The sequence below is a fragment of the Rhineura floridana genome, chromosome 1 (genome assembly GCF_030035675.1).
Source record: "Rhineura floridana isolate rRhiFlo1 chromosome 1, rRhiFlo1.hap2, whole genome shotgun sequence".
Classification (NCBI taxonomy): domain Eukaryota; kingdom Metazoa; phylum Chordata; class Lepidosauria; order Squamata; family Rhineuridae; genus Rhineura; species Rhineura floridana.
The window spans coordinates 181,162,614-181,450,971 of record NC_084480.1 but is presented as its reverse complement, the minus strand read 5'-3'; positions in this window follow the sequence as shown (position 1 = coordinate 181,450,971).

The following is a 288,358-nucleotide window of genomic DNA, read 5'->3' as shown; positions in this document are numbered from 1 at the left end:
CCTTAAGGGCTTCCTAAACATATAGAGCTCAATACCATTCTGTTTCGAGCGTAGGCGAATACTTTTTGTGCAATGAAAAAGAAGATGGATATTTCCTCTGCTCATTGAACTCTATGACTACCATCTAGCTTCACTAAAAAACCAAAGGGAGTTTTATAATTAACTTCCATGGCTTGTAACTTATAGTCCATGTGTGCATTTGAGATCATATTAAGGGGTACTACTCCAGCTGAACACTATATATGTACAAAGCTGGCTTTGGTCTGCATATCCATTGCTAGATAACCATATGCACAAAGTTCTGCCCCAATCCAGCTGCCAGGGCTGCACACATAGGGCCAGACAGAAACTTTGCGATAGCACCTAAGTAATGTTCAAGGAGGGGCCTGGACTTAGTACCTCCTGTTTCTCCCTTTCTAACTGAACAGCTGAATGATTAGCACAATTGATAGTATTTTAAAGTTTATTTCATGCATCCCTAGCTATGACATGAGCAGAAAGAATGGATTGCAATCAGCGTGTTTATTTTAAACTGCTATTTTTGGAGTTTATTTATTTATTTATTTGATTTATATCCTGCCCTTCCTTCCAGTAGGAGCACAGGGTGGTAGTTCCAGCCATACACAGTATTGCACACCAAGCACATTCAAGCAGGGTCAGGGTCCAGGAGCAATTATATGCCAGAGGTAAGGGTATGGGTTAAATATGCCCAAAACATCATTGGTAACAATGCATCTCTGGTTTGACATGGCAAAGAGGAAGGATCTGTCCATTGGGCAGCATAGCTGCTGGACTGATGTCACCTCCCAGCCCACCTGCTAGGTAACCAGAGGAATTGCCAAACAGGTATGTCCCACCTTTTCTCTAGGCCATGTCTACATCCAGCTGAAGCCGTTTGTTGGTTCCAAAGGGGGTGGAACCAGCCTGAACCACAGTGTGGAAGCATGTCCATCTAAGACCAGGTCAGCTCCCTTCCACCCTGCTGCACTGGCAGGGCAATGGCAGTGCTGTGGATAGGCAGCAAGCCAGGTTATAGAAAGATAATATAGGTGACTAACCATGCTGGAGTGTGTAAACTTTATTTGTTTACACACATCCAACTTTGTCAGTGTTATTTACCTGTACAACAGTCATTTTAACAGACTCCCATTAATGGATTTAAATGGATTTAAATGAACACACAATGATAGGGTTGTCAGAATCATAAATCTGTTAAATGTTACACTGTTTCCACAGTAATTTCTTGAAAATAATATAGATTCAGGCAATATTCAGTCTATTGATGTTTTTGGCAACTAAATTATTATTATCTCCAGCACTATTAGAACTGAGGTTTAAAATAAGCATTTAAAATTTATATTAAAGAGGTATCTGGTGTTGGAGAAAATTTTGCTGCAGTACAAATAGGTTGAGTCAGTCTTTGCCTGCCGTCTTCCTTATGTTAATGACATGGTCCGTAGATGCATAATATATTTGATTACAGGACCAACGTTGTGAACCTATGTTGAGAGTTGGCTGAATTGAGTTGTTCCACTGTTTTGTAAGTAGGGGAGGTACGTTCTATGTTTTATAGTTAGAAAATGGTTCAACTGATTGCTTTGAAACTTGGCAGTGTACGAGAGGTAAGTTTGAGGATGGTCCATGATGAATTTGGGGTAGGAAGGAGAAATAGCTTATTTTGAAACATTTGACAAGAGACTTCAAGTGGAGAGGTAGCATGCATTTTTCTTCCATAGACTTTTCTGGAGTGATTTTTTTCTGGAAATATTTCTCCATTTGTCCTGTGTGTTTTAGAACACTGTCCTTCAACCTTGGGTCCCCAGATGTTGTTGGACTCCCATCAATCCCAGCCAGCTTATCCAAAAACAGTGTTTTAGAAAACTTGTTGTGTTAGGTCAAAGGGAACATTTAATACGTGCTTTTGTCTAATAGTCTCTCATTAGAATCTTCACCAAGGTTGGCTGTAGAAACCCTGTCCAAGTGTCTGGAGTCGGTGAGTGGCTGGATGGGAAGGAATAAGCTGAAGCTGAACCCTGACAAAACCGAGGTACTGTTTGTGGGAGACAAGGGAAGGCTGGGGGATGTGGACCTGGTGCTCAATGGGGTACGATTGCCCCTGAAAGACCAGGTCCGCAGCCTGGGGGTCATTCTTGACTCCCAGCTGTCCATGGAGGCTCAAGTCTCGGCTGTGAGCCAGGCGGTGCTGTATCAACTCCATCTGATACGGAGGCTGCGCCCCTACCTTCCCAACCATCTGCTCCCACCGGTAGTACATGCCCTGGTCACCTCTCGCCTAGACTACTGTAATGCGCTCTACGTGGGGTTACCCTTGAAAACGGTCTGGAAGCTGCAACTGGTACAGAATGCGGTGGCTCGCCTGATTAAAGGCAGCTGCCGGTGAGATCACATCACTCCAGTGCTGAAGGAGTTGCACTGGCTACCGGTTGTTTACCGGGCCCAATTCAAGGTGTTGGTTTTGACCTTTAAAACCCTATACGGTTTTAGCCCAGTCTATCTGAAGGAGCGCTTTCAGCATCGTCAGGGATGCCGCTCAACAAGATCAGCCTCAGAAGACCTTCTCTCGATCCCACCGGTTAAAACAGCTAGACTGGTGAGGACTAGAGAGAGGGCTTTTTCAATAGTGGCCCCCACCCTGTGGAACTCTCTCCCAAATGATCCCCGCCATGCCCCTTCTATGATGAGCTTCCACCAGGCCTTGAAGACCTGGCTCTTCAGGCAGGCTTTTGGGGTGGGTTAGGTTTTTACTGTTATGGTTTTAAATTTTAACATTTTAATGTATTGTTTTTTATCTTGTACGTCGCCCAGAGTGGCTGGACAACCAGCCAGATGGGCGACTAATAAATTTAATAAATAAATAAAAATAAATAATATGTTTGTTGTTTTTAATACAAAGGCATTTTTGTGTCTAGTGTTATATCAGTGGGAATTCATAATGGTGTATGTTGCAGATGCTCAGTGCAAACCTATTGTGAGTGAAGATTAGGTAGATGGACATTAGGTACACAGACAGGGGAAAGGGTGAATGGAGCCCCCTGGCTGAGCTGTAGCCTTTTTGTTGAACCTAATGCCAGCACCAGCAACTCAGTGCATGGTGAGTAAAGGTGGCTGAGAGTCACAGAAGTTGGGGGGGGAGAAGGGAGCACTTCTCTTTGAGGAAAAGGGGCTAGATGGCACTGAACAAAATTAAAAAGAGATTTTTTAAAAAAAAGTAAAATAAAATGAATATAACAGGAAGGATGAGAGAATGGGATATTTTGGGGGAGGGGATAAGATACAAGTATGGAAGGAGAAGGGGAGGAGAAATTATAGAAAACCAGTAAAGACAGTTTGAGGGGCATGGGGGGTGATGTAAAATAAATGCCCCCTCTGCTTAGAGCCTTTGGATCAGCAAATTCTTACTAAAATGGGGAGCTGAGTCAGAATAACTCCACTGCTAATGCGTGTTTTAACAGGAAAACTGTAATTCAACTATTTAGCTTTGTGAATTCTAGCTTCCTCAAACAAGAACGTCTGCCTCAAGCATCTATAAAATGCACTTCTGTTCCCTCACCACAGCAACATGTGGTGAATGTTCAGGCAGAAATTCTACAGGTGCAGCTTACCTAAACACCTGCTACACACCCAACTACGAATTTCTGCCTCATGTATCCATACAGTTCATGTGTTCCCTCATCACAGCATGTGGTGACTATACATGCAGAAAGTCTCCTGGTGGAGGTTCCTCTAAATCTTGCTACATACAGTTAAGAATTTCTTACAGTTAAGCCTAATGCATTCATCAAACAACCTATGTTCTGTCACCACAGCAATGTGTAGTGATTGTCCAAGCAGAAATTCTATAAGTGCAGCTTTCCAAAACACATTTTACATATACATCTAAGAATTTCTGTTTGTTGCATTCATAAAACACAATATGTTCCCTCACCACAGCAACATGTAGTGAATGTCCAGGCAGAACTTCTATATAGCATATAATAGCATATTCATATTGCCTCAATAATGCATCTGTTAAGAGTAAGGCCCTTAACAGCTGCAATTTCCTGGAATGTTAAGCTTTAGTGAACATGGAAAGCCCTTAACACATATTAAACTGGAAGTTTGTTTGTTTGTTTGTTACTAAAACCTTGCAGAGTAGGTTTCAGAAGAGATCATGGTTACTGTTAACATAGGTGGAGCAATCTGTAGAGTGCTACAGAACTAGTGCTGCCACTTCATTTCACTAGACTTGGAATTTGGGCTGAATATTGCGGTTTACAAATTCAGAATATGACTCACAAAATTCTAGCATCGTTTCAGCACATTTATTAATGGGGAAAACTGGACATTTCATTTTCCTCCCCATCAACACATATTTTGTGTTCCTGTGAGAGCTACATTGTTTCACTATTTTAATTGTTCCTTGCAAACTATCCCCTGGTCCACATTGTGAACACTACAAATCCCATGATGCAGAGTGAGCTTGATCAAATATGTGTGTGCTATGATAACTGTTGTTGCATTGCATTGCTGCAAATCCCATCCTGTTGGGCAACTCTTTTAAAAAAGAATGGATCCATAGAATTCTGATGCCCATCCAAAACTTCCGGAGGAAACCCATGATGTGGTTAAAGATGGGCAGTTCTCACAGAGGATTTCCTTAGATGGATATGAACCCAAAACAGATAGGTGTCTGCTCTTGCTCATAGGATACTATACACCACTTCCAGCCCATCCTGTGAAAGGATTTTGCACAACAGGGGAAAACATTTGCACAGTTTAGTGAGGAACATGTTAAGACCAGTTGTTTATCATTTACATATGCAGTTATCTCTGATTTGTTACTTGAGTAAGGCTGATAATATTTGGGAAGCTGAGGGATAGGAATAAGGGAGAAATTTGATTCAGTTTGCATTTAAAGCTGAGTCTATCAGATTTGCACCTTCTGAAACAATATGAGAAATGAAACACAGCCATCCTTCAGAATTCAAACTTATCCTAATTCTGCAATGCAGTACTCCAACCAAACAATGTTTGGAATCTGGCTACCAAATAACTGAAATAAGTGTGCTCACTGGTTTTGTTTTTAAAGGAATTACTTCCTTTTCCTGTTTTGAATCCATACTAATTTTTTAAAAACTGAAAAGGCCACTTAAAAAACAACAACAGGAGCAAGGCACCCAATAGCCACGCTCCCCACCTTTCTATGCCTACAGAAAAGCCCAGCTGATGATGGCAGGGGGTTTCAGGTTAGGAAAGCAACCAGGAATGCTGCAGAGTGCAGACCATTGGACAGATGACCTACGAAATGAAAGGACATTTAGAAAAATTCGTTGGCCACTTTGAAAGTAAGGTAAGTGCAACAAACCTCTACACCCAACCCATGAGACTGTCAACAGCATATTCTCTCCCCTTCGATTTCACATATAATGTCTTTTCTTCATGATTTATGGAAAACTGTTAATAAAAATGCAGGGTTGTTTTTTTTAACAGCACTACTTCAGATTGAGGCTCACTGTCTTCTGAAGTCCAAACTGAATCAGGTCCAAACGAAAACTTGTAGTCAGTGCACAGCCCTAGTAGTTATCCTGCTTCTCCCCACAAGAGAGCATATTGAAGCAACTTATTTATTTGTTGATATTAACCAGATGTAATAAAATAGACAAATGCTGAGAAGTGGGTTCCTGATGAAAGATCACTGATGAAAGAATGTTTTTAACTGTGTTTTAGAATGTTTTTAATTGTAATTGTGTTTCGGAATGTTTTTAAGTGTTTTTAGTATGCTTTTCTTTTTCTTGTTAAATTGTTTTGCTTAAGTTTGCCATCCTGGGCTCCTTTGGAAGGAAGAATAGGGTGATGGTGGTGATGATAATAATAAGGATCTGATATGCTGTATATTACATCAGCAAGATCAGTTATAGCCAGGGCATGGAAATACCTGAAATGACTTAATCTGGGTGTTTCATATAAACAAGTCTGGCAAGTTGCCTCGCTGGAAAAATTAACAGATAAAAATAGAATTGTAAGGGGACAAAGAACAAGGGACAGGTTCACTCCAGTTTGCAATGACTTTATTAGATATACAAGTCAACAGCAAACTGCCAGAACACTGCCTCTGGCTTACACTCGTTTGTGGCTGGTGTGCGAGATGAAGAACATCACCAAAAGACTGGCAGTAATGGTTAAACTCCAAAACCACAGGTTACTTACCTATGGAAAAAGGACATAAAGAATCACCAGTACTCCAAAGTAGTAAATGAGTCTTATCATATTGCAAAAATTGTGGAAGCGCTATTCACCTGGCATCTGAAAGTTGATTTATAAAACAATATTTTATTTGTTCATGACACCCAGAGCTTGGAAGATTACTTTTAAAAAGGAATAAATTGTAATTACTGTTACAGGGCCCCAAAAAGAATAAATTACCATTACAATTACAATTGTTATGAAAGGAATTGATTACTTTACCGTTACTCAAAAGTAATCACTACAATTACACATAAGTTACTTGAGAAAAAGACTAGAGTGCCTACAAAGTGCTGGCCTTGGCTGCTGTACACTAAGTCACCTAAAACAACATTAAAAATAAACAGAGAGAAAGGTAGTAGAATTCTTTTTATCCATAAGATAGCAGTGGTGGTCTCTCCGCTGGTAAAGGAGGCAGGGAGGGAGGCAGAGGCCACTATTCAGATCTTTGCATGTCAAACCAAGTGCAACTCCACACACACACACTCTCAGCCAGCCACCATAATCTCTCTCACTCAACCACCTCCTGGGCCCTGCCCTGCCACCAACTAAGGGACACACACCCAAGCAAACATTTTCCCTTGAGATGCAAAAAAATTAAAATGCCACAAATGCAGCAAAGTAGCCAGAAAGGGTGCCGGAAGCCACTTTGCGTGCCAAGTGCAAACACAGTATTCACACAAACACACATGTCATCTTTCAGCTCTACAGTTCTTTATCTCCATTCTACTGCTGCCTCCTTCTCCTCCTTCATCCATGTCCTTGCCCTCTGGCTCTTTTCTCCCTCTGCTCCGTTCTTCTCCGCCACCATCCATTTATTTAAACAATTGTTTTCTCCACTCCACTCCTGTCTCGCTGTCCACCTCCTCCCTCATCGCCTCCTACCCACCCACAGAGCATGAGGGAAGAGCGATGCTGCACAGAAGCCCAGTTTGAGGCACATGATTTTCATCTACAAATCAGAGGAGCAGAAGACTTTCCCTGCTTCCCCCCCAAGTAATGCCCAAAAGTAATGCTGGAAACATTACAATTACTCCTCAAAAGTAATAAAATTATTCCTATTTCTATTACAATCAAAATATAAAGGAATTACCCATTCATTCCTCAAAAAAGTAATAAATTACAAGTAATTCATTTTTAACGAATTACTTCCAAGCTCAGATGACACCTATTAATGTAAAATGGTGCTATATGATACTGATTGAGCTATGAGGGATGTTTATTGGTTACTTTTTTATATCGTGTTATTGAAATTTTCTTTTTATATCTTACTATTTGTTTATTTGATTTTATATCTTTTTAAAAATTGGATGTATAATTATGGCAAGCATTATTAAGTTCTTCCTGTCTCTTATTGAGAATTTTGCATCAATATGCTTGAATATAAATGTCAATAAAAAGTTTTGTATTTTTTCAAAGAACACAAAGTAACAAGCCGTTCATAGCCTATGAAAGTGTGATGCAATAATGAGGCCTTGGATATGAAACTGGTGGGAGATATGGAGACTTCTTTCTCAGCTACCACCTGCTTGATCAATATACACAAGCTAACAGGTTTGTTTTGTTAGGAATAAAATGATAGAAATAAACACACACCATGCACCTTGCTTTTTATTATTTTTAAAGCAATCTATTAATTTTGTTTTCAAAAACCCAGTTCAAATGCTTTCTCAAAATTGGACTCCTCTGCCCTGGACTGAGATATGCTCCTGGGAGGTCAAATTCAAAATGAGCTTTGCTTGTACAAAGATATATGTTACTGGAAACTGTTTTTTGTACGTGACACTATACAATTACTATGCGAGTAAAGGCTGCATAGCACACACTCAAGTAAAAGGGATGAATTCTGTAGGAGCTCCAGGCCATTTTCTCCATATGGTGTAATTCTACACCTGGACATACACTCTATAAAATGTGGACCTTGAACTTGGTAGCAAATCAGTAACCAGTGCAGATTTCAGAGCAGATGTATTATGTGCTGATAGGGTCTCACTCATGTCAGCAATCGTGCCACAGCATTTGGCACTAACTGCAGTCTCCGGGTCAGGTTGTGCTGCATGGGGATTTCTGTGACGTTGGCTAAGTGGTTGCCAGGAATTTTTTGGTTTTGGTTTTTGGCAGAGCTTGGAAAAGTTACTTTTTTGAACTACAACTCCCATCAGCCCAATCCAGTGGCCATGCTGGCTGGGGCTGATGGGAGTTGTAGTTCAAAAAAGTAACTTTTCCAAGCTCTGGTTTTTGGTTAAGAATCCTGACTGATTGTGTGATGCTTTCTGCCTTACTCATAGGAATCTTGTTGTGGTTAATAATAATAATAATAATAATAATAATAATAAAATTTAATTTATGTGTCGCCTATCTGGCCGATGGCCACTCTAGGCGACGTACATGTAAACAGTTAAAACACAATGCGATAAAATACATTAATACAATATATAAATAATACAGCAGCAACAACAATACTAGTGCAGGGTAAGAGGCATTTCAGTCATAGAAGTTAACCCTCCCCGGAAATCCCAAAGGCCTGTTGAAAGAGCCAGGTCTTTAAGGCTTTACGAAATACATTTAGGGAAGAGGCATGCCGTAGATCTTGTGGGAGGGAGTTCCAGAGGGTGGGGGCCGCCACTGAGAATGCCCTTTCTCTAGTTCCCGCCAATCTAGCTGTTTTTGTTGGCGGGATTGAGAGAAGGCCCTGTGTGGCCGATCTTGTCGGGCGGCATAATTGGTGGCGTTGAAGGCGCTCCTTTAGATAAACTGGGCCGAGACCATATAGGGATTTAAAGGTTAATACCAACACCTTGAATTGGGCCCGGAAGACAACTGGAAGCCAGTGTAGATTGAACAACACTGGTGTGATGTGATCCCGGCGGTGACTATTCGTAAGTAGTCGAGCTGCCGCATTTTGTATAAGTTGTAGTTTCCAGACAGTTTTCAAGGGTAACCCCATGTAGAGCGCATTACAGTAATCCAATCGAGAGGTGACCAGGGCATGTACTACCAGTGGGAGCTGATGAACAGGAAGGTAGGGTTGCAGCCTTCGTATGAGGTGTAATTGATACCAGGCTGCCCGGCTCACTGCCGAAATCTGAGCCTCCATGGACAGCCTGGAATCAAGCACAACCCCAAGGCTGCGGACCTGGTCCTTTAGGGGTAGACTCACCCCATTGAACTTCAGGTCAACATCTCCCAACCTTCTCTTGTCCCCCACAAGTAGCACCTCGGTCTTATCGGGGTTCAACTTCAGCTTGTTCCTTCCTATCCATCCACTCACGGATTCCAGGCACTTGGACAAGGTCTCCACAGCCAACTCTGGTTGGTATGATATTGCATTTAGGAAATCATCACTGTCTTTTCTTTTTCTTTTCCTATTTGCATTTCATTTACCTTTATCCTCACTCCCTTTCATCCATAAAAGCAACAACAGTAGTTCAATGTGCTCTGCTCAACCCCCTTAAACCCACCGATGTTGCACCTTGTTGTTTGCATGATGGTTTGTTTCTTGCCCAATAGTGGTAAAACAGAGCTCACATACTGGGCAGCATGGCTGCAATTGTTGTTCCCAAGCTGCTGACCAATGAAGGTAGACCAAACCATGTGTGTTTTCTTTCTGTCAATTATGGATTGTTGCCAGATGTGAGAAGGAATTATACAGCTGCTCATCCAAAGTCAAACTGCTACACATTACATGGAATTCTCTATATTTTTCTTTCTGTCTTCAACTTTCTTTTAATCCAAAGTCTATGAGCAGAAAAAAGGACATTGGAAATGTTTCCTAACTGTTCCTGTTCTGCTTGTGTTTTCATCCTCCCCAAACCAAGGCCAAAAAACTTACATTACAGAAGGGGAAGGCCCATGGAAATGATATGTGGAGCATCAGTTTCCTGCCAGGGATTTTGTTGGTTGTAATCACAATACCTGGTGGCGAGAAATGCTCTGGCAAGGATTGGAAGTGCCTGCAGTTGCTTCCCATTGCACCAATGCAAGTTGATTGGCCTCGAGGCAGGGGGAAATGGTGGCAGAGGCAGGATGCCCAGTCCCTATTCAGGCTTTTCCTAGTTTTTAATCTGAACACTCAAAAAATCTCAAACATTCTTAAGATTAATGGAGTCCTATTTTAGTTGAGCCTTGTCATCGGTAGCCAAGGTGGTGCTCTCCAGATGTCATTGGTCTGCAACTCCTATTAAGTCTGAGCATTGGTCATTGGAATCCAACATCATCTGGAGGGTACCATATTGGCTACCCCTGGTCTTAGGCATGGCTCATCAAAATCTGTAAAACAAACTAAACAACAGTTTAGTTTCCTCTGTTGAAAATATGGAATAGATATAAACCAAGGTTTTACTCGAAAATACCATTATGTGTCTCAAGTCAAGAAGCATTTTATAGAAGAGAAATGGCTGGAAAAGAGAAATGGTTAACTTATCAAGAACTTTTAGAAAATGTACATGGAGAATATATAATGAAAGAGAGAGAACAACTGATAAAGGAAGGATATAGTTCTCAATGGTTTGCCTATTTACAATTGTTAGAGAGATATAAAATGGATAAGAAAATGTATGGGTTTGAAATAAGTAAATCTGATTTTGAAATAGGTTTGTGTACAAATGATGAAAATATAATTGCGAAAATGTATAAACTCTTGCTGAAAATGGATATGGAAGGAGAACAACTAAAAGAGTGTATGGTAAAGTGGGCAAAAAACTTTGGTTATAATATACAAATGGATCAATGGGAAAATATGTGGAAAAAAGGCTTGAGATTTACATTATGCTATAATCTTAAAGAAAATTTCTATAAAATGATGTATCGTTGGTACATGACTCCAGAAAAGTTGTCAAAAATGTATAGTAATGTTTCTAATGTTTGTTGGAAATGTAAACAACAAGAAGGATCATTTTATCATATGTGGTGGTTGTGTAAACAGCCAAAATTATTTTGGGCACAGATAGGTAGGATGATGCAAAAAATTCTAAAGATAAATATACAGTCAAAACCAGAATTTTTTTTATTGGGTTTTATGGATAAACAGAAAAGAAATATGGAAGAATAATATTATATATGATTACGGCAGCAAGATTATTATATGCACAAAAGTGGAAAATGGAATCAACACCAACAACGGAAGAATGGCTATTGAAATTAATGGACTTAGTAGAGATGGATAAATTGACATGTTTACTTAGAGAAAAATCGACAGATACATTTCTTAAGGAATGGAAGCCTCTCTTAGACTTTTTGTTGAAAGATAAAAATGAAATGATGATAATGGGATTTGATGATTAATTAAGATAGACTATGGAGAAAAGTGATTTTGTATGTATTAAGGGACAGGTTTGATATATATTATATATTTATAGCTGATCTGTGACAAGTCAGAAGTCAATTTTTTTATTTTTTTATTTTTATTTTTATTGTGTTATGTTTTTGATTTTGTTTTATTTGTTTTATGAAAATTTGAATAAAAATTATTGTAAAAAAAAATCTGTAAAACAAAAAGAAACAGGCTTCATGCATGTGTAAAACAGAATAGGTTTACAGACAGTTTATAGGCCCACTGAAAATTCTGTGTTAAAAGATATTTTATCTGTTATCCACTTCCAAAGAACATATATGACAAATATACTTGCCCAAATATGGGATATAGTTAAAAGTCAGGCCCTGAAATTAATCTCGGGGTTTTTTAACAAAAAGAAAAGCTGGAGGTCAATTCGTTATGTAGTCTGCAAAGAATCAAATGAGCAACCAAGACTTTTAAAATATACATAAACAGTCTGGAAGAAGAAGATTGAGCAGAGTCTGTACAAATAAGCAGATAAAAGCTAAAAGGATAACGAAAGTAGCTAAAGAATAATATTTTATGTCATGTTGCACGGGATATTTTAATTAAGGACTCTTCAAAAATGTCTGCAATAGAGACAGGGGCCCAAAGGTTAAATTGCCCCATTAAAAATAGTTATCAAGATTGGAGGCAGAAGATTTGTAAAATTCTATTTGGAAATAGAAGATTTGTAAAACCATTTACTGTTTTGCCTTATAGAGAAAAAGGGGAAATTTAGAAAACTGTTGAAAAGCATTTTTGCAAATCCTGGCATGATGGTGAAGTATTAGGTACCATTCCAATAATACTGAAAATGAACTGACTTTACTAATCTCTTCAAAAATGTGTGCATTCATTGAAGTGAATGGGAAAACCCTTGTTGGCAGATGAGTTTTAAGTGCCCATAAAGCATACACAGAGCTGTTGATTGGGCAAGTGTGGTAGCAAATTTGGTGCCCTGCTGATATGCACTAAAAAAAGATGGTCATAAACCCTCTGCGGTATATCTGTTGCTGGCCTGTACTATTCTAGATTGTTCACGGGAGATCAAATGTTTAAATGGCCTCAAACATAAAATACTCCCTGCATTTCAAAACTAGCATGTTAGTAAGAACGGATGAATCTCTCAGTTCCTCATTTTTCCACTCCTAAATTCAGTTTGCCCCATTTCTGCATCTATTTTTAAAGTGATGTTCTCAAGCAGATTCAGATGGGACATTATTCCTGAAGTACCCTAGTCTGATACCTAATCTAACCCAATTATCTAATCCAGTGTTTTTCAAACTGTATTCCAGACGACCCTAGGATCCTTAGTTTTTCAAGGAGGTCAGTAACTGCACAGGAGCTTCTCTCAAAAACAGTGTTACCAGCCACCACTGGCTTTCTGTTGCAAAACTGGCCACTGAGGAAAGTGAAGTCCAACTTCTGGAGGGCCACAGATTCACCATCTCTGCCCTAAAGGTTTGATCCTATGCACTCTTACTTGGGAGTAAACTCCATTGAAATCAGTGGGGCTTGCTTCTGAGCAAATGTGCTTAAGTTTGCATTGTTAGTCTCACATGACTTAATATAATCTCAGGGTTTTTTAAAATTTTAATCGACAAGGGGAAAAAGCAAAACTGCCCCTTCAGCAAACTAGAAATCTGAATACTCTATTAAAGGGTGGCTGGAATTGTCATGAAAATAGTCATTGCTAAAAATGCCCACCTTTGTAAAGCTCAACTGTTCACTTCCTGACATTTTTAGTGAAGTCAAGCAATATCCTGATACTAGGCTTGATACCAATTGGCCCAGTAACATTCATCTTAAGATGACATCTGTTGAGAATTTTTTCAATAACTTAATGGTTATAAAGCATGTGAGGAAGAGGATAATGGATGGATTATGACATAAAAATGCTAAAGCCTTTGTGGGGAGAATGGCTGCCCATAAAGTTTGAATTTGGTAATTCAGACTAATGCAGTTTGTCATCCTCTGGAGAGAGGGCAATAATGGGGAGCAATATCCTCTTAAACACTGATGCATAACACATTGGGCCAGAGTCATGAGGCACTAAGCAATATTGTGATGCTGCAGGGAACAGCAGGAACAACTTTCCCAGAGACTGGAATGCAAAGGTGGCAATCAAAGCCCCCCCTTTTTTCCTTTCTCTCTGCTTTTGAAAGCAGCCAAGGAAGATCCAAGAAAATAGTACAGAACTAATTATAATTGTCAGAGAAGGGCTGTTCTTCTCAAAACAGTGCCATGGAATGGAGCATGAGTTTTAGACTATAAAAATAAAATAATGTATTTGCATTCTGAAATCTTGTTTGTGGGAAAGAGAGAATAAATCCAGGGCCCAACAAAACTGGGGAGGGAAGGGCATTCCACAAAAATCTAAATCAGAATCTCAGTGCCCCCTCCCTTCGGCATATTTTGGGATCACTGTGAAAATACTGGAGACTGGTTGATTCTTAGAATAATCTGTGATTGGTTAGAATCACCCACGTGACTAATGCAGAAAACATTGCCACTAGCTTTAACAGTTTTTGTTTTCTATTACTAATGTCAGCACACTGTTAAATCTGGTTCAATACATAATGTTGCGACTACATTATGCCCAGGCTGAGATTATTCGAGGAGGCATAAAACAGAGAAGCATGGGTGTGTGTCAAAGCAGCAACAATTGGGGTGTGAGGAGACTGAGGGAGTGAGGGGAGTAATGAAGAGTTATAGAAAAGGTAGGATCATGGGGTGAGTTTGGAGGGGTCTGCATCTCAGTCACTACTTTTGAGGTAAAATTGAAACCAACCTGGAGAACGTTTGGCTTTTCACTAACCCAAAGAGCTGTCCATGGGCTTTGGTATATTCCATAGGATTTTAATCTTTCATATTGAATAGCAGACTCTTCACTAGCGATGGAGAAGGAATCTGCCCTACTAGTATTCTAAAGCAGACTAACCCAGTGAAGACTGGTGGCTCCAATGTTCAGCACATTGGACAGCTCCTTGAAAGTTCAAACTAAAGCCAGGAACAGATGCACTGCCCCACTGACATCAGAGCTACGAGTGTCCACTGGACTCACCTGATGTGATCCAGGTGGCTTATGGCTCAGATCAGAACAATGGCTCAATTAAATAATTAATTATTTCAGACTTGGTAGTACTGCTTCTGTTACTTTTCTCCAACTATTTTCTTTTAAATTTCTAATACAGGCATCCTGCGTCTAGCCTGAGCGGGATCCTTGTTGCCATGGTCTTTGAATGCATATTCAGCAAGTCCCCTTGGGACTTTGGGTTGGAATACCCCACCATGATCCATTTCAGGTATCAGCATAATTCCATAGATTTGCTGTGAGCCTTGAAGGTTTGTAGGTGTGGCAGGTATCAAAACAATGCCATTGGATTGAAAATGTGAAAACTGCAAACTTTGGCCGCATTCTTCTGTTTGTGTGCTGAGCAGGGAAGAAGAAAAAATGTCATGAAGATTGTGTAATCCTTTTACCACAGTTTATATTAAAATAATGGAATAGAAAAACAGTCTTTTCTGCACTTAAAAAATAAAAAAAGAGAAATTACATGGGATGCATGTAAATCTTTTCATGTTTTCATTTGTATGAAGCCTCATAATCCCTTGAATGAAAATGTGTGGCATTGCTCCATTGCCCGTATGATGTCTACAAATGAGAGCTCAGGGAATAGCTGGAGGCTTGAACGCTGCCAACAAGCCACCATGGACTCCAGTGTGAGCTTCTGAATGAAGAGGAAGAAAATTTATAAGTACAAAGTTACTTGTTGCTCTCCAGGTAGTGTGGGAAAATATAACATCATCTACCTTCTTATACTGACAGACAAAAATAAAGAACAGAACTAATGAACTTAAAACTAGAGCTAGTGAAGACCTAAAATAGCGTGAGCCATAAACCAGAAAGTCCCCAGTTCACATCTCATTGAAACCGTGAACTCTTTAGGTGGCCTTAGGCAAGCCTCTCTCCCACGGCCTCCTCCCAATCTGAAATATAGAGATAAGAATGCTGATCTACCTTTCTTACATGGATTATCAAGAACATAAAACTGCCATTTCCTCTGAACAGCTAACCCCACCCTGATGAGTGGAACTTCCTCTCCTAAATGAGCCCTGCCTATCTCAGAATGAATGGTGCAAATGGGGGCTTTGTCTGGTTTAGATCTGGGCCTGCTTGAATCCACAGAGTGCAGTGAGAAGTGATCTAGAGGAGGGGCTTAGATCTCATTATGTGTGTGAACTCCATGTTGTGTAAAAGTGTCTCTCTCACACACACGCAGACACACAAATACACACCTACTTCATATGTGAATGGGCTCAACGTGTGCAGAATGTGTTTATTTAGTTTATATATCTAATTTTTATCCCCCCCTTCCTCCCACAGGAGCCCATATACACATGACTACTGTCCCGCCACATGTAGTTGGGCCCAAAACTAGTCTTAGCAGGAAGTAAAGACATGTGAGATGTGGTGGTGTAGTGTGGTGAAGTTGTGTGGCTGAGCCTATAATGTCCACTAAGCAAATTAGTTTGACAGGCCAGGAAAAGAGTTTCTCTTTGAAACACTGCACTAAATATGTGTCTTCTAGCCAGAAGGCAGGGGCTACGCTAGTACATTTAGAATTCGGCAATCATGTCTAGAAGCACAGTCATAACCAACACTTAATTACTACTTTGTTGGCTTACAGCTCAATGTGCAGTTAACACTCCATCCAACTCCTTGTTAAGTGTGCTAAGTTTTTATAAGATCACACTGGGATTGCAGTTGGAAAGTGGTAGGTGGAATTGGCTACTTTCAAGTGGTTAGTGTCTAATTTCTTTTCTTTTTTCCTTCAACTGCTAGGGCACGTCCCATTTCGTGTATATAATATCTGTTAACTACAGATGGCCAGTGCCCACTCAGTTTTTGTTGAGATGAAGTCAGACTCAGTAGAATGCAAGCTGAAGATCCCAGGGTCAAGCTGAGCAAGAATTTTAATCTGGGTTCCCTTGATCAAAATTCAACTATCTATTTACACATTAGGAGTCATCTGATTTCAGTCTTACGTGGTGGTACTTTCTTTTTTTATAAGAATTCATGTCATCCACTAATATAGTTTAAATTTACAGAGCAAACTTGCATGTTCAGGATCTCTCACAAGCAAAGATAACACTTGTTTTAAGTGTCCTGAGCATGCACTCCTGCTTAAGAATATAAGATGTGCCTCGCTGGATCGGACCAAAGTCCCACATACTCCTGCATTCTTTCTGAATCCCATGAAACCAACAGGTGCTACATGGTCTATGTGGAACTAGCCAGTGGTCTACCAGTAAACATCAACCTGTCTTCTGCTTATCCCTGTGCTACACCACACTGGCTCCCTTATGTACACAAAGCCGAGGGAATATTAAAGCTTTGCTACTGAGAATGACGGTTGGCAAGGGAGCGATAAGGCAACTGATTCTGTTCTGCTTGCTGAAATAATCACAATAATCATGCTAAGAGTCAAACAAATTCCATCTAATCAACCCAACAATTTATTATCAAAAAGAATCTATTTCTTTGTCAAATCTGTCAGAGCAATCCGGAATAAATTATCATATTAATGTCATGACTGGGCTCCTCTGGACCTCTGAGTTTTGTTTGTTGAAGAGCTTCCTGGGGCGTTTGGAGAAACAAAGAGCGCTCTTTGGAACATGAGGCATTCAGCGCCAGAGTACAGATGGGCCCTGGCTCTTTGTTCCTGTCTGCCTGGGAGGCTGTTATGGGAAGCGGCCAACCTGCAGTCTGTCACAGGGAACATTGTTCAGTCATTGTGTACTTTTAATTGTTACTATGTACATGGAATCCAAAAGGTCGCTCTGGATATATAGTACAAGCACACGGAGGCCTTTGCCAGACCAAACAGCTGTCCTGTGGTGTTCCCACATTCAGCTCCCGTCACCTTTTGCTCAGTGGGAAAGATCTTCCTGACACACAGCAATTCAAGCAAAAGATTTATTTACTAAACAGTCAATAAGGGAATCTTAGAAATGCCCAAGCTTTGACTGCTCAACTCTTTCCCAAATGGTGATTATTTCTGCACCAGTGATACCATAGACCTTGCCAGCTTAATTGAAAAGTCCAGCAGAAAAAAAAGTACAATCCCAGCTTCAAAAGACTTTACTGCTACTTTTAGAAGTTGTATATATTACACACACATGCACACTTCATTTGTTTAGCTGAACTATTTCACTGTTAACAAAAACATAAGATAGTAATAAAGGGCTTGAGATTCTTTGTCGTCATAATAAGACGTATTAGCAAGACTTACATAAATGAGCTTCATACACCAGAGTGGTGTAGGACAGCGGGTTGCAAACTATGTTTGGAACATATCAAGAGTTCCTCAACAAAGTCACTATCAGCAGAAAAGCTAACCTAAATACAGTTTGCCTACTATTACTGATCCCCTGTGTGGAAGAGTATTATGTTCTAGAACATATTCACATTTCAAGTGGGGACAATAGTGAGATCCAACAGGTCCAGCAGTGTCCTTGCATGAACAAGTGTGAGCTCTAAGCTATGCCCCAGAATCCTTTAAAATATGCTTAATTGCACTAAGTTTGTATGGAGTCAATTCTGAATGTATAATTAGTGTACATGTGATAATCTAAGCGCTGGGTCACACATACAAGTTCATCACTTGATAATCTGGGAACTGACAGCAAAGCCACTGGAAAAGATTTGGGTTCAAACTCCTGCTTGGCCATGAAGCTCACTGTCAGTCTAACCTTCATCACAGGATTGTTGTAAGGATAAAATGGAAGAACTCCATGTTTGCTTCCCAATGCTGTTTGGAGGAATGATAAATTAATAATAATCTTTTTTTAAAACAAAGTAATTAAATATAATTAACTTGTTGCTAAGTTTTCACTTGCGTGTATGACTGCACTATAAAGAAACATTTTCCCACTGAATCACACTAGGTGGCTCTGGAGACTGGACAAGTCACTATCTCTCAGTCTATTCTACTTCACAGGGTTGTTGTGAGGACAAAATGAAGGGAACCTTATATGCCACCTTGAACTTTGAGAAAGAAATGTGGGATATAATGCTGCCCTGGGCTCCTACTGGGAGGAACAGCAGGATATCAATCAAATAATAAATAAATAAATAAATAAAATAATCAAATAATAAATATGAAAAAATAAATGAATAAAACACATAGGGTTGTCATTTTCCCCCTTAATGGTAGATGTTCAAAGCTGCAATCCTATAAACACTTATCTGAGAGTAAGCCCCACTGAATACAGTAGGACTTACTTCTGAATGAACTTCCATAGGAATTACATTGTTAGATGGCAATCCTATACCACTGACCGGGGAGTAAGCCCCATTGAAGTCAACCGGGTTTACTTCTGAGTTAATCTAAAAAGGGTTATATTGTTAGTGTTTCTATTTTCTATCTGAATAATGAAGTAAAGCTACCTTGCCTTGCCTTGGTTATATTCCTTGTTTATGTTTTACTGTCTGAATGAATTTTCAACTTTTTACATCATTTGATAATGTACAGTCCCTGGCAGATACTCCATTAAGCTCAAGCAGGTTTATGTTCAGATTTTAAAGCAAGATCTAAGAAGAAATTATATTGTAAAATTAGGTTTTTGGTTGGCAGGAATTTATCTTTGTGGACACTATTGCGCAGAAAGTGAATTTCACTCAAGTTCGTTCACTTAATGACAATACACAGCACTGAAATATATATCTCAACACAGCAGGCATTAATAAGTAATGACTATTAATACAAACTAAGTAAGCTATAGTTGCTCACATTCAATTTAATTGAACGGAGAACATGTTTAAATATTGGCTTCGTGCATTGTATTGCACATAGAAACCAGATTCATCCGACTGATGTCTTTTCCTTTCCTTCCTCATTCTCCGAAAGTTTACAAATTATATTACATGATTGGCAAGGGAGGAGATTGAGTTTTCTTGTCTCTGCTGTTACTCCCCTCTCTCCTTGTCCATCAATGAGCACTTTCGCCTAGCCCAGCCCAGCCCAGACTAGAGGTGGGGGAAATGGGTCTAAAATAAGAAGCGGGTTTTGCTTCCACCCAGTAAAACCCCAGTGTTGAAGCCTGGTTACTTCCCCTCATAGAACTTCATGAGCTCTGTCAAGGATAGAGAATGGCAATATGTTGAGAGAGCTGGACACCATCTTAGGAGCTAGCTATTATATGTATCATTTGCAGACATTGTGGCGAGATGGCTGTGCTCACCTGACCTCCTGAAAGCTGAGTTGCTGCTGCTTACTGGGAAGGAGAGAGGGGAACAGTTGGCAGGTTGGCAAAGTGCAAGCACACTGACAGAGCCAATCCAGAGCTTCTATTGGTGTGTTTGCACCATGTTCACCTCCCAACCACTCCCCCTCTCCTTCCCAGTAAGCAGCATTGACTCAGCTTTCGGGAACCCAGGTGAGCACTACCACCCTGCTATGCTACCCACTACAGTTATGTACAGACACTTGGTTTATTCAATGATTTAGGAATATGCAAACATGCCATGCTATTTTTAATAGTCAGTTTTTCAAACCAGAATGTTAGCCCTTCTTGAAGTAACTACAGGGGCCCAGCAATGGAGGAGCAAGAGGCTGGGGAAGCTTCTTGTCAGGAGGGACGCTTGGCATGCTGACCCTGTTCACTTTCAGGTGCAAGTGAACTAATGTTTCCCTCCTTGGCTTGCTTATGAGCATGTACAGGTCGTGTGTTCCACACAGCAGATTTGCATTCCTATTGTCAGGTACCAATCTGCACTGGCTTCTAATTAGCTTCTGGGCCCAATTCAAGCTGCTATATTTGACCTTTAGTGACTTTTACATGCCTGGAATCTGCATACCTTTCACAGCTGCTGCTGATATATGTACATACCCCCCATGCCTTAAGGGCAGCAAGTGAAGGACAGTACCCCGTCATATCCTACTTTTTACAACAGCGGCATCTTCAAAAGTACCTAAGCAGTAGTACTAACCCATTAGACGTTTGTAACATGGAAATTTTGTCTGGCCTCTTCCTTCTGTTTTGCTCTCCTTTGGCAGCTAAAGGCTGTTTTTATTCACCCAGGTATCTGCAGGCTGTTGCTGAATTTGTCTGCTGTCCTAGGAAATTGGCTGGTGAGAGTCCTGCCCTTGATCCTTTTACATTCTTGTTGTCAATGTAGTGCTTTTAATAAAGTTGTTAATCTATTCTAGTACATCATTAGTATATAATCTCTGAGCTGGAAAAGTGACATAAACAAACAAGCAAGCAACAAAGATATGGGCAGGATTGCAGCCTTTCTCTGTAATGTTTGGGTACCTTTTTGATATCCTGTGTGTACACACAGCCTCTCTTCATATTCTCAAAATGGCAACTGGGCAGTGTAAAATGTGGCCACGTATTTAACAAGATTGTCTTTTAATTGATCTTTGGAATGAGTTTCAATCTTTATCTCTCTAAGCCACCAAGACATCGGGGATTGATTTTTTCATTTTTTTTACCCTAGTATCTCACTGGGAGCCATCTAATTGTTAGTGAAGGTTGCATGGGGAAAATGTACCACCAGATTTTGTTCATCATGAACTCCTAACCAGCAGCAGTCCAATTCTATACCATAAAAATTCAGTGGGATGTCTTTGTAATAATAATAAAAAAGCACAATATTTTATTGCGCTAGTCACAGGGCACATACAGAATTCTCTATTTTTCTATTGACTGATTATTACATCTCCATCTTATCTAATCTTTTAAATCAAACTCAATTCTTATCCCTGCATTCAGGCTTTTAAAAAAAATAATTAGTGTACCTTTGGCATTTTTAAAAAGGTGTTTTGCATTTGTCCAGCTACAGAAAGAAAGAAAGAAAGAAAGAAAGAAAGAAAGAAAAAGAAAGAAAGAAAGAAAGAAAGAAAGAAAGAAAGAAAGAAAGAAAGAAAGAAAGAAAGAAAGAAAGAAAGAAAGAAAGAAAGAAAGAAAGAAAGAAAGAAAGAAAAAGAAACTCTGCAGTGGGCAAACTATATCAATTAAAAATTATGGAGGAAAGAAGCAGTCTTTCATGTGCAGCACATGTCCCTGAGCAAGATTAGCATTGCTGTGAGCATGTTGGACTAGTCAGTTCATTGCCTGAGGAGAGTTTGGAGGCAAAATTCATCGGCACAGCTAGCACACTTGAAAGACTCCAGCACAGGGCTGTGTTCCTGGCCTAGCAACAACAAAACACCTGCTTGAAGTTGAGAGAGAATAGCAAGCTGGCTAGAGTTCAAAAGAATGGAATGGTAATCACACATTGCTTAACAAAAAAGTGAATTACTGTGTTCCTTTGTCAAGAGATAGCTGATTTACATAGTATCTTCTTGGCAATGCCCAATGGGTTAGAACTTTTGAGATGTGCACGGTCAAACATTAAAACAAACAAAAGGGGGAAAACACTTGACGCCTGTGTAATGCAAACACATTTGACTGCATACGGTTTGTGTTAACAACTTCCTAGCGGCTGATATAGACAAGAATAGACAAAAACCTCCCGCTAGCCTCTTTCCTCTTGGCATTCCGCAAACCCAGCCCCAGATCCTCCCATATGATAGATTTCTATTTAACAGCAATCTTCTTAATGTACTTGACTACTAATTGCTGTATATTAAACCAACTTGGCTTTTTTGTGTGTGGAGGGGAGGTTACGACAGGAAAGTGAGAACCTTTAGATTCAACAGTGGTGCTGTTGACTATGTTGGCTTTTTGAAATCTATTGGCAAAAAATAAAATCTCTGTAACATCTGACAGTGCCAGAACCCGGAATAAGCCACCATAATTTCATATAGGATGCCTTTTGTTCTATAATTTGGATTATTTTTAGATTAGTTTTCATACAAAATGTTCTCAGATGGGCGGGGGGGGAGAAACAAATCTGCCTTTGGTGTCTTGATGCTGTTAATAAACGAGAGAGAATGAAAGCAAGCAAAGCAATAAAATAAGAATGATGGTGACATTGTTTGAATGTATTTAGGGTATATTAATATTACAATTTATTGTTCTTATCAGCAGAAGTACATATGTGACCATGAATGCCCAACATTTGGTGAATGGCAACATTCTCACATAAATGCTGAAAATCCCAATATTTCCCCCCTGAATCAGATCAGTCACTAGTTTATACGTTTCAGTTTTTTATGTTTCTTACAAACATTTCCCAACATAAAACCAATGTCACCTTACAATACTTGATTTTGAGTTTCAGTGTTTCAAAATAAACTATCATACGGAATGAAATTACAATGTACCATTTGTAATTCAGTAATATGAGAGCATTGGCCAGGGGTCTGATTACTTTTGCAGGGCACTATATTTCCACTTCTCATCATACACTGGTGGAAGCTGACATTGCCCCAGTCCAGGTAGAGGAGGTTTGCAAAGATTAATAAACATATGTGTGTAGCACTTATTTTATCAGGAACTATAGGTGTAAAAAACCCTCTTGTGTACACCTTTGTGCATAATGCACATCTGACTGTAGATGACTTTCTATGCTGTATTGATTTCAGCGGCATCTCCTTTCAAAAGTGCCTCCCTATTCTGGTGCACATGTCACTTGTAAATGCCCCTTTACAAGCATGGCCAGAGCTGGATTAGAGTCAATCTCACTTAAATGACAACCACCATTCCCTGGTATATCTCTGAGACTTAGGGCATTCACAACATTTGCCAGGGATCATTAATACTGACATGTCGATAGTCATTAATGTTCAGACACTCACTATCTACATCATAGTATCTATTAATCTATGCATACATTTATTTAAAATAAAATACATTCTATAAACAAAAATACATTATACACACAAACACACTCTGTGTGTGGATGTACTAGCAGATGTACTAGCAGTGCAGTGCAGCCAAAGTTAAACACTTTTAATTAAGTGCTATTTATTTCATTGTGGGAGAAGTGGGCATAGGCATATCTCAGTCTTTGCAACCAACTCGTCAGAGGCTGACAGAAGAGGCTGTCACATCCAACCTCCATTCAGAAGCTACTGGGAGGAGAGGATGCTGACTGTGCTGTCAGGGTTTGGAAGAAGGAACCAAAGGCATGTTTCCTTTTGCCACCCCTTTTCCCAGCATATTGGCTGCTGGGATGGAGGGCTGTAGGACAAATGGGCTTAGGATGTGGTGTAAGTCCCCCACCCTTTAGTTCTATCCCCAACATCCCCCTGGAACACACTTTTTCAGGCCTTCCATTGGCCCCAGGTGTGCCTAGGTGGTGAGAGTTCCCCGGCTGTGCCATGCATGCACTGGGGGGGGGGAAGACTTCTGCTGGCAGAGCCCAGCAGCACCAACACCCTTCCTCCTCCTGCTCTGCAGCTACACCCCATCCTGAAGCCCCTCAGCCCAGTGTAACTACCAGGAGGATTGTGCCCTAAGAGGGGCTTAACTTTGCCTGGATCATTCCGTAAAATAAATAAACTAAGAAGTCACACCACACACAGGAGGATGGAAGGAAGACCATCACAGAGAAAATTATTACAATTATTTTTATACTACTATTGTTGTTATATAAATGTATGCAATGTATAAAGGCATCATAGTGGTGTACAAGATAAAAACAGAATAAAATACACAAACACAAGCTTTAGAAACAATAAAATCAATCCAACCAATTCTGAAAACAATAAAACTATCTATACAAATTCCAAAAGCAACAAAATAGTTTCATCAGATATTAAACTTGATATTCCATAAATGATTGGGTTACACCTCAGGGAAAGTCTTCCTAAACAAAAATGTCTTCAGAGGTTCCTAAATATCAAGATTTGAGTAGAGAAGGAATAGCTGCTAAACCATTTAAGTCTGTTCTACTGATTACCCCCTGCCTATGAGAGGAAGCATGTTCTAAGCATGAGGACCTGCAAGCAAAAAGGGGCAAAATGAAATATTGATAAAGTGAGAGTGAACTGAGTAGAATGAACACCATGGTTAAGCAAGCTCAGGGAAAGAAATGAGACAATAGGAGGGAAGCATGGATGAAGGTTTTTGAGAAGGATTTATTTGAAAATTGAAATTGCCATGTAGAATGTAGATATTTAATCTCCACCATACAACATGAGATTGTTTCCAATGTCAATTAATATGAATATGAGAAAACATATTTCCCATCCCTAATTTGGAAATATATATATATATATATATATATATATATATATATATATATATATTTCTTTGGTACATTTTCAATATAATTTACATTGAAGAGGTAAATTTCAGTTAATGTTAACCCTATGAGGAGTTGAAGATTTAGAAATATTTTGGGAGTTATGCTGGTCAAACAAGTGAGTGTTGTTTTGATTAATTAGAGTAATAACCAAGATCACCTGCAGTTGTATCACACAGTCCAGGGATGGGGAACATGCTGCCCTCCAGATATTCTTGGATATCGACATCCATCAATCCCGGTCAGTATGTTCAATGGTTCAGGATCAGAAGTTGTAGCCCAACAACATCTGAAGAGCTACAAGTTCCACATCCCTGACATAGCCAGTAGGAGAATCTAGACCATGTGATTTAATTGTAAGAAAGGAGAGAACAGGAGAGAACAGAAGCTCTCTGCAGTAGTCATAGGATGATGGTAGAGATGAGCTGTTTCTAAGGTTAATACCTGGAGGGCCACAGGTTCCTCACCTCTGCTATACACCTGGGAGTAGGGATGGGATCCATCGGCCAGTGTCGGTTTGAAAGCATTCTGTCAACCTAGTATTGATTCGAGTCCGTCCTTTGTCTGCTAGCTGCTACTTTTACCAATCTGTTTTCCCCTTGCAAAAGATATTCTTAGCATTAATATTGTTATTTTGAAAGGAATTATTGATGGTTCTTAATATCAATATTTTAGAGGCAGATTTTTTTATATAAAAAAAATCAGTTTTTAAAAATAGCCACAGAAAATCGCTGTATAAATATCTGATCCTCAACAATAGTAAATAAGTGAATTAATGGAACGTTAATTCTAAATCCGAATTGGGTGGAATTCTAGCACATCCCTACCTGGAAGTAAGTCCCATTTAACTCAATGGGAATATTAGGGAAGATATATCGAGAGAGACATATATCAGATTGTGGTTTAAATGAGGGGTGTGTGCATATGTGATCTTGACTCCTATAGGAATGAGGGACCCTCATTTCTGCCATTGCTATTGGGCAACACTGTGGTGTAATACAAAATGTAGGCTGCCACTTACACAAGAGCATACTTGACTTCAAGGAGTAATGATACAATAAAAACAGATGGTCAAGTAACTGGCTCAATGGGCACTATTTGACTGATCTCTTGTCCTAGCATCCAAACCCTGCTCCAAATAACCTTTGTGTCAGGTAAAATCTGGTGATAATGCTAACTTTGCTTTTCTAGACTCACAGTACATAGAACATAAATTCTAGTTCAGCCATTTAGACATCCCTGGCTAGAGCTGTATCCATGCCCACCAACCAATGGGGAAACGGACTACTAAAATTAAGAAAGTCAGCTGTCGTGGTGTCTTCTCAAAATTATCTCTTTATTACTAGTATTTAATGCTGGAGTTTCCTCAAAATGTGAATAAATCTATAAGACACAATCAATTTGTGCACATCTCTGAAACTTTGGAGCAAGAAGACAGGGAAAGCTGGGGGAAAAAATCCACAAAATAATCTGCAGAAATAATTTAGCTCTCTTGTCATTGCTGACTGACAGCTCTAATAAATTCCTACATTTTAAGCAGTCTTACATTTCTCATGCATTTGCTCCCTACTCCTGTGCAGAGTGGAACATCTATTGTCAAATGCATAAAATAACATTAGAAATGCAAACTTAATGTAGTCCATGGTAATGTGTTATTTAAAACTTATGAGCCTGAATAAGGGCTTATTTCTTCTAAATTGAAATTTATAGTTTCATTTTAGAGTGCTAACTTGAATACTGATGGGGCTGAGACATGTTGCCATAAAATGGGAATGAAAAACAAAGCAAGTAACTATCAGGCATAGAACAGCTATTATGGAAATGTATAGAAGCTTTTGTAAAAACTGGGTTCTAGTTATCTATATCAATGATAAAGACAACAAGAAGATAGATTGTCGATACTATACCTACCCATCACCATTTAGGATGCACAAAGGATTGCCCATTTCTAGCTTCAAAATGACTGCCCAAATTCAGATGATTTCCCAAACTGCATCTGTGCCAGAAAGTGAGAGCAGATCCTTGTGAACTCCGCTAAAGTGAAAAGAGGAAATGAAAGAATGAAAACTATTAATTTATTAAAACAGTTTTCATTGAGACAATTCTAAGATTATACATTCAAATCTGAGGAATTATAAATGCAGTGATTTCAGGCCATTTACACTTCAAAAAACCTAGAGGCTCCCGGCAACTACAGATCTAGGTTCTGTTTCAGATCAATATGTAATTCTTTACTTTATCTGGTGATGAACAGTTTTCGTCTGTGCTCATTCTCTATATTCCCTTTCACACAGGCTCCTCCCCTCTGGGCTTCTCCCAACATCACACTGGCCCTCTCACTGACCCACACTTCATTCCCAGGCTCCACTATTTTTCTAGGGCAGCTGCCTTCCTAGTCCCTACCTCTTGCTTTCTTAGACTCATCCTTCCTCTACCTCTTCTTTCCTAAACAATTCTGTCTGATTCGCCTATCTATCTCTGGAATCTGAGCACCTCAGTCAGTGACCCTTCTTCCTACCTCATCTCTCTGTATCACTGATGTTGTTCAGCCAGTTACCAATGGAGCTTTACGGCTATGATCTATGACAGAAGCCCTCCTTTATCGCCTTCCACAGGACAGATATGCAATATTGGAGAGCCCATGTAGTTTAGTGGTTAGAGTGTTGGCCAGGTAGATCAGAGTTCATTCAGCCATGAAACTCACAGGGTGGCCTTGGGCCAATCACTCTCTCTCAACCTAAGCTATCTCACAGGGTGGTTGTGAAGATTATGTGCCATAGCCCACATCTATGTACACCACCCTGAGCTCAGTGGAGGTAGAGTGGGATACAAATGTAAAGAATAATAGCTATATTAAGTTATTGTGAAATGTAGATTATATATATATGCATTTTTTAAAAAGGCATGTGTTTGATTGAAGATGATGATACTGTGCTCAGATGGGCTGTTATTAAAATATATTTTATGTCCATGAACAGCACAGGGCATACTGGGTTGTAGCCTAAGCTAGCCCTACTCAGAGTAGACCCTCTGAAATCAATGAATCTAAGTTTGCCGTGTTCATTAACTTCAATGGGTCTACTCTGAATAGGTCTAGTACTGGATACAGCCCACTGATGCTTCTTTTGCAAGTGACAACATGTAGCTTTGATGTTTAGATTTTTATTTTTTTATTACAAAGGAATTCCAGATGTCTTTCATGTGATTTCAGGTGGTCACTAAAAATGCTCACATTTATTTATGAAAAAAGTAACAGGCTTTAAGGCAAATAAAGATAAAAAATATTCATTATTTTTTTAAATATGTTTTGAGAATATTGATGAAACAATGACAACTGGAACAATTCTCCTATCTTTCTGTGTCATTGCTCTTAATCCAGCCTTGCTAGACCCAAGGAATAACTGAATTTGAAAACACCTGAGGAGCCACGATAGACTAAAATGGATGACAGTAATGGAAAAGTCCAGCTGCATGGAAGCTACTCATAGCTGTGCAATGTGGCATTGGAGGGCTTCAGCTGGAGAGGGGGAGAAATCATTAGAAAATGGAGATGCGCCTTACATGAGCAGAAATACCTTCTACTTCAGAAAGCAGATCTATGGAACCAAATAAGATATATGTGATATCAGAATGAGAGTGAGTGAGTGAGAAAGAGAGAATATAACACATATACCAGATTTTCAACATTCCATCACACCCTCTAAGCATTCCATCACATTGTCCCAAAGCCCCATCACACTCTTGTCCTATTCAGGTATTATTGTCCACACAATTACCATTGCATACAGCATAAGAGTAGGTCCTGGCCCCACCCCTACCATCATAAACCCATTGGTCCCAACTCTAGTATCACAAAACAAAACAAAACGAAACTGATAACCAAGGCCCAGAGAGATACAAATTAAGAGGTAGAGCTATGCAGGTAGGAATTGGCTCAGTCCTAAAGTGCTCCACTGAGTACTGTAGGTGTAGGAGTGGCTAGCACAATGGGATGGTGCTGAGGAGCCACCTTCCCAACATTATCATCATTGCTGCTTACTGGGATGGTATGGGGGCAGAAAAGGATGGCAGCAAAATTGGGGCTGTGTGGGTCCACCAGCAGGAGTGCCAGAGTGGCTCCTCCAGTGGACCCATGCAGCCCTGATCTCACCCCCACCCTGCTCCAATCTGGTAAGTGGCAGCTCTGTGTCAGGAGGGCGGCTCTGTGGCACTGTCCCACCACGCCAGCCACTCCTGTATGCGCTGCAGTTTGACTTATAGTTGACAAGGGCAAACCTTAACTATCACCCCAGAGATTTGGGTCCACAGGGCTGGTCTAGCCTGCAGTCCTATCATGGTATCCTTGAGTACACTCTTTTCATTGCTCCTCTATAATTGAACAGTTCCTGTTCACAACTATGGGAAAAGGAAAGAAGCTATTGTGACAAGGGAAAAACTTGCCAGTCAACTCTGAGACAGCATGATCTGCCCTTCACCAAGATGGGTACAATGTGTCTTCATATGCAGAAATGCATGGCACCCTCAGGAATCCCAATGATGTACAGACTCCATCTAAATGTACCCCACAAGTCATAATGACATGCCGTGCATTTTTCTAGTTAACTTCTCAAATGCTGCTCTGTTTCATTTGGCAGTGAATGTTTAGAAAATGCGTATCTGCTTTTTTAAATTTAGCTATCTCTAAAATGTGCTTTCTAGTTGAGATTACCATACCTTCATCTGAATTATCATCTAAATTGCTTACGGCAGAAAAAGAGATTTGGGATGGAGGATGGGGTTGAAGTATTAAATAAAAACAAGTTGGTTTATTCTCATAACCTGTAAACAAGGCCACCTGAAGCATTATAACTGTAATCAGAGCTGTTGTCTCCTATAGTAACCTAATGAAATATTAATAGTGAACAGATAGGGGGTGGGTATTTGTAACGGCAAATTCTTGTAACAGTGGACATCTCTATCACTATGGGCTTCACTGAGACAGCTCTGTCTAATTTCATTTGACTTTGAATGTGTGCAAATCATAAGGAAATATGAACTGACTCCAGACTGAGAAAACCAACAAAGACAGAAAATCATTTCAAATTGCATCCTTATCAATATTTTACTAAGCCTGGATGAGTAGACATCTAACGTTTTCCAAAATGCAGGACGCTGGTTTCCAAGAACGTGAACTCTGAATTATAGAAGTTTGTAAGTGCAATGTTGACTGTCAAGAATTTTAATTCAGAAATGAAAATCTGTTGTTCATGTGAATGCATCTTGCATGAAATTAACAATTACTTGCCTGAACTGAGTACACTTGGATAGCACAAGCTTTTCATATGGCTTGCAATAAATAATGTTTTGAAAAACCATTTATTTTACGTACTCTTCCCTGCCTACAATATACTAATAGGCTATGCAATCATATATCTACTTGGAATTCATTAACATTGACATGACTGTGACCTTGAATTTACAGATCAATGTCATGATACCATTAAAGTCCTTCCTGATACCCAGAAGCAAAAGGGTTTGCTTTTGTTCCAGCCTCAATCGCCTCTTGAAATCCCTTTGGTGATGCCTCAAAAGTTTGAGAGCTTTTTTATGTTTCTCCTACCGCTAAGAAAAACAGAAAATGGACTCCAGCCTTGACCTTTGACAGAACGAGTCCCCAATTTGATTAGTTTAAAATATTCACCAAATTAGGGCATGAGGTATCAAAGGATTTTTAGAATATTTTGCTTTGTAAGAATTTTCTCTGAAATGCAGGAAAACGAACTGGATACATATGTAAAGTGCCTAAACTAACACTCATTCAGGACAGCAGAAACACTGAGGATTTTTTTGTCTTTCAGCTTTTACATGGGAGTGTAGTGCCTGAAAGTAGTAGACAGCAACAAAATCCAGAAAGGTACACAAGGTGATACAGGCGTATGGAATGACACAGTGAAATCCTGATGCATTTTGGCATGGCTTCTTCAAGGGACTGAGCTCTAAAATACAAAAATATGCAATTTTATATATTCATATTTTAAAATAATTGATATTGTCCATTCATTATGTTTTGGAAAATGTCCTCCCCCCTTGTGTGAATTAGTGATCTAGAGGCAAGCATGAGGTCAAGCAGGAAAGTGCAGATGCACAATTCAAGAGCAGCTCAGTTTGGATTAGTGCCGAGGTGAAATCTTTCAGAAAACAATTTCTTGAATTTTTTTTTGAAAAGGTGCTTTTTTATCTCCTCCTAGAGAATTTCAATCCCCCAGCAAAATGGCCCCTCAATGTCACCATATTTAATATTATCTTAATATTGATGACGGAAGCATAGTAATTGGGTCTACTCCATCCACTCCTCCTCTCGTAGCCAGCTGCTTCCTTCATCCACCAATTAGAATTATCAGTCGAGTTTTATTTAACATTAAGTGAGCTGAGATACTTCAAAAGATCATTTTCGAGACAGGGGAACTGTTGGATGATTTCAACAATTGAGCAATGAGCAATGAGTTCATAATAGTGACTTTTTGTCTTAGGAGTCGTTTTAATTTGAGGTCACCATTACACTTTAAGATTATTTAAAATTATGTTGTAGGATAGGGTGAGTCATGACTGGGATCCTGTATGGGGCAAACATCTAGGGCAATATGAATCAGAGAAAGAGGAAAATGTGGGAAAAGAAAGATCTACCACTCAGGGCTGGCCCCAGACACTCTGGAGCCCTTGGGCAAAAGCCTGCCTCAGGCCCCAGCGCTCCCCTTCCGCGACTCGTGCACAGTGAGAGCTTCGGGACTCCGCCATTCTCTTCCTTAACTTACCTTGTTCTGCGGTTGCACATGCAGTGGTGCCCTTAAGAAAGATGGCAGCTGAGGTTTCCCTAAGAAGCTGAAGCCTCTGCCACCATCTTGGTTCATGGCAGGGATGTGAGCGCACAGCACGCATATGTGCCATCAGCCAAGATGGCGGCAGAGGCTTCAGCCCCTTAGGAAAACCTCAGCCGCCATCTTTCTTAAGAGCACCACTGTGTGTGCAACCGCAGAACAAGGTAAGTTACGGAAGGGAATGGCGGAGCCCTGAAGCTCTGGCCCTATGATCCGCGGCAGCGATCCTGCCATGAATCACAGCAGGGGAGCAGAGGGGGCCCTCAGGGGCTCCTGTAGCCTCAGGGGCCCTCAGGCCAGTGCCCCACCTGGCCGCCCCTTGGAACCGGCCCTGCTACCACTAGTTGCATCTCAAATACAGATGAATTTATTTCGGTATTCTAATCCCCAATGTGAGCAAGAGTGGAAATGATAATGGAAGTCCTCCCCTCTCCCCATTACTGTCCTTGTCACATCCTACATGAGTTGAGGGCAAATTTTCTCCTCTCCCACCCAGCACATGGAACTGAGAATCCTAGATGATCAGGTGCTATCCCCCCAACTTGTGAAGGGTGACAGCTGGGGTTGATGGCAGGGAGAGGCAGAGCTAGAACATTTGTGCCCACTCTCTCTTATCACATGAGGGATTAGTAGGCATGAATCAAGCTATTGCCTCCTCCAGAAGCTGCTTTTTCAAAAACAGAGACCATCAGGACACCATGCCTAATTTGGCTGTTGATTCTAAGTGACCATGTATAGTGTAAAATCTGGACCTTACCTTTCCCCACTGCATGGCTTTTGGTAAATGCAGTAACAAAGGTGGGAGCTTCCCTCTGTGCAGTCATATGAAAGAGCACATACCAAATATAATTTTAGTAAATATTGTCCAATTTGTGCAGCACACAAAAAAACAAAAACTCCACCCTAGTATTTTTTTTTCAAGATGCAAAATGCTGAAGAACGGAAAACCAATTTTTGTATGTCTCCTGTTCATGTATTTTAAAATTATCCTAATCATGTCATGAGTTTTCTGAGTAAAATCATTTTCAAACACGGTGCTCATTCCTTACAATTTTACTACATAGGAGGGGCCTCTTCATGTACAGCCAGAGCCATAGGCAGTATAAATAACACTATTCTACTTTGTACAGTGAATTCCCATATTTTATCGCTTCTAGGATGGTATGAAAGCCCTTACCCAATGTCCAGAAACAAAAGGCAATGCTCTCTTGTCAATATACTGCCATATGGGGTCCCGCAGGGCTCAGTTCTGTCCCCCATGCTCTTTAATATCTATATGAAGCCGCTGGGCGAGGTCATTAGGAGTTTTGGAGTGCGTTTTCAGCAATATGGAGATGATACGCAGCTCTATTTCTCCTTTTCACCTTCTTCAGGTGAGGCTGTTAATGTACTAAACCGCTACCTGGTCACGATAATGGACTGGATGAGAGCTAATAAACTGAGACTCAATCCTGACAAGACTGAGATGCTGTTGGTGGGGGGGCCTTCTGCCCAGATGGTTGATGTCCGACCTATCCTAGATGGGGTTACACTCCCGCTAAAGGAGCAGGTCCGTAGTTTGGGGGTCTTATTAGATCCGCTCCTGTCTCTGGAGGCTCAGGTAGCCTTGGTGGCACGGAATGCGTTCTACCAGCTTCGGCTGGTAGCCCAACTACGACCCTATCTGGACAGGGAGAACCTTGCCTCAGTTATCCATGCTCTGGTAACCTCTAGATTGGACTACTGTAATGCACTCTACGTAGGGTTACCTTTGAAGACGGTTCGGAAACTTCAGCTGGTGCAGAATGCTGCGGCCAGAGTTCTTACTCGGACTAAAAGATCTGATCATATAACACCTGTCCTGGCCCAACTGCACTGGCTACCAATACGTTTCCGGGCCAGATTCAAAGTGTTGGTTCTTACCTATAAAGCCCTTAACGGCACCGGACCACAATACCTGATGGAACGCCTCTCCCACTATGAACCTACCCATTCGCTGCGCTCGACGTCGAAGGCCCTTCTCCGGGTTCCAACTCACAAGGAGGCCCGGAGAGCAATAACGAGATCTAGGGCCTTCTCAGTGGTGGCCCCCGAATTATGGAATGCCCTCCCTGACGAGATACGCCTGGCGCCTTCTTTGATATCTTTTCGGCGCCAGGTAAAGACCTACCTCTTTGCCCAGGCATTTTAATCTTAGTTTTAATTTTAATTTTATAGTTAATTAATTGTAATCTCTATTAATTTTGTCTTAATCTGTTTTTAATGTGTTTTTATACCTATATGTTGTAATCCACATTCGCTGGTTTTTAAATGTGGTTTTATCCTGTTGTACACCGCCCTGAGAGCCTGTTGCTAAAGGGCGGTTTAAAAGTGCAATAAATAAAAATAAATAAATAAATAAACAGAGAAAGAAGCAGCAGCTCTGCATGGCCCTTGCTTCAGCACCAGCAAATGATATTTTCCTCCCTAAATCAGGTCTCCCTGTAGCATCATCTCTACACTCCATGTTGATTTGTTCAGCTTACACTGTTTGAATTTCCTAATAAGGACTGAACAGCGGATGAATGTTTTTGATAAGTTACTTGAGAGTTATCTTGCAAGTGTGTTGGTTAGACACGGAATGGCCTTCAGAGCTGCACAGCTTCTGAGTTCCTCACAATGAGATGGAGGATGGTGATTGTGACAATGAACTATTTCTAGGCTAATCTTTTAAAACTGTCAATAGAGGGATGGAAGAGGGAAAAATCCAAATAAAATAAATTGCAAGATGGAATGGGAGAGAGAGGAGGGGAAAACATAACAGTGGCGTTCAGGCCTGTCATCACAGCAGTTGCTGCCCCTGTCCGTGTCTAATGTAAGGGTTATGGAATATCATAATCCCTTCCCTGAGCTCCTTTACAGCAGCAATGATGACTAAATTTCTTGTGTCTTATCACACTGTCACAGGCTCGAACTAGGAGTAGGAACTCTGAAGAAAACACAGCATGGAAACTAGAGAGCAGATGATCAGATTAACTTGTATTGGATTTTTTAATGCAGGGCCACAATCTGACTAGAACAGGCTGGATTCTGGGGCCTATGGAGATTTAAACCATCCACAGCCTCCCCCCTCCCCGTCCCTCCCTTGCCCACTCTTATCCCTCTCAACATTTGCTTATTTTAAATATAGATATTGTTATATCTATTCCATCTCTCCCATCACTCAACCTATGAAGATCCTCTTTAGACATTTAAAGTCATCCTGCTAGGAGATGGGGTTAGCAGTTAGCAATTCAGGCCTCACAAGGGTGGCATCCAGTGGGCAGGAGCATTTCAAGAGGCCTTTAAAAACATCAGAGCTCAGATCAAAAGGTAACATTTCTCTTGGTATTCAATCATATCGTCTTTGCCCTATGTAGAATCTGCCATTGTAACAGATAAAGAAAATCTCTGTTGAATATACCTTCTGTCTCCATGCATCTGAATGGTTCCTGTAGGCCGTATTGTGGAAGAAATACACAACAGATAAATAATTGCAAATTATCTAAGTGCAATAATTGGGGAGCAAGGAAGTAAACTGCCTAGGGCAGCCAATGCAAATTGCGTCACTCCTTGATAAGGAAGAATTTATCCCTGTGATATACTTTGGATCTGATCCAACAGAGCATGCTTGGAACAGCTGGGGCTATGTGTGTGTGTGTAACCCTTTTAAAAGAAATGAATTCCTTCCAGTCAGATGCTTGGCAGCAGGGAAGGACTAAATAGAGCCCTCTGCTTCTCCTACCAAACAGCTGGTTGGTAGGATTTCAGCTTTTCTTTTCTTTTAAAACGGCTATGTACACGCAGCCTCACTTGTTGGATTCTTCAGAGGAAATGTGCACGCAGCACCTATTTGCACATGTAATTTCCCATTCAGCTAGGAATTAAATGGAGAAAGAGGCTTCTATGTGCCTCTGGCCCCGCAACTGGGGCAATTGATTGTGCCAGCATAAAAGATAAGCTATCAGCTGTGTGTTTTGTTAGAATTGATTGAATCAACATCAATGTAATACTAGGAAGGTTATAACTAGATGATAAATAGATTAATTTTTTTTTAAAAAAAGAAAGAAAAGTAGTGCAGAAAATATATGGGTACACTTTTGTGGGCAAAATATGGGTGGGTGAGTGCATTTGGGTGTGTTTGTCTCTACATTCTCCTCCCTCCCTCTCTCACACACACATGTTCACACATAATCCAGCATTAGTTTACATCCTGGCATCTAAAGGCTAATATCAGAACGCACACTAATCCATTCTGGATTATGACCAATAGATAACATGCAATGGTAACTAGTGTTTGCCAGTTGCCAGTTTACGTAACTTCATATTCAAAACCTACCAAAATCAAAACAATCAAGAGCCTCCCCCACTCTCCCCCGAACCCTAAAACATTTGAAAGGTAATTGTGAAGTTAAAATTCCATGGTAAAAATACAAATCAGTGTTTTAGACTAGCATTTCTCCATCAAATTTTTAATGGTGAAAATGGACAATCTGCTGAATTTTGAATATTTGCAGAAATTCATCTTACCTCTAGTACCTAAGTCTATGCTTCCATACCAAAGACTTTTAAAAATGCAAAGCAGAGCTCCAATAATCTCTAATTCCTATTATTATTTGGTGCTTATAACTGGAAATTAGAATACATGTATAAATATTCATGCAATTAAATATGTCTGCAATGGGACCTCTCAAGTAAGCTAACACTGTTAGTGGAAAGTCATATCCTGTACAAATGAGAATTGTGTTATTTAAAGCCACACAAGGTCAGCTTAACTTCCATGCTGTATTTTTTTCCCAATTGGTCACAGTTCTCTTTCCATACAGTTAAGCCATTTCCACCTCCCTTTTGCATACTTTCATGCCCCTTCCGAAAATTCTCCCAAGCTTCTCTGAGATAAGTGCCATTTATAGAAAGGTCAGAAATATTATTTTACAAAAATTATATGGAAGAGCAGTCTGACTTGTCAAAGTAGTGTAAATGGAAACAAAGTTGACTGTCATGCTACATAAGTAAAAGGAGAACAAAGTTGAATGGAACACTTGATGCAAAAGACCATCCACATTTCTGACAAGCTAATATTGTTAAATTGGAAATAACTTTTTTTTTTTAAAAAAAGGAATGAATTAGTGGCCATGTTGGCACAAACTGCCGAGCAGTAAAGGCCTCTGTGCAAAAAGAGTTCTGCAAGCACCAAGTTCCTTTTCCTTCTCCCAGGTTATCCCTTCATCTAAGGCAGAGCCAAACTGGAATTCTTTCCAGCCTTATTCTGGCTGACTCTTTTGTTTGCCTATCTGTGCTAGCCACTCCTGCTCTCTGCCCCTGCCCCTGCCTTAAAGCCTAATGAGATTTTCTGGTCTTGCTGAGGTAGGCTCTAGCTTCATTGCCTGAGGGACACAGTCTATGTTTTCAACAGTGCTGATGCTCCTCGCACTGCTGAAGGACCCACTCGTCTCCCCTTCTGTATCTTAGGCAGAGCTTACCCCCATGCACAAAATGTTATTGCTATTTATGCTGCTGAAGCAGTTTCAGATTCGAGGCTGCTGAGGTTAAAACATCTATCTGGCTTTTAGTGGAAACTGCTGTGAATATTGCAAAATACACATTCCTGATTAAGGAGGATTTAGACATTTGTAAACAAAAGCAAATTGCCTAAAAACTACTACCACTATCAATTAAGAACATAAATCTTTGGCACCCTACTATGTTAGCTAAAAATAATTACTAAAATAAAAACCAGAACCTGATCCAGAGATTACTTAAGTCTAGTTCATACAGTGACCTCAGGAGCTCTTCATAGGTGTTGGAGAGAAACAAACACTTCCATGTTCCCACCAAATTGGCAATATAACCTTTAATGCAGCCATATTTGGGGACCATTTATACAATGCTTTTCCTTCAATAAAGTGAGGAAACGTGTGGACAATTTGTTCCTGTATAAAACACTATCTTGTATGTGTGGTGGGACTACATGACCTTTCTCATCATGCATAAAAAGAGAAATGTATGAGTTTGGCCTTACCAATGTGATGTGGGAGTTTCATTGTAATGGAGGAACCAGATCTGTATTTGTAAGGAAATGTGTCTGCAAACCAACAGTGCAATCATATACAGTATATGTTTGCTCAGAAGTAAGCCCCATTAAACTCTTTCAGATTTCAGCCTCAGTCACTTAATTGAAATGGACACACCATTTTTGATGGGAAAATTGAACACTGGATTTCAATATTCAGCTATAAGTGTCTCCTTCTTGTGGCTGAAGAATCTGTGTTCTGTGATCAAAGGTGAAGCCATGGAGTACCAGCAAGCTTTGTAGGAAAGGACCCAGTGCTTGGAGGATGGCAGACAGACAACAGAAAGGATCATGCAGTATTACACATCCATCAGGACGTTGGATAGCACATTGGAAGCTAGAGGCAAGATAAAGGGTAATGTTAACGAAATTCACTGGCCCAACTTCTTTTCAGGTAGGAGTTAAGCTTTATTGATGCAACATATGCTGGGGAAGTCACCGTAGCAAGTTCCACCCTTGCATAGCTTATACATAGTTTATATAGTTTTTTTCATAGTCTTAATTACGTATGTGCATTAGATGATTAAGTGATCAGTTCATTCTGTTTCCCTCCATCAGTACTTCTCCACTTGCTTAACTTTCAGCCACAGGATGTGGCTCGACCTTGCAATCAAGTCACATTCCCCAGCCATTATGGCAACACTCCCCCCCCTCCATCATTTCTTCTTGCAAGGCACAGATGCAGAAGATTCTTCTTCTTCAGTCCCCCCCTTAAGAGGCCAATGCCCCTTCATACTATTTCAGTCTGAAACATTTCAAATACCACTTTCATTTCTTCTCCTTGCTTCTGCTTCTGTCTTTCGAATTCTGTGTACGTTGTCTTTACCTCTGATTTGGTCAGCACCTGCACTCCTTTCTTTAAGCATTACTTAATTAAGCAAAATACAAGCTAACAGCTAACATAGCACGCCACAATCACAAATAGTCCCATAACAATGGACACAAGTATTTTCTTTCCCAAGGTTCTTAAGGGGCTTATCAGCCAGGACCAGACATCCCATTCAGGTTCTCCACCCCCCTTTTTGATGTTTTGTGTCCTTCTGACCACTTCTATTTTCTGTACATCAGTCTCTATTTCCTTAGAAGAGTCCTTAATAAAGACACAAGATTCAGAGCACAAACACCCCCCTTTGCAGCCAATAAGTCATCAAGGGAAATGTGGTTCTGTAATGATAGTTTCCAAACCTGACCCAACTCCAACTTATTTTTCGCAGAGCACTGGCCATCGCATTCCCCAAAGTTTCCAGTGCTGAGGAAAGTCATAGGATGTCTAGATGATTAGCTTCAGCTCCATAGAATGGTACCGCCCCTCTGGTCCATATTTCCTGGTGGCACTTATATTATCAAATTGGTGTAAAACTTTTGACGTGACAGAGGCAGCAGGACAATAATTTCGGATGCAGTGTCCAGGCAATGTGTTATAAACCAAACCACTGGAGGAGATATGGGACAACAAACATTTTCCAGTAAAATTATAAGGTAGCATTTTATGGATAAGCTGCCCACACTGCCAAAGCAGACCTGTGGCCTAGGTGACAAGAAAGATGGTGTAATTTGCAGGTTTGTTTGTGATTTTATTGTACACCCCTGAAGGGATCCCAAGTGCTGACATCCCCTAGTCAGACCCTGGCCAGTTGGAGATAAAGTGGGTGAGAGGGGAATGCTTTTTGGAGGAACAATTAACCAACCCACCATTATTATCATACAGATGTCCTACTTCCTCAATGTGCACCAGCTTGGCTTCTATCAAGTTGGTCCATACTCTCGATCCATTTCCTGAGCAAGAATGGTTCCCTGCAAGTGGTCCTGACCATGTCTCCTTCTGGTCCCAACAACAGGTGGATTTATTACTACATTTGCTAGACACGCTTCCCCAACCATAGTATCTGGGATCAGTACTACCTATCCAGGAGCCATTCTTATAATTAAACCAGGAATCACTCCAAGAGAGCATATAGTTACATCTTATTCCTGCAATCCCCAGATGCTGGCTCCCTTGTTGGGGATATATGTGTATGCAGAAGGAATTATTTGTTAGACTGGGGAGCACATTCATTGTCCACGGAGTGGGGTAAGGAGTTTCCCAGTTTCCAGGTTTCTATCTAAATTTCTTCAACGTGGCATTATTCAATGATTGGTAGGAGACAGCTGAACTGTTTGCCCAGAATGAAAATCCTGCAGGATGCAAGAACATTGGCAAGCCCCCTTCTGTGTTGGTAGGACCGTGAGTGCATACCCAACTTTGATTTATTTAATACATTAAGTACCCCTTGCATGTGTAGCAGATATGTATTGGGAACAAATAAAGTTTGGCTATTCCATATGTAGAGCCCTACCAACAGGAATGGTAGGAGGCCCATTTTTCCCACACACACCCAGGTACCAAAGCAAATGTTAATATTAGAAAAATAATACAAGAAGTTCTGTAGATCGATGACATCACCATCTCCATGTTCTGGTACAAATGCTTCCAAAGGTATGGTTACCAGTTTGAGAGTTTCTGAGACTGGACCCGGAACAAGATGTTCAAATGGGTAACACAGCATTAAGGTGCCCCTTAGTGCTAGGCTTACAGCGGGTCTGATAGGGCGTTATTATGCCCCCCCTCCTTTCAGTATGCCAATCCATACCTCTGTATTGGTATTGGGCTGTTAGAACTCAGTTGGATTTGGGCTTTCGAGCACTGAGATTATATCTTTTCTGACTCGGACAGATCAGGCAGTTCGTCTGATGGTTGAACTCCTCATCCTCTGCCTCTAGGATGGAGTCTGAAATGGATTCGTCCTTGCCCTCCAGGAATCCAGGATAATGCAGTTCAGCACACAGTAGACCCCTCTGAAGTCTTCCTTCTGTTGTCCATTGTTCCATGGTCTGCAAACCGGCTTCTGCCAGCTCCAGTTCCACTTTGTCCAGGTCTACGTCTTTGGTGTCAGAATCTGGTGGCTCTGCAGCTCGCTTACAGTGTGTAATATGTATCCAATGAGGAAGGTCTCATACCTATATAGCAGCATCACTAGTGAGGAGGATGAAAAATGGACCACTCCACCTTAGTTCCAAGGAGTGTTTCCTCTTGAAGACCTTAACGTAGATCCAGTTTCCCGGTTGGAGACTGTGTCTGGGCCCCATTGGTGAGTGTGGTAGCATTGCTTCAACCTGCAGGTACAAATGCTTAATTTCATTGGTCAGAATTTTTATAAACCTACGAATGTCCTCATCTTCAAATATCAATTGAGAGGACCATATTTTCCCAGGAGGTTTGGAAGGTAAATGCATAGTTCTGCCAAAAACTATTTTGTGCGGGGTAAGTCCATGTGATCCTTTAGGGGTATTCCTCATGTGCATAAGGACTAATGTCAATCCCAATTCAGACAGACACAGAAGGGATTACCAGTCTAATGAAGTGTCCTGGATTTGAGTTCAGCTTATCATGAATTCCCATACAAACAAGATTATGTTGTTTGGTTACTGGGTACCTTTTACTTTAAGGGCTGGGGCCAAGAGGGAGGAGGAGTGTGATTTGAGGATGAAAGGGTCAAGGGGCCCACTGGAGGCACTGTATTACAGTGGTTCCATTCCTTTCTCTCCGATAGGTACCAACAGGTAGTGTTGGGGGAGGAAGTATCAGACCCTTGGCCTCTCAATTGTGGAGTGCCACAGGGCTCTAGCCTCTCTCCCATGCTATTTAACATCTATATGAAGCCGCTGGGGGCAATCATCAGGAGATTTGGGCTGCAGTGTCATCAATATGCGGATGACACTCAGCTCTATCTCTCGTTTAAATCTTCACCAGAGTTGGCTGTGGAGACCTTGTCCAAGTGCCTGGAATCCGTGAGTAGATGGATGGGAAGGAACAAGCTGAAGTTGAACCCTGATAAGACCGAGGTACTACTTGTGGGGGACAAGAGAAGGTTGGGCAACATTGACCTGAAGTTCAACGGGGTGAGTCTACCCCTAAAGGACCAGGTCCGCAGCCTTGGGGTTGTGCTTGATTCCAGGCTGTCCATGGAGGCTCAGATTTCGGCAGTGAGCCGGGCAGCCTGGTACCAACTACACCTCATACGAAGGCTGCAACCCTACCTTCCTGTTCATCAGCTCCCACTAGTGGTACACGCCCTGGTCACCTCTCGTTTGGACTACTGTAATGCGCTCTACATGGGGTTACCCTTGAAAACTGTCCGGAAATTACAACTGATACAAAATGCGGCGGCTTGACTGCTTACGAATAGTCGCCGCCGAGATCACATCACACCAGTGTTGTTTGACCTACACTGGCTACCAGTTGTTTTCCGAGCCCAATTCAAGGTGTTGGTATTGACCTTTAAATCCCTACACGGTTCCGGCCCAGTTTATCTCACGGAGCGCCTTCAACGCCACCAATTATGCCTCCCGACAAGATCGGCCACACAGGGCCTTCTCTCAATCCCGCCAACAAAAACAGCCAGATTGGCGGCTACAAGAGAGAGGGCATTCTCAGTGGCGGCCCCCACTCTTTGGAACTCCCTCCCACAAGATCTCCGGCACGCCTCTTCTTTAAATGTGTTTTGGAAAGCCTTAAAGACCTGGCTCTTTCAGCAGGCCTTCGGGGTATCCGGGGAGGGTTAATTGTTATAACTGAAATGCCTCCTGCCCAGTTTTAATATTGTTGCTGCAGATGTGTTGTTTTTATATTGTATTACTGTATTTTATCAAATGTATTTTAACAATTTTGTAAGTCGCCTAGAGTGGCCATTGGCCAGATAGGCGACGAAGAAATTAAATTTATTATTATTATTATTTATTATTATGCCCCAGAAACCTGGAACTGGCCTCACTCCCAACCCTTGGCTGGGGAGCCCAGGGTGTTTACGTGCCCAGGGTGTGGAGGGATGCATATCTCAACATGAAAGAATGCCATCTAATTCAGCCTGCCCACACTAATATGATTGGCTTCTTATTGCAGATCTTCCAACTGTTATATTTGCATAAATGTAACCTTTTCCCACATATGCCATCATATCTAGAGACTTCTTTCAGGGGGGTGTATGAGCAATTATCTTCCTGAGGAAATGTTGCTTGCCCCCTTCCCCTCACTCCCTTTTAGCCATTGAAGATGCTATTCTTTTCATACTAGTTGAAGCTGTTTTTTATCCTGAGTCTGTTGTTTTGCTAGTTTTATAACATTATCCTTTAAGATTTCAATGACTATATTGTTTTACTTTTATTTTAATATATATTTTTCACAGCTTTAGAGATCCTTTGGCAATTAAAAATCAACAACAGCAGCAACTTAAATTTGGGACTTGGCCTAATAGCTCAGATAAAAACTGAATTCAAGAGTATAGTTTGCTTTAAAACTTTGCCAAAGCTTCAGTTATGTGTGTGTGGGAGGGAAGGTAGGGGGCACTTAATGAATGCCTCCAGTGTCAAAGAGCCCACTACCTCTCTAGGTAATTGATTCCATTGTCATATGGTTCCAACAGTTAGGAAGTTTTTCCTGATGTTCAGTCGAAATCTGGCTTCCTGCAACTTGAGCCCATTATTCAGTGTCCTGCACTCTGGGATGACCAGCTCCAGTTCCACTCTGTCTGGGTCTATGTCTTTGATGTCAGAATCTGGTGGCTCTGCAGCTTGCTTACACTGTGTAACATGTATCCAATGAGGAAGGTCTCATACCTATATAGCAGTATCACTAGTGAGGAGGATGCAAAATGGGCCGCTCCACCTTGGTTCCTGGTCAGTCACCACCATTTCAGACCCCATGAGCGTATATGTGAAATTAAGATATTTTGTTCCAATATGCATAACTCGACATGTGTTTACATTGAATTGCATTTGCCATTTTACCACCCATTCACTCAGTTTGGAGAGGTTCTTTGGGAGCTTTTCACAATCCCTGTTTGTTTTAACAACTCTGAACAATTTAGTGTCATCAGCAAACTTGGCCACCTCACTGCTCACCCCTAATTCTAGGTCTTTCATTAACTTGTTTATAAAGTTAAAACACACAGATTCCAATACTGATCCTTGGAGGATTCCACTTTCTACAGCCTAAAAAAATGAGTTAAAACTATAAAATCAGAACTCAATTAAAAAAAAACTTGCTGGAAATAAAAAAAAGTCTTCAGTAAGCACCAGAAGTTCAACAGGGAGAGGGCCTGTCTGACCTCAACTGGAAGGAAGTTCCATAAAACTGGGCACACAATATTGAACACATGGCATCTAGATATGAGTCATGCATCCAAGCCATGGGGACCACTAACAGTGACTCCCCGGAGAGCTCAGTGATTAGTCTGGGATATAAGGGACCAGGCGTTCCCTGAGGTATCCTCGACCCAAGCTGTTAAGGGCCTTGGAAATTAATACAAGAACCTTGAACCTGGCCTGTTATTCACCAACCTAATCAGATAAAAGTAGGATATGGAGTCAGGCCCACCCTTAGCATGTGTGGGGCCCGGGTCAAAAGCATAATTGCCCCCTCCCACACTCTTTCAATGTAACAGAGACAGCTATGAACAGTTTACAATACAGTATCATTTCAAGACCATTCCTGGGAAGGAAAAAGCCGACTGTGGTGCAAATTCAGGAGTCTGGCCTACAAATTCCCAAGGAGCGCGAAATGGTGGAAGACATTCGCCCCAGTTAGCCCCGGCCTGGGGGGGGGAGGTGGCAACAACATATGCTATCTATCCCTTGAAGGAATGAAGCTGCCCAGTGGTTTTTTATTTGCTTAAGAACTAGCCACTTTATTCTGATACATACATGTCTGGGAGGAAAGAAGAAGTGAGAGAGTCCAAAGCCCACACTTGGGAGAAGATATTTCAAGAAAAAAATAGGCCTTCATGTAACCAACTCTGATTGGTTACACTGGTGTCATGACCCTTGTTTGGGTTGACCATGTAACCAACTAGAAAAACCTTTTCTTAAGATAGACTGTGCCCAAGTACAATCTGTTGAGATGGGCAGTGAACAGATGGGGAGGTGTGAAATGGCAAGGATTCAAGGGGCATCCCCCCAAAAAAAATCTCTTTACTAGACTGAAAAATTTCACCCTCCAAATTTGTCTAGACCTATTCTTCACAAAATATAGTGATCACAACAGAGACACTCATGGTTGTTAGACAACTAAGGTTTATTCAAGATAGAACCAATGGGCCACATGTAGTCATGCTGATTATTTTCAATGAATAGGGCTAAAAACAGACAAAGCCCACCATGACATCACCCAGATATGAGGAAAAACCACAGAAATAGCTACCAGGTCACTCCAGGTGTAAACTGGCCTAAATTTGCATTGATATTGGCTGGATACTATGATTGTCTACATACCATCAGTCGGTGCGCTCTGATGATCCACTATGCTATTCCAAGGGGGTGTGTGTGTGTGTTTTAAATAGACTTTGAGGACTTTTTAAGCTGGAGAAAGCCTCTTTTAGTTTTGCAGGGTGTAACCTCAATGTGTATTGTTTGTGTATTGTCTTAGAAAGTGTGAATCAGGTAGGTTCACCTTTAAATGCAAACAGAATCAAATTCCTCCCACATCCCTACCGGCGACCCCATGGTAAGCATCATCCCAACCCCTCCTTGACTCTTCACCAAATTTCTTCCTTTTGCAAATGAGACAGAAAAACATCCGGCCTCATATTGAGAGAGCAAAGTCATTTATAAAAGTAGGGGTCAGGATTCAGCTCCGCACTATTCCAGGCCATGCCCTGTGACCTTAGTAACATATTGTGGCCCACCTATGAGACAGAAGTAAGATGAGGGATTGTGTCAAAGTAAGGAATACACATACAGTACATACCCCAAAGGAAAACAAACAAAGGATAAATTAAATGCATTCCTTAATAGACTAATAAAAAAGATTTAAAGAGTTCATTTATTTATTAGGAATTATATAAAAAGCTAGTAAAGCAACTGCATAATATGTACTTTGTCCATTTTTAAAAAAAGAATATAGCTTTTAAAACCACTCTGTGAATTGGACAGGGAAGTGATAAACCCACATCTGGAGACCAATTGGAGATTTACCATTTTCTTTGGAAGCAATTACATACTTACTAAACCATTTTGCAATTTTATGACTTTGGGATTTGCAGATATGAATGTCTTCCAATGGTGCTTCTGTGCAGAAGGACACCTAATAAGAGTTCAGCTTTTTTCTTTCTTTTTTTTAAATCCAGCTCTCTTATTTTTCACTTTAATTTAAAACAACAATTGTGATTTTTTTGGGTACATTATCTGCAGGTTGGGTGTCTGTTGGGGGCTGTTTTAGATATAGGTTTTCACTTGCCTGCTCTGTCGCTGATTCTTGGGCCTGGCCGTCACACCACCATCCAACGCTGGGCTCACTTGGTGCCTCCTGCCAGGAGTCTCCTTGCCCTGCTGGGCTCCATTTGCAGATGAACTACACCCCCTCAGCTTGCCCGCCGGAGGGAGGGCACCGTCTTGCAACCCGCAGTGAGCCTCCCATTCACCTGCAGCCCGCCGCGGTGCGCACGCTCCTTCCCAGGTTGCCGCTCCCGCCATGCTACAGCAGCTGCAGCATATGGCCCCTGGACCTCCAGCAGGCACCCTAGTACTGGCACCACCCGGCCAAGGCTGACCACGGTGGCAGTGGCAGGAGCGGGACAGATGACAGCAAGCGCATCCCTGTCGAGCGGCTGCTGCCTCCTCCACCTCCTCCGCCTCCTCCGGCGGCAGCACCCCCTTATTGTTTGCACCCGGGGCAGCCCGCTCCCCACCCCCCTTGGTATACCACTGCACAGATCGCCAAGCACAGGGCCCCCCCAAAGTGCAGGGCCTGGGGCAACTGCCCCACTTCCCGGTGCCTAGGAGCGGTACAGTATGGAGTGAGCCCTCTTCAAAGATCTTAGCAGGTGGGCAGAATCATATGGAAGTAAGCATTGCTTATTGTACCCTGTGTAGAGTTAAAAGATCACTCTGTGAACTGAGCTTGGAAACAAGCTGGGAGCCAAAGTAGCTGAAAACTTATAGGACCAATATGCTGCAAATACCCAGCTCTTAAAACCACCCTGGCAGTAGCATTCTCCCTGAACAGCAACTTCTAAACACTTTTCAAGGGCAACTCCATGTAGAATACATTGTAGTAGTCTAACCTGAATGTGATCAAAACCATTTGCGACAGTAGCCAAATCTGCCTTCTCTGAGAGAGAGTGCAGTTGGCACACCATCCACACTTCCAACACGGTTTACTTATTGGAGGAGATGATTTTGCATACCTTGACTGTTTTGTTCTCTTTAGGCTAAAGCCTTTTACTTATTATATTTATTTATTTAACAAAATGTATATGCTGCTTGACTGTACATAAAACCTTTAAGCAGTTGACAAAAAACCCATTACAATTGTCAATCAATTAATAAAAAAGACAAAAGCAATTAAGAATTAAAAACATGAATAAAAATGTCAAAATATAATTAAAATCAACAATAGCTAAAACACTGTCTAAATGGACTAAATCACATGTCGCCACCTACAGGTCCAACCCTTTCCTTGTTGCCACCATATATCTAAATATCAAGTAAATTTTCCACTCCAGTTACCCACCAGAAGCTATGGAAAAGCATAATACAGAACACAGACTCCACTTTAAAGTGAAAAATAATGTAAATTATGTAATAACTGATGGTGATGTTAACTTGTATGGTTATAGTTTCTTTGACTCAGAATGGTTACACTAATTATCATTTATTTCAGATGACAGCTTTGAGAGAGTCAGTTCATCTCCCTAATTAAACCTACAGCCAATTTCCCTAAACCACTTCAACCCAGTTAACACTCATCAGTCTAGAAACGGAGGACTATACTTGCAGTCTTCACTCAAGTCCATAACCCCTTCTTTCTGGAGTCTCTCAGGCTTCTGTCGAACTTCTGCTGCAGTCCAGCAATCCTGCTAAGTCTTGGCTTCAGAGCTCTTTCAAAAGTTGCCTCTTGGGACATTTGCTTTTCCCCACAGACCTCCTAGGCTCTGGCCAATAATTTCAGCGCTTGGCTTTGCTGAAGATCCCTAAGCCTGTAAGGCTAATGTTCCTCAACTGGCTCCAGCTCTGCTCCTGCTGTTTCTGTCTACTTTGTCAAACACCGACTGACTTCTGACCAATCCACCCACTAACATTGGCTGCAACTTGAAACTGCCCCTTTATGTCTAACTGGTGTTTCTCTCATTAGGGCCTGTGTGGTGGGGCTGCACCGCCTAGCTGAATCCCTCCACCTCAGCTGCTACTACAAAGTGATGATGATGTCACTGCAGTGCAATCATGCCAGCAGAGCCAATCCCGTGACAATTCACACCAAGCTCACTGCCACCTCACCCTTCTCAGTTTTGGTATAAATCAGTAACTTGGCTGGAGGGAGATCAGCAAGCCACACCATTTTGCTGCTGGTCTTTCTCTAGCCAAACACTGGAATCACTGGGCCACCCCATCAGGCCACTACTCTGGGCCAATGGAAGAGACATGATAATGGGACCAATCAAATCTCTCCAGGTTTCAGTTCCCTGTGTCTGTATATAAAGACAGAAACTTGCTCTCAGAGCAACCTCTGTTTTGAGACAATGTAATGTGACAGTTAAACAGTCAGTCAGCCACCTGCAGATCTCCTGCTGATACTTTGTATGTAAAAGACATTTTATATTCACTAATAGGCAAAAAAACCTTGTGGTTTAAGAACGTACCTATAGCGCACAGCTATTTCTATCAAACTTTAAAAAGCAGGGAAATTGGGCAGCTATAATGAATGCACCAGGGGAGCAGGAGACCTGGACTCCTCTCTGAGATATTGTATTGCCCTACATATTGGTCAAAATGCAAACACCATTTGGGTTGGTCTTTCACAGTCCAATCCACTTCCTGTGTAGCTTGGAGGAATTTGGTAACATTCATATGGGCTATAGGTATATTCTTAAACCACAAGGTTTTTTGCCTATTAATGAATTTCCCTCCTTTTTAATCCGGGAGGTAAGAAATGGGATCCTGTGCAAGTTTGCTGAGAATGGATTGATCATTTCCATGCTTATTGAATTCAGTGGCATTTACTCCCCTGCAATCATGCTTAGGATAGGTGAAACTGACCACAGAGGATGGGGAGGAGAGGAGGAGGGAGGGGAGGAAATGCCGACGGAAGGACTGGGAGGGGAGCAGGCAGGAGGAGGCGGGGTGGAGAAGGACAGGTTTGATCATCTGCATGTTTATTGAATTCAGTGTGATTTACTCCCATGCAATCATGCTTAGGATAGGTAAAACTGACCGGGGGGGAGGGCAGAAGGGCTGGAGTGGGCAGGGGAGGAGGAAGAAGGAAGAGGGGAGGGGTGGAGGAAGGGAGAGGAGAGGGGAAGGAGGGGAAAGCCAGGTCTGATCATTTGCATGCTTATTGAGTTCAATGGGATTTACTCCTGTGCAATCTTGGTTAGGACAGGAAAAACTGACCATGGGGGAGGAGGAATGAGAGTGGGAAAGGGAAGGAGCATATTGGAAGGGGGCAAAGGAAGGGGGAGGGGAGGGCAGTTTTGATTAGTTGCATGCTTATAGAGTTCAATGGTATTTACTTCCGTGCAATCAGGTAAAACTGACTGTGGGGAGGAGGAAGGAGAGGGGGAAGGGATAGGAGGGGATTGGAAGGGGATAGGGATGGGGAGGGAGGGGCAAATGAAGGGGGAGGGAAGGGGCAAGAGGGAGGGGATAGGAGAGAAAAGGAAGGGAAGGTTTGATCATTTGCATACTTTTTGAGTTCAATGGGATTTGTTTCTCTGCAATCATGTTTGGAAATGGAAATGGACTACCTTCAAGTTGATCCCCACCTATGGCGACCCTTTGAATAGGGTTTTCATGGTAAACGGTATTCAGAGGTGGCTTCACCATTGCCTTCCTCTGAAGCTGAGTGGCAGTGACTGGCCCAAGGTCACCCAGTGACCTTGATGGCTGTGTGGGGATTTGAACCCTGGTCTCCCAGGTCATAGTCCAACACTGACGCAGGGAAGGGGCAGGGAGGGGAGGGGGAGGAGATTGGGTGGGTGAGCACTGGGCAGAAGGGAGCCCCTTTCCTTTCCAAAAGGAAAACATTGTGAACAGTATCATTGCTTTTCAGCTTTCCCTCCACCTTTTTATTCTACAGCAGGCACATGTAGCCTCCCACCCCAATTTAAACCAAAGCTTTCCCTGGCCACATCCACACCAGGCCTTTATTTCACTTTGGACAGTCATGGCTTCTCTCAAAGAATTCTGGGAAGTGTAGTTAGTGAAGGGTGCTGAGAGTTGCTAGGAGACGCCCTGTTCCCCTCACAGTGCTTCAATCAGAGTGGTTGACGGTTAAACCACTCTGGCCGCTGGAGCTCTCTCAGTGGAACAGGAGTCTCCTCTCAGCACCCTTCACAAACTACACTTCCCAGGATTCTCTGAGGGAAGCCATGACTGTCTGAAGTGAAATCAAAGTCTGGTGTGGGTGTGGCCCCCTGATTAGGCAAGCCCAGCAGCTGTGAGTCTGGCTTTTAGAATTGTGACAGTTGGTTCTTACTGAGCATGCCCTGCGTTATCATAGGTTGCCAGCCAAAATTTATTAAATTAATTAAAAATCAGCCAGACATTTTTTAAACTTTTAAACTGCAGAAGATGAAGGTCAGAGTATGGGGCAAGGTCAGTATTAGGATTACAGGTACTCTGTGAATATGGCTGATTTTTAATGAATTTCAACAGATTATGAGAACTCTCAGAGAAAAATGTCCAAAAGGGTTCTGGGTTTTTTCCCTCTCTTTTTAGACTTTGAACTCTCAATTCTCTCTGACTGTTTTGTGTATCGCCATGAAAATTGAGAGGGTTGTTAAGCAAGCGTTTCTGAGTTCAGAACTGTAAGTTTTGTAAGGTTTTGTTCTGAAGTGAGCTTATGGGAAGCATCAGAATGGCATGGGGGGTATTTTCAATTTAACATTGTGGAATGTGAAAAATCCACGCTGGCTATAGTATACAGCCACTCTCGTGGCTGTATAATATAGTTAACCCTCAGCATTCAATAGTGTGAATTCCCTTACACATTCCTTTAAAACAAATGTTTTTCTCAGAAATAGATTTTTAAAACAAGATTTTGCCACAGATGTTAAAAAGCATTGGGGAATAAGACAAGACCTTGTAGGATCCTATAGGCCAAGTAGTCAAACAACAGCAGCATTTGCTGATGTTACCTTCAAGACAGGACTGAAACAAGTATAATGCAGGACTACCGATCCCCAGCCCACCCAGACAACTTAGAAGGATACCATGGTTAATAGTACCAAAAGCTGCTGAGAGATCACTAAAAGCAATAGGAATGAACTATCCCTGTCTTGCACCAGCCTGTGGTCCACTCCCAAGGTGGATTCTCTCCCTGTGGAGATCTACCATACTATCTCACTTTTGAGGCATGGACTAAACACCATTTTATTTCAACAAATATTTTAATGTTGAAGAGTCTGCTGTTTCTAGTGGATTGCTGTTTTTAGCCTGCTATGTTATTTTATGTATTTGTTGATGTTTCCATTGTTCTACTTTTATTTTTTTAGTTGCCTTCAGTGATTTACACAGAAAAGTGGAATAATCAATCAATTAATGGATAAATAAAAAACAGTAGCTAAACTGAGCCTCCACGTTCAGAAGCAGTGTATCTCTGAATAACTGATGCTTGGGGCAAACAACTATGGCAAGCTGATGTCTTTATGGCCCAGAAGCAAATGCCTGGCCACTGTTGGAAACAGTATGCTGGACTAGGTAGACCTTTAGTCTGATGCAGCAGAACTCATATTATGTTCTTTTCTTTGTTTGAGGTGCATGATTTGAGGTGCATTTCCAAAAGTGCTTTTCAAAAAAAGTCTTCATGTGTTGTACTCTTTCCAGTGGGGAGAGTGAGCAATAACTACTATTCTCCGTCTACCAGACAGCAGTAATACATTTGCAGCAGTCTGAAAATAAACTGGGAGAAACAGCCCCTCAGTGAAAAATACTGTCTCAGCAAAAGTAGAGGCAAGTCAATAAGTTAATGGCATGAATCAATGAGAAAGATTTGGGCAAGATCTTAATTAAAGGAACAACAGCTGATACAAATTATGTTTCCAATGTATTGATAAAACAGAAGGCAAAAGGTTGAATGGGGATGAATGCTGATCAATTATTTTAACATTTGAATTCCTTTTGATCAGACACAGTACTAGCGTATTGTGTGTGTGTGAGCAAGCACACAAATTCATCAAACACACACACACCATTATCAAGATGCCTAAGTGTTTCTTTCCTTTTTAATACTGAGTCTGGAATTTTGGACAATCATCTCATGTTGCCAAGTGACTTCAAAATAAGACATACAGTACTTTGGCAGGGAACAGTTCATTTTCCTTTAAACTGGGTGCTGTTTGACCATGCTATTTTAAAGCTACACCAGAGAATTCATATTACAGCAGAGCTTCTTTTTTGCTGAAAAAGAATGAGGTGCCAGTACTCATACCTTGATGAAAATGCCACTGGTACCAGCACAAAATATCTGCCATGGGTAGAAAGAAAGAGGTACTCCAGTACTCCAAACAGGTGAACACCATCACACACAAAAAACCCCCCCACTGCATTACAGAAATCATTACATCCATGTTATCTATGGAAATGTAAAGATGGATATAGTATTGAAAATGCTTGCAATCTTACACCAGTATCCCATCTTCCACTAAATGCTGCCTGCCTACACATAAGAACAGCTTTGAGCCATTGGCTCAGGGCACCATTGTGGAGCAGGGGGAGGGAAAGGCCAGCTCATCCAGCTTGCAACCACCCCCCACTGGTTGGCCAGCAGGATCACAGGTGGATGGGCGGACACCTCCCCTGTGTCTATTGCTGATCAACTCCCAAGGCTGTTTCCCAACTGCTTGTTGGACTAGCCCAGCATTCCCTCAGTGCGAGCTGATGGAATGGAAGCAGATCCTTGCCCTACTGCCATGCCAACCCCACTTATTTGCTCTAATCAATAAAGTTGTAGCCTGCTTTCACTCACAAATCAATTGCTGGCTGTTTCATTCCCATTGTGAAAGAGGGAATGCATCGTGCACCTGTCTCACAAAAGTTAGATACCCCAAAATAATAACCAATTGATGAATACCTTCATTATTATAACAACATTGTTTAATTTAATTTAAAATTTAACACATACTTTATATAATGTTTTAGAAGCATCGTAATGTATAACCTCTGCAGCCCAGTGCAGATATTCACTGAACACACACAAGGAGGAAATCCAGATCACTCCCTACTCCAGACCACCACTCAGTACTGAAGTCAACAAAGCAGCTGCTGCTCACACAGCACTCTGCCTGCACACTGGAATCCACTGTTATGTGTGCCAAGCCTGCTGAATCAAGGCTATGGAAATGAATGGGGCAGCATTTTATACTAACAGTGAGTTAGTAATAATTCACTAATAAGCAAAAAAAGCAAACAAACACAAAAACCTTGTGGTTTAAGAACGTACCTATAGCCTACAGATATTTCTATCAAACTTTTAAAAGCAGGGAAATTGGGCAGCTATAGTGAATGCACTAGGAGAGCAGGGAACTCCTCTCTGAGATATTGGACTGCGCTACAAAGTTGTCAAAATGCAAACACAATTTGGGTTGGTCTTTCACAGTCCAATCCACTTCCTGTGTAGCTTGGAAGAATTTGATAAGGAGAAGGAGGGGAGAGCAGGTTTGATCATTTGCATGCTTATGGAGTTCAGTGGGATTTACTCCTGTACAATCATGCTTAGGATAGGTGCAACTGAACTGGGGGAGGGGAAAGGGAAGGGTAGGGAGGAAGGGGGAGGGGAGAGGGGGAGGAGAGGGAGGGGAGGGAAGGAAGTAGATTGGATGGGCGAGCACTGGGCAGAGGGAAAGCCCCTTTCATTTCCAAAAGGAAAACACTGTTAACAGTGTCATTATTTTTCAGGGTTTCCCCCACCTTTTTATTCTACAGCAGACATGTGTAGTCTTCCACCCAAATTTAAACCAAAGCTGTCCCTGGCCACATCCACACCAGACATTTATTCCACTGTAAACAGTCATGGCTTCCCCCAAGAATCCTGGGAAGCGTAGTTTGTGAAGGGTACTAAGAGTTGTTAGGAGACACCCTATTCCCCTCACAGAGCTACAATCACCAGAGGAGGGGCTGACTGTTAAACTACTCTGGCCACTGGAGCTCTGTCAGGGGAATAGGAGGTTCCAAACAACCTTCAGCACCCTTCACAAACTACACCTCCCATTACTGTTTCAGGTGGGCTAAATGTATGGCACGGGGGTGGCCCCTTGTTTAGTCAAGCCAAATAGCTGTTAGTCTAGCTTTTAGAACACTGACAGTTGGTTTTTACTGAGCATGCCTGCACTATCATAGCATTCAATGTTAATTTTCTTAAATTAATTAAAAATCGGCCATACATTTTTTAAAACTTTAAAACTGCAGAAGATAAAGGTCAAAGTATGAGGCAAGTCAGTAATAGGATTACAGGTACTCTGTGAACATGACTGATTTTTAATTAATTTCAACAAATTATGAGACTAGTGACAGAAAAAAGTCCAACAAGGCTCTGGATTCCCCCCCCCTGTTTTACACATTGAACTCTGGATTCTCTCCGAGTGTTTTGTGTATTGCCATGAAAACTTAGAAGCAAGCGTTTCTGAGTTCAGGACTATAAGTTTTGTAAGATTTTGTTTTGAAACGAGCTTATGGAAAGGGGCAGAATGCCATGGGGTATTTTCAATTTAACATGATGGAATGTGAAAAATCCATGTTGGCTATGGTATACAGTCAATCTCATAGCTGTGTAATAATGATGAATCCAATTCACTTGACCATGATCTAGGATCAAGGCTGTGAAAGTTATTGGGGCGACCCTTCTCACACAGCATTTCAGTGGCGCTTCGGACTATGGTTACAGGGTTTAAAACAGGTATTCCTCATATATTAAAACAATAAATTAGTAGTTTTATTATTATTATTATTATTATTATTAGTAGTAGTAGTAGTAGTAGTAGTAGTAGTAGTAGTTATTAGATTTATATCCCATACTTCCTCCCAGTAAGACCCCAGGGCGGCAATAACAATGAGTCCAATTGATTTGACCAAGATCTAGGTACAGGGTGGCCACCATTGTATGGAGTTACAACAGGTCTGCCCCACCAAACCACCAACCCATATACTGTGGACTGCTGGGCTCTGTCTTGTTTTTGCAATCCCAGACAGAAAATTAAAACAGGAGGTTTAACAAGCTCTTGGTAGGCCTTCTGAGTGATGATCCTGAGTATTCATATACAGCTAGTAATCCTGAGAATGCAATTTTACTGAAGACATAAGGAATACCTTTCTGGATCCCACCAAAATCCATATAGACCAGAATTATTTCCAAGAATCCTAGCAACTAGCAGGTGCTAGGTGGTCCATTAGGAAACTGGTCACCATTGTCTACTTTCTGTCCACCTCTGATGTAAGTGATTTGTGTATACAGCAAATGACCAGTCACATCCCTGAACAATAAATCTGTTCAAACACAGAAGTTACTTGGAAACACTTGGAAATATTAGTTTGAAGGCAGGAGTAATTGAATAGGAAAGAACAGATCTCTCCCCCACTCAAACCGAGCTTCCCTATTTCCTACTCCCACCAGAAAAACAAAACAAAAGGATGTTAAATTAAGTTGTTAAATGGTTTAAGGATTTGGTATCTTTCCCTGTTAATTTAAAGGAATGAGCAACAGCTCATTCCTCTTCATCTTCTCAGCACGGCAGAGAATGACCTGAAAGGTCACTGAGGATTATCTCGTGTCTTTTCCCTTCCATCTTATGTTATTAGTTTACACTGCAAATGAGAAACTGATGTCAGAAATATGCCAAACAGTATTTATAAATAAATATAGGAAAAGCCTGGGTTGAAGCTTGGTATAGGTTTCCAGGTGGGGGCCTCAGCAGCAATTAGTAATTGTGATATGTGCTGCAATGTGCAAACTACTTAGCAAAGAAAAAAACTGAAGAAGAAAAAATGAAAAAATACCTATGCAATTTCTGAATATGAAATTCACACCAAATTAAAATAAAGCAGGTTCTTAGAGCTGAAGTGGGGGGGGGAATTAATGGTTTTTAATTTAGCTTTAAAACAGATGCTCCCCGCTTATTTCTCCCCAGCAACTTTTTTTCAGAGGTGCCTGTGATATTCCACTGAATATGTGTTTGTAATGATGAGTTTATGGTAAGGAGTGAGTGATGGGAGGTGGAGTGAATGAATTAGACTATTGGTGAGTGTTGTGTGTGATTGGCTAAGACACTGCAGGGGATGGCTGCTCATATTTGATTACTTGGCAGTTTGTCAGTTAGATAGGGCTATGTTTGTTAGAGACAGGGTTTTGATTCTGAAGTGTTAGGGTTTGTTTATGAGTTGTGGGATTTGACAAGGATTTAGAGTATACAGTTTAGTGTTAATGATAGTGAGGGACTGGGTATTTTAGTTACTTAGATAGCATAGAGTAAGATCAGTAGCTTCTTATAATAATATATTCATTTATTGCATTAATAAATAATTATTTGTTTTTCTTCATCCCATACCTGAGACTCGGTTACTTTACCAAGGGAGTGTAAAGTCATATAACAGTGGTATTCACACATACATCCCTAACATATCTAAGGTATTTTTGTCTAAGCCAAAGCTCTTGGTGGCAGTGAAACTGGTGGTGGTTAGCAGGCATAGCCTGCTGAGGGGGGCAAAGGCCTGGAAATCAGGTTGTTTCTGTAATATTTGCAAGAGTTGAAATGAATCACAAATACTCGTTAGAAGGAATAAACTTTACTTAACAGTCTGTTGCAGGATAACCAAGAGCTCTGCTTTCGTTTTCCTACTGGTCCCTCTCCCAACTGGTTACCCCATACAACTATATCTAATTCACTTGAGTTCCTACTCACATTACAGTTTCCTTTAAAGAGAACAGGGACACCACACTGCACAACCTACAAACATGGATGTTCAGTTTTGCTACCATGGCTAGAAGCTCCGAATAGACCTAGGGTGCAATCCAAACTCCCTCCTCCCACTTGTAGAGATTTGTAGAGTAGCAGAACCACCACTACATCTGCAGCCCTGCCACGTTTGGTGGCTTTGCAGAAAGAATAGGGACAGGACAATCAGGCCTGATCTGGATGCATTTGCTGTGCCAGCTCCAGGTGTAGCAATCATGCCTGATGATGTCACATGATGGCTGTCAGGGATTTGGCCCAGCTGAACCTGGGCCAGTTCAGCTCTACCTTCTCCCTGTCCTGAGAACATCTCATTTTGGTGCCATCTGCTGGCTACCAGCAGCAGGCAGGCCACCAATAATCCTCCCACTCGCACATTCAGCAAGCAGAAAGGGAAGTACTGCACCAATAGAGTGATGCTTCCATCACTCTATCAGTAGTGGGAGGCCAGCTCAGCCAGGAGAGCATGGCAGAGAGATACCTCCGCAGAATCCACCCTCCCCGAGTGCAGCAAAAGGCAGTTTGGATTGCTCCTTTGTACTCCATCAATGTGCTTAATTCTTTTTAAAAGTCATATGAGTGGTCATCACCATGCCTTGAGGCAACAAATTCCATCTGTTAGTTATACATTGTGTGAGTAACACTACTTTGTGTCTTGAATCTATAGTTGGCCAATTTCACTGAGTGGCCTATATTTTTAGCATGATGGGGGGAATCTCTCAATTCATCTTTCCACACTGTTCATCATTTTGTAAACCTTCTATATATTTGTCCCCTCTTAGTAGTCTTTTCTTTAAATTTAACTTCATTGTACTATCATTTTCCTGCTAATCTGAACATTCAGCAAACGCAGATCTGCAACCTAGCAATTGGCAGCTGTGACAAAATCAACCATTTGTCAAAATAAATAAATGAACCCACCACCCAAAATTTTCATCAGTAACAGAAAAGTGCTAGTCCCCTTCAATCCAAACATGAGCGATGGGGATTCAATTTCTTTATGATCACCTCTAGTTACTGAGCAGATCTGCTTGATAAATACGTTATGTTTAGATGATATTGCCCCCGACTATATTACTCTAATAAATCATAAAGCATGAAGGTCACACATTTGAATAAAGATGCTGCTGCGGCTGGCACGTTTTCCTTTTTAACCTAGTCTGTAATGAAGTTAGAAGTTAATGAAGTACTGTGGCACACAGATGACACAGACACAACAGGGCCAGTGATTAATGTAAATGAGCCTGTAATATGAAAGGAAACTTCACATGCTCCCTCCTCCTAAACACAGAAGAATTTTTAAGATGAACTGCAGCAACAAGGACAACAAAGATTGGAGGAAATAAGCTTGTTAAATCCAAGACGCAATCTCTTCCATCAATCGGGTAACTGTCTTAATACTGTTAATATCTCTGGGCAGCATCCACAGGGAAGTTCTCTTGAGTAAGGGCTTTTCCACATGGCAGCATTACTTCGCACTAAAGACACTGATTTTACCACTGTTGTCTATTTACACCATCCACAGTAAGGACACAATGACAGGTGTAAACACTGTGTTTTCTATTGACACTGAGGGGAAGGATCAGTCACCCAGTTTCCTAATGACCATGCCCTCTAATTTAACATTTCCATTCCCTCTGGTTACCTGGCAACCAAGCATGCTCAGTTTGTTCTACCAGTAAGTTTCATTTAAAAAACAACAACTTGGAAGTGCAATTATTTGTATTTTCACTGGTACAATACAGCTGAAATACAAATCTTTGAGCAGTGTTATGGTTTTGCACACAAGCTAGGGGGAAAAGAAAAATAAGGCACCATCTGCAGCAACATAAAAAAGGCTTGCAGAACAGGAGAAAGCAGCCGGAAGTTGCTCTTCAGCCCAAAGGAAATGAAATGAAAGAAAGGAGGAGGAGGGAGGAGAAGTGGAGAGGGGAACAATTGACACATACACCTAAAAGCATCGGAATACAGCATCTGCAAACGCTACGGATATGGTGTGAAGACTTTCTCCCTTTCCTTTTTGTATTATCAGAGGATTGGATTAGTATGGATTTACAGGGGGGAAACTGCATGAGAGCTTCTATTTGCCAGTAATGTCATGTGAACCACACTAATTAAAAGGGGATGTGAGTAGCACTAAACACACACTAAATCACCATATAGATATGCCCTGAGTCTCACTGAACTGGATGTAAGGTGGCCACTTTTGTATCACCAAAAAAATATTTGCACATGTTAACGGATATATTTAGATGCAATTTTAGAAACAATTGGTATAGCTTACATAGAAATACCTCACCATAGAGGGGAAGCCTGTGACCAGGCGATCTGGGTGCCTGCTCATTCTGCTATCCAGATGTGGACTCATAGCAGGTAACTTTAAGGCCCCTGCTCTCCCTTCTTATGATCCTTATCTTTAAACCCTGATTGTTGGGTTACCAACTTTTGATTGAAAGAATACTGGCCCCTGAGCAGTGACAGGGTAGAACAGGCCTGACTGGGGTGGGGCCTGAAAGAATCTGGCAGGTCCTGAATGGAACCAGGACACCATCAAGCAGGCCACAGGCAAAAGCTGGCAGGTTATAGGTAGAACATGCCAGCAAAGTGAAGAAAAAGAATGACAAGACTTAAGTACCTTGTATGCACTCTGGTACTCCTATCTGTCGCAGAACAGGCTCTGTTGTAAGAGTTCTAGCAACTATTGCAAGGATGGGAAACCTGCCTCCCTCCAGATGTTATTGGATTCCAACTCCCATCAGCCTCAGTCAGCATCACCAATGTTCAACAACATCTGGAAGGCCCTGTATTATTCCTGTATTATTGCCTGAAAATTCCAGAAAAAAACATCTGCAGTGTATCCTTTGGAGATAGGTCTGTCCTTGCTTTTAGACCATTACACACACACACACCCCTCAAGTAGCTACAAATCAGTAACAGTGGATCACTAAATAGGTATGCAAATCCTAGAGCCTTTTCCGATCCTTTGTCTACTCAGGCCACAGTATTAGAGGGCCAAACACCATCACACTTGGTATCAAGGGGAAGTTCATTAACCTGTGTTTCCTCCAGGGTGAAAAGATATGTATCCCCAACTGCCAGCAATGCTCTTCTGCTGCTTACATGAGCCAGTCAGTCTTCATGACAGAGAATAAAAGGACACGTTAAAATGAGACTTTGGAAATTGTAACATTCAAAAACCATTAGGAGAGGATTTCTATTTCCCACAATATTCCAAACAAAAAGGATTCCAAGGAAGGCAGTGAACCTGCAGAGTCAGAAGAATTCATTAGTAAGTTTGATACAGTGAACTAGGCCTTAAGTATTGGAATACATTTTCTCACTACTGAAAGCAGTTTTCCTACTTGCAATGTTAACATAGTTCTTTTTTCCTACACAGAGTAATCACTTATGACTGCCATTTGGGTGCATTCCACATCCTTTGATTTGGATCCAATAGAGAGCATGAAGAAAAGCTAGGGCTATATGCATATCACCCTTTAAAAATGCTGAAGTCATGCTAATCAATCAATGTGTTGTCTGGGAAGGAGAACAGAGGGGCGGAATATAGTTTCATGCTCCTTTTTCCTAAACACCCAAAATGCAGGATTCCAGCTTTATTTTAAGAGTTACAAGTGTGGGACTTCTGGGAAGGGTGACTTCGCTTGTGCCTGCTTTTGAGACGGGCTCCCGCCTCAAAAGAAGCTTATTCAGATATAAATCAGTCAGAACATTTTTATTTTGACTGATGAAATTTCTCCCGGGCAGGGAGAAACGTAGAGATCAACCTCAAAAGCCTGTTTTTGTTGGGAGGACTGGATTTCATTAATTTATGAGAAAAGGTCCAGCCAGCAATGCCGGACGGACTTCCGAACAAGCTCTATCTGTTTAATGCGATACGTTTATCTTTTCTTCAAAGAGAAAACAGACTAACAGGCAAGCACCCTTCTTTCTATTATTTTTTTTACTTGGTTTAAATTGTTGCAGCAAAAAGAGATTTGTCAATTTAATCAGCTTTAAAGAGCTTCTGGGTGAGTTATAACTCTTCTCTGTTATTCACGAAATTAACAGCTTATCTCTGTTTTTATTGCAAAAAGCTGTCCTGGAAGTGCATTCTAAAGATATACACAGAAGAGGGATTTCTATTCCGAGGAACATTATATTGTCTGGGACTATTCTCTTTTTGGTCTATTTTATTTTGACGAATCTGCTTCTTCACGACGCCGCTAACTGTTTTGATGCTGGGAACTAAATTTGTTTTGTATTCTTGAACATAGAGAGATAAGGCAGGCTGCTCTGTTTATACTGTGATGTCATCAAGCCTGGAATATTAACCCAATTGTTGCTGAAATAAGAAGTGGTTCTTCGTTATTTTTGTTTTGCTTTGTTTTCGTGGTTTTAAAAAATGGCAATCAAGAAAGTGGCTGAGAATCTGGAAGTAATTATGTTTCAGAAAATAATGGATGAGATTGAGATAACGAAACAAACCCTGCGACAGGGCAGTAAGGAGCTGAAAATTGAACTGAGCAAAATGACGCAGGAGCTTAAAGAAATAGGGGATCCTGTGAGAGAGGAGAATGAGATCAGAGATGAGAAAAGAAAAAATAAAGGGAAGATACAAGCCCTGGAGATTGGAACAAATGTGGAATTGGAAAAAGATCTGGAGTTTATGGATATTAGAAATAAAATCTACTGTTTGGAATTTAACGTTATCTCTGAAGAAATTAATGAAGATATTAGAGATAAAGTTATCAATGGCTTGGATAATCTTCTGGACTGGAATGACGTGATGGAGCTTGATATAGAGAAAATCTATGGAATTAACAGCAGCCATGTGACAATGGAAAAACTCTCAAGAGATGAGCCAGTGCATTTTGTAAAAAAGAAGAACAGAGATATGACTTTACAACAATATTTCAGCAACTTATTCAGAATTGATGGCAAGAAAATATTTGGGATAGAGGAAATTCCCATCAGACTCTTATTATATGACTATGGCTATGACAGCAAGATTATTATGGAATACTGATAATGGAAGATTGGACACTGAAATTACTGGACTTAACAGGACTATTGAAGATGGAAGATGGAATTAATAGGGATAATGGAATAATGGCTATTGAAATTATTGGACCTAACAGATTTTGATGAGATGGATTAATCGATATGTTTATTTGGACTATGGTTATGACAATAAGATTATTATTATTATTAACGAGATGGATTAATCGACATGTTTATTTGGAGAAAAATTGATAGATATATTTCTTAAAGAATTGAAACCTCTCTTTGACTTTTTGTGGAAAGAATAAAGTAATGTTTATGAGATTTGATGATTAATTAAGATAACTACTGGAGGAAAGTGATTTTATAATATAATTTAAGAGACAGGATTGTTATATATTGTAGACCTATAACTGATTTGATCTGCGACAAATGGGAAGTCAACATTTTATTTTTTTGTTTAATCATTTTTGTTTTGTTTTTTGTCTTTGAATGTTTTATGATTTTGTTTTGTATGTTTTATGAAAATTTGAATAAAAATTATTGTAAAAAAAAAAAGAGTTACAAGTGTGCAAACTTAGCTGTTGCATCAGAAAGGGGAATGACACACACAACATCCTTTTATACATACAGTTCCTCATCTAGCCATGGAGACACTGCTTCTATGCACATATGTGCCAAGTAGGATCAGTGTGTCTGGCTCTAGCAGGGGCACATCTTTTCTGACTGGATCTTGCAAACAGAAGAAAGTTACTTGTCCTGAACAAAATGTAAATATTTAGAAAAAAAAGAGTTAAGTATAAATAATACACAAATGTAAGAATTTAATTGTATCAAACAATAAAAGCAAACCTTTAAAGTTTATTCCAAAGGTACTTATATCTCTAGGTGATGAGAGAAATACATTTTTTTTTAAAGGGCTCTTTGCTGTTTTGGCCAGATGTGTTTTGACAGCCTGTCTTCTTCAGTGGTCATGTTCATAAAATCTAACACAAAAATACAAATAGTATTAGTTAGTGCCTCAAAAGGAAAAAAACTTTTGTAGCAACAATATATTATATATAATGGCGCTCCCCAAAGCTTTTGAATAAAAATTCATTTCACAGTGGAAACAATATAAGTCGCAGACAAATATGGGATGCCACAAATCTTACATAAAGATTAAAAACATCTAAATTATAAAAATAATGTAACTAATCTGTTAATATAAATCTTATCTATATAATCTATATAAAATATAATATAAATATCTAAATCTGATATAAGATACTTATACCTTTACATTCCAATTCCAGTGAATAATGAATAAAACTTAAAAAGAAGCCAGGGTAAGAGCAACAATCCAAAGTTTTTATGGATAAAGTTAAAATAAAAAGTTAAAACAGCTGCCAGATCAATTTCGTGTTAGATCCTCCCACAGCTGTTGGTCATATAGGTAACAATTAACTGCTTCTAAGGCACTATCCAAATCAAACAAATATATGAAAATAAACAGAATTAAAATAACCATGGTCACCTATTAAGTATACAGAAAGCTCGTTGTCATACAGGTATCAATCAAATTCCATATTAACTACAATACAGGAGACCAGTTCATTTCCCCCTGCAACTTTTATTATATCTTAATAAAAGTGATATAATGACTTTGCTCATAAATCATCATGAACAATATTGATCCAAAATAAAACAATATAAAACAAAACAAAACAGATCTCCCAAGATTCCATACATATAAAGATTCAGTATCAAGCCTGGATCAGAGTAATTTTCTAGCAACCAGCCTGTTCATAAGTGTAGCAAATCAAGATATTGAGTATTAGGGGGAACAATCTTCAAAAAAGAGAGAAAAAGGTGTGCTTAGCCAGAGGCCCCTTATGAATGAGCTGTGAAGGAGGAGACTTGTGATGTAAATGTAAATGTAAATGTAAATTTAATTTTTAGGTCGCCTATCTGGCCAAAGCCACTCTAGGCGACGTACATATTAAATTTCAATAAAATACAATAAAATACAATAATTACAAGAAAATACAATATAATCAGCAGTAACAAAAATAACAACATATGCAGTACACAACAACGGGCATTCAGTATGTAATTAGCCCATCCCGGCGGTCCCAAAGGCCTGTCCAAACAGCCACGTTTTTAAGGCTCAGCGGAAGGTATCCAGGGAAGGGGCATGCCGAAGATCAAACGGGAGGGAATTCCAGAGAGTGGGGGCCGCCACTGAAAAAGCCCTCTCTCTAGTCCCCACCAACCTAGCTGCTTTTGTTGGTGGGATTGAGAGAAGGCCCTGCGTGGCTGATCTTGTCGGGCGGCATAATTGGTGATGCTGGAGGTGCTCCTTCAGATAAACTAGGCCGAAACCGTATAGGGATTTAAAGGTTAACACCAACACCTTGAATTGGGCCCGGAAAACTACTGGAAGCCAGTGTAGATTGAATAATACTGGTGTAATATGATGACGGCGATGACTGTTTGTAAGTAAACGAGCCGCCGCATTCTGTACCAGTTGAAGTTTCCGGAACATTTTCAAGGGTAACCCCACGTAGAGCGCATTGCAGTAGTCTAATCGAGAGGTGACCAGGGGATGTACTACCAGTGGGAGCTGATGAACAGGGAGGTAGGGTTGCAGCCTACGTATGAGGTGTAATTGGTACCAGGCTGCCCGGCTCACTGCCAAAATCTGAGCCTCCACGGACAGCCTGGAATCAAGAACAACCCCAAGGCTGCGGACCTGGTCCTTCAGGGGTAATTGTACCCCATTAAACCTCAGGTCAACAGGACCCAACCTTCCTCTGTCTCCCACAAGCAGCACCTCGGTCTTGTTAGGATTTAGCTTCAGCCTGTTCCTTCCCATCCATCCACTCACGGATTCCAGGCACTTGGACATGGTCTCCACAGCCAACTCTGGTGAGGACTTAAATGAGAAAGCTCATCTGCATATTGTCATCTGCATATTGTTGACACCGCAGCCCAAATCTCCTGATGATGGATCCCAGCGGCTTCATATAGATGTTGAATAGCATGGGAGAGAGGATAGAACCCTGTGGCACTCCACAAGTGAGAGGCCAAGGGTCTGAAACCTCATCTCCCAATGCTACCTGTTGATGCCTGTCAGAGAGAAAGGAACGGAACCACCGTAGAACAGTGCCTCCTATTCCCAATCCTTCCAGGCGATCCAACAGGATACCGTGGTCAACGGTATCAAAAGCCGCTGAAAGATCTAGGAGGACAAGAAAGGTGAATTCTCCCCTATCTAATGCCCTCCTCATATCATCCACCAGAGCGACCAAGGCTGTTTCAGTTCCATGTCCAGTCCTGAAACCCGATTGGTATGGATCCAGATAATCCATTTCATCCAAGTGTGCTGACAATTGGTCAGCCACCACTCGCTCAATGATCTTGCCCAAAAATGGCAAATTCGAAACTGGGCGAAAGTTGTTCAAAACTTGGGGATCCAAGGAGAACTTCTTTAAGATAGGCTTTATAATTGCCTCCTTGAGGGCCAGTGGCATTACACCCTCCGCTAAGGATGCATTTACCACCACCCTAATCCCTTCGCCCAGTTTCTCCTTGCAATTCACAAGGAGCCATGGTGGGCAAGGATCAATCAGACAAGTGGTAGGCTTCACAGATGAAAGCACCTTGTCCACTTCCTCAGAAGGGAGAGGCCGAAACCAATCCCACTGGACCGGATTGCAAGTGGTCAACTCTGGTTCATTCACTGCATCCACGGCGTACGGAATCGAGCTCCTTAGGTGTTCGATTTTATCAGCAAAGTGCTTTGCCAATTTGTCACAGGAGGTCTTAGAATGCTCCAAGGGTTCCTGAGCAACTGGACCGACCAGGCTTCGGACCACTTGGAATAACCTCCTGGGACAGCACTCTGCGGATGCAATAGAGGCAGCAAAGAACTCCTTCTTTGTCGCCTTTACTGCCACCTGGTAGGCAGCTACTGCTGCTCTGACCTGTGTCCGAGCACCTTCGGAGCGAGATTTCCGCCACCGGCGTTCTAGTCGTCTCATCTCCTGCCTCAGATTACGCAACCGGGGTGTATACCACGGTGCTATCTGAGTTCTGTTCAGGGGGAGAGGACGTTTCGGGGCAACCCGGTCCAATGCCCTGGTGATCCCCTCATTCCACTCCATCACCAGGGTTTCAACCAAGCAACCTTCAGCAGGTTCCAATTCCCCCAGCGCAGTCAGGATCCCTCTGGATCCATCAGGCGCCTAGGGCAGACCATTCTAATAGGTCCTTTACCCCTGCAGAGGGAGTGTGGCATCGAGATGTCAAAATTCACCAGATAGTGATCTGACCATGACACAGGGGTAGAAGAAATAGCCCCCAACTTCAGAACACTGCCCTCTTCTCTTAGGACAAACACAAGGTTGAGAGCATGACCAGCTACGTGGGTGGGCTCAGTATTACTAAGGTGCAGTTCCCAGGAAGCCATGGTTTCCAGGAAATCCCGAGGGGCTCCAGTGAGAGTGGCCTCAGCATGTATGTTGAAGTCCCCGAGAATTAACAGCTCTGGGGACAACGCTCGCACATCCGAGACCACCTCAAGCACCTCGGCCAGGGAGTCTGCTGTGTTGTGGGCGGTACACAAGCAGGATCCCTAAACTGCCCTTCGGGCCCAACCTCCAGTACATGCAATCAACAAACTTGGTCCTCAGGAGCGGAGGTCTGGTAAAAACCAAAGATTCCTGATAAATGACTGCCAAACCCCCTCCCCGCCTTCCCACCCTCGGCTGCTGCGTGTAGCGGAAACCTGGCGGACACATGGCCTCAAGAATGGGGGCTGAGGCCTCGTCCAGCCAAGTTTCCATGACACACACCAGGTCTGCGCATTCATCCAAAATCATATCATGGATGATTTGATTTTTTGTGACACAGACCTGGCATTACACAACAACAGTCGAAGGTCGGTAGGAATCCTGCGTCTCCCAGTTGTCTTCTGGATTTGGGCAGACCCGGAACAAGGGATGGATATCACACATCTATCTCTTGTTCCTCTAGACTGACATGGTCTGCCCCCAGCATCAACCCAGCGCCTGCCGCCCAGTCTTGGTATAGCTTGCCCCCCCTCCCTCTCTGTCATAACCCCCCCCCGATTTACACATGCCCCTATCCCTGTCCACTTAATGGACAGGCCACCCACCCTAAACAAAATAAAAAACGGAGGCCCACCTCCGTAATACCCCGTCGCTCCGACAACAGACAGCCACTCCCTCAATCAATGGGAGGGTTACATCAGATTGCAACAGCACTAATAAAGTATAAAATAAATCACAACCACTACACATTCATACATTCACACATACAATTCCTGCCACACACACCTCACATTCCACATTTATAAATAAAAAATACACATTCACTCATAACATCCACTCATACAGACACACACACTCACACACAGCTGACACAACCACACAAATACAAATACACCACCGCTGCAGCAGCAGCAGCAGCAGCAGCAGCAGCAGCCACCGCCGCCGCCGCCGCCGCCGCCGCCGCCGCCTCTCCTTCCCTTGGGGCGATGGTCTCTCCTTCCCTTGGGGCGATGGTCTCTCCTTCCCTTGGGGCGATGGTCTCTCCTTCCCTTGGGGCGATGGTCTCTCCTTCCCTTGGGGCGATGGTCTCTCCTTCCCTTGGGGCGATGGTCTCTCCTTCCCTTGGGGCGATGGTCTCTCCTTCCCTTGGGGCGATGGTCTCTCCTTCCCTTGGGGCGATGGTCTCTCCTTCCCTTGGGGCGATGGTCTCTCCTTCCCTTGGGGCGATGGTCTCTCCTTCCCTTGGGGCGATGGTCTCTCCTTCCCTTGGGGCGATGGTCTCTCCTTCCCTTGGGGCGATGGTCTCTCCTTCCCTTGGGGCGATGGTCTCTCCTTCCCTTGGGGCGATGGTCTCTTCTTCCTGCAGGCACTGGGTCTCCCAGGCCACCTCAGCCAGCCGGCTTATGTATCCTTCCAAAGAGGGACAGGTGGTGAGAATCAGTCCTAGCTGGCTGGGTACCTGGGGCCTGGTCCTGCCAGGTGGTGGAGGTGGTGGTCCCACAGCAGCAGCAGCAGCAGCAGCAAGGCTGCAGCAGCAGCCTCTCCTTCCCTTGGGGCGATGGTCTCTTCCTCCTGCAGGCACTGGGTATATCCAATAAAGTCATACCAAACTGAAACAAATGAGCCATTCTTTTTTTTTTGTCCTGCTGCTGATTTCCTCTTTTCTGTTAGTTTTTCTAGAAGTGCTGTCTGCCAGATCTGGGAGTACCAAGCTTCCAGACTAAGTCCGTTTAAGTCCTTCCAGGTTCTGGCTATGACAGCTTGTGCAGCAGTTTGCAGGTCTTTATTTTTTGGGGTCCTTGTTTTGATTTGTGAATACATTAAGTAGCGTCAGCTGGGGAACATGCTGAATATCTTGATGAACAATCTTCTGAATTTCGGAGAAAACAGCCACCCCAAATTCCTGCATCTTATGACACAGCCACCACACATGGAGATAGGATACTGCACTCCTACATCCCTTCCAACCAAATTAGGTACCCTGTTATTCAAATCCTCCTTCAAATCACCTGACATCAAAGTCTTCAGGGTAAAGATTTTAAAAAGTTATCTCCTTCTTAGCTTACTCTCAAGTTGTTTTCTTTATCCAGTGATTCTTTCCAGTGTCCAAAACTTTTAAGTTTTTATCCGTATGTCCATGTTCAATGAAATGGTTTACCAGGGGGTGTTCATCCTCGGGTTCCTAATGCAGCTTTTGCATTCACGCACTCTCATTTTGATTTTCCTCATTGTCATACCTACATATATAAGCTTGCAGGGGCACTGAGCCATATATATAGCCCCTTTAGTGTTACAATTATAAAAATCCTATAGGATATACCTTGTGCCATCTTTGCAATTGACAAATGCCTTAAGTGTGCACCATTATTTAAAACATTGCAATGATTGCATGGAAAGTTGCCTTTAACTTCCTGGTGTAGGGTTACCAACCGTACTCTTTTAAGAGTACATGTACTCTTTTTGAGGTGGTAAAACGGCATACTCTTACTTTTCACTTATCAAAGTCAAATGTACTTTTTGAAATGACAAAATAAAAAAATCAGATTATCTAACATACCTTAATTTATTATTTTATGTTTACTATTTATAAAAAAAAAAATCATGCTTGTACTCTGTCACTAACGGTTGGTAACGACAACGCGTTCTGTTGGTGCAAGTGACATCTGTGCCTGAAGCTGAAACCCAACACATAACCTCTGTGTACCAAAATTGATGTGTCCTCACAGTTTGCAGTTGATGAGTTGACAGTTCTTTCGAGTTTCAAATAAAACTGAAGTAAGAAAAAGCTTAATTATTGAATCAGTCTGTAACGTTCGTTGAAATTTCTTCTTATTTTTAAGGATTTGCAATTAACTGTTACTGTTACCCAAGTGCTACCGTCATAGTATCCACGAAGAACGGGAATAAAGAAATTGTTCCAGTACCGGTACATTGTAACTTATTATTATTTTGTGTGATAATTTATAATAATTATATTTATATATATATATATATATATATTAGATAGAACCCCAAAGAAGACAATGTCTCACTGAAAAAACAAATTTTCTGATGAACTTCAAGAACAATTTCCCATGTTCAAGAAAGCCAAGGTTGATTATGAGGCCTAATGCGAAGTTTGTCAGGTGACAATTTCAGTCACCAATAAAGGGCAAGCTGATTTGAAACAACATTTGATCTCAACGAAACATACCAAAAACATAAGAACAGCTGGTAGCTTGAAGAAAATTGACAGTATGTTTGTCACCCAAAATACTACAAAGGAATTAAAAATATTGGCTGCAGAAGCAACTCTGGCTTTTCACATTGTAAAACACCACCAAAATTACAAATCTTGTGACTGCTCAACCAAATTGTACCGCAAGTTATTCAGCAACTCTGAGACTGCTTCAAATGTTTCCAGTGCCAGAACAAAAACTGAAACAATTGTTAATAATGTTTTGGCAACTCTGTGAACACTGCTGTAGAAAGGATCGAGAGTGAAAACATTCCATACATTGGAGTATGCACGGATGGAAGTAATCATGGAGCTTTGAAAATATTTCCTGTTCTTATCCAATATTTCAACAGAGAATATGGGATACAATTACGTATGCTGAGTTAAAATCACTGGAAAATGAAAAATCGGAGACCATATGTGATTTAATTACCACAACATTACAAATTATCATTTGAAAAGTAAGTGTATCACGTTTACGGCAGATAACTGCAACACCAATTTTGGTGGTCTGCAGAGAAGGGGACAAAATAATGTTTTCTCCTGTCTACAAAATGTCTTTCAAAAAGAATTGATTGGAGTTGGATGTCCATCTCATATCTTGCACAACTGTGTGCAACATGCTTTTGATGGTCTGCCAATCGATATTGAATCTTTGACATTTATAACTACTTTTCCATTTATACAATCTGAACTGAGGCTCTAAACGACTTTGGCGATTTTGTGGAGGTAGAATATCGAAAACTGCTATCTTATTCCGAGACCAGGTTGCTGTCATTATTTCCCTGCATACACAGTGTGTTGCAAATGTGCCTGGCACTTCAAAGCTACTTTCTGTCGCAGGAACATCCACCAGTGTTAATAAAATTATTTTTTGAAAATCCGCTAAACGGAAGTTATTTGTGGTTCGTTCACTTGCTCATGAATGTTTTTCATTCCAATATTGAAAAGATTGAAAGAGAAAAAGATAATTTAATAGAAATCATCGACATTTTAGAATCCGTGGAAGATATTTTACTGGTGCAAAAGTCTCAAGAATTTCTTCCGCTCAAAGTTTTAATCAACCAAGATCCAGCACTATGAAAGGCGAGTTTGTCAACGTATATGACAGAGCTTTGGAATATCTCAAAAACTGGACATCTCTAGAGGAATTTAAACATTTCAGATGGATGAAATTAAAAGACAGACCAACTTGGGATGAAAAAACTCTTGTGTATTTAAAAACAAAAAATGTAGAAATCGATGACGCTTTGTTATTCGACCAAGCTTCTAATTTAAATATATTTTTGGAAAACATGGACACGAATGCGGAATTTTCAAGGAAAATATCATCGGATAAATTTTTATTTATTTTATTTATTTCGTTTCATTTTTAGACCGCCCATAGCTAATAGCTCTCTGGGCGGTGTACAAACAGGATTAAAATACAATAGTATAATAAAATCAATAACACATAACAGCAAATTAACTAACAACGTTAAACATGAAAACATTAAACATTAAACATTAAAATGCCTGGGAGTATAGCCAGGTCTTAACCTGGCGCCTAAAAGAAAGCACCGTAGGCGCCAGGCATATCTCCTCAGGTAAGCTGTTCCAGAGTTCGGGGGCCACCACAGAAAAGGCCCTAGATCTAACAACAATCCTCCGGGCTTCCTGATGAGTTGGTACCCGGAGGAGGGCCTTAGATACTGAACAAAGTGGACGGGTAGGTTCATAGCGGGAGAGGCATTCCACAAGGTATTGCAGTCCCACACCGTATATTTATTTATTTATTATTTATTTTATTATTTCAATTTATATACCGCCCCTAGCAGAATAGCTCTCAGGACGGTGAACAAACAAGATAAAATACAATATATCATAATAAAAATCATAAAAACATATACAAACAAACAAAAAACACTACAAAAACACAATACGACAAAAATTAAAAATACGGATTAAAAGATTAAAATGGTTAAGAAAATTAAAATGCCTGGGAGCATAAAAAGGTCTTTACCTGGCGCCGAAAAGATAAAAGTGTAGGCGCCAGGCGTACCTCTTCGGGGAGGCTGTTCCACAACTCAGGGGCCACCACAGAAAAGGCTCTAGATCTAGTAACCACCCTCCGGGCTTCCCGATGGGTTGGTACCCAGAGGAGGGCCTTAGATTCTGAACGAAGTGAACGGGTAGGTTCATATCGAGAGAGGCGTTCCACAAGGTATTGAGGTCCCACGCCGTGTAAGGCTTTATAGGTAAGAACCAGCACCTTGAATCTCGCCCGGAAGCAAATAGGAAGCCAGTGCAGGCGCGCCAAGACAGGTGTTATATGCAAAGACCGACTGGTCCTCATCAGTAGTCTGGCAGCTGCGTTCTGCACCAGCTGAAGCTTCCCAATTGTCTTCAGGGGCAGCCCTACGTAGAGCGCATTACAGTAATCCAATCTTGAAGTTACCAGAGCGTGAACAACGGAGGCGAGGTCGTCCCTGTCCAGATAGGGGCGTAGTTGGGCTACCAGACGAAGATGGTAAAACGCATTCCGTGCCACCGAGGCCGCTTGGGCCTCGAGAGACAGGGAAGAGTCGAGAAGAACCCCCAAACTATGTACCTGTTCCTTCAGGGGGAGTGTAACCCCATCCAGAACAGGGTTAACATCCACCATCTGAGCAGGGAAGGCATTCACCAACAATGTCTCGGTCTTGTCTGGATTAAGTCTCAGTTTATTAGCTCTCATCCAGTCCATTATCGTGGTCAGGCAACGGTTCAGCACATCAACAGACTCACCTGAAGAAGATGAAAAGGAAAAATAGAGCTGTGTGTCATCAGCATACTGATGGCAACGCACTCCAAAACTCCTGATGACTGCACCCAGCGGCTGCATGTAGATGTTGAAAAGCATGGGGGACAAAACCGACCCCTGAGGGACTCCGCAATGGAGAGTCCATGGTGTCGAGTGACGTTCCCCAAGCACTACCTTCTGGTGACGATCCGCGAAGTAGGAGCGGAACCACTGCCAAGCAGTGCCCCCGACACCCAACTCCGCGAGTCTCCTCAGAAGGATACCATGGTCGATGGTATCAAATGCCGCTGAGAGATCAAGGAGAATCAACAGAGTCACACTCCCCCTGTCCCTCTCCCGACACAGGTCATCATACAGGGTGACCAAGGCTGTTTCGGTGCCAAAACCAGGCCTGAAACCGGATTGAAACGGATCTAGATAATCAGTTTCATCCAAGAGCGCCTGGAGTTGGCTGGCAACCACCTGCTCCAAAACCTTGCCCAGAAAAGGGACATTCGCCACCGGTCTATAGTTGTTTAAATTATCTGGGTCCAAGGAGGGTTTCTTTAAAAGAGGTCTCAGTACTGCCTCCTTGAGGCTACCAGGGACCACTCCCTCCCTCAAGGAGGCATTAACCACCTCCTTGGCCCAACCGGTGGTTCCAGCCCTGCCAGCTTTCACTAGCCAAGATGGGCAAGGATCCAGAACAGACGTGGTTGCCCGAACCATTCCAAGCACCTTGTCCACTTCCTCGAGCTGCACCAACTGAAACTCATCCAATAAAGAAAGACAAGGCCGTGCTCCGGACACTTCAATGGATTCATCTGTCACAACATCAGAGTCAAGGTCCCTGCGGATACATGCAATCTTATCTTGAAAGTGTCCAGCAATTTCATTACAGCGGGTCTCAGATGTTTCCATAGTATCGTGGGGGCCAGAGTGTAAGAGCCCTCGCACGACTTTAAAAAGCTCCGCTGGGCGGCTTAAAGATGATCTAATAGAGGCAGCAAAATAGAGCTTCTTTGCTATCCTTACCGCTTTTGTATACAACTTATTGGTGGCACTTACCAAGGCATGATTGTATCCACTGGGAGTTTAACTCCATCTGCACTCCAGCCTCCTCCTCTCATGTTTCATCGCTCTCAGCTCCGGGGTATACCACGGAGCTGTATGAGCTCTACAGCGAAGGGGGGGCGCGGGAGCAATCGTGTCAATAGCCCGGGTCATTTCTGTATTCCACAGTGCGACCAGGGCCTCAACAGGAGCACCAGTCCTATCAGCCAGAAAATCTCCCAGAGCCCTCTGAAAACCTACAGGATCCATCCGGCTCCGGGAGCGGATCAACTTAATAGATCCTCCACCTTTGCAGAGGGAAAGAGCCGCTGTAAGTCTAAATCTCAGCAAGCGGTGATCTGTCCATGACAATGGGGTAGATGAAAAACACCCCACCATCAGATCACCATCTCCATGTCCAGCGGCGAAGATCAAATCGAGAGTATGTCCCGACACGTGTTGGGCCAGTAGAAAATTGAGACAGCCCCATTGTTGTCATGGAGGCAATGAAGTCCTGAGCTGCGCCAGATAAGACAGCCTCGGCATGGACGTTGAAATCCCCCAGTACCAAAAGTCTAGGGGACCTCAAAAGGACCTCCGAGACTATCTCTGTCAGCTCAGCTAAGGAAGCTGTTGGGCAGCAAGGTGGATGGTACACCAACAGTATTCCTAGTCTGTCTCCCTGGCCCAACACGAGGTGCAGACATTCCAAACCAGTCGCCGTCTGGACAGGGTGCTTGGTGAGAGGAAAAGAACTCCTATAGACCACAGCGACCCCCCTCCCCGGCCCTCAGATCTACCACAGTGCTGAACCAAATACCCGGGTGGGCAAAGCTGGGAAAGAGCAACTCCTCCCTGATCAGCCACCCAGGTCTCGGCTATACATGCCAGGTCGGCACCCTCCTCCAGAATTAAATCATGGACAAGTGAGGTTTTATTATGTACCGACCTGGCATTCAAAAGCAGCACTTGGAGATCCGAGAGCTGGCTGATAGGACAACCAACAATCCTGTGGATATGAGGAGAACCGGAACAAGGCACAGACACAATTTGTCTGGGACAAGTTCCCCTTACCTGGCCTGTTCTCCTCCTAACGCCATACCTCCCATTACCCGTCACTACGTTAATTGGGGCCCCCGAGAGCCCCCCCATGAAGGATGGAATCTTATCTCCCAGGCACATGTTAAAAATACACAAAACCACACAAACAAGCAAACATACCAATCATTCACCCCACATTAGCCCCCACACACACCCAAACAAACGTTAAAATGAGTTAATCCTCGTCAAGCAGCGATGGCAGTCTCAAGTCCCATCCAAAGGCAAGTCGCAGCAAGGACACCAGGACAGCAACACAGCCCCAAGCAGCAAGAGAAGCGCCACACGCGAGCAAGAAAGCGGCGAGGTGGCAAAGATATACGCCGCAGTGATAGTGTCCTGGGCAACGGCACGGCCCTCAGCGATGATGAAGACGTCCGCAACCAGCGGCGGCAATGGTGGCAACACAGTCCGCAACAGCGAAGTCCACCGGCAACAACACGGCACCTCGGCGAAGATGACAATGCCCCGCGCGTAAGCGGGCAGGCAGCAGCAATGGCGGCAGCACGGACCACAGCAACGGAGTCTCCAGCAGCGATATCTCTTGAGGCCTGAATCTGTAATGGTTAGCCAGTATCAGCTGAAGCAGAAGAAAAGCAGGTTTTCCACAGAATCTCATTGATATAATCCAGCCAAACAATGGCCGGAGTAAAGCAACGCAGCTGTCCTGTTTCGGTTCTCTTGTTGGGTGATATTAAGTTGGCTTCCTCTTCCACTCAAAGTTGCTGAGTCATAGATGATAAAATATAGGCTTACAGAAAAGTTTCTCACAGATATTTTCTCACAGATATTCACCGGCAATGTTTACTTCACAGGACAGGAATAGTCCAACAGTCAAAAGGTGGATAACAAACTTATATTGTCTTATTTCTCAAATGCTATGACTGTAGTTGTCACTATGACTAATAGTCTTATCCCATCGCTTGAGATACTCCATATAATGCTCCTTTTGAATTGCGTTCAGTTGCAATTGCTTTTCAGTTGCAGACACGGCTCTAAGCTGCTTTGATTTGCGAGCAAGTTGAAACTCAAATCCCCGGCTGCAATATGATCTTCAAGGCCACTCGATAACGTTCTCACAATTACGTCCAAAACAGAGTGCAATTAAGATAAAATTCCCAACTTACACTCTCCTCAGATGATACTCACAAGGTTGATAATTTATAGCAGCAAGGCAGCAGAACAACACACAGCAAAAAAGCACCAGAAGCACCAAAAGGTGGTAGATTGTGGAGCCTCCAAACAACACGTATAAGGCTTTATAGGTCAAAACCAGCACCTTGAATCTAGCTCGGAAACAGATGGGTAGCCAGTGCAGGCGGGCCAGGACAGGTGTTATATGCGCAGACCAATGGGTCCTCGTCAACAGCCTGGCTGCCGCATTTTGCACTAGCTGGAGTTTCCGAACAGTCTTCAAGGGCAGCCCTACGTAGAGTGCATTACAGTAGTCCAATCTAGAAGTTACCAGAGCATGAACAACTGAGGCGAGATCGTCACTGTCCAGATAGGGGCGTAGTTGGGCTACTAGATGAAGATGGTAAAATGCATTCCGTGCCACCGAGGCCACCTGAGCCTCAAGCGACAAGGAAGGGTCAAAAAGGACCCCCAAACTACGAACCTGTTCCTTCAAGGGGAGTGTAACCCCATCTAGAACAGGATGAACATCCACCATCTGGGCAGGTAAAGGGCTCACCAACAGTGCCTCGGTCTTGTCTGGATTGAGTTTCAGTTTATTAGCTCTCATCCAGTCCATTATTGCGGTCAAGCAACGGTTCAGCACATCAACAGCCTCACCTGAAGAAGGTGAAAAGGAGAAATAGAGCTGCGTGTCATCAGCGTACTGATGACAATGCACTCCAAAACTCCTGATGACCGCACCCAGAGGCTGCATGTAGATGTTAAAAAGCATGGGGGACAGAACCGACCCCTGAGGGACTCCACAATGGAGAGTCCATGGTGTCGAGCAGTGTTCCCCAAGCACTACCTTCTGGCAACGATCCGCCAAGTAGGAGCAGAGCCACTGCCAAGCAGTGCCCCCAACTCCCAGCTCCGCGAGCCTCCCCAGAAGGATACCATGGTCGATGGTATCAAACGCCGCTGAGAGATCAAGGAGAATCAACAGGGTCACACTCCCCCTGTCCCTCTCCCGACAAAGGTCATCATACAGGGCGACCAAGGCTGTTTCAGTGCCAAAACTGGACCTAAAACCAGATTGAAACGGATCCAGATAATTGGTTTCATCCAAAAGCGCCTGGAGCTGGCCGGCGACCACCCGCTCCAAGACCTTGCCCAAAAAAGGGACATTAGCCACCGGTCTATAGTTGTTCAAAATATTTATTTATTTATTATTTTATTTATTAAATTTATATACCGCCCGACTAGCGATAGCTCTCTGGGCGGTGAACATAAAATAGTATAAAAATACAATGAATAACAAAATAATATTAAAATACAATCAACAATACAATAAACATTATTAAAATTAGATCAATGTAACTTAAAATGCTTCAGAGAATAGGAAGGTTTTGACCTGGCGCCGGAAGGAAAGCAGAGTCGGCGCCAGGCGTACTTCCAAAGAGGGTTTCTTTAAAAGAGGTCTCACTACTGCCTCCTTGAGACTACCAGGGACTACTCCCTCTCTCAAGGAGGCGTTTATCACCTCTTTGGCCCAGCCAGTGGTCACAGCCCTGCCGGCCTTCACCAGCCAAGATGGGCAAGGGTCCAGACCAGACGTGGTCGCCCGCACCATTCCAAGCACCTTGTCCACTTCCTCGAGCTGCACCAACTGAAATTCATCCAACAATGAAGGACAAGACTGTGTTCTGGACACTTCAGTGGAATCATCTGTCATAACATCAGAGTCTAAGTCCCGACGGATGCATGCAATCTTGTCCTGGAAGTGCTCCGCAAATTCGTTGCAGCGGGCTTCCGATGTTTCCTTGGTATCATGAGGGCCAGAATGTAAAAGCCCTCGTACCACCCTAAAAAGCTCCGCTGGGCGGCAGAGGGATGATCTGATGGTGGCAGCAAAATAAGACTTTTTTGCCGCCCTAACCGTTTTTACATACAACTTAGTGGAAGCACTTACCAAAGAATGATTACATCCGTCAGGAGTTCGCCTCCACCTGCACTCTAGCCTCCTTCTCTCTTGCTTCATCACTCTCAGCTCCGGGTTATACCATGGTGCTGTATGAGCTCTGCACCGAAGGGGGCGCGCGGGAGCGATCATGTCAATGGCCCGGGTCATCTCCATATTCCACAGATCGGCCATGGCCTCGACAGGAGCGCCAGTGCTATCAGCCGGAAAAACTCCCAGAGCGTTCTGGAAAACAACAGGATCCATAAGCCTCCGGGAGCGGACCAACTTAATAGGTCCCCCACCTCTGCAGAGGGAAAGGGCTGTCGTGAGTCTAAAGCTCAGCAAGCGGTGATCTGTCCATGACAATGGAGTAGATGAAAAATACCCCACCCTCAGATCACCATCTCCATGACTGGTGGCGAAGATCAAATCAAGAGTATGTCCTGATACATGCGTCGGGCCAGTAACAATTTGAGACAGCCCCATGGTTGTCATGGAGGCCATGAAGTCCTGAGCCGCCCCAGACAAGACAGCCTTGGCATGAATGTTGATATCCCCCAGTACCACAAGTCTGGGGGACCTCAACAATACCTCCAAGACTATCTCCGTCAGCTCAGCTAGGGAAGCCGTTGGGCAGCAAGGTGGGCGGTACACCAACAGTATTCCCAGTCTGTCTCCTTGGCCCAGCACAAGATGAAGACACTCCAAACCAGTCGCCACCTGGACAGGGTGCTTGGTGAGAGAGAAAGAACTCCTATAGACCACAGCAACCCCATTTCCCCGGCCCTCAGATCTACCACAGTGCTGCACCGAATACCCAGGTGGGCAAAGCTGGGAAAGAGCAACCCCTCCCAGTTCACCCACCCAGGTCTCAGTAATACACACAAGATCAGCATCCTTCTCCACAATCAGATCGTGGATAAGGGGAGTTTTATTAAGGGCCGACCTGGCATTTAAAAGCAGCACCTGGAGATCTGAGAGCTGACTGACAGCACAACCAGCAATCCTGCGGATGTGAGGAGAACCGGAACAAGGCACAGACACAACTTGTCTGGGACGAGTTCCCCTTACCTGGCATGTTCTCCTCCCAACACCATACCTCCCATTACCCGTCACTACGTTAATTGGGGCCCCCGAAAATCCCCTTGCAAAACCCAAGGTATGTTCTCCCAGGCACATCCTAAAATAAATCTAACACAACAAACACTTAAAAACAACACAGACACATACAAACATACACATCCACTCAATCTCATTCACACAACACAGACAGACAGCAAACAAACAGTTTAAAATACAGCCGACAACAGCAACGACAGCCAGCATTAAAAAAACCCTTTTTACATAACAAGCCTTAACTAAATGGGTAGATTACTTCAAAAAAGTGAATAAAACTGCGAGCTCTGAGTTTTTAAAAATATGTTATTTCATTTTTGCAATACCAAGCCACAATGCTAATGTTGAAAGAGTCTTCAGCATGATGAACGCTCAATGGACTGATGAAAGAAATAGACTGCCTGTTAATGGTTAAATATAACTTCAAAGAATTTGATTGCTTACAATTTTACAATTATTATATGGGGAAAAAAATGTTAGCCAAAGTTCAAAGTAAGGCAAAATATTCATTCATTTAAAATTTTATATTTATATTTATATTATAGGTTTTGTTAAAGCTCTAATTATTGATCTCTTTCATGTATGTTTATTGCAAAAATACGTGCAATGTACATGGTTACCTCCTTTAATTTGTGATTTAATTTGATTTTTGTGATGATACTAATTGAAGGTTCTGGTCATTCAATTAAAATTTTATATTTACGTCAATAAAAATTATGTTCCAGAAATTCTTTTATTTTATTGAATACATACTACATTTTACACACATAAAAAAAGTATACCCCTTCCCTCCGGCCCCTGGATCATCATAATCTTTTAAAGAGTGTACCTGTGTACTCTTTTTTATGATCCAGGGATGGTAACCGTATCCTGGTGGAATATAAGTCTTTTAACTTTCTCTTGGGATATAAGTTAGTATCATCTCTGCTTTGCTTTAGATTTCTATGTATTAATAGATCTTTTTGATTTCTTGCATGTTTATACACAAATAAAGGTTTTACTCCACATCCTTTTATATCAGCCATAGATTCCAGTATTTAAGTATGGTTTTCTGTATAGAACGATTATAGCTATCATAAGTCAAAGGTATCAACACTCTGGATACAATTCTTCTATTCTCCTAACAGAGCTACAATTCCTCAAGTGGTTTAACAGCCACTCCCTCTTCCCAGATAACTCTGAGAATTGTAGCTCTATGAGAGTAATAGGGGTCTCCTAACATCTCTCAGCACCCTTAACAAACTACACTTCTCAGGATTCTTTGGAGGAAGCCATGATAGTTTAAAGTGGAATAAACATGTGGTGTGAATGTGGCTTTAGTCTGAACATTCAAGGAGATGAGCTAGGTTTTAGCACCTTCAACAGCTCCTTGAAAGTTAGGACTAATCACCATGTTTGAAGGTCTCCAACAACCACATTTGAACACCTGGCTAGAAAGCAAGCTTCAAAGTTCTTTGATGGGCCATATGTAGGTAGAGCATGCCCCCAATTCTGATTAGATGCCAGCCCCTCTCCCACTGGACAGAAAGAGTACAGGAGAGAAGAAGGGACAACACTCTGAGGGATCGAATGGTGATGGCTGAATACAGGTAGGTTATTAGATTTGTTCTTGTTTTCTGGGGGATGGGGAGGTGTCAGGAAGCACTCATGCATGGAGGGGAGCTCTACATCCACAGATACCACTTTTTAAATATCTCCTTTTTAGGTTTATTTTTTGCAGAATTGGGGGAGTGCTTCAGGACCTTTTTCTATTTCTTGCCAGGGTGCCCATCTCATGCTTGTGGGGTGGGGTTGGATTGGGGGTGAGGTGCCCTAGGCTATTGAGGCCACTCTTTCCATTTCTCCCACTTTCCCCCTTTTTCTTTTTTTAACTAAGATGTTGTACATGCATTTGCTTATTTCCTCCTCCGTCCCAACCCTTTTTCCTTTTGTGATGTCTTTTCAGTCTGTAGGCCTGGGATACAAACAATGCTGGGCAGAGCAATCCAACTCAGGGGAAGCTGGTGTAAGTTATGCTGGAGCAAGAGAAATTGGCATATTTATTTATTTTATTTATTTATTATTTATTTTGTTGCATTTATATACCGCCCATAGCAAGTAGCTCTCAGGGTGGTAAACAGGATAAAATACATACATCATAATAATAAAATCACAAAACATATAAGACACAATGAAAACAAAATAGAATTAAACAAAATATAAGATGATAAAAGGATTAGTATTACAAGATTAAAAAGATAAAAATATTAAAATGATTAAAATGCCTGGGAGCATAAGAAGGTCTTTACCTGGCGCCGGAAAGATAATAATGTAGGCGCCAGGCGTACCTCTTCGGGGAGGCTATTCCACAACTCGGGGGCCACCACAGAAAAGGCCCTAGATCTAGTAACCACCCTCCGGGCTTCACGATGGGTTGGTCCCTGGAGGAGGGCCTTAGATGCTGAACGAAGTGAGCGGGTAGGTTCATAGCGGGAGAGGCGTTCCACCAGGTATTGCAGTCCCACGCCATGTAAGGCTTTATAGGTCATAACCAGCACCTTGAATCTCGCCCAGAAGCAAATAGGTAGCCAGTGCAGGCGAGCCAGAACATGAGTTATGTGCGAAGACCGACTGGTCCTCGTCAATAGTCTAGCTGCCGCATTCTGCACTAGCTGAAGCTTCCGAACTGTCTTCAAGGGCAGCCCTATGTAGAGCGCATTACAGTAATCCAATTTCGAAGTTACCAGAGCATGAACAACTGAGGCGAGGTCGTCGCCATCCAGATAGGGGTGTAGTTGGGCTACCAAACGGAGATGGTAAAACACGTTCCGTGCCACCGAGGCCACTTGAGCCTCAAGAGACAAGGAAGGGTCAAAAAGGACCCCTAAACTACGGACCTGTTCTTTCAGGGGGAGTGTAACCGCATCCAGAACAGGATGCACATCCACCATCTGAGCGGGGAAGGCGTTCACCAACAGTGTCTCAGTCTTGTCTGGATTGAGTCTCATAAAGTTCCACTGCATCCAGTTGCCACTCAGGAGCCTTTGGACTGGCTGAACACCGGCTCATCCAGAAGCTGCGTGCAGGGATCAGAAAGTAAAAGCTTGCTCTCCCAAATACCGCTACCTTCTATTGCAGTTATTTTCTTAGAACAACCTTTTCCCCAGCATAACGTTTGGATCGAGACTTGCAGGAGCACTCCAAACACAAGTTGGATGTGACCTAAGTCTCCTCACCTCGGACCCTCCCCGACACACCCCTTTTGGGGGCCTTACACTGGCTTATGCCAGTCTCAGTTGAGCCAGCTGGGTCCTGGCTGAGCCGGGCTGAGGGACATGCCAGCTCAGCTCAAGATCTGCCACATCCAACTCCCCTCAGCTTGGTGTAAATGCAAACTGGATCGTGCCCTTATTTTTTAGTGATTGGATGGCCTTTCTGGGAGCCTTTTTTTGCTGAAGAGTGGTGTTAAATCTATGTAAATAAATAATTAAAATAGTATTATTACTAGCCAGCCAGCATCAAATACATCTTCTCGTTTGTGCATGTATATTTATGCCATAACTGAGTTCTGGAATTACATTTGATTTATTTCTAGCTCTGTCTACAACATCTCACCAGCAACAGGCAACTCAACAGACAAGACTTAGCAATGTTTGGAAAAGGAGATTCCTGGAATATGTTTGGCTGCTAATGTACTTTAAACATTTTCTTTAAAAAAAAAATGCTTTCCACATTTGCACACTTTTATGGCCCTCTCTCTCTTTCTGCTCCTTTAGATGTGTCAGCCATTTTGTGTTCTGCCATGCCACTATGATACATTTTCAGCATTCCAAATATGTCCATAGACCCAAAAAAGGTTGGCAACCACTATCCCATGGCTGGTGTTTATATCATACCCTGAAAGGCAAAGGAATGTACTATTTTTATTTTATTTAACAAATTTTATATACTGCTTTCGAGAACAAAAGACTTCTAACAAATTACAAGACAGCCTAAAATATTCAAGTATTCATTTAAAATATCAATAAGAATAAATATTACAAACATTACATTAAAATAAAATCAGTAATTTTAAAACACTTATGCCTCTTAAAATCACAAGTTTGGATAGGCTTGCTGGAAGAAAAACGTTTTTAAGACATGACAACAACAATACAGTGAAATTGCGTGCCTACTATCAATGGGCAGGGAGTTCCAAAGTGTAGGTGCTGCCAAATTAAAAGATTGATGTATTGCAAGTGCAGAACCAATATTATGTGGCACTTGTAAAAGTCCCAGTTCAGTAGATATACTACTGGGCAGAAAAACACTCCCCTAGCAGAAAGCTAACACAGCAAGGATAACCAAGGCTAGAACATTTCTCTCTCATATGCTGCTTTTCTGCTAAGGGCTCATCGACACAGGGGTTTACTGTGTGTCTGGTGCTACTTGCATCCCATTTTAATTCATATGGTTCACATGAAGTTACTGGCAAACAGAAGCTGTCACACAGTTTCCCCCCTGTAAATCCATACTAACCCAATCCTCTAACAATGCGAAAAGGGAAGGAAAAAATGTCTTCACTCCATATCTCTTGCAGATGCTTTGCTCCAATGCTTTTAGGTGTGTGTGTGTCAATCGTTCCCCTCTCCATGCCCACTCCCTCCTCCCCCCTTCTTTCATTTAATTTCCTGTGGGCTGAATAGAAACTGCCGCTGCTCTCCTGTTCTGCAAGCCTTTTTTATGTTGCTGCATTGGTGCCTTTATTTTCTTTTCCACTGCTAACTTGTGTGCAAAAGCATAACATTGCTCAAACAAAGATTTTTATTTCAGCTGTATTGTACCAGTGAAAATACAAATAATCACACTTCCGTTTTTTGGGTTTTTTTTAATGAAACAGACTGGTAGAACAAACTGAGCATGCTCAGTTGCAAGGTAACCAGAGGGAGTGGAAATGTTAAATTAGAGGTCGTGATCTTTCAGAAACTGCGTGATTGATGCTTCCCCTCAAGTTTGACTAGAAAACACCATGTTTGCAGCTGGCATTGAGCCCTTACTGTGGACAGTGCAAACAGAAAACGGAGTAAAAACAGAATTTTTAGCACGAAGCTATGCTCCTATGTGGATAAGCCCTAAGAGGGAACTGTGTATTTTTAAATATATATTTACATTAAAAATGGCATCTCCTGCCGGTGGTGTGAAGTGCTGCAAATCACTCTGCTACTCCAGGATTCTCCAACTTATTTTGCTGAATGTGTATCCCAGGCCCGGCCCTCATTACATCTTATGATAGTGGAACCCATAAGCAAATTCTTCACACAACATATAATTTGCTTTCTTACTTTCTTATATCGGTCCTGCACCTACTACCAACCAACTTCATTGGGTGATGCAATTGAGAGGCCCAGTCACTGATGTCTACACACACACAGCTGCTCACACATAGGGATCACTGTGCAGATGTTTGGGGTCAACCCAAACATCCTGGAGGAGGAGGAAAAGGTGACCGGAGGGGTGATGCCCACAGCATTCTCACAAAATTCCAAATGTACCCACTAACCTGAAACGTTTGACCATCTCTGTATTCTGTAAAAATTCTTGTGACTTTTACACTGTATAGCCAGCTAACTTATACAGATTACTTCTGAATAAACATCTTGTAAAGAAATAGGCTAACAAAATCTTAATGCTTTTCCCGTGCTCGATTCCTATAGGTAGACCCAAGATGCATATCCATTTCAGTTTATAAAAATATATAATATACAGGGATTATTCAAAATTATAGCAATCAGATACCATCAGGGAAGAAAAATATGCTGAACAGAGACCACTTAAAATGCACTGTGTCTCAATAATAATGTAATATTTCCACAACTGTTTCTGCTTAATGAAAATAAACATAAAACATTCCCTTCTCCTCCTATCAAATTCATTTCTTTGAGCAACAAAATGACAAAATGATTAGCTGTTAATAAGGAGCCGGTTTAAAAGATTGACTGACACTGCATTACTCATTTAATTTCCGTTTCTCCTAGGTTCCCCCTCCCTTTCTCCCAACACAGAGGGAATTAATATTATCACATCAAAAGTCTTCCTTTAAATGGGGGAGAAAAAATCATTTAAAAAGGACATGGGCTATGATTATTCAAACTAGGTTATTTGCACCTGTGTGTGTGTGTGTGATATTATTTAAACTAAGTTATTTGCAAGTGTGTGTGTGTGTGACAGAGAGAGAGAGAGATCATGGTACAACTTAATTTTGTTCAAATTGCTATCAGTCACTAATAGAAGAAATTTACTTCTGTTTTATCAATGCTATTATGTTTCATCAGATTTATGGGAGGGGGTGGCATTAAGCATTGAATCTGATAAGAATGATATAAACACCGAGACAAGGAAGACAGATTGCATTTCCAACATGGTACTTTTGAATTCTTCCCCTCCTTCAATTCTGTTCTCTCGCCGCCGCCCCGCTCCCAATTCTTTATTTTTCCTTCAGACATACTAGTGGAAACAGATAGATAGAGGACATGCATAGGTCTTTGTAGAACACTTTCTTCTTAACATATACTTTCTGCAATTCCTTAAAAATAAATTGTGCCAATCTTGATATACCGCCTAAAGACGCATCAAATTCCACAAAAGGTTGTAACAGTGGAAAAATTTATGAGTGGCACAACCCTTGGCCTATCAGTAGCCAATGATCTATCAGCATTTAGGTCCTGGCAGATTGAATTATATTCCTCTCCAACTGTGTCAGGGCTTGCATGACAACAAACAACTTGTCAAGTATTTATCCTTCCTTCTTGAGGAGGGAAAAGAAAAAGAAAAAACTCTGACACTAGAGAGAAAGGGGATTTAAGGGGAAAAGACCAACCACAGCATGAAATATGAAACATAAATCACAGAGGTCAGGGAAAGCAAAAGAACTTGGTTACCAAGGTTCCAGATGGATTAAATAAAGTGCGTCCTGAGGGAGGGTAGGGAGGTGAGCAACAGAATAATACCAGAACAGAATGCCCCTATGTCAAAAGGTTTGAGGACAAGCCTTGTTAATTCAGAAAACAGCAGAGTTAAATTAGTGCGGGTCCCTGTGAAAAATCAGTGCTACGTATTGTGCTGGGGAGATAAATTTTCACTTGCTCTCGCCACTATATTTGCCGCTGACAGGTGACTGCTGTGAGTAGTTCATTAAAATGTCCCATTCATGGAACTTTATCAGAATTTATAATGCTTCCTATGGACAAGAGGGTCAAATGCAATAATTAAGAAAGACACTGAAGGAACCAAAGTAATTATTCACCTCTCACTTTTGTCAAACAAATCAGTAATTTTAGCACTTTTAACCTAAGGATGAGCAAGAGAGATTTCATTTGTCTTCCCTCAGAAAAACCTAAGATATTTTAACCAAGGTGGAACCTCCACATTTGCTTAAGGCAAACTTTCAGTGATAGTAACTCTTGCATCTAGCCTTAGATCTTCACACAAAGAACTTGATCATACCCGTCCAATATTTAGGAAGCAGACATTTTTAACAAGTTGGATTCTGCACCCAGGAGTGTAGTGACAAATTCAGAAGTGTAGGGTCCCTTCATGATGGTCACAGCCATGCCCCCTCCAATCTTTTTTTTTTTTTTTGCTGCTGGGTTGAGAATAAGATCCTTGTTCATGCCTTCTCCCACAGCAATAGGCATCCCTAGCAGCCAATAGGCATGAAAGGGGAGAGTGTTAGCTGAGAAGAGCCTTCTCAGAAGCTGACTCACCTCCTTTCACTCTGACTGGTTCCAATAAGCAGGAAAGGACAAGGAAGCAAGTTAGAAAACCCTTCTCAGTGGCTAACATACTCTCCTTTTATGCTGATTGGCTCTTAGGATGCTGGAGGCATAGGGACCCTGCTCCCCCCAAAGATAAGGGGTCTAAGACACACACACCCTGAGACTCTGGACAACTACACCCTTGTCTGGACCCCTTGCAGTTACTAGGAGTGTGTACGTTTAGGTTCAAGATGGGAGATATAAGGATACAAAAAAGTTATAAAACCAAGCTACCACCATCTTAACTTGTTTAGGCAATTAAAATGGTTCCCTCTATATTCTTTTAAAGTTATTTTTAAACCCAAAAGAACACAACTGTGGCGTGTTTAAAACCCTATTTAGGGGTACTTTAACCCCCACCCCCCGAAAGCAGCATTATCAAAGCATGTCTAGGAAGGCACAAGTGAAAGAACCCCAAGCACAGAATTATAATAACCAGTAAGTAAACTAGTATTTATTTAAGGAAATCAGAATTTTCATGGCATTTAAAAAGGAGGAAAATGTTCAATAAACAAGTTTTCACACATCTAACCTAATGATTATGTTGGTCAGGGCCAAGCTCTTGGTTGTGGAAAATAGTGCTCCCATTCTAAAAATGGAGGAATACATGCCTTTGCTTTTTAAAAAAAATATATTTTATAGTGAAGACTCCAAGCGTAGGATTATTATGAAATGCAGGTTATTGCAGGTTATTGGTATTGTCAGACTTTCTTTACTTGTGGTATTTCATATGTATATAACACAGGAACTGCTGCTAAAGAAGAACAGTTGGCATGAGGCAACTTCATCTCCTTCTGATCCTTTACTCTTGCATCAACAGTTCGAAGGCCTGGATGGAACAGGCACTCCCTTCCTCAACTTTCTACAGCCAAAAGGGGTTTCCACTCCTCTGTCCCCTAAACCTGTGAGCCAAGCCCTCTTCATGGAGTTTAAAAAGGTATGGAAACATTATTTGACTAATAATGACCCAGGCCCTGCAGGAGAAAGAAAGCATCGCCCCAAGGGAAGGAGAGGCTGCTGCTGCTGCTGTGCTGCTGCTGCTGCTGTGCTGCTGCTGCTACTGTGGGACCACCATCTCCACCACCCTTCCCTGAGGGACTTCTGCCTGGCAGGACCAGGCCCCAGGTACCCAGCCAGCCAGGACTGATTCTTACCACCTGTCCCTCTTTGGAGGGATACATAAGCCGGCTGGCTGAGGTGGCCTGGGAGACCCAGGGCCTGCAGGAGAAAGAAAGCATCGCCCCAAGGGAAGGAGAGGCTGCTGCTGCTACTGTGGGACCACCATCTCCACCATCCTTCCCTGAGGGACTTCTGCCTGGCAGGACCAGGCCCCAGGTACCCAGCCAGCCAGGATTGATTCTTACCACCTGTCCCTCTTTGGAGGGATACATAAGCCGGCTGGCTGAGGTGGCCTGGGAGACCCAGGCCCTGCAGGAGAAAGAAAGCATCGCCCAAGGGAAGGAGAGGCTGCTGCTGCTGCTGCTGCTGTGCTGCTCCTTTCTTTTTCTTTTCTTTTTTTTTTCTTTTTCTTTTTTCTTTTTTGTTGGTGTGTTGATGCAATTTGAGATGAATGGGTGCCTGATTATATGAATGTATGTCTGAGTGAGTGTGTATGTTTATATGCTGTATATATGGCTGTATATATAGCTGTTTTTATACGTTTAATTGTTGTATATTTTAGTTGTATTATGTGCTTCGGAGAGAGTTTTATCCATCAGGCGGGGAGACTTGAGGGGGCCCCAATTACCGTAGTGACGGGCAAAGGAAGGTATGGCGCTGTGAGAAGGACGTGCCAGGTAAGGGGAACGCGGTCCAGACATGTTGTGGCTGTGCCTTGTTCCGGTCCTTCCCACACCCGCAAGGTCGTTGGTAGTCCTATCAGCCAACTCTCAGATCTCCAGTTGCTGTTATTAAATGCCAGATCGGTATATAATAAAACCTCCCTCGTCCACGATTTGATTGTGGATGAGGCAGCCGATCTGGCATGTATAACCGAGACCTGGGTGGGTGAGCAGGGAGGAGTTGGTCTCTCTCAGCTCTGCCCACCGGGGTACTTGGTTCAGCATCATGGTAGATCTGAGGGTCGGGGAGGTGGGGTTGCTGTTGTCTATAAGAGTTCCATCTCACTCACCAAGCACCATGTTCATTCAGTTACTGGCCTGGAGTGTTTGCACCTTGTGTTGGGCCAGAGGGACAGGCTGGGAATCCTTTTGGTGTACCGCCCACCTTGCTGCCCAATGGCTTCCCTAACTGAGCTGGCGGAAGTGGTCTCGGATATATTGTTGAGGTCCCCCAGACTAATAGTACTGGGGGATTTCAACATTCATGCCGAGACCACTTTGTCTGGCGCGGCTCAGGACTTCATGGCTTCCATGACAGCCATGGGGCTGTCTCAATATGTTAGTGGTCCAACACATGTATCGGGGCACACTCTAGACCTTGTTTTTGCTACTGAGCATGGGGAAAGTGATCTGGATGTGGGGAGTTTTACAACACTTTCTTTGTCATGGACAGACCACTGCTTGCTGAAGTTTAGACTTTCAGTAACCTCTTCCCTCTGCAAGGGTGGGGGACTTATTAAAATGGTCCGCCCCCGGAGACTAATGGATCCTGAAGGTTTTCAAAGGGCTCTGGGGGATTTTCCGGCTGATAGGACTGGCGCTCCTGCTGAAGCCCTGGTCGCTCTGTGGAATACGGAGATGACCCGGGCTGTAAACACGATCGCTCCTGCACGCCCTCTCCTGTGTAGAGCTCATACAGCTCCATGGTATACTCCGGAGCTGAGAGCGATGAAGCAAAATAGGAGGCTTGAGCGGAAATGGAGACGAACTCCCGACGGATACAATTATGCGCTGGTTAGTGCTTCGACTAAGCTCTATGTAGGAGCAGTGAAGGCAGCTAAAAAACATCATTTTGCTGCCACTATTAAATCATCTCTTTGCCGCCCAGCGGAGCTCTTTTGAGTTGTCCGGGGGCTTCTCCATTCAAACCCTCCGGACACGGTGGAATCATCGGAGGCCCGCTGTAATCAGTTTGCCGATCACTTCCAGAATAAGATCTCATGTATCCGCCGGGACCTAGACTCTCAAGTTATAGCAGTAGATCCTAGTGAGATGTCCGGAGCACAGTCTTGTCCTGTTTTGTTGGATGAGCTTCAGTTGGTTCAACTCGAGGACGTGGACAAGGTGCTTGGACAGGTACGTGCAACCACTTCGGTATTGGATCCTTGCCCCTCCTGGCTGATAAAAACTAGTAGGAATGGAACAGGTAGCTGGGCCAAGGAAGTGATAAATGCCTCTTTACGAGAGGGAGTGGTCCCAGGCTGTCTGAAAGAGGCAGTGGTGAGACCACTCCTGAAAAAGCCTTCCTTGGACCCAGACAATTTTAACAGCTACAGGCCAGTGGCGAATGTTCCATTCCTGGGCAAGGTCTTGGAACGGGTGGTTGCTGGCCAGCTCCAGGCGCTATTGGATGAAACTGATTATCTAGATCCATTTCCATCGGGTTTTAGGCCCAGTTTTGGCACTGAGACAGCCTTGGTCGCCCTGTACGATGACCTATGTCGGGAAAGAGACAGAGGGAGTGTAACTCTGTTGATTCTCCTTGATCTCTCAGCGGCTTTTGATACCATCGACCATGGTATCCTTCTGGAGAGGCTTGCGGAGTTGGGAGTTGGAGGTACTGCTTGGCAGTGGTTCCGCTCCTACTTGGCGGGTCGTCTCCAGAAGGTAGTGCTTGGGGAACATTGCTTGACACCGCGGGCTCTCCAATATGGGGTCCCGCAGGGGTCAGTTTTGTCCCCCCTGCTTTTTAATATCTACATGAAGCCGTTGGGAGAGGTCATCAGGAGTTTTGGAGTGCGTTGTCATCAGTATGCTGATGACACGCAGCTCTACTTCTCCTTTTCATCTTCTTCAGGTGAGGCTGTCGATTTGCTGAACCGTTGCCTGGCCTCGACAATGGACTGGATGAGAGTTAACAAACTGAAGCTCAATCCAGACAAGACTGAGATGCTGTTGGTGGAGGGGTTCTCTGATCGGATGGTGGATATATACCCTGTCCTGGACGGGGTTACACTCCCCCTAAAGGACCGGGTTCGTAGTCTGGGAGTCTTTTTAGACTCTTCCCTCTCACTTGAGGCTCAAGTAGCCTCGGTGGTTAGGAATGCGTTTTACCAACTTCGGTTGGTAGCCCAGCTACGTCCCTATTTGAGTAAAGAGGACCTTACATCAGTGGTACATGCTCTGGTAACCTCACGTTTGGATTACTGTAATGCGCTTTACGTAGGGCTACCTTTGAAGACAGTTCGGAAGCTACAACTAGTGCAAAATGCGGCGGCCAGATTGCTGACAAGGACCAAGCGGTCCGAGCATATAACACCTGTTCTGGCCAGCTTGCACTGGTTGCCAATATGTTGCCGGGCTAGATTCAAAGTGTTGGTATTAACCTATAAAGCCTTATACGGTGCGGGACCACGATACCTTGCGGAACGCCTCTTCCGATATGAACCGGCCCGTGCACTACGTTCTGCTACGAAGGCCCTCCTCCGGGTTCCAACTCACAGGGAGGCCCGGAGGGTGATGACAAGATCTAGGGCCTTCTCAGTGGTGGCCCCCGAACTATGGAACAGTCTCCCCGAGGAAGTACGCCTGGCGCCGACTCTGCTCTCCTTCCGGCGCCAGGTCAAAACCTTCCTATTCTCTGAAGCATTTTAAGTTACACTGATTTAATTTTAAAAATGTTTACTGTGTTGGATTGTTGCTTGTATTTTAGTATTGTTTTGTTATTTATTGTATTTTTATGCTGTTATATGTTCACCGCCCAGAGAGCTATTGCTAGTCCGGCGGTATATAAATTTAATAAATAAATAAATAAATAAATATAAGCATGCACAGTTACCACTTGACTACTGTACATGATGATGATTGACAGCTGAACGTGTGGACTGATTCCATTGGGAAACATTGTTTTTGAGGGGATAATTAAAGTTCTATCTATGATGGCAAGTCACCATTAGAAGTTGCAATGATCAAGCAGTAAACGTCTGGGCCAGCCCTTAATTACCCTGATCCAGCAAGAGGCTGATGTGCATGATGCTGATTTGGTTGCACAATGCTCATCCCCATTATACCGGATGGGTGCAGCTAACAGAGCATAACTTGAGCTGGCTTGGAGCCACTGCTTATTTTAGTGGTGGGCCAAGCCTCAGCCTTCATTTTCATGGAACCGTTCACCCCACAAAAGTGGTGGGAAGAATTTTTTGGAGCAGCAGGAAATATTCCCCAGAATTTGTTTGTTAGGAGGGGAAGGGCTTAACTTTGTGAGGTGGCTATTCCTTTTGCTGCTTTAACTTATTTTTAAAGCCTTGTGGGCGCTCAAATGTGTGAGGCATGGCTCCACTTCCTGGAAGAGGGGCTATTCTTAAAGTAGGAGGGAGAGCACTTTGAGAGTGCCCCCAGGAAATGCAGACTCCTCTCAGACCACTGCAAGTTACTGTGAGGCTTTTAAAAAAAGTTACAGAAGGAGGATGGGATCCCTTGACCACTTTGTAAAGTTAAGGAAGGGAAGGATAGCCAAACCCCTGTCCCTCCTGAAAAAAATCAAAGGAATTTCACCACCTGTATTTGGGGGGGGCATCTTTGGTTCAACCCCCATGAATGGCAGCAGAACTGAACATCTTGGCCCAGTTTTATATAGCATTTTCCCCTAAATGCTCAAATTGCTGTAAATATATTATGGTATTATTTATTTTATTCCACATATTACAGTGGAAGCAGTGGCTCTTCTCTGTTTACATTTGACCATCTTAATCACTATACTGCATCAGCTATACCAGGAGGGCTAACCTTTTTTGGGGGCTGAGAACTGCATAGACCCATGGCCAACCAAAACCAGATGAATGGTGTGACACTGTCATCTGGCAGTCTTGACAGCTGGGCCTGAGGAGCTGTCCATCAAGTGGGAGGACCCTCCTCCTTAAGGGTGGAGGAGGTGGGAGAGAGAGCACAGCTTCACTGACAGTTGGGACTTATGGATTGAGGAAGAAGACTAGCCTGAGAAAGAGAAGCTGGGTGCTTTTTTTCTAAGCCTGTCCCGGAGCTTGGAAAAGTTACTTTTTTGAACTACAACTCCCACCAGCCCAATACAGTGGTCATGCTACTTGGGGCTGATGGGAGTTGTAGTTCAAAAAAAGTAACTTTTCCAAGCTGTGGCCTGTCCTTGCAACTTACAGTTCTCCTAGCTTTTAAATGACCTTAGGGGCAGGCATGTGGTAGCAAGTTGGCTTCTGTTCTGCTTGAGTGTATGTTCCGCTTTTCAGTTTATGAATAAAGTAAGTCCTGTTTGAGGGATTTAGCAAAACAGTGATGTGTGTCATATCGGAAACTTTTTCCTGCCATTCTCCCCCATGGCACTTTACCCTCAGCCCAGCCTTCTGTGTACAGATGTATAAGGTTTAAGGGTGCTCCCAGCTCAACCAGGGGAATAGGGCAAAACAGGGACTGGTGGTGGTAACCCTGTCTGAAGGGAAATTGGCTATATGTTATTTATTTAGCTTTGGAGAGCCTCCTAGGCCATAGGGAGGCATTAGGTGTTACAAATGACTTCCTTATAGCCCTGCCATATATTGAGAACAGTGTTAAATAGTGGAGTATGTTGGAAGTGTAAGAGATGCAAATGAGAAAGAGAAAATAATGACAAATAGAAAAATACCAGGGCTTTTCAAGGTACTAAATTGGGAGTTTATTTACAACTAAATAAACAAAAGCTGCCAAAAATTGTTAGAAGGAAAGGCTGTCTTTAATATTTTCTGTTCCAGAGACTCATCAGAAACAAAATGTGCCCATAACTCTCAGATCCACCAATTAACTAAAGCTGGGTAACTATTGATTGAACTAAGTAAAAGTTATAGTACTCATTTTTGAAATACAGAGAAGCCTGGCTGTCTTAGATGAAGATATCTTGCTATTTTTGATATGACTGTCAATAAATAATCCATCACAGAAAGCTAGGGTGGAGAAAGAAATTTAGGTTCTGGTAACTGTGATTTTGCAAGCGCTTTTTCAAAGTTGAAGCCAGTGTGATAAAGTGCTGTTCCTTCCTGAGAAAAAATGTTTGCTTACTATTTCATCATCCCCCGGAGGCACAGAGAAAGAAAATAAGCACATCAGTTGTCATTATGACAGGATAAAAGGGGAGCCATCATATTTCAATAACACAATGCGATGAGGAGCCCCATCGAGTGATGAATTATGGACTCTCTCTTTCACACTCAACTGTAAGTTAATATTATCTCTCCAGAATAATTAGAGTGAAGTTCAATTACTGACCCTGAATTACCGTGTGGGCCACACCATGCATTTTGACACAGTATTTTACACATTTATCTTTTCACCTAATGCACCGGATCTGCATCGCAGTGGTGATTAATCTTCCTGGGCCCCTTCTAGCTCACACAATTTTTGCATGGATTGCCTGGCTCCCTGAAGTCCCTTGAGCTCAGTATAAATGGCTCTGCTGTGAGTTTTTTTTTTTCCAGGCAATTCATGACCATTTTTGTGTTTTATGAACATGGTCACTTTTTGAAGCTAATTTCTTCCTATCCCACCATCCAAGTGGTGAAGAAAAAGAAGGGAGGTATCTTTGGTTATAGAGGTAACTGTATTCCTTCCTTTCCCTCTCTGTGTCATCAGAATTCCCCTGATGATGTAAGGCATTCTAACAAGACATAATCTGAATAAGACAATTGCCTTATATCCATGCAAAGAAAGGTGAGATAAATATTTGCTGTCTTTCAAGAACGCTCCTGAGAGATTTATTTGCTCACAATGCTAGCCATTCCTTTTACCCAGGAAGAACAATCAAGCACAGTGCCAGATGTACATCAGTTGTCAGCAAACCCACTGAAGGCAGTAGATGCTACATTGTAGCTGACCACTCACCCTAATCATACATGGAATAGGAATCAAGAATGCAAGTAGAAACAGTGCTTGCCTTTTCTCCAAACTGAAAGGCCTGATGGAGCAGTCAGGGCTGCATACATGGGACTCAAAAGAGACTCTGCACCAGCACCAGTTATCTGTTCTGGCGGTGGGAGTGGGGAACTGAATCCAGATCTCTGTGCCCATCTCTTTATTATGTTTTACTTATTTAAAATATTTTAAGCAGTTTTTTACTTATAAAAGTGTATGCATATGTGTATGTACACACACACGCTGCCCACTCTCAAAACGTTGGGTGGTGTACAGCAACATAAAAAATATTTAAAAGCAATACAAAACAATCAATAAAATGACTGACGACAGATGCATTGTTTCAAAATTTAAAAGAGCTTTTTTTTTAGTGTAACATCTGGAGAAATTGCCTGACCAGCAAACCCCAGTCACAGGATAGTGACTACAAGTGCAAGAAAAGATGCACTAGAAGTTATAGCATTAAGGGTGGAATTACTAAACCAGGCCTAAACCCAGACTGAAGTGGATCCAGATAATCTATGACATCCAGCAACACTTACAGTTGCTCTGGCAACACCCTCCTCCAAAACAGGGTATTGGCAACTGGATGGTAGTTGTTACACTTTGTTGGTGCCAAGATGGGGTTTCTAAGTAGCGGCTGCACCATTACCACTTTAAGGCTGCTGGCAGCTCCCATTATGCAATGATGTATTTGAACCCCCCCCCCAACCACCCCACTCTGGCTAGCTTTAACCAGCCAGGAAGGGCAAGGGTCCAGAGGGCAAGTGGTCAGATGTATTGTTGCAAGTATCCTGTCAAGTAATCAGGGTGCATCAACTGGAAATAGTCCTGTAACACTGGCCCAGATGTTGCACTGTGCATCTCAACTGGACTTACTGCAATAGTGGCATCTAAGATACTACAAAGTTGAGGAACTTTGTCCTAAAATTTCTTGCAAGCTGCTCACGGCTAGTCAGTGCATTCTAGAGGTCCGTTCCCCTGAATCCAGGGTAACTAACCTCTGGACCACATGAAAAACTCTGACAGCTGACTTCTCGAGGACATGATGGATGCAGCAAAGTTCAACTTCTTCACTTCCTTCACCACCACATGGTAGGCATGTTATGTTCCTAACATGTGTTCACTCAGCCTCGGAGTGAGATTTCTGTCACTCACACTTTTCAGAGGTATGTCCTCACACAGTGATGTACCAAAGAGTGAGAGACAGACAAGATACAACAGACAGTCACAGAAGAAAAAATGCACAGATTAATGTGAGAAGCTGCTCTGGAGTCACAAGCTGTTTATAACATCAATTAAGGCAGCCATGAAGAGGAAGGCCTTCAAGGCTTGCCTAAATGCCAGAATCGAAGGGGAAAGCATAAGTCTATTGGGAAGGACTTCCATAGTTTTATAATCTGATATCAGATTTGATTGTACCGTACAAGATAGTTTAAAAAGAAAAGTTCACAGCAATTGTTATTCCAGCTTTATTGTCTTGTTTCACAGGGTATTTTAAAGCCTAGAAGGCAAGAAGTAAAGCCCAAAATCTGAAAGTTTTGGTTGTTCCACTCTGCAAAAGAAAGCTGAAGGGAGGCATGGGCTCCATTGAATCATTTTCTAATATGTAGAAGAGTGTCAGAAATAAGACAGAGAACAACTGTTTGCAGAGGCAAAAGAAGATAGATTTAAAATAACAGCCTGAAGCCAAAATTTGTCTGATCAATCAGATTAAGGTGTGAAGTTTTAACATCTACAGCCGCTGGCCATATATGTCTTTCTTCATTCTCACTTCCACTTCCTCCAGCTCCTTCTTCTGGCATTTCCTTCATTCATATGGGTCACTTCATATTCCAATTTTCCTTTCTTGGCTGTGCCATTCTTTCTTTGGCCCTATTTCTTTGGCCTATTCTTAGGCCATTGAACTTGCCCTGCTCATCTGTAGGATCTGAGTAGCTCAGCCAATGGTCATTGGAGCCTTATATGATGATGACTGTTCATAGGATAATGGAGTTGGAAGGGGCCTGTAAGGTCACTGAGTCCAACCCCCTGCTGAATGCAGGAATCCAAATTAAAGCATAGCCAACAGGTAGCTGTCCAGCTGCCTCTTGAATACCCCCAATGCTGAAGAGCCTAACACCTCCCTAGGTAATTGGTTCCATTGTCAAACTGCTCTAATAGTTAGGAAGTGTTCAGCCATCTGAGAGGCAGGCACCTGAGCCAGTGGTTGCCAGAAGCTTCAACCGGGCCACTGCAAGAACAAAGCCTCTTAGCACATTACAACATAGACTAGACAAGCACTGATGTGGGTTTCGCACTATCAAACTCCCCAAATATGACAGCTATGTCAAACTTTACATTTAATAGTAGTTATACGCATGTTATGCCAGGTAGCAGCCTCCATGAGAAGCACCATAATTCCAAGGTTAAATTTGCCTCCACCCTCAGAATTGCTGAAATGCCTCTCTCCATTTTGCCATCCTCAAATGGGGCAACAAAATGGGAAGGGGAGAGAGATTTCAGCTCACCGTGATGAAACATCAGTCATCAACCAGGGATGGAAAGACTAATTAGCTGGGAGAGAGATTCTAATTGGGAAAGACCATATGACTGCTCTGCCCATGTGGCTCTAGACACAAACCTTAGTGCTCACATTCCCCCTCCCCCGATGTAGAGAGGCTGTGTTATAGGTTTTCTGCTGCAAAACTATAAATCATAGGTGTCCAACCTTTTGGGGGCTGGGGACACATTTGGAAATCTAAGAAGGTATCATTGGCACCACAAAATATCCAATTCACAAAGGAAAAGCTGGCATTGCTCAGAACCCCCCCCAAAAAACCCAGCAAACACCTACAGAGACAAAATGGAAGAAACATCCTCCCAACCAGCCAACATTCCTATATAAGTGTCTTTTAATTTAACCCACAGAAAGTAAACTACAAATTACCATAACATGCCCCATGCTCACTAACAGAACTTGACTCATTTGGTAAACATTTATGATTTTTCCATTTTAAGGTCTGCTTATAAACTGCTAGAAGTTTGTAACAGTTCGACTTTGCTCTCATTACTAAAACGTGAAAGGTGTGATTGAAGAAAGAAGTTATAGAAGCATTAAAAATTGCCTCGCTAAGATCGGGCCAGCGTATATTTATTCCAACATTCCAACAGCAATGTCCATTTCCTCAATTCAGAAAGGCTTGAACAGGGCTAGTGTCAAGGGTCAGCATGGTGGGTGTCTGCTGTGGGCCCACACAACACCAGGGCCCCCGCTTATGGGGCTTCCTGGATCTGTTGCTGTGAGAAGGTAGACTCAGTGAGGGAGTAGGACCCACGGAGGCTAGGAACTCTGATACAGCTGTTGCTTCAGCAGTTTAGCAGCTTGGACTAAGAGGCCAGAAGCTCCCCTCCTTTGTGGCTTGATTTGATCCTGCTCCTGGTCTGGGGAAGTGCTTATACACACTTCCCTCTTCTCCCATGTAGCCAATCATGATCTCCACCACCAACACTGAAGCTCCTGCCCAGCTTGCTGGTTCTTCTACTCCTATAAACCTAGAGGCCCAGGAGCTGGCCAGGAACTGAAGCCACCTGTGCAGAGACTTTCAAGTCTGGGGCAGGAATGTCTGGATCAACAGCTCCTTGAGGTCATTGACAGTGGAGATCACCCTTCCTCAAAGAGACTCAAGGTTCTGTTGGAAGTGTTGGGATGCAACTCAGCTTGAATGAGTTTGCATGCATTAAAGTAGATAAAGAAAGGGGAACCTCCAAATTTCCTAGATTGTCTTTGTGACCTAACCTGTGCTGACCTTCCTTCAGGTGCTGAATTGGTACTTTTAGGGTTGCTGACCTTATTTCCTGACTCCTCCATTCTTCATCAACCTACCTTGGGAGAGGAGACATCTTTCCTTTTGTCTCTCTCTCCTACAGAGGTGAAGGACCATCATGGCTCCTTGCATCTCCAACTTAGTTAGCTAGAACTAGGATATTTTCTAAGTATAGATTTCCTATAATAAACTAAGTTTTTTATTTTCCATAACAAAGATCTCAGCATGATTGAAACCAAAGGAAAGGCTACTCATACAGCATTCAGTACATCCAACTTCCAAGCTGTGTGTGCGAACTCTCCTCAGGTTCCAGGCTAGACAGAACTAAACTGGACAAGTGGCCAACCAGTTCCCCCCCTCCCCAAAGTTCATGGACAAGGCATCCCCATTATTTTCCCCAGCACTTGGTAATCGGAGACATACTACTGCCTCTGAAAATGGATGTTCTAGATGGCATTTTTAAGGCTAATACTCACTGATAGACCTATCCTCTGTGGATTTGCCAACCTAAGCCATGTCTCGTGGTAGTGAATGCCACAAATTAATTATGCCTGGTCTTCTGCCCCACATTCTTTGCACTGGTCAAAGCACTGTTCAATTAAACTGTGACATACAAACAGAGTTTGCAAGGCAGGAAGGGGATGAAGAGAGAGCCCTGCCAACACCTCTATTGCAACATCATAGATACTTAGGGTTGCCAGGTTCAGGGCCTGAGACAGCATGTATCTTTAGGAGAAGAGAAAGTCAGCCAAGTGCAGGTGTTCTTGCAACACTGTAATGGGAAAACCCACAAGGTGGAATTCTCCCTTCCCCCTGCACAACTTTTAAAGATACAAAAGACCTCTTGGTTGCCAGGCCCAGCCTCCAAGAGGTCTTCTGTATCTTTAAAAGTTGTGGAGGGGGACGGGAGAATTCCACCTTGTGGTTTTTTCCCATTACAGTGTTGCAAGAACACCTGCACTTGGCTGACTTTCTCTTCTAAAGATACAGGATCAGTCTCAGGCCCTGAGCCTGGCAACCGTATAGATACTAGTCCCTCAGCTACATGGCTTCCCTATAGTAGCAAATAGATTTACCAGTTCTTAACATATATATATATATATATATATATTTAAAGTTGTAGAGAAAAGAACATGCTCCACCAAGTGGTGGAAGCAGAAAATGGAGAGAAGGCATAGTGTCTGAACCCAGCATGCCATACTCATTTGCCTGTTAAATAGAGTTGCACGTTATGTTTTGCTGTAACTTTTGAATACGTTAACAGACAGAAGGCTGCCTAGACCACTTGTGCCTTCTTGTTAGCCAGCTACCCACAGGTAATGGTGCTACTTGATGCTGGTCCTCCACAACCAAAAGTAATTTCTGGAGAGCAGGAGTCAGCAGGAGAGAGAGAAAGGAAACTATTTTTTTTCTTTATGAAGGAAGGAGAAGATGGAAGAGTTGAACTATGAGACTAATAAGCTTCAGTGTCTGAATTGCTACTGCTGAATCATTCCTACAACTTCCATTAGCAATTTCTATTGGCTTGGAGCTGAAGAGCAACAGAAGCCTCTGCTGCCACCTGCTGAAGTTCCTGACTGCAATGCACCCCAGTTGCTGCTGTAGCCTCTCTGCTTCCACCTGTGGAACAAGGTACTGCAGTATCTAGAAGAACCCCACTCGTTGGCTGGATCCCCAAACTGATTGTCAGTAAGGCCTAAGGGCACAGATTTCATTTGGCATAGCTTGGGAGAAGATGGGACATTTTGGACAAAAATATATTATTGTACTGTTCCCTATATTGCTAATCTATGGTTGATTCACTGTTGTTTGTTAGCTAAATAAATATAATTGCTCATACGTATCTTAGGCGTGTGTGTTGTGGGGAGACTGCAATCAGACATCCAAATTAGGGCTCCAGGTTTCTTGAATGGGGCTTGAGCAGGAACTTAATAGAAGAAGAATATCCCCTAGACCTTGAACTTGGCCCTGGGTGCCAAACCAAGGGTTGAACACAATTTTTTTATTAACAGTGTGTTCCATCTCTATGATAGCATTCTATGCCTTATGAATACACACACAATATAGATATCATCAGACAGGTCAAAAGTGTATCTAGCAAGTGCCATTGGTATTAGCCAGCCATCTCCTTATGTTGCTAATCAGAAATTGTTTCAAAATCAATAAAGATTATTTTAAATCCATTCATTCCATTCAACATTCTCATTCAGTCCCAATGGACTCATTTTTAATATATGTATCTAATGAGCTCCTCTTTTTTCCTAATGGCTTTTTTCCCTATGATTTGCAATTTTCTTACAATATGTCGCTGCCTTAGAAATGTCCTAACTAGGGATGGAAAGATCTGTCCACGTCAGTTCTCTCTCATTTTTCCAGTCTTCAGTTCTCCACATTTCTGCAGTGACTTGAGTTTTTTTTAAAAAAATATGAAAATTCTTCAGCATTTTAGTGTGAATTTCTCCTACTTAACACATTTTTGTATGCAGTTTTGACTACACACATTTTGCAGTAATTTCTCCTAATATAATGAACTTTCGTATATTATTTTAATTAATATATTCATTTTTATGCACATTTCCCCCTCATATATGCATTTTTGTAAAGATTGGTTGGTTGGAAAACTGTATTGCATAATTCAGACAACTACAAATTTTGAAGGAATGGCTTTGTTTCAATTCTCATATTGTTTCAGAAAGTGCGAATTTAATAGATTTGGCATTAAAAGTGAATTTCTCCCCCATCCCTAGTTCAATCTGTTTTTTTAAACAAAATTCTTGCTTGTATGCAACACTTATGTTCCCTTGTGCTAATCTGAATTGGCCCAGCAATCATTCCCATATGTAACAAATTATAGGGATGCCACTGCCATGAACAACTGCTTTTATCCCACAGGTGAGCATATCTTTAATTGTATATACTAAGAGTAAATTGATAGACAAATGGTCAAGGAATACCTAATCACTTTGAACGAGTTCAAATTTCCAGGGCCTAATGAACTGCATCCTAGAATATTGAAGGAACTGGCTGAAGAACTCTCAGAACTACTGTCTATTATCGTTATGAAATCGTGGAGGATGGGTGAAGTGCCGGATGACTGGAGGAGAGCTAATGTTGTCCCTATCTTCAAAAAGGGCAAAACTGAGGAACCTGGGAGCTACAGACCAGTCAGCCTGACATCAATCCCTGGGAAAAATTCTGGAGCAGATTATAAAGCGGTCAGTCTATAAACACTGAAAACAATGCAGTGATTACTAGGAGCCAACATGGACTTATCAAGAACAAATCTTGCCAGACTAATATTATCTCATTTTTTTGATTTGGAAACCTCCATGGTAGGCTGTGGGAATACTGTGGACACAATGTATCTTGACTTCAGCAAAGCTATTGACAAAGTGCCCCATGATATTGTGATTAGCAAGCTAGCTAAATGTGGGTGGGATCGAACAACTATCAGGTGGATCCACAGTTGGCTACAGAATCATACCCAAAGAGTGCTTATCAATGGTTCCTTCTCAAAGTGGGGGGAGATGTCAAGCAGGGTACTACAGGGCTCAGTCCTGGGCCCGGGGCTCTTCAACATTTTTATTAATGACTTGGATGAGAAGGTGAGGGAAAGCTTATCAAATTTGCAGATGATACAAAATTGGGATAGCTAATATCCTGGAAGACAGAAACAAAATTCAAAGGATCTTGATAGACTAGAGCATTGGGCTGAAAACAACAGAATGAAATTTAACAGAGATAAGTGCAAGTTCTACATCTAGGAAAAAGAAACCAAAAGCATAGTTATAAGATGGGGGATACTTGGCTCAGCAATACTACATGCGAGAAGGATCTTGGGATTGTTGTTGATCACAACCTGAATATGAGCCAACAGTGTGATGTGGCTGCAAAAAAGACAAATGCTATTTTAGGCTGCATTAACAGAACTATGGTTTCTAAATCATGTGAAGTATTGATTCCCCTGTATTCAGCACTGGTTAGGCCTCATCTTCAGTACTGTGTCCATTTCTGGACACCGTACTTTAAGAAGGATGCAGACAATCTGGAACAGGTTCAGAGCGGGGGCAATGAAGATGATCAGAGGACTAGAAACAAAGCCCTATGAGGAGATACTGAAAGACCTGGGCATATTTAGCCTTGAGAGGAGAAGACCGAGGGATATGATAGCACTCTTCAAGTACTTGAAAAGTTGCCACACAGAGGAGGGCCTGGATCTCTTCTCAGTTGTCCCAGAATGCAGGACACAGGATAATGGGCTCAAGTTACAGGATGCTAGATATGAACTGAACATCAGGAAAAACTTCCTAACTCTTAGAGCAGTATGACAATGGAACCAGTGACTTAGAGAGGTGGTGGGCTCTCCAACACTGGAGGCATTCAAGAGCAGCTGGACAGCCACCTGTCTGGTATGCCTTAATTTGGATTCCTGCATTGATCAGGGGGCTGGACTCCATGGCCTTATAGGCCCCTTTCAATTCTATGATTCTATTTATTATATTCTAAAAAACCAAACTTTTTCCCAGTTCTTCTCACAAATACTGCATTGATCACAATGAGGCCATGACTTGGAAAGGGAAGTTTCCATCCCAGATTTTTCTTCTTTTGTTTTTTCCTGGAGCTGGAGGCAGCAGGAGATACGACTTTGCTGACAAGGAAAGGACCAAGCACAAACTTTACTCCAGACAGCCAATCAATAAGCTCCATGCTGCCCACCGCCCACAGGACTAACATTGCAAATGTTTATTCTCCATTGTGTCTCAAAAAGGCTCAGAGGCCTGAGTGTACACTGTTCCAGCTAAGTCCAATCCTCAGACTACAAGTCTTCCTCCAAGCTGCCCAGTAATAGTGGATGTCTAAAATATTCCTCTTTTCCTGTGTTTCTTTGTTTTGCTATCAATGAACTATTCTGACCTTCTGAGTACTGCTGAAACATTAAGGAATTGCAACATCATTTTTCCTGGAAACAAATTATTATTATTTGTATTATTATTATATTATTTCCCATCAATTAAGAGTTGACTGAAATTAAGAGACAGCATCAAGCCATCCTTTGATTACATTTTACTAGCTGACGCATATCATCACATTTCAGAAAATTGAATTCAGCTCCATGAAACATATGTCTAAAACTTGTAAACTTTCAATAATTATTCTCTGACATCTCTGTTTTTATGCAAAGCTAACAAGATATTGTCATATTAAAAAACAGCAAATCCAATCCACAGTTTATGAAACGCATGATATTTAAAAAAAATAAAATAAAAGACATACTTTAATTATTTCAAGAGTGTCCCGACCAGTTTACCATACTACTGGATATTGCATTTGTTTAAAACTCAATCATGCAAAATGAAGACTCGATTTGAAAAATTTTAATAAAGATAACCAGACTATCATTATATCATTTGAATGCTAATCGGTGCTTTCATTCAGCAGAGGGAGCTCCGATAGTGTCAACTTTGCTGGAGGCTCTTTATTTTGCAATAAAAACATTTACATTCTAATGATTTTATTAAACCATAGTAGCTGTCAGCATCCCCAGATGACTTCCCTGGCAAACTGTATCAGTTATCAACTCATATTGCCTTTATCAAAACCACCCAGTGGTGAGCCTGGATTTGCCACAATGAGATGTCTATTTCTCAGAGAGCTGGTATTTAATCATTCCTTCTACACTATTGTTCTGCTTACGGCACATAAAGAAGTGCTTCTAATAACCCCAGAGTGCTACTGACAGTGAAGCAAAGTATCAAGCCTATTTGTCTTGCTTACATTCTTTAGAAACTATGCCTATGCATATGTGTATAAACTTTGATGTTGTTGCAGACAGATTTACTATAACCTTTCATCATTTAAATGCTCTGAATTTCTTCTTGATGAGGGGTAAGACTCACCAAGATGGCAATATTGTTCATGCTGGATAAAGATATCACAAATATTGGAAAACCACCGGATGAGAACTGATAGGTGGACTCTGAAGTAATGTTGACCTTAGCAGGAAACCATGGGAGAGGATGAACGGGATAAGCGAATGCCGACTGTTGTTGTAACAACAACAACAAAAGATCATGGGGGGGAGAACAAGCGGGGGGTGCTTTGGGAATAATAACCTTGTAAACGAACAGTACACAGATTTTGTTAGATTTTTGGTAAATGGGAATACTCTAGAAAGTGAGGCATACTGTATGTTATCTGGATTTGATCTAGTAAGAGGTGTACATTTGTCTTTCTCATTCCCCTGCTAATCATTGTAGGGGCTTATTTTGAAATAAATTCATGCTGATGTCTACTTTAAGAAGTATTTTATTTATTTATAAAAATACTTGTTATGCTGCTATTTCCTTAAAAACATCAGAGCAGTTTATAGCACATTAAAAAAACTCTACACAATAAAAACATTAAAAATACATTTTTTAAAAAAACAAGACATCCTCATTCAGAATGTTTTGCATCTGGTATTTTCAATTTTTAAGAGGACACCTACATCACCATTTTGAAGGAGGGCACAAGGACGTAGGAATGTGTTCTCTACCCTCTTGGTCAGTATTCTGTTTCTAACTGTGGTCAGTAATATGCCCCTCGAAGCTCTCCCTGCACCTGGTATTCAGTGATAGACTGCTTCTGTACATTAAGGTTTCCCTTAGCTATCATAGTTAATAGTTGTTCCCAGGTGTTTCCTTCATGAATTTGTCTAAATCCTTTTAAAAAGAAATCTGAAGGCAAAGGCGCACATAGCATGGGTGCACTGAACTTAAAATCTAATTCAGTTTAAAGTAATAAATTAAGTAACTTAGAGCATATCAGATATTTTTGGTTGTTTCCTCTTTCACACTGACTTATGGTACCCTCCCCAGTGTATCCCTAGGCCATCTCATAAACTGTCTGGAAACTGACTATAATGCTGATGCCCTTGTCCAGAAATTAGTGAGATCAGCATCTTAGATCAACAATTTATGAGACCTGCTCAGAGTGCAGCAGCTTCTAGGCTCATGGCTACAAGGATCAGGCTTTCTCAGTACAGAGGAATGCAAGAAACTGCCTTAGACTATTGCTCCATCTAGCTTAGTATTGTCTGCACTCTCCAGGTCTTCAAGCTTTGATGGAAGATACCATGGGTTACTCAAGAGATGACCCACTGAAATTACTGAGCCTGAGTTAGTCATGTATATTAACTTCAGTGGGTCTACTCTGTGTAGGATTGGCAGTGAATGCCACCACAGGCTTGGGCCTCACACCTTTTGTGTACCCTAATGGGTGGAAATTGCAAGGAAGGAGATTTCAGCTAAATATTAGGAGAAACTTCCTAATGGTGAGAGCTGTTCAGCAGTGGACCACATTGCTGCGGGGTGTGATGGGCTCACATTTACCCGAGATATTTGAGCAGTGCCTGGATAGCCATCTGTCAGAGATGCTGTAGTTGCATCCTTCATTGTGGATCCTGAAATGAACAGCAGGTTCATTATGACCTCTAAGGTCACTTTCAACTCTAACGTTCTAATATTCTTATTATTTTAATTTAAGAAAGCATTTGACTAATTTGAATGCTTTGCAATAGGTCTTTACTGTTGAAATTTTGCTGTTGCCTGTTGTTGTATTGATAATTATGTTGAACATTATTTAGCTGTTAATCCACTTTCTCCCCATTTGAATTAGGCTGAATTATCCACACCTGCATGAATTTGAATTTGCATATGAGGAGCAACTTTTGTCTTTGCCATTCATGCCAGTAGGTGTTCACTTTTGTGTTTGTCCCTGCTTTCTAATTTGTTGCTTCTATTATGCCAATTAAATACTGACAGGGCATGTACACAGATAGTTGTGTGTACACCTTTTTCTTTTTTAAAAAAATCCGCACCCAGGAAGTGCACAAAAGCACATTGTCAGGCAGCTGTAAATTTTCAGCACATGTTTTTCAGATTAACGCTACTGCACAATATCTGGTGTAGAAAATTTAAATGTGGTTTTCTTGTGCTGCTTTCTGATTTTGTGCAAATCTCAAGGGTCAAAACACACACACATATATCTATGCTCCTCTGTTCAGGAGTGCACCAGAAATAGTTAGGAGCACTTCTGGAAAAGAAATGAAAGCACTGAGGAAGTAGTGGGTGTGGAAAAGTGAATAGCAGAAAGTGACGATTCATCCACGCAGCCCAAAACAGTAAAGCAAATCATCTGCATTCCCAAGTGAAGCGGTTTGGAGCCTGATTTTCCCAAACTTATCAGATTATCCCTGTCCCTGGTAAACCCAAATTTACAGGGGAAAAACACTGAGACTGGTGTTGTTTCAGGGTAAGGTCATGTGGACTATGCAAATTAAATGGGAACTCAAACAGCTGCACATAGTAAATTCTGGTGTGGTCAAGCCCAGTGAGAAAGTGAGTATAATTATGATCTAGCCCTTTTGTTTGGGGTGAGTTAATCAACAACCCACCAGGATTCTCCTGCATTATTCAAGCTCCATTCAAATATGTGGGAGCTTTGCAAAGATATCTGTTCATTTCGATGGAGCTTCCACAAAAAGAACATTGTGTCAGGTTCTGCCCATAGTTACTTTCTGTTCATCTTATGCTTCAACTGTAATACAAGCTTCTTCCAAATCAAGAAATAAACAAACAGCTGTCCAGGATAGAGTCAGAAAATCAATTTGTCTGCCACTGAATTTACTTCAGATTTTCCCAGTACTTCTTAGCGCAGAATTCTCTGTACAGCCATTTGAACCTGTCCTGCTCACTTTACGTTGACGCATTATTGACCTGACCCCTTTGATAGATCAGTGTTGGCAAGCATGCAGTCTGACAAGCCAGGTCCAGAGACAGACAATGTGTATCAGGCAGAAAAGCTGTTATTCCAGTATCACCCTTCCTTCCTCCATGTACAAGGAAAGACTGTAGTATCATGGAAAATGGTGTGCACATGTATATATACACACTTAACATATGCCATTAAGAATCATACAGTAAACTTGGGGATTGTTCTTTCATTATGTTTCAGATACTCTGGTTGTGCAATAAGTTGTTAAATTGTGTGAAGGGGTGAATATTCATCATTATAATAAAGTTAATTGGAATTAGTAAAGTCAATACATGGTCAAGAGGTATTTTTTTTCCCATTTACAGACAGATTCATCTAGAAAGATGTAGTGTCAAATCTAAATGCCTTTGTGATTGGAGGCACCACACCCAGTTTGGAGACAACTGAGGCAGAACGTACCTCAGCTATACCTGCCCTGGGCTCCTACTGGGAGGAAGGGTGAGATATAAATCTAATAAATAAATAAATAAATAAATAAATAAATAAAAGCTGTTTGTTGTGAGTAGAGATGATTTGATGGATTCAGAAATGAACCAAATCCAAAATCGCCCAAACACCCTCCCCTTAAAGCCTTGCCATACTGGGTGGTGGAAGCAGCTGTGGCACACAAGAACTGGGAAAGAGGGGGGCCTGCTACTTTCTTCCCCAGACCCCCTAGCTCCTCCCCTCTTTCCATGTGCTGCTGTTGCTCCCACTGCCTGATAAGCTGTGTCTTTAAGGAGAAAGGGGAGTGTGTTTGGGGGAGGGGGAGCTAGTGGTAGGAGTGTCTGGAGGATCAGAAAGGCTTGATGAGAAGGGTGGTTGGAGCTGGAATTGTGTTTTGGCTCCAATTTTAATCCGAACCAAAGAAGAAGTCTGTGGCTGATAAAGTTCACTTCTCCTTTGGGGTCAGCATAATTTAACAGACACAATTGTATGCTGCCTTCTCTCAAGCTGCTCCACGTGGCAAACAAAACTTTTCATTTTATGACACTGACAATCTTAAGGGGGTGGGCTAGGCTGCCCAAGGCAACTGACAAGCTTTATAGCTGAGAGATCAAAATAGCTGGAATCTCCTGGATGAAGGTTTCTAGTCACTTGCACGTACACATCCATTCAGAGCTTCACTCTTCTGATGCACTTTGGTGGCATCTCTGCTGAGCCAGAATTTCAAGAACCTGGATTTTCAACATTCAAGCCTCAAATTCTAGCTGATATATCACACTTTTTCTCATGTCCTTGGAAACTTATTAATCTTTAGCAGAAGGGACAACTTGGATAAAGCAGCTCCTACCATCAGCAGAGAAGCTTCTAGGAATCAACAGCGATAGGTCCTTAAGCTAATTGCTTCAGGCTTTCATGACATTCAGCTCTGTATATTTACAGGGCTGAGGCAGACTTCCCTGGCTCCAGGTTACTTTCAAACATTCTCCTATTTATCATATTGGAAGTGAAGTTTGTTTTGTTTCCTTAAGCTGTGCATAAATCTAATAAAGCCGATAAGCCACATACACCAATACATCTTCTACCACACTTCAATACTTTCATGCTACTTCATTTAACTTAATATTCTGTTTCAGAAAAATATATAGACACAATAGATCATGCACCAGTTTAAATCATTTCCACTGTGAAAGCCTACATTTAGTTATACATTCAGCAGTTCTCTGATTGAAAGGAACTCTTGAGATCATCTGGTGATTCTGATATATAAACTTATTAAATTTCCTCCAGTTAATTGCCCAATTTGCACTGGAAAACAAGTTGTTTAGAATGGTGGCAAGAATCAGGATAAGTAACATTACATAATTTACCGTGCTGTGCTGTTTCATATACCAGGTCTTGATGTGAATGAAAGAGCATGAGACTAAAGGAACTGCCTTGCTGGGTGATCAGACCAAGTGGCATATCAGTTGAAAGCAATTTCACACAAACACTTTCACATTAATTCAATTCTTTATGAGATCATCCATCTCCACTTATTCCCAAAGATTAACTCCTGTAAATGAATTGGGAATTGCAGCTATACTTTACAATCTTAAAAAGATTTACCTGGAAGTCAATCCTACAAAGGAATTCAGCAGGACTTACTTTCAAGTAAGTGCATAAAAGATTCCAGCCTTGTTAAAATGTATTGTAATCATCTGTGTATCCAGAGGCACACCATTTTAGAGAGGATAGTGTCATCAGAAGGAATAAAAGTGGCACTTATGTGTGTTCAAATCTCCATTAAAATGATTTACAGGAAATTTGATGTCTATATCTATCACTGTTGCATCACTCTTTCACATTTGCAGTATTTAAAGCGAATAACCTTAGGAGATTTGGGGTCATATGTTCCTTTGGAAACTCAGAATTCTATCCTGTCTGCTTTCCATTATTTGATATATAGGGCTCTCTGTTTGTAAGCCTGTAGAGGCATGATCTATTGGCCTTAAAGCTGCCAATGGCTCAGTATTTCATTTAGGGGAAAGGAGAACGCATACATAATAAATAAAGGTGACTGGCATATGACACCTGAGTTTTGGAATCTCAGGATAATTCTCATAAAAGTTTGTGGATAAAGGACAGGTGAGATTCTCATCATCGATTGGAGAGGTGTCACTTGTCCTCAGATCACTATTCAAGAGAGCAGTCCACAACCAGTAGACCTGTGAGACTGAGCCCCAGGATGTAGAAAGAAGCTCTGCCACAAGGGGTTTGGAATTTGGAGGAGGTATGCAGGAGAAGCACAACCTGATCCCTATTCCCTTATCAACATATAAGAAAAAATAAAGCACATATACCATTCTGCTTGATCCCACATGTAGTCTGTGCATGCAGTAATTCTTGCATGTGGCCCCGAGCTTTGTACACACATGCATGGGTCCTTGTAGGGGACAGCAGCAGGGCCCTCAACATCACACCTGCACCAAGCCCCATAAACCCTATAGGTGGCCCTGCAAAGCTGAATATGCAGGGGGGATGCCAAAGGCCCTCCTTGCACCCAGGGTGCTATTTATCCTAGGGCTGGCCCTGAATACAATGTGTCCTATGAGGAGCCCATCTACACTCTGCTTTCCACAAGGGGAACAATATTATAATTTTGAACATATAGGCCCTGCAGATATTTGAGGCATTTGATATTCACTAATTCTGATACAAACTAAGTGATCTCCATCTCCTGGAGACTAATGGGAGAATTGGAAATTAGTTATCCAACGGCTTTCGCACCTCCCAAATGTTCTGGCACAGTTCTTGGCTCAAAAAATCATCAAAATGAATATTAAAATGCTTATTTTTGTGAGGAAAAATAGCCCTGAGAGGAAAATATATTTAAAATATGTATTAAAATATGTATTCAACTGCAAATTTTCATGAGGTAAATTGGTCAGAACAGATTTATGAGTGAACGTAGTTATGTGAGTGATCATGGTTAGGCTATTGCTTGTAAGCGAGCTATTCATGAGGTTCTGTTTCTTTCTTTCTCCTCTCTCCAATGTGAATTCCCTTCCCTTCCCAAGCTTTAACCATGGTTCAACTTTATATCTGATACTAACACATTACTCGCATGTAGAAAGAAAGCACACAGAGCAGAAGCTCAGGGCTATGCCTCAAAAATTGTGCTGTTTCTCCTGCCCTCATCTTTGCTGTTATTGTGTTCTGGGTAATGGCAGCAGTGGGAAGTCTTTTTTATGGTTCTTGGCTCCCTACACAGTTTATAACCCTTATCAGCAAAAATTCTAAATTGCACAAAGAACAGCTGTGCAGAGAAGGCTCTGCGTTGTAGACATACTTCTGAATAAGGATGGGTCCTGTGGGCCCGTTCAAAAGCATTCCATTGACCTCAGAAGCTGGTATCGATTTGAGTTCATTCTGTATCTGCCAGCCACTGATTTACCTACTGGTGATTTTTTTCGCTCTGAAAAAATATTGATATTAATATCCAATATTTTGAAAGGAAATGTTGATATTTTGAAAGGAAATATTGATAAATTGAAGGAAACATCGATAAAAAAACATTGACATTAATATCAATATTGCAGACGTGGATTTTTTTAAAAAATAAAATAAAATTTTGAAAATAACTGTGGAAGATCATGTTGTTCAGTAAAGCAAGCTATGATCTCTATACGCACACACCGACAGATCACTACATAAAAATCCAGTCTACAACAACAGCGAATAAGTGAATTAATGGAAAATTCAGTGCCAAATCAGAATTGGGTGGCATTCGAGCACATCCCTAATCCTGAACATGACAACAGGAAAAGTGGGAGCAGGAGCGGCAGCACAACAAGCCCCATTAGTAACACATGAAAAGATTTGCAAATGCTGGTTAAGATAGCTGCTTAGTGTTAACCATGGTTAGCGTTAGTTCAGATATAAAAATAAGCCACAATTAAGCCATGCTTAATGCTGATGAGGGAAGGGAAAGGAGAGTATATACTTAGGAACATAGGAAGCTGCTTTATTCTGAGTCAGACCATTGGGCCATCTCGGTCAGTATTGTCTACACTGACTGGCAGTGGGCTCTTCAGGGTTTCAGACAGGGCTATCTCCCAGCCCTCGCTGGAGATGCTGGGGATTGAACTTGGGACCTCATGCAAGCAAGGCAGATGCTCTACCATTGAGCTACAGCTCTTGAAAGAAGATGGGAGGGGGGATAATGTGCCATCTCCCTATGATCACATATTCACTAGGCATTCATTTCAAAAGCTATCATTTCCAGAAATACTGGTATTGCAATGATTTTAGAAATCATCCATTTCGTTTTCTAAGAGCATAAGCAAAGTCAACAATATGCACTAGAAAATGATTATTGTGTTTGCATCCATATGTTTTCATAAATAAGAGACCATCATAAAAATGCAGAATAGAGGTATGAATCATTCCTCAATCTGGAAATGTAATCTTCTATGGGTGCACTTAGAGTAAGTGCTAATTTAATGTTTTTCTCAATTAGGAAATACATAGCACCTTAGCCAGGCAGGAGTGGGGGTGGGCAAGGGGGTAGATAAGGGGGGGGAATCTGAATGTGTTGTTAGTATTTGCAGTGTTATGCAGTTTTGATCCTGGTTTGAGAATAAGTAATGCATATTTTGGAAATTTTGTCCAGTATGCATGTCTGGCAAAATAGCCATTAAAAGAGGCGTTGATTTATTTACTCACAAATGCCCAATGCATTTAACATGTGTGTGTGTGTGTGTGCGTGTGTGCGTGTGTGTGTCCTTTTACTTTTATGGATTTAAAACAGAACTTTGGGGATTCATTGTTCATGTACTGGATTGCAACTGCCTGGGGAAGAGAGGACATCCTTGTGTAAGAAAACTTCAGCTTTACATTGAGAAGGAATTTTTAAAAAAGCAAACCTGTTCAATATGATTGGCTCTGCCATATTTTTTTCCACTGTTCCATGAACCAGAACAGTGGGTTAAATGAAAGTTGACCTGACACATCCAGGTAGACTGATAAACTCGCTGAAAGCTTTTCTTCTTGCAGCTGATGCTAGGTGAAGCATATATGACAAATTATAATGGCTGCTGGGTAATGGATTGGCTCTAAGAGCTCCGTATCTGTTCACCCTCTGTCTCTATCTATTGCACAATATGCAGCATAAAACTTTTTCTTAACAAAGTTTGATGTGCCCTATCTGACGACTGAGACAGCTCTCTTCTGCTCCTGCCTTTCAGGGTCTTTTTAACTGCGTGTAAGTGTTAGGGCTGTGCGCACACATGCAAATACACACATCCCAACCTGACCTGGTTAGGGGCCTGATTTTGTGCCTCAGCTTACGCCTCATCTGGCCTTGACCAGAACCAAATCAGGAGCCTTGCACATTCCTAATTGTGGTCAGCATGGGGGGGGGGAGACTCAGGCAGAGACTCCTCCCAACTGCACATTTAAATGGTGTTCAAAACCCTAATTAAACATGTGGCCAGTGCTGAGAAGAGTGAGGGGAGAGGGACAGGTGAGAGTCTCTGTCTCCCCTGCATCTCCTTCTCCTCCCTCCTTGCTGTTGACCATATGTTTAATTAGTGGTTAAAATATAGTTAAACATGTGACCACCCTCCCTTTTGACCATCCCAGATTGTTCTGGGTGTACACAACCCAAGCCATGGTGATCCAGGGCTGCCTTGACCTGCTTGAATGTTTACGCAACATTTGTTCTTGTGATTTGAGTTGATATGCCTTTCAAAGCCAACACATGCACCTTCTCCCACTCCCAACAATTTCCCCTCACGTCAAAATCCTTCACTGCTTGTCCCTTTTATACTTTTCAAATATACAGGTATACTGTATTTGTAATACCTGTATAACTGCAGGGTGAAGGGGAACCAGTCACTTGAAGAAAAATGTGGACCTCAGAAAGTTCAGTACCATTAATGTGCTCATTAAAAATTAGTGAATCTCTCTTCATTAAGACAATGTTGCTCCAGAGAGGACTTAAATAATTTTCTCAATGTCAAACAAGTAATAATTTATATAAAACCCATTAATATTTTGATAGGATTCCCTTATTGATCAAGTACTGAATAGTTAAGATTTTCCATGGCCATTAAGAAAAACCTTATCCCCCCCTCTTGGAATGATTATTTCCTGTATCACTGAAGGTCTTTGGGAGTTTGCTCTTTCATATATCAAATGTTGCACCAGAGCTCCTTCAGTGATCTGTGAAGACAACCCACTCTGCTCGTCAGCTGATTTCTCTCATACACAAAAGAAGAAACTTAAAAGAAGGTAAGTTTTAAGTCAAGCTCACATCTGATTCCTAAACAGATTTGTGTCAGACTTGGCTTATATTTCATGTCATTTCTCTTATGTGAGAGGATGCACTGGAATCTCAAAAATGCACTTCTCAGTTCTTAATGTTTCATTTCTTCCATGGGCTCTGAAACCTTCTGAGCTCACTATTTTCCTGCAAGTTTCTTATCTAGAAGCTCTTACCAGCACTCCAACCAGGGCCATGAACATTGCAAAGCCCTTGATGACTTCTCTTGTGGCACGGTGCTGCTTTGTTCCAACTCTATTTGATAGGTTGGTTGATTGTTTTTAAAAGCATATAACTTCACAGAGGTCTGGTTCACACATGCTTGTATATCACTCAATTTTACTTTACACTTGAAGGCTGGCAACTGAATAAGTAACAAGATACACCGTAAATATAGTGTTGGAAGAAATGTGGGTAAAGATAGAGATTCTATCTGTGACATTATACCAGTGGCAACAGAGCAGCAGTCGGATGTTTTTGCCACTCTTTGGAAGGCCAGGGAATTCCCACCCTCGGAGATTAAGTATTTAAAATAAAAGCCTCTGTTGCCACAGGCAACAGTAAGAGCCCCCAAATCTTTAAAATAAAAAAATCCCTCCCAAATTTCCTACCAATTTCAGGCACTCCCTTCTCCAGTTCCACCTCCTATTTCAAGCCAAAAGTTCGAATTTTCAAATGTTCTCTTTGTTGTTGTTGAAATACTTGGATGCCACATGGGAGAGGGAAACAGGAGGTACATTCAGAACTCCAAACCAGAAGCATTAAGCACATAGGAAGCTGCCTTATATTGAGTCAGACCATCAGTCCATCTAGCTCAGTATTGTTAATAGGGGTCTCTCCCAGGTAGGGAACCTGGGGCCTTCTGCATGCGAGAGAGATGCTTTACTGCTGAGCTGCCCAATAAGCTATGGCCACAGTTAGAGTCGCTACTAACACATCAACCCAAAAGTAGAAATGCATTATCAATAAAGTAGAGAAAAGGGGCAGAGATTTGCATAACATTTGCAAATGCTAATTTATATGCATAGATGCAAATTTAGAAATAATTACTGTCATTTAAATACAAGTGCATTACATCTCACCATAGTTGGGAAGATATATGTGCCTCCTCAGACTGCTGTCCAGGTGCTAACTCTTTGATGGGCAACTCCCAGGCCTCTGCTCTAATTTCTTATGGTTCTTGGATTGGACAGCCCTTCAACCAGAAAACACTTTCAATTGTCTTACAAATAACAGACTGACACAGTATATTTCCATACTGTGCATATCTTTGTAAGCAAAGATAAGTATATTAATAGTACATTGTGTTAGCTAGTATAGAAATATTTATATTATGGACAAGCAAACAAAAGTTACGGATTGCAAGTTTATACATAATTCACTTGCTAGATTTTTTTCCAGTTTCATGCCACTATTCAGTAAGTCATGAACTCTATCAACCCATCAATAAGAACAAATGCAGGGCTAGCCCTCCCGTTAGGCAGACTGTCGCAACCCCTCTGTTGTAGATCAGAACTGTGTGTGGCACACAGCCTGACATGAGCCCTGTGGAGAGTTCCTAGAGTGATCAGGAGGAGGAGGAAATAGAATGGGATCCTAAGAAAGGGCGCTGTGGGTTGCAGCGGGAGGGGGCTGAAACAGAAGAAGACTTCAGCACTTTTGACAGTGACAGCTCCATCCTTTAGTTCCCATTACAACTAAAGAAATGCTGTTTGACAATGCTGTGTAGAGACCTAGAGTTCTGTATAAACTGTAAGCTGATCCATGAAACACTCTAAGCTGAGATTTCACATTAATAAACGTAACACAGAAAAACACACCAGTGAGTCTGAGTCTGAATCCAATGGAGTTGGCCAGGACACAGTCTGCCCTGCACCCCCATTACTAGCTTGCTGCCCTTAGGTGTAGTGGACACTTTCCCACTGCCAGTACTGGAAATAAGATTCAATTGCCAGTCTAGCAAAATGTCTTGGGCTGGCCATGTGTAAATGTTAATTCTACTGAGGAAACAGTTGCCCTTCTTTTGTACTTCCTGAAAACATTTTGCTCTCAGCTGCTCAGACTCACTCTTTCCTTCTCTCTCCTTGTATTCCTGTAAAATGTTAATGTGATAATTTCACCAGCCCTCTTTCCCGTGAAAGAAAGAGCACCCTGAGACAAAAAGTGAGTGCAAACATTTTTCTGGTCAACACAATCTGCTTAGCCTTGAACTCCACAGTTTCACTGGGACTTGATACAGTACTGGATTTCTTGATTTACCTTGGTTAGAATTCATCATCATTGAACTCTGCCTTCTCGTATTTTTTCAGCACTGGTCTCTCTCTCTCTCTCTCTCTCTCTGTGTGTGTGTGTGTGTGTGTGTGTGTGTGTGCGTGTGTGTGTGTGTGTAAGAGAGAGAGAGAGAGAGAGAGAACACATTTTTACAAGATGCAACTTGACTCTAATGGAATGTTACATGTTCAGTTTCAGAGGAGAGCCCCTGGCTTAAATAGGTAAGTTGTGAGCGGCAGAGGGATGTAAAGAACGTTTTCAATCCATTCAGGTTTTGCAAAGAGGAGTCCCCTTCCCCCATCCCACAACCTGCTCCTATCTCCAGCTTAGTGAGAGACTATATCAGAAGGCCTGTTTTCTTTCAGGACTTGATGGCACAGCCTAACCCATTGGTATGAGTGAGGAATATGAGAAGGAGGGGTGGATGGGAAGTGACTGGATTAGACTTGGACTGAGTAAATGTTGATCTTTCCTCACCTTCTCTTGACAAGCTTTCACCTCACTGAAACCTTTTTATTAAATTTTAATCAAAAGCACCAAAAAGAATGTGGACTACAGAATGGTCAAAGCTTGCTGTGTAAGTGTCTCTGCTTGCTGAGTGAGACAGATGTTCAAAATGCTGCACTAGAGACAGTGTGGTTCATAGAAAAAGAGAGTGCTAGAGTCATCACTATATTGATGACATTTTACTCCAAGTCTCTGGAAAACATCTTCCAGTGGTTTCATGCAAACATCTTGGTTTTGACCTTCAAAGCACCACATGGTCTGCTTCTAAAATATTTGAAGAACTGCTCCTTCCTACATGTGTCACCCTGGGACAAAGTGGGATGCAACAAGGGGCAGGGTCTTCACTGTGTTGGTGACCTGCTGTAGAACTCCCCCTACAAGGGAGGTGTGTCTGATCAGCTCACCTTCAGCAGAGTGGCAAAACATTTTCACTTAGAAAACAAAACAAGCTTTAAAGTTGTAGGCAGTAATTAATGCTTTTTAAGTACATTCTGGACTTGGCTTGATGTTTATGTCTTATATTTTATTACTTATATTCCTTATGCTTGATTGCTTTTCAATTTTTTAATTCAGTGTTAGACACCTTAAAAGACATTTCTAGATGATTTGCAACAGAGTGGGTATGCAACAGTCAGGGGTACAAATCAGGCTTGAAGCCAATATAGCATGTAATATAATGACAGCCATGTCATGATTTCTTTTCAGTATAGAAAAATTAAGCATGTTTTTAAGGTGGTAGATGAACAGCCAGATACTAGCTTCAGAGGATTAGTGGGGGCAGAAGACCAGGCAAAATGACAATATTTTACCATTTCACTGGGTATTTGCTTATAGCCTAACATAGTGAAACACATTAAGGCAGCAATCCTACACCATTTATCTGAGAAGATCCACTGAGATCAACAGGGTATTGCTGATGGAGGGAAATAAAATCAGACAAACATGTACCACACAAATACTAGCTCTTTTTACAGAGAGATATTAATGCCAACGAAATCATTGATTGTTCCCAGTGAAGCATCACTATGCTTGTATCATAAACACAGTAGCATGTTTATATCACAGAATAACAAGAACTTCCCCAACAGGAAACCCGACTGTGTTCCAATTGTTCTAATGCCTGTTAAAAGTATAACTTTCCACAGTTTGAATATTTTGAAACATAGGTTAAAAAATTCTTCACATCTTATTGAAGTAGCAAATATTTTTGGACAATAAACACAAAACAAATTACCATAAGTATAAAGTTACCCAAACTTGGGTGTGTGTGTATAATTGGATCAAATATCTGTTATTGCAAATACTTTACAGTCCACTGAAGAGTGCTTTTGGCAGGGAAATGGGAAATGAGTTGGAAAGCATTAATATAATCTTAAGATTCTTGAAGGCACTAATGTATGGTATTTGATGCTCAAGTGAACTTTGAGTCACTCCCCTGTTGCCCCATTTTTTAAAGTATTTCACATGGAAGAAGAATAAAGGAAAGGAAAGTATTGGACAAATCAAAGAAAGAAGCAAGGAGGGGAAAAAACCGGCGGCAGGCAGAGAAATTCTGTTCAAAGCTTATATAATTTTGGCAGCATGGTATATTGCTTTCCACATTACCTCCCCCCCCAAAAAAATTAAAGGAGGGTGTAGAATATTCTCTCATTCCTATTGTCTATTTTGGTGGGGAATAAATATTTCCAGATGAATAATCTCCATTCATACACACACACACACACGTTCATGCACACGTACCATACAGTGTGGGAGCTGTTTCACCATAATGGAACTCGAAGCAGCAGGTGCGCACATGTGAATAGTACAACTACTTGGGTAGGACTGATCACACGAGTATTTCCTGTGCATTCCGCACATGCCCCCCTGAGTGCTAATTTTGTGAGAAAGATCCAAACAATTAGCTCTACCCTCACAGTTCTGCTATTTATGTGCATGCCCACTCAGTGTAGCAGGCCGATTCAGTGTAGGATTTCTCCATTCTGAGGTGGTTCCTGTGTGTGAAGGGAGCTTGTTTTTCCAGAAATATGTTCACCCCACTGAAAGATATGTATTTTGATGTGAACCAGATCGGTACACAATAAGACCAGTCTCATCCATGATTTGATTGTGGATGAAGGTGCTGATCTGGTGTGCATTACTGAGACATGGGTGGGTGAGCTGGGAGGAGTTGATCTGACCCAGCTTTGCCACCTGGACACTTGGTGCAACACCAGCAAAGGCTGCAGGAATGGGGGGGGGAGTTGCTGTGGTCAACAGAACTTCCATCTCTGTCACCAGGAAACCACTCTATCTTGGAGCTGACTGTGAGGGCCTGCACCAGGTGTCGGGCCGAGGAGACAGTAAACTAGGGTTGCTGGTGGTGTACCGTCCACCCTGCTGCCCAGCAGCTTCTCTGACTGAGCTGGTGGAGGCCGTCTTGGCTGTGGTGTTGGAGGAGCCCAGAACGATAGTGCTGGGTGATTTCAATGTCCATGCTGACGCTGCCTCTAGTGTTCCGGCTCGGGACTTCATGGCCTCTATGCTGACCATGGGGTTGTCTCAAGTCATCACTGGCCCAACGCATAGGGCAGGGCACACCCTCGACTTGGTTTTTGCTCCAGATGGAGGAAGGGGTAGTCTGGAGATGGGGGTGGGTGGGTGGGTGTCACCCCATTGTCATGGTCAAGCCACTTCCTGGTGAGTTTAGACTTATGGCTCCGATCCTTCCCTGCAGGGGTGGTGGACAGATTAAGATGGTCAGCCCCCGGAGCCTAATGGAATCCCTGGGGGAGTTCCCAGTAGATAGAGCAGGTGACCCTGTTGAAGCCCTTGTCATGCTGTGGAACAGTGAGGCGAGTCAGGCTCTTGACATGGTTGCCCCCGAGTGCCCTCTCCAGCATTGTGGAGCCCAGTCTTCACCTTGATATACCAGTGAGCTAAGGGCAATGAAACAGGCTGGACAATGGCTAGAGCACAAGTGGCTAAAGACGTGCTGTGAGGCTGATCGGGCATGAGTAAAACATCATAACCATGCCTACTGTGTGGTGGTGAGAGCGGCAAAGAAGGCCCACTTACAGTGGTTCCGATCCTATCTCCAAGGTCGCTCTCAGAGAATAGCATTGGGTGACTGTCTTTCGGCCCCCTGGCAGTTGTGCTGTGGGGTGCCACAGGGTTCCATTTTGTCCCCCATGCTGTTAAACATCTATATGAAGCCCTTGGGAGCAGTCATCAGGAGATTAGGGGAGAGTTCTATTTCTCCATAACATCTGAATTGGGAGAGGCTGTGCAAGCCCTTGACCGCTGCCTGGACTCGGTGGTGGGCTGGATGAGGGCCAATAAACTGAGTCTGAATCCTAGCAAGACAGAGGCACTGTGGATTGGTAGTTCCCGAGTTCGGATAATTGCTCAGTTGCCTGCTTTGGATGGGGTCATACTCCCTCTGAAAGAGCAGGTCCATAGTCTGGGGGTGCTGCTGGATCCATCTTTGTCACTAGAGGCCCAGGTGACCTCTGTGGCTCCGAGTGCCTTTAACCAGCTTCTGCTGATAAGACAGCTGCGGCCGTTTCTGGACCAGGATAGCCTGTCCACTGTTGTCCACGCACTGGTAACCTCCAGGCTGGATTACTGTAATGCTGCGGATTACTGTGGGGCTGCCATTGAGGTTGGTCCGGAAGCTGCTGCTGGTGCAAAATGCAGCAGCGAAACTGCTCACTGGGGCAGGGTATCGCCAACATGTCACCCTGCTGCTGAAAGAATTGCTCTGGCTGCCCATTTGCTCCCGGGCCAAGTTTAAGGTTCTAGTCTTGGTGCACAAAGCCCTATACAGCTTGGGACCAGGATACCTGAAAGACCATCTTACCCCTTATATACCCAGTCAATCACTATCCTCTGCAGGTGAGGGCCTCCTGCAGATACCATCTTATCAGGAGGTCCATTCTGCACAACATAGGAAACAGACTTTTAGTGTGGCGGCACCTACCTTGTGGAATACCCTCCCCTTGAATATTAGACAGGCCCCATCTCTGATATCTTTTTGGTGCCTTTTGAAGACTTTCCTCTTTCAACAAGCCTTTTAAGTTGAGACCTGTCCCAGTCTGTGTCTGTGTTAGAATTGCTTTTAATATGTTTTCTTTAATAATGTTTTAACCTTTTTTAAAAAAAAAAAATGTTTTTAAAGCTTTTTTAAAAAATGTTTTTAATGTTGTTTTGTTTTAATGTATTTTAAGGTCTTTTTATGATGTTCTAATGCATTTTTAGCATATCTGTTTGCCGCCCTGGGCTCCTGCTGGGAGGAAGGGTGGGATACTAATCAAGAAAAATATTCAATACCCATCTCAGATCATTATTTCAGTCTTATATGAAAGGGCCTAATATGGCACAATCCAGCAAAACTAAAGCAAATTTAAGTCCTATTGAGCCTTGAGGAAGCGATGTAAGCATGTGCTTAATTCTTGCATTAAAAGAAATGTGAGTAACTTGCTGGACTGCACTTCTACACTGTGCAACTATTCACCTTTTCAAATCCTATTCAGTGACATTGTTTCTCCTCTTACTACTTCCTACATCAATACTCAGTGTTGCTTGTGCACACGGTTTTCTACAACCTCCACATGACATCATCCTCATCAAAGTGCCACCCCATATTTCCCCCCATTTAATCTGGATTGATACGGGGGGGTGAGTTATAGGATCTTCTGTGGAAATGGCAAATCCAGATGAAACAGGAAAATAATGTAGGGAGGTATTTTGATGAGGACAATGGTTTGTGGGCATTGCACAAAAATTGCATGCATATGCATCACCAAGTCTACAATAAACTGCCTTTAGAAACATGGATGATCTCCCAGCCAAGTGGGTCATACAGTGAACCAAATGATGTCATATATTCTGTTTTGATCATGGCATTTTTACATGGCAACAGTTTTATTGTTTTAAATATGTAAGCCCTTCAGAGTTTAGATAGGCAAGGTATCAATTGTTTAAATATTAGTAATACTAAAAATCATAATTACTCTTTATATCACACTTTAGAGCGCTCAAAATACTACTTCAGATCCATTACCTTAGCAATTCTTACAACTCGGTAGGGATGGCATTATTAACTCCATATTGCTGATTGTGGGCTGAGGCTGAGAAAGAGAGTGAGACTCTTGCCCAAAGCCAATTGGGGAGTTCTTAGCAGACTTCTTGGCTGACAGTGTGGTATTTCACTCTTCACCACTTTGCTGTACCAGCTGTACATGGCTCAGGAAAGAGCAATTCAGTCCATATCCTAAATATGTAAATGCTATTGCGTTTACATACTTAGAATGTTGTGACAAAAATAATGCATAGTGCATGAACATTCAGCATTTTTTGCTGTGTTCATTAATTGTGTCTGGCAAAATAATTCCGTTTGTTATTAGAATGAATCATATAACATTTTGATCCTGCATTCTTTTTTGCATATGCTGAACATCATACCAAGAGCCGAATGGCAAACAGATAAAATAAATCAACGCTTGTGAGATGCTATTGGAAAAGAATTAGGGAAAGAGATGGGAGGAATAAAATGGATTAGCAGCCCGATCCTAAACAGATTACATGGACATGAAGCCTATTGATTCTCTCTGAACTTTCTTCCAAGTAATGAATTTAGGATCAGGATGTCTCCCAGGGAAATTTGCTTCATAATAATTTAAAATTTCAGAGACAAAGCTAGCTTGCAGCTGCAGTGTTACAGGTGTTAATACTAGCTTCTCATATGCCATTTCATGACAACGGTTCAGGATCTCGCTGCCCAGACATTCCTAGGAAATCAGTTTGCCAAAGGCCCAATGCCTGAATTGTACAAAGGCCTGGTTTCTTTTTTCTTCACAAAATGATAACTGAGTTCAGAGGTGACCCTTACACACAATTGTAGTTATTCAGGCCTTTAAAAAGACAGCAAATTCACATGTAACTATATCTTCTTGCTTCGACAGTAGGGCAGCCTGTCACCTCCCTTGTCTGTCAGCACCTGTTCAGGGTACTAAATGAAGACAGCAGAGCTCAGTCGTGGTATCTATTGGTTGCAGCATATGCACCAAAGCAAAGCAAGACAAGGGGTTTCAAGTGAAGGCCAAAACCAATCCGTCATTTGGACCTGTCAGTGATAAAGGGAGTAGACGTAAAAGAGATAGCTCCTTGTCCCAAAGGTAGTATCAGTGGTAAACTGTCACCAAAACAAAAATAGCTTAAATCCCCAGTATTTGTACCAATAATTCAATACAAATGAGCTGGGTTCCAGTTCCAGCAACACTGGTGTTTCATCCGGTTAAATGAAACTGAGTAGAAAGAGGCTGTTGTTTCATTTATACAGAAAATGCAAACACGTGTTACTATGGAAACACACACAAAGGGAGCAGAGCTGCTTCCAAAATGTTGAGGAATCTATCTGGCCACAGAAGATGAGCGTGTTAGGAGCCACGTCGATTCCACAGAACCAGAAACATAAGAAGAGTCCTGCTGGATCAGTACATCTGGTTCACAATCCTGTTGCAAACAGTGGTCGGTCAGATTCTACTACATGTTTTCATTTAGATATACTTAGTTCTTATTGATTACCTGATCAGCCAGATGCTTCTTGACAGCCTCGCAATCAGGGTATGAAGGCAATAGCTCTACCTTGCTTTTTCTTTGGCACACTGCCTCTAAGGCTGGAGGTTCCATTTAGCTATCATGCCTAATAGCTCATAGTGGAACTTTCATGCATGGTACTTTAATTAATATGGAGGAGCTGTAAGCCAGCCTTAACAGGCATGGAACTTTTCCAAGCTTATAAAAAGAAACACGGACACACACACACAGAGAGAGTGTTAATATTGACTATTAGTGTGATGTTATCCTTCTCCCTTTCTGGAGGCAGAAGCTGCAGTGTGTAATATGGCATGTTCAACAAAGGAAGTCGGAGATTGCATTGGGTTAGTACAAGCCATTGGGCAGGCTTAAATCAGTGCTTTGGATCCCAGCCACTATCACCACAGAAAGGAAGTGAAAAAATGGTCAGAATGCAACTCCTGGAGTTTCTTATTACTGTTACATTTTGGTTTCTTCCTCCCATCTCCCTAAACTATGCCTTTCCTCAAAATGGCCACCACCCCTTATTGCTTTCATGAGAACTGTTAATCCTCAAGTGGAAAGTGATGCTGCCCCAGGCAAGATATAATCACTTGACAGGAGAAAGTCGATGCCAAGGGACTCTTATCAACCAACTTCCTTCCCATCATATTGGAGTGCCTTGCAAACAAGCAATTACACGCAGGGCCAGCTGCATAGGAATAATGAGCAGACAGTGCCCTTGTGTCCTCTCTCTCTCTCTCTCTCTCTCTCTCTCACACACACACACACACACACACACACACACATTGTGTCAGCATGTGATGAATGGCAGTCCATCCCCTTTAAGGTAAGCAATACCGAGATCCCTATTCCTATTCATTTTGAAAGTTATACTCCAGCCTATGAGAGAAAGTAACTTGACGGTGCTATTGTCTCTGGACTGACATCAGATTTTGATACCTAACAGATTTCAATTATTATTTATTATTAAAAAAATTATAACCTATTTACAAGCCCAAAGGGCTCTTGTAGCAGCTCACAAAAGATAAAGATGTTTAAAAACAGCGGCATCAGTTAGTCTTATTCCCCATCAAAATTCATCATCTCAATAGTCAAAACCCTCCCTAAAAAAAGAAGGTTTCACAAATCTTTTCCAGGAGGCAATTGGAAAATGGATATTCCTGGGGAGGGAATTTAATGATACAATGGGGCCACCACTGAGAAGACTCTTGATCTAGTAGCCTCGCATCAACATTGAGATGGCTGGGGCACCCTGGGCCTTAAAAAAGAACATGTGAGAGGAGGACAGTTATTTGAGAACCTGGGACCCTGACCATTCAGGGCTTAAATAATCAGTACTGGGATTTTGAATTGAACCCAAAGTGACAGTTGTTTTCCCTGGAAGTCAAAATACAATACAAATAAATAATTTGCTATCTATACATACCCTGAATAAGCTGCCAGATACAGCTGCCTCATTTCACTTCGCTCTGCCCAATAACTTATCGTACTTTTTTCCTTTTCTGAGGCTGTACTTTGAAATCCTCCTGCTGGCAGAAATATGTTGGGTGGGAACCTGAGCTACTAGGGCCTTTTCAATTGTGCCACCCAAGCTTTGTAATAAACGCTCCAAGGTCTGTCTGGCCACACTGCTGCCAGTTTAGACTGTTCTATTTTTATGCTGCTTTCCCATTTAACTTTTTAATCTGTTCTATTGGATTATAGTAATACTTGTTTGTTTTGATTATTGTTTATTTATTTATTTATTGGATTTTGAGCTGACCGGAATATTTTAAAGAAAGGCATAGTTACATACGTGAGTTGAAAAGTTGGCAACCTGAATAGTGTAATAATTCTTTGATAATGAACTAAGGAATTGGCCTATTAAGTGTAAAAATTGGTAATCAGCATAAGGGGTTGGTAAAATTAGCTGTGGAAAATATTATCTGTGTTTGATATATCAAATTCTTAAGCCAAACAAGCACCATACCTATAATTTCTTTTTTTAAAAAGCCAACAACTCATAAAACTCATGTCTTTATGCAAAGGAAAGCGAAGTCACGTCCCTGTCTTTTTATTAAATTTCAGTTTCTTGAATAATACATATCAGTTTACTATTTATCAAAGGTCACATGAAATTTGTATGAAACTGAGTTCATTATCCAAGGCTTAAATCTGCAATTAGAGTGGTATGTTTAGCTTGAAAATTAATATCTCAGGCACTAAGTGCAAAAAAAGATGGAAAGAGTGAGGGAATGAAGAAAACACAGACAAAAAACTTAGCAAGAAAATTATTTTCAAATTAGTATAGAATGATACTTGTCCTGAATGTTGGCAAAAGCTATAATTATTGTTACACACTCTTAAATCTATAGATGAGTTTGGGGGAGTTAAAAAATAAAATATCTTTATTTTCCATATTATAAAAATCTCCTGGAAGAAGGCTGTATATGAATTGAGACAGTGACAACCATTAACATTTCCCCCATGCAATAGGTGTGATCAGATTCCAACTGACTGCTGCTACAATGTGCCCAATTTGAAGGAAAAAACCACATTATCCTATCTACTAGAGACTTGCAGCCCTGGCCCCTGACATTTGGGCTCAACACACTCTCACTCTGATTGGTTTATACATGGGGACCTGTCTGGGACCCTGCTCCTAAAAAAGGAAAGGGTCAATGTTCCCCCATGACCCTGGATGACTGCATCCCTGCCTGGGAATGATGGGACTCGATGACATTCTCTCAGGGGGAATTCTATTGGGGGGGGGAGAGAATTGCTGTCCCAAAGGAGCCTGTACAATTCCCCCTGAATCAAGCCCTGCCACTTTCCAAATGGCATTTTAAAAATAACTTTCTTCTGCCCTCTGTTCCTTTTTTTAAAAAAAAAAGCTGGAGCTTCACCAACTGAATGTTATACCCCCTCTTAAATACATACAGTCCCCCAGTATGTCTAAGTAGTATCCCCATACCACATTTCAGAATTCATTATGCTAGATATAGATTGCACTAGATGTAGAACAATGTTTTGGACATGCGGCCAGTAAAGATGAGCCCCTGGTCATGTTCCAGCCTATGCAAGTCTGCCCATTGATTTCACTGGAAGGAAAATTTAATGCATGTTGGATAGCAACAAATAATGCAGCGATTCATCACTCAGGTCTCAGCTTAAGAAACCAGAGGCACTTGAAGCTCAGCCATTGTAGTTATGAAAACTGGGAGAAGGATCCATTGTTGATAAGGGAATGATGTATTGCCTCATAAACAAATCCAGTTGGAGACCCCCTTTGTTCTGTACAGTAATCTTTTTATAGTCATTTTTTTCTACCATACACATTCCCCATTTCTAATTTATTTGCCATAATATCATTTAAGGCCTTCTAAAGATATTAAAAAATAAACAAGTCACAGTTTCCTACAGGAGCTTACAAAGAGGCTAGTGTGAGAAGCCCAACAATTAAGACACAAGTAAAATTTTGCTATTTCCACTTTTTCATAACAATGTTCATGAATATCCATTTTGGGCTATGTCACGCCAATATGAGATGGTGTGGAATCACATGGCAACCACAAGAAACGTCACCCTTTTCTTTTTTGCGCAGTAATATCTAGTAATAGAAAAAAGCATGATATCATGCCATTGTGCAGCAAGCTTCCTGCACATTAGTTGTGGGTTTGTGCTACAGTGTCACAATGTTGTTTTGCACATTTTCTATTACTAGACATTACTAGGGAACAGAGGAGGAGCTGATCTTTTTAGAGGCAGCTAGACATTTCCCATGATACATCCAGATCCAGGGTGGTATTCAGTGCCAGTCCTACTCAAAGTAGACCCACTAGAATTAATAGACACGACTAACTGAGGTTGATTAATTTCAGTGGGTCTGCTCTGAGTAGGACTTAGTTGAATACAACCCCCAATCTCATTTACGCGTAGGGTTGCCAGGTTCATGGCCTGAGACTGATCCTGTATCTTTAGGAGAAGAGAAAGTCAGCTAAGTGCAGGTGTTCTTGCAACACTGTAATGAGAAAAACCACAAGGTCGAATTCTCCCTTCCCTCTGCACAACTTTTAAAGATACAGAAGACCTTTTGGAGGCCGGTTACAGTGTTGCAAGAACACCTGCACTTGGCTGACTTTCTCTTCTCCTAAAGATACAGGATCAGTCTCAGGCCATGAACCTGGCAACCCTATTTACACTATATCTTTCAGGAAACCCAAGGCTGCTTTCACACTGCACTTTATTCTGCTATTCAGACAATTTCTTAACTGGTAAGTTGTGCACTATATCTTTCAAATGACATACAAGCTAGTTCTGGAATTCGAATGGAATATAGTTCAAGTTTAGTGCTGATTTTTATAATAAACAATACCAGAAATAATCCGTTAGCAACGTTGAGAACCCAGAAAACTGCAGAAGTTTTTCACCAGCTGCAGCTGTTCACATGACATGCATCCCAGCATGCAGTGTGTTCCCACCCTTTAGGCATGCATTTTTTTTTTGCCTGATGAAAATTGTACCAGTGTTCTGGCGTAGGCACAGATACGAAAAAGCTACTGTTCCTTAACGCAACAGGTACTGCAGTGTGAAAGGAATTTTAGAAATCAGGACAGAAGTGCTACCATTTTAATCTGTTAAACTAACGCAGTAAGCCCCATGTCTGAAAGCAGGCCAAATTTCTTACACTGTACACATGTACAGCATGCATAAATATATCCACTAATAGGCAAAACACCTTGCGGTTTAAGAATGTACCTATAGCCCACAGATATTTCTATCAAACTTTAAAAAGCAGGGAAACTGGGCAGCTATAGTGAATGCACCAGGGGAGCAGGAGACCTGAACTCCTCTCTGAGATATTGTACTGCCCTACACATTTGTCAAAATGCAAACACCATTTGGGTTGGTCTTTCATAGTCCAATCCACTTCCTTGGAAGGGATTGGAAGGGAATGGGGAATGGGAGGGAGAGGCAAAGGAAGGGGGAGGGAAGGGGGAGGGAAGGGGTAAGAGGGAGGGGATAGGAGGGAGGAGAAGGAAGGGTGGGTCTGATCATTTGCATACTTCAATGGGATTTATTTCTGTGCAATCAAGTTTGAAACTGGAAATGGACTGCCTTCAAGTCAATCCTGACTTATGGCGACCCTATGAATAGAGTTTTCATGGTAAGTGGTATTCAGAGGTGATTTACCATTGCCTTCCTCTGAGGCTGAGAGGCAGTGACTGGCCCAGGGTCACCCAGTGAGCTTCATGGCTGTGTGGGGATTTGAACCCTGGTCTCCCAGGTCGTAGTCCAACATGGACCCAGGGAAGGGGCAGCGAAGGGAGGGTAGGGGGAGGGTAGGGGAGGAGTTTGGGTGGGTGGGCACTGGGCAGAGGGAAAGCCCCTTTCCTTTCCAAAAGGAAAACACTGTGAACAGTATCATTGCTTTTCAGCATTTCCCGTACCTTTTTATTCTACAGCAGGCACATGTAGCCTCCCACCCAAATTTAAACCAAAGCTATCCCTGGTCACATCCACACCAAGCCTTTATTTCACTTTGGACAGTCATGGCTTCTCTCAAACAATCCTGGGAAGTGTAGTTAGTGAACGGTCCTGAGAGTTGCTAGGAGACACCCTGTTCCTCTCACAGACCTTCAATCAGAGCAACTGACTGTTAAGCCAGTATGGCAACTGGAGCTCTCTCAGTGGAATAGGAGTCTTCTCTCAGCACCCTTCATATACCTCACTTCCCAGGATTCTCTGGGGGAGGACATGACTGTCTAAAGTGAAATAAAAGTCTGGTGTGGGTGTGGCCCCTATTAGCCAATCCCAGCAGCTGTGACTCTGGCTTTTAGAACACTGACAGTTGGTTCTTACTGAGCATGCCCGACATTATGATTGAGTTCAAGGCAGAATTTCTTAAATTAATTAAAAATCAGCCAGACATTTTTTTATCTTTTAAACTGCAGAAGATGAAGGTCAGTGAATGGGACAAGGTCAGTAATAGGATTACAGGTACTCTGTGAACATGGTTGATTTTTAATTAATTTCAACAGATTATTAGAACTCAGAAAAAAGACCAAAAAGAGTCTGTTTTTTCTCTCTTTTTATACTTTGAACTCTCAATTCTCTCTCACTGTTTTGTGTAGCGCCATGAAAATTTAGAAGGTTGTTAAGCAAACGTTTCTGAGCTCAGGACTATAAGTTTTGCGAGGTCTTCTTTTGAAATGAGCTTATGGGAAGCATCAGAATGGCATGGTGGGTATTTTCAATTTAACATTTCAGAATGTGAAAAATCTATGCTGACTATAGTATACAGCCACTCTCGTGGCTGTATAATACTTCTCTAAGTTCAAACCCAAAATCATTTCACGAGTTCTTAGCCTGCAGGCTCTAGCTACAAACTGCACAGGAAAAAAAAATCAAGAGGTTTATAGGTTTCTGTTAATCTTAGACATTATGTCATTATTCAAAATATTACTTTACTGCTTCTCTATGTGTGTGCATTTGTGTGTGCGTGTGTATAGACACACTCAGACCTATTTAACTGGTCACATGGGGACATTTTGTGAGAATAATTTGAATGGAATTTAAGGAGCTTTTAAAGTGAGGAAATAGGCAAATGTGATTCACTGTACATAGCTCAGTCTCCAGACATTTGTTTGAACTTTAGCTCCTGTATGTAAAGTGTGTGTGTGTTTCAACAACAGATTTGGATACAAGTATCAAGCAAATTTATTTCTAGCTCCTTGGGTTCAGGAGGCCCCTGATCATCCAGAGCCGGATTCAGGTTTGAGGGAATCCTAGGTAATATGCCCTCTAGTGGGACTCCTCTTCTGTTTATGTATCATGATGGGCTTACTTGACAACAGCAGCAGAAGGCATGGTGCTCACTCTACCCTCTGACAGCTGAGTCTTTGCTGCTTACTGGGAGGGACAGCGGGATGGATGAAGTGGCAGGGAGGTTTGTGCTGTACAAATGCAGCGGGGGAGTCAATATGGCACTCATGCCGACCTCCCTGCTGCCTCACCCCTCCTATTCTCCTTCTGGGTAGGTAGCAAGTACTCTGCTCCCAGGGGGAGCATTGTATTCCAGACATGCCTTCTACTACTGCCTCACAGCAGTGATGGGCAGTAGTCACAGTAGTAGCCTCCAAAACAGCTGAGGACTGCCATTTTAATTTCTCACACTGCCCTGGCAATGGGGTCCTGTCAACTGCCCATGGATGGCAGATGCTGATGCTATCCCTACCCACTAAGATATTAAGATCATGATGTGATATTGATATGCATCTGCAGATTGATAAACCACTGGGGTAAAAACATTTTTGTGTAATTGTGCCTATGGACTGAATCAATATTCTTTTTGTATTTTTATTGGTGTGCCATTGTGCTCTCACACATTGGTACCGTGCAAAATGAATCCTGAATCTTTAATGAGTACAGTTACATAAAGATAACTTACAACATTCTTTACCAACTTTATGTAAATACAAGATTGCTGTTTTTCTTTGGGGAAGAGGTATCTGTCATATCTTATTTGGTCATGCAGAGGAGCAATGTATTCAGAATTATATGAGCAACATGTACATATATGTTATCAGGGTATACTACTTTCAAGACCAGAATGCATTAGCACCCCCATCCAGACAGTATTTGTGATCCAACCCAGGCTCATTGAGATTAGCTACTAGGGTGTACTGCTTGGTCAACAAAGCAGGATCCCAGTACTGTAATTTATACCAGACATAACCAACCTGTAGGCTTCATTTAGCCTTCCAGCCATAGGGGGCAGTGTTGTACATCTCTATTTTGTTCTGCGGCTTAAAGGAGTTCTAAGCTCACACATTTGTAGCTTCAGCATTAAGCTTAAAATCCTGGAGTTTCTCATAGGTATGTGACAAAGTTGACCTACTACGAAACACAGTGTGGAAAGAAGCAAAGTGCTTAACTGTGCATTAGATAGTGGGGAGATCATAGCTTTCATTATGTATTTAAATCTCTTTTCAACTCTACAGTTCTGAGCCGTTGCCATTTTAGACAGGACATGACATCGGATTACAATTTTCATTTTTATCCCATGTGAGTAATTTGTAATGCTGTAAGTCCAATAAATAAAACATCCAAAATATGTTTTTTTTTGGAGAGCTTGACCTTCACTGTATTGATTTCTATCAAAACATTCTCAAACTTTTAACGCATGACCTTTTTGTACTGAAAGATAAAAAATATGTTGAAAACTTGACAATTATTACACATTGAAATCAAAACACTCAGCATTTCAGGGAGTTTTCTCTGAGGGGTCTGAGTACAATGATAATACACCTACTGATTTTTAAATTGTTTCAGCTAAGAAATTTAATTTGGTAATTCAGTTACTGTACTTCCTCTGCAGAGAGAGCAGAGGTGTAATCAAAATATCTTTTGTCCTGGTATGTAGGGTTGACAAAATATTATATATATATATATATTCTGCTGTTCAACCCCAAAGTATTCTAAGCAAAGAGAGTTGTGTCTGACATGCAGACTTAGTACACATTGGCAATCACTAAATAGGCCTATAATAATCTCTCAAGAGTGTAGGACCTGAAATGAGGGGACCCCAAATATATGATCACATGTGGTCTGAAATACAGTGGAGGATAGCCCTCTGATCCTTCTTAAACTGTACTGCTTTTTTTAACTACTACAGTTGTGCAAAATTGCAAGCAGCTGCATGACCAACCCCCACAAAGATGCATCAGTTCATAAAATCAGATCTTCCATGTTATACTGGCCAGGCCATAAGTCCTCCCCTCCAAAGCAGGCCTGTGCACACTCTCAGAGATGACTGCAAGGCGGAGGTGGGTGGTGGATGGGAGGCGGCACTGGTTGTAACTTTTGGCTGAAAAAAAAACTAACCCAGTTGAGATGTTGATTACTTATTAAACAATCTGCACGTGCTGAATCTCTGTGCAGGTTAATAATAACATGTAGCATTTATATAGCATTTCAGAGTGAAGGGGGGCATCTACTACATGTGGTGGGTATGCAAGAAAGTAGTAAGAATAATTGTTTCAAGTAAACAAGACAGAATTAGATCCAGTGGTCTGCTTGTGAAACTTTGTTAAGAACTCTGCATCAGCTGAAAAACAAATCCCAGTCGTATATGTCCTCACTATTGCAAGAATAGCTTTCACAAGTACATGGAAAAGTAATCAAAGTCCAACAGAAAGAGAATTACTATGAAAGATATGGGATCTGGTGGAAATAATCAAATTGACGTGTGTGTGCTTTTTGTTTTTAAAAACACTACGTACTATAGAAAGATGTTGAACAGTTGGGTTCCAGCAATTCAGTATACTGGAAAAAACACACATTAGGTTTAGAGGAACAAGGGAAGCTTGTGTTATTTTGATATTCAAATAGGAGTTGAGCATATAGAAATGGATGAGATGTAAAGAAGGTATAAATACTGGAGAAATAATTTTATATAAATTGTAGTAATGTTGTTATGAAAACATTTCAGAGTGTTCCCAGTGCTTCATATATCATAGCCCTGTAAGACCAACCAGCAATATTGACCCTATATTTCAGGGAGTGGAGCTGAGACTGGAAGGGTGTAGTTTGGCTAAGGCCACCTACTGGTATGCTCTATTTCCTGGGAGGAAGTCTCATTTAATTCATTGGGGCTTACTTCTGAGTAGGCATGTATGCAATTGCATAGTTATTGACTTTCATTTATTCTGAGAGTGTAGAAATATACATAATTCATTCCACCAATGCCAGGAGTAAAAAGTAGTTCATCTCCTGGCTATCCTAACTTTAAAAAATATATGTTGGGGGGAAATGTCAAGAAAAACAAAATCTCTTGAAGCCTGGGGGGAAAGCTGCCAGATCTGTGCCTGCCATTACATTTTCAAGTAGTTTCAAAACTACTGCAAAGAAGAAAATATGGGCACTTGTGGCTGCTTCAGCACATAGGCAATTTGCTATTCAACCCATATTTACTGCATCAGGCTAAAGTTGCCCAGACTGGACTGAACTCATGGGTAAGACTGTCTAAGTTGCAAGGGTAAACAAGTCTGGACAGTTTGACTATATTACTCCTGTGCTTTGCCAGCTACACCGGCTCCCAGTCTTTTTCTGTGCCCAATTTAAAGTGCTGTTTTCAGTCTTTAAAGCCCTAAATGGTGTGGGACCAGTTTATCTGAAAATTATCCTTCTCCCATAAATACCTCCCCAAACAATAAGATCCTCTTTGGAAGGCTTGCTCTGGGTGCCTACCACCTAATGAAGTGAGGTGGATACCACCAGGGAGAGAATCCTTTTGGTAGTCACCAATAGAAATAGATGGCTCTAATGTCAGTGGGGCAGTGAATCTGCTCCAGCTTTTCATCCAAACTTTCAAGGAGCTGTCCAAGGTGGTTTGCACCTTTGGACAAAAGCCCGGAGTGGATTCACTGTCCCATTGATATCGGAGCCACCAGTCTCCACTGGTAGTCACCCCAGTTATGGAACAGGTTCTCCAGGCATGCTTTCCTGGAACTGTCTTTGTGGTCTTTTTGGTGTCGGGGGAAGATTTCTGTTAACGCAGGGCAGGCCTCATGTAGCATGGGCCTCTCAGTTTTTCAGTCAGTGTTTTAACTGTGTCCTCATATCCTGGTGAGGAGACAACAATGCTGGGAAGAACAGAAGGGAGTAGAAAAAGAGGAAGGCCAAACAAGAGATAGATCGATTCCATAAAGGAAGCCACAGACCTGAACTTACAAGATCTGAACAGGATGGTTCACGACAGATGCTCTTGGAGGTCGCTGATTCATAGGGTCGCCATAAGTCATAATCGACTTGAAAGCACACAACAACAACAAATGTAGCTTTTGATTTATGAAGTGTCAGTATTAAAATGCTTTTAGTAAATAAGATTTTTTTCAGAAGTTTTAGCTACTTTTGCCTTTTTAAAAAAATTAGCATCTTGTGTAATAATGATAGATGTACAGATGACTTTTTTAGGCTATGTGAAAGGGTAATAGAAACCTGGCTACAAATGCCTTGGACTAAATGAGTGAAATGTTTTTTGGTTTACATAAGAACATCAGAAGAGCCTGCTGGCTCAGGCCAGTGGCTCATCTAGTCCTGCATCCTGTTCTCACAGTGGCCGACCAGATGCTCGTGGGAAGCCTGTCCTGAGTGCAAGAGCAGGACCTGAGTGCAAGAGCACTCTCCCCTCTTGCGGCTGCCTGCAATTGGTTTTTAGAAGCATATTGCATCTGACTATGATGGCGCAGAGCACAACCATCATGGCCAGTAGCCATTGATAGCCTTATCTTCCATGAATTTGTCTAATCTTTTAAAGCCATGCACATTGGTAGCCATTACTGCCTCTTGTGGGAGCGAATTCCATAGTTTAACTGTGTGCTGCATGAATAAGTACTTTCTTTTGTCTGTCCTGAATTTTCCAACATTCCGCTTCATTGCATGTCCACGAGTGTTATGACAGAGGGAGAAAAACTTTTCTCCATCACCTTTCTCTATGCCATGCATAATTTTATACACTTCTGTCATTGCCTCCGGCTTGCCTTTTCTTTAAACTAAAAAGCCCCAAATGCTGCAACCTTTCCTCATAGGGGAGTCATCCCATCCCCTTGATCATTCTGGTTGTCTGTTTCTGAACTTTTTCCAGTTCTTCATTATCCTTTTTGAGGTGAAGCACCCAGAATTGTACATAGTATTCCAAATGTGGCCGCACCATAGATTTATATAATGACATTATGATATCAGCAGTTTCACTTTCAATACCTTTCCTAATGATCCCTAGCATGGAATTTGCCTTTTTCACAGCTCAGCATCTTCATTGAACTATCCACTATGTTCCCAAGGTCTTGTTCTTGGTCAGTCACCGCCAGTTCAGGCTCCATGAGTGCATATGTGAAATTAAGATTTTTTACTCCAATAGGCATAATTTTACATGTGTTTACACTGAATTGCATTTCCCAATTTACCACCCATTCACTGAGTTTGGAGAGGTCCTTTTGGAGCTCTTCGCAATCACTTTTTCTTTTAACAACCCTGAAGAATTTAGTATCATCAAGAAACTTGGCCACCTCACTGCTCAAACCTAACTCTAGATCGTTTATGAACAAGTTAAAAAGCACAGGACCCAATAACGATCTTTGGGGGACTCTGCTTTCTACAGCCCTCCATTGGGAGAACTGTCCATTTATTCCTACTCTCTGTTTCCTGCTACTTACCCAGTCCCTGATATACAAGAGGACCTCTCCTCTTATTCCATGACTGCTAAGCTTACTCAGCAGTCATTGGTGAGGTACCTTGTCAAAAGGTACTTTTTGAAAGTCTAAGTACTCTAGGTCCACTGGATCACCTCTATCTATATGCTTGTTGACACTCTCAAAGAATTCTACTAGGTTAGTGTGACAGGACTTTCCCTTGCAAAATCCGTGCTGGCTGTGCTTCAGCAGGACATGTTGTTCTGTATGTTTGGTTAAATTCTCTTTAATAATACTTTCTGCCAGTTTTTCCATTAAGCTAACAGCCTGTAATTTCTGGGATCCCCCCCCCCCAGATCTCTTTTTAAAGATCACTGTTACATTGGCCACTTTCTAGTCCTCAGGTATAGAGGGACAAGTTACATATTTTTGTTAGAAGAAAAATCTACAGAGTGATCCTACTCAGAAGTAAATTCCACTGTATTCAATGGAGCTTCCATCGATGGAACTGTGGTGTTAAATATGTGAATAGTATACAATGATCAAGGGACATAAAACTGTAAATTAAAATAAAATGTTAGGAGGAACAAGGGAAAGTTCTGTAGAATTTTTCTCAACATGATGGATATGAGAGTATATTTGATCATTCTGTAATGGTTTTATGATCATTTGCTTGTATTTCTTTTTAAAGACAAATGCCAGATCAGCAAATTTTATTTTTAAAAAACGCTTTGAAATTCTTACATTTTATCTTTGCACCATGCAGAGTAGGTTAAAAGTGAGATATAGGGTAACTATTTAATTTTATTTTTGGCATTTGTAAGGCATCTCATAACATAAAAGCCTCTAGGCAGCTTACAACAAATAAAAAAGAATTTAAATACAAAATCAAACATAAATATGTACTCGTTTTGCATATGTGTGCAAAGCATATATACTCACTATCCTTCTGTTTCTCTATGGAGCTGTGAGGCATGGGCAAGGTGGGCAAGTGAACTACCTACCTCACAGGGTTGTTGTGAGAATAAATGGAGACAGAAGAACCATTTATTCCTGAGGATCTTGGAAGAAGGGTAGAATACATTTGTTTTAACCTCCTTTATTTGTGTTAAAATTACAACAATAAGGTGGAATAAATTCCCCCTCATCTCCCATGATGATCCAATAGCTCCTCAAATACTAAGGAATACCCACGCACCCACCAGTGCTATTTGTATAGGGGCCAATTGCAGATGATGGTGGCATGGGATGCCTGCCTCCTTCTGTTTTTCCCAGTTTGGATCTCAAGAAGGGAACCTATCACCTGCAAATTATATAAAAGCTGCTTTCTGAAGCCTTAAAACTGAATCCTTCTTTACTAAGAGGGAGGATGGAAGAGAGAAACAATTGCTCTCTCTCTCTGTGTGTGTGAAAGGTGGTGGTGGGAAGGTGCACCCTGGGAGTTTGCCACTTGCTTCTCCTCCTTTCTTCACGCTCACCCTTGTGCTCTCTGCAGCAAAAGAGGAGAAGACCAATGATGACAGAAGACAACAACAGCTCCGGGGACCAGGCTAGGTCAGCTTGAACTTCAGTCCAACTCAGAGCTTTCTCTTAAATTGAAATGAAGCATACAGACCAGACCAGCCAGATTATAGCAGCTGCCACTGCCATCTGCTGCCACTGATGCATTCTCTTCTCGTGACAGCTGCCGTTTTGAGGAAAAGCCAGCTTCCGCAGGCTGCTTAACACAGCACAAAAGCACTGGGCTTTCTCTTAGGAGAACTGTGGGTGGGTGGCCGCAGCGGCCAACTTGGACGGGTTGGTGACTCAGCAGCAGAATCGGTGGTGAGTAAGCAGGTGGGCAAGTGGTGACTCAACAGCAAGATCAAGCAGTCAGGGTGGAGTGGCAACCTAGCAGTGGTGGGCATGAGAGCGAGCCATGACCTAGGTAGTACTGACAAAAGGTGGGGAGCGCTGTGGGGGACACTGTTTGCCACCCTCAGGAATCCTTTACCTGAGGCAAGCGCCTAACACTAATAGTGGACAATGGGTACGCTTCCCAAAGATGTCACTGCATACACAACTGTAGGGGACATACTACAAAGTGGCAACATCTTTATTTTACACTCTGCTTGGTGTCAGAAGTGAAGAGGCGAGTGGTAAGTTGTGACCCTTTTTGGTTCACCTTTTTAAAAAATGCCAGGGGATGATACACATCAGGTACTTTTCTTCATATCTGAGGTTTTTGATGCTTAACAATCCCCGGTAGTGAGAGACAACACAGTGCTTCATCCAGAGTACCACATCAAAGAAAACTGTATATGTGTGTGTGTCCTCTGGAGAGCTATAGTCCAACAGTGCCTCTGCTGATCTTCTCTGAGCAAAAACAAAGTTAAGGTCAACCTCTCAATTAATGCCTCCTTTCTGGAGCAAATTGTGTTTGGTGTTCATCTGATACATTGGAGATCATTATTTCTTTTCAAGTTAATTAAGAGTTCTATCTATTATTTTTTAATCCAGCGGTCTTGGAACATCTTAGGAATGCCACTTTGATTGTTGGTGCTGTTCCTACTTTGGATGCTGTCAAATTAAGATTTACCATGAAGAGTGATCCCTGGGTATTTTGTGATATTTGACTTGATTTGCAGTCATTGGCAAACCAGACAAAGCTGCTTGAACTTTATGCCTTTTTTTTTTTTTAAAAAAGGAAAATTTGCTCATCAACAATATAACACATTGATAATAGTCATTGAGCAATATTGTATGTCATATGTGTGAGATGAAAGTAATTGATTTCTGAAATTTACTGTTCAATGTATAATTTACATTAATATTCTGAAGCCATTTTTGGAGTCTATTCTTTCTGGAAACTCATTTAGAAACATTTGTTGTAGTAATTTTAATAGGAAGATACCTTACACAGCACATCTAGTTTAGTGTTGTCTATACTAAATGAACATATAGTGGAAAGGTGGCAAAATCCTGATCTTTATTTCACAAGATGCATTTTGCTTTGATATATTTTGTAACAGGTTATGCCAAACAAAATATAACCATAGAACACATAGCGCCACCTCTGAGGGTTTTGTGATGGACCGCACCATTTCATCTGCCAAAGAATAACAAACATTCTCATGATGATATATCTGGCCTTTGGAATTTGAAGACAATTCTCACACAGGAAATACACCTGTGATTGGGCTGTGCCTCTTCTGACTGTTAAGTGGGTGACACACATGAGTGAATACTCCTCCACACCCCTCCATACAAAGAGAAAAGAGAGAAAGTGTCAGGGACCCTTCATTCTATGTAGAAAGAATATTTATATGCAGAAGCATTCAGTCACAGCTCAGACACAGGCTTACAACCTCAATGAGAATTAAGGGCAGTTCAGATGCTCCCACATGCATTGAAAGAACATGCATGGGGGTTGCAGGGCCATTCAAGCTAACCACACACCCCACTCCAGGTGCAACTGTCTGACACTCCACTAGTGCCATGCCTGGTGGCCATCCTCCCTAGCCATATGGGCATTCAGAATGTGTCAGAAAGGACTCTATGTGCATCAGTGTAGAGCTCCTTCACACAAGGGAGAACCCATCCCTCATGTGGAAATGCTGTACTATCATACTTTGGAATGTACCTTATGATGTGCTCTGAATGTGAGAATGAACAGGGCATGGCCACTGGGCAATTTGTCAGGGAGTAAGGTTAGCTTGTATAGTCCTGCAGTGAGGCTGGGGCTGACGTGTTTTCCTGCTTGGATTATTATCTGAACCTGAGAAGAACGGGGGGGGGGAGAGAGAGAGAATGGCATTTGGCTTGGGATATGGCTCAGCTTGTGATGCTCAGCAAAATTCATATGCCGTACTCTCCTCCACCCTCAAATGTGAGGGCATATTAATTTCAATTTAATTGATAAGAAGTTGATGAAAAAGTTAATTCCTTGTTAGGGAACTTTGCTTTTAAGGCTTATGTCTCTTGAGGGGAAAAAACTAAGAGAGGTCAAGCCAATTGTTTCTCCTCCATCTGAAAAACTTTCCTATATTTAGGCCAATATTTCAGATAATTCAGTCTTAAATGAAGTGTCTATATGATGTTTACTTCAATCTTATCTGGGGTTTTTTTTTTTGCACTTTTATAAAACCCTAAAAAACCAATGTGACCTCTTCCCAAAGGAGGGGAAATTACATTAAGAAACTGACGTTTATTTATTCCTAACACAATCCAGGCAAACACAATGCATGTTTTCTTCGTCTTCAGTATACTCCCCAAAGCCAAAAGTGTTATTCATTTACCTTCGCTTTTTTGTACACATAAGCATCTCTCTTTGGATGCTTCTGAAGGACTATTTAAAGGGTGAAAAAAAACACTTTAAGTAGGTACTCTCTGGGTCACAGCTGAAATCAACGCATACAATAAGCAACCTTGCAATTGTAAAGTAGAAAAAAGAGAAGAGAGGGAAAGTAGAGAGAATGCTAATAAGGTCACAGGTCAACACTGTGATCTCATTGTAAACTCTTTTCTCTTTGGCATTATGGAATTTGTCTTTCATTATGCTCTCTGAATACCCTGACAGTGCTTCCGGAAAAGATTCTGCCCTAACTGAAGTATTGTGTAGGTAAAAACAGAAGCTAGTTGATCTGTAGTATATCCTCTTCACCTCTCATTTATCTGATTGAGAGGTCTACAGAACTGTGCAAAACCTCCTTGAGAAATTTTGCTAGCCTTTGGCTTCTCTCAAAATGTGTCAGCCCTGCTAGAGGCAAATAATGGATGGTGCATAGGATCCATAGGGACTACATTTCCCATAGCTCCTGCTAACCAGGTAGGAATGGAAGGATCTGTCTGTTTTGGTTCTCTCAGTTTCTCATTATTCCAATCTTAAATTCAGTTCTCCACATTTCTTCAGCAATTTGAGGATTTTTTTAAAAAAAAACTTGTTAAACATTTCCAGCATTTGTGTGAATTTATCCTAATAAACACATTTTTGTAGGCAGTTTTATCAAATGTACACATTTTTGCAAGCCATTTGTCATCATATAATGCATGTTTGTATTTTATCTTCACTAATAGATTCATTTCTATGCACTACTTCCCCTTTATATATGCAAGACTTTGCTTGGTTTGAGAACTGCATCACAAAATTTGGATGTGCAAATTTCAAAAAATGTCTATGTTTTGATTCTCATATTGTTTTGGAAAGTGCTAATTTGACAAATTTGTCTTTAAATGTGAACTGAATTGGATTTCTCCCCCATCCTTATCACCAGAACATGATTCTGCTACCAGACAGCAGCTGTGATTATGGCAGAGAGGACCGACATCATGCATATTAATGAGTCCATTATGAACTGGATCAAAATTTTGGTGGAGTTTTGGCCCAATTTGCATTTATTTATTTATGAGCCACTTTCTAAACTAATATCTCTAGGTGTACGAATAAAAAGAGAATAAAACCATAACAATAAAGCTGTATCATTAAAAAAGCACAATAAGCGTAGAAGACTACTGGCATAACAATCCAAATACAGACCCAATCATCTCAAGGGCAAAACCCCTAGAGTCTGTCTTCCCAAGTCCCCTTTTGTGGACCATCAGTACGCACATGTTGTATCCTCCAAGCAGATTGTAGGCTACCAGCCATGTATGATGGTTTACCAGTGGCATGATAAGTCCCCTGTTTCTTTGTCTACATGGGACTGCAAAAACTGGAGAGAGTCAAGCATCTGCCAGATCACTCAAAAGATATGGAAGAAAATAAATTTTAAAGCAAATCTGCAGCTATCCTTTGAAATTCACTCTTCTCTGAACTTTCAATGCGCTTTTCCAACAAAATAATGTATATACTAGAGAAAACTGTTCATAAAAAGTGTATGTTAATGAAAAATAACATAAAATGCATCATATTAGGAAAATTTACATGCAAAAGTGTATATAGGCAGAATAGTATACAAATATATGTACATTAGAAGAAGCGTACTGTCAATTTGGTACAAATTTAGGGATAAAATATCACCCTGTACATCATTATTTCATAATGAACTTATAACCTATGTCAATGGAACATTATGAGATTTTAAGAAGATATGGTATCAAGTAAATTTAGATTGTATAAAAGGTATGGTCTTGGGGCACCAAATTAAATCATATACAGAAATTGTCAATTTAATGGGTGTCAGAGACCATAACTACTGTATACCAATACTTTCAAGTAAGAGAAGCATCAACATGTTTGTATAGGAAATACAGGCCACTAAGGAAAGAGACTAAGTTTGAAAATTTACTAAGCTCATGTAAAAACAAAGGTAGAAACAAACAAAAATTACTTTATAATTATGAAACTTAGCAAAAAGAAGACTTTATGAAGAAATGGGAGGAGGATATTCAACAAGAAATAAACCTGACAGAATGGGTGTAGATTTGGTCAAAAATACCCTTTCAATTAACATCAACTGACTTAAAGGAAACATTCAGTATTGATCAAAGGTATTTGACCCTGTATAAGCTATCAAAAATATATTCTGCAGCACAGAGTTAGCGGTGGAGATGTGACAATAATCAAGGAGATTGTCTACATCTATTTTGGAGCTGCCCTATGATACAAGTATATTGGACTAATGTGTGTAATATAATTCTAGATATGACTGGATACTTTTTACCAAATAACCCTAAATGATTATTGTTAATTCTTTTGGATGGTATAGTTCCAGAATTTGATTTAGAAATTATTTTAAGTCTGTTGACAGTAACAAAAATGACAATTGCTAAAGCATGGAAAAAGAAAGAAGCTCTGTTAATCTTGGATTGGTTTAATAATGTATGGGAGACAACATTAATGTTAACATTGACATACCTTAGAAGAGAAAAAAATGGACAGGTAAATAGATTTGTAGAACGGTGTATTTGTTATGTTTTGGAACAACAAGATTCAAGATGATATCTAACCATACTGTTTATATACATGGCTATAAAAGGGAAATAATATCAATAATAATAATAATAATAAAAAGTATGATTCTTATTTTCTTCTTCCTCTGTTAAAATGTCTACAAATATAATGCAATTAATTTTCTTCTACTTTCTGAATAGTGTTTCCAGGTCTCTGGTTTTTGCCTGGAAACTCCAGTTTTGGGGGGGTCCTCTGAGTACGTCACCCCAATCTCCAGACTCTTAGCTTTCATTTTAAAAAAAAGTTTCTAGATGGTCTGGTTCAAGAGATATACACCAAAATGTCACACACCCCCACAAGTTCTGTTAGTACTGGCTGCTCTAAACCCTGCCCTTTCAAGTTTTTAGCCAATAAGTGAAGTCAGGGTTGGGATTGAAGAGAGATTTGCTGGCCTCCAAGCAATAGCTAGAAGCCATTGCAAATCCTGAAAACAGTTTCCTTTTCCTGCTTGTCTGCACATCAGAAGTTGAGTGAGTGTATAACTTGCAGCAGTAGCAAGATGGTCTTTCTACAATAATATGGCAGGAAATCTAGAACTGACGATAACAGCAGGATCTTGGTAGGCATACACACACAGTAAACAATTTCACTTATGATTATAATAAAAGTGTACATGCAGGGTTTTTTAATTACTTGCAAAAATAGCATATTGTACATTTAACTTCCAAATGATTTTTGAACAGAAATTTGAAAAAGTGTACATCCTGCAGCATATAATGCCGTTACAATGTGTTATACTTTTCTAATTATGAGGAGTCAAGCAAGTTTAAATTTTCCTGGGCTGTTGAAGAGGGCAGTTTATTTGTAAAATTCATAGCCTGCTTTGAAAACCTTCCCAATATGAAGCTTTAATTCTGTACTCACTTTTCTGGGAGTAAAGCTGCAATGCTAATTCCATATACCTAAAAAGAAGGGGGGGAGAGAAAGAAGAACAGTAGATATTGTTCTGCTCTAACTTTTAGTACCACCCCACTCAGGTTTTTTTCCCCAAGCCTCAATTAACAAATAAAACAAAGCAGTTTGTTGTCTGGAAAAAAGAGAGAAGTGTGCACTAAAATGCTGACAATTTTTTGTAAGGGCTTTGTTTTTCAGACATCAAAAACTGATGCAGCAATGATAAGACTGGAAAAATGAGAAAGCAATATCAACAGATTTGACAATCCTGATCACTATACATAGCTGATGGACTGTGTTCACCTTGGCAGGTCATGTTGTAAGCCTTTGGCTGCTCTTTCAAGACAACTATAGCTTTCCTACACAGTAATATACACACAAATATTTCACAAATGTTTTGCATTACCCTGTTTCAAAATAACTTACAACCGATGCAGCGGTAGGGATGGAACATTTAGAAAGCCCAGTTATGCACCCAAGTGCAATTGCTTGGGTGGACACAGCAGTATGTGAAGCCTGGCCTAAGTATTTTAAACCTTAGTGTGATTCCTGCTGGATGTTGCTCAAAAGGTGAACATGCAACGCCCTAAGAAATGACTCAACAGTTTGATAGAAACAGGTCTTCTCACAACAAACCACATTCACCTTGGGGATGAAATGGTCATCAAGCTTTGCCACTCTCCTAGGCTGTTTTCACACATGGGGCTTATTGCATCAGTTTGCAGATTAAAATGGTAGCACTTCTGTCCCAATTTCTAATATTCCATTCACACTGCAGTACCTGTCGCATTAAGGAATCATGGATGTTTTGGCCAATATACCAGTATTTTGCGCAAATGTTTTTCACACTGCTGCAACAGACACCTTGTTTTTGTCCCTTGCCTGTTGTACATATGCGCACTGTAGTTCCCCCATCATTCACTGCTTGAGTTAGTGTCTGGACACAGGGGTATGTGGGGGAAAAGGAAGAAGGGGAAGCTGATACCTGTGCCTATGAGGGAATACCTGTACAATTTTCAGCAGGCAAAAAAAAATTGATGCTCATCTAAAGGGCAGGAACGCAGTGCATGCTAGAATGCCTATCGTGTGAGCAGCTGCAGCTAGTGCATAATTCCCATGATTTTCTGGTGTTCCCAAGCTTGCAAACAGATTATTTCTGGAATCATTTTTTATTTATTTATTTATTTATTTGTTATATTTTTATACCTCCCCACTAGCATAGCTCTCTGGGCGGTGTACAGCAAAAATACAAAATACATACGATAAGAATCCATAATAAAACAACAAAAACACATATAGAATAATGAAAATCTAAAATCAATTACAGGAAATTTAAACTAGATAAGATTAAAATTAGATTAAAATGCCCTGGAAAAGAGGAAAGTTTTAACTTGGCGCCGAAAAGATAGCAGCGTCGGCACCAAGCGCACCTCATCAGGAAGACTGTTCCACAATTCGGGGGCCACCACTGAGAAGGCCCTAGTTCTTGTTACCACCCTCCAAGCTTCTCTCTGAGTCGGAACTCGGAGGAGGGCCTTTGATGTAGAACGTAGTGTACGGACAGGTTCATATCGGGAGAGGCGTTCCAGCAGATATTGTGGTCCCGCGCCGTGTAAGGCTTTATAAGACAGAACCAACACTTTGAATGTGGCCCGGAAACATATTGGCAGCCGGTGCAAGCGAGCCAGAACAGGTGTTATATGTTCAGACCGCTTGGTCTTCGTTATCAATCTGGCTGCCGCGTTTTGCACAAGCTGCAGCTTCCGAACTGTCTTCAAAGGTAGCCCTACGTAGAGCACATTGCAGTAATCCAATCGCGAGGTTACCAGAGTGTGTACCACTGATGTTAGGTCCTCCCTGCTCAGATAGGGACGTAGCTGGGCTATCAACCGAAGTTGGTAGAACGCATTCCGTGCCACCGAGGCTACTTGAGCCTCAAGTGACAGGGAAGGATCTAAAACAACTCCCAGACTACAAACCTGTTCCTTTAGGGGGAGTGTAACCCCGTCTAGGACAGAGTGTATATCCACCATCTGGTCAGAGAAACCATCCACCAGCAGCATCTCAGTCTTGTCTGAATTGAGCCTCAGTTTGTTAGCTCTCATCCAGTCCATTATCGCGGCCAGGCAGCGGTTCAGCACATTGACAGCCTCACCTGAAGAAGATGAAAAGGAGAAATAGAGCTGCGTGTCATCAGTGTACTGATGAAAACGCACTCCAAATCTCCTGATGACCGCACCCAATGGCTTCATATAGATGTTAAAAAGCATGGGGGACAGAACTGACCCGTTAAGTAGGAGCGGAACCACTGCCAAGCAGTACCTCCAACCCCCAGCTCCGCGAGCCTCTCCAGGAGGATACCATGGTCGATGGTATCAAAAGCCGCTGAGAGATCAAGGAGAATCAACAGAGTTACACTCCCTCCATCCCTCTCCCAACATAGGTCATCATACAGGGCGACCAAGGCTGTCTCAGTGCCGAAACCAGGCCTAAAGCCCGATTGAAATGGATCTAGATAATCGGTTTCATCCAATAGTGCCTGGAGCTGGCTAGCAACCACTCATTCCAAGATCTTGCCCAGGAATGGAACATTCGCTACTGGTCTGTAGCTGTTGAAATTTTCTGGGTCCAGGGAAGGTTTTTTCAGAAGTGGCCTCACTGCCGCCTCTTTCAGACAGCCAGGGACCACTCCCTCTCGTAAAGAGGCATTTATCACTTCCCTGGCCCAGCCAGCTGTTCCATCCTTACTAATTTTTATAAGCCAAGAAGGGCAAGGATCTAGTACCGAAGTGGTGGCACGCACCTGTCCAAGCACCTTGTCCACATCATCGAGCTGAACCAACTGAAACTCATCCAGTAAAACATGACAAGACTGAGCTCTGGACACCTCATTAGGATCAGCTGCTATAAACTGAGAGTCTAAGTCCCGGCGGATGCATAAGATCTTATTCTGGAAGTGTCCAGCAAACTCATTACCACGGGCCAGTGATGACCCTACCATGTCCTGAGGGCCGGAACAAAGCAACCCTCAGACAACTCTAAAAAGCTCCATTGGGCGGCAAAGAGATGACTTAATGATGGCAGTAAAATGTTGTTTCTTCACCATCTTCACCGCTTGCAAATACAGCTTGGTAGAAGCACTTACCAGCGCGTAATTGCATCTGTCGGGAGTTTGCCTCCACCTCCGCTCTAGCCGCCTCCTATCTTGCTTCATCGCTCTCAGCTCTGGGGTATACCATGGAGCTGTATGAGCTCTACACAGGAGAGGGCGCGCAGGAGCAATCGTGTCAACAGCCCGGGTCATCTCTGCGTTCCACAGTTCGACCAGGGCTTCAACAGGAGCACCAGTCTTATCAGCTGGAAAATCATGGAAATGAGCTCTAAACTTCAGGACTTCCGGGAAGTGTGAGGACTTCCGGGAAGGGTGACTTCGCTTGTGCCTGCTTTTGAGACGGGCAATGCCGGACGGACTTCCGAACAAGCTCTATCTGATTAATGTGATACGTTTATCTTTTCTTCAAAGAGAAAACAGACTAACAAGCAAGCACCCTTCTTTCTATTATTTTTTTTACTTGGTTTAAATTGTTGCAGCAAAAAGAGATTTGTCAAATTAATCAGCTTTAAAGAACTTCTGGGTGAGCTATAACTCTTCTCTGTTATTCACGAAATTAACAGCTTATCTCTGTTTCTATTGCAAAAAGCTGTCCTGGAAGTGCATTCTAAAGATATAAACAGAAGAGGGATTTCTATTCCGAGGAACATTATATTGTCTGGGACTATTCTCTTTTTGGTCTATTTTATTTTGACAAATCTGCTTCTTCACGACGCCACTAACTGTTTTGATGCTGGGAACTAAATTTGTTTTGTATTCTTGAACATAGAGAGATAAGGCAGGCTGCTCTGTTTATACTGTGATGTCATCAAGCCTGGAATATTAACCCAATTGTTGCTGAAATAAGAAGTGGTTCTTCTTTATTTTTGTTTTGTTTTGTTTTCGTGGTTTTAAAAATGGCAATCAAGAAAGTGACTGAGAATCTGGAAGTAATTATGTTTCAGAAAATAATGGATGAGATTGAAATAACGAAACAAACCCTGCGACAGGGCAGTAAGGAGCTGAAAATTGAACTGAACAAAATGGCGCAGGAGCTTAAAGAAATAGGGGATCCTGTGAGAGAGGAGAATGAGATCAGAGATGAGAAAAGAAAAAGTAAAGGGAAGATACAAGCCCTGGAGATTGGAACAAATGTGGAATTGGAAAAAGATCTGGAGTTTATGGATATTAGAAATAAAATCTACTGTTTGGAATTTAACGTTATCTCTGAAGAAATTAATGAAGATATTAGAGATAAAGTTATCAATGGCTTGGATAATCTTCTGGACTGGAATGATGTGATGGAGCTTGATATAGAGAAAATCTATGGAATTAACTGCAGCCATGTGACAATGGAAAAACTCTCAAGAGATGAGCCAGTGCATTTTGTAAAAAAGAAGAACAGAGATATGACTTTACAACAATATTTCAGCAACTTATCCAGAATTGATGGCAAGAAAATATTTGGGATAGAGGAAATTCCCATCAGACTCTTATTATGACTATGGCTATGACAGCAAGATTATTATGGAATACTGATAATGGAAGATTGGACACTGAAATTACTGGACTTAACAGGACTATTGAAGATGGAAGATGGAATTAATAGGGATAATGGAATAATGGCTATTGAAATTACTGGACCTAACAGATTTTGATGAGATGGATTAATCGACATGTTTATTTGGAGAAAAATTGATAGATATATTTCTTAAAGAATTGAAACCTCTCTTTGACTTTTTGTGGAAAGAATAAAGTAATGTTTATGAGATTTGATGATTAATTAAGATAACTACTGGAGGAAAGTGATTTTATAATATAATTTAAGAGACAGGATTGTTATATATTGTAGACCTATAACTGATTTGATCTGCGACAAATGGGAAGTCAACATTTTATTTTTTTGTTTAATCATTTTTGTTTTGTTTTGTTTTTTGTCTTTGAATGTTTTATTATTTTGTTTTGTATGTTTTATGAAAATTTGAATAAAAATTATTGTAAAAAAAAAAAAAGGAAATGAGCTCTAAACTTCCACTATATTCCACTAGATTTCCAGAACTAGGTTTTACATCATGTGAAAGATCAAATAAAATTTGTAAATTACCAGATAAGCCTTTGTTGTGCATATGGGCCTTTTCAGCAAAGGTAAGGATTTATTAAAATTGCTGGCTTCTTTCCCGATCTGATTAAAGAGTGAAATATGTGCACCATTCCTTCCTCTTTGTAGAGCTTTGTGGCCAAAAGCAAGCAAATCTTTCTGTTTAGGCCATGCTGTAGGATTATTAAAATGGAAGGCTTCTGGGATAGTGTCATGTTTTTTCTCTCGTTAGGAATGTTGGGGTTTAACACTTGACTTCTGACACCATATCCTGGAAAGCTTAGAAGACACACCAGTCAGTAAGCTAAACAAGAAATGTTATTGTCTCTCTTCAAGAAGAACCAGACAGCAACAGGAAACGTGAGTACAGAGATGCAACTAAGTCCAGTGCCACCTAATGACTAAACTGTATAATGACACTATCCACATAATACCCTTAATGCTTTAATTATTAGTTATGTCTTGTTGCAGTCTTTCCACACACAGCCTTTAATTTTTTTAAAAAAGCCCACCATTATCAGAAAGTAATGGTTTGTTTTGCTTTTCCTGCTTTCCTTTTCTGCATATGCAAATGCCTCATTGTACTTATTTTATACAACTGCCTAGTCTTGACCCAAATAAAAAACAGTTAAGGTTTGCCATTAATGCATCACTGTGTATTTGATCAATCAGAAGCTACGGAGCAATCTTAACTCCTGGCCGGAGAACAACAGGATTGAACAGAACAATGGAACTGCTGCACATCTGAAGCCTGGCTGCTTGCATCGGCCAGGGCAGAAGGCCCTCTCTCTCTCTCTCTCTCTCTCTCTCTGTGTGTGTGTGTGTGTGTTGTAAATATAATTCTTAAATTTTGCTGTGGCAGCTCCAGCTGGGCCCCTCTCTGTCTGCTGGCCCAGCTTAGGATCCAGCAAACCCTTGTCTGTCTCACATCACCATACCAGTTCTACCTCGTTTCAGGGCCTTATGCTGGCTACTACCAGCAATAGCCTGTCAACATCCCACACTGTTGGTGGGTGCAGTGGGGCCCTTCATGACAATGAAGCCTAGCAGAGCTAGACAGAGTGACATCTCTGCCACATCCTAACCACCCTACTGCCCTTAGCAGCACAGACTGGAGTTTAGAATTGCTCTGCCCAGCCCTTAAGAAATAAGACATTTTAGACATTACTCATGTTAATTGGGCTAATTTGTATGTTAACTGCACATGGAAAACTAAGTCAGTGAGAAGAGTTCTAGCCTGGGTTCTCCTTGAGACACTAGTTTTCTATATGCAGATATGTTTTAATTTATTTTGAATAGAGAATCAATCTGAAGAGATACTGTCCAGAAACAGGGTTTCCACCTCATCTTTAGACTTCAGGTCACCTTCACTTAAAGGACACTATCCCATGTACTAGTGTGATAAAGAATCACAAAATTGGATTCAGGTTATCAACACTGGCAGACTTTATTATATGAGTGTTGCATGCGCATGTGTGTAAGCTTCATTGTCGGTTTGGTGTCTTTAATACTCCATTTTCACCCACATCTGGGATCTTTTCCATTTTTATTGCTCTTTTCTAAAGGAAACGACTGGATAAGTGACACATTAACATTTTAAAGGCAAATGATTCAGTGAAAATCTTTTAGAATAAGATTTTGCAATAACTAAAAATGTAATATAGTAAATGTCATGACTTCTCAGTTCCAGTTGTATCCAATCTGAAATACAGCCTTCCCAAAATTGGTTTCATTTGAATGAAAACATCATTTAGAAATGGCAGGCTGTGTTGTTTTAAGATTAAAACAAATATTATGCGTTACCTAGAGCACAGGTTATTCTTGGCTATTATTAGATGCACAGAGAATAATAAATTTGGAAATACTGAGCCTTTAGAGGGCTATTTATATTTGATATACCTGGGCACCACTTTTATTAGTATCTTTAGCAATCAGCTTTGGGAACACTTAAAAATATCTTTCACTTACATAAAGACTTTTTTAAAAAACACATTCATAAGTATGAACTATCTCTACCCCAGTAGGTTACAGTGCCTTTCCATTCTTAACCTATTGTAAATCTGGAATTACTTGGGGGTTCAGGATTCATGTTTAAATACATTTGCTTTGCATTTGTTTTCCAATGCAAACATCCTTTTGAAAGAAAAAAATGTGGGCTACAATGGCTGATATCTTTCTTATCTGTATATATAACTGACAGCTTCATATAGTATCATTACAATTGCTGTCTCAACAAAATTTTACTATTATCTTGTAGTTACAACTAAAAATCAAGTTCACTTGGCTTCTGATAGTTTAGACAGAACATTTTACTGATGTTTGAGCCCACTCTCCTTTTCCTGAAAATTAACTCTCCTGTTGTGCATTATGACATATCAGCAAATACAAAGTACACCCTTTCAGTGTGATATATCTTGCTAATCTGATTGTCTTCCAGCAGATGTTTTTTAGATGCCTTCACAATTACCATATAGCTTCTTCCACAGTATTCTTGTGAAATGTATAAAAAAACCCAATTATTTCCATGCTTTCTTTTTACTGTAAAAAGATTTGCTGATACATGTTGTCAGTGTGTGTTCAATAAAAATGCTTCAAGGAGTCTGGGCTACCACCCACCCTTGCCCTATTTTGGGCAGGGGGTAACTAATTAATGCCTCTTTATCAAAGGGAATAGTCCTGGCTATCTTGAGACCACAGCTAAGGAAACCTTCTCTGAACACTGAGGATTGCAACAACTAATGCCTGATCAAAACATCACTTTCCTGGGCAAAGTGCTCAAGTGGGTAGCTGCCAGGTAACTCCAGGCACTCTTGGATGAGATGAATCAGCTGAGGAATGACTGGGGTGGGGGTGGGGGAGAGAGACTGAATAGAGGGTATAGTGTGTGTGTTTTGTGTGTGTCAAGAAAACTGTGCAATTGTGAGTGGATATGGTCCTGCCTACTGTGCATTGCCCGCTTTTAGATCTGTTGCTCACTTTTGGAATGTGGCCCCCAATAGCTTTATACCAGGATAATGTAGTCCTTGGACTGTAAAAGTTTCTTGCATACCTGCAATAAACCATTAAGCTTTTTGAAGCCCAATTTGTGCACAGCAGATTAAAACAAAGTGTAACTTTAGTAATATATTTATGGTTTTCTTTATTTTTACCTCTCCAGTGGGCCTTTTGGTATAGACTGAATTTGGCACTCATCACTTTGCTTCTGTGGGATGCAAGGTCACTTTGAGTTCAAGCCCTTTTCCCTTTCAGTCTCTTAGGATGACACTTTGCTTTGCTTTTCCACTATTAGTGGACCTATGAGAAGCTGGGCAGGGATTCCCAGTTGTGCCATTTAACAAAGCCAGTTCCCCTATAATCTCAATGACTCTCCCAGACAACCCTTGAGGATATGATCCCCTTTCTACTCCTTGTAATGGAAACATAAACAAGAGCTAGCCTTTTGTTCTGCTAATTGGATTAATGGCAGGTGATGGTTTAGAAGGCAGGTTTGGTTCATAAAAGACCAGTAAGAGCTGATTAAAGGCTAGTCTCACCTGCTTGAGTCTGCTTATTCCAGTCGTTTCAGCCAATAGTTGTCTACATGGGTACTCGAGTTGTGCCTTCAACACATTCTATAGGTGATATAGGCACATAGACAAAAATATACATTAAAAAATAGGCGAGATTGTCTTTACCCTTCACAAAAGACAGATCACTGAAGCTCATTTCAGATGTAACCAATTCCCAAGGCAACTTCTCTTGCGTAGTCAAGCAAAAATGAAAGCGGTTTATTAAATAAGGTGAAGGTTAGAAAGATAGATAGGCTTTAAAGGTAACAATCAGCACTAACATTCAAAGGTGCTGAACTTGCGATCTTTCTTCCATCCCCTCTCCACCAGCCCCTCATCACAAATAAATATTTGTGCAAACAGAGATTCCCCCAGTGGGTGATAAGCTGGGACCTGGACAAAGGTTTGTTTGGAAGGATGAGATGAGGTTGGTACTTCGTGAAAAGTTCACCAGATGATGGATGTGCCAAGGAGGGTGAAGGTCACTCTGTCAATGATACACAAGAGGGGATTACGGGTGTGAATGGCTCACAAACAGCTTTGGATGCACTGTTTACAAAATATCTCTAGAATTTTTTTACATTGTTTAAAGTATTTGGTTACATGACACTGATGTTACATCTTATTATGTGTGGTAATACAGAGAAGGCTTAACTCACAGCCTGCTGGCTGCCTCCATCTTCTAAGGAAATTTCATCTGCCTCTTGCTACCTTACCCATATTTAATGAATGTTTGCTACAAAAGTTTGTTTCACTTAGTGATGTGAAAGTTCTCCTGGCTTGACTTGGAACGGGCTCATCTCAAATGATAGAATTTAAGCTTAATTCAATTCAGGGCCCTAATTAAGCTCAGTTAAGTTTCGCCTCTAAGCTCCTGATGTTTTCATGGGTAACAAAATGGAGCCTGCAGGTCTGGATTTGAGTCTGAGAATTGGGGGAGGGGCTTAAATTTGCCTCTCATATAAAGCAGGCTTTTACCATTTTTTTATTATTATTTTGTTCAATTTTTATACCGCCCAAAGCCCGAAGGCTCTCTGGGCGGTGCACAGCAATCTGGTTTATCAAATTAATATCCCAAAACTCAGGGAGACTCTGGTAAATACTGAGAATCTTTAGAATTGCTAACAATTCTCCCAAGAGTCTCCCTGAGTTTTGAGATATTAATTTGGTCTGGGATTTTCAACACTAATATGTGGATGTCAAAACAGAGTTGTGTGCAGGAACGGAAGGATCTGTCAATTTAGGTTCTCTCGGTTTCTCAATTTTCCAATCTTAAATCCAGTTCTCCACATTTTTGCAGCAATTTGCATTTTTTTAAAATAAAAAAGTCCTCATGAAAATTCTTCAGCATTTTAGTGTAAATTTCTCCTACCAAACACATTTTATGTACACATTGTTGCAAGCAATTTCCCTAATATAATGCATGTAATGTTGTTTTCACTAATATATTCATTTTAATGCACACTTTCCTCAATATATGCATTTTTGTAAACACTGGTTGGAGAACTGCATCACAAAATTCAGATCAGTGCAATATTGCGAAGGATGCCAGTGTTTCAGTTCTCGTATTGTTTTGAAAAGAGAGAATTTGATTGATTCACCTTTAAATATGAACTAAATTGAATTTTGCCCCCACCCCTAGTTGTGTGGTACCTTAAAGAACAACCAGTTAATTGTGATACAAACTTTCATGTTTTTATTTTGACACAAGCATCTGACCAAATTGACTTACCTGTGGCCCATGAAAGTTGTAAAGGGTGTTATGGGATGGCCCCATAATTAATATATGTAAATTTTCCCTCTAAGAGTCTTTATAATGTATGTATTAACCCTAATGTGTAGAATATTACACATATATATATATATACACACACCCAACGTTTAGGCACATTTCAGGGCAAAGTGCTTGTTTTATCCCTAGCAAAAGATCCCCCTCCTCTCAAGAAGTGTGTTTCATGGGATATGTGAGTGGCCAGTTCACACACTCAGGTTCCCAAGAGCACATGTCATAACAGATCTGAGGCTTGCCTCGACTTAGATCACAGTGGGTGAGATGATTCTGTTTCTTTATAGAAGTGTATTGAAATGTACTAACAGAGAAATGTAACTTGTTTGATGTTGATTCCTTGCAATATAATTTCACAAACATTGCAATGTAACTTATATAAGTCTGAACTAATAGAACATTATTCTTTCAGATATGTTAACTGTATATTGCAATATATACTGATGTATGTGCCTGATATGTAATTCTGAGCTGTAAGCTGATATTTGACTTCTGATCATAACTGATTCTATCTATTTGGCTGAGGCCTATACTGAAGATGTACCCATATGGAAGTCATACATGTACACATTGTAATGTACTTTGAATTGACTCTAACTCAGTGGCTAAGGCCACAATATGCATTACTAATAAAGATGTTTAATGTTCAAAGAATAAATATTACAAGATGTATAAAAATAGTCCACTTTTGAACTCTCGTTTTTCCTGAGATATCCATAAACCTTAGTATGTTCTTTGGTGGGACCTCTGACCATTAGTTTGCCTAGACAGACCTAACTGCTGGCAAAAACCATGAAAGCTCAGGTGAGCACCATGTTTGTCATATAAGTTGTCTGTGTAGATACGGACTAAGGGGAATATGCAAGGACCCTCAATCAGTACATTCATGAGATAGATATGATTTGAGGCCATTCAAAGGCCTTGTAAATTAATACAAGAACTTTGAACTTGGCCTGGAAGCATATGGGCAACCAATGTAAGCTTTTAAATACTGGAGTTATGTGTGGGTCATCTGTCCCCACCATGTCTAGCCATAGCATTTGCACCAGCTGCAGCTTATTGACCAGGGCCAAGGGTAGCCCTACATAGAATACATTGCAATAACAAATTCTTTGAGATTACCAATGCATGAATCACCATGGCCAAATTATCCCCATCCAAAAATGGCCAGAGATGGTGTACTAGCCATACCTGGTAAAAGAGACTCCTTAACCACTAAGGCTACCTGAACTCCATCGACAAAGATGACTCCAGGAGCACCCCAAACTACAACCCTGTTCTGTCAGAGAGCGTGCAACCCCACCCAGAACAGGCAACTGACCAATCTTCCAGACAGGGGAACTACCCACCCACAATGCATCTGTCTTCCCAGGATTCAAACTCCATTTATTGGTCCTCATCCTGTGCACCACCATGCCCAGATAATGGTCCAGATCATGCACAGCCCCTTCCAGCTCAGATGTTATAAAGAAATAGAGCTGTCTGTCATCAGCATACTGATGATACTTTGCCCCAAAATTCCTAATGACTGGTCCTAATGGCTTTATTGTAGAACAGCACTGATGAAAAGATTGTGCCTTGCAGAACACCAAGCACATGGACCATGAGGCCAAAACACAGTCTCCCAATGATGGACACAGCCCTGTAGGTAGGAGTAGAACAACTGTAAAACTGTACCCCCAATACACACTAGGCTGTCCTGGAGGATACCATGCTGAATGGTATCAAAAGCCACTAAGAGTTCAAGTAATAGTATCAGGGTCACACTCCCTCCGTCCCTCTCCCAATAGAGGCCATCTATCAGGGCAATCAAGGCTGATTCAGTCCTAAAACAATGCCTGAACCCAGAATGAAATGGATTCAAACAATCCATATCCTTCAGGAACTCCTGCAACTGCTCTGCCACCACTCTTCCCACCACCTTACCCAAGAAGGGCATATTTGCAACTGGATAGCAGTTGTTTTAAACCATAGGGTCCAGGCTGGGCTTCTTCAGAACTGGATGCACTACAGTTTGTTTAAGGGCAGAAGGCAAAATTCCCTTCATGTAGTGGTGCATTCACCACATCCTGGACCCACCCAGTCAACCCCCCCCCCACCTGACTGGCTTTCACCAGCCAGGATGGACAAGAGAACAAGAAGCACTGGATTGCACCCAATAAAGCTGTCAACACCCTTTCCATTTAGCATGAAGTGAGGTTTGATGTGATTTCATCAGGATGAGTGTACTGCCTTTTTCTGTGTCTCATTCCCCGTGCTGCTTATATTAATGTGGGCATATGTACAGAATTGGGGCAGTTCAGTAGGAAGGAACAATAGAAATGTAATGGTATTTCTCATTGTTCGTAATAGTTTAAAGATATCTCTGGAGACTGGCAGGACCTTTTAAAGTCTTCTAGCCCAGTCTCACAGCAATGCTGAATTGTTCTCTAATATACATCTACTCGTGCTTTGTCCAATCTTGTTTTAAATATGTTAATTGATTGGGATTTCAGCGTTACCTTTGGGAAGATTATTCCACAGGCTAATAAATCTTGTTGTCAGTAGGTGGTTCCCCCTCCCAATAGTCAGCCTACATTCATTACTCCCTTTCTGTATCTTCCATATGATATTGAACAGCATAATCAGAAAATGTTTTGTAAAATAAAAACTAGACAAAAATCTGGAAAAATTAATACAAATGTAATTACATTTTATTAGTTTGCTATCCCATGGATAGTGCTCTTTAAAGATGAATTCATATGTTAAATTTGGCAGCAATGATTGCTTGGTTATTTTTATATGCAACCACTATTACAGAGGATCCTCTCTTATCACATCAAGTAATCACCTAATAATGGAAGGCAAGCTGGCTGAATAACGTATCATGTGTGTACTCTTACTTAAACTGACTGTATGAAAACACTCTGAGCCATCTGGGAAACTCTGCTAATAGCAAGTAGTGGTAGGGTATGATATGGATGTGTACAATTTTCCTATTTATTTTCGCAGGTATCTCGGTCTTCCCAAACACTAGCATAACATGCTTGGAACACTTATCCAAAAAAGCAGAGATGTGATTTTAAAATTTAATGCCATGTCAGAATACTGAATCATTATCACATGCGTGAAATTGGCTTTATTGTGCATCCAGTTGTGTGTATATCTATTCAGCCATTATAAGTAACTTTCTCAATCCTGCAGCTGACTGAAAAGTTCTGCTTTAAATTTTCAGGTGCATAGCCAAGGTGGTTTTCTTTTTAAGTGTACACCTAAAATTATAAAGTGTGGATAAGATGGACACATTTAGAAATGTGTGGATCATGCAGTGTTGTTCCAAGTAGTGGTCAGAGATAGACGCTGCTTCAAGTCCAAGTGGGAACTCCTGCAGGAGTTTAGGTCCAAGCACAAATTTTGGACCAAGCAGAACTGGTAACTAGATGTGGTTCTAAACAGCACTGTACTCTCTCTGAAGGACCAGGTTCACAGTTTCAGGGTCCTCCTGGATCCAGTATCTCAGTGGCTCTTATGACTAGGAGTAGGGATAGGGGAGAAATTCTATTCAGATTCCATTAAAAGATGAAACTATCAAATTTGCACTTTCCAAAACAATATGAGAAGTTCAACACAGGAATCCTTCAAAATTCTCACTTCTTTGAATTTTGTGATGCAGTTCTCCAACCAAAGAATATTTATAAAAATGCATATATTAGGGGAAAGTGTTTCCTAATACAAAATGCATTATATTAGAAGAAATTGTTTGCAAAAACATGTACAAAACTGCTTACAAAAAAGTGTTTGGTAGGAGAAATTTGCACTAAAATGCTTTAGAATTTTCATGAAGATTTTGTTTTTAAAAAATCACAAATTCCTGAAGAACTGAATTTTTAAGAATAGAAAATTAGAAACTGAGAAAACTGAAACTGACCGTTTGTTCCACCCCTAACTAGGAGAATCTGCCCAACTTCAGCTGGTCCACCAGTTGTGCTTCTTCCTTGAAAAGACAAAGTTATTCACATATGCTTTAGTTTCAACCAGATTAGATTACAGCAATGAACTCTGTGCAGGGCAGCCCTTAAAGAGTGTTCAGAAACTACAGCTAGTATAAAATGCTGCGGCCAAAATAAATTCTGGTGTTCACTTTTCTGACCATATCACATTGGTCTTATTTCAGTTGTACTGGCTTTCAATTCATTTCAAGGCCCAGTTCAAGGTGCAGGCAATAATTATAATCAGTGGTGCCTGGTAACATTTTGACTTGGTAGGACCTGTATAGTGCTTATTTAGGAAAGTGTGCTATTACGCATGTGCAGAGTCTCCTGACTAAAAAAAATATATTCTCTGCACATTTATGAACAGGGGAAGTGCTTCCATGTAAGACAGTCCAAATTTGATTTTCAGACAAGATTGGTCCCATATTTCTTATTTAAAAATTAAGCCATACCACATGACATTAATGTTTGAATTAATGCATTGATTACACCGACACATCCATTGCCAATAAAACTAAACACACAAACTTTTAAAATGTGAGGAACACTCGCTCCCAGTTGCATGCAGTTTTCTTCCCCCCTCCAAAAAATAAATTTAACTTTTAATTTTAACTTTTAACTTTTTTCACTAAATCTAAAATAACAAAGTATTCCAACCAATAGACAAAAATAATTCTTTCATTTGAGACAAGGAACATCAGAGCATAGCAGAATATACTTGCAATATATGGCTCAGAACTGAAAATGTGAAGTAATAATCTGTGCTCATATGCACGGTACATCACAACCAGACTAATATAATAATAATAATTAGAATTAGAATTAGTTACCTGCTCTTCACCCAAAAGTCCCAGAGCAGGTTACAACAATTTAAAAACACATCATTAAAACCATTTAAAATAACCTAGTAGTCCAACATCCTGGACTACTAATCAGCCTCTTTCATGTGTGAGAGTAGGGAGAATATTTTGCAGGTTTGGGGAAGGATGTGGAGTCAATCAGCGTGATATCCAAACAGGCACAGACCCCAAACTTTTTATTTTAGAAAATCACTGACAAGGGATGGGTGAGACATTCGATTCAGTTTACATTTCAAGCTGAATCTATCAAATTCACACTTTTCAAAACAATATGAGAACTGAAACACAGCCATCCTTCAAAATTCACACATATTTGAATTTTGCAAACCAGTTCGCCAAACATACCATGTTTACAAAAATGCATATGTCAGGGGAAAGTGTGCATAAAATGAATATATGGGTGAAAACAACATACAAAATACATTAGATTAGGAGAAATTGCTTGCAAAAATGTGTAAGTCAAAACTGCCTTCAAAAATGAGTTTATTAGGAGAAATTCATTCTAAAATGCTGGAGAATTTTCATGAGGATTTTTCTTAAAAAATTGCAAATTGCTACAGAAATGTGGCAAACTGAATTTAAGATTGGAAAAAGGAGAAACTGAGAGAACCGAAACTGACACTACTTTTCATCCCTGTCACTGACAAACTCAGAAAAAAGCAAGCAAGAAACAATAGCAGTGACATTTTCCTCCATTCTACATTCAAAATATTTTGAACTTAATCTAGGGGAGGGGCTTATTGGTAGCAGATCCATGCACATTTTTTTAAAAAAATACTTGGGAATTGCACATGATTCAGGCTAACCTGCCCTGCCCCACCCAGCAGCGGCTGCAGCTTTTAATGTGTGAATGTGGAGAAATGGTTAAAACAGTTTGTTCAACATATACAGAAGCCACCCACCATTTCTCCTCCCAATTCACAAAAATCAATGCAAATTTATTAATTAAAAAAAATAGTGTGTCTCTTTCTACAGTAAATGCCTATGTCCAGATTTGCTTGCTTGCTTGTTCTCCCTGCTCTCTGGCAAGGTGACAAAACAAATACAAAACACTCCTCAAAGCAGGAAACATTCCCTGTTGCTTCTCTGGTTACTGGAACATGTTAAATCTTTGAGAAGATGTAGCCTTTGGAGAAACAGCTCTGAGCATGCTCAGAACAGATAAATAATTCCGATAGGGTACTAAATTGTGCAAGGCTGTTTTTCAAGCAGTCCTCCCTAGACTGATACTGTGGCTGGTGGATTGGCTTCATAACAACAGAGGAAACTTCCACAGGTGCTGAAAGGATACCATAACTGTAATTTTGGATTAGGATTGGATGGATGAGTGGTGCAGAGAATTGATTTGCCAGAGAACAGGAGATTCACAGAAATGTCTCTGTAAGTTCAGTAAAAAAAATGTGCGTGGAACAGGAAAGAGTGTGTAGTTTGCGGGGGCAGGGATTTTTTTTAATTGCTTAACATTCTCATTGGAAGGGCTATGCCCAGCAGCCCTACAGAAGAGCCTCTGCTGCATAAATGGCTGGGGACTAAGATGTTTATTTAAGTAAGAATGTGCTTCAGGCTGGGTGGTTAACACTACTCCTTCTGGATGATGCCTTCTGTAATTAAAGGTGCCTTGCCCAATTAAAGAAGTATTTGAAGAGAGTTGCTTTATGCAGCAGAGTTCATTGGAGATATAAAATAAGATGAAAGTGGTGTTTATATCTTAAACCAAATAAACTCATTTTTTAAAGAAAGTACATGTGGATAAGAAGGCCTAATCATCTACACTAGTTGAATTCAAAGGTAGGGAAAGAGAGAATTGTGGGAAGAAGAAGGAAGTGATAATAGCCCTGAGAATACCAGTCTAACCAATCACAGGTTAAACTTGAGGAAAGTAACAAGGAGAGAATTTAAGCCGGGGCCTTTCAAATGACTAACTATATCTATTGCCCCTAATAGTCAATGATTCAGGGCAAACAGCTAGATAATGCATTGACTGAAGTGAAACTTCCAACAGTATTGGCTTCAACTGTTGCAACTTCTGGAAGAAAGTCCTCAGACAAAATGGATGAAGGTAGAGCAACTCCTCAGCCAAGGAGATAGTAACAAGATGAGCTCTTAAGAGTTCAGGATGTGCTGAGGCTTCTGGGAAAGTGGGATTGCCAGGCATCAGTACTGAGGACAATTTCCTCTGCCTTTCTTTCTTCTCCTCAGAATCGTTGGGCTTATCTCCCAAACATGAAGAATTCAACCCAAAATAATGAAACACAAGTACATTCACCAAAGTGTTACTGCAACTTGCTGTTACATGTACTCTCCTTAGCAAATCTGGGTTTGCTGCAATGTAACAGGTAAAGATCTACCTGTTCGGGTTCTCTGATCGGATGGTGGATATATACCCTGTCCTGGACGGGGTTACACTCCCCCTAAAGGACCGGGTTCGTAGTCTGGGAGTCTTTTTAGACTCTTCCCTCTCACTTGAGGCTCAAGTAGCCTCGGTGGTTAGGAATGTGTTTTACCAACTTCGGTTGGTAGCCCAGCTACGTCCCTATTTGAGTAAAGAGGACCTTACATCAGTGGTACATGCTCTGGTAACCTCACGTTTGGATTACTGTAATGCGCTTTACGTAGGGCTACCTTTGAAGACAGTTCGGAAGCTACAACTAGTGCAAAATGTAGCGGCCAGATTGCTAACAAGGACCAAGCGGTCCGAGCATATAACACCTGTTCTGGCCCACTTGCACTGGTTGCCAATATGTTTCCGGGCTAGATTCAAAGTGTTGGTATTAACCTATAAAGCCTTATACGGTGCAGGACCATGATACCTTGCGGAACGCCTCTTCCGATATGAACCGGCCCATGCACTACGTTCTGCTACGAAGGCCCTCCTCCGGGTTCCAACTCACAGGGAGGCCCGGAGGGTGATGACAAGATCTAGGGCCTTCTCAGTGGTGGCCCCCGAACTATGGAACAGTCTCCCCGAGGAAGTACGCCTGGCGCCGACTCTGCTCTCCTTCCGGCGCCAGATCAAAACCTTCCTATTCTCTGAAGCATTTTAAGTTACACTGATTTACTTTTTAAAATGTTTATTGTATTGGATTGTTGATTGTATTATTTAGTATTATTTTGTTATTCGTTGTATTTTTATGCTATTTTATGTTCACCGCCCAGAGAGCTATTGCTAGTCGGGCGGTATATAAATTTAATAAAATAAATAAATAAATAAAAGATTCAAGAGGAATGGCCTTCCTGACTCCTTTTCAATGACCTGTGCCTGTTTTTGTTATTTGACTTCTTTGACATTAAGAGTTTGATCCTATGCACACTTAAGGCATAACTTGATAAAACCAGAGATGTGGGATTGGATCTTCCATCTCTTTGCATTTTAGCAAACAGCCTGAGGTGTGTGAAGGGATGTGGCACAGATTACGACTGGGGTGCTGGGGGAGGGAGGGTCAACCCTTTTTCCCAGCATCATTTGCTCAATTGCCTACCGCAAACGCTCTTATTTGACCCATTAGTGTATATGGACAGCCCATAAGGAAGCCCTCTCACTTAATCTGCTGTGTAGGGTAGTGGGTCATTAGGTACCTGCTTGGGAGCCAGAGTCAAAACCTGCTGGAGCTGTAAAGAGTAAACACACCATACATTTAGAACAAATTTAAAGCACTTAGCTAAAGAATCCTGGGAAGTGTAGTTTGTTAAGGGTGTGGGAATTATAGCTCTGTGAGGGGTAAACTACACTTCCAAGGATTCTTTGGGGAAAGCCATGTGCTCTAAATGCATGGTGGGTATGCAGGCATCAAGCCATTTGCTGAACTGTGGATGGAGAGGATCATGGTATTGCCAAACAGAAGCTTTCTGGAAAGCTGGCTAAACAAGAGAGGAGTATTCTTAAAAACACAAAAGCTGTGTAGCAATTGGTTCTAAGGCAGCAGGGAAAAACAACCCTCTTCCTCTGCTCAGACAATTTTATTTTACCTGCATAGGACAAGATTAGACAGGAAAAGCCTCCACCATACTCACATCCTCTAAATTAAAGAATAATACATACAATCCATTGCAACCATTTCACCATATGTTTTTTTCTTTTTACGTTTTTGGTAGATATACCCAAATAAGAGAAATTAACTCATTTGTTTCTGTATTTGATTTTCATCCAGTGTAGAATTTGGGGTGTTAGATGAACTGCATCAAATTGACAGTATTGTCTGAGTGACAAAGTAAATAAATAAACTAAATGCATAGACACAGTGGGGTGGAGTTCTACAAGGACCTGAAATTGATGGAAGTTGTATAGTCATCATCATCAAATTTAGACTTGCAGGAAGTATATATTATGCAAAATATACAGTGGAAATCATTTCCACTTGCAAGCTTGTGCTTTGGAGCTATTGGCAGCCAATAGGCCAATCATCTCCCACTGTTCTATTTGTATGCTTGGACTATTTGGACACTGGCGGTCCAGTCTTCTCCCACTACAACAGCTGCAGCTCACTTCAGAGATGTGGGTAGACAGTTAAAGGAAAGGAAAGTGGGGTAAAGCCAGGTGGGAAGGGAAGATGGGGCAGCCATGTCTCTACACACCATCCCATTTAGTGGTCATCTCACTAGGAAACACAGCTGACAATGAATATGCACTTTAATACGGAAACAATAAGCAAAAGCCAAATCACCTTTTCTCATTGACTTTTCCCCTTTGACCAACTAATGTGCATTTTATTGGGGGGGTATTCAACTACATAATAGCCCTAGTGCAAAGGTTAGTGCTAGTTCAATGGGACTTTCCACCCTCTCCTCCCCGTATGTATGTCCCATGTCCTCCAAAAATTTGCTCTAGAGGGTTGGGGGGAAACCCAGAAGAGATTTAGGGGGAGCGCAAGGACATTGCACTAGAGCTATTATTTAGTTGAATATTGCCCTATTTTCCTATTTCTACTAAATCAAACAATGGGTGGTATCCAACTAAGTTCTACTCAGAGTAGACCCAGAGAAATTAACGGACCTAAGTCAGGTTCATTAATTTCAAAGGGTCTACTCTGAGCAAGACCAACACTGGATACAATCCAACAGATTAACTGCAAATGTGATCGTAATAATAACAACACAATGTCATTCATGCTTGTCCTCAACATGCTGCCTTTAGTCTAGATTGATTCTAGAGCCTGCTGTCCACAAGGATAGGTGTGATTTATTTATTTATTATTTATTAAAATAATATCCCACCCTTCCTCCCAAAAGAATACTTGATGCTCATTGGAAAACCCTCCCTTTGATTAGGAAATCCACACCTTTTCCTCCCTGCACATCCTCCAGATTGAATGAAGAAAAAAATGGTGGTTGCAATCTTGGTATACACCCACCCACAGCATCATTGGGCAGGTGTGGATACATCCACCAGCCCCCTCCATTGCTGGGACCACCTACCTCAGTTTTCAAAGGGACACACTGCAGGGTAATGCAGAATCAATCAGCAATGAGTATTTATTTTCAAAATCAAACCAGTTTCTTAAGGAGTGCTTTCCAGGGGCAAAAAATATGCAATAGATCTAGATTGTGTTTGGACTATGTAGAAAAAAACTAGTAAGTCTCAATTAATTCTAGAATAAAATGCCATGTGTATGCAGCCTCAATCTCCTCTATGCCTTTGCTGGATTAACAGCTTCCTTTTTTTGTTGATCAGTGTCCAGGTGCTTGTCATGGACAGAGTGATGGGTGTGGTCTGTGTGAGTGATTTGCATGAGAGGGGTGGGGTGGTCTCCACTGCCAACTTCTGTTTTGTTCATGCCAACTGCTGGTATGCAGCCCCCCAGAAATTGGCCATTGGAGAATGTGACCTTTGTGCTTAAACATTAGATCCCCTACTCCTGCTTAAATGTGCCACAATACTAACACTCTAAAAACCAAGGAAACTGCCTGATTCCCCGACCAACACACTGCTGAAGGCTGTTTCATACCTATTGACATTGAACTGATCATAAGGGTTTACTTTTCCTAAAATCAAATAATCTCACAATAGTTAGGATCTCACAATAGATCTGGTGGAATATGACAGAATACTGCAGTTCAAACATATTTGACAACATTAATTGTCTGGCTAGGAGTTAAGGGGGAAGAAAAGGGAAACTTTACTGGCATGGGGTGATTATGTATTTTTACACATATGTACACTAGAGCTAAGGTGAATCCACCGCTGAGGACAGGAAAAAGAAACTGTATTCAATGCCAGTTCTACTTGGTGTAGACTCAGAGAAGTTAATAGACATGATTAACTTAGGTTCATTAATTTCAGTGGCTCTACTTTACTCTGAGTAGGACTTAGCTGAAACCACACACACAACATGTGCATGCACAAAATAGTCCTTAAAAACATCCTCACCATCACCCTAAAAGGCAATATGGGGAGAGTGTTTTACCAAGAACAGGTACTAGAAAACAGAGATTCTTCCTGATGCATAGGGAAGTGGGAACACATGCTACATATCTTTTGTTCCATAAAGTTCCCAGCAAAACTTGCAATGATTTTAGGAAGTCATTTGTTGAAGTTCTTATTTGAGTATCTTTAGTATTAAGCAAAGGATCAGCTCATTCTTACATTAAAAAAGTCATTTTAAGAACACTTTAGCTTTGGAATGTAGCGGCATTTGCTCCCACAAAAGACCCCATTCATTCCTATCAGGAAATAACTGGTAAAGAAGATTGCATGTTAACTTTTCTCAATCTGTATGGATAAATGTTAACCAATCTCAGTCAAAAGACCATCTTTTTAACTCCAGTCAAGTGAGAAAACACTTCAACCAGCATGCACATTGGCAAATCATTCAGAAGATTAATGCACTCAGGACCTCTACAAAGACTCTGTGATGTGTATTAGCATTATAGATTTTAATGTGAAATGATGTCAGTCTTTTCTCGGCTGCATTGTAGTGCAAGGGCTGCCATCTGTTTATAATAATGAGCCTGACAATCCAGCTAAATGTGATTTGCTGCTTCTTTGCCAACATAATGGCCTGGATATTGATCCTAATGGGGGAGCAGTTGCTGTGATTTCATTCAATAGATGAGGAGGGCAGGGTGCAAAAAGGAGATTTCCTAGGCCTCTGGTGGAATGTCCGTCAAAAAAAAATTAAAAAAGAAAGAACAAACACAAACCACCAGAAGTGTGTTTTCTCCTAGCTAATGATTGTTTTACATTCACAGCTGTTATCACAGTCTCATATCAGCTAACAAAATTGGTTGGATTTATATACAAAAGATATAGCAACTGGGGGTGTGGAAGAAAAAAACCCTAGCAAATTTTGCTATTCTTATCAACACTCTTCTGACTTCTCACATAATTCCTCAGATATTTTACCTAAGGATGAGGACTGACCTGACCTACTCTTGTACCTTTAAGAGTAACTTGGTATGTGAATCTCAATAGAAACTCAATGCAGCAAAAAGATGTTATTATGTATGTAAAGGTGCGTATGTCAAGCTGCTCTGCAAAAACAGAACTACCATAGTCAGTGAAATCTGGCAATAACCCCTTCCCATTTGCCTGAGAATGTAGAGTGTCAGAAACCTGAGGTTTGGTGGGTAGCTGTAAGATAAAGACAAAGTTGGGTCCTGATGGAAAACAGAACTAGCAATGGAATTTGTGAGAAGAAAAAAGTGTTCACCACAATAAAATTTCATTAAGCATTGCACTTCTTTGTCCATCTGCAGTTCCCTATCATATAAAAAAATAAATAAATCCCTTTCCACCATCTTAACATCTGGTCGTGTAACACACGTCAAAATATTCAATGAACAAGATGTTTACAAACACGTGTTCCCAAATTCTGCAATTCAAGCACCAAAGAAATGATCCAACTAGCCTTCATGTAGTAGATGATCCAAACTTTACAAGCCTCCCAACCTTAAATAAATATTTTGATAAATAAGTAAATGGTCTTTGCTTTTTTAAGACTAACTCTGAGTTATGGAGAAACACCACAAGGCAGCAAACGCATGTTAGGGCACTCAAAGGGAAATTAGGTTGCCCACCTTAAATGGAAAGAGGAGGCAGCCTCCCTCTCTGTTGGTTTTCAGAACTTTAGGACCAAGGAGTCCCTAAGGGACCACAACTGAATAAACTTCATTTGTCTGATGAGAAGGGACTGGGTTTTGAATAGACCTTTCAAGGCTTCTGTCCAATGGAGTTAAAAGGGAAAAATGGATGTTTTACAGCTGTCACTGGCATTGTTCATGATACATCAATAAATACATGATTTATGATTATGCTCACACAACGCATCATTCAAGCCCTCCCTCTCTTCTTTGATTTAATAACCCTTTCTTTCAATGTTAAAAAAATGAGATGGCCGTGTGTGTGTGTGTGTGTGTATATATATATATATATATATATATATATATATATATATATGGTATGCAAGCATAAAATCCTCTTGCAGGAACAAGGAGGACAAAAAACAACAACTGCTTTTCAGAGTTTCTTAATCAGCAGAAAGAGGCCAGCTGTCAGCCTTCCAGAATTTAGAATTTAGATTAGCTGTGAGGCCACACTTCTGTTAAGTCTGCATCTGGTTAGGAAACAAAGAACAACCTGCCTTTGGTTGCTCGCCTGTTGTAAGTACAATAACAGCAGAGGTCATTAACACTCTTAATAATAAGGGCTCTTTTTCCAAATCTCTTGTTACTTCCCAGTCTGAAAACAGGGTTGTAATGGCTTTCCATTTTAAAAGGGGGCGGTGCCAGTTTATTTGATTGCTAGTTTACTTTATTTATCAGACACTTTCCCATCACATACTTACATACAAATTATATCAGAAATTCACGTATAACCATTTGTAACATATAACAACGTCTGGTTAAGATACAGCTACTTACAGCTTATGGTTAGGGCTCACAGCTCAGTGGAGCACATTGCTTTGTGCACAGAAAGACCCATGCTCAGTCCCTGGCACCTCCATCCTAAAAAGTTTCACGCAGCAGGTGGTGGGAAAGACCCATGCCATGCCTGAGTCGCTGCCAGTTAGAGTATACAGTTTTCTGGTTGACAGACAGTCAGCTTTTGATGTCCCTTCCTAAAATGACATTTGGATTTAAAGTTATAAAAGTAACCCAAACCCCCACAAAATCTAAATTGGAAATTTGCGGGGGGGGGGCTTTGCCATCCAGCAGAATACATGTTTCTAAGTACAATATAAAGTGCTGGACCCTGGTTGTTGTTTTTAAAGCTTTAGAGCCTCGTTCCCACTTATTCCAAGGAACAGTTTAGTGGGAATCAGCATTTGCCCCTGCAGGGAATTGTGGGAGAGGTAACAGTGGAAGCAAGGCTGCTGATTGTCTCAGAGCGGGCATGAGCTACTAGACAGTTGTAAGCCAAATCTTACACAATGCTGGGTTCCCCTTATCTTCACTGTGCCTTCTGACAGTTGCCAGTAAAAATGTGTTTTGCCTTCCTCCCACAATCACCTTGCAGCAACAAATGATCCTCCCCCTCTCCCCATATATGTCCTGGCCCCGTGCACTAAGATCTCCAGATGGAGGGATCCTGCTAAGCCATTCTCATCTGAAGTTTGATCAATAAGAATGAGAAACAAAGCATTTTTCCCCCACTGGCACCTTCATTATAAAACTATTTCCCAAAAGAAGCACATCTGGCCATTTCCATTGTGATTTTTGGAGAATTGGTTAAAATAAATATTATCCCAGCATATTTTTAAAGAACAAAGTCAAATTGTAGTCATCGGTGACTCAGTTTGCTCTGCTACTGAAATGCTGTTTTAGGAGTTTGAGTTTATTATCTGTCAGTTCTTCACAACATGCTTGATTGTGGTTTTGTTGGTGTTTTATAGTGCATGGTGTTGACGTGTGTGCGTTGTTGCGTGAAACAGCATACATTACGTTGGAGTTAAGTTGAGCAAGAAACTTCTTCAGAGCATTAGATCATGTTAAGAGTCTTTATTAAGACATTGTGGCCAAAGGCTTAAGAGTAAATACATGTAGAGTTTCTTCAGTCACCCCCCTTCTGGTACATCTCTCTCCAAAGGTAAACACAGAAGACAACCTCTCAGTTCAGAGGCAATACACAGAAGACTCAGCTTAACACAGATAGCTGCTAGAACTTTTCCCAGTCTATCGTGATGGTTACCATAGCAATGGCCTTGGCTGTCCGTTCCCAGACTGTGCAAAGACATAACTCCCCCTAGCTACAGTTTTTCAGACTTGATGGAAAACAAACTCAGTGACAGTGCGGTTCAATGGTCAACAATGCCCCCTTTTTCCCATCATGTCTGTAACTCATTACAACAATAACAACAATACATTTCTCCAATACATCTTGCAATACAGCTTACATTGCAGTACAGTTCAGAACATCTCTGTACATTTAGCTAACACTTTATTCAATCAAACTTTGGCTGAACACATGTCATATATAACGTGTCAGGATCCATTTCAACCAGCTTGTGCATTCCAGGACTGGTCACTAATCCCACAATGAATCTTTCAGTATATGTCTTTTGCTCTCTCTGCCCCCCCATTTGAGCTGGTACTTGGCACAGCCTACGCAGGAGATTCCATTTCCTCAGCCTTGTGTTTCTTCGATCTACGTTTCCCACAAATGAGCTCATTTAACGCATCCCTGAGAGGAACATGTGTGCCCTCCACCTTTTTGTCTGGATTTGGCTTAAATGTTTGTGATTGTGTGTCATCTGACCCTGTAAGAATGACTGTTTCCCTTTGATCCCAAGGTTTTTCTGAGACTTTAATGCTTCTGCTCAGAATTAACTGCTGTGTTTCTGGCAACCAAACAGATTCTTGTTGTTCTCTGGGTGCAAGCTTGCCTCTTCTTTTTCTCTGTGGAATGTGTACCCGGCTGCTTTGCACTCTCTTAGGCATTAACCTGATTGCATTACATGAAGATTCCATGTGAGCAGTAAATACTGACTGTGTGCCTTTTACAGCTGTCTTTTTACAGCTCTGGCGGTCATTCCCTTTCCGCCCCATTAAACTCAAAGCATCATCACACTTCACACCCATGGTCATTCTAAACTGCCCCTGTGTCATGAATCCCTGACAGACAACTTTGCCTCTTCTCTGCACAAAACATTTTCCTCTATCAAATGTTACACAATACCCAGAATTCACCAGTTTTCTGACTGACAACATGTTATGATTCAGTTCTGGTACAAACAAACAATCTGACAGTATTCCCAACTTGTCAAATCTCACCAGACCTCGGGCTTCCACAATCTTTTGCGATCCATCAGCTAGTTGCACAAAATCCTGCACGTCTTCTGAAGTGTAAAACAAACTTCTCTCTTTGATTAATATATGGCTTGCCCCGCTGTCAACAATCCAGTCAACAGGTCCTAAATCTTGAGACTTCTGTTTACAAACAAAGTTCACACTTCCCTGCTTCAAGCCTCCGTCCCTGGATTTGCGCTTGACTGCACAGTCTCTTTGAAGATGCCCACGAGCCCCACAGGCATAACAAGCCTTCAGCCGTTGCTGCCTGTAATCCTGTTTGCTTTCGACAGCCTCCTTCGGCACGGCACTTTTCTCCTTTGCCTCCTGCCTCCGCTGCCATTCCTGGGACAAATCCTGCAATGCGTCCCACATCTGTTTAGCCGACGGCTCATCTCTCACACACATCAGTTGAGAATCCGATAGAGCCAAGATTATAAATGTCTGCGCCCTCTGATCTTTGCGCTTCCAGGCCGCGGTCAATACAGCCGGGGGTGGTCCATCTATAATGTCCCATAAATCCTGTTATCAGCAAAGCCCGCATCCTCGGCTTCCAGCTGCCATAATTCTTTTCATTAAGTCGTTCCATCGGCAAGCCTCCCCCAGACAGGTTTACAGCCATGTTGCTCACCTCTGTCTGGCACAATCAATCAAGCTGCCCTCTGGAACTCCGTCTGCTGTTCAGACCAGCAACTTACTCCCGTGTAATGCACTGTGGATCTGGGCCCATAACCCTGTTGACGTGTGTGCGTTGTTGCGTGAAACAGCATACATTACGTTGGAGTTAAGTTGAGCAAGAAACTTCTTCAGAGCATTAGATCATGTTAAGAGTCTTTATTAAGACATTACGGCCAAAGGCTTAAGAGTAAATACATGTAGAGTTTCTTCAGTCACCCCCCTTCTGGTACATCTCTCTCCAAAGGTAAACACAGAAGACAACCTCTCAGTTCAGAGGCAATACACAGAAGACTCAGCTTAACACAGATAGCTGCTAGAACTTTTCCCAGTCTATCGCGATGGTTACCATAGCAACGGCCTTGGCTGTCCGTTCCCAGACTGTGCAAAGACATAACTCCCCCTAGCTACAGTTTTTCAGACTTGATGGAAAACAAACTCAGTGACAGTGTGGTTCAATGGTCAACACATGGTGCCCTGAGTGAGCCGTGTGGCAAATATAATAAATAAATAAATAAAACATAGAGAGAGATGGCGACTGGCACGCTTCCCTCGTGATGATGGTCTGCCTCATCCCATGTCTCTGTGAATGATGGCAGCTAGTGCAGGACATCTCATTTCTTAGAGCCTGAGAAAGCCGTTTTGAGTGGAAGTGTTTCCTCTCCCCCATACATTCTGTGAGAGATGATTCACAGAACTGGGAAACTGAACTTTCTTGTTAGGTCAAGCCACAGGTTCAATGAAATTCCTTTTTCTGTTGAATTCAACTTCATAGTATATGTCAGAGTCAATGTATCAATGAGCCTATGTCTTAAAATAGCAATAATGATACCCTCCTGTGTATATACTGCTTGGAGTATGATGGATGATGTTTGCTACATGAAAGCTAAATAGCAATTAGCAGTAGTTGTATTTTTAGGTCCTAAAAATAGAGTGCATGAGATTAGTACCATGGACCAGAGAGAGTTTATGCATGTAAAGCATAAAGTGTCATTTCCATGCTCCTTTAAAGAGAGGGCATTGTAGAGTTGTCCCAACACAATGGATTAGAGAATGCATATGAACCATAGTACATGCCTTGCCCTGTTCCTCAATTTTTGCTTCCCTCCCCTTTGTGGTAATGTGTTTTTTCTGGCCAACATATATCAAAGTCTATATTTATGCACCTTAACATTACTGTTAGGAATCTGGGGCTATGCTTGGCTGTCGCAGCCCATGACTAAGGAGGTGTTGTGCTGGCATGAGAAGCCCTTCACCACATCATAATGACTCCATTTCCATAAGACAGCTTCCCATACTTCCAGTTATATCCTACAGCTTTAGGGGGGAGCATCAGAAGGCTGCATGTGGACTTGGGTACAGAAGATTTTAGATGGGATAGGACCATGGAAAGGGGAAATTATACCACGAAAGAAAGGGAAGAATGCATTTGAATCCTTCCTAAATCAATATTGTATTTCTCAGAAGGTAGCTAATCTGTACAACTTCAGTTTAATGTATTTTCTCTAAATTACACCACAAAAAGGCTGAGAAATAAAGGACAGTTTACTAACAGGGCTGAAATGTTTAGTCAGCTCACTGGTCACATTAGTCAATTAAAAATCTGATCAGTTCAAAAGGCGCTCCTAGTTAATTGGGAAGCAGTGTTTTTGTTTTCTTAAAAAGCTCTCAAAATTATTTTTTAATCCAAATACTTATAAAACTGTGGGTAGCAGATATCTAAAAAGAACTTCTGGAAGGCAGAGCATGCTAGAATTAACTTGGTTCTGGACAAATACCTAATAGAGGCACCAACACAGTAGTCAGCTGAATTCCTGCCAGGTGGGGGCTATCAAAAAGGACTGCAAGAATGGTTCACTGAGCCACGCTAATTGCAAAATGAATTCCCCTTCAACATTGGAAAGCCTGGGTAACACCAAACACAGAAAACTGGATATAAGCCCTTGAGGAAATGCTGCTCTACAAACTACACAAAAAGTCAAAACTTCTAAGAGATTTGGAGAGCATTTTTGGAACTCTTCACTGAGTAAAAACCACAACTAGAAGATGTGGGAGACACAATGCAATACAGGGACAGGAACCTCTCCAACCTAGCAATTGTTCATCTGAGACCCCAACAGAACACTGGCAATCATTTATTATAACTCTTATCGGAGCATATGAACCTGAATACTACATAACATGTCAAACAACTCAATATGGCTACCCAACTCCAGAGGTTTTTGGATGAAACGGACTATTTAGATCCATTCCAATCTGGTTTCAGGCCTGGTCATGGGACCGAGACGGCTTTGGTCACCTTGGTGGATGACCTACGCATGGAACTGGACAGTGGGAGTGTGTCCCTGTTAGTTTTACTGGATCTCTCAGCTGCTTTTGATACCATCGACCATAGTGTCTTGTTGGGCCGCCTTGCTGGGATGGGACTTGGAGGCATGGTGTTCCAGTGGCTCCGGTCCTTTCTAGAGGGGCGAACCCAGAAGGTGGTCATGGGGGATGCCTGTTCGACTCCTTGGCCATTGACCTATGGGGTCCCTCAAGGTTCAGTTTTGTCCCCCATGTTGTTTAATATTTATATGAAACCGCTGGGAGAGGTTATCCAGAGTTTTGGGGTTCGGTGCCACCAATATGCAGATGACACCCAACTCTACTTCCCTTTTCCACCTAATGAAACAAAGGAAGCCGTCCAGACTCTGAATCGATGCCTGGTATCAGTGGTGGACTGGATGAGGATGAACAGGCTGAAATTAAATCCTGACAAGACAGAGGTGCTCCTTGTCAGTTGGAGGGCGGATCAGGGAATAGGGATCCAACTTGTGCTGGATGGGGTTACACTCCCCCTGAAATCACAGGTCCACAGCTTGGGAGTACTCCTGGACTCGGCTTTGAGCCTGGAGGCACAGGCCTCTGCTGTAGCAGGGAGTGCTTTTGCTCAATTAAGATTGATACGCCAGCTGCGCCTGTTCCTTAATTTGTCAGACTTGACTATGGTGACACATGCACAAGTTACATCCCAATTAGACTACTGTAACGCGCTCTACGTGGGGCTGCCCTTGAAGACTGCTCGGAAACTTAAATTGGTACAAAGAGCTGCAGCCAGAATGTTAACTGGTGCTGGACTTAGAGAACGTACAACCCCTCTACTGTACCAGCTCCACTGGCTGCCAATTTGTTTCCGGGCACAATTCAAAGTGCTGGTTTTGACCTATAAAGCCCTATACGGCTTAGGTCCAGGTTAGATCGTATCTCCCCTTATGAACCTGCTCGGCCTTTGAGATCATCTGGTGAGACTCTTCTCTCTATTCCATCTTCTTCACAAGTTTTTCTTGCGCAGACACAGCATAGGGCCTTCTCAGTGGCTGCCCCTAGATTATGGAACTCTCTCCCCAATGAGGTTCATACGGCTCCCTCGTTATCGTCTTTTTGTACCCAGTTGAAGACTCTTTTGTTTAGACGGGCTTTTAATTAATAATGTTTATCATTTTTTAATCTATTTAGGATTTAATGTACTTTTAACTGTTTAATTGTATTCTTGTTTTGATTCTTGTTTTGATGGTTTTTTAGTCTAATTATGTTTTAATTGTAAGCCGCCCTGAGTCTTTTGAGAAAGGGCGGGGTATAAATATTTTTAATAATAATAATAATAATATCAGGAATTTAAAGAAAATGAAATGTGCATGAAGGCAAAGGGAGGTGGGGGGAGGGAATACTGTAATAATGAGAGAACCCTAAGAAAATTATACAGCCACAAGAGTGGCTGTATACTATAGCCAGCATGGATTTTTCACATTCTGCAATGTTAAATTGAAAATACCCCCATGCCATTCTGATGCTTCCCATAAGCTCATTTCAAAACAAAACCTTACAAAACTTATAGTCCTGAACTCAGAAATGCTTGCTTATCAACCCTCTTAATTTTCATGGCAATACACAAAACAGTCAGAAAAAATAGAGAGTTCAAAGTCTAAAAAGAGAGGGGGAAAAACCCAGAGCCCTTTTGAACATTTTTTCTGTCAGAGTTCTCATAATCTGTTGAAATTCATTAAAAATCAGCCATGTTCACAGAGTACCTGGAATCCTGTTAATGGCCTTGCCCCATACTCTGACCTTCATCTTCTGCAGTTTAAAAGTTAAAAAAAATGCCTGGCTGATTTTTAATTAATTTAAGAAATTTTGGCCCTATGATAAGCCTGAGCATGCTCAGTAAGAATCAGCTGACAGTGTTCTAAAAGCCAGACTCCCAGCTGCTTGGCTTGGCTAATCAGGGCCACACCCACACCAGACCTTGATTTCACTTGAGATAGTCATGACTTCCCTCAGAGAATCCTGGGAAGTGTAGTTTGTGAAGGCTGCTGAGAGGAGACTCCTGTTCCACTGAGAGAGCTCCAGTGGCCAGACTGGTTTAACAGTCAGCCACTCTGATTGAAGGTGTGTGAGGAGAACAGGGCGTCTGCTAGCAACTCTCAGCACCCTTCACTAACTACACTTCCCAGGATTCTTTGAGAGAAGCCATGACTGTCCAAAGTGAAATAAAGGCCTGGTGTGGATGTGGCCAGGGACAGCTTTGCTTTAAATTTGGGTGGGAAGCTACATGTGCCTACTGTAGAATAAAAGGGTGGGGAAAACACTGAAAAGCAATGATACTGTTTACCAGGTTTTCCTTTTGGAAAGGAAAGGGCCTACCCTTCTGCCCAGTGCCCACCCACCCAATCTCCTCCCCCTCCTCCTCCCATCCCTGCTCCTCCCCCGGGTCAGTGTTGGACTATGACCTGGGAGACCACGGTTCAAATCCCTACACATCCATGAAGCTCACTGGATGACCTTGGGCTGGTCACTGCCTCTCAGCCTCAGAGGAAGGCAATGGTAAAACTACCTCTGAATACCATTTACCATGAAAACCCTATTCAAAGGGTCACCATAAGTCCGGTCGACTTGAAGGTAGTCCATATTCATTTTCAAACATGATTGCACAGAAATAAATCCCATTGAACTCAACAAGTATACAAATGATGAAACACACCCTCCCTTCTCCCCCCTCCTATCCCCTCCCTGTTGCCCCTTCCCTCACCCTCACCCTCCCCCACCCCTCCTCCCCCTCCCTTCCTCCACCCCATGGTCAGTTTTACCTATCTTAAGCATGATTGCATGGAAGTAAATACCATTGAACTCTATAAGCATGCAAATGATCAAACCTGTAATCCCCCTCCCTTTGCCCCCCTCCAATATGCTTCTTCCCTTTCCCCCTCCCCCTCCTCTCCCCCATGGTCAATTTTCCTATCCTAACCATGATTGCATAGAAGTAAATCCCATTGAACTCAATAAGCATGCAAATGATCAGACTTGCTTTTCCCCTCCTTTCCCTTCCTCCTCCCCTCCCCTCTTCCTTCTTCCTCCCCCCTGCCCACTCCAGCCGCCCTCCCTCCCCTCTGGTCAGTTTTATCTATCCTAAGCATGATTGCACAGGAGTAAATTGCACTGAACTCAATAAACATGCAAATGATCAAACCTGTCCTTCTCCTCCCCTCCTGCATGCTCCCATCCCAGTCCTCCCCTCTGTGTTTCCTCCCCTCATCCCCTGTGGTCAGTTTCACCTATCCTAAGCATGATTTTAGGGGAGTAAATCCCACTGAACTCAGTAAGCATGCAAATGATCAGTCCATTCTCAGCAAACTTGGACAGTATTCCATTTCTTATCTCCCGGATTAAAAAGCAGGGAAATTCACTAATAGGCAAAACACCTTGCAGTTTAAGAACGTACCTATAGCCCACAGATATTTCTATCAAACTTTAACAAGCAGGGAAATTGGGCAGCTATAGTGAATGCACCAGGGGAGCAGGACACCTGACCTCTTCTCCGAGATATTGGACTGCCCTACACATTTGTCAAAATGCAAACACCATTTGGGTTGATCTTTCACAGTTCAATCCACTTGCTGTGTAGCTTGCAAGAATTTGGTAATATGTGCCTCTGAGCATATGGTGAGTTATTATCTTCCTAATAGTACAAGTTTAGAAAACTTTGCCTACTTATAGCCTTCTTTTTAGAAATTTAAAGCCACGACAGGCAATATTTTAGCCATGTTATTCCTGTCAGCAGTTACCCTGTGACATCACATTGCAGCTTCTCCTCCCTTTATTCAGTCTAAGCATGCGCAGTCTGAGCTGAGTAGAAGCTGAGCTCATCTGCCAAATGTCCGTGGTCCCTGATGCTAGGATGAAGCCATGCTTTGCATTGCTGACACCAGGTCTCCTGATGCCATGCCTAAAGGGCAGTGTTTTCCTTAGGTCCCAGGGACTGGTGGTTCCTCCTCCCTCTGCCTCCACCGAGCTAAACTTCAGTATCTCTTCTTCTTATTTAGCAGGCCACTTTCAGTTGCTCCTGTTTCTCTCAAACAATAGCAAGAATTAACATTGTCTATTCACTGTGGAAGATGGACTGTCAAGTAAAGGAAGACAAATGTGATGTCCTGATTGATTATTTCCTTAGATACTAAATCAATGAGCTCATTATCACAGTAATTATGTTACTAATGTAAACAGATGCTGTGTGTAGACAACTGGTTAATAAGCTAAGCACACGGTGGTTCTTTTTAGCTTGTTGTTGTCCTGGACCTGTGAATTTTGTAATTCTTTAATCCACAGCTAACATGCTATCTATTTATTTTATTTATTTATTATCATTATTTTTACCCCGCCCTTTTTCCAAAACTGGAACTCATGGCGGCTTCCAGATAAAAGCTCACATATAATTAAAAACATACAAAAGTCTAGATTAAAATAGAATTAAACTATTTACTATTAAAACCATTCATGCATACAGTTAAAATAATTCAAACTCAGTTTAAAATAATACAATTAGGCAACAGCAATGCAGCACCCTTCAAGACCTGTCCTTAACAGCTTTCAGTTCCAAAGGCTTGTTGAAATAAAAAAGCCTTTGATTGCCGACAGAAGGACTGCAAGGAGGGGGCCATTCTTGCTTCCCTAGGAAGGGAGTTCCAAAGCCTCGGGGCCCTATCTCTCGTCCCCACTAGTCGTGCTTGTGAGAACATAGGTATTGAGAGAAGGGCATCTCCTGAGGATCTCAGGGCCCGGGCAGGCTCATATAGGGAGATGTGGTCTGACAGATAGCCTGGACCTAAGCCATATAGGGCTTTATAGGTCATCACCAGCACTTTGAATTGTGTCCGGAAACAGAGTGGCAACCAGTGGAACTTTTGTAACAGGGGAGTGGTATGGTCCCTGTAACCAGCCCCAGTTAACATTCTGGCTGCATCACGTTGCACCAACTGAAGTTTCCAAACAGTCTTCAGAGGCAGCCCCACGTAGAGCGCATTACAGTAATCTAAACAGGATGTAACTAAGGCATGTGTCACCGTGGCCTATCTCTTATGTATTTGTAATTCCATATGTTTCAGTTTTATTTTGTGACAGAATGTTGTTGGACTGTTTTGAAGGATGCCAAATGTAGGCGGCAGTGTTAGTGCATGGAAACAGGGCCATGCATGATGGATGTGATGACTGGGTTACACCTAGTGGCAGCACTACCTGTCCTGTATAGTTCCTGTTTCCATAGGTTACCCAGAGTGGTGTGGGACTGGATCACACCCAAACAGCTTCTTCTATGCTGCTGAAATGAGAGCCAGGGCAGTGTAGTGGATAAAGTGCTGGAGAGCCCTGGGCTCAGTCACAAAGTTCACTGGGTTGCTGTGTTGTTCAACTAGTGGCATGTCAAAAAAATCTTTTTAAAAATAATTTCCCATCAATTAATGATAAGAAATTCCTTTCACAAATTATATCAATGCTAACCTTTTCTTTTTTCCCAGGTCCTCCCCATCTGAGGGAAAACTAGTTTCCCAGCCTAGGGAAAGATCCCAGGGTATGGTCTGAGGCCATCTCCTTGCTGAAGCAAAGCAGGGCAGTGTCTGGTAACGCCTAGGTGAGTCCGGGAACCACATATATGCTACCCTGGGTTCCATGATGGAAGAAAGGCAGTAGATAAATGATAGATCTGTACCCTCCTGGTTTGCTTTGGGGCCCAGTTTGGATTGGGATTCTATTTACTTTGGATCACTTCAGGGGCCTTCACCCTGGACCCCAAATCTGAAGCAATATTCAGAAAACTGAAACGTTGGTCTTCCCATTGACTTGGATTGCCATACCTTTGGGTTTTTTTTCCCAGATTGGTACATGAAATCTGTAGACATATTACTCCCCCCCCCCGCCCAAAGGGTATTAAAACTCCCAAATTTCAGACAGGTAGATCCAGAAGTTTTCTGTTTTTCAAAAAGTAAAATATTTTTTTTCAAATGGCCATAACTAATAAAACACTTTGGCCAAAATAGTGGTGGGGAGGGGAGGAAGTGACAGGGCTTAAGTAACTAAGAATCGAAGACGGCCAAGTATAAGTATCTAAAAAGTATATGTAACTATTAAGACACAGACAAGAGACAACACCCATTTTATATACATAATAAAGAAGGGACTGTCTTTGTTTGGGAAGGATGGAAAAGGCTAGAAAAACAAACAGGTAGGCTGGTTATGAACTGACGGACAAAGGAATAGGATTGATTGAGAGATGCTGCAGCTGTAAATAAAATGCAAAACCTAACACTATGGTCAAAATTAGGGGGAGAGGGGAGTGACACTGCCTAAGTAACTATTCCAACTGATGATTAATAGTATAAGTAACTAAAATCAGACAAGAGACTATAGGGGGTGCTGGGATGGATTGGGAAGGATGAAAAAGAATAGAGAGGAAACAAGCAGGTAGAAAGTCTAGATGAATCAAAATGTCATCAACGATCTCTTTGATCTCTCAGAGAACTACCCAAAGGGTGCTTCTAGACAGGAGGCTTAGTGAACACGTTTTCCTCGTTTTATTGCTATCTGGTTTTAACTACCCTTTTGGTGCTAGACCAATATCCTGCATCTTTCTGCTGGTTGTTGTTGTTGTCGAAACTAAGGCTGTGAACACATTAGTTGCCAGAGCAAAGTGTTTCCGTTAGCCGCACCTGGAGGGGGAACAGGCTGATCTCCTGATCAGTTGCAAAATGTCTTCAAAACTGACTTTTTTTAAAAAAAATGCGCTCAAGCTGCTCCCACCAGGTTTTACCATAAAAGGGGTGGGGTTTCACTAGCGTCATGTGCCCCCATTTTCAGAAGACAGAGGTGGAGCCACACTGGAACCTGCAGAACAGTGAGTGTGTTTACCCTAATGCGAGGGGTATGACAGTACAGAACATGCGCAGGACTTGGTCTGTAGCCTTTCCTGTCCTGTGAGAAACCTCTCTGTGTGCCCACTTTTATACATAAACAGCACACATTGCTGCCTCTTTCCCACTTTTGGATGACTTCCCCACCCCTCCCTTTCCCTCTTGCAACAACAGTTCTCCAACCTCCAAGGTAAGGTTCTTTGCAACATGCCCACGCAGATCAACCTTTTTTCAGTGAGTGGAGTGGATATGTAGCATCCTGAAAAAACACAGGCACTGCAAATGCAGTGTGGGTGTGTAATATTTGAAGCTTCAGGCAATTTACATTAGAAAATGTGTGAAAGTTGCGCTTCCTGGGGCTGAAAACAGATTTTTTTTTTCTGGAAGCAGAAAGCACACAACAGATTGGCTAATTATGCATTAAAACTTTGGAGTTCGATGTTATGTCATCTGAAAGTTCTGGAAAAGAATAGGGGAGAAAAAGTGAGAAAGATGGATTCACTCACTCTCTAGAACCACCTAAAGAGTGAGGGAAAAAAGGCACTGGGGAAAAGGGTTTATAGAATCAACATTCCCCACCCACCCCCAGCATTGTGATTGGAGAGTGTTGGGTGAGATTCTAGCCCTTGGTTGAAAGACTCACCTCTCAAGAGCAAACTCCAGCTCCCCTCCTCCCTACCCTGGCATTTTCCTTATTTGGTGTTTACATTTTTTGTTATCTTTCTGGAGATGGACTGTCTATCTTAGATTGCTTTTTTTAAAAAACCCCTCTGAATATCTCGAAAGATCTCAGAGGAGGGTATTCACTTTGGATTGCTTCAGGGGAGGGGCTCACCTCGGAGGGGCTCCTCTTAAGTCTGAATACACTTGCCTTGGGATTCAGATGAAGTGGTTGCACAGCCCTAATAAATATAGTAACATACATAATGACTACCACAAAGAGTATATGCAAAATAAACATAGATAAGCAACAGTTGAGAATAGTGGCCAGCAGCTGTACAATCTCCTCTAGAGTCTTCAGAATTCTCAGTAGTCAAGAACCAGTCATATACATGGTTACATTTCATGTGATGAGTGTAACATGTAGCCAGAACCTTAAACATTTATAGAACAGGAAAGCTGGATACAGGCAACAGTTTTTTCCAGAGCACTGAAGGTCAAGTGAAACAAGTGTAATTGCACATATTCCACATACTCCTATTACCCCTGTTCACAGAGATGATAATGGTTCAAAAGAAACACGTGTGTACCCCACAGAAAACAATGCCGCTATCATACCTCCTTTAATCATCTTCAAAAAATGCCACATGTCACAAGCCTAAGCCAGATATATCGGCTAGTTCCATGACAATAGTACCCTTGAGATGATTATTCTACATTCTCATTTTGCTTTGTGAAGATGTTGAGCTGACCCATTTCAAAGTTTAAAAACCGGTGAGTGTACAACACTGTAGTTGGGCGGAAATGTGATTATGCAGATGAGTTTGTTAACAAAATTTACACATAAATGAGAACATTTTCTTCATCCTGGCTGCTGTTGCAAAGAAACACCAGGAAGTAAATTATCTGCAGAAGAGTACAAGATAAAAAATGTATTAGAAGCTGTAAGAACTAAATTGAAATGTCAAACATAGTTACTTATATAAAAAATCAGGTGATAGCCTCCTCATAAGCTATCTATTAAAAAAAAAAGAGTAATCAAAATGAACTAGACTGCCTTCAGTTTTACTACCAACAGTTTTGGTCATATTCACAAGACATTACCATCTAGTTACAGAATTTTTTCTAATGCTTATAGCACACACACACACACACACAAATATCTGATTACTGCCTTTTTCAGAAGCAAAAGGGACAAGCAAGAATCTCATGTGACCTATCTCTTGCTGAATTGTACCACATCAGACTGAAATTGGGGGATTCAAAATAGCAGCCAATGTGGTGGGGCAGATCCATCCTCCCATCACCCGCATCACTGTTGCTTACCTGGTGTCAAGAAGATACCCAATATTCTTCCAATGCATTTGCAAGATATGTTGCAACAACTGGTGCAAATTACAGTAAAGTATTGGTACAAATTAATATTGCTACTGAAATTCACCTAGCCCTGAGTGCACTAATGGAAATCTGATGCAGTGACAAAGCTGGGCCTAGTGTTGTATCTTTAATTCATCCTAAAACGAAATGTTGCAAATTCTATCATTTTTATTGTTTTATTGATGTATTATTGATGTTTTATTGATGTATCTCTATATTTGTGTTCTTTTGTAAGCCGCCTTGAGGGCTTTTTGGCTGAAAGGCAGGGTAGAAATATTAAAATCAAGCAAGCAAGCAAGCAATTTGTTTGGAGGTTCCTGCTTGAGAGAAAAAACTGAAGAATTATGAAGGAAGCAATATATCTAATTATTATAACTAAAGGAATTTTCCATACAGATTCTGTATATCATTAGTCACAATGTGTGTGCGTGCGGGGGGTGTTTATTAAATATAGCAAGGTATAATTGAATATTTTTATGTGATTCTTTATTCATGACTTAATAAAGGAATGACGGCTGAAAACCTGGATTACCAGCGTAACCTTTCATTTTCTGTAGGAAATGTGAGTTTTGTGCAGGTTGAATAATCTTTTTTTTAAAAAATCACAAAAAGGAAGAAAAGCCCAAAGAAGGCCAAATGTATCCAAATTTCAGCTTTCTCTCAAACAAACTTTTAAATGCCTATCTTAGGCTTCCCTTTCCCCTTGCTCTTATTGTCCTGTCCTTTTGGTTTAGTAGACACGCCTCCTGCCTAGCCACTTGAATGCAAAGACAATGAGATCTAAGAGCGTAAAGCATATCTCTTTGACTGAGGCCTACTAGCCGTCAGGCCTATTCAAGTTGATGGGAAGTCGTGCCACTTGAGCAGGACATGGCTGGCTTGTTAGTTCCTGACAACAAACTGTGTGTGCTACATGGTGCATTCATGGGCAGTGTCATCTATTGTCCAAAGCTGTGCAAGTCTTCCCTTTGCCTGAATTCTGTCTTCTGTGGCTGGGCAACTGTATTGGGAAATGTAGCCAAGCAGAAAGGGCCCCCCTCTCTGTTCTGTGATTTCTCACATTTAATTACTTGATTTTCCCTTTCCTGCAGTCAGAGAGAAAATGGAATTACATCATGCACCATGTAGCTTTGGAAAAGCATTGATTGTTTCTAATAGAGCCACTGGTGACAGCCACAATAGAAGTGTTCCTTGTTTCACATCGGATATTAGATCCTCCAAACAAGCTTGAGTGTTCTTGGTCTGAAGATCTTCAATGGTGAACAAAGAGGACCAAGTTTGTGTTATGTCATCCCCAACACCTCCCAAAGGGAAATCTTTATTTAGCCTCTCTTGCAAAGTATCCCTTGCTTCTGAGTTGTGGATTGGGATTTTTTAATTTATTTATTTATTTATTTATTTTTGGTGACGCCCATTGAAGTCTTGTTTTCTGAAATTCCAGATGGTTTCCTCTTCTTTTCATTTTATGCTTTTACCAACTTTAGGACATATAACTTTCTGAGACTATTAATTATTGACATTAATACAATTATACCCTTTATATAAATAGTCGGTCACTGAACTCTGCAGGTGAGGGCCTCCTGCAGATACCATCTAATCAGGAACTCCATTCCACACATCATACGAAACAGTCCTTTAGAGTTGTGGCACCTACTTTTGGAATTTCCTCCTCTTAAATATTAGACAGGCACCATCTCTGTTTTTTTGGGGGGAGGGTGCTTACCGAAGACCTTCCTCTTTCAACAAGCCTTTTAAGTAGATGCCTTTATCCCAGTCTGCATCTGTGTTGGAATTGTTTTTAGATTTTTTAAAAAGATGTTTTTAGTGTTTTTGTTTGCCGCCCTGGGCTCCTTCTGGGAGGAATGGTGGGATATAATAATAATAATAATAATAATAATAATAATAATAATAATAATTTTTTAATCCCATCCTTCCTCCTAGGAGCACAGAGTGGCGGGCATCATTTTTGCGGCCTCCCCATTTTTTCTTGTGAGAAAGATTTAGACTGATTTTCTTCAATCCACAGTTCCTGGATTGCCACATTAATGGCATACTGATACCACCTTAGACAAAAAAACAAAAGTCCATACCTCTGTGTGAATAGCAACATGATTGCTCAAATAGTTTGGATGGGCACATGGGCCATTCAAAGCACAATATTGTATTTTATTTCTAACTGATATTTATACACTTGGAGATCTATAGGACACAGGATATAATCTTCAAACTGCATTTGTTGTTCCAATCATCATGGACATAACAACATATATATCAGATTTACCAGACCAGAAGTTGGATATCTATTGAACCAAAAATATTTTTGTTTACCTTGAACGTTTTCTAATGCTCTGTGCGAGCAGCAGTCTCTGAATTCACTTCAAAATTTCATTTAAGGTGAAATTTATTTATTATTTTATTTATATTCCGCCCTTCCTCCCAGCAGGAGCCCAGGGAGGCAAAAGCATGAGATTTCATTGGTGATTCTGTAAGATATGACTGTGGGCAGGCAGAATGTGGTATGGCATGAGCTTGTGATTCACCAAGCTGAGCACATTCTACCACCTATGCACCTGTTAGATGTGTGAAATCTCTCTCCCTGTTTTTGCAGTCCCAAGTCCTGGTAGGCTGCATTGCACTTGGCAGGTCATAAGTTGCTGATTGAAATGGTTATGAACTTATAATAATGGACGTATTTCTGGCTTATTAAAGAGCAGAAACCAAAGTCCAACTACATAGTCCATGCTTTCACATCTGCGTTGTGTACATGATAAAGCAGACTCCAGCCTACAAAAGCTTTTGCTGCATGTTTGTAAGGTGCTACAAGACCAGAGCTTGGAAGTAATTTGTTACAAGTAACGAATTACTTGTAATTCATTACTTTTTTGAGGAATGAGTGGGTAATTCCTTTACATTTTGATTGTAATAGAACTAGGAGTAATCTTATTACTTTTCTGGAGTAATTGTAATGTTTCCAGCATTACTTTTGGGCATTACTTGGGAGGGACGCAGGGGAAGTCGTCTGCTCTTCTGATTTGTGGGTGAAAATCATGTGCCTCAAACTGGGCTTGTATGCAGTGTCACTCTTCCCTCATGCTCTGTGGGTGGTAGGGTTGCCAGATCTCTGTTTTTCAGCCTGAGATGCCAGTTTTTAGGGGTCCCCTCGCTCCGGCTCTTCGGCTGACTCACCTTAATCTCTGGACTTTCAGCTTTCATTTTTTTAAAAAAAATACATTTCTAGGTGGTCTGGTTCCAGTGATACACACCAAAACATCAGCCACCCCCCCACGCACAACTTCTTGGTTGCTCTAAATTCTGCTCTAATCTCTGCCCTTTCAGGTTTTCAGCCAATCAGAAATCAGGGTTGTGACTGACAAGGAATGATAAAGCCAAAAATGTAGAGTCAAATTGAATTGTCTGCCTTCAAGTCGATTCTGACTTATGGTGACCCTATGAACAGCATTTTCATGGTAAGAGGTATTCAGAGGGGTTTTTCCATTGCCTTCCTCTGAGGCTGAGAGGCAGTGACTGGCCCAAGATTCAGAAACGTGCTTTTTCCTGCTTTTCTGAACATCTCACAGATTGAATAAGTAAGCTTTCAGTCTTTTTCTTTCCTGTGTGTAGGAGTCAGACAGGTTTAAATTTTGAAGAGGGCAGCGTTTTGCAAACTTCCCAAATTGAAGCTTTAGCCCTCTTTTCTCTTCTCCCAAGCATTTTAACAGCATTTGAATAACATGTTTTTAACTTGCTTATCTGTTTTTATGGGTTTTAATGGATTAAATTTGTATACTTGTTTTTAATATTTTTAATTGTTGTAAACTGCCCAGAGAGCTTCAGCTATGGGGCAGTATATAAATGCAATAAATAACAACAGCAGCAGCAGCAACAACAACAACAACAATCTAGTACTTGATTTTCCAGAGTAAACATACCCAGAGTAAACCCCATTGGATTCAATAGGACTTCCTTTTGAGTAGACATGGTTAGGATTGTGCTGTAAATTGATGGGACTTTTGAGTGAACATAGGAAAGAATTGTATTTGTGTTGTATATCTTTCTCTCCCCCTCCAATCCTACTTTTAAAGCAATTAGGCAGGGCTTACTTAGGTAGCACTGTTTTTATTATGTTGGAAACTAATACTGATTTTAGTTTTTTAACGTTCTGCAATGATCAACTGGTTTTGACAATAAACTATTATAAGGGGTGTATGTATTTTTACATCTTCAATGTGTGTGTGTGTATGGGAATCTTTCCAACAACCCTGTGAGGTAGGGTTGCAGTCTGGAAACCAAGGCAGCTCACAATAAGAAATAAATGCCTTTAAAATCCTATAATCATGAAAATAAATATAAACAGTTGCAAAACAGCTTAAAGTGGCATGATTCTGAATGTTGGGTTGTGTGAATGAAGTTGCTTATCACTTGAGGTTGCATTTCTGTCCCTGTTTGAGTAAGCCCCACTGAATACACTGGGACTTTCTTCTGAATAAATAAACATAGGATTGCATTATAAATATCTTTACAGGTTGTGTAAATAATAAATATATTTGATAGTCATGCTTATACAGATATTTCTTCATTTATCATGTTTTTGGTTTTTGGTTAGGAATCCTGACCGGTTGTGAGATGCTGAGTTTTCTATACTCATAGGAATCTTGTTGTGGTTGGTATGGTATTGCATTTAAGAAATCATCACTGTCTTTTGTTCTTCTTTTTCTATTTGCATTTCATTTACCTTTATCCTCACTCCCTTTCATCCATAGAAGCAACAACAGTGGTTCCATGCACTCCGCTCAACCTCCTTAAACCCACTGATGATTCACCTTATTGTTTGTTTCTTGTCCGATAGTGGTAAAAGAGAATTCACATACTGGGCAGCGTGGCTGCAATTGGTGTTGTTCCTAAGCCACTGCCTATGAAGGTAGACCAAATCATGTGTGCTTTCTCTCTGTCAGTTATATTCACTGGAATAGGGTTGGCTGATAAAGTGAGTTTATAGCAGCCCACAGGGGAGACAGAAAAGGGTAGAGAATCTTCTTACTCATTACTCAGACCTCTTTCTGAAGTGAAGGGTCAAATCTGTAAAGAAGTTTGGAGCAGCCACATTGAAAGATAAGGGCAGGGCATTCCAGGCAGGGGGTTGCCAACCCTACTTGGATATGGATATCTTTGCAGAGGATCCCTAGTCAAGCTTTACCAACAACACAATATAAATCATATCTACTGAGAAGTAAGTCCTATTGAGTTCTATGGGGCTCAGTCCCTTAATGTGTGTTTAGAATTGTAGCTCTTCGGGGGCATCCATCTTTACTCCTGAGTGCTCCCATCTAACATCTCCACAACACTAGGCTCCTTTCTTCCTACAATGGCCTTCTGGTGACTGGCCTGGCCTGGCCTGAGGGCACTTGAACCCTTTTTGGCAGAAGCTAATTAGCTAGATTAAATGTTCCCTACCCAGGCTCCATCTTTTAGCTAAGATTTCTATCTTAATTTCCAATCAGATAAATGTTTTTGTATGAATTGTATGCACCAAGCAACTGTGGTTGATGCTTAATGTATCATGCTTAATGACAGCACTTGGACCCATCCCATGATGTCATTTGGATCCGCCCCATGATGTTACTTGGAGCCACCCTGTGACATCACTTGGACCCACCCCATGACATCACTTGGGGTGGCCCCCAAAATCTCAGGGTTTGGGAAGCTTCTGACCTGGCAACCCTAGTGGGTGGGTAGGAGGCGATGAGGGAGGAGGTGGAGAGTGAGACAGGGATGGAGTGAAGAAAACAATGGATGGTGTTGGAGAAGAATGGAGTGGAGGGAGAAAGGAGCTGGAGGGCAAGAACATGGATAAAGGAGAAGGAGGTAGCAGCAGAATGGAGATAAAGAACTGTGGAGGTGAAAGATGACAATGTGTGTGTGTGTGTGTGTACTATGTTTGCACTTGGCACACAAAGTGGCCTCCACCACCACCTCTGGCTACTGTGCTGCATTTGCAGTATTTTAACTTTTTTGCATCTCAGGGGAAAATGTTTGCTTGGGTGAGTGTCCCTTAGTTGGTGGCAGGGCAGGGTCTGGGAGGTGGTTAAGCAACAGAGATTATGCTTGCCGGCTGAGGGGGAGTTGTACTTGGTTTGATGTGCAGAGATCTGAGCTGTGACCTCTGCCTCCCTCCCCACCTCCCTTACCAGCGGAGAGATCACCATTGCTATCTTATGGATAAAAAGAATTATTCTACTACCTCTGTATGTGTGTGTTTATTTTTAATGTTGTTTTAGGCTACTTAGATGTGCAGCAGCCAAGGCCAGCACCTTTTTAAAGCACACTTTAAAAAAAGTGACTGAAATGTATTTGTAATTATTACTTTTGAGAAAAAGCAATCAGTTACTTTCAGAACAATTGTAATGGTAATAGTAATTACTACTTTTTTGGGCCATGTAATTGTAACTATAATTTATTACTTTTTAAACATAATCTTCCAAGCTCTGACTCCGTAGTTTTTGCTATAACAGCTTAACCTTTTGGACTCTGGAGTATGAAAATCTAACTCAGTGCTGCTAAAGCAAATATAATAAATGTCTTTATTATATTTTCTGGTTACTGGTATTATATGTAAATGTATTATATGTAAGTATATTATATAATAATACACACTGTATTATATCTTGGTTCTACAATTCATGAAACTGTACATATAAGACTGCAGCCTGCAATTTTTCATTTTGTGATTTTCTGGTTACTGGTATTATATGTAAGTGTGTGTGAGAGAGAGTTGGGTGCTTTGTCAGTCCCTTTTGGCACACACATCTTTTCCCCCACATCTGGCACTTGCCGGTCAGACCCCAAGACACTCACCTAATTGGGTGAGCATCTTGTATATCAGCAGCAGCTGGGAAGGGGTTGGGCAGCTGGTGTTAGCATTGTTGAGGGTCCCTTTTTTAAGCAAGTATATAAAGCCCTTAGGCTTCAATCACTTCTAGTAGCCTGGAGTATAGTCAAATGCGCTGTAATCTACCAAAGTGAGGTGGCCCAGGAGAAGAGGTGGAGTCATGGGATGGCGATTTCTTCAACCTCTTGTCTCACTTGCCTTCTCTCCTTTCCCTTTTCCTTCCCAGCTGAATCCTTTTGATAGGGCCAGGGTTAGAGGTCGGGGCCTTTGCCAGTGAACACTTGCTTTCCCCTACTCAGTTTGGCCCATGTTTTCCTGGTGCTTTACATTCCGATGATTAGCCAAGCTGAAAAATGTAAAACTGCCTTGCTGTGCATCAGATGAGTGCAGATGAGTTTTCTTACCTTGTTTTAGTAACAAGAACATCAGAAGCTGCCTTCCACTGAGTCAGACTCTTGGTCTATCTAGCTCAGTATCGTCTACATTAGGGATGGAAATATCTGTCAATTTTGGTTCTCTCAACATCTCATTTTCCCAGTCTTAAAATTAGTTCTCCACATTTCAGCTGCATTTTTTAAAAGGAAAATTCCTCATGAAAATTCTCCAGCATTTTAGTAGGTCATTTTGACTAATGTACTGTACACAGTTTTGGCAAGCAATTTCTTGTCATATAATGCAGAAAAGGACCTGGAGAAGGGCCTCAGAAGAAGACTTAAGAGTCCAGGTAGGTTCATATCGGGAGAGGCATTCCTGAAGATATTTGGGTCCTGAACTGTAAAGAACTTTGTAGGTAAACACCAGCACTTTGAATTGGGCTTGGAAGCATACACGTCGTGCAATAATGCCGGGGGCCTTTGAGTCAAGGATAAGGCAGTGTGAGAATGCATATGTTGCAAGTGTTCCCATTTTCATCTGCAATTTTTTAGAGGATATGGACTATTTCTGTACCTTTTCAGCCTTCACAGTTTTGTTCATGATCTTTCTTTCCAAAGATATAATCTTAGAAAAGCATTGTATTAGATATGCCACAATTATTCCCTTGACAATTTCTGCTCCTTTTAAACTTTTAGAAATAAAGGAACTTGATACTTATAGTTTCCCCTAATTATAGGTGACACATGCCTTCATTTGCCATTGGAAGGGGACAACTAATACTATAAGCTTAATGGGTGGACATGACACGAAATCCATGTGTTGCTTCTACATATAAAATATATATCAGTGTGTAGTGCTGAGATGTTAACTGCAGGCAGAGAAGAAAATTATAACATTAATGGTCACAAAAGAAGTAAAAGAAGAAAGGAAAGCAAAACCATTCTGCATCTCAAGAAAAGCCAAATTAGCTGGTAGCAATGGCCAAAATTCCAAAGTCATCATTGATCATGTTGCCACTGATTCCTTGACCAGTGTGGGATCAGATGGCCTTCTTTATGTGGCATACAAGAGAAAGAGGAATTTCTCATTGTGGTGTGTTTCAAAGAGTGTTTCTGAAATGCTATCTTATTTCAGTCTCCTTTCAGTCACAGAAAAGCAGTGCAGTGCAGAGCCAAATGGGCTAATTATCTTTGCAGTTCAAAAAGAGGGGGAAATGCAAGAGTTTCATCTTTATCTCCTCTGATTTCAGAACCTGACATGGGGCTTTTCAGTTCCACACATCCCTTTAAATGCTTAATTAGATAACTTACAAAGTCAACTGGTAAATGAGCAGAGGGTAAGGGTACAGCCTCTTTCTTCTATTCAAGTTCCTGGAAATTAAAGAATTATTTGAACGGGAAAAGCCTAAGCGGCAGTGTGTTCTTTTATTTAAACTTAGCAGTCTTTTTTGCTTTACTTTTATTATGTATAATAATTATTTTTGTGTTGTGAAGTACATAAAATAAGTCTTGGAATTTACCCTTTTCCACCCCTGACTTTCCTGTTGAACCTGAGTTCCTGATCCTGGGGAGGATTCTAACCATGTTCAACTGAACACATGTAGCATCTTATGATTGTGTTTTTGTTGTACTTTTTAAAGCTTTAATTGTTATATTCTATTTTCTATTGTTCAGGAACTCCAGTGGTTGAAGGTATGGGATATAAATGTATCAGATAAAGAAATGCAGCAGGGTGAACATGTGAGCGCCATGATGTCTAGAGCAGAAGCAGCTGGGGCAGTGCCAGAGTGCTACCCTTCTGATCCTGGCATTGCTGCTGCTTATCCTGATGCTGCAGGGGTAGGGCAGTGGTGATGTCAGGACTGTACTCCTGCTAGTATGCCTGCATAATCCCAGCCTCACTATGCCCCCTGCCCTGTTGGCATGTGTGCGTTGTTGCGTGAAACAGCATACATTACATTGGAGTTAAGTTGAGCAAGAAACTTCTTCAGAGCATTAGAGCATGTTAAGAGTCTTTTATTAAGACATTATGGCTTAAGGCTTAAGAGTAAATACATGTAGAGTTTCTTCAGTCATCCCCCCCTCTGGTACATCTCTCTCCAAAGGTAAACACAAAAGACAACCTCTCAGTTCAGAGGCAATATTCAGAAGACCAGCCTCACAGAGCAGAGGCATAAATCAGAAGACACAACTTACAGACTCTGTTAGAACTTTCCCAGTCTATCAGATAGTTACCATAGCAACAGCCTTGGCAGTCCGTTCCCAGATTGGGCTAAGACAAAACTCCCCCTAGTTACAGTTTTGCAGACTTGATGGAAAACTACTAGGCCTCATGCCAACAAGCCCCCCTTTTTCCCATCATGTCTGTCAATTACAAAAAAATCTCAACAATGCATCTCCACAATACATAGTCATACAGTAATACATTTCTACAATACCTCTTGCAATACATTTCAGTACATTGCATCATACATTTTGAGTTCAGTACAGTTCAAAATTACATCTCAGTACAGTTCAAAACTTTATTCACTCAAACTTTGGTTGAACACATGTCAAATAAAGTGTCTCAGGATCCATTTCTACAACTTTATTCATTCCAGGACTTGTTATTAATCCCACGGTAAATCTTTCAGGCGGTTTGCCTAAATTTGCTCTTGTAGAGCGTCTTAAAGGAACCAGAGCTTCGGCTCTCTCTGCCCCCCCATTTGTGCTTGTACTTGTGCTTGTGCTTGGCACCGCGTGCCCAGGATCTTCCATTTCCTCAATTTTTCGTTTCTTTGATCTGCGTTTCCCACAAATGAGCTCATTTAATGCATCTCTGAGAGGAATTTGTGTACCTTCCACTTTAATGTCAAGGTTTGGCTTAAATGTCTGTGCTTGTGTTCATGTTTGTGTGTCATCTGTTCCTGTAAGAATAACTGTCTGCCTTTGATCCCAAGGCTTTTCTGAGACTTTAATGCTTCTGCTCAGAATTAACTGCTGTGTTTCTGGACACCAAACTGAAATATGCATTCTGAAATCCCAAAACAAAACCTTGCTGTGCTCTGGGCGCAAGCTTGCCCCTCCTTTTTCCCTGTGGAATGTGGATCCAACACCTTGCCCCGAATTTTTGAATGTGCTCTATTTTAGGCTTTCTGCCAGTAAGTTTCTCATAAGGAGACATTCCAAGTGCACTGTGTAACACCCTGTTGTGAATGTAATTCGCATAAAGAATTGCTTCTGCCCAGAAAGAATTCCCTAAACTGCAATCCATCAGCATGACTCTCATTGCTTCCTGCAGTACCCTATTTTTTCTCTCAGCAGTTCCATTGGAAAACGGGCTAAATGGAGCAGTGAAATTCTGGTTTATTCCCTTACTCTCCAGAAAGTCACTCAATGACTTATTCGTGAATTCCCCACCTTGGTCCGAGCGTATAGCCCCCACCGTGACGCCGTGTTGAGTTTCGATTCTCTTAATGAACAGTTTCAGCTTCTGCTCAGCTTCACTTTTATGCTTTAACAGAAAAACATGACAAAATCTTGAAAAATCATCTACCAGTACCATGAAGAATTTTGCACCTCCTCGTGAAGCATTTATTGGCCCTGATAAATCAACATGAACTAGCTGGTAGGGAGCTGTTGTGGTTCTCTCAGCCTCCCGGTTTATTGGTGCAATAGTCATTTTAGCTTTATTACATGCATCACAATCCATTAACTGTCCACAATCTTTTAAACGCATGTTTTCACTGTGCAAAGGGGTTTTCTTTATCGTGTCAAGGTTTGCATGCCCCAGCCTTTGATGCCATTCATGGACGCAGCCCTGATGTACCTGTGCCTCAGCATTTAACACAGCACACCCTGCTTGACTGCTCTTTATTACAAACTGTGAATCATTCAGGCTTCCCTGCATGCACACTTGATCTCCCCTCATTACAAAACATTGGTCTTTGTGAAACAACATTGAATAATTACAACTCACCAGTTTTCTAACTGATAAAATATTATGAGCCAATTCCAGAACAAACAAACATTCTGACATTATTCCAAGCTTGTCAAACTTCACCAGACCTTTAGCTTCCACAGATTTCCATGATCCATCTGCCAGGTGCACAAAGTCCTGCACTTCTTCTGAAACGTAAAACAAACTTCTGTCTTTAATTAATATATGGCTTGCCCCGCTGTCAAGAATCCAGTTAACAGGTGCTAAATCTTGAGACTTCTGTTTACAAACAAAGTTCACACTGCCTTGCTTCAAGCCTCCGTCCCTGGAGTTGCGCTTGACTGGACATTCCCGCTGTAGATGCCGTCGATCTCCGCAAATAAAACAAGCCTTCAGCCTCTGTTGCTGCTCCTGTTTATTATCCTTCGGCACGGCATTTTTCACCTCTTGCCTCCTGACAGCTTCCATCGACTCTGCTCTTTTCGCCTCCTGTCTCCGCTGCCATTCTTGGGCCAGCTTTTCCTCAATAAACACAACGTTCAAACCTCTGTCAGGCATGGCTTCGAAAGCCATGACCATATTATTCCAAGTCCCATCGAGTGAAGCCAGGATCAGATAGGTCTTCTGAAGTTCAGAGTGTTCGATGCCTCGGTCTGTCAGCTCAGCAAACAGGCGTCTGAATTCCGTGAGATGCTCACTCATGTCGCACTCACCCGTGAAGCGCATTTGATAAAGCTTCCGTGCCAAACACAATCTAGATCCCGCAGTCTGTTGCAGATGAATGCCTTCCAACCGGTCCCACATCTGTTTGGCGTTTGTAACATCCCTCATGTGTAGCAGTTGAGAGTCTGATAGAGCCAGAAGTATAAAAGCTTGAGCTCGCTCATTGTTCCTAGTCCAAGCCGCTGAAAGGGGTGCAGGGGGCGTACCTTCCATAGCTTCCCATAAATCTTCTTTTACTAGCAAAGCCCGCATTCTTGGCTTCCAGCTGCCATAATTCTTTTCATTAAGTCGTTCCATCAGCAAGCCTCCCCCAGACAGGTTTACAGCCATGTTGCTCACCTCCGTCTGGTTCAATCAATCAAGCTGCCCTCTCTGGAACTCTGTCTGCCGTTCAGACCAGCAACTTACTCCCATGTAATGCGCTGTGGATCTGGGCCCATAACCCCTGTTGGCGTGTGTGCATTGTTGCGTGAAACAGCATACATTACGTTGGAGTTAAGTTGAGCAAGAAACTTCTTCAGAGCATTGGAGCATGTTAAGAGTCTTTTATTAAGACATTATGGCTTAAGGCTTAAGAGTAAATACATGTAGAGTTTCTTCAGTCATCCCCCCCTCTGGTACATCTCTCTCCAAAGGTAAACACAAAAGACAACCTCTCAGTTCAGAGGCAATATTCAGAAGACCAGCCTCACAGATCAGAGGCATAAATCAGAAGACACAACTTACAGACTCTGTTAGAACTTTCCCAGTCTATCAGATGGTTACCATAGCAACGGCCTTGGCAGTCCGTTCCCAGACTGGGCTAAGACAAAACTCCCCCTAGTTACAGTTTTGCAGACTTGATGGAAAACTACTAGGCCTCGTGCCAACATGCCCTGCCTCTGCACTGTCCCAGTGATTACAGCATTGTGAAGACGGCTGCATACCACAGCTCCAGCCAGTCCTGGTATAAAAAGCAAAGGCATCTTCTTGCTGTTAACAAGTTGACATTGCTTCTCATTAAAGGCATGACTTTCCTAAAAGATGAAAGGGCCATTTGAACAAGAAAAGCTAAGTGTGTCAGGATTTTTTTTTTTAAAAAATGTAAACATTAGAAGCATATTTGAAACTTGGCAGATGATGATGATGGGGAAGGGTCTTAGCTCAATGATAGGGCATCTGTGTGGCATGCAAAAGGCCCCAGTTTCAATTCCGAATGGCATGTCCAGGGAGGGATGGGAGCAAAATTCTGGAGAGCCACTGCTACTCAGTGTAGACTAGGGATGGGTGAGAAACTCAATTCAGTATGCATTTCAAGCCAAATCTATCAACTGAAATTCACACGTATTTTTCTGCAATGCAGTTTGCGAGCCAAATAATGTTGCAAAAATGCATATGTTAGGGGAATGTGTGCATAAAATATGAGTTAATATATGACTGAAAATATTTATTTATTTATTTAAAATATTTCTATCCCACCCTTCTACCCTATCATAGAGCACTCAGGGTGGCTTACAATACAATTGAGCACGTACATAATAAAATATTTCTATCCCACCCTTCTACGCTATAATAGGGCACTCAGGGCGGCTTACAATAAAATCAAGCACGTACATGATAAAATTGTACACAATAAAAATAACAAAAACATTAAAATAAGAATACATAAAATGCAATTAGAATACATAAAATAATATATATACATATGCACACACATATATGCGTATACAGGGAGTGGTACTGAGGGGACTACCGAGGTAAAAATTAACACAGAAGGCATAAAATCAGTGTAAGGCTCTACCTTCAGTCCTTCCCAAAGGCTCTCCGGAACAAGATCGTTTTCAGAAGTCTCCAGAAAAACATCAGGGAGAGAGCAGAGCGGGTTTCTTGAGGCAGGGTATTCCAAAGCTTGGGGGCCACAGCTGAAAAGGCTCTCTCCCGCATGCTTGTCAGTCTAACATCTTTCACTCCAGGCATGCAGAGGAGACCCAAGAGAGATGATCTTAAATCCTGGGCAGGTACATATGGGCATAAGTGGTCCCTCAGGTACATTGGTCCAAGGCTGTTTAGGGCTTTAAAGGTCAGAACCAGCACTTTGAATTGGGCCTGGAAACAAATTGGGAGCCAGTGGAGTCGATAAAGCACAGGGTGATATGCTCCCTGCACCATGCTCCAGTTAACATTCGGGCTGCTGCATTTTGAACCAACTGTAATTTCCAAACTGTTTTCAAAGGCAGCCCCACATACAGTGCATTACAGTAATCAAGCCTCAATGTCACAAATGCATGAATCACTGTGGCCACGTGAACTGCTTCCAGGAACGGATGCAGCTGGTAGACCAGTTTGAGTTGGTCAAAAGCACTCCTGGCTACCTCAGCCACCTGATATTCAAGCAGCAGGGCAGGATCCAGGAGGACTCCCAAACTGCAGATCTGCTCCTTCAAGGGGAGTGCAACCCCATCCAGAAAAGGTTGCAACCCTATCCCTGGAGCAGTTTTCCTCTTGACCAGCAACACTTCCGTCTTGCCGTCACTAAGTTTCAGTTTGTTAGCCCACATCCAGACCTTCACAGCCTCTAGGCACCAGTTTAGGATGAGCACTCCCTCCCTGCAATCAGGTGGTAGAGAGAGACAGAGTTGAGTGTCATCAGCATATTGATGACATTGTACTCCAAATCTCCTGATGTCCTCTCCCAGTGGTTTCATATAAATGTTAAAGGGCATGGGAGACAGAATTGAACCCTGCGGTACCCCATAGACCAGTGGCCAGGGGGACGAGCAGTAGTCTCCCAGCACCAACTTCTGGGTCCTGTCCATCAGGTAGGACTGGAGCCACTGTAAAACAGTGCCTCCCAATCCCATCCCAGCTAGACAGCCCAGAAGGATACCATGTTCGATTGTATAAAAGGCCACTGAGAGGTCCAGCAGCACCAACAGGGATGCACTCCCCCTGTCTGATGCCTGGCGTAGGTCATCAAGCAGGGCGACCAAGGCAGTCTCTCTCCCATGACCAGGCCTGAAGCCCTATTGAAAAGGGTCTAGATAGTCTGATTCATCCAGGAAAACCTGGAGCTGAGCAGACACTACCCTCTCAATCACCTTGCCCAAAAAGGGGAGGTTAGAGACTGAGCGGAAGTTATTAAGATCCACATGGTCTAACAAAGGCTTTTTTAACAAAGGTCTTATCACAGCCTCCTTCAACAATGTTGGCATAAAATCTTCACTCAGGGAGGTATTAATTAAATATGCCAACCAGTCAGCCACTCCCACTCTGGCAGATTTGATTAACCAGGCTGGGCAATGGTCAAGAGAACAAGTAGTGGCCCTTGATTCTCCCAGGGTCCTGTCCACATCCTCAGGCTTTACAAGCTGAAACTCATCCATTGAAAAATGACCAGAGGAAGCCTCAGGGACATCTGGCACAACTGTAGTTAGTGAGGAGTCCAAGTCAGTCCGAATATGAGCAATTTTGTCTGCAAAGTGCCACGCAAACATGTCACAAGGAGCAACTGAGGGCTCAGAGTCTAATGTAGGGCCAGAGCCCAAAAGACCCCGGACCACCCGAAAAGCATCGCCGGACGACACTGAGCAGACGCAATGGTGGCAGAGAAGTGAACTTTCTTCGCTGCCATCATCGCCACATGATAGGCTCAAAAATGAGCTCAAGCCTGTGTTTGGTCGGAAGCAGATTGAGTTTTTCTCCATCGTCGCTCTAGCTGTCATCCCTGCCGCTTCATCAGGCCCAAAGTTTGAGTAAACCAAGGTGTATTATGGGCCTTCTCTGGTGGGAGAGGGCGCTTTGGAGCAATAGTGTCCACCGCCCAGGTCACCTCCATATTCCAAAGATTGACCAGGGCTTTGGCAGTATGGCCAGCCATGCTGGGAATATCCCCCAGAGCATTCAGGAAACTATCTGGATCCATGAGTCTCTGGGGGTGGACCATCTTAATTGGCCCTTCACCCCTGTGAAGGTTACCAGGGGCACAAAGTCTAAACCTTGTCCTGTGGTGATCTGTCCAGGACAATGGAGTCACTAAGAACCCCTCCACCCTCAGATCACCTTCTTCCTGTGCTGAATAAAACACAAGATCAAGTGTGTGTCCTGCCACATGTGTTGGTCCAGATGATATTAGAGACAGCCCCATGGTTGTCACAGCAGCCATGAAGTTCTGAGCCGGGCCTGTGAGTCTAACCTTGGCATGTATGTTGAAGTCACCCAGGACAATCAGCCTGGGGAACCTCAACACCAATGCCGAGACCAGCTCCCCTAGCTCAGGAAGAGAGACTGTTGGGCAGTCGGATGGACTGTACACCAACAGAATCCCCACTCTGTCTCCCTGACCCAACGCCAGGTGCACACACTCAAAGCTGGAGGTGTTAGAGACAGGGTACCTGACAGGGGAAATAGATTCCCTGCAGACAATTGCGACCCCACCTCCCCGTCCCCTGGATCTAGGCTGCTGGAGTGCCACCAAACCTGGTGGGCAGAGCTGGGAAAGTCCTACTCCACTCTGATCATTTAGCCAGGTTTCGGTAATACAAACAAGGTCAGCGCATTCATCCAGGATTAAATCCTGAATTAAAGTGGTTTTATTAGTCACTGACCTTGCATTCATCAGCAGAACAGTAAGATCCAGGGAGTTCCCAGCATAGCTACCAGTGTCCCAAGAGTTGGAAGGGGGACCAGAAGGGATGCAAGCACGAAGATGTCTTCCCTGCATTTTGTCCTAGGTTGCCCAACTGCCCCTCCCACCAAATTCACTCCCCACCTAGAGGATAGTCACCAGTGCACTTTCCTCAGTCTGCTGAAATGTGCTCATCCCTGACCGCCAAACAAGTGTTTGGCAGGCTGGAGGGAACATGGTTGCAATTGGGAGGAAAGTGCATGGGGAAAGTCATTCCCATCAATCTTCCCTCCTAAGTAGCTCACACTTCTGCAGCCCACAACACAGATGTTTGGCAATCTGAGGGTAGCACAATTTCTGCATCCCATCATGCACCTCCCCCCCCAGTCAGCTGAACAACAGGTACAAGGAGGCACTCTGGAGGAATGGTGAGTCAGGGAAACAATTTTTTTGTGTTTCCATTTTTGCGCTTGTTTATGTACGTATCTGCATGTGAGAGAGATGGAGGAGTGTGAGAGATTGTGGGTGCATGCAGATGAGTGTGCATGCAGACCAGTGTTCAAACCCCAAACTGTCTGTGGCCATTGGGGCCAAAAAGGTTGCCCACTCCTGTTTTAGGGATTCCTCTTTTTTATAATTTCCATTTGCTGCTGCTGTTGGTTAAGCTGGAATGAAACCTAGTGTGGTGTAATCAAAAGTGAAGGATATGAGAATGTCTATTCCTCTCTGCACCAATCATTGGATTCACCCTACTTTGATCACATATATTCGCAACACCGTCGTGGTTATGATAGGAAGAAGCCCTGAAGAAACAGAGAAGCTCTTTGTTGCTGAATAAAACTTCCAGGCCTGAAAGATTCCCTATTAAAACATAGCATACCCCCATTCTGTAGTCCACCCTGGATTCAGCAGGAGGCCGACAGTATGACAACTGATCTCTCAGACTTCCCACTGTACCCACCAGACTAGGATATTGGATGAGCCAACATAAAGGTAGCCGCGAGAAGCCTGCCATCCCTGAGCTGCATGCAGATGAAAGTGAATAATGCAACATGCACCATGCAGCCATGTCCTACCCATACTGATTGCATCGACACAACAAATACTTATCCTGGGCACCCAGACATCGACTGAATCAATTAGACTCTTCCAAGAAGCAGAAAACAAGGGCTTGCCTTTGAAAAAGACTGAGCTCACCAAACTGGCTAAAAGAAGACAGGAGTCAAATGGCTTAAAAATATTAACAGGAATGAGAGTTTGACATGCTGGCTCTCTTTTGCAAGAAATGCAAGGCAGTCCTCATCTCCTGGAGGCATGCGCTCTGAAATATGGCTGGGGATGTATGTATCAGCTTTACAGATCAATCCACAAATGTTACTAGCCCACAGATCTGCTACAAGCCTACCTACTGAGCTGTGGTGCCCAGTGAGGTGGTTCACTAGACAAAATCAGTGCTTGCTGCAGCAGTCTCCACTTCCATCACCACCCCTTGCACTGAATGATAAGGAAGGCAAAATCTCTTCCCCCTCTACTGTCAGGCAGTTGTCACCAGTGATCTCACCTACAGTGCTGCTGCAATGTTTGAAGGCCTAGTAGCATATGAGCAGAGTGAATTGTGCAAATCCTTATCACCTGTTTGTCACTCCAGTCCTAACTAAGCAATAATTCCATAGGAAAGAGTTGTGTGATTGGCCCAGTCCACATGGTGCTGGGCCATTCAATGTTACAGCAGTATCATGGGGTGAAGCCATGGGGAAATGGGTAAAAAAAAAGTTTTGTAAAGTTTCCCTGCCTGCACACATAAAACTCACCATACATAACTAGGAGAGAAGTTATTTCCAAGCATGGTTCTCTCTGTCTCTACTTCACCCTTCATCCAAACCATCATTAAGTGGTTTTTCAAAGTAGATTTTAAAATTGGCAATGAGAATCAGGATGATGATTCTGTGACCAACGGCAGAATTCTCAGAAATGTGTATCTACCAAATAAGGCTAACCATATGTACAGGAAGTTAACATATATGATTTATCACACAAATTGGGGGTGTTGTAAAGATCTTCCTCTGTTTATCCAATAATTTTCAACTGCTTCTTATCTATCCAGATTGAAAGTTTAGGTCTCTTTAGCCACTAAGAAGTAACCCAGGTAGAATCTGGCTGCATGAATGTATGTTTAGCCCAGCCCCTCAGATCATGTGAATTCTCAGGGCCCCTCATGTGATTCAAGTACACTACTTCAGTGGGGAGTCTTAGGACCATAGGAAGCTGCCTTAAACTGAATCAGACTATTGGTCCATCTAGCTCAGCATTTGTCTACACTGACTGGCAGTGGATTTGAGACGGGATTTGAGACAGGGGACATTCTCAGCCCTACCTGCAGATGCCAGGAATTGAACCTGGGACCTTCTGCACGCAAAGCAGATGCCTTATCACTGATTTATTGCCCTTTCTCTTTTCTATGAGTCAAGCTTTGTCTGTCCTTGGAGGGTCCTGCACTATTGAGAACTCGGAAAGAGGGACTGGAGGGAGTTCTGTGGCCCCATCGGTGGAGCTACATGTGTGTCCCTGCAGCCCTCCTTTACCTGTGTTGCCTTTTATTATTTATTTATTTATTTTATTTATTGCACTTGTATACCGCCCCATAGCCGAAGCTCTCTGGGCGGTTTACAGCAATCAAAAACATGAAAACAAATATACAATTTAAAACATATTTTAAAAACAATTTGAAACACAATTTTAAAATTTAAAACAATATAAAAACAATTTAAAACACATGCTAAAATGCCTGGGAGAAGAAGAAAGTCTTGACCTGGCGCCGAAAAGATAACACTGTTGGTGCCAGGCACACCTCATCAAAGACACCATTCCATAATTTGAGGGCCACCACTGAGAAGGCCCTCTCCCTTGTTGCCATTCTCCGAGCTTCCTTTGGAGTAGGCACCCGGAGGAGGGCCTTTGATCTTGAACGTAGTGTACGGGTGGGTTCGTATCGGGAGAGGCGTTCCATCAGGTATTGTGGTCCCAAGCCGTGTAAGGCTTTATAGGTCAAAACCAGCACCTTTAATTGAGCTCGGAAACATACAGGCAGCCAATGCAAGCGGGCCAGAATCGGTTTTATATGTTCGGACCGTCTGATCCCTGTTACCAATCTGGCCGCTGCATTTTGCACAAGCTGCAGTTTCCAAACCGTCTTCAAAGGCAGCCCCACGTAGAGTGCATTGCAGTAATCTAATTTGGAGGTTACCAGAGCATGGACAACTGAAGCCAGGTTATCCCTGTCCAGATAGGGATGTAGTTGGGCCACCAACCGAAGTTGGTAGAAGGCATTCCGTGCCACCGAGGCTACCTGAACTTCAAGTGACAGAGATGGTTCTAGGAGAACCCCCAAGCTACGAACCTGCTCCTTCAGGGGGAGTGCAACCCCATCCAGAACATAGGGTTTCCATAGGGATGTAAGAAGGCATCGATTTCCTTCCCAGTGCATGTTCATCACATGCAGCACTGTTACCGTTCTATTGCAGTTCAGCTTCTGATTAAAACTACATTATTTGTCTTGCTGTCTGTTGTTTGGAATTTTACATAATTAATTACGTGATTATAATATTTCACACCAGTCTCCAGCATCCCATGATGCCACTGAGTATTTGTTTATTTATTAAATGACTATTCCAAATAGAGCTCCAGTTGGCTAACAGCAATAAAACACAAAGTAAAATACAAAATAAGATTCAAATACATAAATACAAGGCAGATAAAACACATCAATACAATCCAATAAAAGCAACAACTAGTTAAATAAATTACAGCATATTTATACTGACCCTAAATATACAGTGACCATAAGAAGTCAACTTATGATGCCAAAGGCCTGTCTGAATAAAAAACATTTTTGCCTGCCCGCAAAAGGTCATCAAAGGTGGGGCATGATGGGCCTCCCTTGGCAAGAAGGCCCAGAGCCTGGGAACAGCCACAGAGAAAACCTTTTCTTGACTTCCTGCCAAGCACAGAACTGTGGAACAATTTCTCCACCTCACTGCTTCATTTTAGATGTGCTGGTAAAACTATTTATGTGCATACTCAGACATCTTAATCCATAACTTTGCCTGGAGTAGGGCTGCTATTTTACCTTCCTGTTGCTGTTGATTATTGTCTTGCTTAGATGTATTCATATTACTTTTCTAATGATTTTCTATCTTCCTTTTTGTACTTCATCTTGAGTTTCCTTGGACATCAAAATGATAAATAAGATTTATAATGCATATAACACATAGGCTTTGTCCCACTCTTATTTTAGCTTTTCTTCTGTAGCGTTTATACCAGGAGTGGAGAACTTCAGACCCAGAGGCCAAATGTGGACCTCTAAGCCTCTCTGTCCGGCTCTTACCTGGCTCCTCCCTCACAAACCTGCTTCACATCCTCCTCAAGTGTTTTGCTAGGGTAGAATGTGCCTTGAACTGTGTTAATACCTCTTGCTTGCCTAGATGGAGAATGGAGGGGTGTGTGTGTGTTTAGAACCTTTTGGTTTTTGTGCAGTTGAAATGTAGCCTATTGTAGAAAGGTAAGAGTCACACCCATTGCTCCACTCACTTTCCTCCATGGCCCTGCCCACTATCGGAATGCACCCCCTCGAAGGTAGTCCATGAGGGAATGTGGCCCTTAGGCTGAAAAAGGTTCCCCAACAGATTTATGGGATAGAAGGAAAACTGAAGGGTCATAGCTCAGTCGTGGAGCACATGTTCTGCATGCAGAAGGCCCCAGGTTACGTTATTATTTTTATGGGATATCTTGGTTTTCCTCAGTAGTTGTTTTTCTTCAGTTTTTTGGTATGTGGGCATACCTCAGGGTTTTCCTGAGTATGCCAATACTATAGGTTTGGCTACATAAGGATGAAGACTAGAAGAAGACTCAAATTGGCATTAGTGTATAGATTCTCTCAGCAATCCTTACATCAGTCTTTCAAGGTAGGTCAGTATTGATGGACAGGTCAAGACTGTCCACCCTTGGAGACTAATGGAATCCAATGGATTCCTGAATGCCCAGCGTGTGTCCATGTGTCCAGTAGATAGAGCAGGTGACCCTGTTGAAGCCCTTGTCACACTGTAGAATGACAAGACACATTGGGCTCTTGACACAGTTGCTCCTGAGCGCCCTCTCTAGCATTGTGGAGCCTGTTTTGCACCTTGGTACACCAGTGAACTAAGGATGGTGAAACAGGCTGGGTGATAGCTAGAGAGTAAGGGCTTATCCAAACGGAGCGGGATAATCCACGGTTTTCATATTCAGTTTGTCATCTGATAGTCCTCACTTTGCCTTTTAGTTTGCTCTTTCCCAATTAAAAAAAATGCTTTTTTGCACCCGCACACACAGTGGTAAGACCCCTACATTCTTTTCGCTTTTTCCAAGCTCCGCCTCTAAAACCTCCCCCTATCAACCAATTGGTCAGCAAAAAAAATACGTATGCTCCTCTCCCCCTTTGCAACGAAGCACAATATGGCTGTAAAGGAGTTCTTGCCTCTGAAGGAAAGGCTGCTGGTCGGTTTCACGCCTGCCTTCCCACTGAGAATTAAATTGACAAAGCTTTCCGAAGCAGGCTTGAAACCGACCAGAAGCCCTTTTCTTGTTTGCATTTGCGATATTACACTTAAACGAATGTATGCTTTTCTGATTTGAAGCAAAAACCCCAGCAAGTAGAATGAAATTGACAAGGCTTTCGGAGGCAGGCTGAAACCGACCATCCCCCCCTTTCTCACTTGCTGTGCATTGCAGATCTCACCCAGAGAGGCCGCCCAGTGTGCAGGCTGGCAAAAGATAAAAGGCATCTGCGCAGTAGTTGCAGACCCCCCCCAACACCCACCATTGCGATGATTGGTTCAATTTTCCTGGGCTTATTCTTGCACATGCTCAAAAGTGCAGATACGTGATTGGCTGGAATGAGGAGAAGGGGCAAGGGGAAATGCCCAAGAACCACCCATCAGCTGTAAAGTCCGCAGTATTGCATCCTAACTCCTGAAGGCACAGCGGATGATTCCCGATTTTAAACAGCAAATTGCATTTTTGCCAGTATTGCAAGGAGCAGATTTAACCCACGAAAATGCGTAACAGCACGAGACGTCATTTGGACGACTGAAAAATAACGCACACACATAGCAGCTGTGTCACACATTTTGCAGTCATCTGGATGAGCCCTAAGTGGCAAAAGACATGCTGTGAGGTTGACCAGGCACTAGTGAAATAACATAACCGTGCCTACTGTGTGGTGCTAAGAGAGGCGAAGAAAGCCCACTTTTCTATCTCCATTGCATCCTCAAGTAGCAAAGCTTTTTCATATTGTCCAGGGCTGTAAACATCTACTATGGGAAACAGAGTTTTAGACCCTTTGGGAGCCCATTATGAATTGTTTGCAAAACACTTTGAGGATAAGGTTGCTCGCCTCCATAGCAATCTTGACAACATATCCACATTCACTGTAGTCCCCAATGAGGTATCCAGTGCAACATCTGCTGTAGCTTCTTGGGATTATTTTTGGTTGAGGCTGCCTAATGATGTAGACAAGGTGGTTGTGATGCTGCGACCAGCAACATGTCCTTTCTACCCTTGCTCCTGTCGGCTTATTAAAGCTTGCCAAGGGGGGTATGACTGAGTGGATCCAGGGTGTGGTTGACACATCTTTGTGGGAAGGAGTAGTCCCAGTTGCCGTGAAAGAGGGCAACTGATAAAGAGCGGTCCCACTGGTTTGTGGCAACTACCACCCAGTTGCAAATACCCTTCCCTAAAAAGAGAGTTGTTGCACCAGAACTGCAAGTACATTTCTTTGATGAAACAGATTATCTTGATACACATCCATTTCAATCTGGATTTAGGTCTAGTTATGGAACTGAATTGGGCTTGTTTGTCTGACGCATTACCTTTATCAAGAGAAGGACAGAGGGACTGTGACCCTGTTATTCTTACTTGATCTCACAGTGGCTTTTAATACCATCGGCCATGGTATCCTGAGCTGACTTGGTGAGATGGGCACTGTTCAGAGGCACTGTTCCAATCCTATCTCAGATGTTCAGAGATTAGCATTGGGTGATGGTCTTTCAGCCCCTTGGCAGTTGTGTCTGCATCCCTGTCTGCATCTGTTTTGGAATTGTTTTTTAAAAAGTTTTAAGATGTTCAGTTTTTAAGATGTTTTAAAGATAATTTTAGTTCTTTATTATCTGTTTGCTGCCCTGGGCTCCCTTTGGGAGGAAGGATGGTAACAACAACAACAACAACAACAACAACAACAGCAGCAGCAACAGCAACAACAACCTCATATTGAGGATGGGAGACTAAAAGTTAGTGACTTGCCTACGGCTACCTAGCAGGTAAGTGTCAGAGGAAAGATTTGGACCTGCAACGTCCTGGGTCACAAATCAGTCTCCTTATCTGCCGGTGAGACAAGAGAAAGCCTAAAGGCCCATGTTGATACATTTTGAAAATGTAGAGTCATTTGGAATTTCCATGGCCTTTGAGTTCCAAAAAAAATCTAAGGCATCTTTAAACTATAGTTCTCAATTTTATGCAGCTCTAATCACTATTTAAAAATTGGCAGATTGGTTGGCTCTCATCTCAGATCTGGGAAAATCCAAATGCCTTACCTCGTGCACAGACCAAAATACATGACATGATATGTGGCACCGTGCAGGAAGGATTTCATAATACTGTAACTCCTTTGCACAATTTGCCTATGGCTTACGTTGAACAAAGGAAATCTTTAAATGAAATATTGATTTGTAGATAGAGAAGTGGAAGAATAGATGTGTCCGTTCTATATACCTCTCACACTAGCCTCTTCGTGACTCTTTTGAGTGGAAAGGTCTGTTGCCAGTTTTCCTCTTGCCCTGAATGGCACATTGGGAAATATTTTCAAATGGAATTTTAAATGTCCTCTAGCACTCTAAAAGAACCTATGCTATGGTTTGGGGTTTCTTTGTTTGTTTTTAATGGATTAACTGAGGTTATATTGAAGAAAGTTCATCTTGTTATGTACAGAGATGTGCCATTTCAACCCAAGCATTTGCTAGGGAGAGGAGGAGGGTTAAAAGAGGAATTTAGTGACTACCCAGTAATGATTGGTATGAATTACTAACTAAATCAATCTGCTCGGTTTAAAAGAATCATTTGTAGTTGCCAAAGGCTGCTTCTTTTCTCCAAGGCAACATACATTCATTTTCCAACGGAAAATTATACGGTTTGCTAATTGCTCGAGTGTAAAGAAGGGTCACTGTGCAATTTCCTTTTACTATAATTTGAAATCCCACAAATATAACTCGTCATCATCCCAGAGGAATTTGTGGCTTTGGCAAAGCCTCACAGTAGGTAAAGTTGTGAAAAATTTAAAATTTTTAAAATCCTGGCAGAATGGTTGAGTTTTCTGTTCCCATAATCTGGCATAGTTAACTGTTGTTCACAATACTTGAACAGTACTCCAAAAATGTTAATTACTCTTCAAAACCTACCACATCTGCAAGTCTGTGGCTTTACCTGATAGACCTTATCTCCAACTGAAATAAAACCTAAGCACACAAAACTATATTTGTGCACACCGAACCCATTGAAAAGAAAGAGGCGGACACCAATCCTGGAGTACAACTAGGCCATACAACTATTGAATTTTATGGGCAAGTTAATCGCATGTCAACATGTCCTGTGTTGAATAGTGGCATTCATTTCTAACATACTGAGCTGTCCTGGCTGCCCATTTTGATCCTTGGACAGGCAGTTCATGTTTGAGCTCTCAGTCCTATGCCTTAACTGGCAATGGGGCTATGCATGCTTTCATTTTCCAACAACTTGCCCCAAATCTGCTGAGTAGTTCCCCACCCCACCCCTGGCCAAGACCCCATACCTCTTGGCCTTCTGATTACAAAGCTAATCTGACTTCACCTTATAAGAGCTTCCATTCCCGTCCCCTCTTTTTTCTTTCCTTGCCTTTGCTCAAGATGTGACAGAAATGAACAACATAGATTTTATCTACAACTTTAGGCAATACACTGCATAAAAGGAAAACATGTCCCTCCTCAGCCAATCTGGATACCTTGTCTTTCTGCACTCCAATGAGATGTCCAGAAAATGGCTGGGAAAACTGTGAACCCTTAAGGGTGCATGTGTGGGAGGGAGGGAAACTTTGTCTCCCTGGCCTCAACTAGACCCCAACTGGTGATGAGGCCTTGTAAGGATTAGGGATGGAAAAGGTAAAGGTGTCCCCGCACTTATAGTGCGAGTCGTTTCCTACTCTTAGAGTGACGTCTTGCGACTTTTACTAGGTAGACCGTATATATGGGGTGGGATTGCCAGTTCCATCCCTGGCCTTTCTTTACCCCCCAGCATATGCCGGGTACTCATTTTACCGACCACGGATGGATGGAAGGCTGAGTGGACCTCGACCCCTTTTACCAGAGATTCGACTTCCTCCTTCCGTTGGAATTGAACTCTGGCTGTGAGCGGAGCTTCGGCTGCGTTACCGCTGCTTACCACTCTGTGCCACGGATGGAAGGATCTGTCAGTTTTGGTTTTCTCAGTTTCTCATTTTTCCAGTCTGAAATTCAGTTCTCCACATTTCTGCAGCAATTTGTGGTGTTTTAAAATAAACCCTCATGAAAATTCTCCAGCATTTCGGTGTGAATTTCTCCTAATACAAACTACTTTGGATGCAGGTTTGACTAATGTACACATTTTGCAAGCAATTTCTCCTAATATAAGGCATGTTTGTATGCTATTTTCATTCATCCCTAGCTAGTGCTGTTTTTTCATCATATTCCATTATTTTGTTATTTCAACATTACAATTTGTAACAAATTACATTTTTAAAAAAGGAAAGGAAAAAGAAAAGAACAAACAGAACTAAGTTAAATTAATCTGCAAACTATAAGTTATAATTAGGAGCGGGTAAAAACATAATTCCATGTACATAATCAAAAGACTTTTTCATCTTATTCGTTTAGAACATTACAGGTGTGCTAAATTGCCTTACCAATTTATTCCATATATTCAGGGAATCAGGCTTTACAATTGATTATCTGGCCTCATTTCTTTTTTTCCTTTTCCATTCACCCAGTTACTACAAAGTTATATTATCTGTGCCGTATTTCTGCATAGACTGAGGGTATTGGGTACCTGTATGTATCGTCATTTGTATAAGAAATAAAGTCCTGCCATATTGCTAAAAAATTATCTTGTACAGTTTGTCCCCTAGATGCTCTCAGCTTGTGTGATATATTCTGTAGCAGGGTTATTTGCCAGACCTTCTTATACCAGCGATCTAAGCTATGCAGGTTGAATATCTTCCAATGCTTTGCTATCAATGCCCTTGCAGCTGTCAAGAAATGTGTGATCAGCTCTTTCTTTTTTATCTCTCTATCAGCACCAATGAACAGATTCAAAAGAGCCAAATAAGGAGGGAGAAATATGTTGTTTGCTTATTAATGAAATTTCTAAAAATACCTTCCCCCAAAAGACTGTTATACATTCCCACCACATGTGGTTCTGTGTGCCATTCCTTTGGCATCCTCGCCAGCACATGGGGGAGGATCCTGGATGTATAGTTGAGAACTGTTAGGGAGCTAAGTGCCAGCCATGTACTAATTTTAGTGAGAGTTTCCTTGTTTGTGACGAAAGAGATTTATATGGTGGTTTCGTCCAGAGTTTGATCCAGTTGTTTTCTATTTCCATTTCCCAATTAGATTCACGTGATTCTTTCTGGCAATCATTTTGACTGTAGTCCAGATATAATAAGTGGTTATAAAATCTAGAAATAAATCCTGATTCCAGTGTCAGAATCCCTGTTATATTTTTTCTCAAATGTACTTAACTGTCTGCTAGCTTTCCTTTCAGTTTCCAAATTTGTGTTTCCAAATGTTTTTCTCAGAGTGCCAATCTATTCAGGACTGAGGAGGAGAGGGTGGGGTGGAGCAAAATCCCAGTGGCCTGGACCATGAAAAAACAAGCAGTACATTACAAAATAAATGTTGGTATCTCAATGTCAGTTGCTAAATCTCAGCATATCCAAAGATTCCTGGATACCTTTTGCAAAGAGTGGGACAGAGAAGGGCAACCTTGATCCTGCTTCTCGATCTCTCAGCGGCTTTTGATATAATTGACCATGGTATCCTCCTGCACCGGCTCCATGGAATGAGAATTGGGGGCACTGTGTTATAGTGGTTCCAGTCCTGCCTACAGGACTGAGTCTAGAGAGTAGCTTTTGCTGGGGCAGGGTCCATCTTACACCCAGTGCTATTTAATATCTATATGAAGCCACTGGGAACAATCGTTAGGAGTTTGGGGGCAAGTTGCCATCAGTATGCAGATGACCCTTAGCTCTATTTTTCCATAATATCTGAATCAGGAGAGGTTGTGCAGGCCCTGACTGGTGCCTGGATGAAGTAGTGGGATGAATGAGAGAAAATACACTGAGCTTGAATCTTGGCAAGATGGAGGCGTGGTTCCTGTGTCCAAGAAATTGGTCAATTGCCTGCCCTGGATTGGGTAGCAGTCCCCCAAAGGAGCAGGTACACAGTCTTGGGATATCTAGGGGTGCTTCTGGGTTCAGATCTGTCACTGAAGGCCCAGGTAAACTCAGTGTCTAGAACTGCCTTTTATCAGCTGTGCCTGGTAAGACAACGACAAATGTTCTTGGAGTGGAAGAGTCTGGCCACAGTAACTCAGGCACTGGTGACTTCAAGCCTGGATTACTGCAATGCACTCTATGTGGGGCTTCCCTCACACTTGACCTGGAAACTGCAGTTAGCGCAGAACACTGCAGCCAGATTGCTGACAGGAGTGACACTCTGTCAGCATATAACATGTCTGCTCAGGGATCTGCACTGGTTACTGATTTGTTACCGGCTAAGTTCAAGATGTTACTATTGCTATATAAAGTCTTAACAGCTTGGGACCAGTTTACTCATGGGATAGCCTTACCCAGTGGTATGCTGGTAAATATTTAACAACCAGCTCTCCGGGAAAAAAAATCCAAGCTGGATTTAGAAAGGGAAGAGGCACCAGAGATCATATTGCAAGCATACACTGGATAATGGAATGGACCAAGGTATTTCAGAAGAAAATCACCCTATGCTTTACAGATTACAGCAAAGTCTTTGATTGTGTAGATAACAAAAAACTATGGAACGGTTTTAAAAGAAATGGGGGTACCACAGTATCTGACTGTTCTGATGCACAACCTATACTCTGGACAAGAGGCTAGTGTAAGGACAGAATATGGAGAAACCAATTGGTTCCCCATCGAAAAGGGTGTGAGACGTATTTGTTTAATCTATTTTATCACCCTATTTGTTTAATCTATATGCAGAACACGTCATATGGAAAGCGAGATTGGCCCAAGATGAGGTGTGAAAACTGAGTGAGAAATATCAGTAATTTAAGATATGTAGATGATACCATACTCTTAGCAGAAACCAGTAATGATCTGAAACGAATGCTGATGAAAGTTAAGGAGGAAAGCACAAAAGCAGGACTACAGCTGAACGTCAAGAAGACTAAAGTAATGACAACAGAAGATTTATGTAACTTCAAAGTTGATGAGGACATTGAACTTCTCAAGGATTGTCAATACCTTGGCACAGTCATTAACCAAAATGGAGACAATAGTCAAGAAATCAGAAGAAGGCTAGGACTGGGGAGGGCAGTTATGAGAGAACTAGAAAAGGTCCTCAAATGCAAAGATGTATCACTGAACACTAAAGTCAGGATCATTCAGACCATGGTATTCCCAATCTCTATGTGTGGATGTGAAAGCTGGACAGTGAAAAAAGCGAATAAGAGAAAAATCAGCTCCTTTGAAATGTGGTGTTCGAGGAGTGCTTTGTGCATATCATGGACTGCAAAAAAGACAAATACTTGGGTGTTAGAACAAATTAAACCAGAACTGTCACTAGAAGCTAAAATGATGAAACTGAGGTTGTCATACTTTGGACACATCATGAGAAGACATGATTCACTAGAAAAGACAATAATGCTGGGAAAAACAGAAGGGAGTAGAAAAAGAGGAAGACCAAACAAGAGATGGATTGATTCCATAAAGGAAGCCACAGACCTGTACTTACAAGATCTGAACAGGGTGGTACATAACAGATGCTCTTGGAGGTCGCTGATTCATAGGGTCACCATAAGTCATAGTTGACTTGGAGGCACATAACAACAACAACCGCTTCAAAGTACCGATAAGCCTCTTGTTTTAATTAAAATAATAATTATAAATTCTTGCTCTTATCACTAATGGGAGTTAATTATCTTGCATATGCCCATAGTAAATTTTCAGATACTTTCAGACCCTCAGCCATTTTCAAGTGGTCTATGTAGAAGAACAGTTTGGGAACCCCTGGAATAAGACATCTGCTTATCTCCCTATGCTGCTCTCATCCCTCATTTAGGTGCCTGGGATGCATGCGTGTGGACATACCTCCTTACAATTATGGAAAGTGATTCTTAATAATAAGTCTCCAGACACAAAGTTACATAGGTATTTATCGGTTGTTTAGTAGAAAATTCAGAAGTGCAGAGTCCCTTCATGATAGTTGCAGCCACATACACCCTTTTTTGCTCCTGGATTAAGAATGAGATCTTTGTTAATGCATTCTCTCACAACAACAAACATCTCTAGGAGCCAATCAGCTGGAAGTGGAGAGCGTTAGCAACTGAGAAGAGTCTTCTCAGTGGCTGACTCACCTCTTTCACTCTGATTGGCTCCAGTCAGCAGGAAAGGCAAGGAAGCATATTAGAAGACTCTTCTCAGTGACTAACACACTCCCTTTTCATGCTGACTGTAGGATGCTTGAAGACATAGGGACCCTGCTCCCAAAAAAGCAGAGGGACTAAAACCCCCTGGGCGACTACACTCCTGGTACTTATGGACATGACCGTAAAATATTTTGTGACGTGCAAGCTCAATATTATTTATTTAGTGTGTTTAGGATTACACTGATGGCATTCCCAAATATGTACTTTCACACGGACTTTGGTTTTCCATAACACAATGTTTGTCCAAGCCTCCACACTTGGGGGGGCACTACTTGCACACCCCTTCCATAAGCACATCAAAGTTGGATACACACCTGAACCAAGACCCAGACAAAAGGGCACTCAAAACAAAAAGGTAATTACAGTGGCTGAGTAGATCTTGTACAGTGGTTATACTGACTGGGCAGCCACTGTCCTTCATATTTTACAAAATACTTTTTCCTATACAAAGATTAAATTTCTGTGTATGAAAAAGTAATATATGAAGTGGTCTCAATAGTGAGAAAAGTAAACAAGTGAATGGTGATCCAAATGTTTTTGATTCTCACGTTATGAAGCTAGCTGCCAGATGATGTATCACCTTCCCTACGCATGCAGCGTAGACTGAAAAAACAGCACCCAAGCCACCATTCAATACGTGCACGTGTTCTTTCCAACATGAATCTACAGGTCCCAAAAAGTAATGTGTGACAAAGTCCTCAAACACCTTATAACATGCCTCAAACATGGTCTCTTGTTCTACCAGCATCCCTGCATGCCTTCACACCATCACTTTGCCAAAACATAAGTATAGGTAAATTGCTTTTAGGAAGGTTCACAATTATGATTTCCTATTTATTTAATCTAAAAATATTTAAAATACATAAAAACAGCCAGGGGAAGATATTGGAGAAATATAAAATAAATACAAATAAAAAAGGAGGGGAGAGACCTTAAATGTGCTACTCACCATCTCTCAGCCTATCCTCCCCTCAGGATGAAAACAATGGAGAACCATGACCACCCCCAGGAAGAAGGGCACACTTAAAATGTAGAGGAAAAAATCATCTACAACCATAGTGTGAAATCAAATACTTATTGGGACACAGTATGAAGAAATATTTATATAAACATGACTCTCAAATATGTTTATGAATTACACAATCTGTAAATATATTTATAGTGCAATCCGATGTTTGTTTACTCAGAAGCAAGTCCCAATGTATTTAATGGGGCTTACTCAAACTGGGAAGTGTGCAGAGAACTACAGCCTCAAATGATAAGGAACTTGTTCTTTTAAGTTGAGACCTTATCCCCATCTGAGTCTGTGTTGGAATTGCTTTTTAATATGTTTTTAAGCCTTTTCTTTTTTTAAAAAAATATGTTTTTTTAAAGCTTTTAAAAAATATTTTCAAAGATGTTTTAATATATTTTAAAGTCTGTTTTTATGATGTTTTAAAGTGCTTTTAGTGCTTTTGTTTGCCGCCCTGGGCTCCTATTGGGAGGAAGGGCGGGATATAAATCAAATAATAAATAAATAAACTTCATTCACCCAACTCAAAATTCAGCATCATGCCTCGTTAGGCTGTTTTCCAACTGTTTATTCTTGCTTTATGGTTATTGGATTTTAAGGGGATTTATTTCTTATTGAGAGTTGCTTTGGTTTCCCAATCCTACCTCACAGGGTTGTTGGAAAGACTTCATACACACACACACACACACACACACACACACACACTGCAGATGTATAAATACATACAGCCCATATAATAGTTTATTGTCAAACCAGTTGGTCATTGCAGAAAAATCAGTATTCGTTTTAAAAAATCAGGATTAGTTTCCTACAGAATAAAAACTGTAATACCTGCCTACTTGCTTTAAAATAGGACTGGAGAGAAACAGAAAGAGTTAGAACACAAACACAATTCTTTTTTACATTCACTCAAAAGTCCCATTAATTTACAGCACATTCATAACCATGTCTACTCAAAAGTAAGTCCTATTGAATTCAATGGGATTTACTCTGGGCATATGGGATTAGTATTGGTTTTACCCCCACAAAAGCAAGTATTGGGAAGGTTTTGAAAACACTGCCCAGGATCTGACTCCTGTACGCAAGAGGGAAAAAAACCTGAAATGTATATACTTACCCAATTTATGAGATTTTCAGATAAACAGGGGGTGGGCGAACCACCATTTTCTGGCATTGCAATGAGGTTTTCTAGACACTGCCCAGGTCAACCAAACTGGTTGGCTTCACACTGATTGGCTGCAATCCTGAATGGGCGGGGTTAGACTGAGCTACGAAGTGCTATAAAGGACAGATTTGTTTTAAAAAAAGATTTAACAGTGGGGGGTGGCTGATGTTTTTATGTATATCTCGAGAACCGGACCACCTAGAAACTTTTTTTAAAAATTAAAGCTAAGAATCCGGGCCACCTAAAGGGCTAAACGGGCGCTGGGTGGCATGTAAAGAATCCAGGTAAAACCCGGCTAACTGGGCAATATGGCAATCCTAACTACAACTCCCATCAGCCTCAGCCAGCATGGCCCCTGGATTGGGCTGATGGGAGTTGCAGTTCAAACAAGTAACTTTTCTAAGGTCTGCCCAGAAGCCCATGCTTCTGGCACATGTCTTTCATCCACCAATCAGAGGAGCAGAAGACTTCCCCTGCTCCCTCTGTTAACAAACAGGTCGCAAAATTCTCAAAACTTTAACAATTGGCTCTCGTGAGCCGGTGTGAGCAGCTCCAGCACACCACTGGCCTTACCCGATATCGAGCACTTTGCTCTCTGGAACTGGCACTGTTACAGGTGCTGTGTAATATTTGCTCTGCACTTCTAAGAAATCTCCCTTTTAGTGTGGCAGTACCTACTGACATCAGGCAGGAGCCTTCACTGTATTTTTTTCCAAGCCTGCTTAATTTTTTTGTTTGTTTTAGGCAAGCCTATCCAGACATGAAGATGCTGGTTTGTTTTAATATATTTAGCCTGTTGCTATTTTAATTGTTTTAAAATGTTTTGATTACTTGTTTTTAACTGTTTTATCAATAATTTTATTTTATTTTTTGTAAACCGCTTAGAGGTTTCTTTTCAGTCAAGCCATATATACATTTTGTTAAATAAAATAGAATAAAATATTTATTAATATAATTCGGATATGGCAAAAAGCAACATATACCTTGAGACTAGCACTATTGGTTGTAGGCCCCAGTTGACAGTTCACAGAACTGTATTAACACTACTAATTAAGTAGTTTAGTAATGGAATAGTACTAAAAATGCTAAGCTTACTAATTTTCACTTGGGGTTGTGAACAGTAGTATTTCTAATAAGCACATTAACTATCCAATTGTGATAAATTTGTTTCATTTATTTTCAACCTTTCTCACCCTAAGTTAAACCTAAGTTAAACCTAAGTCACTTAAAACTTGTTCAAAGAAAGTAGTAAGATTTGGTTTGTAAGAAGATTTGGGGGGGGGGGCTGATCATACATTTTTCCCTGGGCCCAAGGCCAGCTCTCAGCAGCCCTGTTGTTAAGCACACTAGTAGTAGGGGAAAAAAAACACTTGTCCTGTGAGTTCCCAACAACTCAAAATAACCGGTTGTAGTGTGTGAAATGGCAGGCTGTGCACTATTAAAATCATTTGCATATCACCAGATAGGCGGCTTAGAAATAAATTTATTATTATTATTATTATTTATTACTTTTCATTCAGCAAATACACAACAACAGCAGCAACAATAATAATTCCTATAAGAAACACAATAAGAACACATTCCAGTAGGATCAGAGCCTAAAAGTGAATGAATACAGCATACTGGAGGAACCTCTAATGGGTAGGACACAGCTAGTGGTGCAGATAGATGGTGGCTCCCATGCCTGGGAGAATGGCTAGTTGCCTGTTCTGGATGGGGTTATTTTCCCTCTGAAAGAACAGGTGCATATTTGGAGGGATGCTCCTGGATCCATCTCTCTCATTTGAGGATCAGGTAGCTTCAGTGGGCACCTTTTACCAGTTATGGCTGGTGTGCCTACTACAGGATAGCCTGGCCAAGGTGATTCATGCATTGATAATCTCAAGATCTGATTATTGCAATACACTCTATCTGGTTCTGATGCTAAAAGCTATGGCTAAACTGTGGATGGGGACAAAAAAGACTGCCAGCACATAACACTGCTGCTAAAAACCTTGTAAATGGCTGTTCATACGTTACTGGGCTAGGTTCAGGATTCTTGTATTAATTTACAAGGCCCTTAACAATTTGGGAGACCACCTAAATCCCTTGTATGCCTGCCTGATCACTGAGATCTTTGGGGGAATTCTCTGTGGTTCCCCATGGTTCAGATGCACTATTTGTAACTACCAGAAGTCATGCATTCAGTATTGTGGGCCCAATCCTGTGGAACTCCTTCCCCAAATGAGATTTGACGTGCCTCCTCCCTGCTGCAGGTGCTTGACAAAGACTTTCCTATTTCAGCAGGCATTTTAAGGTAGTTTTCTGTTTCTAGGATGAATTGCAATTGTTCTTATTTTTTGTATTTTTTTTTAAAAAACATTTTATGTACACCACTAAGAAATTCTGAATATTGAGTGGTATATAAATATCTGCAATATATAAGTAAATAAATAGCGGTGTGAGAACAGGGCCACTGAAAGCAGTGCTGGTGCCAGAAGTCTGGGGCCCTTCAGGGCATTGCACATGGAAGAGGTGAGACACAGAAACTGCAATTTCTCTTAATCCGCACCTAATCTTCTTGGATAGTTTCTGCAAAATGCAAAGAGTAGCACTGTTAGGGCAGTGGGCCATCTCCTGGTCTTGTGGCCCTGGCAAATGCCCAGTCGTTCAATACTCAGGCTTTTGGGGTGGGTTAGGTTAATTACTACTGTTGAGATTTTAATGTTTTAATGTATTTGTATGTTTTTATTCTGTACGTCACCCAGAGTGGCTGGACAACCAGCCAGATGGGCGACTAATAAATCTAATAAATAAATAGATAAATAAATAAATATTCTGGAACCAACCCTGATTGAAACTACAAGACAGTGTCCTCCTTTTGATCTGGAGGGGGGTGAAGCTCCAGTCATGACATTATTTTCTTCAGTAAAACCAATGAAAGTACAAGTAGTTGTCTCATTCCTGAATCTGGCAATCTTTTTGTAAAAAGAAAAGATACTCTTCACATTATGGTGTGCACACTGAGTAAAAGTTTGTCAAGACTTATTTTTAGATTTATTTCCATATGTTCATTAATTTTAATGAAGCATACATTGTGCATGGTTGCCTATAGAAATGCCAAAACATGAGCTCCTTCTCATGTGTCCATGAGCTCTGTGCAGTCAGAACATCTGGCAGCCGAACAGGTACTGTCCATTAAGCATTTTACTATTCCATCTTCTGTTCATATAGATCAGGTCTTCATGTTTAAATTCAAGTTATGAGATTCATTTGCAAAAATTCTATTGAAATTAATCCTTGACATTATCCCCCCCCTCTCAATCTCTCTCTCTCTGTGTATTTGTATTCATGGATTAAGCTCTGAAGTTCTCTTACAGCTTGGTTTATTGCAAAATAAAATCCTAATGGCTGTAATTAATAACAAATTTTATTTTGCATTCAAAAATTACAGAGCCCTTTATGGTTATAGCTGTGTCAGCAATGCCAGATCTAAACAATACTTTCAAAATATGCCCTTTGCAAATAATCAATAACCACAAAATAGAAAAGAATTCTAATTAAAATTAATAAGAAAGGTTAAAAGTATCATTAGGGATTCAATAGTAACTGCATAGCCTAGTTCAGACCTTAATTCATAAATGCACACACGCACACATCCTGAGAGGAATAATTGCAATAGAATTTTTGCAAATGAGTTGCATAGCTTGAATTAAAACATGAAGACCTGATCTATATGAACAGAAAATACACATGACCAGTTCAGCCACCAGATGTTCTGACTGTGCAAAGGTCATCCACACGAGAAGGCTTCTATTTCCCCCCTAAATTAAGAAGCACATTTCCTGCTTACTCCTAAAAAGTTAAGCTTAAAGGTGAGAATAAATTGTCCTGCCAGATAACTATATGCACCCTTTTGTGTTTTTGCACAATCCACTGTATTGAAAGGGCCTCCTCTGAGGCCAGCTAATTCTGCTGCATTTCTGCAATGGGAGTGATTGAATGATGCAATTACAGACACTCCACAACATGACCCACCTCCAGGGGAGGCTGATTGGAAGGTAGCATGGCCAGAGATCAAGCAGAGATGCACTGGCCAGCCTCTTCTGTAAGTGGGTAAACAAAGCCCTTGCAAGCTTTCCATTATTTCATTAATGCATTTGTCATGGCACACCAGCACTCTTCCTGTGGTGACTACAGTGCCCTGGCACATGGTGTAGAAATTATTGAGAGAACTGGTCTTTATTACATAGAGGAGGCTTTAAAAAAGCCCATCTTTAAGTAAGCAGCATATAGCAAATATGCGCACAGATTATACAAATTAGTTTGAATATATTCAGAGCCACATCTGATGCAAAGTAATATACAGATCAGGAAATTCCATAGAGTGCCCCACCACCACTGGTGTTTGGTTAAATGTTGTAGGAACAACATACTATTTGCTAGATATGAGTCAGCTTAAGGCAGCGAGCTGAAAAAACTTCCCTTCAATGTGAATGCACCAATTACACCTCACAAGTATCTAAACTGAAAGCATGAGGCCAACAAAATTATACCTTGGTCCCAGTTGGCCAGCACTTCGCTATCTATCACTGACATGTTGAAAGTTTTTTGGGGGTTTTTGTAACTTGCTGGGTAAAACACAGAGCCAAAAAAGAAAAATCACAGGTTACAAAATCCAATGAATTCCACCAATGCACTGTATAAAACATTTTTTTAAAGCATTCATGATAAAGTATAGTTCTAAAAAGAGAAATAACACATTAACACTGTAAATAAGAGTCTAAGAGCATTCCAACAGGCATTCCCACATGTTATAATTAGATCATATGTAGCATTCTTTCTCCAGTAGAGATTGGGCATGTGCCCACAGGAAACTTGCAGGCAGAGCAAGATGGAGATAAGCTATCCCGTGTTTGTCTGCAACACCTGATAAATGGGGGTATCTCGGAGCTTCCATTTTTAGCTCTGTGATAGATAGATTTTGGTAGGAACTGAACCGATTTCTTCTGTTAGGTAACAATGAATAATCATATTTTGTTGTGGTATTGAGGGCAATGCAGATTAACAGGACACATATAAATTGAGTGATATGTCAAGCATGTTTGATTTAGGGATGGGATCCATTGGCTGGTGCTGGTTCGCAAGCATTCCATCAACATAACAGACTGGTATCGATTCGAGTTTGTTCTTTGTTCGCAGGCCATTGCTTTTACCGATCCATTTTCTCTCTCTGTCATAAAACAAATTGATATTAATATCAATATTTTTAAAGGAAATATCAATAAATTGAAGGAAATATCGATAAAATATTGATATAAATATCAGTATTTTAGACAGGTTTTTTTTTTAAATAATCTGTTTTTGAAAATAGCCACAGAAGATCATTACATAAAAATTTGATCTGCAATGATAGTGAATAAGCGAATTAATGGAAAATTCAGTACCAAATCCAAATTGGGCAGAGTTCTAGCACATTCCTAGTTTGCTTGATGGAATATGTTTGAAAACAGCATCGACAATTGTTGTATCTCACAGGAAGATAACCAGTGAATTATTATCAAGGGAAAAGGTGAATCCAATGGAGAAAACTATCCTAAAAAGTTCACCCATGAAGCAAGAACCACCATAACAATATAACTGTATTGGAAAATATATATAATGTATGGAAAAATACAATGAAGACTATAACTAAATATATATAACTTCCAAAAATGGAAATAAACACTCAAAATAAGTTTTAAAATGCAGGAATCTTGTATACTTAGACATTGTGCATGGAAAAAACTGGGTTTTATCTAGTGAAGTCATCCCATTAGCTCAAGGACTTCTTCCTGTGCAACAGAACTTCCTCTCCTTCTCCTCCCCCATGCACCTCATCTGTTCTGGGGGTTGTCCCAACCCTCCAGAGCAGATTTTGGGTGTGTTGGGGGCATGCAGGGAGAGAAGGAGAGGAAGTTTGATTGCACAGGCAGAATTCCTTGTGCTAACAGGTCAACTTCATTGGATGCAATCCATAGTTCAAAACAGCTGTGACAAATTCACTGATCCAATCTGTTGTGGATTTTTGAAAACATGAATTCAAGTCTAGTTCTGATAGTACATTGATACAATAACTCACTTCAGTTTCTCCCTGATTGCGGAATGAATCATCACTGGTAATCATCAACATATAATCATATCAGATCATTATCAGCACACATATTATTGAGGTTTCTTTCTGCTAACAGCCAAGAGCTAGCTGTTTCTTGTAAAAAAAAAAAAACACCAAAAACCCAACAACACCTGTGGGCTGGGGAACCCAATAGATTGTATTTTGAATAACTGTTAATGGCTAATGTTAGGGAGGATATTGTTGAACTTATCAAATTATTGAAATGTATTTCAGTGTCATACATTTAAACTTCAATCCTATGGCTCCTGGGAGGGCATCTGAGGGGCCATAGGATTCTCTAGGTTTTCCTTTCCAAGTATAGGGTGAGAGGTGTGCCCTTGCAGAAAGAGATCCATCCTCATATGCCTCCTTTCTGAGGCTGCTAAAAGGCCCTCTCCAAACATTGGAGAGGCATTCCAGGGACATTTCAGGATAGGTTGTGGAGCTATTAGATTCAAAGTCCTCCTGTTCCTCTGACAAGCCCACAAACTGGGGGAATTCGGAGCCATCCCATTAGAACAGAAACAAAAAATTAAAGAAACACACACACACGTACACCTCCACCTTCTGCCATCCCAGGGCAAGTCTAGCAGAGCATTGGAAAAGGTGGCTTGTCTGCCTTCAGTTTACCCACCCCTTGCTTTTGGGTTGCTCTGCCTATAGACCAACTGGTTTTAAAATCTCTTCAGTGGACACTTTAGTTTAAGTCAATTCAGGAGATTAATCATCTGAAAAGAGCAGAAATGGGGGGGAAAGTCATGTAAGAAATCCATCATCAGCCTTATTTTCCCTATCAGAAACAGATTTCCAAGGGAAAATCCACAGATATTTTAAAATTTGTTCTCTTCTGCCAGCCTGTTTTCTCAGTTGTTCCCTTTCATTTAAGGCCATGACGTTGTTGCTTATGCATTTTCATTCATTCATATTACATTTTGTAATCTTGAAACTGTACATATAGTTGTCATCATGCTTACATATTTCACTAAGGTCTCAACCATGAAAACTAATTTGAAATCTTGAACATTTATTCTCAAATCTTCTTTTGTACTAATCCAACTAGTATCACAAAATTGTCTGAATGACAAGAATGGTTTGGTGAAAAAAGATTAGCATATTTCAAAGATACAGAACATTTATTGCTCTGGCACTGGAAACATTAAAATACTGAAAAACCTTCTTTGTCAGTGCAGTGGATCTGAAAAGTTTCAGCAGCTATCCTTATAACACAGACTTATTTGTCAAACAGCTGTCCACCTCAAGCATCAACAAGCTTTCCCTAAGTGCTACTGCTATTTATGTTATTTTTGCCCTAAGCAGCACAGCCACTGCATGGTTGAGGTTGACTCATCCTCACAGTACAGCATATCCTTAGGATCTCCCCTGTCTCAATTCTTATGCAGACAAATGATGCCTTCCATGGTTAGAGGCAGCCTGCTTCTGAATACCAGTTGCTGGAAACTGCAAGAGGGGAGAGTAGTGTTGCGCTCAGGTCTTGCTTGTGGGCTTCCCATAGGCATCTGATTGGCCACTGTGAAAACAGGATGCTGGACTGGATGGGCCACTGGCCTGATCCAGCAGGCTCTCCTTATGTTCTTAAGATCTAAATGTTACACTTATTAATTTGTTAGGTGCTGTCATGGGAATTGAGGTGTAATATTGTCACATGTTTGTTGTAGATGAGAAAGTGATATGTTTTTATTTTCTGTTATCAACTCTGTCTTTAAAAAAAAATTATGCTAGAGAAGCATATCCTATCAAGCATAGCTAGCAGTGAAATGGAAATCAAGACTTCCATTTCCCTAGGATCTGCTCTGTACAAATATGTCAAGCAAGGCAGGCCTGCCACAGGAAGGTGGTGAACCGTGTGCTCTCGACCCCATGTCCCATTTGAACTGAATGCAAACATTACACTTACATGAATAGGGCCAAGCTATCAAGGTATCCCTGAAGTGAGAAGCAGGAGAATCAGCACACAACCTGTGCATGATACACATTGCAAATAAGCAAAGAACTTCTCACATCACAAGTATAACATTTAGACCAAGCTTAGAATGGGAACAGGCCGGGAGGACTCAGTAATAGGAGGCATGAAGAAGTATCTATTTATTTATTTATTCGATTTCTTAGTCGCTCATCTGGCTGGCTACCCAGCCACTCTGAGTGACGTACAAAGCAAAAAACATATAAAACAAAGTACAGCTTCTCAAAAATTCTTTGCAGCCTGTGTGAGGTTCACAGCTCAAATTCTCCTTTGCTAGTATTATTACACTGATGCCCAACTTGTACATCTACCTTCATATAGGTTGGATAAACTTTATCAGTGTCTGACATATCTGTAAATATTGTGTGGCTTCTGATTTATGAGGTGCTTATTTCAGTGTTCATAGATACAAAAGTAGCATAAGCTTGCAATAAGATTTACAGAAGCCTCTTTAAAAATAAAAAGCCATGCATTGTAGCTGGAACTATATTTATGCACAGCAGTTTTAGTCTTTCCTTTTTTTTTTGTTTTTTTTTGACATCTTCACAAAGCCAGTGGTAGCTACCAACCTTCAGACTCTAAGAATGATTACATGGTTTCTTGGCAGGCCGAAATGACAGCATGTGGCTGGTAAGCCGTTTCTAGCTGTCATAATATGTAGCGTTTGAAAAGCAGAAAACAAAGGCTTGCTTTAATGAGGCCTACAGCAACAGCAAACTCAAGCTATAAACACCTTTGCTGCTATTTTGAAATGTTGAGTGAACTTTTTCCCATTACTTTCATATATCTTTTTATCCTTATCTTCCCACTTGCCACAATAACTTTGACCTCTGTTTATATGCTATTCTGTGTCAAACTTGTAGGGGGGAAACCTCCTTTCTTCCTTTCTTTTTGTATGTTGCTGTTCCTTTTGGATCTTTTCTTCATCTGAGACGCTCTTCCATTAAATGCCGCTATTTAGTAGGAGTTTAAAAGTGTTAATTGGTGCAATTATGTACTTGGCAGAATGAAATGACACTGTTTCCACACATACATGGCCTCAACAAGTACAGTATATGTATGTATTTTCTTGAAAGCCTACGCAGGTGGTGTCAGCACTGGATATTCTGTTTACAAATCATTAATGAAGTGATTGTGGCTCTCTTTTTTTCATTTACTCACACTTTTGAACTGCTCAGAGTGACACATTCCTAAATGGGAAACACAACAGTGGAAAGGAGCATACAATAGTCCTATTATGGGGGCCACACAAACACTGGTAGTGCTGAGGGTTTGTATTAACCCAATCAATTAAAGATGGATGGAAAGGGTTCAGTTAGTAGGGGACTGGGGGGAAAATGGGAGATGGCAAACAGTTGCTAGGCACTCGAGTTTGGACTCTGAAATTTTTCCTTGGTGCTGTATTTGCGCTTTCTTCCTTCATAATAAAAGGTCCCATTCAAAGCTGAGAGTCCCTAGCACCACAACCATTGGAAGTCAGTGCATTCTTTGAATGAAATAAATGCCTTCCTTTAATTACTGTAAGGATGGAGTAAATTTCCCTCAGACCAAGGCCATTAGAATTCTGAAGGAAAAGTGCATATATTATGCTATACTGTATACCTATTGTGCTCCAAGCATCCACTCTCATGCTACCGATAAGGAGTTTGAAAGCTTTATTTAAAAAAAATAAAATAAAAAGCACAAGGGAAGAGATCCTGCTAGGCAAACAAGCTACATTGCCCCCCCCAAAAAAGTAAGCATTTTGTTAAAGAGAAAAATAGCAACAACACCCTCATTTGAATAAACAGCATGGTGTAAGCTAGTAAATGTAGATGATTGAAGCGAGTGTCCAGTTTTACTGGAGAGCCAAACAGAATGTTGGCCAATTGTAAAAATGGGGAAAAAATACTACCAATGTTTACTTATTCTTCTAAATACACACATTAATCCTATTGAAACATTCCTAGATGCGTACACAACACTATACTTCCTTCACATATTGTCCATTTTCTTTTTATTCCTTCCTGATTTGCTTCCTAGCTTATACTGATTTCATAATGACATATATTTCAACTCTGTTCCCTTAAAACCTTTTGCCTTACATAAAGCATTGCCAGAACCCGCCTTTCCGATTCTTTCGATAATTTACTACATATTTCAAAAGCAACATCAAAACTGAAATAAATTGGCAAGGGAGAAGCCTGCCTGCCTGCTGAACAAGTGTAATAAGAAGAACTTATTAATTACTTGAGCTGCCATATTTACAGTTGGAGAAATAGAATTGTTCTGCATGCTCCCTCACACTCACACAGATCAAGTTTTATTATTACATATTTATTATAGTGAGGATGAATGTATATATAGTCTAACGGTGGGCATGATGCTAGAGAGAAACAGCTTAGAATCAAAATTCATGCAAAACCATCAAAGAGTACATTAAAAAAATCTATATATTTGGGGGCACTCTGGTATAACTAGGATCTGGCTGAATTTTCAGGGGAGATGGATAGGGATGGAAAATTCTGTCAGTTTTGATTCTCTCAGTTTCTCTTTTTTCCCCTTTTTATATATTTGGCTGGAAATGTGAACTGAATCAAAATTCTCACCCTTCCCTAGAGATGGGGGAGAAATTAATTTTGGCAAACCCACCCAATTTGTACTTCCTGAACCAACAGGCAAACGAAAACACAGCAATCTTTCAGTTTTCTGTCTTTTGTGATGCAGTTCAACAATTAAAATCTAAATGTACAAAAATCATATGTCAGGAGAAAGCGTTCATAAAAATGTGTATATTAGTGAAAATAATATGCAAAAATGCATTATATTAGTGAAAGCAGCTTACAAGAATGCATATAAGATAAAATGTCTCCTGCAGATACCATCTTATTTATTTATTTATTTTTTATTTGTTTCATTTATAAACCGCCCATAGCGAGTAGCTCTCTGGGCGGTGTACAAAACAGTTAAAATACAAAATATCACAATAAAATCAGCCTACAAACAATGAACACAAGCAGCAACAAAAGAAAGTAGAAAATTTAAAATTATAACATTAAACGCTTAAAATGCCTGGGAGCATAGCCAGGTCTTAACCTGGCGCCGGAAAGATAGAAGCGTAGGCGCCAGGTGTACTTCTTCTTATCAGGAGGTCCGTTCCCCACAACATAGGAAGCAGACCATTAGTGTAGTGACACCTATCCTTTGGAATTCCTTCCCCTTAAATATTAGACAGGTGCCATCTCTGTTTTTTTTGGTCGCCTACTGAAGACCTTTCTCTTTCAACAAGCTTTTTAATAGAGACATTATGCTTGTCTGAGTTGGAATTGCTTTTGAAGATGTTATTAAAGCTTTTTAAAAATATGTTTTTAAAGCTTTTTTTAAAAAAAGATGTTTGTTTAAATATGTTTTTAAGGATGTTTTGCTGTAAGATATTTTAAAGTCTGTTTTTATTATGTTTTAGAGTGTTTTAGTGCTTTTGTTTGTCGCCCTGGGCTTCTACTTGGAGGAAGGGCAGGAAATGAATGAATGAATGAATGAATGAATGAATGAATGAATGTGTGTATTGGGAGAAATAGGCACAAAAATACATACAAATTTTAAGTGTGGGTTTTTAAAAACTCCGAGACTGATGCAGTAATGGAATGAACTGAACTTGTGATTGGGGAAAAATGAGAAATAGAGGGAAACCAAAATTGACAGATTCTTCCATCCCTAGTTCTTCCATCCCTAGTAACCCCTATTATGACTCATAGGGGAAAATAGGTTCATAACACAGTTGAAAGAGAATAAGGCAGCTTTCAGACATGGGGCTGATTGCATTAGTTTAATGGATTAAAAAGGTAGCTCTTCTGTCCCGATTTCTAAAATCCATTTCACACTGCAGTACCTGTTGCGTTAAGGAAGAGCAGCTTTTTCAGCCGATATACTGGCATTTCGTGCATCGGTCTTTCACACGGCTGCAATGAATGTCTTGTTTTTATCCCTCACCCATTATACACATGAGTATTGTTCCCCACTGTATAGGAAATCTAAGATCTTGTTGCGTCACTATGCAAGCCCTCTCCCTTTAGGATCTGACTTTAAAAATTATTTTAGTTGTATAGACACAGGGGTGTGTGTAGGAAATGCTGCTGCTATCTGTGCTGATGCCAGAATACTGGTACAATTTTCATCAGGCAAAAACAATACCATGTTACTAAAGGACAAGAACACACTGCATGCTGGGATGCCAGTCACGTGAGTGGCTGCAGCTAGCGAAAAACTCCAGCAATCTTCCGGGTTCCCAGTCTTGCTAAAGGATTGTTTCTGGTATGATTTATCATCGGAATTTGCACTAAACGTGCACTACATTCCACTAGAATTCCAGAGCTAGCTTGTGTGTCATGTGAAAGGAAGGTCAAATATAATGCGCAAATTACCAGGTAAGAAATCATGAGAATAATGGAATAAAGTGCAGTGTGAAAGCAGCCTAAATCTTTCCCTCACTGGGTCACCGGTGGAAAGGGCCAGGTTTAGTCCCTTTGTCTTCTGCACACTTTTCTCCTATTAACTTAAATGGAGGGAGAGGATATTTAATTATTTAAGGCATGTATATACTATCCTTTGTAGTATCTACATCAGGGCTGTTTGCAAGGCAAACTGAAACACATGTGTTTGTTTCACTTGGGCACAATGTTGTGGAGGGCAAAGGACTCCCACCCACACCCTTAATGGATAGCCCACCCTCTACTGACAGGGACACAGAGATTGTACAGTGCTTCGCCCCAGGGCCACCCTCCATATGGGCATCTCACTTGTGAAACCTCAAAATAGTCATCTGATGAATTGTACATTAATAACAAAATTCAGAATTTGAAAAGTTTGGTGCAGTCATAGAGGATGGCAATTTCAATATTTAATTCTCAGTTGGCAAGAGGGATTCATACACTGCTCATTCTTTTTGGGCCCTCATACTAGAGGTTAGGACTCTGGGATACATCAGCAGAACCAATGAGCTAGACATTTCTTTTACAGATTCAAGAACTCAGAGACTCATCCTTGCCTACAAAATCCCACTCCTTGGCAGTGATTGTGAGGCACCACTCCCACCCTCCAGGTGGGATGGACAAGCAATTCAATTTAGTTCACATTTGAAGCCAAATCTATCAAATCTGCACTTTCTGAAACAATATGAGAACCTAAACACAGCCATCCTTTGAAATTTGCACTTACTCGGATTTTGTAATGCAGTTCGCCAACCAAATGATTTTTACAAATATGCCTATATTAGGGGAAAGTGTGCATAAAAATGAATATATGAGTGAAACTAACATACAAAAAATACAAAATAACATACAAAAGGATATCTGAATTCTGTGTAATTTACTTGGCATAATAATGTAACGTTAAGAAGGCGGATGCACTTCTATATTCTGTACTCAGCAATTGTTGATTGTTGTTTTGTTTAATATAAAATAAAAACTATTGTTTAAAAATTCATTATATGATGAGAAATTGCTTACAAAAATGTGTTTATTAGGAGAAATTCACACAAATGCTGGAGAATTTTCATGATTTTTTTTTAATTGCAAATTTCTACAGAAATGTGGAGAACTGAATTTAAGATTAGAAAAATGAGAAACTGAGAACCGCAACTGACAGATCTTTCCATCTCTGCCCTCTAGGCATGGTGACAAAGGAAGAAAAAGAAATTGCCTAGATGTAGTCAATATACCCCCTTCTTCATTTTTATCCAAAATACTCCAATAATAATATGTAGAATTTTGCTCTGGAGCCAGCTCATTATCATGTAATGTAATTCCTGCAACAACCCCAGCAAGCAGGTCAGCTTTATTAATGCACATGGACCATGGAAGCTGAGAGAGAGAGAGAGAGAGAGAGAGAGAGAGAGAGAGGCTTCCATGAGACCACCAAGTGAGTCCATGAAAGAGATGATGTTTGAACCAAAGAGTCTCCTCAGTTTCTTAGCTACTCTACTCTACTCCACTCCACTCCACCACTTCTTAGTTATTAATTATTACACATCAGAACCAGCTGCAGTTAAAGCACACTTAAATATATTCAGACCAGATTAAATGGAAATGAATCAAAGTCATCTGACCAGTAGCCAGGATTACCATGAGCAAAGTCAGACATCAAAGGGAAATATGAAGCCTCACAAGTTAAGCACTTGGCAAACATGGTACTCATATTTTGATAATGCCCTTGATACCCTCTGTCACTGAAGACCATTTTTGAAGAAAGAGTGTGTACAGATCCCTTCCACTTCATTATGGAATGGTGGGGGGCGGGAGTGGAAGGGGATCTGGAAAATCATATTGAAGCTGTTGTGGTTGCGCCAGGACCCATCTATATTATAGATATATTAGATTAGCAAATGGATTTGCCTGATGCAATGGTTTATTCTTTTATGTCGGTTGCACTTCAGGAAGTGCACATTATCCCTCTTCAGACATGCATGTATATAATTTTATTTGTCTGCATTACAACAGAAACCATTGAATGTGTGAATGCATTCCACTGCAAACCATTTTGTGGAGATGATGTGACATGGAATAAAAATCTCACACAAGGTGTTGGAGTTGTGATAGCCCATACACACATGGAAGTCAACACCTGAAAACACCTAGTGCTGAAAATGCATAACTGAATTAGGCTTGAGTAATGACAGAAATCTTGCCATCCCCTGCTGTTTCAACTGGATGCCAAGGAAAAGGACTGCACTCATAGGATTATATATCTTAGTTGAGCCCTGCTGAGAAGCAGGAAAGAGAAAATCAGGGAATGTCCCATTGTTGGACACCTACATAGAAAATTAACAGGCAAAAAAGAAATATATAGAATGACTAATTGCTGAAAATATACCATTAATAGTTTAATACTGATAGGTAATCTGGAGTACCTGCTTTGCTTGTTAAATCAGGTTAAATCCTTTGCATCACTAGGCAGGGCTGGGAACGCCTCCAGTCTGAAGTCCTGGTGAGCTGTTGTCAGGTAGCATAGAGAATGCTAAGCAATACCTTTATTAAGACCAGCCAAGATTCATCATGCTGTGGATAAGCTGTTGAGTTACAAATAACTGTTCCTGAGACTGGATGTTCAACAAATGATTTTAAAAAGAGAGAAAAATATGATTGGTACCCGACCTCTCTACCTATATTGTTTCATTTGCCATGATGATAACAAAGGAACGTTGCAGATTAATTAGGTTAAAACTATGCCTTGCACAAAATATTTCATGTAACTGACATGTAGTGGGAAAACTACAATGTGCTGACAATGTAACAGGCGAGCTTGACTGTTGTGAAAGTTTGGGTTCAAGAAGCAGCATATCAGAGACTAAAGTTACAAGTGCAACACATGTAATAAGTCACTTGCCCCATCCTAACAATAAACAGCATTTTATCAAACCAAGTTTTAAAACTTAACAAAAGTATAATGAAGAACAAATACATAAATGTTTAAATGCATATGTGAGAAGCCTCAAAATGTGGTGGGAAATGCAATAAAAAGAATAATCATATACAACTGACTAGGGTGAACCCTTCTCCCATAACAGGCTACCTTTTGACATGCAAGGAAAGAGTTTATTTCATGGGGGTACATTGAAATGTCTACCTTCCCACTGCAGTGTGAAGAACAACAGTTCAGAGAAAGCTGTAGCACACGATTCTACTGATCATTTATTTATATTGGACCTAATATATTGAATTAGACTTCCTGGAGGCCCTACAGAAAATATTTAAGAGGAATTTCAGAAATGTGCTGCAACAGCAATGGTCACTGGATGCTACTCTCTCAGATAGACCTACAAAACCAAACTTTTCATACGAACAACTATCAGTAGAATGGGGGAAGGAGGGGGAGAGGCCACTTTAGGTAAGCCTGAAAGTCCAGTGGGCCTAGGCAGCCCTGCCTGTCAATCTATTACCACAAAAAGAGGAGGAGGAATCGCAGATCATGTTCAGGATGTCTATCAAAACATTTCCTTGTACATGCTTGGGGTATCCAGATCTCCTAAAATTTTGGGAGATTTGCTGAAGCCAATAAGAAGCAAAACAGACAAACACTCCAAGCAACATTCTGAACAGTGAATGTCAACTCAGGCCTTCTTCCAGAACAGAGAAAGAGTGTTTGAACAGGAAAATCTAGAACTTGTAGTTTGAGAGACAGAAGCAATATCCAGGCATCTGGGCTCCTCATCTGTAAGCAAACATGTGAGAAGGAGGGGCACACTGTCTAGCCCTGCCCCCTCTGGAACTTCATCTATACACATTTTGGAGTGTTCCACAAGTTTGAGGGTTAAAGTCTGAAGCAGGGAACCTCTTCTACCTGCGGAGGCTCCCTGTGCAATTTAAAACCTTGGTTGTGCATATTGCCCCCACCATCTCCTGGTATGGTTGCTCACACACAATACTGAGTGTGAGATTGATTGCCCAAATAAGGCTAGAGAGGTGAGTGTCCCAGAGTTCTTTAGGTTCTGATGGCATTCCCTAAGCACAAGCAGGAGGAGCCAAGAGGGTATGGAATCCAACTGGGAAAGGGCAGAAGGGAAAACCAGCATAAAAATGTTACCAGATACATTGTGATTGTGGCAGTGAAAATCAATGCCACTGCTAGGATTTGTTGGTCCCAGAACACATGTGGGGGAAAATGGGCTTCAGAGTGTACAGAACTAACACTAGATCTCAGGCTGGCAACAGTAAAAGTGTTCAAATGCTCCCTCCCATCATGCATTCATTGAACATGTGAATGAATAGTAGGAATGTGTCTGCTGGCCACACCCTTCCCATGCTGATAAATCCACTGGCCACATTCCCAGTGGCACAGATTTGGTGCTACTGAGAAAGGAGCCCTAATAACAAGCAGTTGCATGTCTATAGGGTTCCTTTCTCACTCACACCAAATGCATAGCACCCATCAGTATGGGAAGGGCATGGCCAGTGGGTATATATATTCCTACTACCCCATGAGTTCTAAAGGGAATTCATTACACGTATATATAATTGATATATATACTGCCATGTCTAATGTTTGCCCATAAATACAAAATCAGGCAGCCAGAAATATAAGGAGTTTAGACAAAGGGATCTAAAGAAGTCAAATGAATCAATCATCGTGTGTGTTTTTTCAAAGCTGACAAGAACTTTCATGGTAAGAAAGGGGGCCCATGTGCAAGTTATACTAGGCCCAAAGAAATTGCACTTGGGCTGTAGTGGTGGTCTAGCCTAGGGATGAGGGAGAAATTCAATTCAGTTTGCTTTTAAAGCCAAATCTATCAAACCTACACATTCTGAAATATGAGAATCCAAACACAGCTATCCTTCGAAATTCACACTTATCAAAATTTTCCAATGCAGTTCTCCAACCAAATTTTACAAAAAAGTCATGTATTAGGGAAAAGTGTGCGAAATATATATATGCTTGTTTTTATCTTTTTGTACACCGCCCAGAGAGCCTTCAGGCTTAGGGCGGTATATAAATTAAACTAAATAAATAAAATTATATATATATATATATATATATATATATATATATATATATATATATATATATATATATTTGATGGGCCAGTTTCTGTTTGGCCATCTTTTTCATATATTTGGGCCTTCACAAGTTTTCTTCCTCAAGAAAAGTATGTCCTAACAGCCCTTGTTCAGCTTGGCACATCTGGTTGGCTGGCTGTCAAATTAAGGAGTTAGTTCTCCACGATCTCTCTGGTCTCACTGTTACCAAGAATCTCATAACTGCATTTCTAACAAAGATTACACTGATATTTCTCCCCAGCTACATGTCCTGCAGGGCTGTTTTGTGGTCTTCTGATCAGTAAAAATGTAATAACATTTTCACATAGTCAATATTTAATTCTGTAAATGCAACTGGTAGTTGTAATCTAGGTTATTAACCACACTGTGATTTACGATGGAGGGCAGACAGAGGAGGGGAGCAGAGCACCAGGAAGGTCCTCTGGTGACAATAAAAATGTTATAAATTTCATAACTCTGCCTGAGAAATGTATTTATATCCTATATTAAAAATAGCTTTTTATAAATTTTAATGATCCATGTTATTAATGGTGCTGTCATCATTACTCCCTCTGCAAAACTGTTCTGTGTGTGTGTGTGTGTGTGTTTTGTTTTCTAGTTTTAGAAAAATTCTTATTACCCATTTATTTTCCAAGAAATGTTGAAGAGATATGTCTAGCTTCGTTTCACTAGGCTGCAAAGACTAGTTAGCATAAAGTTTACAGCCACAGCAAAAGCTGGATTAATTGGAGACAAAAACAATTGGTTCTTTATCATGTTCCACCCCAAAACAAGGTAGTGTGTGAGAAGCAAAAAAACCCCACCATAACAGGAAGGGGAACTGAGATCTGGACCATTTTTTCAGCCTTATATATTAACTGTGGGCAAAGCACAATGATCAGAGGCAAGGATGGGGAAACAATCCTGTCAGTTTAGTTCCTGAAGAGCAAACCACATAACTAAGATAACTGATAAGTGTTATGAATCTCCAAACAGTTATCATAGAGCCATGGAGGGGCAAGAATGGAAGAGCTGAAAGTGTGACTTGATGTTCACAATATTCTGGGATGTATCCAATGGATGCATGAGCCATCTTCCTGAGGCAGTCCGAGCAGGAGGAAACTTGTGCAACCAGTTAACCTCCTTGCTCCCTGCAGCCCTCAAAAACTGTCTCCAGAAGTATGGGGGCTCCTGAGCACTGTGGTCTGTGTCATGTGGAGCTGCAATGAGAGGAGGAAATCACCCCAAATCAGGTGGAGTGATCTGATGTCAGCTGAGCTCCCACAAGATCCATCCAATTTGGGGCAATTCCTCCCTTGCACTGCAGTCCCATTTAAAGCAGCCCAAACTGTTGAGGAGCCCTTCACCCTCTGAAGAGAGGTTTTCAGGGTACAGGGAGCTGTAGGGAAAGGAGGGGGAGAGCTGCTTGTTTAAAGCCCCCCTGCAATCTGAAACTAACACTGATTAAGCCTATGGTATAGAACAGGGAAGAATGCAGAACCCTTGGTACAACAGCAAGCTGATCTGTTGGCATTTTGATTAAGGAATGATACTGAGAAACAGTTCGACAACCAGTGCAAAAGCTACTAAACATGTGCTCATATGCTCCTCTGTGAAAGGAATAGGACAATTAAATAAAGTCTCAGGTCTTCAAACTGAAAATAATGTGTAATAATATTAGAATCTAACTAACATGTGAACTAACTTGCCAGATAATTACTTGAAAAAATCTCACCCTTGCAAAACTCACACATTTCCAATTGCAGGCAAGTGTTCCAAGCATACAGTTTTACTTTTTGCAATGATGAAATATCCACAGACATAACAAGGACATTTTCACACAACTATGGCTGTGGTGAGTCAATGCAAGGATCAGATACTGAAAGATACAGTGTAGGAGAGCCACAAAAATAGGCCAGCAGTACTTTCTCACAATTGGTCTTCTGTTCATATGAGCTACCGCAGCATATCCTCAGGGCAGATCCACACCATACATTTAAAGCACATCCAATACACATTTAAAGCACGACTTCCCCCAAAGAATCTCAGAAACTGTAGTTTGTTAAGGGTGTTGGGAATTTGTAGCACTATGAAGGGAAAATCACAGTTCCCAGAATTCTTTGGGCTTTAAACGTATGGTGTGGACCTGCCCTCAATCACATATAGAGCCTGAGCCCAGTAGGGATGGGGAGGAGAAATTCGATTCAATTCATGTTTCAAGCCAAATTGATCCAATTTGTACTATCTGGAACAATATGGGAACCAAAATGAGGCCAGCCTTCGAAATTTGCACTTATTTGAATTTTGCGATGCAGTTTGCCAATAAAACAATGTTTACAGAAATGCAGATACTAGGAGAAAGTGTGCAAAAAATGAATACATGAGTGAAAATAACATACAAAAATGTATTTTATGACAAGAAATGGCTTGCAAAAATGTGTATATTTGTCAAAACTGCCTACAAAAATGCAAGCCCGGCCTCCAAGAGGTCTCCTGTATCTTTAAAAGTTGTGCAGGGGGATGGGAGAATTCCACCTTGTGGCTTTTCCCTTTACAGTGTTGCAAGAACACCTGCACTGGGCTGCCTTCCTCCTCTCCTAAAGATGCAGGATCAGTCTCAGGCCGTGAGCCTGGCAGCCCTACTGAGCATATCAGTTTACAACAGAAGGAAGTTATGTAGAGAAGAACACAGGTAAAGGTAGGCAAGCCTAGACAGCTGGCTAACTCTCTTCCTTCTGGAATACAAACAAAAGAACCCAGACAGGAGTTGCTCTTGCCCCACTTCCAACAATCATGACATTTTAAGCTGTTTTGCATCTGCTTTATACTTGTGTTTATGGTTATTGGATTTTAAAGGGATTTTTTTCTTGTTGTGAGCTGCCTTGGTTTTCAGTCAGTAACCCTACCTAACAGCGAATTTGGAAAGATTCCATATATATACACAAACATTGGAGATGTAAAATACATGCATCCCATATAATAGTTTATTGTCAAAATCAGTTGGTCATTGCAGAACATTTTGTTTTTAAAACATCAGGATTAGTTTCCTATGTAGTAAAAGCAGTGACACCTAAGTTAGCCCTGCTTAATTGCTTTAAAAAAGAATTGGAGGAGGAGAGAAAGATTTACAACACAAACACAATCCTTTGCTATGTTCAATCAAAAGTCACATTAATTTACAGCACAGTCCTAACCATGTCTACTCAAAAGTAAGTCCTATTGAATTCAAAGGAGTTTTTCCCCCGGTATGTGGGATTAGCATTGCAGCTTTACTCCCAGAAAGCAGTTCAGTTTAGCTTACAGTGAGCATATGATTAAAGGTTCATTTTGGGAAGATTTTCAAAACACTGCCCTCTTCAACAGCCCAGGAAAATTTAAACTTGTTTGACCCCTCATAATTAGAAAAGCATAACACATTGCAACGGCATTAAGATCTCCTGCACACAAGAGAGAAAAACTTGCTATTGATGAACGCTGTAAATTTACTGAGATTTTCAAAGAAGCAGGGGAAAAAACAGTTTTCTGGCCTTGCCATGTGTTTTAGCTATTGCCTGGAGGTCAGCAAATCCCTTGTCAATCACAACCCTGACTTCACTTATTGGCTACAAACCTGAAAGGGTGTGGTTAGTGCAGTCAGCTAATTTAACAGAAGTTGCGGAGGGGGCTGACATTTTGGTGAATATCTTGTGAACCAGAACACCTAGAAACTTAATCTTTTACAAACAAAAGCTGAAGGTCTGGAGATTCGGATGACTCCCCCAAAGTCCTGGAGAGGACCCCAAAAATCCAGTGTCTCCGGGTGAGAACAGGAGACCTGGTAACCTTACATGATAGCCATACATGGTGTCCCATGGGAAGGATTACAGCTCCGTCATAGAGCATCTGCTTTGCATGCAGAAGGTGCCGTGTTCAGTCCCCAGCATCTGCAGGGAGGATTATAAGACACCCCTGTCTAAAACCAGAGCGTCACTCCCAGTTGGACAATACTGAGCTAGATGGGCCAATGGCCCGACTCACTGAGTGAGGCAGCTTTCTGTGCTGCTATATTTGGAACTCCCTTCCAGTAGAGTTGCAACAGGCAGCTACACTCCTGAGTTTTCGAAAGGCCTTAAGGACATATTTGTTTCAATTGGCCTTTTTTGTCCCAGTCACTGGATGGAATCCAGAATATTATGATAGGTAACTTTTGAATCAGTTTTATCTTTTTTTCTTTGAATGTTTATTTTTAATAGCTGCACTTTTTAATTGTTGTAAGCTGGTTTCAGAGGCTTTGCCCAGACAAATGACATACTATATTTGAAAATATAAAATAAACACGTTTCTAGAACGTTAGGTTACCATATGGCCTGGGTGCTCAGGTTTTGTCCAGATTCTGGCTGCGTCTCCTGGTGTGGGTTTGGGCAATTAGCTGCCCTGGAGTCTCTGCTTTCATTTAAAAAACAAACAGCAAGTCTCTAGATCTTGTAGATCAGGATATATTGGGGGTGGGGAATACACAGACATTATTCTGCCCAGTTGTTTAGCGAGAAACAAGGCACCTCCCACTTCCTGTTGTTGTGGCCACTGAGGGAAGTCACAGCTGTGATGACATGTAAAGGAAGCACTGATATCTTGCATATACTGGCGAAGGTAGGGGGGAACAGAGTGAAAATGCAACTATGTGAAAATGGCACTTCCTAGCTCCTCTTGAAGTTCCTCCACCCTCACCTCCATCATGACCATACCTTGGGACAGTGTTGTGAACTGTTATGTGAAATGCCCAGGTCTAAATGTGTGCCCATCCCGCAGTCAAACCTTCAACATATTATGTGAGAGGGAACTAAGTCATGGGCTGGAATCTAACGTGCCCTTGCCTTAAAATGAGCACCTTCTTCCACCCTCTGGTTATATCCTACAGTCACAAGTATCTACGTGATATGCAGGCAGCAACTGACACATTGACATTCACCCCCCTAGTCCTGTAGAGAATAAAGAGTTCTTATTTACCCAGAATATCTATACTGATCCATGCTAGAGAAGGGGGAGACAGAGAGAAAGAGGGGGCATGGGGGTGAACCGATACTTTTCTTGTAGCCTGGAGGAATCACCAAGTCAGGGTAGAGAGTTTTGCCTTGTGATCCGAGGTCCCACAGAGCTTGAGAGCGAAGATTGAAGAGGTTCCATTGGAGCAAAGCTTGCCATTGAACCTGTTCACAGCCTTTATTTATTTATTTATTTATTTATATAAAATATTTCTATCCTGCCCTTCTACCCTATAATAGGGCACTCAGGGTGGCTTACAAAAATAAAATCAAACACGTACATAATAAAATTGTGAACAATAAAATCACATTAAAATAAATTAAAACACATAAAATACCATTAAAATACATAAAATACAATATATAGGGAGTGGTAATAAGGGGACTACAAGGGTAAAATTTAATGTAGAGGGCATAATCAGTGTCAGGCTCTACCTTCAGTCCCTCCCAAAGACTCTCCAGAACAAGATCGTTTTCAGAAGTCTCCAGAAAACCATCAGGGATGGAGCAGAGCAGACTTCTTGGGGTAGGGTTTTCCAAGGCTTGGGGGCCACAGCTGAAAAGCTCTCTCCCGCTTGCCTGTCAGTCTAACATCTTTCACTCCAGGCATGCAGAGGAGACCCGAGACAGATGATCTTAAATCCCGGGCAGGTACACATGGGCGTAAGTGGTCCCTCAGGTACATTGGTCCAAGGCCATTTAGGGCTTTAAAGGTCAGAACCAGCACTTGAACTAGGCCTGGAAGCAAATTGGGAGCCAGTGGAGTCGATAAAGCACAGGGGTGATATGCCTTGTCTTAAATGGGTTTGAGATCCCATTGGATCCAGTGTGAACCAGGAGGGGGGAAGTGGAGGTGTGGGGATAACTTGAAAGGATTCCTTTGAAATGGGGTTTTTGGAAGGATCTGCTGTTTTTGATGGATAGATTGATTATCCTTTTTGCATTTACTTGTGAGACATGAAAATACCTTTCCTTCCTCTGGAAAAACAGGCAATCTTTTTCTATTTCAATGGATGTCACACATTTTAATTAAATCAACACCTGTTTGTTTGAAGGAGATGCATCCTCAAAGGAGCAAGTAACTTATAGCCTTTTCTGTCACCTATCAGCCATTGCCACTGCTGTGAAGCCAGGGAATCTGACTACTTTGGGGATTCCCAAAATGATGTGGATCAGAGGGTCTGCTTCCCAGGATGCATCATGGTGAGCAAGACTAATTCTGTTCCACTTAGATGAACCAGAAAAAGTCAGGTCAAACCAGGTGCATTGTTACACCATTGAAATCGAAGATTTTAACACAGGTTTGATGGGGCTGCAGTACTGCCTCCTACCAGTTATAAATACAGCAGTTCATGCATTTTATAATTCAAGTTCTATTTTATGTGAAAAATGTGGGAGGTTTTGCTTTTTTTAAAAAAAAATCATTTTAAAATTGCCCTTCTAATATCAGTAAGCAGCACTTCAGTGAAATCTGCTATTGATTTTGAAGATGGGTCTGAAGCTGATTTGGCTTTCCTACCTCAAATCCTCTACACAAAACACACTTCTGGTTGCAGCAAATATCAGCCTAATTAATCTGCCCCTTCAGACACACTCCCAGCCCAAAACCAGTGTTCAGAAGCATGTAGAATCCTTGTGTTCTACTGATGTTTATGCAGGGTGGATTGTACTTTTAATTATTTAAACACTATACACACACACACACATTTTCTCACACAAAATAAGAGTAAAAATCCCATAACTAACAAACAGTTTGTATGATGTGCAATTAGGCTGCCCAAAACTAGAATATGGCAACCCTACTAGAACCTGGAATGCATGTCACATCCTTCTGCCATGGATGAGTCTAAAATGAATGTGGCACATGGGGTTGAAATAAACAGTTTTGTAGTTTAAATTCAGCCAGAGAGAAGCATTTTTATTTCCAGAGCTGGCTGGCAAGAAGCAGCTTTAGGTAGATTCTGAGTATGCTTTTGCAAAGACAGTAAAGATGCTATAATTTAACTCCATGCTCATGCCCATGGTTTACATTAACCAAAGCGAGGGACTGTTGATGTGCTTGTGTGCAACATCACATGCAAAAAGCAAACATTACACGGCTTCACTGCACACAATTGCTTGTGTGCATAGCTTAGCTGGAGGCAACGACAACAACAAAAAAGCAAAATCCTGTGAATGAATGGAACAGCTGCGGCAAGAGCAAACTGCACATAGGCCATTTCTGAAATTAATTAGAGAAATCCTCTATGGAGAATTGGAAGACAGGCAGAGCGGAACAGTGGGCACAGGTAAGCCACAGAAGACTTAAGAAACAGAATGTAATGGGATAAAATCCATCTACCCTTATCTTTAATGGGTTTGGTTCACAGTTCCATAGAGAACTGTACGTGGTTCCTTTCCCTAATACAGCTGCTGGGGCTTCCCATGTAGAGACCTTTTAAAAGGCAGTATTACACCAATGAGCTGTTTGGAAAGGAGACCCATATGACTGACACATCTAAAAAGACTCCGTTGTGCACACACTTGGATTAGGGACATACCCTCCTAAAGGCGAATATGATCACATTTACTAATGGCTATGCAATCCATTTATTGCATCTCATCTTCTTCTCACCCTCCTGCTTTGGGACAATGAGAATTCTAGCATACATAGTTTGTGTTGACGGGATAAACATCCCAATTCCTTATCCTTACTTGCATCAACCTCACAATGAAATGGTATGAATTGTGGAGAGATATTCAACAGCTATAGCTATACATATAATAAAGACACAAGATTGTCATCATGCTGTGGTTCATGTGGCCATAGACAAATTACAGGCCACAGTCAAACTACAGTCCTATGACAGGCAGTGGGTGGGCAGCCCAAGTAAGCCACAGAAGGGCAGACAGGACAGGACAGCAGCTGCCTGCTCCACTGACTCGCCCACCTGCCAGCCCTGGGGCCCCTATTGCCAAGATCCAGATCCCCAGGTTGGCCATTGGCACTTCTGGCTGCCTTCCTCCTGCTGCTCCTCCTCCTCCTCCTCCTGCCACCTTTTCCAGGCTGGTTCTTCGTCCGGCTTGGCCACGGCGGCAACAGCAACTGGGCAGGATGAAGAGTTGGATGAAGAGGAGCTGTGTGATATCTGAGATAGGGCTTCAGGCAAAAGGGGTGGAAAGTAGGGTTAAAGGGGGTCTCTTGAAGGGGACTGTGAGGAGGCAATGCATTGTCTGTGTTTGTATGAGATATATTTGAAGGAAGCGGGGAGATGTATGTGAAAAAAGAGGCTGGTGAGCAGAAGCAAGTGGGGCACAGTCCCTAGTACTCTATATATAGCATAACAGACTTAAAAGAAAACAACAACCCTCAGATCTACATTCAGATTGCTTGCAATCTTAGGACTTCACATTCTTCCAGCCTGGGAAGGGGGGGCATCAATATTGTTCTTCTTGATTAATCACTTTTACACACCAAACTGGGCCACAGAACACATTGTAATAGCCAACTTCTCATTTATGAATAAAAAACACTTGTATTCAAGGCAAGTACAGAGTACTTTATTGATCTGAATAGTGCATATGCTCCTGGAGTTTCTTTAACTGAACAACAGGATTTTTGTAAAGCTAGTTGGATTATTGTATAATACATCCAGTTCCTAGATATCTGTACTTGTCAACATTACTAACCACTAAAATGTTGGAAACAAATCAAGAAATGACAATGCAAGAATCAGAAGTTGAATGAATAAGGGCTGCACCTTTAATAACCTCCACAACATTTGCAGTAGGTTAATTTTCTAGATTAGGCAAAAAATTCAAGATTTATTTTTTTTACTATTGCGGGGGGCGCAAAATGACATTGCAAAAACATCCAGGTTGAGTGTAGAAGAAATTGCTCTCTCCACAACATCCTGCCAGCTGAGCTTCTATCACTTCCAAGGGATTCCAGAAACTGGGATGGAGCAAACATGGGATCCTGCATCCATCCCTGGCTCCCACCCAGTGGAGGCTGGTGATTCCAATGTCAGTGGGGCAGTGAAACCACTCTGTGTTTTAGTCTGAACTTTCAAGGATCTGCTTCAACAGCTCCTTGAAAGTTTGGACTAAAACCTGGAGCAGATTCACTGTCCCTCTGACACTGGAGCCTCCACCACTCCCTCCCAACTGCTGAGGAAAGCTGGAGGGGCTCACCTTGAAGTCATATGAAGAGAGAAGGAGACGGTTCTAGTTTGTCTGGTAATTCCCACCCCCTTCCCTCAACTGCTAGGAGAAATTAGTTGAGCAAGATAACCTGAGTAACAAACGTCTGAGACAAAGAGAATGAGATTGATTGATTGATGACTGATTGATTGATGGTCATAGCCTACAAGCAGTACATTGGCACAATGCAGCCATTTCTTAAGTGTCATTGTTTTTAATGTGAGGAAGCTGTGCCAGCATCAGGATTTTGGGAGCCTGAGACAATGTACTCTCAATTACCCCCTTTAACATGGAAGAGACTGTAGCTCAAGCACATGCATTGCAGGCAGAAGGTTCGAGGTTCAAACTTCGGCATCCACCGGTAGGGCTGAGAAATACTGCTGTTTGAAACCATGGAGAGTTGCTTCCAATCAGTACAGGCAATCCTGAGATACATGGACCAGCAGTTAGCTCAGCGTGGTGCAGACACAGTGGCGGCACAACAGCAGGAGCATTAGATTGGCTCTATCACCACACATGCACTACCCCGAGCTCCCTAAGCATCACCCCTCTTGGTAAGCAGCAGTGGCATTCAGTTTTGGGAAACCAGGTGTGCAACTCTGCCTTACCTTTGCCACCCCATCGCCCACTGCTAATATGGGCTAATGATCTGACTCTGTATAAGGCAGCATCCTATGAGGCAGGGTGTGTAAAACAAGAATTCTTCCACAATAATTGTGACCTTCTCAGGGTGCTCCATGGAAAGTGAAAATGGTGGTGCTATTAGAGCACTGTTCTTCAGCCTCGGGTCCCCAGATGTTGTTGGAATACAACTCCCATCAACACCAGCCAGCTTAACCAATAGCCAAGGATGATGAGAGTTGTAGTCCAGCATCTGAGGACCCAAGGCTGAAGAACAGTGTATTAGAGCATTGGATATTTTGCCAGTCTTGAGGTCCCAGCAAATGACTCACTGTACCACCTTCTAGAAACAGTCCTGCAAGGGAGACAAGCACATACTCTTTGAGCAATCATACTGTTTGAAATAAACAGGTCTTTAAAATTCTTAACTTGGCTTCACTCATGCCCAGACTTATTAATGGACTTGCTGTACAAAGTAATGGTCATTGAACTTACAATGAATAGTTTCTGGGTAATGACTAGCATTCCTGCCTCTGTTTTCTGCTGCAGAATTTCTCTGACCAAGAAAAAGGAAATGGGTTACCTATGTGTTTCATTTTGCCAGCCATGTGGCCGTGACAGTTCTCTTACATCTTGAGCAATGGATGGTGCCAGGAGAATTATGGTGCTGCCTCTCTCATTAAGATCAGAGGCACAGAAACACAGAATACCACAGGTGACAATTCCTATGGAATGACCTGCCGGTTCTAAGCAGACATTGTATAGATTTGTGTCCTTGATTGATCAACTCATTGCCAATGCTGCACTTTATTATCCAGTTCAAACAGTGGGAGCACAACTGACAGATGTTCCACAGTTGTCTCTGGAGAGGGTGGAAAGAGTGGCCTTATTTATGTTCTAAAAATGCAAGGAATGATCTGTCAGCTTTTCTAAATATCAGTGGCAAGCACAGAAATGCAGTGCATGGCAAAATATGCTATGAAATCATATCCTTCAAAGTCATTCTGTTTTAGAGTACATTTGCACCAGGCAGTTCTCTTCTGGGGGAGGAGAGAAAAACTAATCTTTGTCCCTCTTTCTCCCTAATATTCTGCTGCTGCTCTTTCTGGGCATGCAGTCCACACATGAACTATTACTGAGTAAGCAGCCAATCTTGCTGTGTAAAGAGACAGGCAAGTCTTCTTACTAATGAGGTGATCTATGGGCAAGAGGACTTCCATCTGCAACTAAAAATTGAGACCTTTCCTGCCAGCAAATTAAGGACAGCCCTTCAAAGTGTGAGTCATGTCAGCTGAGAAGAATGCAAACATCTGGAGGAAAGAGAGAGGGAGAAAGAGATCTTTAATGACCAAGATGATACCTACTGAACAGCCAGTAGATCCAATGTTCTCAGAAGATATGTTCAGATATCATTTGGAACATCCTGGGAAACATATCCTGCTTTAAATTAGGAACTTATTTTTTCCATGACAAAGGCTGTGAACCTAAGAGTACTTATTAGAGAGCAAGCTTCATTGAACTCAGTAGGACTTACTTCTGAGTGAGCATGCAGAGGGCCACACTGAAAACCCAGAAATGGAGTACTAACTAGCGACTCCATCTGATATTAGCTATGGACAGTAGCTAGTGCAAACACACCATTGGGTGCTAGTTGGAGATACATTCACACATCTCCAACTTCACATCTAATTTGCCCGGAAGAAGTATGTTGCTTTAAGAAGCGCATCAGAATATATAATCCTTTCATGTGCCATGCTTTTTTCTTGGAATGTTTTATTTTGTTGCAATTACAAAACTTCTTTTAATATATAACTATGTATAGCAGATTTTAGAAGATGTATGCAGACTATCCATGGTCCACAACAGCTAGGAGGCTGCTCATCTCCATCCAAATCAAGAGATGCATCCAGCCAATTCAGTGACAGCTAGATGAGAATTATCATATTTATTTATTTATTTATTTATTTATTTATTTATTTATTTATTATTTATTTACTTATTAGATGTATATCCTGCCCTTCCTCCCAGTAGGAGCCCAGGGTGGCAAACAAAAACACTAAAAACCAGAGCTTGGAAAAGTTACTTTTTTGAACTACAACTCCCATCAGCCCAATCCAGTGGCATTGCTGGCTGGGGCTGATGGGAGTTGTAGTTAAAAAAAGTAACTTTTCCAAGCTCTGCTAAAAAACTCTAAAACATCATAAAAACAGACTTTATATCAAAACAAAACATCCTTAAAAACATATTAATATGGATGCGGACCCATATGGACATTTGCATCTATTTTAGCTATACACATGGAGCCTTGCTTCCACACATAAATCAACCTTTTTAGATTCAGGGATGTGTTTGTATGCAGAATATATCATTGTCCAAAACTTTCCACACAGCTAAGAGGCTGTTTTCACTGCATATACTGAAAATGAATCTTTGGGGCTCTATGTGTTGACTCATGGGCAATCTAGCCCTTGGTGGTGCTATGTTTTCACAGGGTTGTGCAGCTCTCATCACAGAGTGCAGATGATTCTGCAGTGGGTTGATGGTTTTGAAGCCTTTCTAATTAAATGTCTGGAAATGAATGAAGCCTAAGTATGTAAGAAGCTCTTTTCAACTTTCATTGGCAAAAATGCCAGCAAAAATGAAAACTGTATTGGCTACATTGGATTGTGGGAAGAGAATTCCAGCACCATGTAATTATAGATGGGGAAATGGTGAACAAAAATAGCATCTGGATTTCCAGAGAAGTAAAATGGGGGAAGATTTCTTTTTAAAAAAAGAGAGAGAGAAGGTCTTCTCCATACATAGTCCTTATTCTATGGTGATCCTACCAAAAGATTGTAGATTTTGCATCAGCTTTCTCTATCACAAAACACATCTTCATTACAAATAAGTGGTGGGAAGTCCATCCAATTGACAGTTTGAAGATCGGGCACACAGAGCCATGGGGGGGGGAAATAAATGGGTAGAGATAGGCTGTCACATTACCAGGGATTGTACCCCAACCAGAGCAGGGGACTGATTATAAATAGTATATTGAACCAGGAATGTTCTGTCAGCAGCACTGGATACATGCATGCTACCACTAATCCAGAAGCACTTTTTATTCATTCCATCCAAACTAAAGCATAGATTAGCCTAGTGATTCCCAACCTAGGGGCCGTGACCCCCAGGGGGGTCGTGAAGTAATCCAGGGGGGCCATGAACAATAAAGAAATGAATTATTTAATATTTTTGTTTTTTTTAAAGTCTTCATTCGTTGGATGCTGTCTGCCCCCCACTGCCACTGCAGACTACACCTCCCCCTTGCTCCAAATAAGAGGGGAGGACTATTGCTGAAGTGGCAAATTGTTTTTCAGGTGTGCCAAGGGCAGGCATCTGCCTATAAAACAAGTGGCAGACTCCAAAGGAGGCCAAGGGTGAAGCTATCAGAAAGGGGATTACTATTGCTGACTCCCGTCTCCTCATTGCTGACGACGCCCTTACTCAGATCAAGAGGAGAGGCTTTTCATGAAGCAAAAGAGGCAAGACTGCAAAGAAAGGCTGCTTTTCCCCTTCCTTCCTGGAAGCCTGCCTGCCTGCCTGCCTTTCTTGGCTCCTGCTTTGCTGCCACCTCCTTTTAAAAGTTATTCTTATTTGTGAGGCTGCCCAGATCTCACCTTTGGCCCAGATGGAGCCAAGGGACAATGAGGACAATCAGGACCTGCTCACACCCCATCTCTGAGGCTAAATGTGTGTGCCAGCATCCCCCCTTTTTTCTACCTACACTCCACCCCCCAATCTGTCTCTCCAAGACACGGTGGCAGTTGAGGGCTTCCTCCCTCCCATGTGCCTGAATGCATACATGCCTGCAGATGCTTGCAGAAGGGGCAGATGTGTTTGTGTGTGCTGATTTGTCTTCTGCTCTACTCTCATTCCACAAGTGCACGCTAAACAAAGCATCAGTTTTGATGATCATCCCAAATGATCTCTGCCATGCCCCTTCCATGATGAGTTTCCGCCAGGCCTCAAAGACCTGGCTCTTCAGGCAGACTTTTGGGGTTGGCTAGATTTTATCTTCATTGTTTTTAGATTTTTCATGTCTAGGTATTGTATGCCTATTTTGTACGTCGCCCAGAGTGGCTGGACAGCTAGCCAGATGGGCGACTAATAAATTCAATAAATAAATAAATAAATCCCAAGGCCTAAAAGCACTAATCTCCCTCCTCAGTCTATCCACCGTTTTGTCTTCACAATGTAGCGTCCCCACCATGACCACATTGCTGCTGCTTCTTTTATTGTTGTTGTTGTTGTGTGAGATTCAATATCAATCTCACTGTGCCTCCTTGCCCAGGTAAAGCACAAGCTGGATTGGACCCTGAACCAGGCTTAGGAAGGAAAACACATTCACATCTTTGGCCAAAGTTTCCACCTGCACGAAGCAGCCCTCAGTCCAACCGAGTGACAGCCTTGGTCAGATGGACGAGTTTATTTAGGAAGCATCAACACTTTATAGATCACCAAGGCATGGTAAACAGTAAACAGATGAAAGACAGAGTCATCAAACAAAGTCGTAATACAGATGTAATAAAAGAACAAAAGGTGTGTTTTCACTCTTCCTGTCTTCCTGTTCTTAAAGTTATCACACACACCCTTTGATGCAGACCCTTCATGACTTATTGGAAAAGAACAAACATGTTTGCTCTTTCCAGGGTTAAATGCGTCTCTGCAGGGAACACATTCTTTGCCTATGTCCTAGATACAGATACCTTTCAGCAGATTCTAAATGCCAGTACTTTACAAAGAATTAACATACACTTAGCTCAAGCCTGAAGGAAAGGCTAAGGAGAGATGCATTTTAGAACACTCATAAGCCTACAAGGGGATAGTTTAGATCAATTTGGGGTTGCTACTTGAGGCACTCATATTTTCCACACCAACATTTTTATTATTTTTATTATTATTATTATTATTAAAACTCAGCAGATTAGCTGCAGCTGGGGTCCACATAATGCAACTGAAAGGTATTTATTTGTTTAATTATTATTACATTTATATCCCACCTTGCCTCCATGTTACTCAAGATGGTGCACATGGTTTTCCCCCCCTCCATTTTGTCCTTACACCAACCCTGTAAGATAGGTCAGGCTGAGAGACTATGTCAGGTCCAAGGTCACCCAGTGGGCTTCATGGCTGGGTGGGAATTTGAACCTGGGTCTTAGTCCAACACTGTCACCCACTGGTGTTGGGAGACAGGACTGTACATCTTCAGACTGGGTGGGTGGGTGGGAGGGGGATCCCAATTTGATTGGACCTTTGCATTAAGAAAAGAAAGCAACACCTCCCTGTCTGCAGGGAGCTTTTAATGGAAAGGGACTAAAATTACAATTAGCATGGGGGGGGTCACAAACTTTTTGGGCTTACAAAGGAGGTCCTGTACTCATAAAGGTTGGGAACCACTGGATTAGCCTATATTAATCCAACTTAGTCTGACCTGCAGTGACACACCACTGTCCTTAATCTTTATTAATGGCTTTTTCACTATGCACTGTGAAGAGGGGAAAAATCTTTCTTCTGATCAATGCAAAGTGTATTTAACAAGAGCATTTTCCTCATCCTTAAAAGGCATCCTTAGCAATCAATGGCTTTCTGAGGCAGGTGCTGATCAAGCACAGGGAACTCTGGGGCAAGGCACTAAATTGATCTCAGCTTAGAAAACGAAATAACCTTGTAGTTACTGTGTCTTATGCAATATGGTTGCAAATGAATTAAGAAAGGTTGACTTGAGATACAATCTACTAGGAACACTTAAATAATCTGCATTGTGCAACTCCCATTGATGGTGATGAGTCTTGGTCAAGTCAAGACACATGCCCTGTGCATTGTACCCTTGATTGACAGGCTACTGGATGCCTCTCATGATTAATAGTATAGAAAAAGGTCATCACATTTTAGGTACATATGTGATCTCATTAGGGTTAGCATGCCTTGACCTCTCTCTCTGAAGATGAATTTCACATATGTATCAAGTCAATTCAAATGCAATGATGTATCACTGAACACTAAAGTCAGGATCATTCAGACCATGGTATTCCCCATCTCTATGTATGGATGTGAAAGTTGGACAGTGAAAAAGGCGGATAAGAGAAAAATCAACTCATTTGAAATGTGGTGCTGGAGGAGAGCTTTGCGCGTACCATGGACTGTGAAAAAGGCCAATAATTGGGTGTTAGAACAAATTAAACCAGAACTGTCACTGGAAGCTAAAATGATGAAACTGAGGTTATCATACTTTGGACACAACATGAGAAGACATGATTCACTAGAAAAGACTGGGAAAAACAGCAGGGAGTAGAAAAAGAGGAAGGCCAAACAAGAGATGGATTGATTCCATAAAGGAAGCCACAGACCTGAGCTTACAAGATCTGAACAGGGTGGTTCATGACAGATGCTCTTGGAGGTCGCTGATTCATAGAGTCGCCGTAAGTCGTAATCGACTTGAAGGCACATAACAACAACAAATCAAGTCAATGCCTGGATAGGAGACTGCCTGGGAATATTATCTATGCCCCCTTGAGTTCCATCATAGAAGAAATTAAGGATAAATGTAATAAATTAACTTAATAATGTGTAGTTTCTTCACAGCACCAGTCTTCATGTTCCCAAACAGCACTGAAAAGGTTAGTTCCCAATCCTCTGCTTTTGCCTCAAAAACTTGAGTGAAAATTTATCACAACTCGAATGACTCGTATTTATTAATGAACTATGAACTATGGGTGGTATTCAGCGCTAGTTATACTCAGAGCAGACCACTGAAGTTAATAGACATGACTAAAAACAAGTTCATTAATTCCAAGGGGACGACTCTGAATTGGCCTTAGCTGAATACAACCCTATGTGCTTTGCCAACATTTTAGTTTTTTTGGTTTTTTTACTATTCAGTGGGTGGATAGGGGTGTTGAAATAAAACCATCCCGAATGCTCACGGAGGAAATAAATTTCTCCAAAATGTTCAGGAAGCAGTTGCTTACTTAACCTTAGGAGGTGGTTTTCCATTTTTCTTGCTTTTTAAATTAAAAAAAGGCCTGTGCCACTCAAAGCATTGTGAGGCTCTCTCTGCAGCTTCCCACTGGCCACTCTTCTTTGGATGCCTTTGTGGGGCTGGGAGCGATGCCATATCATGTTGCATCACGTTACTCCTAAGGTGTTCTAGGAAGTGTAGCTATTAAGAAGCAGCATGAAGCCCTCTTCACAGCTTCCCACTGACTGCAGTTCCTGGTGATACCCAGTAAGGTAAGTGACAATCCCCTCCTGAAAATTTCAGAGAAATCCCCCTTCCAGCCCCAAGAAAGCAAAATAAAACCTGTCCCCATTTTCACAGGGAGAGAATACTTTTGGGAAACTTGGTGTTTGGAATAATTTTGTCTTCTCTTAGAATGCACCATAGATAGAACTTTTCATATCATGCCACAGCATCCCAAACAAAAAGGCTTTCAAATGGAGTTGGTTCATGTATGTAGCTGCAAGCCATAAATGTGGAGTAATCAAGTGGTGAGAAATCAAGTTGGGTATATGCATATGTGAACCAACTCCAGTCTTGACTGAAACATCTATGTGGTTACAGTCTTTGTTTTATCTGTCTGACCCAATAAGGCACTGCTTGCTTGGAAATTGGTTATCATAGAATCATAGAATAGTAGAGTTGGAAGGGGCCGATAAGGCCATCAAGTCCAACCCCCTGCTCAATGCAGGAATCCAAATCAAAGCATTCCCGACAGATGGCTGTACAGCTGCCTCTTGAATGCCTCCAGTGTCGGAGAGCCCACTACCTCCCTAGGTAATTGATTCCATTGTCGTATGGCTCTAACAGTTAGGAAGTTTTTCCTGATGTGCAGTCGAAATCTGGCTTCCTGTAACTTGAGCCCATTATTCCGTGTCCTGCACTCTGGGACGACCGAGAAGAGTTCCCGGTCCTTCTCTATGTGACAACCTTTCATGTACTTGAAGAGTGCTATCATATCTCCCCTCAGTCTTCTCTTCTCCAGGCTAAACATGCCCAGTTCTTTCAGTCTCTCCTCATAGGGCTTTGTTTCCAGTTCCAGTTATAAGGCACTAGAACTGATGCTCCATTGTCCTTCAGCCCCTTTTCACATCTATCTTTGCAATAGCACCCCTGCCATGTATCCTGGTGGCTCTAATAGATTTCACTTCCCATTCCATCCCTTTCCCTCAATTTTGTCCTCTTAATCATTACTGGAAGACCGTCTGTGGTGCAAAGTGGTAAGCGGTGGTAACGCAGCCAAAGCTCTGCTCACGGCTGGAGTTCGATTCCAATGGAAGGAGGAAGTCAAATCTCTGGTAAAAGGGGTCGAGGTCCACTTAGCCTTCCATCCACCCGCGGTCGGTAAAATGAGTACCCGGCATATGCTGGGAGGTAAAGAAAGGCCGGGGAAGGAACTGGCAATCCCACCCCATATATACGGTCTGCCTAGTAAATGTTGCAAGACGTCACCCTCAGAGTCAGAAATGACTCGCACTGCAAGTACGGGGACACCTTTACCTTTTTAATCATTACTGGGAAAGTACTGAACCATTCACTCCTACCACATCATGAAAAGTGTATGACTCAGAGATAGTTCCCTTCCATCTGTATAGGCATTTCTGGAAACTACTAGAATTCCTCTTAATGTCAACTCTTCTCCTTTCTTGTTTTCTTGGTGTGCATTCCATTGGCATTCTTATTGCTTTTATTCATTTTTGATGTGAATGTTTTTGTTTAGTGGTCATGTTCGGTATATTCTGTGGTTATTACCTTCTTATTATTGTTTGTGTGTGTTTGTACCATTTTTTTATATATTTTATTCACTAACAACCAAGTATAGCATACCCATCTATTAAAAGTACCAAGTAATTTACTTTGGGTATTTTGGCACATTCTGTCCTTCATTATAATTTTTTATACTTTAGTATTTATTTGCATATGGTTTTTACTGTGTTCATACCTTGATTTTTGACTTTTTCTTGTCATGTTCATCAAGGACCATTTTTTTCTTCCTCGGTTTTTTGTTTATCTACTCAAGGCCATTCCACTCTTTGGAATTCCTTCCCCTTCGATGTTAGACAGGTGCCATCTCTAGTATCTTTTCGGCGCCTACTGAAGACCTACCTCTTTCAACAAGCTTTTTATCCCTGTCTGCATCTGTATTGGAATTGTTGTTTAAGATGTTTTAAAATATATTTTTTAAAAAATATGTTTTTCAGATGCTTTGTTTTTCAGATGTTTGTTTTTCAGATGTTTCTAGTGCTTTGTCCCTTGTTTACTGTCTTGGGCACCTTCTGGGAGGAAGAGCAGAATATTTATTTATTTATTTATTTATTTATTTATTTATTTATTTATTTATTTATGAAAGAAAGAAAGAAAGAAAGAAAGAAAGAAAGAAAGAAAGAAAGAAAGAAAGAAAGAAAGAAAGAAAGAAAGAAAGAAAGAAAGAAAGAAAGAAAGAAAGAAAAAGAAAGAAAGAAAGAAAGAAAGAAAGAAAGAAAGACCAATCTCATACCTCCTGTGCTGTACAGGAAGCTGGCAGCAGAATTAAGTCCTTGAGGACCTGGTAAGGAAAAAAGTAAACAACTACTAGACAAATGCAAGGAGCCTGAGCTGGGGAGCTAGGCACGAGAGACGCATGGCAGCTGAGGGAGAAATGTAAAGATGGCCTCACTCTGAGATTTAGAAGAAAAACTTTGATAATAGCAGGAATTTTTTTATGAAATTCCCCCCACTTCCATCCTCTGTGAATTGTCCATTCCATTCCAGAAACTTGACACAGCTGAATCTCCGGCGCCAAGGAGTTAACACAGTTTGGGTGTTAATTATGGATCACAGCAGGCAACAGAACGTGAAGGAAGTTCAAAGAGAATATTAGATCTCTCCCCCACCCCAACACTAGCAGATGTGCAGCTCTGAGGTGTAAGGGGAGAAAAAATGTGTGAGCAAATCTCTCAAGCTTCCTAAGCAGCTAGAAACAAACTCACATCCCTGCAGGCAGCTGCAGGATCAGAATAGCTGAAAATAGCCTCTGCCCTTTGTAATTTGCCCTTCTTTTCCCTTTTCCTTAAAGATTATTGTTTCTGTGCATTATGCTCATAAGAGCCAATAACACAGTGTGAGTGCAGACATCTAGAGTTTCATCTTAGGTGTAAGCTTGCCAGAGAATATAAACCTGTTGAAAACTGTGTTAAATCTGACTCATGTTTAAAAATTAGCATGAGCATTATCATTCCAGTGCTCAAAGACCCTTCCTTTCCCAACTACTATAACTGAAGGAAAACACATTGTAACCAATCCTTTAATTCTGCCCTTTTTGTTTACAGATGGATGGAAGAGATTGCTGGCTGTTAGTGCTCCCTCGGATCCATTCCTTCTGCTAGGTTAGGTAAAGATGCTTTAACAGCAGAAGTAAATGCCTACTGGCAGAGAATGGTTGCTGGCTTATTGCTGCTTCAAGAGAGATAATTCTACACATTCACCAGTCTGGTGGGATTCAGCAACAAAAAGTAGACAATATGCTCCAGAGACTGAAATTCATGATATTACAAGGCTTGCCAGAACCAAAAGATGAAATAGCAAAACAGATAACAGCATTCTTCCAGTTACAAAATGAGCTGTGTGTACAGAATGGTGTCTTTTTCAGGATGGGTGTGGGTGAGGGGAGAACATTGATGCTAAAAAATCTTTGGAAAGAATTCACATTTATCATATTTGAAAAGTGAAGAATGCCTATGATGGGCTAGGAAGGCAGTCTACTAGCTGCAATTGAATGAACAACTGAAGACATTCATGGGGAAATGTGAAGTGTGCATGCCCTGGGAAGGCCACCAACTGAAAGAAATGCTGATATTCCAGACACAGCTTTGCAAAAAGTAGGTATGGATTTTTTCTGTTGGGAAGACAAGAAATATGTGATAATGTAGATTACTTCTCAAATTTGTAGAAGATATAGATATGGTCGCCATTACATAAGATGAAAGCACACTTTGTGCAGTATGGAATACTAGACACTATGCATTTAGATAATGGTCTCAGTTTGCTGCTGGGAAATTTCAAAAATTCGGCAAGAACTGGGATTTTGATCACATCACTTCACCTGGACATTCTCGAAATAATGGCAAGATAGAATCAGCAGTAAGAAAAAGCTAAGAAACAAAAGTTGTGGGGCAGACCAATATCTAGCAGAAGTAGATCATTAGAACAGTCCATCCCAGGACCTAAATTCCAGAACAAAGGTTAATGAGCTGAAGAATGGACACAGCAATCCTAACTCCCAGGTCAGCTGAGTAGAAGGGGTTCAGATTGTGTTGATGTGCCTCCAACAAATGTCCCATTCACACATGATATTTTAGGAGGGTTTCATTTCACCCCCACCTAGACAGAGAGTAGTTGGAAATATTTTTTAAAAAAATTTTGACACAGCTCTAGTGTGTAATGTTCTGGTTCATTTCATTTCAAAATGGAAGAGATGTAACTATATGAAAAAGCCACTACATGCTGCCTCAATATTTTGTGCTCCCTGGGAGGAACCACAAGAGCAACACTCACTTCCTCTGGCCTGAGGAGGGGCGAGAGACTGAGAGAGCTCTGTAAAACCTTTACTTTCATCAAATCTGTTAAGTTTAGAAAGAGATAAGAGAAGATACTGACCTGGTGTTGAATGGGGTAAGATTGCCCCTGAAGGACCAGGTTCGCAGCCTCGGGGTCATTCTTGACTCCCAGCTGTCCATGGAGGCTCAGGTTTTGGCAGTGAGCCAGGCAGCTTGGTATCAATTACATCTAATACAGAGGCTGCGATCCTACCTTCCTGTCCATCTGGTCCCACGGGTGGTACATGCCCTGGTCTCCTCTTGCTTAGACTACTGTAATGTGCTCTACGTTGGGTTACCCTTGAAGACGGTCCGGAAACTACAGCTGGTTCAGAATGCGGCGGCACGTTTGATTAAGAACAGCCGCCGCCGTGATCATATCACTCCAGTGCTAGAAGATCAGCACTGGTTACCAGTTGTTTACTGGGCCCAATTCAAGGTGTTGGTATTAACCTTTAAAGCCCTACACGGTTTCGGTCCAGTTTATCTAAAGGAGCGCCTCCAACATCATCAAATATGCTGCCTGACAAGATCAGCCTCACAAGACCTTCTCTCGGTCCCGCCAGTTAAAACAGCTAGGCTGGTGCAGACCAGAGAGAGGGCATTTTCGATTGTGGCCCCCACCCTCTGGAATTCTCTGCCCTATGACATCCGCCATGCCTCCTCCCTGGCAGGTTTCCGCCGAGAATTGAAAACCTGGCTGTTTCAGCGGGCCTATGGGACTTTTGGGTAATCTCATTTTATTCTGTAAAGATGTGGGTGGGTTTTGATTATGTAGAGTTGCTGTTCATTTGTATTTATATGTTATTTTATTCTTTTGTACGTCGCCTAGAGTGGCCATTTCATACGGCCAGATAGGCAACTTAGAAATAAAATTTATTATTATTATTATTATTATTATTATTATTGAGGCTACACACAATCCCACTGTCTTGAAACAGGGGGAGGTCAAAGGCTACTGCTTTTTAGGCTGCAAAGCAACCAGGTGGACCCCAGGCATTTCTCCTTTCTCCGTTCCCATCTGCCTTCTACTACATATGAGCAGAAGACAGACCATAAAGTTCAATGATGTGAAGGGCTGGGATGGATCTACACCAGGAGGATATTCTCTGCTTGGTTATATGGGGTTGCTTCTCTTCCACTCACTCCATTCCAGACTGAATACACTGAGGGGAGGGTGGAGCTAAAGGGAAGAAGTGCAAAAGCAATGCCAAGTGAGGCTGTGTTCATGTGCCACTTGATGCCTACTTGCCCATTCTTCTTTTCCTTCCTCCACATCTTACCTCAAAATACCTGTATTTTATTATCCCTGTGCTTACCAAAGACAACTTTTCTCTGACATATATTCTCATGTTCACTGCTTGGGTACACTAATGGTCTGCAGCTCAGACCTGTGGAACAAGTATGACACACCCTTCACCAACCTGGTGTCCTCCAGATGTTTTGGATTATGACTATCATCAGCCCCAGCCAGCACTTTCTATTTCACAATGACAACTTATGCAGAGGGGCTTCCACACACCCTAAAGATCAAAACAAAGCCAGTTATCACTGCATTGCTACACGTCTGGCACAAAGGTAGTGAAAATCTTATTCTATTAGACCCCTTACATTTGCAGTATACTGTGCTGATTTTAATCAGAAAGGAATGTTGAGACTTTCACATTTAGATAGCTGAAGGCTTCATTCAAATTGTTGACTTCTGTATATGAAATTGCCTCATATGCTGAAATATTAATGGGAATGGAGCAACCATCTACATTTTTCAATATGTAGAGATTAGGTATTTTGACACACTTAAAATAGGAGAGCACCTCAACAAATCTCTCATATAATTTGAATTATTGTGGCAGAATTATAATAGTATTATAATAATAATAAAATGTGTGCTAATACCTGTTTATAATAGCTTACTATTAAGACAATCAGCAGACCTATTTGGTTGAAATGAAATAAAATGGGAGTAGGGTATGTAAGGGCCTCTCCAGATTGATGTTTTTGTAAGGTGTATTCTGCAACATGTAATTGTGGCAATAACAGTGTATTAATGGTGGATTATACAGGCAGTATCTATAGCAGTAATTATCGAACTATTGCCTTAATATCCTATGCAAGTAAAGTATCTCTCAAGATTCTACAACAAAGGTTCTTACAATATATGGAGCAAGAAATGCCAGATGTCCAAGCTGGATTTAGAAAGGGAAGAGACACCAGAGATCATATCACAAACATACGTTGGATAATGGAACGGACAAAGGAATTTCAGAAGAAAATCACCCTGTGCTTTATAGATTACAGCAAAGCCTTTGACTGTGTAGATTATGAAAAACTATGGCATGCTTTAAAAGAAATGGGGGTGCCACAGCATCTGATTGTCCTGATGTGCAACCTATACTCTGGACAAGAGGCTACTGTAAGGACAGAATATGGAGAAACCGATTGTTTCTCAGTCGGAAAGGTGTGAGACAGGGGTGTATTTTATCACCCTATTTGTTTAATCTGAGAGCCAGTGTGATGTAGTGGTTAAAGAGCTGGAGTACGACCTGGAAGACCAGGGTTTGATTCCCCACAGAGCCATGAAGTTCACTGGGTGACCTTGGGCCAGTCACTGCCTCTCAGCCTCAGAGGAAGGCAATGGTAAACCCCCTCTGAATACCGCTTACCATGAAAACTCTATTCATAGGGTCGCCATAAGTCGGAATAGACTTGAAGGCAGTACATTTTGTTTAATCTATACACACAACATTTCATACAGAAAGCGGGATTGGACCAAGATGAAGGAGGTGTGAAAATTGGAGGGAGAAATATCAATAATTTAAGATATGCATACAATACCATACTACTAGCAGAAACCAGTAACAATTTGAAACGAATGCTGATGAAAGTTAAAGAGGAAAGCACAAAAGCAGGACTACAGCTGAACGTCAAAAAGAGTAAAATAATGATAGAAGATTTATGCAACTTTAATGTTGACAATGTGGACAGACATTAACCAAAATGGAGACAATAGTCAAGAAATCAGAAGAAGGCTAGGACTGGGGAGGGCAGCTATGAGAGAATGAGAAAAGGGCCTCAAATGCAAAGATGTATCACTGAACACTAAAGTCAGGATCATTCAGATCATGGTATCCCTGATCTCTATGTATGGATGTGAAAGTTGGACAGTGAAAAAGCGGATGAAATGTTGTGTTGGAGGAGAGTTTTGTGCATACCATGGACTGTGAAAAAGATAAATAATTGGTGTTAGAACAAATTAAACCAGAACTTGTCACTATAAGCTAAAATGATGAAACTGAGGTTGTCATACTTTGGACACATAATGAGAAGACATGATTCACTAGAAAAGTGAGAGCTACATGCCAGTGATGAGTGTCTGGCAATCCTTTTCTGGGTGGTCTGGGGTCTTTTGGGCTCTGGCCCTACAATGGATCCTGAGTCCTCAGTCGCTCACTGTGACATGTTTGCGAGGTACTCTGCAGATAAAATTGCCTGCATTCAGACTGACTTGGACTCCTCATTAACTGCAGTTGTACCAGATGTTCCCAAGGCTTCCTCTGGTCATTTTCCTATGGATACTTTTCACCTTGTAAAACCTGAGGATGTGGACAGAAATCTGGGTGAAATGAGGGTCGCTACTTGCAATCTTGACCCTTGCCCATCCTGGTTAATTAAATGTGCCAGAGTGAGAGTGGCTGGCTGGTTGGCATACTTAATGAATGCCTCCCTAAGGGAAGGTTCTATGCCAACATTGTTGAAGGAGGCTGCCATAAGACCTTTATTAAAGGAGCCTTCGTTAGACTCTGCAGATCTTAACAACTTCCATCCAGTCTCTAATCTCCCCTTTTCGAGCGAGATGATTGAGAAGGTAGTGGCTCCTCAGCTCCAGGTTTTCCCAGATGAATCAGATTATTTAGACACTTTTCAATCAGGCTTCAGGCCTGGCCATGAGATAGAGAATGCCTTGGTTGCCCTGTCTGATGACTTACCCCAGGCATTAGACAGGGGAAGCTTCCCTGTTGGTGCTGCTCAATGTCTTGGTGGCTTTCAGTACCATCAACCATCGTATCCTTCTGGGCCATCTAGCTGGGATGGGATTGGGAGCCACCATTTTACGTTCTACCTGGCAGACAGGTCACAAGTAATGCTGGAAGATTACTGCTCGACCCCGTGGCCATTGGTCTACGAGGTCCCACAGGGTTCCATTCTGTCTTCCATATTCTTTAACATCTATTTGAAACCGCTGGGAGAGGTCATCCACAGATTTGGAGTACATCTGGAGATTTGGAATGCTCGTGCTAAACTGGTGCTTGGAAGGTGTGAAGGTCTGGGTGTGGGCTAACAAACTGAAACTTAATTCAGACAAGATGGAAGTGTTGCTGGTCAAGGAAAAATCTGCACTAGGGATAGGGCTGTAACTTGTTCTGGATGGGTCACACTCCCCTTGAAGGAGCAGGTCTGCAATTTGGGAGTACTTTGGATCCTGCCCTGCTGCTTCAATATCAGGAGCTGCGGTAGCCAAGAGTGCTTTGGCCAACTCAAACTGGTCTACCAGCTGCACCCATTGCTGGAAGTGGTTGACTTGGCCACAATGACACATGCATTGGTGACATTGAAGCTTGATTACTCTAACACAGTCTACATGGGGCAGCCTTGGAAAATGGTTTGGAAATTGCAGTTGGTTCAAAACACAGCAGCCATAATGTTAGCTGGATCGCTGCATGGGGATCATAACCATGTGCTTTATTGACTCCACTGGCTCCCAATTTGTTTCTGGGCCCAATTCAAAGTGCTGGTTTTGACCTTTAAAGCCTTAAATGGCCTTGGACCAATGTACCTGAGGGACCGCTTACATCCATATGTATCTGCCCATGATTTAAGATCAGTTGGCTCTCATCTCCTCTGTGTGCCTGGAATGAAAGATGTCAGACTGGCAGGCATGAGGGAGAGAGCCATTTCAGCCATACCCCCCAAGCTGCGGAATACCCTACCCCAAGACGCCTGCTCTGCTCCCTCCCTGATGGCGTTCCAGAGACTTTTGAAAACCATCCTGTTCCAGAGAGCCTTTGGGAGGGACTGAAAGCTGAGCCTGAAACTGATTCTATTTCCCCTCCCCTTTTTTAGTTTTACCCCTTTAGTTCCCTTTTAACATCACTCCCCTAGATTTCTTAACTGTATTTTATGTATTTAATTTTGTTTTTGTTGTGTATGATTTCATTGTGAGCCACTCTGAGTGCCCTATTTTAAGGTGGAAGGGTGGGATAGAAATATTTTAAATAAAAAAATAAAAAAATGTGGAACTGTAAGCATGATTGAACAGGAGTCAATCCCACTGAACTCTGCAAAGAATCAAAGTATTCCTCCTTTACAAAAAGGAGTAAGATGCTATAATCAAACCCCCAATGGTTTAAGAATGCATTTATAGCTGCATATATTTCTACCAAACTCTAAAAAAATAGGGAAATTGGCCAGCTAGAGTGAATGCGCCAGGGGACCAGAGTTCCTTTCTGGAATGTTGTACTGGCCTTCAAATTTGTAAAAAATGCAAACACCATTTGGGTTGGTTTTTCACAGTCCAGTCGACTTACAGCTTGGAATAATTTGGTAACATGTGCCGCTGGCCCCTGCACTGAAACATTCACAGTGAGCATTACACTTACAAAAATACTATATAGTTAGAAAAGCAGGGCAAAATAATCAAAACATTTGTTGTGTGAAAAGTTACCGGATTTTAGCAGGAAGTTACAGGGCATGAACTGATGGAGCAGGGGCAAACAATATTGAAATACCTGATACCAGCACGAGCACAAATCGTCATGAATGCACTATAAAAAGCACATTCAGAAGGGGCTGATCTGTAACCCAACTCACTGTTACAGAATCACAGTGGAATTTCATTCTTAACAATGGAGCTAACTAAACTATAGATTCTAATATGAAGGAACATTTTGTAAGGGTCTTTTAGATGGCACTCAGTTGCAGAAAGATTTCACCAAATCTAAAACAGAAATACAACATTTAGAAAAGTGAGGATCTGGAATGTAGCCAAGACGGTAATACAAACTTTCTGAGAATTTGCAACAATCAAGCTAATAAGTAATTTTACATCTAAATGGGACACTCTCGATTACTGGAGTAGACTTAAAATTACAATTGGACATTTTTTTCTGTTCCTCCAAAAATAGAGGTTGAACAACAAATTACAGTTGAACAATTTTTCAATCCTCCATAAATAGAACAGATAAGGAAAGATACCCTTCTTTTAGTTATACTTTATATGAAAAAGAATTATGGAATAGAGTACAGTGTACAAAGATGTATATGTTGTCTTCCTTTTAAGAGGGATACGACAAGACTGCATGCAGAGAAGTGTTGATGGATGGAGGACCATGTGACTTGGGGATAGTGAGTTTTCCTGTACCGTACTGGGTAACATCTCCTTTGGAGGATCAGGTACATATTTTGGGTGTGCTGATAGATGGCTTTGCAGCTTGATGCTCAGGTGATGGCTATGGCTAGGATTTTATCATTTTATCCCCTGCAGTTAATATACCAGATGTGTCATTTCATATGTTTTGGTAACCTCCCAGTTGGCTTATTGCAATGCATTTAGTATGGGGCTACCCTTGAAAACAATAGGAGCTGCAACTGGTGCAGAATTCTGGGGCCTGTCTAGTATCGACTTGTGAAGGGGGATGAGTGGCAGCTGTGTTCTCCAGTGGTGGCACTGTAGTCACTAGGACAGGGATGGGCAGGGTGAGGCAGCAGCAAGGTGGGGGGGGCTCTGGTTTGGCAGTGTTGTTGTGTGCATACCTACGGGGCTGCTGCCAACTTGGAGCTTCCCTGACATCACCACTACTTCACCCTACTGCATTTTAATGATAAACTACCTAATTCACACTTCTCAAACTGATATACAATTATCGTTCAAAAGTCAGAGTTCTCCAAATTTTATGATTCAGTTCTCTAAATAATGTGTATAAGATGCATATATTAGGGGAATGTGTGCATAAAAATGCATACATTCATGTAAATAACACAGACAATGCCTTATAGTAAGAAAAAATGCTTGCAAAAGTGCTTATATTGTCAAAACTGCATACGTAAATGTGTCTATTGAGAGAAATTCACACTAAAATGCTGGTGAATTTTCATCATGATTTTTTTTTTTAAAAGAAATCACAAATTGTTGAAGAAACATGTAGAACTGCCAGCAGAGGTCTGCTTAGGGGTGGACTGCTTCTGGTGCATGTCATGTTTGCCTGTGTTCAGCCATAAACCCATTCCATTCCATGCCTGTGTTGATCTGTGATTTTTTAAAATGTGCATGAAAAGCTATATTGATATCCATATTTAAATATGAATTTCTAATTTTCTCTCAAAAGGCACTTTTAAAAATATATTTTGATACTTTTTGAGCCAAGAACTGTTTGGAAATATTTGGTAAACACAAAAGCAGGTAGATAGCTAAATTCTGATCTGTATATTAGTCTAGGAGTTATTGACAGTTCAAATTGGGATTTACAAAGATGGAGTTCCTCAACCATCCCTTGGTCTGAAATACCCGGCTTGGAGGAAATGGCTGGGGTGAGATGCAGAGAAAAAGCTTGTTCTTGTCCCACCCCTTTCTGCTGTGTATGCCCTCTACTGCCGAACTGGTGAAGCTATGGCCCTCCAAATGCTGTAGGACTCCACCTCCCATCAGCCTCAGTCTTCAAGGCCAGTGGCCAGGGATGAGGGGAATTATAGTCCAACAACATCTTGGGAGGGGAAGGTTCCCCATTTCTGTTCTACTGTCTGACTTACTTAGATTGTATGCCCATAGAAAGAGATCATCTTCAAGTTTGCTCTTGTACATTGCTTAGTAGATTGATTATCATGAGCTCTATCATCTTCATCATCATCATCACCACCACAGATGATAAAGCATTCCTCCATCTGCCTGCCATTTTTCTCCTGTAAATCACCCAATTTCAATTCTTCTAAGCAACGAAGTGGTAGCCAGGTGGCTGGACATTCTGTGTTTGGAAGACATCTCTGGATCCAACTCTATATGTCAGCATTCAGCTAAAAGACATTTCCAGTTGTGGGAGGCAGTCTCATGAAATAATTTCAATTTCCCACTGCAATCCCTATGCCCCATCAGCATGCCATTCCATAGGGTTGCTTGACCCTCAGGAGTGGCTTTTCTGGGGTGCAGGAGTGGTTGAAAGTGAGGAGAGGAGCCAGGAAAGTCCCACAGCATGAGCAGAGTTTCACTATCTATCTATGGAGCCAACCATTAGCCTAAGAGGGAATATCTAGAGAAAACCAAGTCAAAGGTTTTTTTTAAAAAATCCTGCTTGGCCCTGGGCATCTCCCTGGATGCAAAGGAAAACCTAAGTCCACATATGCTGCCTGAAATATTTTGGAGGAAGGGGAACAAATCTTGGTAATGAAACACATGCTTCAATCTTTTCCACAGAAATCAATGGAATTTCGAAGTCCTTAACTGTGGGTGGAATTGCGCCCTATATTTTAATCTTTGTGCTTGAGGTGTAATCTGCATTTATGTTTAATCAACAATATGAAAAAAAAATCTTCATCTAACAGGGAAAGAATGTTAAACTAGAATGCATACTTGCAAAGTTTCATAAGATCTCATCTGATGCAATCTCACTTAGAAAAACACTAGCCTGCCACCTGATGAAGGATAACCATCTGAAGACTAATACATTGTTAACATCAGCACTTCCTACTTATTTGCCTTTTTGACATTTTCTAAAATATTTTGTTTTCATGGGAGGTACAGGCTGCTTTTAATAAATTTGATTAAAACATAATTAATAACAGCCATTGGCTGAAAACTATATAGGGAAATATGTGTATGTAGATCTTTGCTTTTAGAGGAGGAAAATCAATATTTGAAATTCTGTAATGCAGTATGACGGATGCCTCTGAGTGCAATATGTCATTTCTCACATGCAAAATCAATAAGCAAAGATTCTCAGAATAAATCAATATCACATATACATACACATATTATAGAGTATTCCACATTTCCACAATGCTTGATATTATTTATTCCAGGGGTCTGCTTATTCAAAATGTGCCAGAGCCAAATAAATTAAATGAGATTTCCCCCCAAAAGCCTGGTTAGAAGTGAGATAATATAATCTGAATATTCAGTATGTATGATGCCCTTCTTTTTGCCTGGGAAAAATAAATATTTTCATATACATTCATACTTTAAAATATTCAACAATTTAAAAAAAATAATATGTTTCACTATGTAAAAATATAAATCAATTTGTCACTCAGTTCTTATTGCTTACTTCTAACTGGTCAAGGTTATCAGCTGTTATTTCTCTCCATGGCACCAGATTTTTCAATGGTCACAATATTATCCATCTTTGCAGAGCAATCCTGTTCTCTCTGAACTTCAGCGGCTTTCCCCTGAAAACAGAATTCCCCCCCTTCGAATATATTGTTCTTTTTTTTATTTTACTCATGGCACAGCAGGACAGCTCTCTCTCTCTCTCTCTCTCTCTCTCTCTCTCTCTGCTACTTCCCGCCACTTGAATATTCCAAGCTCCAACAAGGGAGGAAGCAAGCCAAACCTATAATAGACGAGGTGTTAAATAGCATTGGAGATAAAATAGTGTCCTGCGGAACCCCATAGAGTCGAAGAGCATTTCCCCATTGCTACTCTCTGTAGTCAACCATGCAGGTAGGAATGAAACCACTATAGTACAGTGCCTCCAATACCCACACTTGATCCAGGAGGTCAATGGTATCAAAAGCCACTGAGAGATCAAATAACCATTAAAGGGTCATAATCCCCCTGTCCCTCTCCCAATCAGGGCAACCAAGGCCTATTCAGTCCCCATACCAAGCATCAATCCAGACTGAAGTGGATTCAGATAATCAGTGTCATCCAGGAACATTTGCAGTTGCTCTGCCACCATCCCTCCCCCACCTTTCCCCAAAATGGGGCATTGGCAACTGGCCAGTAGTAGTAGGGTTGCCAGGTCAGAAGCATCCCAAAACCTGAGATTTTAGGGGCGGGCCCAAGTGATGTCATTAAGCATGATACATTAAGCATCAATCACAGTTGCTTGGAGCTTACAATTAAAAAATATATCTGACTGGAAATAAAGCTAGACAACTTAGCTAAAAGATGGAGCCTGGGTAGGGAACATTTAATCTAGCCTACTTGTTTTCGGCAAGAAGGGTTTAAGTGCCTTCAGGCCAGGCCAGTCACCAGAAGGTCACTGTAGGAAGAAAGGAGCCTAGTGTTGTGGAGATGTTAGATGGGAGCATTCGGGAGTAAAGATGGATGCCCCTGAAGGCTGAAATTCTAAGCACACGTACTAAGGGACTACGCCCCCATAGAACTCAACAGGACTTCTGAATAGATATAGTTTGGATTGTGCTGTTGGTAAAGCAGGGTTGGCAACCCCCTGCCTGGAATGCCCTGCCCTTATCTTTCAATGTGGCTGCTGCAAACTTCTTTACAGATTTGACCCTTCACTTCAGAAAGAGGTCTGAGAAATAAGTAAGAGTAAGAAGATTCTCTACCCTTTCTGTCTGCATAGATGTCCTCATCCTTCCCCTGTGCCCAGCAGAAGCTCTGGGCCAGGTGGGATGCAGTGGCATCTCATAGAGGACACCCTCCCCTTTCATGGGGTGTATGATTTGTCCTGGCCCAGAGCAGATTTTGGGGTGGGCACCCCCAATTACTTGTTTTTCCTGTATGTCTTTTTCTGCTTTGATTTTGTATAGATGCCCTCTTCTGTGCCCTGCACCCAGCAGAAGCTCTGGGCCAGGTGGACGCAGTGGCATCTCATAGAGGATACCCTCCCCTTTCCTGGGGTATATGATTTGTGCTGTCCCAGAGCAGATTTCGGGGTGGGTACCCCCAGTTACTTATTTTTTTCTATGCGTTTTTGTCCATTTTGATTTTGCATTGATGCACCCGTACATGCCTGGTGCCCAGCAGAAGCTCTGGACCCGATGGGATGCACTGGCGTCTCATAGAGGACACCCTCCCTTTCCTGGGGTATATGTTTTGTCCTGTCCCACAGCAGATGTTGGGGTGGGCACCCCCAGTTACTTATTTTTTCCTGTATGTTTTGGTCTGCTTTGATTTTGCATAGATGCTCTCATCCTTCCCCTGTGCCCAGCAGTAGCTCTGGGCCAGGAGGATGCAGTGGCATCTCATAGAGGACACTCTCCCCTTTCATGGGGTATATGATTTGTCCTGGCCCAGAGCAGATTTTGGGGTGGGAACCCCCAGTTACTTATTTTTTTCTACATGTTTTTGTCCATTTTGATTTTGCATAGATGCCCTCCTCCATGCCCTGCACCCAGCAGAAGCTCTGGGCCAGGTGGGACGCGGTGGCATCTCATAGAGGACACCCTCCCCTTTCATGGGGTGTATGATTTGTCCTGGCCCAGAGCAGATTTTGGGGTGGGCACCCCCAGTTACTTATTTTTTATGATTTTATGACATCATTATGTATTTATGATAATATCAGAAGCCTGATATTTTGATTGCATAAATATATTATTATTATTGATGGGGAGAGTCCCCCGATCACAGTGATATATCATACAGGGTACCCCAACATATATTGTTAAGTTTGGTTTGAAGTTGCTGTAGTTGTCAACTCTTCTTTTTTTAGTGTTTTGAACTTTCAAGCAAATAAGGAACAGGGAACTAGGAACCAACTTCAGCATCGTATCAGTTAAGTAGATTAAACAGTCACGGGGGGGCTGACGTTTTGGTGTATATCTTGTGAACCAGACCACCTAGAAACTTAATTTTTAAAAAAATTGAAGCTGAGAGTCCGGAGAGGCCCCCCAAAAGCCAGAGACTCCGGCTGAAAACTGGAGACCTGGTAACTCTAGGTAGTAGTTATACACCATTGGGCCTAGGATGGACTTTTTATGACATAGCTGCACCACTGCCTCTTTAAGGTCAGCTGGTATCTCGCCATGATGTGTTTGACCCACTTGATCACCCTGATCAAGCTCTGAAATGGAGTAGCTGAAACAGGAGAATAGAGAAAAATATTTGTATTGTTATGTCCACCTCAGTCTCTGTGCAGTGACTGATTTCAGGGGTGCCAACACACATCCTGGGCTTGATTTCCTTAGAATGAAGGTCACTGGCAACCAGACACCTGTACACAGTCTTTAGTCATGCAAAGAGATACTTAACAGACCTGGTTAGAGTCATTCACTTACCAAAGAGACTGATGTTTATGGGCAGCCTCTGTTTCTACAGAAACCCATCTTACAGATATGAAAGAACAGGTGTGGAGGGGACCCAAAGAAGGCATCTGTATTAATATATTAGAAAAAAAATCTCATTGTCTTCTTGGTTCACACTAAGAAACTATTTTTCAATGTTCTCAGGACTGGAGGACAGAACTACCCATAAACCTTAGTGGAGAAATTAAAGACTGTAATCTATGTGAGACTGGGGACAAGCATGCACTACACACACACACACACACACACACAGAGAGAGAGAGAGAGAGAGAGAGAGAGAGAGAGAGAGAGAGAGAGATCAATGAGGACTGAGCATGTCCAGTGGGTGTGAAATGCTGACTTACTATTGGGATGAAAACTGGATGAAGTGAGGTAGAAAGAATGGTTCGAACCCTGAACAGAAGTGCTTCATGCCACAACATTTTGTTGCAGGGCCTGCTCATTGCTAACTTCAGCTGAGCATGCATCATCTTAAGTATCTGGTTGATGCTTTTGATTCACTTATCCAACAATATTTTCTCTGTTTGGGGGTTTTATGTGCGAAAGTGAATATGCAGTTATGCATTGTTTAATTAAGAATAGTCCAATTCACTGTAATTATTTTAAAAAATGTTTGGTGATTCAGAACTACTGTCTCATCTGGAGAACATACTATGTCACAGGCACCAACCTGCACTGCTTTCCCAGAGCTTCTCCAACAAATGCCTAATACTTTTTTTTTTGCCATTTTTATTGAGCCAGCTAATCCAAACAGAACAGCAGACTATAGATCACAGAACAACAGGTTTTGTTTGAATGATGGGTACTTAAACAGAGTGGACTCCTAAATGAGATGCAGTTTGAAGTTTCAAAGTCAAATATGGTACACCCCAACAAACCTCAGCATAAAGACAATAAACACAAGGTTCAATGTTTATAACAGCAGCAGCTAAACTTTTTTGGCCTGACCCTCCAGGGACCACTTACCAGCAATGGGTGTGTCCATCCCACACTTATGCATGCACATACCCATACACACAGAGCACACTGCCCCTTCTTTAACTGATCTCTGCAGATCAGCTGAGGAGGAGGGATTATTTTCTCCCTCACCACTCATCAAATTATCAAATCCTCTCCACCCAGCCCAGCACTGGGTCTACTTTCTTTTGCCACTACAAAATTAGCAAAGTCTCGTAAGATCAGAAAGATATTACTTTAAGGACCAGATCAGGCCCCTGGAGTTGGGAATAAGCCTCCCCTCCAAAGTTTATAGGATTTCATACAAGAAGCAAGGGAGTCTCACTTTTTTAAAAAATAATGCTTTTAATCATGAGAACATATTTCACATCTTTTTCCTTTTTCTAGGAATAGGGCCTGCCTCTTGTGTCACTCACTTGGACATTTTGTTTGTTGTTTTTAATGGGAAAGAAGCTAGTCTGTACATTTACAACTTGAATAAAGCGGTCTTCCTACAATCAACAGCAATGATTTTACAGACTGGGGAGAGGTGTATCCTTCTGGGGAAGATTCAATATGATGAATGCAGGCTTGCTCCTTTTTCTCTGAGATCTCACTTACAGCTTTGAGTTTAAGCTTGCAGCTTACACTGTCAAAATGCATGCTGATTTGATTCCCCTCCCTCCATTTTTTATAGGGCTGGATTGGTAGAAAGGCTCAGGTCTGCTGTGGTGATAAGTCCTGTTCTGAGCTGTTGGATTCATGGCCCTGGAGGTCTCAATATAGAGTTCTTGCACCCCCTACAGTCCGAATATGAACCATTCACACAGAAAGACTAAATCTCTACTGCAATGTTTTCCCATAAGAATTTTGTGACTCATATTGACTGTTATGGAACCATATCACCTACAAAAAATAGGAGACCTGATTATGAAAGAAGTCTAGTGGGAGAAAATAGCTCCCTCTTTTTTCTCCTCTCTCATTGCCTGAGGACCTGAAATAACAGCAAAATTTAGAAGTCTTCTTTGAGGAATGTGTTCATAGGCTCCAAATACCATGTTATTTCCCATTTACTTGCAAGTCAGTTTATGAGCCAACCTTATTTGTGATCCAGTTTCCTTGTGGGCCATTTTCACCGTCATGTATTAGACTGGATTTAAGACAGACATATGGCTTTACTTGGTGCTATTAAAACTAACTATAACATGGATAATTACATATGGAATCGGAGAGAGTGTTAGGCTGGGGCAGGAAGTGGATTTTTTAAATATCTCTCAAAACAATATGTATTTATAACACAATATGTATCACAACAGGGCTTGAGGTACCACCACTGAAAGGTCAAACAAGGCAAAATTTGAAGCATAATTGAGGCTTCCTCTTCATGCGAGGGGTCTGGATGGATTCTACGTGTTGTCAGGACAAAATGCTCAAAAGTCAATGGAACTGCAAGAAAAAGTTCAGTAGATTTCAGGTAAGGATGTGCTGAGCATCTAATTCCACCCTATTTCAGTCCCGCTGGCACTCAGTCTTACATCCGTTCCATCCCTTTGCATGCCTTTCAGTCTCTGTGCATGCTGCTCTGTCCCATTCCACCCCGTTGTATGCATTTTGTGCACCCCTTTTATGAAAAAGCTGCACTTTTCATGTAACATAACTCTTCAATACTTTTCAATGTGTTCATTGTTAAAATGGGCATTCTGAACACATCTTTTAAATAAAATACATACTGTTGTGCATACTTTTTCACACTAAAAATGCACTGCAAAATTCAGAGAAGTGTGTAATCTGACTGGGAGTTGTATTCCAATCCTCAAACAACTTTGGGAGCATAGTATTGGATCAATATGGTATGAAAAGTGGACCAAACAAATTCCTCCCCTATCTCTATTTTTAGATGCTTTTAAAAGATACAGCAATCCAACACAACAGAAATATTCTCCCTACTCCTGTCATGGGCAATCAGCATGCATATTTACAGTGCATTCTCCATTATTACTTTGACTCACAGATGGATGCATTCTTTTTATTATTATTATTTAAAGAGGTCACTGGGTCAGGCCTGAATTTCTTCTTTTAAAGCTACTGTAGTTTTTGCTCTGCTACATGCTTTTATTTCTCATTTTCTTTTCTGTGCTATAGCAGAGCTTTTGCAAATGTTCAGAAGAAGGAACAATGCTGCATCACATTTATAGGCAAATTTCATTCTTCCACCACAGTACACCAGAGAAAAAAGCTGAAGAGGGATCTGCCTGCCTTTCACCATACATTTGAAACACCCAGCCCCAGAGGCTCCCTAAGGGCAGAGGAGGTATGTCCTCCAGGCCTGAAACAGGCAGCACACTTAACTCTTCCAGGCCATCAGACACTCTACCCTTTCCAGCTCGGACTCCATTAAGTAGCCAGATTAAAGGAGTAATTTACGCAGAGGAGTCTCATGTGGAATATTAGTGTAAAAAGATAGATATCAGTAGAATTATCACATTGGAGGGTGTTTTTAGACAACCAGTAGATCAGCATATATTTCAGTAAATCTACTTAGATTTCAGAAGACCTGAAAAGATGCATGTGACCAGCACCCATTGCTGGAGCAGGAGCTGAGCAAGAAAGGTCTAGGGAACTAGAGCTGTTTTTCCAGTAAGAGCTCAGGGGAGATTGAGCGGCTTATATCCTCACTACCAGCCGCTTCCCTTTCTGGCTTATCTTCTGGGTTACTGTTTACACCTAAATCTTCTGTAACTTTTCCCTTCCTCTGAAGAGTGATAAAGCCCCTTGGCAGCAAAATGGGAGCCCTGTGCTGACTCTGAGCCTCCCACCAGTCCTGCTGCCACTTTTGTTCTTAAAGTCTGTGAAGTGAAGCAAAAGAACTGGGGGCTGAGACAGGATTTATAATATGGGAGATTCCACTGAGTTGTTCGTGAGGCAAGGTACTTCAGGCTATCTTAGGGCAATGACAGGCCCATGTGCTGGGGTTCCCAATGGGCCTCTTCCTCTAAGGATGTTTCCCTGGGATCCTGGTCAGGTGAGCTTCTGATGCAACACTAAAATTCTAAGAGGTGGCACCTGTGGCTCTCCAGATGTTGGACACCAACTGCCATTTTGTTTAAGAAAATTTTCCCTGAACTGTGACCCAGTCATTTATGGAACAATTATATATTTGAAGAAGTTGTTTTATTGTTTTTTGAATTTGTACACATGGTTTTATTGAAACAATTGTTGTTGAAATGATTTTTTTTTTAGAATTTGTGTTTTTGAATTTTGTTCCATTTTATCTTGTACAGTGCTTCAACAGCTTTATACTATATGAAGTGGTCTATAAAATTGTTGCTCTTGTTGTTGATGATGATGATACCCAGCCAGGATGGCCAAAGGTCAAGAATGATGGAATAATAATAATAATAATAATAATAATAATGCCCAACCAGGATGGTCAGTTATCAGCAACGATGGGAGCTGTAGTCCAGCACCATCAGGAGGGGGGCACAGGTTAGCCAAACATGATCTAAAATAATTTTACCAGTAACATTTCTCAGAGGTAGGGATGAACACCCTTAGGCATCCCTTTACATTCCACCAAATGTCAGATTTCACATAGAGCAAAATTTAAATCAAATTTAGAAATTTATTCACTTGCAAAACCTCTGAAGAATTTTGATCAAACCAGAAACTTTTCTCAGAGGCCAGGGGTCTATACCAAACTAGAAGCCAAAGAGATAGTTTTGTGTGGCACCATGCTGGAGCATCACCCTCTATTCCAGTGATTCTCAAACGGTGCGCCGGGGCACACTGGTGCGCCACAAGAGGTGGCTAGGTGTGCCGCAAATATTATGAAAGTATATTATTATTAAGTTATTTTTATTCATAGTTTAAAATATATTAATATATTTTTAATTTTGTACACAAAGTGCACCAGAAAATCTTTATGTTTTACAGTGCGCCGCGAACCAAAAAAGTTTGAGAACCACTGCTCTGTTCAGTGAAACTCTATGCGGATCACTATGGACAATATACATCAGACATCCAATAGAAGATGGGAGGCGGAAGCTGGATGTTGCCTATTGTACAGAGCTAAACTTTAGTGAGCCTTGATTTCAAAGTAGTGACCTTTGCTTGTGGTAGAGAGACTCAGAACCAAACCTTTGCTGACAAGAACAAGAAAATAATGATTGAAAGTCCCTAAATCATATATATTCACAATCTGTCAAGCTACCAGATGCATGTTTGAGGAAATGTACCCATTAACCCAGGACTCAAGAGAAAAGGGATATAAAAGAAATGTTTTATGTAGACAAAGTCTGGAGAGAATTTTTATCATGTGAAATTGATACTTAGGTCAGCACATTAATAAGCTCTGTCTCAAATTAGACATACCACAAACTGGCAGATACCGCTGAGCTCTCAACTAGAGTTCCTTCGTAGCATGAGGCCTTTCTTGAGAAGCAACTGCCAGTCATAATAAATTATGAAATGAGTATATAATGCAGATAAATATTCATTAGTTGTCGCAATGAGATCATTGATGATAGCCTAAACCAGAATACTATTCTCAACTGTATCAGTCTGAGAGAGGGAGGCAGGGAGGGAGAAATTTTTAACAGATTTCGATATCAGTAACTCTGACATAAATGTGAAACAGCTCAACTGGCATTGATAAAATTACTTGAGAGATTAGCACAAACATTATCTAGATCAGAACCTGTCTGCTTGTCCATATAGCACTTCTGTTTGATAGAGATAATATAGTTACAATACCCTGAGTCTCAACAGAGATCTAAGTCCCATTTATTTCAGCTAAACTTACTTCTATGCGATCTGATGAAAGTAGTAAAGACTGGTGATATTTGGATGCATGTATATTCTCAGATATACACTTCAATTCTGCATTTAAACACCTAATGCTTTAAAAGGTTTCTGTGTAAATTAGATAAACCCAGACACAGAACTTTGTACATCGGCAGAAAGGTCATGGTTGAAATAATCTCCCTTGCCCATGTTGGGAAACAATAATCAAGACCAGGTCCACAGGTCAAGAGGAGTTTCCAAGGTTTGTATTTTGAACCAAAAATTACAAAGTTCAGGAACATTGGAAAAGGTTCAGAAGAGGGCAACCAGAATGATCAAGGGGATGGAGCGACTCCCTTACGAGGAAAGGTTGCAGCATTTGGGGCTTTTTAGTTTAGAGAAAAGGCGGGTCAGAGGAGACATAATAGAAGTGTATAAAATTATACATGGCATTGAGAAAGTGGATAGAGAAAAGTTCTTCTCCCTCTCTCATAATACTAGAACTCATGGACATTCAAAGAAGCTGAATGTTGGAAGATTCAGGACAGACAAAAGGAAGTACTTCTTTACTCAGCGCATAGTTAAACTGTGGAATTTGCTCCCACAAGATGCAGTAATGGCCACCAGCTTGGATGGCTTTAAAAGAAGATTAGACAAATTCATGGAGGACAGGGCTATCAATGGCTACTAGCCGTGATGGCTGTGCTGTGCCACCCTAGTCAGAGGCAGCATGCTTCTGAAAACCAGTTGCCGGAAGCCTCAGGAGGGGAGAGTGTTCTTGCACTCGGGTCCTGCTTGCGGGCTTCCCCCAGGCACCTGGTTGGCCACTGTGAGAACAGGATGCTGGACTAGATGGGCCACTGGCCTGATCCAGCAGGCTCTTCTTATGTTCTTATGTTCTTATCTCTAAGAGACTGTCATGCCACTGTTCCCAGATCCTGAGATTTCCTTGCCCATGAGCTCAAGCACTAAGAAAATCCATCAGATCTGGTGATCTCCCCTTTACCACAACATAGTCCTGCTGGTGTATATGCCAAATGTTCTCCAGGAAAGCAGGGCCTAGGTCACAAACTTCCCTGCAGTACTATTCAGCCTCCAGTAGGCTCCAGTTGCTGGATCCGTGACTGAGGCTGTGCTGGTTAACTTATAATGGCCTCTGGCTCTCACAGTGCTATGACTTTGGACCTCCACTGCTTGCTCTACTGTTTTGCCTATCTTCTGACTCCTGCAGACAATCATCAGCTGGGACCACAGGTACTTCCAATTCTGCCCCTCCACCTATGAACAGTAGCTTCTCTGGGAGTACCAGACATGAACAGAAGATCCTTATGCTGATATCAATGATCTAATCTGCAATCACTGTTAGCTTCAAAATTTGATGTAAACTTGAATCTGCCTGGACCAGGGATGTGTTATAATTCTGCCCAATTTGGATTTGGTACCAAATTTTTCATTAATGTGCTTATTCTCTATCATTGCAGATAGGATTTTTATGTCGTGACTTTCCAGAGCTATTTTGGGGGTTGTTTGTTTTTTTAAAAAAATAATCTGTGTCTAAAATAGTGATATTAATATTGATATTTCTATTGATATTTCCTTCAATTTATCAATATTTCCTTTAAATATATTGATATTTTCTTTTAAAAATATTGATATTAATATCAATATTTTTCTGAGGGGGAAAGAAAACCAGATCGGTAAAAGCAGCAGCTTGTGGACAACCAACGAAGTTGAATCAATAACAGCCTTTTAGGTCAATGCATTGCTGTTGAACCGGCAGTGGCTGACGGATCCTATCTCTAGCCTGGACATGATTTCCCTACTGACCACTAGAAGTTTGAAATGGCTCCACTAAAAAAACATATCATGTGAGGTGCTATAAAAGTTCTATGTTTGTGGTGTCCCATTTATTTATGCAGACCACCTATTGGATGTTGCAATCTTCATGTAATAAAAATTCATGTGTGAGCTAGCCCCTAGAATCCGTTAGAAGAGACCAAAAACACTATCTGGAAGACAGCAAAACCCAGCACAAATCTTATCCCACTCTCCCAACCTACACAATCCAATGCTATCAATTTTCTTGCAAACCATTTAGAAGTTTGTTACAAGCAAGCAGTATATGAATTTTGTAAAATAAAATAAACAGTGGATGAATACACTGTAGAAAGGTGTATGCAGAGGAAAAGAACTCCAAATGAAAGGTCTACAGTGATAATGATATCCAATGATAAGTTCAAATTATTAATAGTGCTCACTGTGAAGAATCTATGGCCTGTTTCCACTTTGAGATTTGTCTAGTTTAGAAAGCAGATCTCATCATGCCTTAGTTTGCTACATTAAAGAGACACCTTCTCCCTATTAGTTAATTATAGATGATTAAGCAAGATACTGTTTTTCCTTCTCTTTGTGAACTGAACAGACGGTGTTTCTTGGAATGGAGAAGAGCCTGTTCAGGAATTTAAAGCGAATAGTGTTTGTATGTCAATTCATCATCATTACTCACATTCCATCTCTACAACCCACAAATGTCTTCTACTCATTCAAGTGTCTATTCTCCTTTGCTGGATCCAATGCCTAGATTGACATCTCATCCCCCCCATGTCTTCCAAAATACACCTCCTTGCTGAAGTCATTGGCTCAATTCCACAACTTTAATCCTCAATGGAAATGAAGCTCACATATTATACAGCCACAAAAGTGGCTGTATACAGTAGGGCCCCGCTTCCCAGCGTTCCGCTAATGTGGCGGCTTTCCTCCCCTCTTTTAAAGCTGCTTTCGCGTCATTTATGCGTGACACACCCCATTAAAGTCAATGGGGTTCCGCTTTACGGCGATTTCCGCTTTACGGTGGGGGTCCAGAATGGAACCCGACGTATAAGCGGGGCCCTACTGTACTATAGCCAGAACTGATTTTTTGTAATCCGCAATGTTAAATTGAAAATACCCCACCATGCCATTCTGATGCTTCCCATAAGCTCATTTGAAAACAAACTTTTATAAAACCTATAGTCGTGAACTCAGAAACATTTTCTTAATAACCCTTTAAATGTTCATGGCGATACAGAAGACAGTCAGGGAGAATCAAGAGTTCAAAATGTAAAAAGAGAGAAAACCCAGACCCCTTTTGGACTATTTTCTGTCAGAGTTCTCATAACCAGCCATGTTCACAGAATACCTGTAATCCTATTACTGATCTTGCCCTTCATCTTCTGCAGTTTAAAAGTTAAAAAAATCCCTGGCTAATTTTTAATTAATTTAAAATTTTAACATTGAATTCAATTATAAGCCCAGGCATGCTCAGTAAGAACCAACTGTCATCGTTCTAAAAGCCAGACTCACAGCTGCTTGCCTTGCCTAATCAAGGGGCCACACCCACACCAGAACTTCATTTCACTTTAGACAGTCATGCAGTGCCAGATTTAGGCATAAGCTAAACAAGCTACAGCTTAGGGCCTCACAATCCGCAGGGGCCTCAAAAAATTTCAGATTTTTTTTGGGGGGGCTTTTAAAATTTTATGTGTACTGAATATATATGGTGTAATTTTTTAACAAAGGGCCTCCAAGCTTTATATAGCTTAGGGCCTCACCAAGTCTAAATCCAGCACTGCCGTCATGGCTTCCCCCAAATAATCTTAGAAAGTGTAGTTTGTGAAGGGTGCTGAGAGGAGACTCCTATTCCATGGCCAGAGCTCCAATGGCCAGAGTGGTTTAACAGTCAGCCACTCTGAGTGTAGTTCTGTGAGGTGAACAGGGCGTCTCCTAGCAGCTCTCAGCACCCTCCACTAACTACACTTCCCAGGATTCTTTGGGAGAAGCCATAACTGTCCAAAGTGAAATAAAGGTCTGGTGTGGATGCAGCCAGGGACAGCTTTGGTTTAAATTTGGGTGGGAGGCTACATGTGCCTGCTGTAGAATAAAAAGGTGGGGGAAAGCCTGAAAAGCAATGAAACTATTCACAGTACTTTCCTTTTGGAAAGGAAAGGGGCTTCCCCTCTGCCCAGTGCCCACCCACCCAATCTCCTCCCCTCCCCCTTCCACCCTCTCCTTCCTGCCCTCCTCTTCCCTTCCCCAGGTCAGTTTCACCTATCCTAAGCATGATTGCACAGAAGTAAATCCCACTGAACTCAAAAAGTATGCAAATGATCAAACCTGCCCTCCCCTCCTCCCCCCGCCTATCCCTTCCCTCTTGCCCCTCTTGCCCCTTCTTTTGTCCCTCCCTCCCCATCCCCTTCCCCTTCCAAACCCCTCTCTCCCCCTCCTCCTTCCCCATGGTCAGTTTTACCTATCTTAAGCATGATTGCACAGGAGTAAATCCCATTGAACTCAATGAGCATGCAAATGATCAAACTTTCCCTCCCCTCCTCCTCCCTCCCATCACCTGCCTTTTGCCCCTTCCCTTCCCTTCCTCTCCCCCTTCTCTCCTCCCTTTCCAATCCCCTTTCCCCACCCTCCTTTTACTCCCTTCTCCTCTTCTTCTGCTGCCACTCCAACCCTCCCTCCTCCCCCCATGGTCAGTTTTATCTAACCTAAGCATGATTGCACAGGAGTAAATCCCATTGAACTCAATAACCTTGCAAATGATCAGACCTGCCTTTCCCCTCTTCCCCTCTCCTCTCCCTTCCTCATCCCCTTCCCTTTTCCTACTTCTTCCTCCCCTGACCACTCCAGCCTTCTGTCCCCCCTCCATGGTCAGTTTTACCTACCCTAAGCATGATTGCACAGCAGTAAATCATTGAACTCAATGAATAAGCACATGATCAAACCTGCCATTCTCCTCCCCTCTCCCTCCTTGCCTTCTCCCATCCCCCTCTTCCCGTCTGCTCTTCCTCCCCTACCCCTGCCCTTCCTCCCCTACCCCTGTCCTTCTTCCTCCTCCCCTCCCCATCCCCTGTGGTCAGTTTCACCTATCCTAAGCATGATTGCAGAGGAGTAAATCCCACTGAACTCAATAAGCATGCAAATGATCAATCCATTCTCAGCAAATTTGCACAGGATCCCATTTCTTACCTCCCAGATTAAAAAGCAGAGAAATTCACTAATAGGCAAAAAACCTTGCAGTTTAAGAACGTAGCTATAGCCAACATATATTTTTTATCAAACTTTAAAAAGCAGGCAAATTGGGCAGCTATAGTGAATGCACCAGCAGAACAGGAGACCTGACCTCCTCTCTGAGATATTGTACTGCCCTACAAATTTGTAAAAATGCAAACACAATTGCTGTGTACACTTCCTGTGTAGCTCGGAAGAATTTGGTAGCATGTGCCTCTGACCATATGGTGAGCGGTGGCAACACCTGCAATCAGCCCAAAGAACAGAAACAAGACATGTGATGTGCTGATATTGTTTTAGCAGGGAGGAAGCAACAATATTAAGACAGTTGATATAGTTCAGATAGTCACTTTAAATATGTTTGATTTACTTTGCAATTTTGGTGCAGTTTCCTATAGTAAACCATCTTCTTTTGCTGCTGTTTCTGTGAATATGTGAAGTATAGCAACACTTTGCAACACTAAAAATCTACAAAAACAATTGTGGAATAATGGCACTGACTATACTGCAGAATAGTTTCCAATGGACATGAGGAGTGTCAGTTTGCGCAAGATAAAACAGTGGGAGGTGAAATTGTTGTTGTTATGTGCCTTCAAGTTGACTATGACTTATGACGACCCTATGAATCAGTGACCTCCAACAGCATCTCTCCTGAACCACCCTATCCAAATCTTGTAAGTCCAGGCCTGTGGCTTCCTTTATGGAATCAATCCATCTCTTATTTGGCCATCCTCTTTTTCTACTCCCTGCTGTTTTTCCCAGCATTATTGTCTTTTCTAGTGAATCATGTCTTCTCATGATGTGTCCAAAGTATGATAACCTCAGTTTCATCATTTTAGCTTCTAGTGACAGTTCTGGTTTAATTTGTTCTAACACCCAGTTATTCGTCTTTTTCGCAATCCATGGTATGCGCAAAGCTCTCCTCCAACACCACATTTCAAATGAGTTGATTTTTCTCTTATCTGCTTTTTTCACTGTCCAACTTTCACATCCATACATAGAGATCAGGAATACCATGGTGTGAATGATCCTGACTTTAGTGTTCAGTGATACATCTTTGCATATGATGACTTTTTCCAGTTCTCTCATAGCTGCCCTCCCCATTCCTAACCTTCTTCTGATTTCTTGACTATTGTCTCCATTTTGGTGAATGACTGTGCCAAGGTATTGATAATCCTTGACAAGTTCAATGTCCTCACTGTCAACTTTAAAGTTACATAAATCTTCTGTTGTCATTACTTTAGTCATCTTGACGTTCAGCTGTAACCCTGCTTTTGTGCTTTCTTCTTTACCTTTCATCAGCATCCATTTCAAATCATTACTGGTTTCTGCTAGTAGTATGGTATCATCTGCATATATTAAATTATTGATATTTCTCCCTCCAATTTTCGCACCTCCTTCATCTTGGTCCAATACCCCTTTCTGTATGATATATTCTAGGTGTGCTCTGTTTTTAGTTGACCATGCCCACTTTCCTTAAGTGAAGTGGTTTAAGCATAACAGGCTGCAAACATGCATCTTGGGCAGGCCAAGTTTGTTTTTTCCAACAGCTAGAATCATTGGTTAAGTAGCAACATATTGTAATCAGTCTGATTTTACATCAAACTGCAGTTTCAGATTCAACTGTTAATGCACCCAAAACAGAAATAGAGTATAACCTCCAGTGTGAAACACAAAAGGCTATCTTCACCATCATGTGATGTTGACCAATAAAAAGATTTTGAAATTAATAATAAATTTGACACAGATTTCTAGGATGGGTAATGAGAGAAATATATATTTTTCTAGGTTAGATTCTCTGTAGAAATAGTAGTAATTCAGAAAAGAAAAGTAAGAAGAACACCAACAAACATAAAAAAATCTAATTCTCCATCTTTGGAGATGGGAGGTGTTGCCACCACTCACCATATGCTCAGAGGCACATTATCAAATTCTTCCAAGCTACTCAGGAAGTGGATTGGAGTGTGAAAGACCAACCCAAACTGTGTTTGCATTTTTACAAATTTGTAGGGCAGTAGTACAATATCTCAGAGAGGAGGGCAGGTCTCCTGCTCCCCTGGTGCATTCACAATAGCTGCCCAATTTCCCTGCTTTTAAAAGTTTGATAGAAATATCTGTTGGCTATAGGTATATTCTTAAACCGCAAGGTGTTTTGCCTGTTAGTGAATATGTAATGATACTTGATCACATTCCTCCTTTGTTCCCTTACGTCTCTTTGTTATCTTTCCCACAACTAAAATGAAGTTGATAAATGTTTCCAGGTAAAGATGTGGGGTTCTTTTGTTTATTTTTCAACGTATATTGCCAAAATAAAACCAAATGGCAGGATTCAACTCAGCCATACTCAGAGTAGTAGACCCTTTGAAATCAATGGGACTTTAATTGGTCATAACTGACTTAAGTCCATTGATGTCAATGGGTCTACTCTGAGTTTGACTTAGTTGGATACCACCCCATGTATATTGTCTATGCTTTATAAAATCATAATAGAAGCACAAAGCCCTGGTCCTTAATCACAGCAAACTTTGGGTACAAGGAAACTGTGATGCTGTTCATGGAAGTTCCCCAACTCGGTTGAGGCCTTTCATATACTCTCTGTATACCCACTATTGTTTGGATTGCTTTTACATTATGTTGAGGCCAAAAAATATAATTTATTCATTAAAGCACTAAATATTATCACTGAGATGAGCAAAAAAGTGTCCTGCCTTTCATATGTATCTCATACTATTTTAAATGTAATAGTTATTTTTTTTTCTTTGAACCATCCTCCCCAAAGAGTCAGTGTTAATTGCAAATTAGACGGTTTTATTATTAAAGATGATTAAATGTTGCACTATTTGAATTAGGGTTAGATTAGGGCATGGGTAGCCAACCCCTCTAAATGTTGGACTACAACTCCCACCATCCCCACCGCTGGCCATGGTGGCTGGGGCTGCTGGGAGTTGGAGTCCAACAGCATCCAAATGGCACCACATTGGTGATGCCTGGGCCAGGATGAGACTCTTAACAAGGGCCATGTGATCTGGGAAAAGTTTTGGGCAGCATTCAACAAAATAATTGCATGAGCACTAGCACAACAGGATCCCCCCTTCCCTCCCCGTGTACTGTCCCAGATCTATTTGGAGGGTTGGGGGAAACCCCAGAACAGGTTTAGGGATTTACAGGGGGAGGGGAAGAACATTCTGTTGCACAACAATAAATCTCTGTGCTGATGGAATGTTTGCCTTAGCGCTACATTGAATACAACCCTTTATATTTTAGCAAGTATGTAAAGGAAAGCTGCCTGCCTCTAGGGTGGCATTCGACAAAGTCATAGAGTAGACCCATCTTTAGTTTGATTTTGTTTCAGAGTTTCATTCCATCAGTGTCTATATAGGTGGAAACAGGGCAAGTGGCAGAAATGAGGTAATGGTTTATAAGGCTGGGTTACTAATCCCCCAGGACTCTTACTCCAGGTGCGGCACTGAAAATTGCCTCTCCATAGGCCAACATCAGAAAAAGAGAAGAAATACTTAAAATATGATCAAAGCCACCACCTGAGCAGAAAAATGTGTGAAAGCAGCATATAAGGCAAGGACTTCTCAAGAGATTTAAGAGCTTTTCATCTGAATTTGGGGTATTGTGAACTCCCACTAAGAGAAAAATATATTTTAAATTAGCTTTACTACATACAAACTGCAAATAGCACATTACCTAATTATGTAAGTGCCATAAAGATGGCTTTGTGCTCTTTCTAAAAAGTATTAGGTCATAGATATTTAGAGTTGTCAGGCTGTGGTATTTAAAAATAATAAAGATCAGAGATATGTATTTTTTAAAATATCATTTGAATCAAACCAATTAGTTATCCCCAGGGATATAAGGAGGAATGTGCAAAAGGTGGTATTATGAGTCTTCTATAGGGGCAAAGATGGCACATGAAAAACACCATTCAGTTTATGGAAACTTTCCATTTGCAGTAATTACCCTTTCACTTGCCTTCCTGTTTTGTTTCACTTTCTTGATGGAGAGTATACACTCGTATGGCAGTGGGAGAACTAAATATTAAGATGTAAAGAGAGTTGCTTCCAGTGATCAAATCATCCATTACTTCTGAAAACAACTTGTCAAGCAAAACGCCTACTTGTTGGAGCAGCATAATATAAAAACAAGAAACTAGTTTGATTGTCCCTTTTTGCTTCTGTAAACTGGAAAGCTTGCAATTTCAGTATATATTAACAGTTTGTCTATGGTTTATGGAGGTGTGAAGGCTCCCAATACGTCCCTGTGACTAGAAATTGTTGTGTCCTAATATAGCCGAATACATTTAAAGGATCATTTGGAAGATTTATATAGATTGACACTCAGGCCATTTCACAATCACTTTTGGTTTAATGCATTTTTGTGTCCTGTTGGAAAAAATAAGTGCATTCCAATATGCTTTTAGAAAGAATCACATCATTCCAATAGCCATTTTGGATCTTTTTAAAATGTCTGGAGTTGACATATGTTTTTAATTGTTGTAAACCGCCCAGAGAGCTTCAGCTATGGGGCGGTATACAAATGCAATAAAATAAATAAATAAATAAATAAATAAATAAACTAGTTAATCACAGCTCAATGTTTCTCAGTTTTTACAGATTTTCTGGGGTTCCCAAACCAATGCTATTCATCTGTTCCACAAGTGCACATGCAGAATTGCTTGCACAAAGTCATGTGCAAGCAATGTTTGGACTAGAATAGTAATTCCACCTAAAGAAACAGAGCAGAGTCTCTCTGACCTGCACCTAAAGACACACACAAAGAAACATAAGGGAAGTTTCTGGGATGATGGGGCAGTGAGGGTGCAGTCATCTCCATAAATCCTGTATGCATCATAGAGGGTCTTCTGCCAGGGGGCATTCCATGTGCCCAGGACTCAGCTGGTGGTGGAAGAAGGCACCATCAGCTTCAGGATCAGCTTCACTTCCTGAAATTTCATTTCCCACCCTCCAGGTAGCTGTGCCCACAAACCATCCTGCCCCGTAGCTTGAAAATTACTGCTTTAGCATACCCACCATTTCTCAAATTCAAATAGAGGCATGCTTGTAACACACCAATTATCATACGGAGAAGCTCTACCTAAGCCCTTCCACACATTCAAAGCATGCTGGAGGTTTTAGTCCATCCTGCTGTGTGCTGGATTCACTGATTCCATAATCACTTACCTTCACTGATATAAAAGCTATAACTGTTTGTTCTTTTTATTAAAGATATAGTAGAAAAGCACACTTGCCCTACCGTCTGTTCTCAACAGCTTCTCAAAATATCTCTCAACAGCTGCAGGGTGAGAAATAGCAGGATGACTGCTGCATGACGCCTTAGTGTTCATGCAGAGGCATTCACTGACATGCACACTGCAAACAAATGGATCCATTCCCCCCTCAGATATTTAACTTCTAGAGATTCAGGACAGACAAAAATAAGTTATTCACAGTGCACAGTTAAACTATGGGATTCACTACCACTTGTTATGGCCACCACCAACTTGAATGGCTTTAAAACGGAATCAGACAAATTCATGGAAGATAATGCTAGTAATCATGTTAGTTATATTACCTCCAGCACATATCTGAATACCAGTAGCTGGAGATCATGAACAGGACAGTGCTGTTGCTCTTGCATCTAGTTGGCCACAGATACTAGAATGGCATTTGGTCTGATCCAGCAGGACTTTTCTTGTCATCTTATGAGATCCTGGAAAGGGAGATGAGCCCTGTAGAAATTCACACTAACAACTGCCCCAGCCACACACAAACACAAGCATAGCAAAATGGGGAGAGAAGAGAAATAGTGATTTACCACACAGGGATAAAAAAGAGGAATGGATGCTATATATATAAAACCCAAGGATATTAGCCCTCTTCATTCTTAATATGTGTAAGGGTAGTGCTAGCATGATGTGGAAGCTCTCCCAAGTATTCTGCAGTTGGATATTACCCATTCTTAGGACTAATTCATGGGAGAGAAGGAAGGAAGGAAGGAAGGAAGGAAGGAAGGAAGGAAGGAAGGAAGGAAGGAAGGAAGGAAGGAAGGAAGGAAGGAAGGAAGGTGCTACATACATACAGAAAGTGTGAGCTTCTGTGGATGGCCTTCTGACCAGTGTGGTGGCAGATGTTTCAGAGCTCTTCACTTTCCATATCCTCACATCTCAGGTCATCTGGATGACATGAGAAGACATGAAAAGATAAGGAATGTTTATCATGCCAGCTTTATTTGACTTAGAAAAGGAAGGTGAGGATTGCTGTATATTTCAAAGAAATGGAGGAGTATTTATGGATTGGGGCTTGCACTGATGATCCCAAAATGGGTGAAAGTGACTGCTTTCAAAACTTCCACTTGGCTATAGAGACTTGAGAATGAACCAGGGCTTGGCTTTCAAGACATGATTACTTGAGAGATCTTAGCTCAGGCACATTACAGCAAAGGTATGGGCTTCCCAAAAGCCAAATATCTCTACAGATGATGGCCTTTGGTATGGACAGTGAATACTTAGGCTCATTAGTGCTATTAGGTTTGTAGTCTATAAATGTTTCCATAACTTTATGTATCATTGCACTGCATGCCCCCATAATTGTAAGCATGGCATCCAATTCACTAGCAACAAAGATGATTATGTTGATGAAGATGAAAAGAGCACCATGATTTTTGCCATTTCTCAGCTTCTCATTCTTCGTTTTGCTTTCTAAAGCAAAATTGTTCTCCTAGCCCTTCTCCCACTGAGCATAGAATTGCCTGTTCATGTACATTCCTTTCAAACTTTAAAGGAAAAGGGACAAGGAGTTTCATACAATTCTACATTCTTTTGAACATTCTTAGTAGGAGTTCATGATATCCCCAATTTGAAATGAAAGGCTATTAAATGACCTGAAAAGAACTCCTTGCCTTATATGCTGCTGTCACACGTTCTTTTCCTGCTCAGGTGATGTTTTCAGCCTTACAGCCAGACTACACATTACAATAAATGCATAGTTTGGTTTTCCATTATTCTATTTGTAAACTTTAAATGTCACACAGGAAGCCCCTGATCAGGATCACGGCACAGTGCATGGGGAAGAGGCTTATATAATTATTTCCTTCAGCACTGCAATCCCAATGAAAAATCCCCCCTCAAAAAAACAAAAACAAAATTGGTGTTTGGCACATAAGGCAAGCTGCCATTGGTGCCAGTATCAGCTTTCTTCCTTTCTGGTGCTTCATGCTACCCCATGGGCTCCACACTAAATAAAGGAAGGATGTGCAAACTCTGTTCCTTTACTTCCATTGTTTTCCACTTTTCCAACCAATAGTCTCATATATCTATGGAAACTCGACAGAGTATCTTGGATACCATTGCTTTTAGCAACTGCAGATGTAAGTTGGATGTGCATTTGGATCCAAATCAGACAATGCCCTCTGCTCTCAAGGAGAAGCAGAACATCTGAAAAAAATCTATTTCTGTGTTCCCTGTTTGATTGGATCCACTATGTTGCCATGATTTGATAAGGAGTCAAATTGATATTTAGCAGCATTTGAAGTGCTCATGTTCTGCTAATCTTATGTATTTTAGGAAAGTTGCAAAATAACTTCAATGCACAGAAAACCATCTCAGTGATGCTATGGGAGGCAAGTCGTTTAAAATCAACAGAAAGCCACAAAAAGTAAAAGTAACCATTATGTGAAAAATCAGGGAATACATCTCTTTGCTTTCAGCAGGGAGTGAAATCTCTAGACTGGTATTAAGAAAAAGCCAGATAACACTGACAAGGTTATATTCCTCTCTCCTATCACATACAATCATACAATCCAGCAAAAGAAGCAAAGAGAGCAAGAATGACAGCATACTCAAAACATTTATTCCTGAATGAAGTGATTATCAACTCTGGGGCAACTCCCACTGCATTTGTTTCTTTTAGTGCAGGGAAAGGGAACATGTGGCCCTTTGGATGCTTCTGAACTCCATCTCCCCTTGGCAACAGCCACTATGGCCAATAGTCAGGGACAGTGGGAGATGTACAGCAATGTCTGGAGGGCCACAGGTACATTACCCTTGTTTCAGTAGGTATGTGTGTGTATGGTTTTAATATTGGAAACAGTTTAATCTTATTTTAATGTAGATTTTGTATGTTTTTAATTATATGTATTTTTTATCTGGAAGCCGCCATGAGTTCCAGTTTTGGGGAAATGGTGGGGTATAATTAAAGACAATAATATTAATAATAATAATAATAATAACAACAACAACAATAACAATATTAATATTAATATTAATATTAATATTAATAATAATAATAATAATAATAATAATAATAATAATAATAATAATAATAATAATAATAATAATAATAATATTGTGATAGGAATTAGTCGCGTGACCTTGGAGGGCCTTTTGCTTTGTTCACTATTAGCATTGGGAAGCATAGGAACTACATTTCCCATGGTATCCAACATACTTAAAACTGTTTTGCAGCTTCCAAGGGCCTCAGTCCTTGCTACAGCATTCCCAGGAGATCTTCTTGCAATTCTGCCTTTCCCCCAGTAAGTTGTGTAAAATGGGGAACAGCAGTGAAATTTCTTATCAGGGACAGAGGTAAATTATGTGTTCATTTCAGATCAGTTTGAAATGAAGTATTCCCCTTGAAGAATCTGGGGTAGCCTTTCCCAACCTGATGCTCTCCAGATGATTTGGACTACAGTTTCAATCATCCTTGGCCATTGGCTTTGCTACCTGGGACTGATGGGAGTTATAGTACAAATCATCTGACGGGCACCAGGTTGGGGAAGACTGTTCTAGGGCCTGATCAAAAATGGATCTAGGGACAGACATGCCTTTGAGGTCTGCCTCATTTAAAACAAGATACGAGCCAGTGTGAGACAGATTGGCAGATGCCTTAACATGGCATCTATCTAATATCAAGATCCAGTAGATGGTTTAAAACTACTAAGAAACTCCTGCCTTGACTTCGAAACCTGAATAATGTGTGCCATGAATTTCCCTAGACCTTTCCTTCTGTATTGCAACAGCCATGAAGTTATGGAAGTGATACCACAGTTTTGTAAGGCTAGTGGTTGTGTTCTCTCTTTAGGAATAGAATAATACTATTTACAACCCACTAGAAGCTTTCAGCTTTTTTTTTTTAAAGCTTTTATCAAAAATGTTAATCTAGCAGCAAACAAAGGACTTTATGTAAGAAAAGCAGCTCACAGAAGCCACGACGACAGTGTTTTTCAAAGTCATGACCCACAGCTTGTATTAAAAACAAAGGGTGAAGGCTTTTCAGAAGCATATGTTAACCTCATGCTGACACTGCAGTAGTGAAGTATGCAGAGTGTTTTATGTTAGATGGTTGTGGGATTGGGAATGGCACTGAGGTTTTTGTCGTGATGGTATATAAAAACGAGGAAGCCACTTGCATAATGTCAACGCAGCTTCTAAGGTTTGTAAGCATTAAGTCAATCTGCTTAACATAATGTACATTTGGGGGAGGGGGAATGAAATTGAAAAGCTGCAGTTGAATATTTCCTTTTGTCTGGGTTCCGTTGAGAAAAGCTTAAGGATTCAGTTTGGAGAAGAAATAAAAGAAAGAAATGGGGAAACATATACTCTTTCAATAGCTCAGATGGAGATCAGGGTTGAGGGTGTCTTGCGTCTGAACTGCCTGTCCTGATGGAGCAGAGAGACAGAGCTGGGTGTCATTCCGCACAATGAATGGAAGTTACTGCTGTCTTGACCAGACATGGACAGAAGACCATCCTCTCTGAGCATTGGCACCAGGCCTTGTCAATCTAGGGGTTTCATGCTGCCAAATAGTACACAAACAGGAATCTGGCTTACTGAGTCAGATCTTTCATTTATCTAGCCAAATATTGTCTACACTGACGGGCAGTGGCTTTCCAGGGTTTCAGACAGGAATTGTTCCCAGCCCTAACTGGAGTTGCCAGAGATAGAACATTGGACCTAATGCATGAAAACCATATGTTCTATCATTGGCCCTTCCCTGCATTGCAGTACACCTCTGTTTCCTCCTCTGTGCCCAAAGAGGGCTCTGAGACCCGAGAACACCCATGTCCCAACATTAGACCATGAGATTCCATGAGGTTCCTAGTCTGAGTCCCAGAATTTTTGACAATTCGTAGATTATTCGAAAAGCCCACTTAAGCTCCCCCTCTCCTGCTAGTCTTCCTCATTATCCAGTGAAAAAACCCACTTACCTTGGGAATGAAGAAGGTTTTTGGTGAAGGGAGGGGTTATTAAGTGCCTCCCCATCCCCTTTCAATTTTAAAAATATAGGCATTCATATTATGCCTGCATAATGTTTAATCTGTCTTTAACCTTAAACTATATATACCTCTTTTCTCAAATAAATGTGCACTTTACATAGCAAGGAAAACCTTTTTTAAAAAAGCTATTAACAGTTGTGCCCCACCCCACACACCTATCACCTATTTCCTTCCTGTTTTGCTAGCACAATAGTATGTACAGTCTTCTGGGGACCACTTCCAATGGGTCCAATGCTAGTCTCCATTAAAATAAATGAGGAATTCTGGCACTAGTTTCCATGGAAACAGGATTGGACCCTAAGCCACAAAAGGCAGCATGAGAATGGAGTATCTAGAGTTGAACAATGCTCCAGTCATCCCTCTGACTCAGCTTTTTGAGTTTATTTTGAAAACCTTCACTTTCAGCATATGCTGCTCATGTGGATTCTCAAATCTCCAGTATGGATGTACAAATGCATGTGAATATAATGCAATTTGAGTATCCAATCAGAAGGCAAGTTTCAATTATGCCATTGCTTTCAAAGAAGACTTAAAATTAAGGCTCTTAACACAGATTCCCCCAAATCTTCAAAAACGTCATGCTTTCCTTGTTAAATAAAGAGAGCAAAACCATCACCAAGTATTTTAAATGGAGCCTTTGAGCAAGGCCTTCTTAAAGAAAGTTGTTTCTTACTGAAAGCCTTGGTGCGGGCCTAATTACTTCCTTTAGAGTCACTTTGAATTGAGCCCTCTGATTCTAATGTGTATTGAATTTAAATTCTGCTTATGGGCTTGCTTCCTTTGATTCTGCATTGCTGGCACGGGGAGCTCCTTACACTACATTAATCATAATAGATGGAGGAAGGGTTTCTGTGTGTGCTGCTGCTGAGCCCTAAGTTGTCCCTGAAGATTAAAAAAAAAATCCCCCTTGGAAGAAACATCTCATTTTAAATGAAATTGAAATTATTGAAGAAGTTGAGGCAAAGATGTGCTGGGAAAAATTAGAACAAGCATTTAAATGGAAGAAGGTATCTTAAATTGTTTTTCTTCCTTTGCACATCAGACAAAATCCCATGATATAAGAACTGTGGAGGTTTAGGCTGATGGGTACCATATGTAGGATGTGAAAACATTTCTATTCAGCATTGGACACCTATTAGTTTCAGTTTGAAATAAAGAAAGAGGTGAAATGGTTGTATGGCTATTCTATGCAGCACTGTGCAAGACAGTCGGGAACTGCATTAGTGCATATATTTAATCACATGTAGAGCAGAGATGTGCATGCATTTGCCCTAATACAACAAGGGCAATCTGTGTGAGTGTGCTTCCATGCATACATTCTCTTACAGATGAAGCAATTTGCACTCAAAAGGGTGCTGCAAGGGAAGGGTAAGAGAAGGGAAAGGATTAGGGCTGCACATGTTTGTATACACAGTAGACTGGGGCTGTATATGCAGCTGCTGAATAGGCAATGGGGAATTTGATTTCTTTTACCACTTGGAAGAAGATGCAAAAGGGAAATGTTGAGATGAACATGGGTGAGGTATTTGAGGGTTCGAGAAACTGGAGGACAGATTCCAGCACAGCACAAGATGAGACTAACAAAAATTCTCACAGAAAATATGGATATGGATAACAAGCATAGGTGGGGTTTTTAATCATGGGATGGCAGTTAATGAAGCTTATCTTGGCAATAACATCATCCCAAAACACATCTGCCAGAGGACATTGCCACCACAGATGAAAACAGGAGCTTCTGAAGGCACATTCTCTCCAGCAGTCTGCTGATCCCCCTCTCTGGATGCAGGCCATGTGCAGTGACATGAAATGCCATTAGTGTATGGGTTGTATTCAACCAAGTCCTACTCAAAGTAGACCCACTGAAATGGATTAACCTAAATTAGTCATGTCTATTATATTCAATGGATCTATTCTGAGTAGGACAGGCACTGAATATCACCCTACGGTTTTAAGAGAATCCCCCTATACATTGGTTGACACTGGAGGGGCCTTTTGTTTCATATGGGACTCCATGCTTTTGGGTCTAGGGGTTCCCCAAGTCTGCCT